The 288,358-nt window shown below is 47.2% G+C and overlaps 1 protein-coding gene and 1 long non-coding RNA gene across 2 annotated transcripts; one reads left to right on the top strand and one right to left on the bottom strand.

Annotated features, from left to right (window-relative positions):
• Positions 1 to 62,087: 62,087 nt before the first annotated feature.
• On the bottom strand, positions 62,088 to 196,957 carry LOC137525895 (uncharacterized). The gene is made up of 2 exons (XR_011023048.1): positions 196,494 to 196,957; positions 62,088 to 62,584 (listed from the first exon to the last, which is right to left on the bottom strand). It is a non-coding gene; the product is annotated as an uncharacterized lncRNA (long non-coding RNA).
• Positions 196,958 to 248,895: 51,938 nt separating this feature from the next.
• Positions 248,896 to 253,758, top strand: LOC137525894 (uncharacterized). Its single transcript, XM_068247114.1, has 2 exons — positions 248,896 to 249,727; positions 252,326 to 253,758. The coding sequence occupies exons 1-2, from the start codon at positions 249,013 to 249,015 to the stop codon at positions 253,291 to 253,293; spliced, it is 1,683 nt and encodes a 560-aa protein (XP_068103215.1). The 5' UTR covers positions 248,896 to 249,012; the 3' UTR covers positions 253,294 to 253,758.
• The last annotated feature ends 34,600 nt before the right edge of the window (positions 253,759 to 288,358 follow it).

The raw sequence follows: 288,358 nt of genomic DNA, 5'->3' as shown, positions 1-288,358 counted from the left end.
AAACCTAAGACCCCCCTGGTGGTGCCTAAACCTAAGACCCCCCTGGTGGTGCCTAAACCTAAGACCCCCCTGGTGGTGCCTAAACCTAAGACCCCCCTGGTGGTGCCTAAACCTAACCACCCCCCTGGTGGTGCCTAAACCTAAGACCCCCCTGGTGGTGCCTAAACCTAAGACCCCCCTGGTGGTGCCTAAACCTAAGACCCCCCTGGTGGTGCCTAAACCTAAGACCCCCCTGTTGGTGCCTAAACCTAAGACCCCCCTGGTGGTGCCTAAACCTAAGACCCCCCTGGTGGTGCCTAAACCTAACCACCCCCCTGGTGGTGCCTAAACCTAAGACCCCCCTGGTGGTGCCTAAACCTAAGACCCCCCTGTTGGTGCCTAAACCTAAGACCCCCCTGGTGGTGCCTAAACCTAAGACCCCCCTGGTGGTGCCTAAACCTAACCACCCCCCTGGTGGTGCCTAAACCTAAGACCCCCCTGTGATAAGCATTAATAACGCGTGAAAAAATATTGTGCTGTTTTTCGTTTAAAAATAATGTTTTAAAAAATTATAAATCATAAAATAATGTGTAATCATGAGAAGCAGTTATAAAACAGTAAAAGTCTCCGGGCGCCGCTTATTAAACGTTATTTTTCTCCAGCGCCCTTTTTCCTGTCGGGCGCCCATTAAACGATATTTATTATGGGAGTGAATGGCGGCGCCCGATTTGTCCACTTGCCTCAGGCGCCCGAATTTACTGTTACCTCCTGGGACCTCCATGACACTTTGTGGCGCTAATGCTGGTAGTCCCTCCCCCCTCCCCACACACACACAGGAAATTAGTGACAGCAGGTAAAACTTGTCAAGTTGATTTGTTTCGTGTGACATTGACATCATTTAACGAAAATGTGTTAAACGATGTTTAAAGACTGCCAACTAACCGTGATGATTTTGTACAGCATGAGGAAGTGGCAGCACTTTCAGACAGAGGCTGTACCCGAATTAGCTATTTACAAAGATGTGCAGAGCTGCACAATATGGACAATATTACACAACATGCATTCAAAACAGGTACAGCAAAGGAGGGTGCTAGCCGTGATGATTGTTTGTTTTCGCTTGCTATTTGTTGCCCTATTTTGTACCGCAGACTGCCCCCGACTCCTGGAAATTTACCCTTTTGCATTTTGTATCTGTGTGTTTGTGTGGCTAGTCGTTCGAAGGGGGGTTAAGATTAATCTCCCTAGGGTGGGTTAAGGATAGGCGTCGTAATGAGAAGGTTCAGTGTGAAAATAAGGTTAGGTATAACTGTAGTAAAATATTGGTATTTATTACCGATATTTTACTATTGTTTTTTCCACTTTAACAGTAGAATATCGGTTAAATCACTGATATTTTACTATCTGCTTTTCTGGGTGCCCAAATGTCCGAGTGCCCTTTTTTGATGTGCATCCTCCTATTTCCTGTGCAGCCTCCGCTTCTCAATTTCAAGCAGTTCAACATCCTGCCTGCTGCCCACAAGCGCCATTCAGGTGCAATTTAGATGCAGTGTTTGTAACACGACCTGTGCCAGCGCTCGACACGCAACAGCGTTACCCAGTGGCAGAAAAAACATCCACAACTACACTCAGATATGACTCCATGAACGCCTGACGGTAAATCCCCAGTACCAGGTGCTAACAACTTGCAGGACCGGATTTTTGGAAAAGCAATAAAGGCCCAGGCCTTGGGTGGTAGCTGGTTGAGTGGTGGCTGGACATGGAAGAGGGATTGCTGCAAAGGGGATGCAGAGGTTGCAAATAACAAGCAAAATATAGAAATAGGGAGCTGCAGCCCTAGGGTTTTGTGTATAATGAAAGGCGGCTGCTGTACATGGATGTTACCCATGGAAAAGGGGTCTGCACAGGGAATATGCAGGGGGTGCTGCACCTGGAAGTGGAGCTGCAAAAATGTTAGCCTAGGCTAGGGCAAAAAAAAAGTATAAATTTGGCCTTCCTAACAAGCACTTGGCTGGTTTATGAGAGCAGTTGCCCGTCAGAAAGAGGTATAACATCTGTTAACAGCAGCCCCCCTCTATGTGCAGCTCTCTCTTGTAACATCCATGGGCAGCAGCCCCTAAGTGCCAGGCAGGGCCGGGCCGAGGCAGAGGCTGGAGAGGCTTCAGCCTCAGGGCGCAGTGTAGGAGGGGCGCACAATTCATTCAGTTGTCATTCCCAATTGTGTTTGAAGCAGAAAGAAATGTGAAAAGGGGATACATGGCAGTGACTGCAAGTCAGATAACTAGAGATTAAGGTATTGGGGTGGTTGGGGGCCCTGGAGCGCCTCTTAGTCTAGTAGCAATCAGTGTGTGACGGCTGGGGCGGAGGGATGGAGGGGCGCACTTTGGTGTCTCAGCCTTGGGTGCTGAAGGACCTTGTCCCAGCTCTGGTGCCATGCCCATGAGGATCCAGAAATCTGGTTCTGCTTTTGGTATCATTATCCTTTCAAAGTTCTTGTTGCAAAGCACCTCCCACTCACAGGCGGAAACAGGAAAAAAAACGGCGCCGGCAGCTAGTGGACAAATCGGGCGCCGCCATTCACTCCCATAAAAAATATCGTTTAATGTGCACCGAACAGGAAAAAAGGGCGCCGGAGAGTAATAACGTTTTACAAGCAGAGCCCGAAGATATTTAATGTTTTATAACGGCTTGCGATTATTTACGTTTAGAAAAAGCACCCGTGACGAATAACGTTTATAAAAGTACTAAACATATTTATTCTATTTAAATAAAACCTTATTTAAAATTGTATCCCTTACTGCTTGTAAAACATTATTATTCACAAAATAAAACAATCACTACGTAATGTAATTTGTAATATATTTTATCCCTTACTGTTTGTACAACATTATTCTACACATAATAAAGCGATCACTAAGGGGAGTAGTTAGGGTTAGGCACCACCAGGGGGGTCTTAGGTTTAGGCACCACCAGGGGGGTGGTTAGGGTTAGGCACCACCAGGGGGGTCTTAGGTTTAGGCACCACCAGGGGGGTGGTTAGGGTTAGGCACCAACAGGGGGGTCTTAGGTTTAGGCACCACCAGGGGGGTCTTAGGTTTAGGCACCACCAGGGGGGTCTTAGGTTTAGGCACCACCATGGGGTCTTAGGTTTAGGCACCACCAGGGGGGTCTTAGGTTTAGGCACCACCAGGGGGGGTCTTAGGTTTAGGCACCACCAGGGGGGTCTTAGGTTTAGGCACCACTACGAGGGTCTTAGGTTTAGGCACCACCAGGAGGGTCTAGGGGTAGGTACAGGGAGGGTTCTGTGTGAGAGTAGGGTTAGGTATAGTTTTAGTAAAATTTTAGTAATACTTACTAATTTTATTATACGTTAATAACGTTATTATACGTTTAACTTTTGAAACAGGGAAGATTAACGTTTTCACAATTGCCGATTTCATACACATTATTTAATGATTTAAAACTTTATAAACCATTATTTTATAACGAAATATAGCACAATATTTTTTTAAACGTTATTCATGCTTATCGTTTAAACCCAGCGCCCTTTTTTGACGTACGCCTCACAGGCTGCTTAGCAGATAGCAGAGCACCCTGTCTATACAGCAATCTTTCCTAAACTGAATAATTACTTTACTTTTTTTTCCCTGTGGGCAACAGCTATTGAGGATCTGTAGGTAACTGTACTGTATAGCCTATTAGCAAATATTGTACCAAGGCCAGTGCAATCTTTTATACATGTCTTTCACTAAGGATAGGAAGCTCAGACCTGAACAACTCAGACTTTGGGGTTGATTCACTATAACAAATAGCATGTCTTAACAGAGTTAACATGCCTTATTATTATTATTATTTAGTATTTATATAGTGCCGACATATTACGCAGCGCTGTACAGTATATATATATATATATATATATATATATATATATATATATATATATATCGTCACTAACTGTCCCTCAAAGGAGCTCACAATCTAATCCCTACCATTGCCATATGTCTATATTATGTAGTGTAAGTACTGTAGTCTAGGGCCATTTTTTTTAGGGGGAGCCAATTAACTTATCCGTATGTTTTTGGAATGTGGGAGGAAACCGGAGTGCCCGGAGGAAACCCACACAGACACGGAGAGAACATACAAACTCTTTGCAGATAGTGCCCTGGCTGGGATTCGAACCAGGGACCCAGCGCTGCAAGGCGAGAGAGCTAACCACTACGCCACCGTGCTGCCCAACCACTACGCCACCGTGCTGCCCACGCCTTATCAGAGTTAGCGCACCTTATCAGAGTAGTATAGCGAGCACTACAAACTTATGTCTGCTAATTGGCAATGACGAGAGATCCACTCATCCTGCCCTGAGCCCCTGCGGGTCCGATCACTTTAAAGGACATTATCCCTGCACTATGATTGGCCCAATAGGCTGCTTGTCAAGTTTCCTATCAAGTGACAGGCTGCCTATTGGGCCAATTAAAGTGCAGGGATAAGGTCCTTTATAGTGATTGGACCCGCAGGGGCTCAGGGCAGGACGAGTGAAGCTCTCGTCATTGTCAATTACCATGCATAAGTTCGTAGCGCTCGCTATGCTACTCTGATAAGGCACGCTAACTCTGATAAGATGTGTTAACTCTGATAAGGCATGCTATTTGTTATAGTGAATCAACCCCTTAATGTGCAGCCTGGGTGTACTGATTGATGGGGAATTAAGCTTTAGAAATCAAATCTCCAGCAGATCTTCCAACCCTAGTTCATGCCTTCATCACATCACGGCTGGACTACTGCAATGCCCTCTATGCAGGCCTTCCAAACAAAGACCTGCACAACCTGCAATTAGATTGCCCCAAGAGAAAACTGCAGGGACGATTGGCTTATTGACATTCAAATCCTTACAAAACCTGGCCCTGGATACCTGAAGGACTTGTTGCAACTGCATCCCCCCCCTCCCCACACCCCCCCCACACACACACAAACACAATCTTAGATCAAAAGGATCTAATAACTTGTTCATGCCCACAGCCCAGCTTAAAACCTTTCGAGACAGAACCTTCTGTCATGCTGCCCCTACACTTTGGAACTCCCTGCCACACCCAATCAGGACATCTCCATCCCTGGAAACAAGTCCAAACCAAAAAGCCACCTGTTTAGCCTGACATTCATGAACATCTGACTATTTGCTTTGTAACCCAGTCCAGCCTGCAGTCCTGTATTGATCTGAGAGATGCGCTTTGAGTCCTATGGGAGAAAAGCGCTTTCCAAATCTAATTGTATTTGTATATAGTTGGATTATATTGTATCATCATTTGTTTTGGAGAAACTGTTATGGGATAAGCATAGCTCCGGTGAATGGTTTGCGGCAGAGTGTGGCCAGGTTTGTGAGCTCCATCTGGTTGTGGAGTACTTGCTATCTATAGATGAAGGCCTCAGGCCTATCCGCTACAAGATACGCCTGCAGGAGCGCTCACAGCTGCAGATACACTGCGGACTGGTATAATGTCAATTTCCACAGTGCCAGCGTCCCCTTACAGCAAATCTCCAGTCCCAGCCATGTAAGCTGAGCAGTAATACACGTCAAGGCGGATCAGGTTAACAGTATAATTATTGCACTGTTTTTATTTTCAGATGCTGCATTGGTAGTAGGGGGGAAAGTAGGGGGGTGGGGGGTTCTGTGCCAACAGAAGGCCTTTCATTCCATGTGACCTGCCTGAAAATGCCGGTTTATGCCAGAGCCAGGTGGAAGCGGTCGTGATAAAATCTGCTGTAGCAATGGCCAGACAGGCTCTTAACCCCTCTGCTGCTTCCCCCCCCCCCCCCCCCCCATCCCTCAAGGAGATGCCAGAGAATTAGAGCCATTGTGTTTGTGAACGGGGGCATTTTATGGGAGTTGGAGGGGGATCTGTCCCATATCACCAACACCAGCTGGGGAGAAGATGACGTTACTGGAAGACTAGGACGGTTACGTTACAAGGAAGAAGAGCCTTGCGGTGAAGAGCAAACAGGCCAGACAGGTTCTGTACAGAGCAGGTGAACACAACGCTGAGGGTCTTCGCCTGAGAATATAGGGAATAGCTTGTTTTCTTTTTTTTCTTGGCTGCTCTCCAAGGTAGATATTATCGAAGAACTTCGAAGTTAAATTTTTGTCATCCATCACAACCATTCATGGTGGTTTGGGGTAACAGTTGGGCCTGGGGCCCACTAGAGCATTTTCAGCGGCAATTTGTGCTTTCTAGGAATCGCCGGCGATTCCAAACGTGATTCGCCTACGTAGCTCTCTGGCCGCGATTCCACAGGAGTGATTGCGATTGCCGAAAATGCTAATCCAGTGCCTGCAGCATTTAAGGTCAACCTGAAGCGAATTTGAAATGAAAAAAAGAGATAATTACCTAAGTAGGGGGAAGGCTCTGAGTCTTATAGAGCCTTCCCTCTCCTGGTCTCCTTGTTCCAGCACTGTCACCACCCTTAGTACATGCAAACATGCGTGTTGCACGTGCAAAGTTTTAGCGATAAGTCCGCTTTGCACGTGAAAACTAAGGTGCTTTGCGTGCTAACCTATTAGAGTGTCTGCTTAGCACGCCTTCCATGCGATGTAATGCGCGCAAAACTTTACACGCCAAACTATTGACTTCACGCAAAGTCGTTAGCTTGCGCGCATAAAACTTTACGCGCATGATATCACGTGCAAAAACAGCTTTGCACAGCGTGCTAAGTGCTAGCACTCTTTTGTGAATCAAACCCTATGTGAGGTCTTTTTAATTGAGGGAAATTGAGAGAACAATGACTGAATACAAGAAACAAGAACAGCCAGAGGATGAGGGACGGCCTGGGAACGGTCCCAACGCTGCTTCTGACCCGCCAGTGGGTCTTCCAAGTTCCAACGCGGTGAGTTTACTCACGGGGGTGTGGTGGAGGTTATCATTTGTATGAAGAGGAACACTGGCGTAACAGTAGGGCCTGCAGCCCCTGCAGAGGGGGGCGCTCGGGGCCGTTTTGGGGGGCTGGAGGGGTCGCAGCATGATACATACCTTCCGTGCGCTCCAGCATGGACGTTTCACCCTCTAGTGTCTGACGCAACTTCCTGTATAAACAGGAAGTTGTGTCAGAAACTAGAGAGAGAGGAACATCCATGCTGGAGTGCACGGAAGGTATGTATCTGCCGCTGCTCGCCGCCTGTATACACAAACTATTCAACGCTGGAGGGGAGCACAGAGGGGAGAGCCCGAGGTGAGGGGGGGGACCAACCCCTTCCCCGCCGAAGTGCAGCATGGCTTTCCCCTCATGCTGCGACCCCTCCAGACCCCCAGAAACGGCCCCAAGAGGGGCCCGGGGGGGGGGCACTCAGTATTTCTGTAGGGGGGCCCGGTGGGACATTGTTACGCCCCTGAAGAGGAATCTGAAATTACAATTTGTAGGAAGAGGAATTACAACTGGGATTATCCTTCAAAGTGTCTATACTATGATGAATCGCATGTTGTTTCACTAATCTGCAGGGGTGAGTGGTTGAATATATATATGAACTTTACATAGGCATTGTGTTTAATCAGCTGCCAAGACTCACTTTATTGTTCAGTTTTCCTGTATGTTATGCTGCTATAGAATGCAATCTGCCTTGATTGGTGCACTCTGACAGAGTTGTGAATTGCTGCTCATTTATGTATGCAGTGTTGTGCATTTACACACACGATATGCTGTGGGCGCTATCCTCTCACTTTTTGCTATCAGCTTAAGGTGTCCAAACATTTCTCAATTTTCCTGTTAAACCGACCTCTTAATTCGATCATGTTATCGGATCGGGAAAGAATCAATTGTGTTCCATTCCATTCTGCTCGATCAATGGAAATTGGCAGTTGGCCGATATCTGGTCAAATAGACCAATTTACTTGATGGGGAAGGATAAAACATATCGATCGATCGCAAAGGAATCATCTGCTGTTCACATGATTTCGATTGACGCAGAATAGATTTTTGGTTTCAGAGCATGGAGGCACAACATTATTCAGCCCAGTTACTGAAGGAGAATTGCATAGGATCTCACTTGAAATGTGTAGGCCACTAGCCAATTGACTTTTGATCTACCACAAGCTGTTGTTGCCTAATAAAGTCAGTCGCTTAATCGCTCAGGGCAATATTGATTGATATACGGGCACCTTTAGTGTTCAAAGAGCTGGATCAATGCATCTCATTTATCTAAAAAAAATGTCAGACATGATTACATTGCCAGACACAGCTGAGCTGATGGAGATAGTAGAAGACTCTGTGGATGGGGGCGCTGCAACTATCAGGATTGCATCATCATGCTTTTCAGACTGCAAAAAAGGCAGGGCACAGACTGAAATCATTGTAGCCTACAGCACTGCCAGTCTGTGACACAGGAAGTGGTCTTTGTCCTGCGCCCAGCCCCAGACCTCCCTTCTAAAAAGTAATTTGACATTAGCTGAATCAAGAAGCTTCTGCAGAACATGCAAATCTCAGAAAGCATTCATTTCCGGAGTGGAGCTTTAATGATTTACCAGGAAAGAAGCTGAACATAACACAGAGAATTCTCATGTCCGGCTACGGGGAGGTCTCCAGGATTGCACTCTGCAGCGCTAACATCTGTATCCCCTACAGACCTCCAGAATTTCTGGCTGCAACCGCCATGGTTACATGTGTAATTACAAAGTCATTGACATGTACGGGAGGGATATCATTACAGCTGACTAATAACAAAAACCTATATTGGGACTGTTAAAATGTAACAGCTCACAAAGGCTTCCCTTGGGGTGATGTCATAATTGGCCAGAAAGTCTATTGTTCTAAACTATTCACGTGTCTTTTTTAAAGGTCACAGATTCCATGTGACATAATTGGATTAAAACAAACGAAATTTGTAAAACACTGAGTCCAACAATGAGGTATTCTTCTCTCTCTCTCTCTCTCTCTCTCTCTCTCTCTCTCTCTCTCTCTCTCTCTCTCTCTATTTCTTTATCACTGAGCAAGACGAGAAAAATGAGATTGTAAAAAACGGAAAAAATAAGTAGATCAAAAAGTCTTGCGTATTAAGAGATAGTTTTAATAGGCGGGAATCTGGACATTTTTTTTCAGATACGTCTACAAACAAGAAAGGCCAAAAACATTTTTGAATCCCTTTGCCGATTGCAACATTACAAAATATCAGTGAAACGTCCACTTTTCAATGTGCGCACCATTAAGTTTATTGGAAAGTTTCTATTTTTCTATTTTTTTGTGCACATTTTTTTCTTCTGGTTTGCTTTATTTGTTTTCAATGATGACACAGTTCGTTTCGTTGGCTTGCGTTGTCCATGAAGACACTGGTGACCTCATTCAATCGTGGCTAATTGGAGCCGAGATCTTTGCAAAGGGAGATAATGGCTCTTCATACTGAATGTTATCTTTGATCAGAGGACTAGAGGAGTCAGAAAAGCTTCATTTTAGGGTTTGCTTGAGGATGGGGTCTTTAGATAAAAATATACATATCTGGGGCTTCCTCCAGGCTTATTGCACCTTGCCATCCTCCCCTGCCTCCTCGTTCTTCTGCTATTGGCCCCGGGAAGTCCTCTGGTTTATGGCCAGCTTCTCATGAACGGCCCAGATGCGCATGCGCTCCTGTTGCCGGGAGCATTCTGCATCTGCGTATTTGCTCCCTATCCATGTGCAACAGCACCCCTCCCATTCCATCCATGTGCAGCTCCCTCTTCTGTGTATAACATCCATGGACAGCTGTCTCTCTCTGTCATGTCCAGCCCCATTGAGCCGCATCTCTCCTCTTCCATATGTTGCTTCCCATTTGCAGCCACCCATTTCTATTTGCAGGCTTCTCATCCCTATTCAGTAACTTCTTAAACAATAGCCGCCTAAGGCCCAGGTCTTTGTGGCCGTTCCATAAATCTGGACCTGATAACGCAAGCACATCTGTAGACATATTTTACCTACTGGCAGCCACAAATAAGCAAGTGTCCAAATTTACTTATTTTCACTTTATTATTTTTATTTTATCAAGGCAACACACATTGGGCTTGATTCACTAACCAACGCTAAGCCGGTTAGTGTGCCTTATCTGAGGTTAGTGTGCCTTATCTGAGGTTAGGGTGCCTTATCTGAGGTTAGTGTGCCTTATCTGAGGTTAGTTTGCCTTATCTGAGGTTAGTGTGCCTTATCTGAGGTTAGTGTGCCTTATCTGAGGTTAGTGTGCCTTATCTGAACTTAGTGCCCCTTAAGTAGCTTTGTGCAGACTAAAAGATGCACAAAGCTACATCGCGCACTGCACCGGGGCACTAAGTTCAGATAAGGCACACTAACCTCAGATAAGGCACACTAACCTCAGACAAGGCACACTAACTCAGATAAGGCACACTAACCTCAGATAAGGCACACTAACCTCCGATAAGGCACACTAACCTCAGATAAGGCACACTAACTCAGATAAGGCACACTAACTCAGATAAGGCACACTAACCTCAGATAAGGCACACTAACCTCAGATAAGGCACACTAACCTTAGATAAGGCGCACTAACCTCCGATAAGGCACACTAACCTCAGATAAGGCACACTAACTCAGATAAGGCACACTAACTCAGATATGGCACACTAACCTCAGATAAGGCACACTAACCTCAGTTAAGGCACAATAACCTCAGATAAGGCACACTAACCTCAGATAAGGCGCACTAACCTCAGATAAGGCACACTAACCTCAGATAAGGCACACTAACCTCAGATAAGGTATTTTGTGCCCACTAAGTGGTAAGGCACACTAACCGGCGTAGTGCCAGTTAGTGAATCAAGGCCATTGGGATCAATTAACTAACAAAAAGAGCGCAAGTAACCTCCCATTACTCGCGGTATTTAATCAGTGTGTCTTAATTGTAACGGCCTGCATGCTATGCTAGTGGCGGTGTAGCATGCGTAAATAACATCAGTCACAGGAGCGCACCGAATGCAGCAGTAGTGCAGCATAGCAAGCGCTAGTAACTTATGCCTGCTATTTGCCATTAACGGGCACTCCACTCGTCCTGCCCTGAGCCCCTTTGGGTCCAGTGACTTTAAAGGATATTATTACCGCACTTTGATTGGCCCAATATGCTGCCTGTCAAGCTGCCTGTCAAGTTCCTCTCATCCCGCCCTGAGCACCTTCGGGTCCAGTGACTTTAAAGGATGTGATTTGATTGCACTTTGATTGGCCCAATAGGATGCCTTTCAAGTGACAGGCAGCCTAATGGTCCAATTACAGTTAGTAGCGCTCGCTATGCTGCACTACCGCAGCATAGCGTGCGCTCCTGTTACTGATCTTAATTACATCAGCGAAAATACCAGGTATAGTATTTATTGTGTAAAATCTATCGGGGAATATGTTTATTTTGTGCCAACGCGTTCATCTCTGGTTTCCTTTAAGGCACGCTGATTAAATAGCGCAAGTAACAGCAGGTTACTAGCCTTGTTTTTGTTAGTGAATCCTCCTGTTTTAGGGTTCCTCCTGTTTTTGCCTCTTGTTTTCTTTTGCTTTCTGATATACAGTATTTATGTTATAAATTCTCTCTTTAAAAAAGAAAGTAAATACATAAATAATAATTGTGAACGTACAGTTACCCTGAGAGTGCAGTGATAACTCTATCGATCCTCACTTGCCTTTTCCCCTGAGGAACAAGTGGAGAAGAGTACAATGGGAGTGAAGCGCCAAACCAAATCCAAGACATGGGCCAAATCATGCCTCCAGTCTACTCCAATTCACCACCAGATGGAGGAGCGAATAAAGTTTTGCATCAAAAAATGTATTCCGAGGAACAGAGGAAAATTCCTCTCCGGTGTCCAGGCAAAAGGTCGGTGTTTATGGAAGAGTTTAGATGTGTGCTTGTTATGATTTTTTCTGCAGGCCGGGGGTGTAGAGGACAGACCAATACGAAGAGAGCTGGAGCCTCGCAAAAGTTCCTGAACAGCTTTCAAGAATACTTCCCCTCTAGGGAAAGGGGAGAGGTCTAATATGTTAACTGCACACCCATCTAATCTCCAGCAAACCCTGCGGAGAATGCCAAGGAAGGGATCCGTTACATAGGGCACGGAATGCGCGGAGTGAGTAATGGCTGGGAGAGGAGGGTGTTGAGATCCTTATCTACACCAACATCGCAGACCTACCCTAAATGGTTTCACAGCGGCCATCGGAATATGACATGAAGGAAAATTACTGAAAAAAATAGTTCATACTACTTTTTTTTTTTCACTTTTTCCTTTCACATGTAACAACTGTTTCAAGAAATATTATAGTTCAGTCAAAGTCATCCAGAAAACTCACAAATGCATGTACGTTGATAGATCCTCTGCAGAACGAAGGCCTCGGTGATGGAATAGTGAATTTTTGGACCGATTGGTGTGGCAGTTTGAACTGAGGTCTAAGAGGACTATTGGGACGAACCAATGAGATCACTTTACCGACATTGCCCATAGCAACCAAAGAGTTTATTTCAATATGTTTTGTAAGTTCTGTAATGTGAAAGGAAAGCCCTGGATGATAACTCATGGAAAATATCTACATTTTTGCATTTCTTTTGCATTTCTTCTGGTACAGTATATGAGACTCATCTATGACAGTGTTAAAGGGACTCTGTAACAAAAATGTCATTGTGTTTTCTACCATCCTACAGGTTCCTAAACCTATTATAATGTGCTCTGGCTTACTGCAGCACTTTATACTATCACCATCTCTGTAATAAATCAGCTTATCTTTCCCCTGTCGGACTTGTCGTCCTGTGTCTGGAAGGCTGCCAACTCTTCAGTGTGATCTGCTATGCATGCCCCCTCTATGCACACTCCCCTGTGTGTGTGTGTTATTTACATTAGCCAGCTTTTCTCTGCTCTCTTATCTTTTACAAGCTGGATAAATCCTCTGTTCACATACTGATGAGTCACATACTGCAGAATTACAGACAACGGGGCAGAGCTGTCTGCAAGAAGAAACAAACAATCAGCTTGTAACTCTTCAGTGAGCTGCAGGGGGGAAGAAACACACAAATGATCTCTTGAGATTCAAAAGGAAGGCTGTATACAGCCTGATTGTGTATGGATGTATTTTCTATGTGTGGACATACTGTACATCAACCTACTTCCTGTTTTGGTGGCCATTTTGTTTGTTTACAAACAAACTTTTAAAAACTGTTTTTGACTACTTTTAATGCGGCGGGGAGTGGCGAAATTGTGACAGAGGGGAATAGGAGATGTCCCCTAACACAGGGGTCCCCAACCTTTTTAAGCCTGGGGCCCACTATCCCAACCAAACTTTTCTCTGGGGCCCCCCCGGAGGGGTGGGGCGTGTTTAGTGGCGGTGGCAGCCCCCCTCGTTTCCCTGATTTTGAATGTATTATATAGGTAAGTAGGTAACTAGGTATAGTTGCCCCCAGTATAGGTAGCTAACACAGTTGCCCCTGTATAAGGACTATAGTTGCCTCAGTATAGTTAGGTAGTATAGTTACCCCAATATAGTTAGTACAGTTACCCCAGTATAGCTAGTACAGTTACCACAGTATAGCAAGTACAGTTAGCCCAGTGTAGCAAGTACAGTTAGCCCAGTGTAGCAAGTACAGTTATCCCAGTGTAGCAAGTACACTTAGCCCAGTGTAGCAAGTACACTTAGCCCAGTGTAGCAAGTACACTTAGCCCAATGTAGCAAGTACACTTAGCCCAGTGTAGCAAGTACACTTAGCCCAATGTAGCAAGTACACTTAGCCCAGTGTAGCAAGTACAGTTAGCCCAGTGTAGCAAGTACAGTTAGCCCAGTGTAGCAAGTACAGTTAGCCCAGTGTAGCAAGTACAGTTAGCCCAGTGTAGCAAGTACAGTGTGCCCAGTGTAGCAAGTACAGTTACCAGTGTAGCAAGTACAGTTTGCCCAGTGTAGCAAGTACAGTTACCAGTGTAGCAAGTACAGTTACCAGTGTAGCAAGTACAGTTTGCCCAGTGTAGCAAGTACAGTTTGCCCAGTGTAGCAAGTACAGTTTGCCCAGTGTAGCCAGTACAGTTTGCCCAGTGTAGCCAGTACAGTTTGCCCAGTGTAGCCAGTACAGTTTGCCCAGTGTAGCCAGTACAGTTTGCCCACTGTAGCCAGTACAGTCTGCCCAGTGTAGCCAGTACAGTTTGCCCAGTGTAGCCAGTACAGTTTGCCCAGTGTAGCCAGTACAGTTGGCCCAGTGTAGCCAGTACAGTTTGCCCACTGTAGCCAGTACAGTCTGCCCAGTGTAGCCAGTACAGTTTGCCCAGTGTAGCCAGTACAGTTTGCCCAGTGTAGCCAGTACAGTTGGCCCAGTGTAGCCAGTACAGTTTGCCCAGTGTAGCCAGTACAGTTTGCCCAGTGTAGCCAGTACAGTTAGCCCAGTGTAGCCAGTACAGTTTGCCCAGTGTAGCCAGTAGTTACCCCAGTATAGCTGCCCCAGTATAGCTAGCAGAGGTGCCCTCTCCACCCCGTGGCCGCCGCTCCTGTTACCTTATGAGCGGGCAGCCGCTTCCTTCCTTATATTCTGCCAGCCGCGGCTCTCCTCTTCACAGCATGACGTATTACAGCAGCGCTTCCTGCGTGGCTGCTCTAAGGAGGTAAGGAGGCGGAGCAGCAGCTTCCTGTAGCGGCGATACGCATCACCGCTACCATGGGAACCGCTGTCCCGGCTCCCTTTGCTCCTTACAGCAGCCGCACAGGAAGCGCTGCTGTAATACGACATGCTGTGAAGAGGAGAGCCGCGGCTGGAGGAATATGGCTGGAGGAATATAAGGAAGGAAGCGGCCGCCCGCTCATAAGGTAACAGGAGCGGCGGCCGCGGGGGGAGAGGGAGAAGCCACGGCCCCCCAGAAATCTGCCCAAGGACCCCCAGGGGCCGCGGCCCCCAGGTTGGGGACCCATGCCCTAACACACTGGTATGTTTACTTTTGTGTGATTTTAACAATACAGATTCTCTTTAAGTCACGTACCTGGCTGTATTTCATAAATCTCTAAACTTCTTAAAGCGGATCCGAGATGAAAATCTAACTATAACAAGTAACTTGTCTATATATCTTATCTAAAGCAAATCTAGCTGCAAACAGCTTCAATGGTTTATGATTATATATCCCTGTGATACAATGAGAGCAGCCATGTTCTGTTTGTCACATTACACACAGGCAAGCTGATCCGCATCTCCATCCCTCAGCCTGTGAAAACTTCACTCCCCTCTCCTCCTCCCCTCTGCCTCTGAAATCTCTGGCTAGTAACCTCCTCCTCCTGGCCAGACTTAGCTCCCATAAGCCCTTGCTGCTAAGGCTGAGAGTGCCAAGGCTCTCTGGAGAATCTGTGGGTGAGGCTTGTTTAGCTTATAGGGAATTAGAGTATTAAAACAAAAAAAAAAGTATTTGGCTTGAGGAATGCCCTATAAACTATATGAAAGGAACACAATTATGCAATGAGTAAAAGTTTATCTCGGATCCACTTTAAAGGGATACTGTAGGGGGGTCGGGGGAAAATGAGCTGAACTTACCCGGGGCTTCTAATGGTCCCCCGCAGACATCCTGTGTTGGCGCAGCCACTCACCGATGCTCCGGCCCCGCCTCCGGTTCACTTCTGGAATTTCTGACTTTAAAGTCAGAAAACCACTGCACCTGCACACCCGTGTCCTCGCTCCCGCTGATGTCACCAGGAGTGTACTGCGCAGACACAGACCATACTGGGCCTGCGCTGTGCGCTCTTGATGACATCAGCGGGATCGAGGACAAGGCAACGCAGGCGCAGTGGTTTTCAGACTTTAAAGTCTGAAATTCCAGAAGTGAAACGGAGGCGGGGCCGGAGCATCGGTGAGTGGCTGCGCCAACACAGGATGTCTGCGGGGGACCGTTAGAAGCCCCGGGTAAGTTCAACTCATTTTCCCCTGACCCCCCCTACAGTATCCCTTTAAAGTTAATGTGAAGTGGTGCAAAAAAGTTCGATGCCCACCTATGGAGAGTAAAGGCTCTGGACCCCATTCAGCCTTCCATGGCCTTGTTCCGCCACTGTGTCCCGGTCCTTGTCACGTGACTCCTCTGCAATTTTCGGAAGAAGTCACATTTCTGAGTACTTCAGAAGATGGACATATCTGTACTGCGCACACACGAGCCAGGACTTGCGCTTGCACAGTATGGATTCGCTAGCCGGAGACACAAGTACTGCCAAAGGTTACCCGAGGAGGGCTGAAGACATAATTCAACCAAGCTGGTTGAACAACGTCACCAGAGCACTGCGCTGGAACTATGGGACGGAAAGAGAACTGTAGAGGCTCTCTGGGATCTAGAGTCTTCCTTCTTCTTAGGTAAGGTAAGGTTTTTTTTTTTTTTGCGCCACTTCACTTTTACTTTAAAGAGAAACCGTAACCAAGAATTGAACTTCATCCCAATCAGTAGCTGATACCCCCTTTTCCACGAGAAATCTATTCCTTATCACAAACTGATCATCAGGGGGCTCTGTATGGCTGATATTGTGGTGAAACCCCTCCCACAGGAAACTGTGAGGACCATGGTCCTGCCAGTTTCCTGTCTGTGAACCTGTGTGCATTGTGGGAAATAACTGTTTATAGATGTTTCCAACTGCCAAAAAAGCAAGCAACAGCTACTTCCAGTGACATCACCTGCCAGCAGTAAAAATGTCACCATGTGATAAATGTCAGAATGTAAATCAGGGAGAGGAAAGATTTTACAATGGGCAAACACTGACTAAATCATTTATACATAATTATTGTAAAAATTAAGCACTATTTTTATTACATTATTTTCACTGGAGTTCCTCTTTAAGGAATCTGCCGATTTAACATGGATTTTCACAAAAACTACAAGGTCTTTCTGAAATATATTTTTTTCCTCTTGTTTCCACTTTTCTGCTTAACATACCCTGAAAATTTGGTGTCTGTAGAACCTAGCGGTTGCTATTAACCGCCAAAGTTGCCCACCGTACTGTAAAATGCAGAAAATTTGCATTACCGATATGCGGTATTATGCCGACTTTAGAGGTTAACAGCAAAGCCCCCATACAAGCTAGAAACACCAAATTTTTAGAGACTGTTAAGCCAACAAATGGAAACAAGAAGAAAAAAAACATTTCAAAAAGACCTTGTAGTTTTTGAGAAAATCGATGTTAAATTCTGCAGAAATTACCACAAAAATCCGCATTGGAACCGCTATGCGGTTTGACACCAACTTTAGAGGTTAATCGCAAAGCCCCCGTAGGTGCTGGAAAAAATCTTTCAAAAAGATCTTGTAGTTTTTGAGAAAATCAACGTTAAAGTCGGCGGAAATTATCGCAAAAATTTGCATCGGAATGCGGAAAGCGTTAGCGGAAAGCGGAAATGGTAGCGGTAATTGGCAATGGCGGAATGCGGATTTTCAGCAGAAACGGAAATTGGTATTTCCGATCACCCCTCGTGAGCATATTTTCGGAAATTTGCACTAACAATAAGTATGGATAGAATGCAATATATATAGGATACAATATGACGAGATTTCGCAATGCAAACTTGGAATCCGCAAATTTCTAAATTTGGAGTTGGAAATGGGTTATTTCGACCATGCCTATTGGTTGGTCAGGTTTGATGATTGTCACTTTCATGCATAATGGCCACTTTCCACAGAGTCACTAGTTACTGAAGACTTTAGTACTCCGAGATGGATGAAGATGTAAAGGGGCCCTAGGCAAGGTAGTAGATTTGGGCCCCCTTGTGATCTTTTTGGTATGCCAAAAGAGAGAGGTCAAAGAAGGAGGCTGGTGGACCCCTCGACACCCACTAGGCCCCAGTCACCTGCCTAGGTTGCCTGGTGGATGATCCTGGTCTGTTTGTACCCCTAACCAAACCAATTTATAATGCAGTGAACGGCCTGATTGAGTGGCCAACTAGATCGCTCAAACACCCCATTTGCCTTTTTGCCGCAGAATACTACTTTAAGTGGTGTTGGTAAATGTTGCATCCATTTTCCAGCTGCATGACATTAGCATCAACTTAGAATTGTTGGCATCGCATTGATCCTCTCTAAGTAAAATACAGAAATAAGGGCAGCTATACTCATCCTACTGGGACTTTAACAAGAGTAAACAAAAAACTGATGCTGGTCAGGGAGTAATGTGGTTGGTTGATGTGCAAACCATTATTAAAGGGACACTACCAATACCTACGTGTTCTAAAATGACAATGTACAATAATGTACGTAGCAGTGTAAACATTTTCCTACTTTTGATGTTAAATATCAGAGGCAAAAGCTTTAATTCATTGTGTGTAGATTTTAGCTCTATTGGAACAAATCATTTGCAAAAGGAGTGTCTGCTACAATGCACAGCCAGTGTTTTTTTTGCATATCAGACTACAGAGTATGAAAAGCTGTGGTGTCAGGTTTCACAGACAATTATCAATGTTTATAACAAGTTACATTTCCTCTGCTCTCTGCAGACAGCTCAATCAGAGACATGCAGCTGCCAATGAGAGATTTCTCACACACAGGGTTAACAGATGCACTGTGAGGGAATTCCCCCTCCCCTCATGGTTTACTCTGCAGTCATATTTGAGTGGACTTGCCATCATTTAAGAGTGAAAGGAATTTGATACAGTAAACAAAAGAGATAAGCAAGTGAAATGCATGTATCATTATTTACCAGCACATCAGGAATAGGGATGGTCGGAAATGCCAATTTCCGATTCCACGGTAAATCCACATTCCGCCATTGCCAAATACCGATTCCGCTTTCCGCTACCAATTTCCGCATTCCAATGCGGAATTTCCGCCGGAAATCGCGGAAATTCCGCCCGACTTTAACATCGATTTTCTCAAAAACTATAAGGTCTTTTTGAAAACTCTTTTTTGTATCTTGTTCAGGAGATTCTGTTTAATAAACCCTGAAAATTTGGTGTTGCTAGGACTTACGGGGGCTTTGCTATTAACCGCTAAAGTCGGCGGATTTTTACTGTAATGTAAATGCGGAAAATAGGCAGATGCAGATTTTCTGCATTTTACATTACAGTAAAAATCCGCCGACTTTAGCGGTTATTAGCAAAGCCCCCGTAAGTCCTAGAAACACCATATTTTCAGGGTTTATTATACAGAATGTCCTGAACAAGATGCAAAAAAAAGTTTTCAAAAAGACCTTATAGTTTTTGAGAAAATCGATGTTAAAGTCGGGCGGAATTTCCGCGATTTCCGGCGGAAATTTTCGCGATTTCCGGCGGAAATCCGCCTAACACACTTGCATTACCGATTTCCGCATTCCGATGCGGAAATGCAATTTCCGATCGGAATTTTGGAAATTGCATTTCCGCGGAATCCGAATGAGCATCCCTAATCAGGAACTCTCTCAATCCCAGGTAAAAAAAACATGTTAAATGATAATGTTCCTTTAAAGAGAACCAGAGATGAAGCACCCTCTTGTATTTCACCTTATAAATCAGTGGGAACATGACAGTAAACACCTAATCTGCTCTTTCTTTCATTGTTCTCTGTTTAATCTGACTGTTATCACCTCTGATAAGAATCCCAGACTGAGCACTCAGTCTAGCTTTGCTACGGAAAGATTATAGCTGAGTCTCTTCTCTGGTGTCTTTTCAAGCCCAAGCCTGCCCCCTTGTGGCTCTGCTATAATGACTCAGCTATAATTATTCCCTGCAAAGCCAGACTGAATGCTAAGTCCGGGATTCTTATCACAGCTGATAACAGACACTTTTAGCAGTGAGGATGAAACAGAGAGCAGGGTAGGTGTTTTCTCTAATGTTCTTACTGATATATATGGTAAAATATACAAGGGTGCTTCGTCTCTGGTTCACTTTAACCCTCAGCACTCAGTGAAAAAAATAACAACAAGTTGGAATGCTTACAGCAATTAAAGCAATGTGGATTTGTCAAAATGGAGGATCTTAGTTTCTGAAAAAGACTGCAGTATCCTTTGTGCTCAGCCAGTTCACCCCTTCACAGTTCCTTCCTTAGAACACTCTATTTATGTCAGTCAGCCCAGCCGCAAGTGGGCACTTCCTGCTCTGGGACCAGAATATCAAGCTAAAGGCAAGTCTGATTCTTCAAGGATTGAAATAGGGGTGTGATAAAGGTCTGGTAGTTAAAAGACTCCTATTATAAGTTAATGGCCTCAATTCACTAAGCAGTTTAGACTAGTCTACTGATGTTTTTTAGTTTACTGATGGTTTGGTGTAAATCATTTGCATCAAGAGGGAATCCTCTATAGTAAAACCCCTATGTCCCTGCATGTGCCTCCTGTCTCGGTGTAGCGTTGTCCATGCTTTTTGCTACTGCGCATATGCGCAGCACGGACCCAGCCTCACAGAGACAGAATGGGACGGGGACAGGGCCAGGGAGCCGAGCGGGTGGCGTGTGAGCGGGCGGCAGGGTGTGCGGCCATTGAGCGGCGGCCGGGTGTATGGCGGTCTACTATTTCACTAATAATTACCAAATGTTTTAGACCTGTTTTTAGACCAGGTCTAAAATATTTGGTAATTAGGTGGGTAAAGCAGGGGAAATGATCAAAAGATGCAATTCACAAACGAGTAGCTATGACTGACATCCTTCTTCTCTGACGAGCTCTCCTCGGGATACAATTAAACTCCTGCATAGTTAATTCAAAAGGTTCCATCCTCACGTCTAAAATACCTCACAGAATTACTTTACCTACATAAATCAGCTGGTCTAATCTATGTCAGAAAAAGGGGGCGTGGTTACGCCTTGTTTGCCTTTGTGAATTGCATCTTTTGATCCTTTCCCCTGCTTTACCGACCTAATTACCGCATATTTTAGACCAGGTCTAAAAAAGGTCTAAAACATTACACCAAACCATCAGTAGACTATAAACCATCAGTAGACTAGTCTAAACTGCTTAGTGAATTGAGGCCAACATTGCAAAAATAATTCATTGATCAGGAGTGAGGTGCCTTTATTTTTTAATGATATGCAATCTTGCGCTAATTGTACCCATTGATGGTAGATGTTCACCAACACACTACTGAAGCAACCCCTCTCTACCCTAGATGAAGGGTATTAGCTTTACTGGAGAAAGACAAAAAAACAAAAAGTGTATTACCGTTTCAATGTCAAAAAACACACCTACTAGATCGTCGTTATGATTGGCTATTCGAGGGTGAGAACCCAAATCAGCATCCTCAGGTGGCAACCTGTTCCTTCTTTGTGGGCAGCAGCAGCAATGGTGGCCCCAGGTGACAAATGTACTGCAGGTGCCTCCCTCGGGTAACCGTGCGGCAGTGACATCACAAGGCGTTTTGGCGTATCCACACCTTTGTCAGGTGACACACCTGACGAAGGCATGGATACGCTGAAACGCCAGTGACTTGCAGTTAGTGGTGCTCAAATACCCCTTTTTAAAATTCGAGTTTGGTCGAATTCGAATAGTAAATTATTCGAGATCAGTCGAATATTCGAGTCGAATAATTTTTACTATTCGATTCGACCTCGGACTTCGAGCTCACTATTCGAGTCGGTATTCGAGCTCATTATTCGAGCTGACTATTCGAATTGGCCTTAAATAGCTTCCAACACTTGTTTTGAGGGTGAATGATGCAAGAAACATCTTTTTTTCCAAGTAACAACAGCAAGTGATTATGTGGGGATGTTCCTTTAAAAAAAAAAGGTGAAAAGAGAAGTTGTGTCCAGAATTTTGTTCAGTACTGTATATACTTCTTCTTCTTCTTCTTCTTCTTTATCTTCTATCTTCTTCTTCTTCTATATCTTCTTCTTCTATATCTTCTTCTATATCTTCTTCTTCTTCTATATTGTCTTCTTCTTCTTCTTCTTCATCTTCTTCTTCTTCATCTTCTTCATCTTCTTCATCATCATCTTCTTCATCTTCTTCATCATCATCTTCTTCTTCTTCATCTTCTTCTTCTGCATCTTCTTCTTCATCTTCTTCTTCATCTTCTTCATCTTCTTCATCTTCTTCTTCATCTTCTTCTTCTTCTTCTTCTTCTTCTTCTTCTTCTTCTTCTTCTTCTTCTTCTTCTTCTTCTTCTTCTTCTTCTTCTTCTTCTTCTTCTTCTTCTTCATCTTCTTCTTCTTCATCTTCTTCATCTTCTTCTTCATCTTCTTCTTCTTCTTCTTCTTCTTCTTCTTCTTCTTCTTCTTCTTCTTCTTCTTCTTCTTCTTCTTCTTCTTCTTCTTCTTCTTCTTCTTCATCTTCTTCTTCTTCATCTTCATCTTCTTCATCTTCTTCTATATCGTCTTCTTCTTCACTTATTTCTCTTTTCAAATTTTTTTTTTACAGAAATGCAGCTATTTTTGAGCGTAACAAATAGCTGGTGGCGCACGCATGTTGGAAGCGCCATTGTATGTGCTCCCTGGCAGTGGAAACACACAGACAGCAGGAGGTAAATTCAGCAGCAGGAGGAGGAGGATGAGTGTGTGGCAGCAGGCAGTCAATGAGGCAGGCAGCGTGACATAATAGCCCTGGTACCTAGCGGTGATACCAGGGCTGTAAATAAACACAACAGGAGGTCCCAGACAGCGGTCGTGCAGCCCACATCGTGTCCAATACACAACTGGGACAACACAGTTTTCAACCCGGGCACCTCAGAAAAATTAAACCTTTTTTTTTTTTTTTTTTTTATGGTTTTTTGGTTTTGTTTGTACAACCAATTACACAGATATATAGCTATTGTTTGACGTAATAGCTGGTGGCAGAGTGGCAGCAGAATGTAATTCTGTGTACCCTGGCAGTGGGAAACACAGACCGACAGCAGCAGCAGCAGGAGGAATGGAGGAGTAATGTGAGCAGCTATTGTTTGACGTAATAGCTGGTGGCAGAGTGGCAGCAGAAGGTAATTCTGTGTACCCTGGCAGTGGGAAACACAGACAGACAGCAGCAGCAGGAGGAATGGAGGAGTAGTGTGAGTGTGGCAGCAGGCAGGCAGCGTGACATAATAGCCCTGGTACCTAGCGGTGATACCAGGGCTGTAAATAAACACAACAGGAGGTCTCAGACAGCGGTCGTGCAGCCCACATCGTGTCCAATACACAACTGGGACAACACAGTTTTCAACCCGGGCACCTCAGAAAAATTAAACCTTTTTTTTTTTTAATGGTTTTTTGGTTTTGTTTGTACAACCAATTACACAGATATATAGCTATTGTTTGACATAATAGCTGGTGGCAGAGTGGCAGCAGAATGTAATTCTGTGTACCCTGGCAGTGGGAAACACAGACCGACAGCAGCAGCAGCAGGAGGAATGGAGGAGTAATGTGAGCAGCTATTGTTTGACGTAATAGCTGGTGGCAGAGTGGCAGCAGAAGGTAATTCTGTGTACCCTGGCAGTGGGAAACACAGACAGACAGCAGCAGCAGGAGGAATGGAGGAGTAGTGTGAGTGTGGCAGCAGGCAGGCAGCGTGACATAATAGCCCTGGTACCTAGCGGTGATACCAGGGCTGTAAATAAACACAACAGGAGGTCCCAGACAGCGGTCGTGCAGCCCACATCGTGTCCAATACACAACTGGGACAACACAGTTTTCAACCCGGGCACCTCAGAAAAATTAAACCTTTTTTTTTTTTTTTTTTTATGGTTTTTTGGTTTTGTTTGTACAACCAATTACACAGATATATAGCTATTGTTTGACGTAATAGCTGGTGGCAGAGTGGCAGCAGAATGTAATTCTGTGTACCCTGGCAGTGGGAAACACAGACAGACAGCAGAAGGGCAGTACACAGCAGCCCACTGTAGGTGTAAAATGTGTGGCTGCAGGCGACGTAATAGTCAAACTGAACCAGGCTGGCTTAGTGAGCAGGAGCCAGGAGGTGGTAAAGGGTGGTAAGGCACATTAACGATGGTTCTTAGCCAGTTCATGTCCCCCTCTCGCCGACAACAGGGGCCAGGAACTCGCCTTCCACCCACGCCTGGTTCATCTTGAGAAACGTCAGTCTGTCCACAGACTTGTGAGACAGACGTGAGCGTTTCTCGGTGACCACGCCACCAGCTGCACTGAAGCAGCGCTCGGACAGCACGCTGGAAGGGGGGCAGGACAGCACTTCCAGGGCGTACTGCGCCAGCTCGCTCCAGATCTCCAGGCGCTTGACCCAATACTCCATGGAATCAACAGGGGCATCGCTGTCAAGCCCGCTGTAGGACCCCATGTAGTCAGCCACCATGCGGGTCAGGCGCTGGCTGTGACCGGAGGAGGATGCTGCTGCATCATGCACCTCCTCTCTAGTCACTGCTGCCAGAGCCTCTACAGTCCTGTAGAGCTCGTGGCTGAGAGACAGCAGGTCTGTGGGGCGCTTGCTGCTGGATGCAGGCACCTGCTGCTGCCTCTGTGCTGGCTGCTGGACAGTGGGGGTGGAAGGCTTGGGGAAGGCTTCCTCCAAGCGCTCAACAAGGGCCTGCTGCAAGCTCCTTATTTGTTGCGCTGGGTCTCCTCCTGCAGGCGGCAGGAACTGGCTCAACTTCCCCTTGAGGCGTGGGTCCAACATCATGCTGATCCAGATGTCCTCCCTCTGCTTCATCTGGATCACCCTGGGGTCCTTGCGCAGGCACGCCAGCATGTGCGCTGCCATTGGGAAGAGGCGGGCCACGTGTGCTGGCACATCGACAGCAGTGCTGACCTCCTCATCCTCCTCCTCTGCTGCCTCATCCTCTCTCCACCCCCGCACCAACTCAGCTGCGCTGTGCTGATCCCCCTCATCAGCAGCAAGGTCAGGGACCTCCACCAAGTCCTCCTCCTCCTCCCCCTCAGAGGTGGACTGTGCAGCTGCTTGCCGCTCCTGCTGGTCCAAGGCTGCCGCTCCCTGTTCCAGCAAAGCATCGAGGGCCCTGTTCAGCAGACAAACCAGGGGCACCCACTCGCAGACCATAGCATGGTCCCTGCTCACCATGTTAGTGGCCTGCAGAAAGGGAGCCAGCACTAAGCACACCTGCTGCATGTGCCTCCAGTCATCATCGGGGACGATGGACGGGATGTTGCTGGTCTTGTCCCTTCTCCGAGCGGCGGAAACAGTGGCCAGGGCAAGGTACTGGTTGACAGCGTGCTTCTGTTCAACCAGACGCTCCAACATGGCCAGGGTGGAGTTCCAGCGAGTCGGAACGTCAAGGATCAGCCGATGGCGTGGCAGCTCCAGCTCCTTTTGCACGTCTTCTAGGCTCGCACAGGCTGCAGCCGAGCGCCGGAAGTGACGCACAACGTTCCTTGCCGTTTCCAGCAGTTCGCCCATCCTCTGGTAGGTGTGCAAGAACTTTTGCACCACCAGGTTCAGCACGTGGGCAAGACAGGGGATGTGGGTCAGGTTTCCCCTGTCTATTGCGGCAACCAGATTGGCCCCATTGTCGGCCACCACCTCTCCGACTCTGAGGCCTCTGGGGGTCAGCCAAATCCTCTCCTGCTCCTGGAGTTTGGCCAACACATGGGTTGCCGTCAGCTTGGTCTTCCCAAGGCTGACCAAGTGCAGCAGCGCTTGGCAGTGGCGGGCCTTCACGCTGCTGCTGAGGCGGGGGGTTTGGCCAGGTGTGCCGGAGGATGGCAGAGGATCGGAGGAACCTGCTGCAGTTCCCCTGACCCTGCGGGGGGGCACCACCCACTGTGTTGCTGCTGCTGTGCCCGCTGCTGCTCTCCCATCCTCACCCCCTTCCACCAAGCTGACCCAGTGGACAGTGAAGGACAGGTAGCGGCCTGTCCCGAAGCGGCTGCTCCAGGAGTCCATGGTGACGTGGACCCTTTCACCAACCGCGTGCTCCAGCCCTCGCTCCACATTGGCCATCACAAAGCGGTGCAGTGCAGGAATGGCCTTGCGGGCGAAGAAGTGTCTGCTGGGGAGCTGCCAGTCTGGGGCTGCGCAAGCAAGCAGCGCACGCATGTCGCTCCCCTCCTGCACAAGCGTGTACGGCAGGAGTTGGGAGCACATGGCCCGTGCCAGCAAGCCGTTCAGCTGCCGCACGCGACGGCTGCTGGGAGGCAGAGCCCTAACCACCCCCTGGAAGGACTCGCTCAAAAGGCTCTGGCGTGGCCTTTTGCTGGCACGGGAATCAGCAGACACAGCAGAGGAGGCCACTGAGGACTGGCTGCCAGAACAGGCCTCAGTGTCGGCGGCAGGAGTTGCAGAGGGGGGAGGAGCAGTGTGTTTCCGCACTCCTGCTGGTGCTGCTGGAGGAGCAGGAGGGCGGGTGGCTGCTGTTGCTGCTGCTGCTGCTGCTGAAGGCTGTGCAGTGATGGGTGTGGTGCCACTGCCAGCACCAGATGCCTTCAGCCTCTGGAACTCCTCATGCTGGTGGAAATGTTTCGCAGCAAGGTGGTTGATGAGCGAGCTGGTGCTGAACTTTAAAGAGGAGCTGTTAGGTATAAGGTCTCAGAGAAAATAAACACATATATCAGTAGCTAAAGATTGGCTGTACTTACATTACATATGCATTTCACTGTCCACGTTTGGATTTCACAGAATTTGTATATAGTATATGCAGAGATAGATGCTACTGACAGCTCATGGCAGGCTCCATGTTTTTCTGTCAAATGTGTCGTCATGTCCTGCCTGCTTCCTGATCACAGATAAGCTCGTACTTGAACAACACAGTGTACAGTGAATATTAATGAGCCATGTGGCTAGGAACAATAGCTGACTCCTGCAGTGTACTCTGCCCGAGATTTATCAGTGCTACGTGATTACAAGCTGCTGTAACGTCTCATTAGCAGCCGAGGGGAGAGCCCCAGAATGCTTTGCAGTATGGTATGCGGCTTGAGTCTTCTTAAGAATAACAGACTTGCTGATAAGCACACATCAAAGGTAACTGAGATTTTTATCTTCACTAATTGCTTTTGGGCTTCCTTCTAAACTGTTTAACACAGGAGAATAGAGGTTTAAATTAGCTTCTGCAGCCTGACAGTTACTCTTTAAGGGGTCTGCACCTCTGCTCAACTTCCGCTGACAGTGGTTGCAAGTGGCGTACTTGCTGTACACTGTGGGCATGGTGAAAAAACGCCAGATTGGTGACAAAAACGACCTACTACGGCATGGAACCGCTGCTGCCTGTCTCCCTGTGGTGGTTGGGGGGGGGAAGGGGGGGGCTTGGGTGCGGCTGGTGGTGGTACTGGCAGATGCTGCTGCTGCTGCTGAGCCTGAGACACCAGCAGGCTGTGGGACCTGCCTACTGCTGCCAATGCTTGCAATGATGCGCCTCCTTGCAAGGCCCACAAGCGCATCCTCCTCCTCCTCCTCAGAGCTGCTGAGGACGACATCCCCTGGAGGTGGTGGCACCCAGTCTCTGTCTGTCACCGTGTCATCATCATCCTCCCCCTCCTGAAACATGTCCTGCTGGGATGATGACCCCCCAAACTCCTCTCCTGATGCATGGATGGGCTGCTTGACTGTCGCCACAGTCTTGCTGTCCAATCCCTCATCCCCCAAAATGCCCATCAGCATCTCCTCCTCAAGATCGCCAACAACAGCAGACAATTTACTCATGATGCCTGGGGTCAAAAGACTGCTGAATGACAGGTCGGCGAGTGACGGTGAACTGGCCTCCTCCCCAGGCCCTGCTGGGCGGCTGCTGCGAACAGGGGTGGTGGTGGTGGTGGTGGTGAGGGTGGAGGCCTCGGATGCAGAGCTGATGGCGGGCTGCTCATCCTCCGTCATCAGTTGCACCACAGTGTCTGCATCCTTTTCCTCAATGGGACGTTTCCGACCCGGCTGGAGGAAAATCGGAGCAGGTGCTACACGCTGCTGCTGCTGCTGTGTCTCTGCAGCGTGAGTTGCAGATGCTCCTGCTGGGCGGCGCCCAAGGCGTCCACGGCCAGTGGCTATGGGAGGAATGTTAGCCACTGACGCTGCTGCTGCTGCTGCTGCGGAACTGTGCATGGTGGCGCGCCCACGGCTTGCCACAATGCTGCTCCCTCTCCTCCTGATTCCCTTGCTGCCCTTCCCCTTGCCCAAACCGCGCTGGCTGCCACTTCCAGACATCTTCGATGTTTTGGGCGTAAACACAAAAGTTTTTGAAAAGGGCGGGTGAAAAGTGGGGTACTTTAATGAAGTGGGTTGGTGGGTGAGGTGACTGAGTGAGTGTCCCGACTCCCTAGTACAGTAAGTAAGTAGTAACAGTCAGGAAGTACAACTAGCAGTTACAATAATCAGTAGTAATCACAAGGAAATAGAGTGTGTGTACACTACAGACAGTGAGTGCACGCACGCGCAAACACGCGCAGGAGCTGGCCTATGAACAGAGAGTGAGTGAGTGTCCCTAGTACAGTAAGTAAGTAGTAACAGTCAGGAAGTACAACTAGAAGTTACAATAATCAGTAGTAATCACAAGGAAATAGAGTGTGTGTACACTACAGACAGTGAGTGCACGCACGCGCACACACGTGCAGGAGCTAGCCTATGAACAGTGACTGAGTGAGTGTCCCTACTACAGTAAGTAAGTAGTAACTGTCAGGAAGTAGAATTTACAATAATCAATCAGTAATCAGAAGGAAATAGAGTGTGTGTACTACACAGACAGTGAGTGCAAGCACACGCAGGAGCTAGCCTATGAACAGTGACAGTCAGTGAGTGTCCTAGTACAGTTACAGTATATAACTATTCAGAAGGAAATAGAGTGTGTGTACTACACAGACAGTGAGTGCAAGCACACGCAGGAGCTAGCCTATGAACAGTGACAGTCAGTGAGTGTCCTAGTACAGTTACAGTATATAACTATTCAGAAGGAAATAGAGTGTGTGTACACAGACAGTGAGTGCAAGCACACGCAGGAGCTAGCCTATGAACAGTGACAGTCAGTGAGTGTCCTAGTACAGTTACAGTATATAACTATTCAGAAGGAAATAGAGTGTGTGTACACAGACAGTGAGTGCAAGCACACGCAGGAGCTAGCCTATGAACAGTGACAGTCAGTGAGTGTCCTAGTACAGTTACAGTATATAACTATTCAGAAGGAAATAGAGTGTGTGTACACAGACAGTGAGTGCAAGCACACGCAGGAGCTAGCCTATGAACAGTGACAGTCAGTGAGTGTCCTAGTACAGTTACAGTATATAACTACAATACAAAATACAATCACTAAGTAGTAGAGGACAGCAGAAATACTGTCTAATACTATCTAATACTGTCTAAATACTAATGAGAAATAAACTAACAGAGGACAGGAGGACAGCTGCCCACACAGGCAGGCCCTGAGGCCTAAAGCTGTAAGCCTGCAGCAGCTGTCTGAGTCTCTCTCTATGTAACACAAAAGCTACTAACTAAAATACAATGTCTATCTAACTAACAACAATATAGGTGTGTATAGGAGGTGTATGTGAGCAAAAACGCTAGGTAAATGACCACAATAGAGCTCTTGCTAAGCCAAAGCACAAAGGAGCAACTCTCTCTCTATGCAAGTCTCAGGCAAGGACGGAGAAACGGAACATGGCGGCCGCTATTTATAGGGTAGGGGCTGGCCAGGGTCCCCCTCTGTGATTGGCTGCCGTCAGAGGGCCTGGGAGCCCTCTGATTGGCTCTAAGGACATCAATCTGGGCTATGACGCTATTCGAGCTCGGTATTCGAGCTCGAATAGCGCCGTTTGCTCGAATAGCTCGAATAGTGAATGGGCTATTCGCGTTTACTCGAATAGCCCATTCGAATAGCTGCAGCTATTCGGAGCTCGAATACCGAGCTCGAATAGCTGAAAAAGAGCTCGAATATTCGAGCTACTCGAATATTCGAGCTCTGCTGAGCACCACTGCTTGCAGTATTAGAGGCAGAACAAAGTCAGGCAACTGGCACTGTTAGAGAATGAAGAGAACAGCCTTCGTATGCCTCTCAATATACGTTCGCTTGAAAGGCAAAATATTATGGAAGGATTTGAATTCTGATGGGAACTGGAAGCCAGTGTAGGGACTTTGGAGCACAAGATTAGAAGTGGTGGTAAGGATAGATGGGTCCATCCGCAGTATTCATTGGGGATTGTAAAGGTTAGAGTCTTGTTAGTGAAATACCAGATAGGAAGACTTTGCTGTTGAAGTGTAAACATTATGTTAGTGTTAATTTGTTGGACTCTTCAGATAGAAAGGGCTGCATTTTGGGGATGCCCATTGATGGAAAAATCAACCCTTCTCCAATGCATGACTTCTCAAGAGCTGCCCTCACCCTATGGAACTCCCTTCCACCTCCCTTCAGACTTGTCCCTTCCTTCAACAAGCCCTCCAAACAAACCTATTTAAAATGGCCTACCACCATCTACCATGGCCTACTACCATGGCCTACCACCATCGACCACACTTTAACTCTCTAAGCCTTAACTCTCTTTAGCTCTCTAAGCCCTTTTCAGCAGCCCTACCTTATGTGTCCCTCCCCCTCTCTTTTAGATTGTAAGCATTTGGCAGGGACTACCACCTTAAGTGTTTCCTTCTTAATAAGGCAACCCCACCAATGACACCCTTCTTATGGACTAACTCGGACTTGAGTTGTGGGGTCTCGCATTGAAATTTGCAATTACGCATCATAATCGTAATGTGAAATTTCAGTGAAAATCGTAATTCATTATGTATGTAATAGTAGTATTTTAAAATTTTGCGTAATTTTTCGTGCAATTTTCACGAAATTTTGCATAATTTTGTGCAGACTTTAGAGGTTAATAGCAAAGCCCCCATCAGAGGCGGCCTTTGGAGGTGGCAAGTGGGGAGATCGCCCCAGGCCCCGCACATGAAGAGGGCCCCGCATGTCATGTCCGCCATACCATGCTCATTTTGGTGGTGGTGAAGGAAAGGTCTACAGAAGTCTAGCTTTTTGTGTTCTGAGCAGTGTGTCATTTACAAATACTCAGATTTTCCTATTTTGTTTTACACACCTTATATTTTACACCCCCCCCCCCTCCTTTTAATTCCTTGGGTTTTCGTCTTCAGCATGCTTTACTGTACTATGACATTTGCATTTTTGTAATGAATTTCTGCACTGACATGAAGCTTGCCAAATGTCAGATTATGGTAACGTGCAAGAGCCTCAGGCTGAGGGCCCCAGGGGCATTTAGGTGAGTCAAGCATGGACTGGAGCTAGAGGGGGCTCAGGCTGGAGCTTCCAGACTGACTGGGAATTGGTGCTAGGTTTCATGGGGAGCTAGGGATAGGTAGAGGCTGGCTGGGGAGCTAGGGATAGGTAGAGGCTGTCTGGGGAGCTAGGGACAGGCACAGTTTGATTACATTACATATTGTAATTGTTCCTGTATTGGTTAGCTTAGGGGCCTTTAACAAGTTTTTAAACAATAATAAGGCGTACTGCTTTAGAGGTGGACAAGCCTGTGACTGTGGTAGTACAGTACATGGCCTTCACTTATGCCTCTAGGCCCCGCATATGACACTCGCCCCAGGCCCCGCGTACTCTAAGGCCAGCTCTGCCCCCATACATGCTATTGCTACATATGTTAAGCAGAATAATGGGTATAAGTCACAAATAGAATTTTTCAAAAAGACCTTGCCGTTTTTGAGAAACTCGATTTTACAAATGCAAAGAAAAAGGGTTTTTAAACTGTAATTTTTCTAAGTTTAAAAACCAATCTTTACTTGAATTTTTGAAATTGAGCTTCTCAAATCTATGAGGTCTTTTTGCAAAATTCTTACTTTTTTACTTGTACCCACTATACCCCTTAACATATGTAGCAATTGTGGTGTCAACAGCTTGTATGGGGACTTTGTTATTCACTGCTAAAATCGGCAAGAAATTACGCAAACTTTCGCGAAATGTTATGTGAAATTATGAATGACTACACAAAATCAATTGAATTTGCAAATCGTAATTACGTATAAGCGTAATGGCGAAAATGTGTGCGTAATTTAGCTAAATCGTAATTTGTTGATTACGACCATCACTGGTTAAATCGCATGATCATGTGTCTTATACCCTGTTTGCATGTATAACCTTGTGCTATATTATATAACCGAGTGCTACCTCTGTGTCTGTCACCCCATGTTTACATTATTTGTATCCCTACTTATTTACCAGCGTTATGTAATATGTTGGCCCTTATGTTAGTTTACAAATCCTTTGCTAGGGAAAAAGAAAAACAAATTACCTATAGATATCCGTGTGAGTGACAGTTTGACAGGTAGTGACCATTAATCACCGCTGTTTGGCTGGAGGGGTCTTTTAACGGCCTGTCCTATCTATTTTGCCTAAACCTTTCTCTTTTCTCCCTTCTGCATCACAAGAACTTTTCTTTTAGTTTTTAGCAGGAAAAATAGAGAGAACCAGCCAATGCATACTCCCTGTGTGGATTGAATTCTTGATCCTCGCGCTGGGTCTGACACAGAGAGTGATGATTCACCGGTGATATTGGGCCAAAAATGACTTCTAGATGTCATTCCTAATCACTCAATTCTGTTTTCAAGAGCCGGAAAAGACTTATGTGTATTCAAGTACAGATGGCGTGTTAGAAGCTTAAACTTCTGATGCGTTCTCCAGAAGAGGACTAGGAACAAGGCCGTGTTGATGGGCCAAGTCTGTCCAGTGTGAAGTCAGCTTCTCTTTTTGCCGATAACTTATTTAACAGAATGGGGAAATGGCTTCGCCCCTTACCATGACTTTAGCCTCCTTGCTCAAAACACATTTGAAAACTTTTTTATTAGCTCAGAACTTTCTCTCGGCGAAGAGAGCCTTCAGAAATAGGTCTCCGGTCAGAAGCTGCCATGATCCAAGCTTGAACCTCTGAAAACGTCCAAGCCATGACTCTGCCCACCCCATTGCCCTCGTCTACTCGTGTAACAAGTCAAGGGCATTAAAACTCAGTCTGCACCATCCCAGCTGGTCCGAGAGCCGGACGGACAATCCATTGCTTCAATCCTCGTCTTAATAGCCTTGGATTAGGAGATGATCTACGCTAATGGACCTCACATACCTTCATACTGTCAGGAAACAGGACACGTTACATAATTAATGGAAATGTTACTGAGATATATTGATGCATTTCTCACTATCAAGTATCCGGGAACAGGTGGCAAAATAAAGCCTCAGCCAGTCAAACCTTATAAAAAGCTAAAAAACAAAATATATTTTATAAGCAAAGAAACAAAGCTGATTGTATTTGATGCAGCTGCATTCATTTATTTCAAATGATGTCTTTACCAGGACCAGACTAAAATAAAGTGGAAGCCATGAGATGTAAATGTATCGTAAAAGCAGGGCTGTTTTTAGGGGCAGGCGAGGCAGGTGTCCATTAGTGGTGCAGATCAGGAGGGGGCGCAGCGGGCACTCACAGCGGCAGAGAGGAGGGCCCGACTACCCTCCGCCGGTATTTACTGTAGCCAGCGTCGCTCACTACCTAATTGGTGGAAGAAGAGTGAGTGACGTTGGAGACAGAGAAGACCAGTGGTGACATTAAGCTGTATCACATAGAACCCGGGAGATGTGAGTCCGCGTTTCCTGCCTGTGCCTGCTGTGCTAATTTCTGGAGGGGGAGCACTGAATGGAGGGCCGAGGTAAGGGAGGGGGCAGTCGAGCTGTGTGTGCCCACTGCTTCCCCTTCCTGCGCTATAATCTTGGGGGGGGCAAATAAATCTCGCTACTTGTACTATTGGCACCTATACTGGCTACTTATACTAAGGGCACCTATACTGGGGACAACTGTACTGGAGGGCTATATCTGGCTACCTAATACATATCTGGCTAACCAATGCCGCATTGCAAATAGTGCATTTGAGCCTACAGGGGGGGGGGGGCTGGGAGCAATATAGTATAGAAACCGGCTTTACATAACTATAAGAAAATCATACACGTCAGGTCTACCCCTTTTTGGGTACAGATCTGAATACACAATGGCCTCAATTCACTACGTTTTCTTTATCGTTTAATAATTTACCTTATAAGTAAAATCTAATTTTGAATTTACTAAGGTGTTATAGATTTATTGAACATTTTATCGATAAAACATTTGATAAATATAAAACATTTGATAAATATATAACACCTTAGTGAATTCAAAATTAGATTTTACTCATGAGGCAAATTATCAAACATTTGATAAAGTGTTTAATAAAGCTTAGTGAATTGAGACCAATATAATGGTTGCTTAGGTGGAGTGTCTGCTGCTTATGTCTTTGTGTGTTAACCTTCTTGGTGGTATGGATGAGCTCAGCTCGTCCATGACCGCCGCTGTGCACCGCTCCGGCCCTACTGGGCCGATTTGCACAATTTTTTCTATAAAACACGCAGCTAGCACTGCGTGTTGTACGCGATCGCCGCCGCTCACCGCCGATCCGCCGCTACCCGACGCGTAACAGGGCCCCCCCCGGGACCCCTGAGCAGCCTGGCCAATCAGTGCCAGGCAGCGCCGAGGGGTGGATCGGGACTCTCTGTGACGTCATGACGTCGATGACGTCATCGCGATCCTCGCCATGGCGACGGGGGGAAGCCCTAAAGGAAATCCCGTTCAGAACGGGATTTCCTGGTGGGTTTGATCGCCGGCGCCGATCGGAAGAGTGGGAGGGATGCAACAGGGAGGGAGGAATCATGTAGGCTAGCTACATGATTTAAAAAAAAAATTATTAAAAAAAATACTGCTGCGCAGCCACCCTGGTGATCTTAATAGAACGCCAGGGTGAGACCTCTGCAGCTAAATAGTCTGGTGCTTAAAATTTACTTACGTGACGTGAAGTTAACAGCTTGGTTGCTTGGTAAATAAGGATGATTAAGGAGATGTTAATAATTAAGAATTAATGCAGATGTCATGATGATTTTAAGGAGCTTTGGAATTGACCAAATGCCTCATAGCCCAGATGGAACATATAGAGAAGGGTGTGAAGTTATTGCTAGGCACACCCAGAAAGTGGTTATTCCTGGATGGAGAGAAGGTTGGCGTTAGGCATCTGTAGTTCAAGGATACAGGTTTGTGTTACGTACAGAGAGAGGGGTGAAGTAAAGGGTTGGAAACAGTTGGGTGAAGGAGTTGGGCTTAGGCACAGCCTGGAGAAGAGTATTTTTCTTTGAAAAAGCAGTTGGTTATAGTTAGGCATGGTCCTAGAGAGTAAGTCAAGTTATTTATGAGATGGACAGTATGATTGAGTTCGGAACAGTCCAGGAGAGAAAGAGGGTCGTTCATAGGAAGGGGAGGAGGTTAGAGTTTGATAAAGAGGAGGAGGTTAGTTGTAGGAACAAATAACAATACAATACAATCGGATGAACACAAATGGTTGTCAGAACTAGTTGAGCAGGTGGTGAGGATTAGAGTTGGGCCGAACGGTCGCATCAAAAAACAAAATTTTTACCCTCCATTTCACTGTCAGCAGCCATGTTATGGTCAAACACACTGCTTGAGCACCCTCCCTCCCTCCAAGCTAGGTCCTTTATATCATTTGACTCAGTTGTCTGCCTACACTAATTATGGGACAGCTGGTACACACTCTGCTAGAGAGTTTTAATTCCTCCCTCCTCCCACCTCCCTCCTCCCACCTCCCACCTCCCTCCTCCCACCTCCCTCCTCCCTCCTCCCACCTCCCTCCTCCCACCTCCCACCTCCCTCCTCCCACCTCCCACCTCCCTCCTCCCACCTCCCACCTCCCTCCTCCCACCTCCCACCTCCCTCCTCCCTCCTCCCACCTCCCACCTCCCTCCTCCCTCCTCCCACCTCCCACCTCCCTCCTCCCTCCTCCCACCTCCCACCTCCCTCCTCCCTCCTCCCACCTCCCTCCTCCCTCCTCCCACCTCCCTCCTCCCACCTCCCACCTCCCTCCTCCCACCTCCCACCTCCCTCCTCCCACCTCCCACCTCCCTCCTCCCTCCTCCCACCTCCCACCTCCCACCTCCCTCCTCCCACCTCCCTCCAACCTATTCCCTCCTACCTCCTACCGGAGGGAGGAGGGTCTCTTCTGGCAGGGAATTATACTACTTTAAAAGCCAGTATACATCATACCATAGCTGGGAATCGAACCCAGATCTCACTGTGTAGTGGACACGTCACCCTAAGCACTGTACCACTACAGTAGTAAGTGAAGCTAGCCGAAAATGTACCATTAATGCTCAATGCAATAGAACCATTAGGTTGCTTAAAGGAGAACTGTAGTGAGAGGTATATGGAGGCTGCCATATTGATTTCCTTTTAAGCTATACCAGTTGCCTGGCAGCCCTGCTGATCTATTTGGCTGCAGTAATAATAATACTAATAATCCAAACATTTGTATAGCACTTTTCTCCTGTCAGACTCAAAGCGCTCAAGAGCTGCAGCCACAGGGACACGCTCAAGAGGCCACCCTGCAGTGTTAGGGAGTCTTGCCTTGAACTCCTTACTGAATAGGTACTTGACCTAGCCAGGATTCGAACCCTGGTCTCCCATGTCAAAGGCAGAGGCCTTAACCAGTACACTATCCAGCCACTGTAGTGTGAATCCCACCAGAAACAAGCATGCAGCTAATCTTGTCAGATCTTACAAAAATGTCAAACTGTTGTTTGTTCAGGGTCTAGGGCTAAAAGTATTGGAGGCAGAGGATCTGCAGGATAGCCAGGTAACTGGTATTGCTTAAAAGGAAATCAATATGGTAGCCTCCATATACCTTTCACTACAGTTCTCCTTTAAAGGGAACCTTAACTGAGAGTGATATGGCTGTTTCCTGTAAACAATACCAGTTGCCTGGCAGTCCAGCTGATCTTTGTGACTGCAATAGTGGCTGAATCACACCCTGAAACAAGCATGCAGCTAATCCAGTCTGACTTCAGTCAGAGCACCTGATCTGCATGCTTGTTCAGGGGCTGTGGCTAAAAGTATTAGAGACACAGGATCAGCAGGCGATTCAGGCAACTGGTATTATTTTAAAAGGAAAAATCCATATCCTTCTCCGTTTAGGTTCCCTTTAAGGATTTGTAGCATAAAAGCCAACTCACATTGGCTGGGATTTGAACCTGGGTCACAATGTATGGTGGACAAGCACACTATCCACTATACCAACTGAAGCTGGCCTGAAATTGCTGGCCTGAAATTGCTGGCCTGAAATTGCTGGCCTGAAATTGCTGGCCTGAAATTGCTGGCCTGAAATTGCTGGGAGAAGGATGAAAGGCCTCGGTGACCATCTGACAAAGGGACTAGAAAAAAGAGTGAGCGCCCCTTTCTATAGGGCAAGGTAGTGGTATCACTTTAAAAGTTGTAAAGCCGCAAAGACACACCTGGCTTAAGTCAGCTCAGGTGGCCGATAAGACCGCCTCAGCCGACAATCAGGCGTGTGTACGGCACCCGATGATCCCCTACGCCCAACCCGTGAGCAATTTGCCGGATGTACCAAACCCCTGTGATGCTGATTCCCCTGCCAATCCTATTGTTTGCGGTGCTCCCCTGCCCCATCTTGTGACACCACGCATGCGTTGCTCATTGTCCCTCTGTGGCCCCTCCTTCCCCACCACAAAGCAACACAGGCCCTAAGAAGGATCATACTACGACTCTGCTTGTGTGGAGGTTATGGAGTTCACCGATCTCAATTGTTATGATAATTAAACTTATGCACTACAGTCTGAGAAAACCTACCTAGTTTTATGAATAGTCCAGGACAGAAAGTTAGGGTTATTCAATAGGAAGGGAGTTAGAGTTATGCATATGTAGTCCAAGGACACAGGCTTGACTAATTTATGAAGAGAGAGGTGAAGTTAGGGTTGCACACAGAGAGGTTAAGAAGTTAGGAATAGACACAGCTCAGGGAGAAAATAAGAGAAATATATGGGATGGGGAGGAAGGGTACAGTTAGGCACAACCTGGGAATAAACTTAGGGTTGTTAGTTCGAAGGGGTTCGAGTTAGGCACAGTCCAGAAGAGAGGTTATGGTTATGTACATAGTAGGGGGGAGGGGTTAGGGTTGGACTCAGGTGGGGTGGAAGGTTAGAGCACAGCCTGCGGAAAACATTAGGGTTGTTTATAAGAGAGTTGGCTAGAGTTAGGCACCTTCTATGGAAGACATTTAGCATTAGGAGAGGATGCAGAGCTTTTGCTGGAACCCTAATGCTTGAGTCCAGCAGCACTTCACACTGCCAGTAGCTGGCACCCAATAAGTCAGATATCGTGTGCCTAAGGCCTACGTGTACTTTAATGGTTCCACACGATGAAGAATAAAGTATTTTTGCTGACTATCTCTTCTTACTTTCTGGATTTAAAATCAAAAAGAAAAAAATCCACTTTCATGTCTTGCCCATGAAATGTCCCTGGATTGCAAACTCTTGGACATCTGCACTCTGTCCTATAAAGCCAAGATGTGAATGGCAGGACCTCAGCATACACAGTGCTGTCAAACATTATGGTTTAATTCACTTTGCACATTTCCCTAGAAAGCTTGTGTCGGCCGCCCAGTTGTCAGAGAGAGATGATGAGATGTTTTAGAGAGATCTGTACAAAGTCCATGAAATCACTGCAGCTTCTGAAGACTCTTATTCTTCTGTCCAGTATTTATTCCTAGTGAGGCAACAGAGTGTGGGGTTAGCTAACAAGTGAGCAGGCATGGTCGGAAGAGCCAATTTCCGATTCCGCGGTAATTCCGCATACCGCCATAACAAAATTCCGCTTCCGCTACATTCCGGTGGAATTCCGCTACATTCCGCTACATTCCGCGGTATTCCGCCACGTGCACTTTCCGTATTTTTAAACGGATTTCCGTAAATTTAGGAGGAATTACTCAATCGCTCATTTGAAATATCGTTTTTGTATCTGAAATTTAAGATGATCATCAATACTGTTGATAACAGTCTATTGTTAATAAAGTTGATTTGTATTTTGTAAATTTGGATAAAAAAAATGTTGAAACCGTTATTTTAGCGCGGTAACTTTCCGCTGATTATGATTGGTCAACTCATTCCGCATCTCCTGATTGGTCAATTCATTCCGATTCCGATTTTGCCGGAATTCCGAATTCCGGATTGCAATTATCGAATTCCGCGGAACCATGCGGAAACCCCAATTCCGGCGGAATTTCTGAATTTTAGCTTCCGCGGAATTCGGAAGCCCATGCCTGCAAGTGAGTTGCAGGACCTGAATGTTGTCCACCAGTAACTGGTAATAGGTCACTTGCATACATATAGCAAAAATATAACAAAGTAGCTCAAAATTGCTCAAAATTGCTCCCTGAACAATAATGCAGTTACGTAAAAATGTATAACTGTTTTCACCCTCTTAAAGGAGTATGAAGATCTCCTTGCTTCCTTTTCCATATCAGCACTTACGCATTAAAGTGAATGGGAACCGCTTAAAAAAATGAAGCAGATACTTACCTAAGGAGAGGGAAGGCTCTGGGTCCTATGAGCCTTCAAGCTCCACTCACAGATCCCTCATTCCAGCATTGGCTCTCCCGGTAGCAGTATTCAACCAAATTGGTCAAATACTGCTTTCTGCTGCCGAAGAAGGCTTCGGAAGTCTTCGGGAGCACTCAGGCGCGCACATGCAGGCACAGTACAGAGCTGCCATCTTTGGGAGCACTCGGCTCCCAGACTTCCGAAGCCTCCTCCCTCCGGCGGGGGATTCAAACGGGGGAGCCAGCACTGGAACCAGGGCAACGTGACAGGAGCAGGAAGGCTTTAGAGGACCCAGAGCCTTCTCTCTCCTTAGGTAAGTATCTGGTTCCTTTTTTTTTTTGAATTCAAAGAAAGGCAAGTGGTTGGCACTACAGCGATATGCATGCATGCATCAGCTACGGAAACAAGCGGTTTGCACAGGAGGACTACACATACTCCTCTTCTTCTGAACCTCTTCAGCGTGCTCAAGCAACAACACCAAATGGCAAGCAAGCAAAGAAGGCAGGAAAGCTGGCACTGCTGCAAGTGTTCAATTTATTGTAGCAAAGATAAAGTGCAAACGTGCAACAACTTGCAAAAAATTATGGCATGAGGAAACACATACCCTGGTGAGAAGAGGCGTGGATGACGGTGGGTGCTGGGCACAGGATGCCTGATGGCCGTTTCGCGCTAAACAGCGCTTCTACGGAGGCTGTTTAGCGCGAAACGGCCATCAGGCATCCTGTGCCCAGCACCCACCGTCATCCACGCCTCTTCTCACCAGGGTATGTGTTTCCTTATGCCATATTTTTTTGCAAGTTGTTGCACGTTTGCACTTTATCTTTGCTACAATAAATTGAACACTTGCAGCAGTGCCAGCTTTCCTGCCTTCTTTGCTTGCTGTACTTTTTTTTTTTTGTTTACTCCAATTAGCTTTAAGAGCAGGCTACTTTACAAGCACACAGTGGCATAACTACAATTTATGCCCCCCCCCCAACAAAACATTGATGGAGTCCCCCCCCCCCCAAATGTTCCCTTGTCTCCTCTTGGTACCCCTTACTGTCTTGGGGCCTATCATCTCCCAAGGGTTACATCTCACAAAGTGTGCCATCGTGACTGTCACACCTATAACTAGTGTAGCCACAAAAACTTCTGATCTGGAGTATAGTCCACTGTATTGAAAGAAAGAAAAGTTAGTAGATGGGCCCACCATAGCTCTGGGCCCCCCTGGGAGGGGCTGATCCCCTTCAGGCCCGGATTTACCTCACGGGAGCCTATAGGCACAGATGTCCTGGCGCCTTAGACCTCATCCTCTATAAACCGACAAACCCTCACCAAACTGCACCGCAAATTTGCTGGCTGTCCCAGCTGCCACTTCCCCCCTACTTCCCTTGCCTGTCATAGACAGCTACAGGTGCCCCTCAGTATTAGATAGCCAGAGGTACCCTCAGTATTACGTAGCTAGAGGTGTCCCTGACTGGAAGGAGATGTCAGTGGAATGCAGCGAGCAGGGTCCGTAACCTCTCACTTACACTCTACTCAGGACTCTGCAAAGGGAAGGAGGCGCTCGAGGAGGGGAGTGAGCCTTTCCATCATCAGGCACCTGTAGGCACGTACCTACAGTGCCTTATGGTAAATCCGGCCCTGGTTGCACCCCTACAAGCACTGCACCATTATTGGACCGGTGCACCTGGAGAAAGGAGGACATTTGGAGGGCATGCAGCATGGAAGTTTGGGCACCTCTATAGGTCACCATACAAATATTGTTTATAGTTTCAAATTGTGGTGCCGGAGGCGCTTCATAAATAGTGGGTGCCGGGGCTACCCGCTATGCTAAGTGCAAATACAAATACAGAGAGCAAAATAATGAGGCGCCTCCGGGTTATTTTTTATTTTTTTTCAGTGGATTTGCTGCAGGTAAGGGGGTAAAGATTAGGTGTCAGGGAGGTGGGTTAGAGTTAGGCATCAGCAAGTGAGGTGGTTAGGGTTAGGCATTGACAGCAGGGTGGTTAGAGTTAAAGTGGATCCGAGGTGAACTTTTACTCATTGCATAATTGTGTTCCTTTCCTATTGTTTATAGGGCATTCCTCAAGCCAAATACTTTTTTGTTTTAATACTCTAATTCCCTATAAACAAAATAAACCACACCCACAGGTTTTCAGAGAGCCTTGGCAGTAGCAAGGGCTTATGGGAGCTCAGTCTGGGCAGGAGGAGGGGGAGGTGTTACTAGCCATTGATTTCAGAGGCAGAGGGGGGGGGGGGGATTAGGTTTTTTTCACAGTCTGAGTGCTGAGGGTGCAGATAAGTCTGCCTCTGTGTAATGTTTACAAACAACATGGCTGCTGTCATTGTATCACAGAAAGAAATAATCATTTTCTATTAAATCTGTTTGCAGATAGATTTGCTGTGTAAACTATCTAAACTTTAGATAAGATATATAGACAAGTTACTTGTTATAGTTAGTTTTTCATCTCGGATCCGCTTTAAGCATTGGATGGGGAAGGGTTCTGTGTGAGAGTAGGGCTAGGTTTAGCAGTAGTAGAATATCAGTTATATTTACCAACATTTTACTATCCGAATGACCACTGTAAAATATTTTATTATGGGCTACTTCTCGGTGCCCAAATTTCCTTGCGCCTTTATTTTGCGTACACGTGCCCGGGGCCCAGCAGGAATCCTGTGTGAATGCAGAAGGGATTTCTGATTGCGGCTGGGGGTAGAGCAGGTTTTGTCTTAGAAGAGCCTGCTTACCATTTTTGGGAATTAGCGTGAGGGGTTATGAAAATGTGTCAGAAATTATGGGAGGGTTAGGGATAGGAAGGAGTTTTTCAGAGGGATTAGTTACAGGTTATGACTAGTGATGACTGTAATCTGCTAATTACGATTATGAAAATTTTTTAGTGCGGTAATTTTTTGCAGTTACGACCATACATAATTACGATTTGGACATTCAATTGATTTTGCATAATCCATTAGTAATTTTGCATACATTGTGATGGTGTTTTAAAGGTAGTAGTGGGAACAAGTTAAAACAAGTGTTTTTCAAAAAGACCTTGTAGTTTTAGACATCATTATTTTGGAAATGTAAAGACAAATGGTCTTTAAAGGGAACCTGTACTGAGTAAAATTATTGAAAATAAACACATGATGTAGCTGCAAATGAATATTACATACTTGCCTCACCATCAGTTCCTCTCAGACGCTCACAATTTTCTTCTTACAGTGATCCCTTCCAGTTCTGACAACATTTTGTCAGAATTGAAATGTACCAGTTGCTGTCAGTTACAACTGAATGCACAAGTTATATATCAGCTGCTGTCAGTTACAACTGAATGCGCAAGGTAATGTCTATGTATCCCTATGGCTCAAGTGGGCGATATTACAGTTTAACAGTGTGCTGACCAGGAAGCGGTTATGGGGTAATGGCCATTTTTAAAATGAAGGACAGAGAATTCCATCGATCCCAGTGGACAAACAGAACGCAGGAGAGGAGAAAGAGATTGATAAGCAGACTACATGGGAGGCAAGTATGACCTATGCATGTTTATTTTGACTTTTTATTTTCAGTTCAGGTTCTCTTTAAACTGTCATTTTTCAGAGTTTAAAAAACATTTTTCCGTTGCACGTTTTAAATCAATTTTCTCAAAAACTACAAGGTCTTTTTGAAAAAAAATTATTTGCTTAAACATATTTTACGTTTATCACGTTTATCACGTTTACATGTGAAATGAATTACGATTTTCCCAGAAATTTTGCATGGTAATTGTGAATTACGATGTGAAATGACACTTATGCGAAATCCGCGCTCATCACTAGAAATGACAAAACCACCACCAAAACTAGTATTGTGCTGCCAAGAAATGAACCGTGGAGCGAAAATACCACATCAGGGCCAAAAATAAATTACGACAAATCTACCGAATCTAATACATACATACTGTATATATCTCTTTTATTTTCCAAGTGAGGAGAAACTTAACCAATCCTCGAAAAAAACTAAAATAAGCAATTCAACATGTATTTCATGTAAAATGTCATCTGTTATTAATTTGCCTAGTGCTTTTTATTAGCAAATGGATTTTACAAGGTAAGAGGTAAATAGTTTTTGATCTGTGGCTCTGCATAGATGTTCTATAGACCAGATAGTTTGATGGGAAACAGGAAATATTATGGGCACGAGTGGCTGCACAAGTTTGTTTGATGACTATTGCTTTTGTAAGGCAAGCTATGGCAGCTACCAGCACTGAAAGTGTAGACCTCTGTTGTAAGAGACAACAGCCATTCCAACTGGTTCCAGTGGTCAGATGCTGTCCATGGTGCTGACGAAGATACTTAGGTTCTCTAACCTTACTGAGGCCTTATGTTAGGCACCAGGAACACAGGCTATCCTCTCATTCTTACAGATCTCACAAAGCTACAGGACTTCTCACCGTTACAACTGCCCAGATGTATTATATTTAATGCTGATCCATACGCTTAAAGTCCCTACTCTCTACACTATCTTCTAAATGTATTACGAATTCTTCTAGACAAAAACACTGAATTGAGCAATACATTGTGACTTCAATCGATCTATTCCATTGGAAATACATGCACAGTAAGAGTTGTCATTGAGTCTTGAAAGCATGAAAAGGGTTAGTTTGCTTTTATCAATGGTGAGTTTCAGGTACTTGTCAAAAATCCATGACAAGATGGATACGGGCAGCATTAAATTTTTTTGGGGGGATGGAGGGAGATAAATCCTGGATGGACAGATAAAACTAGGTGTGATTTAGATACAGATCACATTGTAGACTGAAGGTGTGTATGAGAGAGAGAAGAGAAAAGGTCCGAGAACTGAGCCTTGGGGAACACTAGTAGGGAACGGTGTGTGAAATAAAGAGTTATCGTTAAAAAGAGATTTTGCTGGATAAAGAAGCAAGACAACTGTCAACCAATAGACGGCGGTCACAAATCCTGTGCAGGGTCTGTAGTATAATGCAATACTTGTGTGAAAATCATAGGAAAGATCCAAAATAAGTGGAAGAGATACCTTGCCTTGGGACTCTGCTTCATAGGAGGACATTAGTTTGTGGGTCAAAAGCCAGACTGATTTAGTGGCAAGGTACTATCAGTAGAAGCACACAGAACAGCAGAGGATGACTTGTCAATATCTTGAAAGATCTTGAAAATGGGGTAAAAAAAAGGGGGTACAATCAATAATGTAGATATATTGAATCAATATGTAATGCCCCATTTAAAACACACCTAAACTCAAAAATTAGTCATACATGGGGCTTCTTCCAAGAAGCAGGTGGTTTTGGCGCACAGCGCTGAGCGTTGAAACCAGATGCCCTATAGCAGCAATGTTAGGCGTAAGAGCAATTCGGGGCTCCGGTCATTGCTGGACCCACAAATTACACCTCCCTCCCAATTGTGACAGCTCGAAGGGGCAATAGTAATGAATGCTCCCGGGGAGTTTAATGGCAGCAGGGAGAGCTGTCATTTGGCTCTCCCGATGCCTGACTCACCAGCGGCATACTAATACGTACACAAATTTGGAAATTGCACACATAGGAGGGTTTGAGGGCAGTGCACGCAAGGCATTATATTCAATAAGCCCACACAGGTTTGGTGGAGGGGAGAGGGGGATGCCAAACTTCACTGGGGGGCTTGGCCCATTTTAGTTACGTCCCTGTGTATACTTTTACAGACACTATATAAGGTGTAACTCTAGAAAATGCATTTTTAACTCTTGAAGGCTGTCAGCTCTTTCCTACTCAGTAACAGCATACAGTGCATTATAAAGACTTGTTTCCACTTAGAGAACAGTCTGTTATGTTGCCGTGGTAAACTCCGGCTTTTTATTTTTAGAAGTTAACAATCCTTCCATCTGTCCTCTCAGTGGCTGCACAAGGAGGAAACTTTGTACTAGTTCATCTCAACAATGCCTGGCGCGGCTTCAGTGTACAGCAGCAGGAGCGGGGGTCACATCTGCTGCAAGTCTCCTGTTACTTAGATAAACTGGGTTTTTCTTCTTTTTATGAAGCAGGAGTCCTTCTGGACGTAATGAAACAATCGGATAAAATTTGCAGGTTGAGTCCATGTCATCCGAAAAACAGACGCCAGACGATGGCAACAAAAAAAGCACATACACGTGAATTCAGTCTGATCATTCGATTGTTCAGTAACGTGATGGAAAGAAAAAAGTTACAAGATTTCAATCTTCACAATTCACCGAAAATTCTGTTGGAGTAGTACAGACTAACCAGCGAGCTCATGGTGTACCAGAACTCATTGGAGTGTGTGAGGGGCTACAGTGGTCCTAAAAGCCCCCTTACTAAAATACTAAGGAAAACAAAAATTTGCTTTCTTAAAACAGAAAGAATTTGCGATAATACAGGTTAGAGTGAGCTTGAGATGTCTCCCAGTGCATCACTGCTGAATATATGCAAATTAACCATTGTTGCCCTTAGAAGCTAAGCACACCTCCAGAACCGTTGGAATGCAATGATGTGTCAGCTTGACTGTTTCAGATTGTTTGATCCTCATCAGTGCATGGCATGGATTAATTTGGCTGTTGCAGTAGGATAATGAGAAGGAGTAGGATAATGAGAAATAGAGGCAAGGATCGGCCATCTTGTTTAGTCAGCTCTTTCTGTAATCTTTAAGGTGGCCACACACCATACCATTTTTTAAATATCTGTTCAATTTAAGAATTGCAATCAATTTTTCTGACTGATTGTAACATTTCAAAAATATGACCAATGTACCACACACCTGTGTTCAATTTTTTCCCCAATTATGATAAAAATGATTGGAAACTCTGAGAAAATTGCTATGGTGTGTATATTAATAAATTGGCAATCTACCACACACCATACAATCTTTAGGAAGATTGAAGAAAAATATCTGGCATTCTGGATCAATAAAAAATCGAAGAAAACGGGAAATCCAAATGGATTTTTCAGTCGAATTAAAGAAAAGCTTTCGATTTTTTGGGGAGATCCGATCGTCATTATCGAATTGCCGTAAAATTGGATCATTTTATTGTATCGTGTGTGGCCGCCTTTACAGTGATGCACATTGGACGTTGTGGAGGGCCACATAAAATGGCAAGGAGGGCCGCATTTGGCCCACAGGCCTTGTGTTTCACGCCAGTGCTCTGCTGGATCCAAAGGCTTTCCTCTCCTTAGGTAAGCACTGTATATTCCGATGTATAAGTTGACCTCCCAACTTTTCCAGTTAAAATATAGAGTTTGGGATATACTCGCTGTATAAGACTACCCCTCTTCCAACACACACCAAATAAAAATTAAAAAAACATCATATACTGGTGCTGTGTATGAACAGATACCGGTGCTGTACTGTATGTGGTACCTAGTATATAGCAGTATACAGGTGATTGACTGGTTGGATTGGTGAATTCTCCCTCCCCCAAGTGGATTGGTCAGCTCTCCCTGCCTCCCTGTTTATAAGAGCGGTATGTAAGAATAGATTGCGCTGTGCCCATAAAACACGCCTCTTTCACCCCTCTGGCCCGCCCTTGTATCCTATTTACCTCCTTCTCCGCCTCTCAGATCTTGCACATGTGCGCCTGCGCCGCTTCACTACAGTCCTCAGCAGTGAGATCTGAGAGGCGGTAACAGGATAGGGCGTATCACCCGGCATCAGTGACATCCGGCGTATAAGATGACCCCTGACTTTTCAGAAGATTTTCAAGGATTAAAAAGTAGTCTTACACACCAGAATATACAGTATTTCCTAAGAGGGGTTCCCAAACATTTTCATACGTCTGTATATGCACATATTCAAACTTGCGATCGACCCTTGCGATACAGAGAACCGAATAATTTTTCTCAGCAAAAGTGGATACTTCTTCCAGTGCCCTCAGCAGGAAGCAGGCACCTGTAAGGCCTTCTGCAGAAGTTGGGGGGAAGCCTCGGTCTACGAGGTGAGGCTGTCGGCGTCATTGTGTGCTGCTGCCGCTGTGTACGGCCACTTAATGGCTTTTCTCTCTGCTTCACCGCTTAGAACCTGCTATTGTACTGAGAGCCGGTGAGGGTCAGGCAGTCATATTTTTTCTCCATTAGCCTTATTCCCATTACACTTCTGCTTGTATCATTACTCGCTCCCTATGCCTTTCTCTCTTCCTCCCGTTCCGCAGTTCTTTGATTGCTGGCAGATGGAGGCGGGATGGGAGTGTGCATCCAAACCAAATGTCAGGTCCCTCCGTTACTTTCTCTCTCTCTCGGCGGTTTCCACAGCAACCAGCAAGCAAAGCTGAGCTGCAATCAGCGAGGCAGGACACTGAATATTTTTGCTAAGTGCAATGACATGCTAGCCGGAGAGCGGATCACGAGAAGTGATAATCGTAATCAGCTAATCAAAATTACAAAAAATGTTGCGCCCATACGTAACGATATGCAAATTCAATTGATTGTGTAATCATTTGTAATTTTGCAGAATTTTCAAATAATTTTTGGTGTAATATCTTGCTGATTTTAGTGGTGAATAGCAAAGTCCCAATACATGCTGTTGTCGCCAAAATTGCTTCATATGTTAACCAGATGCCGTCTGCTCCACGCCAATTGGCGTGAGCAGTGCGTCAGCCTCAGGAACGCTCCACGCCAATTGGCGTGAATGGCTGTCTATGGGGCTAGCAGGAGATTGCGCGCATCTCCTGCTTGGAAGGCGGAGTCTCCCAGCGGTGATCGTAACCGCCGTCTAATTACTTTGTACAGCGCTGCGATCTGCAGCAGCGCTGTACTGGTGACAGCCGTGTGACACGGCTGTCCCCTCCAGAGTGTCTGCGGTGATCCGCTGTCATTGGCTGAATCCTATGACAGCTGATCACAATGATTGGCTAGCAGGGGGAGGGAGGGAGGGTTTAGGGAAAAAAAAAAAAACACATTTATTTAAAAATAATTAATAAAAATATTTGTGAAAAAAACAAAAACAAACATTGTGCGGGGATCAGATCCCACCAACAGGAAGCTCTGTTGGTGGGGGGAAAATGGGGGTGGAATCACTGGAGTGCTGTGTTGTGCGGCCCTGCAGCTTGGCCTTAAAGCTGCTGTGGCCATTTTAACAAAAAATGTCCTGGTCACTGGGGGGGGAGGGGGGTTCAACACTGCGATCCTCAAGTGGTTAAAGAGAAGAGTGGGTACAAGTCAAAAGCATTTTTTCAAAAAGACCATATGGTTTTTGAGAAAATCCATTTGAAAAATGCAAAGGGAAAATGGTTTTTAAACTTAGAAAAATTACAGTTTAAAAAACATTTTTCCTTAGCATTTTTAAAATTTTCTCAAAAAGTTTTTTTTTTCTTTTTACACATGTACCCACTATTCTCTATAATACATTTAATACACTATTCTTTTTAATACACTGTTTTTATTACATAGTGAATTATCTACACTCCAGTCTGGGATTCTCAGATTCTCAGCATGTTTCTCAGCAGCTCCCTCTCCCCTCAGCCTCACAAACTACATGATACAGACAAGCTGTCTGTGAGAAATAAACAAAGCACACAGAGCCTGCAGGGGGTGTGCATAACTGGTATTCATTACAACAAAGGCAGCCCATTTCTCCCTGGGTCGACAAAGCTTGACAAAGAAAAGAAGATTAGATACAGTATATTACAGAGACAGTGCAACTAGAAAAGGCTGCAGTAATCCAGACCACATTAGAACAGGTATAGGAACTTATAGGATAGAAGAAATAAGGTTGAAAATTTTGTTACAGAGTCTCTTTAAATACTGGCTAGCTCAAGTCAATTGACTAATTAAAATGGCAAAGCATTTGCATGTTGCCTTCATTTACCAGAATATGCAGGATCTAAACTATCAACTTGCTCTTCCTGCAGGAGTTGGCCCATGCAATATACATTACATCTCAACAGGGGTGTAAAAAATGTCAGGAACTTTAAGGTGTAAAAACCATGGAACGCGAACCTGTTAACCACTTCGGGACCAGCACCCTCTGCCCCCTTAAGGACCAGAGGGTGCTGGTCCAGTAAAGTGCCGCTACCCGACGAATCGCCGCCCCGACGGTTACACCGCTCTGTCCCCGCCGCAGGCTGCTCTCTCTGCCGTCGGTATGACAGCGGCGGGGACGGGCGGGGGTGCGCGGTCAATGGGATGTAGAGATTCTGTCCGGTCAGAACCGCAGCGCCCCCTGCCCCCCGTAGATTTATACTGCGGCGGTCCGCAGTAGGTTAAAGAGCATTGGCTAGAGACGCTGGCCTGCCCTGCTACGAGTGTCATATAGGTTTCTCTGCACAGCTTGATAAGTGGCCATTGATTGACAGATGATTAGCCTGTGCTGACCTGACCTTTATCAAAATGAACCAAGCCTAGATCTCAGATGCCTTCCACATAACATCCGCAGGCAAATTCCACCAATTGGATTCAGCACACTGCCAACAAGTCTCTGTGGTGGAGATATTTACAAAATTAAGTAGTCCACATTTCTCCCTCTAGATGGTGTTGCTACTGCCCTACTCAAATTTATATTACTTCTACAACATATCTGTAATAATTCTCAGTGCCAAATGACCTTCTTCTTATTCTCTAACCCTCCACCTGCCACTCTAACCCTACCCGTCTCTAACAGGCCACATTAAATATGCATACACATAAGTAAAAGCAAAGAACTAATGCTGGGAATACACACTTAGTGTTTTTCAGCAGATTTACTGGCCGATCGGTTTCCACTCGATTTTCTGATCATTTTTCCAATCGATTTGCATACACGTCTATCAGAAAATCGATCAGAAAAATAAATCAAAATCAGATCGGACCTGCTAGAAGTTATCTATCTGCCAAAAAAACCTCATCAAGAATTCTTCCTAGCATGACGTTTTGTTTTTCAGGAGATCCCAGCTAGGACACTAGCTGCAAGGAGTTTTTATGTTCTCCCTGTGTCTGTGGGGGTTTCCTTCAGGCACTCTGGTTTCCTCCCACATCTCAAAAAAATACAGATTATTTAATTGGCTTTCCCCTAAAATTGACCCTAGACTATGGTACATGCATTACACGATTAGGGATAGTCGGAAAACTCCGCAGAATTATTAATTCTGTGATTCCGGCTGGAATTAGCTAATTCCGATTCCGGTGGTCGGAACGGAATTTCTATACCTCTTAAACGGAATTCCGCGGAAATTGTATAATTCCGACGGAATTTTCCGGAATACCACCCAAAAAATCTCATGGGAGACACCTCCAAGATCCTTCTGCTTCAGCTTTGAGGCTTGTTGGTGCTGCTTCCATCCAAATGTGGTACCACGTGCTAATTAACAAGTTATGCCAACACACATTATACTCACAGCTACACAAGGGCTGAGGCGTGAGTTTTTTTGTTACCAAGACAACTGTTTGTGCTTTGTGTCACGGCAGTTAGGTGTGTCTGCTATGCAGAGCAGATGGGGTGCTGCCTGATACTTCTTACTCTCCAAACCCAGAGGGCTGAAACTCTGATTTTTGACTATTGTGAAAGATGCCTATGAATGCAATTTTTTTGCTTTCGGCTTGCTATCTTTGCCGCAGCTACTAAGAAAACAACAGACTAAAGCATAACAAATACTGTTTGCTAAAATTACAGCAGTTGAGGTCCCTAATACAAGAGAAGATTTCCTTCCCCCCTCCATCAACCCCTGCTATATCGGCAGAGCAGGATTATCCACCAGGCATCCAAGACAGGTGCCTGGGGGCTAGTGGGGTTCAAGAGGTCCACCAGCCATCTCATCTGACCTCTCTTCACTTCAGGTTACCAAAAAGACGATATGGGGGCCCCAAATCTACTACCTTGCCTAGGGCCCCTTTACATCTTAATCCATCTCTGCATATGGTGGGTGCACTGGGCATATATATAAAAACATAGCACAGCAAGAAAGTAGCGCAGGGAGAGGCTGATAATGACATCTTGCTACTAGACAAGACAAGAAAAATAACATTTATATTGTGCTTTTATGCCGGTGGACTCAAAGCGACAGAGCTGCTGCCACTAGGACAGCCTCAGTAAGGAGTAGCAGCATTAGGGAGTCTTGCCCAAGGTCTCCTACAGAATAGGTGCAGGCTTACTGAACATGAAGAGTAGAGATTTGAACTCAGATTGCCTGTGTCAGAGGCAGAGCCCTTAAAGTGGATCCGAGATAAACTTTTACTCATTGCATAATTGCGTTCCTTTTATATAGTGTATAGGGCATTCCTCAAGCCAAATACTTTTTTTGTTTTGCTTTAATACTCTAATTCCATATAAATTAAACAAGCCTCGCCCACAGCTACTTTTGTGCCTTGGCACTGTAGCAAGGGTTAATGGGACCTCAGTTTGAGGAGGAGGAGGTTACTAGCCATTGATTTCAGAGGCAGAGGGGAGGTGGGAGGAGGAGAGGGGACTGAATTTTACACACAGGCAAGCTGATAGCATCTCCAGCCCTCAGGCCTGTGACAATGTGAAAAACAAAACATGGCTTCCCTCGTATCACAAGAATAAATAATCATAAACTTTTCAAGCAGTTTGCAGCTAGATATGCTGTGTAAACTTTAGATAAGATATATAGACAAGTTACTTGTTATAGTTAGTTTTTCATCTCGGATCTGTAATCAGTACTCTATCCAGCCACTTACTAAGGCAGTTACTGTTTTAGAAATGTCCTAGAAAGTTCAATAACCTTAGTAACAAGATGTCTTTACTGTGATCTCAATACATTATCTGGTCCTGGGCGATGGCGTCACCTCTACTTCCTGGTTAGTTTGCAGGGGTCCTGCAGCCAGCCAATGGATATGCGGGGATTAAAGCCACATGGTGATTTTCTGGCTACAGGACAGTTGCATTCTAACTAGGGATTGGAAGAGATGCGATCGCCCTAGACCAGATAATGTATACCTTCACCCATGCCTACTCTAACACTGAACCTTCTCTCTACCTATACCTAACCCTAAGACCACCCAGCTGCCTAACCCTAGCCAAACCACCCTGGCTGCCTAACACTAACCACTCTAGCCCCGCTGACTAACCCTAACCACTCCAACGTGGCTGCCTAACACCAAGACTCCCCAGGTGCCTAGCCCTAACCACGCCACCTCGACTGCCTAACCATAACCACTCCATGCTGGCTGTCTAACCCTAAGACTCCCCAGTTGCCTAGCCATAACCACTCTACCTTGGCTGCAGAGAGTTCCCGACGTTCCTCTTTTGGGGGAGAAAAAGTGCATCTTATATTCATAAAATACGGTACTTACCTAAGGAGGAAGAGGCCTCTGGGTCCTTCAGAGGTTTACCACATTGTCCTCTGGGCATTCGCCACTGCCCAGGTACCTCCAGCTGATCAGGACCATGCGAGTATGGCTGTCCCCAGTACAGCGCTGCTGTAGTTCGCAGCGCTGTACAATGTAAATAGCCGGCAGTTACGTCGTCTAACAGTTTCCGAGCGGTGATCCCCGCTGGCAGACTGAAGGTGCAATACACTGCAATCTCCGCCCCCAGGACTTCACGCCAATTGGCATTACGTGGTCCCGGGGGAGCCGCTGCGTTCACACCACTTGGCTAGAGGCGGTCGTTTAGAGGTTAAAATGTAACATAGATAAGGTGAAAACAGGTGAAGAAGCTTTGTGAATCATGGCCAATAAATGTTAGGAGAGGGAGTTGTTCTCATTATAAAATATCCTTGCACGTTTTTCCTGCAGAACTCTCGTTACATAACAATTACTGCATTTAGTGTCTGCTGCGGCCCAGAGGTCTCCTTAAGGATGCTGGGAGAATTTAGCCCCGCCCCTCTGACAGGAGGCGCTGTATCTTTGGCTGCAGTTGCAACATATTGCAGCGTAATGAACATATGTTTAAATAATCCATGCTGAGCGCGATGTATGGAAAAGAGCTGCTCTCAATTATACACGCATCTGGGCAGCGTTCACATCCAGAACGATCGAGTTACGGCACCATACAGTATGTACAGTATACACGCCTGCAGATCGCTCCGTTCCAGCATCTCAGCAGCTCAACATTATGCAAACGGCAAAGAACAGGTTAATGATTTAAAGTGAAACATGCAAACAACATGTTAATGACTTAAAAGTGAAATTAAACTCAAAATCTCCCCTAGATTTTCCACGCTATTGCAACTGCTGAGAAAATAGGTCTGTTTTAAAGAGGGACTGTATTGAAAATAACATAATTAATACAATTGCTTATTTTTTTTACAATATTCATTCATATTGATCTTAAAGGACAACTGAAGAGAGAGGTATATGGAGGCTGCCATATTTATTTCTTATAAACAATACCAGTTACCTGGCAGCCCTGCTGGTCTATTTGGCTGCAGTAGTGACCAATTCACACCAGAAACAAGCATGCAGCTAATTTTGTCAGATCTGACAATAATGTCAGAAACCCCTGACCTGCTGCATGTTTGTTCAGGGGCTATGGCTAAAAGTATTAGAGAGAGAGGATCAGCAGGGCTGCCAGGCAACTGGTATTTTTTTCTAAAAGAAATAAATATGGCAGCCTCCATATACCTTTCGCTTCAGTTGTCCTTTAACCCCCTTGGCGTTATGATTCTTTCTGGATTTTAGAGTCTAAACGTTTTTTTGCACCCTTTCAGACCCTTAAACCTGGAAAAACTCATGTTGCCAGGGAGATCTGCGGCAGTTCTGCAATCACTCACCTCCCTGGCTCCAGCGCTGCAGTTATGCCTCCATTCCTCCAGGTGGCGCTGCAACTCTAAAGTGAAATTGCCAACTCTCTCTTGCTCTCAGAAGCCATTTTCTGCTAGGAAAGTGTTTTATAGTTGGAATTTCTTATCAGTGAGAGTCACACTGTAGTCACTTCCTGTCTGAGTCAGGACTGAGTCAGCCACTTACATACCCGATATTTAACTCTTCCAGGCAGAGAAAGAAAAAAAAGGAGCACAGCATAGTTATTTGTGTGCTAGGCACTGTACACACACATGCCTATCTCATCATGTCACATGTCACTACAGGTATCCTTTAACCACCCTCCCTGCCATCAATTGCCAAAAAAAACCTACGAAAAAAACAAAAAATGTTTAGGTGCTGCCATAGGCTCCCATTGTAATGTCGGCATTAAAGAGAGCCCGAGGTGAAAAAAAAATACTACCTAATCCGGGGGGCTGAGCCGAACAGGTAGCCGCCAAAATCGCCGCTCCTGAGGCCCGCACTGCCCCCTTTCACTTTTGTGACCTCTGGGTCACGATGCTGCAAGGAAAGAGATCTCTCTCTCACAGCGTGCAGGGAGGCGGGGGAGCGGCAGGGGGCGTGGCCAGGGAGAGAGAGCCCGACGGCAGCTCTAAAAAGCCTCCCAGAATGCCCCTGGTGGGGGTTTTAAACAGGGAATCCCTCTCCTCTGTTTACCCTCCGAGATAACGACAAATATTGTAGCTAATTTCGGGGGGCTATAGCGCAGTGTGGGGGGGGGGGGCAGAGATCGGTGGTGTGGGGACACAGAGACATGTCATGAGGCAGAGAACATGCCTTTGTGTCCCATCTGCGCCCCAAGGTTCTCTTTGAGGGGAAATTTGGGTGCCTGGGTGCCCAATAAGCATTGAGCGATGGAGCCTCCCGCAGTGTGGGCGGCCCTCATCGGGTGCCCAAATTTCCCCGCAATACCGGTATTATGATGGAACCAGGGCGGCGCATACATTTCTGCCGCTAGTGGGCTCCCAAATTTTCTGTCCCCACATTAATGGCTAAGGCTGCTTTCTCACCAAGACGTTGCGTTTAGGGGACGCTATAGGGCACATAAGGTGCCCCTAACGCAACGCCTGGTGGTGTTACATAGTTACATAGTTATTTTGGTTGAAAAAAGACATACGTCCATCGAGTTCAACCAGTATAAAGTACAACACCAGCCTGCTCCCTCACATATTCCTGTTGATCGAGAGGAAGGCGAAAAATGTTTACAAGGCATGGTCCAATTAGCCCCTAAAGGGAAAAATTCCTTCCCGACTCCAGATGGCAATCAGATAAAATCCCTGGATCAACATCATTAGGCATTACCTAGTAATGGATGTCTTTCAACGCAAGGAAAGCATCTAAGCCCCCTTTAAATGCAGGTATAGAGTTTGCCATAAAGACTTCCTGTGGCAATGCAGAACGCTACCAAGAGCCGCGTTACAAGCAGCTCTTGGTGCGCCTGCTCTGTCTGAGGCACTGCGGAGACCACGTGAGTGGACCTCTCCGCATCACGTAGTCCCACCAGCCAATCAGCGGCCGCTCCAAGAAGTAAACACTGAAAGTGCAGTGAATGTCAAGTAGCCATGTGCCTGGCTAGGTAGCGGCCTCTCCCCGCCTCCTCTCCGCCCCTGAAATAAAAAAACATACTGAGCATGTGCAAACAGTCTAACGCGGCTTAAGCCGTTAGTATGCACAGTATGCTGCACTTCAAACGAACGTGCAGCGTTACTGTGTAATGCAACGTGGGCACTGTGAACAGCCCATTGATTTTTCATTGCTGTGCGGTGGGGTGCGTTACAGGCTGCACTAACGTGCGTCTGTAACGTCTCACTGTGAAAGCAGCCTAAAGGTGACCACTAACAGTCCAATTTCTAGCAAAAAAAAAAAATCGTTTGAGCAATCAGATAATTTTGACTGTAAGAAAAATCTTTCACTACACCATCAATCTTTGCTTCCGATCCTATCTATCACAACCAACAAGAAAATCCAAAGTTTGGTATGATGAAAATCCAATCAGACGACTATTTTTATAATCGTTCGTAATCCATTGTGCCCATCAACTGAGATTATTTACAACCAAACCGATCAAAATTTCTGATCGCTCAAATTATTTTTCGCTAGGAATTGGACCGTTAGTAGCCACCTTAAAGAGACTCTGTAACAACAAAAACCTCCCCTGGGGGGTACTCACCTCGGGTGGGGGAAGCCTCCGGATCCTAATGAGGCTTCCCACGCCGTCCTCTGTCCCACGGGGGTCTCGCCGCAGCCCTCCGAACAGCCGGCGACTGTGCCGACTGTCAGTTCAATATTTACCTTTGCTGGCTCCAGCGGGGGCGCTGTGACGACTTTCGGCATGGAAATAGACGGAAATACCCGATCTCCGTCGGGTCCGCTCTACTGCGCAGGCGTCGGAAACTTGCGCCTGCGCAGTAGAGAGGACCCGACGGCGATCGGGTATTTCCGCCTACTTCGGCGCCGACAGCCATCAGAGCGCCTGCGCAGGAGCCAGGAAGGTAAATATTGCGTCACGGCTGTACGGAGGGCTACAGCGAGACCCCCGAGGGACGCAGGACGGCGTGGGAAGCCTCATTAGGATCCTGAGGCTTCCCCCACCCGAGGTGAGTACCCCCCAGGGGCCGTTTTGTCGTTACAGTTCCTCTTTAAGGTGTGCTCCCCATTCCTGGTGTAAAAAGTTTGTGAAGCAGATTCACTCCAGGCCATCCGTACAACAACAACCAACACAAGCAAACCCTGGTCACTAGTTGCTCTGCGCTCTGTCCACATCTGTCTCATAAAGAACAAGTTCTTGGATCCCAAATCACAGATGTAATGATAAACACACTTTGACGGATGAAAAAACTATTTCCGTCTGTTGCACATTTGCAACAATAACTGTATTTATCCAGGCCACATGCCGATATTACAGATGAGTTTAAGATTAGATTTCACGACTCCGCATATGGCCAACACACAAGTAATACGAATGATTGAGGGGAGAAGCAGCGGGTGTGCAGGGCTGGGAGAATTATCTTTATTTGTTTCATGTAATAAAAATATCTCTCAAAACTGAAAATACAACAATTCAAAGTGTACCTGAGACATTAGTAGCAAAAGAATGTATACTTACCAGGGGCTTCCTCCAGTCCATTATCTACCTCGCTATTCTTCCATTTCTCCGCTGTAAGGCCTCCTTCACATCACGACGCGCTTCTGTGCGCATTTGGAAGCGCGTATGATGTGCGACACGCAAGAATGGCAGAAGGGTGTAGACAGCCCTTCTGCCGTTCACATTGTAGGCGCTGCACAGCAGTACGCTGCGTTATGATGCGCTTGCGTACGGCTGCCTGCGTTCTGCCCACAAGCCCATCACTGACCCATTCACTGTAATGAATGGGATCAGCAGCGCAGAGAGTAGCGGCGCAGATGGCGTGCGATGGCATGTGTTGCATTCTGATCGCACGCCCATCTGCGCTTCATGATGAGAACGTACCCTAAGCCCACAGTAATGTCCGCCACTGAGCCAGTTAAAGAGAAACTCCAGCCTAAACAAACATACTGTCATTAAGTTACATTAGTTATGTTAATTAAAATAGATAGGTAATATAATCTCTTACCCACCCTGTTTTAAAAGAACAGGCAAATGTTTGATTTCATGAGGGCAGCCATCTTTTTGGTTGAAAGGAGGTGACACCCCTTGTCATGAGACACAGTTCCAACTGTCCTGTGTGCTGATCACCCCTCCCAGTTGCTAGGCAACGTGAATAACAACATAGGAAATCCCATCATGCATTGCACAGCATCAGGGAAAAAAAGCCCGGGCAGTTTTCTGTGATGGGTGGAGCTTGGCTAAAAATGCAGCTAAAAATGATGCTTTGGTAAGAAAAACAAAGTTCTGATGCTGTGAAACTGTTAAAGAAACACCAAGCCTTTTCAGTGCTGCTGAGTAGATTTTTAGTCCGGAGGTTCACTTTAACGTCTATTACGCATGCACAGTCCTGGCTGCGCACACACCTGATTGTGCACATGCACAGTCCATTAAGACAGTTAGGCCTGGGACCCACTAGCAGCGCTTTTCTAAATGCTAGAGATTTAAAAAACTATTGCTAATGCAATGCTATCGGGGATTTTTATAAAATCACATCCTTCAAGTGAGATCACACACCTAGCACTACATTAGCAAGAGCTTTTCAAAACACAAGCGCTCAGAAAAGGCTTAGAAAAGCATTGCTAGTGGGTTTCAGGCCTACTGCTGTGCTTATACAGAAGACTCCCAGCCAGAGCTGGGACAAGGTCCTCCAGCACCCAAGGCTGAGACACCAAAGTACGCCCCTCCATCCCTTCCATCCCAGCTGTCACACACTGATTGTTATCAGACTAAGAGGGCCACAGGGCCCACAACCTCCCCAACACCTTAATATCTAGTTATCTGGCTTGCAGTCACTGCTACGTATACCCTTTTCTTATTTCTTTCTGCTTCAAACACAATTAGGAATGACAGCTGAATGAATTGTGCGCCCCCTCTTACACTGCGCCCTGAGGCTGGAGCCTCTCCAGCCTATGTCTCGGCCCGGCCCTGCTCCCAGCCATGGGATCATGAGCGGCTGGGATCAGGGGCATAACTAGAAATCACTGGGCCCCCCTGGGAAACTTTGGATGCCCCCCCCACCCCCACCCCACTTTCTGCACAGGTAAACTGAAAACAACTTGAATGTGTCTTCCCCATGCAGATCAAAACAGACAGCTGTGAAGCACTGCACACATTTTCTGTATTATATTCTGTGATAATGTTTTCACACATACAGACATACAAGGGGCCTGATTCACGAAACCGTGACAACTCAAATATAACACCTTATCAAAGATATCACACCTTATCAGAGTAGCATAACGAGCGCTACGAACCTGCAGGGGCTCAGGGCAGGACGAGTGCCATTGCCAATTAGCAGGCATAAGTTTGTAGCGCTTGCTATGCTACTCTGATAAGGCATGTTAACTTTGATAAGGTGTGATATCTTTGATAAAGTGAGATATTTGTGTTATCACGGTTTAGTGAATTAAGCTAATGGTGTTCAGGAAATGCATACAGAAAACCGACAGACGAGTGTGCTACTAGCCTCAGCTTCTTATTACACTCACTCTGACCTCCTCTGATGGAGCAGAACTGCTCTGCAGCCTTCTCCAGCATCACTACAGTACACGGCACTTGGGGAGGGGTAGAGAGGTTGGGGGCAGGGCACTCTACACAATACCTTGCTGCACACTGAATAAGGACTGTCTACAAATCTTTGTCTGCAAAAATTTGATTCCTTATAAAACAATTGTGCAGAGAGCAGAAAGATTTTCTCTCTGCGCCCTTAGTTGTCAGTCTCTCAGGACAGGGAAAATAAACTTTGGTACTTTTCCATTAGCCGGGCGCATCCACTAGGTGGCGATAAAACTCCACCAGAATTACATCTTTCCCTACTATCAATGGCGGCCTGGAGAGGGTATAGTAATTAACGCCACCTAGTGCATGCGCCCGGCTAACGGAAAAGTACCTACACTTTTCCCCCAATCCCTTGTAGGGTCTATTGTTATGCCCTTGGCTGGGATCATGCATGTGCAGTTGACGGATCGTAGACTCCTCAGCAGAAGAACGGAGGAGACTGGGTGGACACTGGGGGAGCTAATGGACTACAGGGGACTGGAGGAACCCCCAGCCAGGTAAATCTAAGTCATTTTGTTACAAATGCCTGTGGCCCATATCAGTGTCATGCTGGGAGGTGGAAAAACTGAGGAAATCCACCTGCTGGCCAAGCAGCAGTAACCCTGTGTTCAGGGTCAGAGCTACCATAGGAAAAAATGGGCAATTGCCCCAGAGCCTGTAGGGGGCCCCAAGGTGTCCCTCCCCCATCTTAGCTGTTGCTCCCCAGGGACTCTGCAGAGTCTGTTAAGTTGGAAGGTGATTGGGGAGGGTCAGCAGCCAGCTCAGGGGCCCAGGAGGGAAATTTGGCTGCAACAAAGGGCCTCTAATGACGCTTTTTGGTCGGGAGTGTCTGTTGGGGGGCCCCCAGGCTAATTTTGCCCTAGGGCCCAATTGTTACTTGAACCGGCCCTGCCTGTGTTATCACTTCCAATAGAAACCTGCAGCAAGTCTTCACTGTGAGCAGCAACACCTGATTACTGCTGCTTGGCCAGCAAGTGGATTTCCTCAGCTTTTCCAGTTCCCAGTCCGACACTGGCCCATATGCAATTAACTTCTTCTCCTGAGTTCTCTCCTAGTTGATATATGCACAATATGATGTCAATAAGATTCCTTTTAAATTCTCAGCAAACAAGAAAACACGCAAAATAATTTCGATACTACTTTTTCGCCTACTTTTTGAAACTTTTGAAATTGAAAAATGCTGAAAAATTATCACTTAGGAGAAAACATAGGAGTAAAAGTCAATTGCATATTAGCCCTTGACAGGGAAATGCCCTCTAAACCACCAGCAAGCAACAAAACCCTCTGAATAATTTTGCAATCGCTTTTTCACCTACTTTGTGCTACATTTTCAATTGCAAAGTGCTGAAAAGTTACTTAAAGTGAACCTTAAGTCAAAAAAAAAAAATGACTTTTACTCACCTGGGGCTTCCAATAACCCCCTGCAGCTGTCCAGTGCCCTTGCCGTGTCCCCCGATCCTCGTGTCCCAGCCTGCAGCCATTTCCGGTTGATTCTTTGCATTCCCAGCCACAATAGCGCCCCCTATGCTGCTATATGCTTCATGCTATATGCTATAGCAGCATAGAGGGCGCAATTGTGGCTAGGAACGCGAAGAATCACTTGCGTTACCAGCCTGTCGGCTCCTGACGGCGAAACCGGAAGTGGCTGCTGGCGGGGACAGGAGGATTGGAGGGACACGGCGAGGGCACCGGACAGCTGCAGGGGCTATTGGAAGCCCCAGGTGAGTAAAAGTCATTTTTTTTTACTTAAAGGGGCACTATGGTTCGCGTGCTGGTTACCACAGCAACGGACAACAATAGGTGTCTGTCGCTGTGCCAGGGGTCCTCAGCGGGCAGCGTGAAGCTAAAGAGACGTAAAGCCGCTGCAGCCTACACACATCTCAGTAACGGTACGATCGTGCCGTTACAGTAGGATTGTTCCTCCGCTGAGCGGATGGGGGGGGGGGGGGGGGAGTATTAGGAACACATTTACAGTTACAGATGCCTCCTATATGAGGATGGATTATGCCGATTCGGCGTCAGGAAGGTAAATCTTCCGACGTGCCTCATTAGGTTTAAATGGCTGGTGCCAATGTAAAAAAAACTTTTGATCAGCGAAAATAAATGTCAATAACAACGTTTCACATACTAATACTTAGATTAAAGGCACTTAAAAGGAAGAAATTAACCATAGTGCCCCTTTAAGGATCACTTTAAAGGAAACCAGAGATCAAATTATAGCAAAAATCAATACTTACCCATAAACACGCGTGAGCTCCATGCCGTCCTCCCGCGATCAGACCCCGGTAACTTGCTCAGTGACGTCAGCCTGGGTCTACTGCGCATGCACAGTAGGTCCGCACATGTGCAGAAGTCCCAGACTGGAAACAAATGAGTAAATTACCGGGCCTGATCGCGGCTGAACGGCAGACCGCGGGAGGACAGCGTGGGACTCGCACGTGCTTATGGGGCGGGAGGAAGCCCCGGGTAAGTATCGATTTTTGTATTCCCATGATCTCTGGTACAATTTAAAGAGACTCTGAAACCTCTTTAAAAAAAACAGTTTTTAGCTCTTATTTATGTTAAGGATCTATGCCCGAATTAAAACGCCGCTATCCTGCGGCTGAACAAGGGTTTTATCACCCTCAAATACTAGGGCAAAAATCTACGACTTTCTTGATCTTGGATTTTGCTGCCCAGGGAGGCGGAGCTTACCGCTGTAGCTCTTCTTCCACTCGCGTCAATCCACCGCGGATCTCTGCCTCTCTCCCGCCCCTCTCAGTGAAAGAAGACTGAGAGGGGCGGAGAGAGGCGGGGATCAGCAGGGATTGATGCGAGGAGAGGCAGAGCTATTGCAGAAAGCTCTGCCTCCTCCAGGAAATGCTCCCCCGTTTTTTCCCCAGGGATTTGAGAGTGATAAAACCCTCATTCAGCCGTGGGATAGCGGCATTTTAGGTCAGGCATAGATCCTTAACATAAATAAGAGCTAAAACTGATTTTTAAAGAGGCTTCAGAGTCAAAAAAAGAAAACGAAAACTTATCTCCTAGGAGAAAACTCAGGAGAAAAAGTTATTTGCCATGTGTCTAAATGAATGGATGGATGGATGGACAGAGAGACAGATAAGTTAATAGATGGATTGGTAATCTAATGGACAGACTGAGATATGATGAATATATTCTGCATGTCACAAAAATAAACAAATATACAGTTTTAGTCTTTCCCAGGCTGAGATAGATGACTGGTGCTGAGTCACGGCAGGCTTTATTGCGAACGCTTTCCGTCACTGGTAGCAGTAAAAGGCCTCGGCCGCTCGGCCATAAAGCAGCGCTGGGATTGGCAGCCGCATCTTCGTTTGTTTGCTGTGTGTCGCCACTTCTCCAATTCACATGTAAATGTTTAGTGTCCATGGCGACAGTCCGCTCCGCGCACATGTGCTGCTCCCATCATGCTCGGTGACAGTAGGTGGAGAGCGGCTCTCAGCTGAGGACTCACCCAAGAGCACAACTCTCAATGCAGCTTCTGATAATGAAGAAATCCCTCCAGTACATCTCCCAGGGATGCAGATGGTACAGCTGTGTGGGACCCTGACACCTCTGGGGCACCAGTTTCATTAGAACCTGTATAAGAGAAGCACAGAGGGGTCATTTAACCATTTCAGCCCTCAGTCCACCTTATGCATCTGAGCAATTTTCACCTCCCATTCATTCGCAAATAACTTTATCACCACTTATCACAATGAATTGATCTATATCTTGTTTTTTTTCCACCACTAATTAGGCTTTCTTTAGGTGGTACATTTTGCGAAGAATAATTTTTTTTCTACTGTAAATGCATTTTAACAGGAATATTAGGAAAAAAAATAGAAAAAAATCATTATTTCTCAGTTTCCGGGCATTATAGCTTTAAAATAATACATGCTACCATAATTAAAACCCACGTATTTTATTTGCCCATTTGTCCCGGTTATTACACCATTTAAATTATGTCCCTATCACAATGTGTGACGCCAATATTTTTTTGTGAAATAAAGGTGCATATTTTCAGTTTTGCGTCCATCACTATTTACAAGCTTATAATTTAAAAAATATTAGTAATACACCCTCTTCACATGCATATAAAAAATGTTCAGACCCTTAGATAACTATTTTTTTTTTATTGTAATTTTAATTTTCATGCAAAAATGTATTTGGGTAATTTTTGGTGTGGGAGGTAAACAGTTAATTTTAAATGTAATAATATGTGTTTATTTATTCAAAAATGTATGTGGATGTAGTTTTACTATTTGGCCACAAGATGACCACAGTCAATTTTTTTTGCAGTCCTGGAAGCGAACACTCTCGCTTCCAGAAAGTATAGGTATGACGGGAAACTTTGTTTTTCTTCAGAAAGATTTCGGCTTTTCAAAGAAGCCACCTGTCTTTCTGCCGAGGACTTGCGTCCCTGTCTGCCCTCCTGTGTCCCCTTTGTGTCCTGTTTGTCCCCCTTTTTGCATTCCTGTGTCCCCTCTGTTCTGCGTATATAGTAAATAATAAAAAATAAAAATAATAAAATCATAAAATCATAATCATAAAAAATGATGATATAATGATTTGTATGTGTAGTACAGCTAAGAAATAAAACATTAGGAGCAGATACACAAATCTCATATTGTTTCCAGTACAGGAAGAGTTAAGAAACTCCAGTTGTTAACTATGCAAAAGAGCCATTGAGCTCCACAGCTTTCAAAGTTGCAGAGAGCTCTGTCTTCTGAACGTATTATCTTATGTGTCTGTCACTGTATTTTCTTTTTCTCTGCAGAGGACAGGTGAAAAGTTCAGTAGCCTGCTCTGTAAAATCATCAGAATGCTGAGTAGTGTGTAAACTGCAAATATTAGAGAATGATGCGAAGTTGTAAAAAAATCTATATAACTGAAAATAAAAATATGAGAATATTTTCTTTGCTATTAATCTTCTAGTATTTATCTGTACTACACATACAATTCATTATATCATAATTTTTTTTTATTTAGTGTCTCTTTAAGTGTAATGGCAGCGTGTCTCACCTCATCCATGATTAATTCAGTTGATTGAAGATCACTGCCGGCCACCGTCACACACGCCGCTCCCCGCCGCAGCTCTCAGCTGTACTAAGTATAGCTGAGAGTGCGTCCTATGCTCCCGCTGTCCTCCCTGCCTCCCACACCTGTCACCCTCACCCATGCTGGCACCCAGTGCACTCACCCATGCTGGCACCCAGTGCAACCATGGGTGCACTGGGTGCCAGCATGGGTGAGGGTAACAGGTGTGGGCAGGTGGGGAGGACAGCAGGAGCATAGGACGCACTCTCAGCTATACTTAGTATAGCTGAGAGCTGCGGCGGGGAGCAGCGTGTGTGGTGGCAGGCGGTGATCTTCAGTCACCTGTAACAAGAAGATCGCAAGATAGAGAATATTGGCATCGGACATTTCCGAGGATATTGGCGTGGGAAATTTTTTTTAAAGGTACAGGTAAGTATTTCTGGTTAATTAAAAATATTAAAATACTTTACTCGTGGTTGTGTTTTTATTTCATTTAACCCTTTGGAGAAATGGGTAAGGTGTACTTCGTACCCCTATACTCATTTCTCCTGGAGGAGGGCAGGCATCTGGGGTCCCCTTCTTAAAGGGGACTCCCAGATACCCCTCCCCCCAGGGAGTCGTCGCCCCCACCTCCGATGCCCCTGGAGAGAAGAGCCTCTTGTCCATGGATTGGACAGGGCTGCGGGGCGGAGGGGAAGGCTTGGCCACCCCTCCCCCCCCATACCATGGATCATGCAGGCTGGTATAGCTCAGGGTGCGAATCTGCAGTCGGCTGGGGCTCCACATTCTGGCTATCCCAGCCTGCATGGGGTACAAGGGGTTAAATATGCTTGGTAAGGGGAACCACATGTCATTTTTTTTTTTAATTTCACACTTTCTGAACATAAAAAAATTAAAAAGTTTAAAAAGTAAGAAAAGTATATTTTTCCCACTGTTTTTTTAACATATCCTGCACATTTTGTGTTTCTAACATGTAAGGGGGCTTTGCTATTAACTGCGAAATTCGGCGGGTTTTGCTTCATTAACTAACTGTTTACGCATTTAAATGTATACATTTTTCCTTTGAAATTTTTAAATCGATTTTCTCAAAAACTATAAGGTGTTTTTGAAAAAATTATTTAACGTATCTTGCAAATGTGGTGTTTCTACAATGTAATGGGGCTTTGCTATTAACCGATAAAGTCGGCAGGTTTCCAGAGGATAATCACGGATATTGTTCCTGTGAACATGGACCGAATACTTGGAATAATTCGTGATGGACTGCCGTAATCGGCTATGCCGTGATCACAGACTGTATCCGAGCAACATTACATTGCCGGCCCTTCTCCCAGTCCTCAGACACTCCCACCCCTGGCTCTATTCTGGTACATTGCCGGGGAAAAGGAAGCTTGTTATCTCCCTTCCCACATTTCTGCTCCTTGCTGATTGGCTGAGGGCAGTTCAATATGACACCAGGCTGAGAAGGGAAATACACCTCACTCCTCTGTAGAATATGCAGAAATATGTTGTGCTCACATGCATTTACAAAGCAGGCTACATATGACAGTGCAGTTTCTAGGAGAGAAAAAGAGTAAGGCGGAAATGACATTGGGATTGGCGTCACTCAGAGGCAGCAAAGATGGAAAATGCCTGGAACAGTTTTCTCTTTCTTTACAGCATACAATTATCTGTAAATCAAAATGTGGACAGTACAATGCACATGTTATGTAAGCAGAAAAATAATTTATCTACTTATATTTATGTGTTTTTTTTGTTTTTCATGGGATAGTATGGCTGTCGCTGCTGCTTTAAGTGTCATGGAGAATCAGTCTCTAATCACTGCTTGGTGTGAGTTTCCTTAAAGAGAACCCAAGGTGGGGTTCTAAGAATGATATCTGCACACAGAGGCTGGGTCTGCCTATACTGCCCAGCCTCTGTTGCTATCTCAACCCCCCCAAAGTTCCCCTTGCGCTCTGCTGGCCCCATAAATCACAGCCACGCTGCCGACACGCAGCGGACTGTGTTTACCTATGTGCGGTCACTCTTGGTGCTCCCCCCGCCTCCTGCATAGCTCCGGTCCCCGCCTGCGTCCCTTCGCTCCAATCAGTGGACAGGGAAAGGACACGGGCGGGGACCAGAGCTATGCAGGAGGCGGGGGAGCACGCAGAGTGACACTACAGCGGCTGTGATTTATGGGGCATAGCAGAGCGCAGGGGAAACTTAGGGGGGATTGAGATAGCAACAGAGACTGAGCAGTATAGGCAGACCCAGCCTCTGTGTGCGGATTTCATTCTTAGGAAGCCACCTCGGGTTCTCTTTAAAGGACAACTGCAATGAGAGGACTATGGAAGCTGCCATATTTAATTCCTTTTAAAGAATACCAGTTGCCTGGCAGCCCTGCTGATCTATTTGGCTGCAGTAGTGTCTGTATCACACCAGAAACAAGCATGCAGCTAATCTTGTCAGATCTCACAATAATGTCAGAAACACCTGATCTGCTTGTTCAGGGTCCATGGATTAAAGTACTAGAGGCAGCGAATCAGCAGGACAGCCGGGCAACTGGTATTGCTTTACAGGAAATAAGTATGGCAGCCTCCATATACCCCTCACTTCAGTTGTCCTTTAAAGGGAAGGTTCAGGGACTAGCTAAAAAAAATAAAAATCCATTTCCACTTACCTGGGGCTTCCTCCAGCCCGTGGCAGGCAGGAGGTGCCCTCGGCGCCGCTCCGCAGGCTCCCGGTGGTCTCCGGTGGCCGACCCGACCTGGCCAGGCCGGCGGCCAGGTCGGGCCTCTTCTGCGCTCCATGGTGCGTTCCACGCCGGCGCGCTGACGTCATCGGACGTCCTCCGGGTTGTACTGCGCAGGCTCAGAACTACTGAGCCTGCGCAGTACAGCCCGGAGGACGTCCGATGACGTCAGCGCGCCGGCGTGGAACGCACCATGGAGCGCAGAAGAGGCCCGACCTGGCCGCCGGCCTGGCCAGGTCGGGTCGGCCACCGGAGACCAGCGGGAGCCTGCGGAGCGGCGCCGAGGGCACCTCCTGCCTGCCACGGGCTGGAGGAAGCCCCAGGTAAGTGGAAATGGATTTTTATTTTTTTTAGCTAGTCCCTGAACCTTCCCTTTAAAATCCATCTTGACCCAACGGCTGGAGACTCCTCCCATTTTTTGTCTCCTTCTCCTTTTGCGCTGATCATTGCGCATTTACATAATTAGCATGTTAAATTCTGTTGCGAACAGAATAGCAGTTTTATGTTTTTTTTATGATAGATGCTTTAGCAGTGCTCTCAGGCCATTCATGTTTTCAATTTACATTTATAACAACACGTACCAGGGTCCTTTTATTTTTCATAGAAGGAGATGACCACAATAAACAATTCTATTCAAAGGAAACCCCAACAAAACAACCAATGTGGAAAAAATTGATATATTTTGCAGAACTTGGCATTCCTGGGCAATAAATAAAAAAAATAAAAATAAAAAGCAAAAAACCCTTCAGCTGCCATAAATATTGCAGGACATCAAAGTTACTTACTCCATTGTTTATTACTGTAAATTAAATCTGTTACAAAGTGCCCTTTATAGTGATCTTACTCTCCTCTCTTAAAGCGGGGTTGTCAGCCAAAAAATCAAATCACATTTACCCATATGTTTATTATTTAGTCTATAACCTGACCCTGCAGTGCAAGCATTCCAATATAATCATAAATGTTTCTGCTGTAATAAATCTCATCTCAGTCAGCCTTGCTCTATTTGGTACATTGCCGACAAAAAGGAGCTTGTCATCACTCCACCACCACCACCACCACATTCCTGCTCCTTACTGATTGGCTGAGGGAAGTTCAGTGAGCTGCTGAAATATGATTTATGCTGTGCTCACATGTGTTTACAAAGCTAGCTAGATAGGACAGTGCAGTTTCTAGGAGTAAAAAAAAAAGAGTGAGGCCCCATTCCCACTTACAAACCGCAAAATTCTAGCGCTTTTGCTAGCGTTTTGCTCTGGCGTTTTTTGGTGATTAACGCCATTCACACTTGAGGCTGTTTTCTTCTATAGCACTAAACTTGATCGCTGGGAAATCACCTGAAAATGGTGCAGGATACACATTTTTTGGGGGCGATTTGCGTTAATCGCCGGCGAAACGAGGCTTCCGGGAGAAGCAGTCGCTTTTTCTGCAGGGGAGAGGAATCAATCATCGGGCACCATGTCCCGATTGCTTGATTCTTGGGCTAACGATACGCTGCCGGGAGCGCACATGCATGCACGCGATCGGCCGTGGGAGCATGCGGGAGCGCACATGGCCTCCTGGACAATACAGCCGCGGCAAAAAGGCAAGGAGAAACGCACAGCAGATCTTTGCTGAGGGAAGTAACTCCGATTCTGACCCTTGCTCAAACGAATCTTAGGGATATAACGGCAGTATACCTACCAGGATCAGACAATGTGCAGGCGGACATGTTGTCGAGGGTTCACTTGTCCAACAACAAGTGGTCCTTGAATCCCAGAGTATTTCAAATGATAGTGGAGAAGTGGGGGTCTCCCGCAAATAGACCTATTTGCATCGAAGTACAACAGAAAGCTCCAGACCTTTTACTCTCGTTTTCCGACGAGGGAGGCGTTAGCAACGGATGCTTTAGTTCAGGACTGGACATTCGTCAAGGGTTATGCATTTCCCCCTATTCTGCTGATCTTCAAATTCCTTCAAAAAGTTCTGTTAACCTAAGTGGAAGTTCCAGCGGTCATTCCGGACTGGCCGAGAAGGCCATGGTACACTTTACTGAGGAGCCTGTTAATAGATCAGTCCTTCCCCCTTCCGAGCATGCCGGACCTTCTTTCCCAGAGAGGTTTTCTTCATCTCAACCTCGACAGACTAAAGCTGACGGTCTGGAAATTGAAAAACAGAGACTGTTGAGTCAAGGCTGTCCGTTAGAGGTTGTGAACACTTTGCTTACAGCAAGGAAGCCAACTACATTGGCTGTATATAACAGAACTTGGGGAAGATTTGCTGCTGTTGCGCAAGAGGTTGGCTTTGATCCACTGTCTCCGCAAGTCTGCGATATTCTGTTGTTCTTAAAGAAAGGTCTTGATCTGGGTCTTGCATACAACACCTTAAGAACGCAGTTGTCAGTGATTTCGGCAGTTTTGGGAAATCCTTGGTCCTCTAATATCCTTGTTAGACAATTTTAAGGCAGCAATGAAGATACGGCCTCCTAGAAAGCCGAGATTTCCCAAATGGGATTTGCCGTTGGTGCTAGAGTTTCTCTCAGGTCCTCCATTCATTCCATTACATCGATGCTCTCTCTATAATCTAACATTGAAAACTGTTTTCCCAATTGCGGTCACCTCTGGGAGAAGAGTGTCAGAAATACAGGCTTTAAGTTGGAAAGAGCCCTTTATTTCCTTCTTTGAGGACCGAGTTGTACTGAATCCAGTAGAATCATTTATTCCTAAGGTTGCCTCGTATTACCACTATAACCAGGAGTGGACGCTCCCTTCATTTCAAGATCCTTTAGATCCAGAAAAAGTGCATCCTTTAGATCCAGTCTCAACTATTAAAGCTTATTTAGACTCAACCAAAACTTTCAGATCAGGTGAAAGGCTCTTTGTAGTACCTATGGGGTTGAATAAAGGTAAAGATGCTACCATCAGATCAATTGCAAGATGGATCGTGACTGTAATCCAAAGAGCATATAAGGCAAAGGACTTATCTCCTCCACAAGTGGTGTCGGCCCACTCGACTCGAGGAATGTCAGCCCCTTGGGCGTCTCTAGGAAAAGTGTCTCTTGAGACTATATGCAGGGCGACCAATTGGTCGTCAAGCCATACATTTATTAGGCACTATAAGATAGAGCCGGCTACCCTTTCGACTTCTGTTTTTGGGAGAAAAGTTATCTCTCTAGCTACTGAACAGCCTCTGTAGTTTAATTTGTGTGTGATTTCTTCATTAAATTTGTGTTGATTAAGCAGACCCTCCCTATTGTTATTGTGTCTAGTTATTACCCATATGTTATGCTGCCATGGAGATGCCAGGGAATCTGGAAAATTGTATACTTACCTTTTCAGCAAGTTTCCTTTCCTGGCATTCCTCCATGGCAGCATACATTCCCACCCATTTCTAGGTGGTTCGTCCATTACTAGGAATGATGGTGCTTGGGTGTGGTTTACTTTTATAATGAGGGTGGTCCTATCTGACAGTTGGAGGCGGAGAACTACCCATATGTTATGCTGCCATGGAGGAATGCCAGGAAAGGAAAATTGCTGAAAAGGTAAGTATACAATTTTCCAGAATTTACCTCCCACCCTCCCAAAAATAGCCACGTAAAATGTTTAATCAAAAAAACATTACAATTAAAAAAAAAAGAAGAAACACGGAAATATTTACCTAAGGACCTAAACTTTTTATATATCAATGTAAAGATGAAATATTTCTATTTTTTTAATTATAAGCTTGTAAATAGTGATGGATGCAAAACGGAAAAAATGCACTTTTATTTCCAAATAAAATATTGTCGCCATACATTGTGATACAGACATTATTTTAAACGGTGTAATAACCGGGACAAATGGGCAAATACAATACATAGGTTTTAATTATGGAGGCATGTATTATTTTAAAACTATAATGGCTGAAAACTGAGAAATAATGATTTTTTTTTCAGTTTTTTTCTTATTCTTCCTGTTAAAATGCATTTACAGTAAAGTGGCTCTTAGCAAAATGTACCCCCCAAGGAAAGCCTAATCGGTGGCAGAAAAAACAAGATATAGATCAGTTTGTTGTGATAAGTGGTGATAAAGTTATAGGCTAATGAATGGGAGGTGAACATTGCTCGGATGCATAAAGTGAAAACAACTGAGGGCTGAAGTGGTTAAAAAGCATTTGTACATTTGGCTCCACCCATGGCCACACCCACATTCGGATGCGTGGTCATGCCCAATGTGTCCAGAGGGGGGCGCAAAAACTGTCTTTGTCCCCCGGTGCTGAAAAGCCTAGCTGCGCCTCTAGTTTAACTCTGTCTGTACTGGAAAACAATATGAGACTCTTTTCTTTGGCACTAATGTTCTATTTCTTAGCTGTGCTACACATACGATTGTATCATAAGTTTATGTTCGCTTCAGGTTTGACATTATCAGTGTAGAGAGGAATGACATAGAGAATAATATGCAGAATATTCGGTGTGGGTGATCTCTCACTCACACCTACCACAGCCGACACCTAACACAGCCGACACCTGACACCGCTCAACAAGAAACCGTTAACCGACCCACCCATAATTTGCAAGTCATTGCCTCCTCCGCCCAAATGATTAATGATTAACTGATGAAAACCAAAACTTTTCATTTGCAGCCTGTTGTGCCACACATGGAATATTCTCCATCTGACTCATTCAGTGAAGCCGTACTGAGCGATGGCAGTGTGCTAGAAACGACCCACGGCAGCCAAACAGACGTCAGTTTACTGCTGCCAATCAGACGTCAGTTTACTGCAGCCAATCAGAAGTCAGTTTACTGCAGCCAATCAGATGTCAGTTTATTGCAGCTTATCAGACAAAGTTAGTTTCCTGCAGCCAAATTTACATCAGTTTACTGCTGGAAATCAGATGTCAAATTACTGCAGCCAATCAGATGTTAGTTTACTGCAGCCAATAAGACATCAGTTTACTGCAGCCAATCAGAAGTCAGTTTACTGCAGCCAATCAGATGTCAGTTTATTGCAGCCAATCAGACAAAGTTAGTTTCCTGCAGCCAAATTTACATCAGTTTACTGCTGGAAATCAGATGTCAAATTACTGCAGCCAATGAGATGTTAGTTTACTGCAGCCAATAAGACATCAGTTTACTGCAGCCAATCAGACGTCAGTTTACTGCAGCTAATCAGACATCGGTTTACTGCTGACAATCAGATGTCAGTTTACTGCAGCCAACCAGATGTTAGTTTACTGCAGCCAATAAGACATCAGTTTACTGCAGCCAATCAGACGTCAGTTTACTGCAGCTAATCAGACATCAGTTTACTGCTGACAATCAGATGTCAGTTTACTGCAGCCAAATTCCAATCAGATGTTAGTTTACTGCAGCCAATAAGACATCAGTTTACTGCAGCCAATCAGACGTCAATTTACTGCAGCTAATCAGACATCAGTTTACTGCTGACAATCAGATGTCAGTTTACTGCAGCCAATCAGATGTCAATTTACTACTGCCAATGAGACAGCAAGTTATTAAAGCCAATCAGACCTCAGTTTACTGCATCAGACGACAATTTACTGCTGCCAATAAGACGGCAAGTTACTGAAGCCAATCATATCTCAGTTTACTGCAGCCAATCAGACATCAGTTTCCTGCAGCCAAATTGACATCAGTTTACTGCTGACAATCAGACGTCAATTTACTGCAGCCATACAGACTGCAGCCAATTAGATGTTAGTTTATTGCTGCCAATCAATTGTCAGTTTACTGCAGCTCATGTAGTCTGACTGACTCCTCTGTGCATTGCCTTGTTTAAGAAGTTCAAACTTGCTGCTAAATATTTACATTCTTACACTGTTAATGGCAGAGGCCTCAAACCTGATAGTCAGTCATTGGGTGACTGCGATCCAAATTCATTAAAGGGGTGGAGCCACAAACAGCCAATCAGATTTGGAGTGCTGGAGTGCAGTGGAGCACTGGGAGGGGGGAAAAAGCGCACAAAAGCGCAAAACACTTGAGTTTTTGATTTTAGGTGTGAATTAGGCCTAAAGTCTTTTACACCAAGTTATTAAAGGGGTTCTGTGGCATGTTTAAAAAAAACAACTGACACTTACATGTAGCTTTTATTAGCCCCCTGCAGCTGTCTTGCCCCATGCCGTCCTCCAACAATCCTCTGTTCCGCGCCGCCAGCGCCGGTCTAATTATTCATCTAACTAGATGAATAATGCTCGCTCCCGCTCGCGTCATCTGGAGCTTACTGCGCACGTGCAGTACGAAGTTTTCTTGTACTGCGCCTGCGCAGTAATCTCCCGATGACGCGTGTGGGAGTCAGCCTGCGCACGGCCACACTCTAGTTAGAGGAATAATTAGACCGGGAAAGGTGAGAGAGGCACCAGCCTCAGGGGCAGGGTCGGACTGGGACACCAAGGGCCCACCGAGGAAGTTTCAGCCAGGGGCCCACCCCCCTCTCCTCCTCCTCCCTCCCCCCCCCTCTCCTCCTCCTCCCTCCCCCCCCCCCCCCCATTTTGGGCTCACATACACATGTACTCTAGAAATTTTGCATGACTTTATGGTAGGGAATAGATTGTGAGCAATTCTGAGGACAGTCTCCAATAGGGATATGTCTAAATGCGAAACTAAATGGGTGTCACCATGCACTGGAACATCGGCGTGGTCATGATGAGTCATGGGCAGACTTAAAAAAAAAAAATACAAAACACAAAATAAGTAGCGGCGTTATTCACAGAGATTAGGTCCGACCAGATACATTGTATATTCAAGTAGTTACATGCCTCATGATAATTCATCAAGTAGTCAAATTGCAGCAGATACCCCCACAAAATGCAATCAGGTTGACGGCAGATACCCCCACACAATGCAATCAGGTTGGTGGCAGATACCCCCACAAAATGCAATCAGGTTGACGGCAGATACCCCCACACAATGCAATCAGGTTAACGGCAGATACCCCCACAAAATGCAATCAGGTTGATGGCAGATACCCCCACAAAATGCAATCAGTTTGGCTGCAGATACCCCCACAAAATGCAATCAGTTTGGCTGCAGATACCCCCACACAATGCAATCAGGTTGGCTGCAGATACCCCCACACAATGCAATCAGGTTGGTGGCAGAGATACCCCCACACAATGCAAGTCCCCCCCAGCTTGGAAGGGGGGGCAGAGGGCACAGATCAGCGGGGAAGCCTCCCCCCCTCCCTCACCTAGGGCCCCCCCTTCCGCGCACCCCCCTCCTCGAGAAGTGCAGCCAGCAGCGAGCGGAGTATAGCTTACCAGCTTCAGATGATGCTATCTCCGCTCCGCATGCCGCTGCTGCCCTGCTGGTCTCTGTCTCCTGTAGTGACGCTGTCCAATCACGCTCTAGCAGGAAGTACTGCGAGAACGTGATTGGACAGCGTCACACACTACAGTCAGAGACCAGCAGGGCAGCGGCATGCGGACTCGGAGCGGAGATAGCATCATCTCTGTAGCTATTCTCCGCTCGCTGCTGGCTGCACTTCTGGAGGAGGGGGGTGCGCGGAAGGGGGGGGCCCTAGGTGAGGGAGGGGGGGACGCTTCCCCCCCTCCCCGCCGCTCTGTGCCCAATTCCCCCCCTTCCAAGCTGTGCCCCCCTCCAGTGGCGTAGCTAGGGTGTTTGACACCCGGTGCGGATAATTTACCAACACCCCCCCCCCCCAAAAAAGCAAAGCGCGCAGCGACAAAAAAAATGGGTGTGGACATGACATCACATGGGTGGGGGGTAATTGTAATGTAACTGTAACAGTAAGGCAGTGGGCTAATATAGGTAGCCAGAATAGTTTCCCTCAGCATAGGTTAGATATGACAAATATGACAACATGACAAATTCAGCAATCTTGAGGCCCCCAACAAGACAAATTCAGCAATCATGAGGCCCCCAACAAGACATTCAGTAACCATGAGGCCCCCAACAAGACAAATTCAGTAACCATGAGGCCCCCAACAAGACAAATTCAGCAGTCATGAGGCACATAAATAAACAGCATTTCACATAAATAGGCAGAATGCCCACTTAATATGGTAGACACCTCTCACCTGGCTTCTGAATTCTCCTCTACTGGCTGCTGTGCCAGGCAATACTGTTTTTGGCTGGATTGGGGATGATGTGTGGGCTGAAAGGCCTGGCGGTGATGCTGTGGCCGGCCTGGCGGTGATGCTGGGCTGTACTTGGCTGGTTGAAGTAAATGTTGGCCTGACTGTTGGTGGTGATGCTGTGGCCTTTTTGACAGTGATTCTGGGCTGGTTGGCTGGTGGTGATGCTGGGCTGGCCTGGATAGTTTAGGTAGTGACAGGTGCACCCTAGTTTAGGTAGCACCAGGAGCCTCCCAGCTTAGGTAGTGACAGGACCCCCAAGTTTAGGTAGCGACAGGAGCCCCCCAGTTTAGTTAGTGACAGATACCCCCCAGTTTAGGTAGTGACAGGAGCCCCCAGTGTTTGTAGTGACAGGTGCCCCCCAGTTAAGGTAGTAACAGGTGCCCCCCAGGGTATGTAGTGACAGGAGCCCCCAGTGTTTGTAGTGACAGGTGCCCCCCAGGGTATGTAGTGACAGGTGCCCCCAGTTTAGGTAGTGACAGTGCCCCCCAGTTCAGGTAGTGACAGGTGCCCCCAGTTCAGGTATTGACAGGCGCCCCCCCAGTTCAGTTAGTGACAGGTACCCCCAGTTTAGGTATGACAGGAGCCCCCCAGTGTATGCAGTGACAGGGACCCCCCCCCAGTGTATATAGTGACAGGAGCCCCTAGTTTAGGTAGTGACAGGGCCCCCCAGTATAGATAGACAGGTCTATAGGTGTCCCCAGTTTAAATAGCCAGATCTATAGGTGTCCTCAGTGGCAGCGGAGAGAGAAGAGAAGCGGTAGGGAAGGGAGGAGGGTCTACATGAAAAGGGCGCCGGTAAAAAAGGGCGCCTGGTGGAGCCCATATATATACCAACTTCGGCTACAAAAAAGGCGCCTGGTGTAGCCCATATAAACTTCGGCTACAAAAAAAGACACTTGGTGTAGCCCATATAAAAACTTGGGCTACAAAAAAACCAAGGCGCCTGGTGTAGCCCATATAAAAACTTCGGCTACAAAAAACTCCGGGATGTGTTAATTACTATTCCCCCTCCAGGCCGCCATGGATAGTGGGGGAATGAAATAATTCGGCTTCCAGCGCTTGTAGCCCATATACAAACTTCGGCTAGAAAGAAACTCCGGGATGTGTTAATTACTATTCCCCCTCCAGGCCGCCATGGATAGTGGGGGAATGAAATAATTCGGCTTACAGTGCTTGTAGCCCATATAAAAACTTCGGCTACAAAAAAAAGTCAATAATATGGGCTACAGAGGGGCACCTTACTGTAGCCGAAAAAAATATGGGCTACAAAGGGGAGCCCGCTTGTAGCCGAAAACATTGTAGCCGAAAAAATATGGGCTACAAAGGGGAGCTCACTTGTAGCCTATATCAAAACTCGGGCGCCCTTTTCTACACCTTGTAGCCCATATTTCCAGAAATAACATTGATGTCTATGGCGGCGCCCTTTTCATACAGGCAGCTCGGGCGCCCTTTTCAACCGATCCCAGGGAGGACGTTTCCCCCTCCCCCTTCCCTCACCTTGGGGCTCCCCCTCTCTCGCTCCCCCCTTTAGAATTAAGTGATGCGGCAGGCAGCGCCGCTGTGCCTGCCGCTTCTTTTCTCTCTCCGCTGCCACCCCAGGGCGGGCGGGCCAGCCACGTCCGGGTAGCTAGGGGGGGGCAGCAGCTAGCCAGGGGAGTGTGCATGCCCCATTTTGCCCTATGTAGGGACGCCCATGGCATGGTAGGCAGATAGGTAGCCGGGTAGGCAGTTATGTAGCCGGGTGGGAGGGTAGGCAGATAGGTAGCTGGGTGGGCAGTTAGGTAGCCGGGTGGGAGGGTAGGCAGTTAGGTAGCCAGGTGGGCAGATAGGTAGCTGGGTGGGCAGTTAGGTAGCCGGGTGGGCAGTTAGGTAGCCAGGTGGGAGGGTAGGCAGATAGGTAGCTGGGTGGGTAGATAGGTAGCCGGGTGGGCAGATAGGTAGCCGGGTGGGAGGGTAGGCAGATAGGTAGCTGGGTGGGTAGATAGGTAGCCGGGTGGGTAGATAGGTAGCCGGGTGGGCAGATAGGTAGCCGGGTGGGAGGGTAGGCAGATAGGTAGCTGGGTGGGTAGATAGGTAGCCGGGTGGGCAGTTAGGTAGCCAGGTGGGAGGGTAGGCAGTTAGGTAGCCGGGTGGGCAGATAGGTAGCTGGGTGGGTAGATAGGTATCCAGGTGGGCAGATAGGTAGCCGGGTGGGCAGATAGGTAGCCGGGTGGGAGGGTAGGCAGTTAGGTAGCCGGGTGGGCAATTAGGTAGCCGGGTGGGAGGGTAGGCAGATAGGTAGCTGGGTGGGTAGATAGGTAGCCGGGTGGGAGGGTAGGCAGTTAGGTAGCCGGGTGGGAGGGTAGGCAGAAGGGTAGCCGGGTGGGAGGGTAGGCAGTTAGGTAGCCGGGTGGGCAGTTAGGTAGCCGGGTGGGAGGGTAGGCAGATAGGTAGCTGGGTGGGTAGATAGGTAGCCGGGTGGGCAGCCAGTTAGGTAGCCGGGTGGGTAGATAGGTAGCCGGGTGGGAGGGTAGGCAGTTAGGTAGCCGGGTGGGCAGTTAGGTAGCCGGGTGGGAGGGTAGGCAGATAGGTAGCTGGGTGGGTAGATAGGTAGCCGGGTGGGCAGATAGGTAGCCGGGTGGGAGGGTAGGCAGATAGGTAGCTGGGTGGGTAGATAGGTAGCCGGGTGGGTAGATAGGTAGCCGGGTGGGCAGATAGGTAGCCGGGTGGGAGGGTAGGCAGATAGGTAGCTGGGTGGGTAGATAGGTAGCCGGGTGGGCAGTTAGGTAGCCAGGTGGGAGGGTGGGCAGTTAGGTAGCCGAGTGGGTAGCCAGTGGGGGCCCCGACTCCTATGCTCCCCCTCACCTGGGTGTCCCCCCTCCTTACAAGCCGCGGGGAGGGCAGCCCGACTGTTTTTTTTTTGTTTTTTTTCCCTTAAAAAAAACTATTTTCCCCGGGGGCCCCCTCCTATCCTCCCCCTCCCTCACCTCGGACTCTCGGAGGGCCCCCTCCTGTTACGAGCGGCGCCGGCGGGTACAGCAAACTTCCGGGGAGGTAAAGCAGAAGATAGAGGTCCAGCTGCCTCCCAGTCGCTGTCTCCTCTATGCCGCTCGCACTAAACCAGGAAGCAGTGCGAGCGGCATAGAGGAGACAGCGTAGCCCGGGAGGCAGCTGGACCTCTATCTTCTGCTATACCTCGCAGGAACTTTGCTGTAACCGCCGCCGCCGCTCGTAACAGGAGGGGGGCCCTCCGAGGTGAGGGAGGGGGAGGATAGGAGGGGGCCCCCCCGGGGAAAATAGTTTTTTTTAAGGGACATAAAAAAAAACAAAAAAAACAGTCGGGCTGCCCTCCCCGGCTCTCCCATGCAGCGCACGCCTTCTAGGGGCCCCCAGGAGGAGGGGCAGTCGGGGCCCACCGATGGGACCGTCGGTGGTTCGGCGGCTCTGTCCGAGCCTGCTCAGGGGGGTCTACATGAAAAGGGCGCCGGTAAAAAAGGGCGCCTGGTGGAGCCCATATATATACCAACTTCGGCTACAAAAAAGGCGCCTGGTGTAGCCCATATAAACTTCGGCTACAAAAAAGACGCTTGGTGTAGCCCATATAAAAACTTCGGCTACAAAAAAAACAAGGCGCCTGGTGTAGCCCATATAAAAACTTCGGCTACAAAAAAACTCCGGGATGTGTTAATTACTATTCCCCCTCCAGGCCGCCATGGATAGTGGGGGAATGAAATAATTCGGCTTACAGTGCTTGTAGCCCATATAAAAACTTCGGCTACAAAAAAAAAGTCAATAATATGGGCTAAAGAGGGGCACCTTACTGTAGCCGAAAAAAATATGGGCTACGAAGGGGAGCCCGCTTGTAGCCGAAAACCTTGTAGCCGAAAAAATATGGGCTACAAAGGGGAGCCCGCTTGTAGCCTATATCAAAACTCGGGCGCCCTTTTCTACACCTTGTAGCCCATATTTCCAGAAATAACATTGATGTCTATGGCGGCGCCCTTTTCATACAGGCAGCTCGGGCGCCCTTTTCAACCGATCCCCCTCAGGGCGCAGTGTAGGAGGGCGCACAACTCATTCAGCTATCATTCCCCTATTGTGTTTGAAGCAGAGAGAAATAAGAGAAGGGCATACATGGCAGTGACTGCAAGCCAGATAACTAGAGATTAAGGTGTTGGGGGCCCTGGGGCGCCACTTAGTCTAATAGCAATCAGTGTGTGATGGCCGGGGTGGGAGGGATGGAGGGGGCACTTTGGTGTCTCAGTCTTGGGTGCTGGAGGACCTAGTCCCAGCTCTGAACTTTAGCAAAAAAATTTAAAAATCAATACACTGCAAAGTGAGAAATTAGAAGATAGATCAAGAAATTATTGATACTCGCCATATAATGTGTTACTTTTGATTGATCCTCAATCAACCTGCATGTCATCATCTTTACTACTGGCAGACATGAAAAAAAAGCACCAACCACCATTATCTATAACCACACCCCCTAACAATGCGATAGGCTAAAAGGTTGTTTTTATAGATATATCTATGTATAGAGGGAGATACCAGTCACTTGGCAGTTGGAAACAACTATTATTTCCCACAATGCAACACTGTTCACAGACAGGAAACTTTCAGCACCTTGGTCATGACATCACGCTGTGGGAGGGGTTTCACCACAATATCAGCCATAGAGAACCCCCTGATGAACTATTTGAGAAAAGGTAAAGATTTCTCATGGGAAAGGGGGTATCAGCTACTGACTGGGATGAGGTTCAATCCTTGGTTACAGTTCCTCTTGAAACTTGAAAGGGTCAACCCTGCTTGGGGAAATCAAACATTCTCGCTAAGCAGGGCTGGCATGGAAGCTTCAGTTTAGACTTGGAATTGTCCCGTCTTATTGAAATTTCACCCTGACTAGCCTCCATCTGCATTGTACTGAGTGCGCTTTTCCATAGATCAGAGATCTGCAGGGAGACACAGCTGAGATGACCTAGACCCGATGACTCAAAGAAAAGAAAACAGGTAGCTGATCCAAGGAAAAGAAACAAAAACAATGACTGGCCTGTTTGATTTGCAGAACTGGTCCTTCTCAGCGGTGGAAGCTATTCCCCTTCACCCGGCGTCCATGCATCCCCTGGCACAGAAACCGCTCGACTCAACGTAAAGGTAAGCTCTTGGCTCCGCAAACTTCCTTCTGGCCGGACATCAAGTGCCAAAAATGTGTCCAGCCCTCCAGATGTAACCCCATCCAAAAATATTAACAAAGGGTTCTGACATTGATTGTTTTGGCAGAAGGCTCCCCTCTCCAAAGTACAGCTGTGGAAATTATGTAATCTCGCTCATTTGCATATTGGTTAAGCAATTCTGGACATTGATGGATGATGTGCTAAACTGAAGTGTAAATTTTGGGGAGGACAGAGAAAAAAAAAAAAAAAACACACACACAGGAAGGGAATTGAAATTATTCTATAAAAAAAAGAAAAAAAGAAAAAAGAAAAGACATTAAAATAACGACTTGACATTTTACTTAAATTTATGTCAGAGTTACGTTTGATCAAAGTGATGAATTTAGTATGGCGGTTCAACGTGCCAAGACATGTTTTTTTTTTTTTTTTGACGGTAGAATATACAGTTTAGGTTAAAATCCAACCCAGGCAGGGTTTTTCGAGCCGATAAATAATATTGACTCAAAAGGATGATGAGTGCATATCGTAATCTGGAGGTGATCATTATTTTCTGGACTCATATAACACATGTGACCTTTTCTAAATGTCAGCCTTAAAGATTACCTGAAGTGACAGTTGACTTGTTAAAGGGGAACTAAAGAGAGAGGTATATGGAGGGTGTCATGTTTATTTCCTTTTAAGCAATACCAGTTGCCTGGCAGCCCTGCTGATCCTCTGCCTCTAATACTATTAGCCATAGCCCCTGAACAAGCATGCAGCAGATCAGGTGTTTCAGTGGTTCCGACTTTAAAGTCAGATCTGACAAGACTAGCTGCATGCTTGTTTCTGGTGTTATTTAGATACTACTGCAGAGAAATAGACCAGCAGGGCTGCCAGGCAACTGGTATTGATTAAAAGGAAATAAATATGGCAGCCTCTGTATACCTCTTACTTCAGTTCCCCTTTAACTTTTATTTGGATACTTTTTATTGCAAGGGTTAAAAAAAAGTTGGTTTGTCTCTGAAGTCTGGGAAGTCTATCCTTAACCCTCTGGGGTCCGGCTGCCAAATCCCCCTTAATGACCAGCCCATTTTATATGCGTGGGGGGGGGGTTTGGGGGGGTCAGGCAGACGGATCCCCAGTATAGATTGCTAGGCATGGTGTTCCCAGCAGCTTTTACTCACCTCCCAGGCTCCAGCGATGAGCAGCTCTAACCCTCTCCGCTCTGGCCGGCATCCCCACTCGCACCGCCGCTAAGTTCCGGGGCCGCGGCTTGATGACATCACCAAGCCGGGACCCGACACTCAAGGCAGAGCAGAGGGGAGCGACAATCGCCGGGGGAACATCAGGAAGGTGAGTCTGCGTCCTCTTCTTCCCCACAGACTGCCACTGCCAATAGTGATCAATACGATCGGCTGGCAATCGTAGTGATCACGTGATCAGGAGCCAATCGCCATGGCTCCTGATCACTGAGGGGAGATGTCAGCTGTCATATGACAGCTTAATCTCCCCTCTCGGGTGCGCACGATCATGTCACAAGTAGAAATGACAGGTGGCGTAAATCCTACACCGCATCAGGCTTAGGCAGCCACAAGTGCGGCATAGGAATTTTTGCAATTACGGCCATATAGAATTACGATGTAAACATTCAATTGATTTTGTGTAATCCATTACTAATTTTACATAATCTTCGCGTAATTTTGTGCTGAATTTAGCTATAGTTTTTTTTAAAAATCGATTTTAAAAATGCAAAGGAAACCAGGACCACAGTGGTCAAAATTGGCCACTGCAGCTTTAAGGCCAAGCTGCAGGGCCGCACAACACAGCACACAGGTGATACCCCCCTTTTCCCCCCACCAACAAAGCTCTCTGTTGGTGGGGTCTGATCGCCCCCCCTGTGTTTATTTTTTATAAATATTTATGTTAATATTTTTGTATTTTTTTTTTACTATTTTATCATTATTATTTTTTTTTAATCCCTCCCACCCCCAGCCTATGAGAGCCGATCGCTCTCATGTGCCCCAGGGGGACAGCTGCGTCACTCGGCTGTCCCCAGTACAGCGCTGCTGCTGATCGCAGTGCTGTACATGTAAATAGACGGCGGTTTCACCATCTAACAGTTTCCCGAGCGGCAATCGCCGCTCAGAGACTGAAGGCGGGGTGGAGCTCCGCCCCCGAGCAGAAGATGCACACGTGCACCCTGTGCTTGATCTCCTGCAAACTGCTGCCCCAGGACTTTACGCCGATCGGCGTTAGGCGGTCCTGGGGCTGCCGCCACGGCCACGCCCATCGGCGTGACGCGGTTGTCAAGCAGTTAAACTCAGAAAAATTGGCTCTGTGTCCTCCGTGTCATAATTCTCTCTCACAGTAGCGCGTCTCACGGCTGCTATGTAGAGTCAGGAAGCAGGACATTGATGCGCTGCTATGAGAGAGCTTTATGACATCACATGGACGGAGGAGAGGGGGCCGGCGGTGATTAATGAAGGAAGCGGCCACCAGCTTATAAGAAAACAGGAGCAGGAGGCCGCCGGGGGGGGGGGTGGTCGAGCAGCGGTAGCAGGGGGTAGGCGGTTTGGAAATGACGCTCCAGGGCCTACGCCGCCTGACGCAATTGCGTCACTTGGCATCGAGGGCCAACCACCCCTGCTTCAATGGCCACTACAGTATTGGCCTCTACAACCATGCACATTTTGCTGTCTGCGGTAAAACACACACAATTCCAGCAAGTCTGTTCCGTACCTGAAGTGGTTAAAGGATACCCGAAGTGACATGCGAGATGATGAGATACACATGTGTATGTACAGTGCCTAGCACACAGCATAGCTAGGCTGTGTTCCTTTTTTTCTTTCTCTGCCTGAAAGAGTTAAATATCGGGTATGTATGTGGCTGACTCAGTCCTGACTCACACAGGAAGTGACTACAGTGTGACCCTCACTGATAAGAAATTCCCCTTTTTATCTCTTTCTTGCTCTCAGAAGCCATTTTCTGCTAGGAAAGTGTTTTATAATTGGAATTTCTTATCAGTGAGGGACACACTGTAGTCACATCCTGTCTGAGTCAGGACTGAGTCAGCCACTTACGTACCTGATATTTAACTCTTTCAGGCAGAGAAAGAAAAAAAGGAACACAGCATAGTTAGTTATGTGCTAGGCACTGTACATACCCATGTCTATCTCATCATGTCACATGTCACTTCGTGTATCCTTTAACCCATTCAGGTTCCGTGGTTTTCACGAGAGAAATGTTCACCTCCCATTCATTAGCCTATAACTTTATCACTACTTATCACAATGAACTGATCTATATCTTGTTTTTTCCGCCACCAATTAGGCTTTCTTTGGGGGGTACATTTTGCTAAGAGCCACTTTACTGTAAACACATTTTAACAGGAAGAATAAGAAAAATGGAAAAATTCATTATTTCTCAGTTTTCAGCCATTATAGTTTTAAAATAATACATGCCTCCATAATTAAAACTCACGTATTGTATATGCCCATATGTCCCGGTTATTACACCGTTAAAATTATGTCCCTATCACAATGTATGGCGACAATATTTTATTTGGAAATAAAGGTGCATTTTTTCCATTTTGCATCCATCACTATTAACAAGTTTAAAATAAAAAAAAATATAGAAATATTTCATCTTTACATTGATATTTAAAAAGTTTAGACCCTTAGGTAAATATTTACATTTTTTTTTTTTTATTGTAATGTTTTTTATTTATTTATAGTAAACATTTTATTTGGGTAGTTTTGGGAGGGTGGGGGGTAAACAATAGATTTATAATGTAAATGTGTGTTGATTTTAATTCATTTTTATTTTCAGGTGTAGTATTACTTTTTGGCCACAAGATGGCGGCCATGAGTTTGTTTACATGACGTCACTCTAAGCGTAACACACGCTTAGAGTGGCGCATCAGGCTGTGAATGGCCAGAAAAGGCGCAGCTTCCGAGAGAAGCTGTCGCTTTTTCAGCGGGGGAGAGGAATCAGTGATCGGACTTCATAGTCCGATACATTGATTCCCTGACTACCGAATCCGCGGCCGGGAGTGCGCGTGCACGCGCGCGATCGGCCGCGGGGGCGCGCGGTAGCGCACATGGTTTCTGGACGTAGTTTCTACGTCCAGAAACCAAAATAGGTTAAGCAGTTATCCACTTCACCCCTCAGGAAATTTTACCCTTACTGCCAAGAGCCATTTTAACCTGTCAGCGCCATCAATTTGGCCATAACTTTATCACTGCTTCTCACACCGGAACAATCTATATCTAGTTTATTTGGGGGGAGCGGGGGGTTGCCATAAGTAATTACTTTATTTTCCATGCATTGTATGGGGGGGGGGGGGGGATTAAAACATACACTATTTCTCCAAGTCCATCCCTTATGGTTTTAAAATAAATGCTACTGTAAATAAAACCCATCCATTTTATTTGCCGTCAGCCCCGGATATCACAACATTTAAATTATGTCCCTAGTACAATGTATGGTGCCAACATACTATTTGGAATTTATGGTACAAGGGTTTGTTTTTTTTGTATGCAGTCAACAATTGCAAGCCTTTATTTGCTAAAATAACAGAAATATACCCTCATGACATACTGTGCATATTAGAAAAGCAGAGTCACTTAGGCAACTATTTATGTTTTTTTTTTCCTTATGGTGGGGGGGGGGGGGGGGCTGTTGATTTCGAAGGGATTCATTTTATTAAGTTTTAAAAACAAACATTTCTGTGATTTTACATTTTTTTTCCCACTAGGCACTATCCTGGGTTTCCAGGAAGTGTTTATTAATTATTTTTTTTTACATTTTTGTTATGTAGCTTCCTGTTAGCGGCAAGGTTCAGAGAGAGAGAGAGAGAGCAGCCTGGGGACACGTGGACATGCATGGAGCCCGGAAGGTGAGTAATTCCTAACTCCCCGCCGCCACTGCTGTTGCACCTGCCTTCAATGCAGGGGGGAGCATGGAGGGTGACCAGGAGAGGAGGAAGGAGTTGGGTTCCTCTCCCTGCGGCTGAGTCCTATGTGCTGCCACTGCTCCTCCCTCCTGCTCGCTATACAACTTGTGGCAACCTATGGCAGGTTAACCTATACGGAAGGCACCTATGGATGGCTAACCTATACTGGAGGCACCTATGGCTGCCTTACCTATACTGAAGGCACCTATGGCGCCTATACTGGAGGCACCCATGGCTGGCTAACCTATATTGGAGGTTCCTATGGCTGGCTAACCTATACGAGAGGCTCCTATGGCTGGCTAACCAATACTGGGGGTACCTATGGCTGCCTAACCTATACTGAAGGCACCTATCGCTGCCTATATTGGAGGCACCTATGGCTGGCTAACCTATACTGGAGGCTCCTCTGGCTGGCTAACCTATACTGCAGGCTCCTATGGCTTTCTTACCTATACCGGAGGCGCCTATGGCTGGCTATCCTATACTGGAGGCACCTATGGCTGACTAACCTATACTGGAGGCACCTATGGCAGGCTAACCCATACTGAAGGCACCTATGGATGGCTAACCTATACTGGAGGCACCTATGGCGGGGTAAGCCATACTGGAGGCACCTATGGTTGCCTAACCTATTCTGGAGGCTCTGAGAATCCCCCGTGAGGAGTTGGACTTATTCAAAACCTGTCAGGTTTTTATTACCTGCTGTAAGTGAATGCAACGTAGGAGAAAAGTAATTTATGGAGCATTTTACTGTGGAATAAATGAACATGTTAGATGTATGTGTATAATGTATTTAAATAGCTGTTTGGTCTGGATTTGAAGTTTCATGGAGAAGTAATTAAAATATCCCCCCCATCCTCCAAAAGATAGAGAAAAAAAGAAAAACTCCCTCAAAACATCTCCACTTTTTCCTGTGGTTATGTTTTTTTTCTTCAGAAAAGGGTAAAAGCGAGCCAGTAATTTACCTCTAACAGTCATTTAAGTTAATATTGCCCAGATTACACTGCGCTAATCCTTCAGGTGCCCAGGGGGGGTTTGTAAGGAATTTCAAGGTCCGGCCAGGAAATTGAGTATCAGGAAGGAGATGTGAAGGTTTTTATTGACTGGGCGGCAGTGGCTGCTGTATCTCCTAAAACCGCAAAGTGTTCGCTCTGTGCTGGTCCAACGCTTTATGGTTCCATCGGGGACTGCGCTGCTGAGTACAGAGCGAGGGGGGCTGCGGCTTGCAGGAATGTTGCAAAATTCTTCAACATATCTACCAATTTAAAAAAAAAAAGACAACAAACACAAATACAGATAAATACAGCAAAGTCCCGGAAGTCTCAACTAACTGGCATGACTGAGGGGGAGAGCAAGGGGCAGAACTTTGGCGGTTTGCTGGGCAGAAATAACTAACCGATCCTCCCGGCGCTGTTTTCTACACATCCTGCAGCTCCTATCGGCTTTCCGTCGTTTATAGGAATACTATCAATAGTGTTCTAAAATGACAATGTACAAATAATGTCTAAGTAGCATTTTAAACATTTTCCTACTTTTCATGTTAAATATCAGAAGCAAAAGCTTTAATTTATTGAGTGCAGGATTTAGCTATATTGGGACAAATCAATTGCAGAAGGGGTGTCTGCTTCAATGCACAGCCAGCGTTGTACATCAAAAAGTATGAAAAGCTGTGGTGTTACAGACAATGACAAATGTTTATAACAAGTTACATTTCCTCTGCCCTCTTCAGCCACTTCAGTCAGAGACACAGGACACAGCAGCTGCAGCTGTTGAGAGCTTTCTCTCACACACACACAGGGTTAACAGATAAAGTGTGAGGGCAATTCCCCCTCCCTTCATACCTCTGCCGTCAGTTTTGGCATCAGTTTAGTGTGAAAGTATTTTGATAACAGTAAAGAAAGAGCTTGTCAGTGAAATGTATACACCAGTACTTAGCAGGACCTCCAAAACAATTACTATCTCAATTGAAAAAAACATAAGATCGATAGTCTTTCCTTTAAGCACGGCTCCCAAACCAGAGGACCCTGGACAGCTGCTGGGAACTGCAGGATGCGCCGAAGATGGTACCTGGAGGATTGGTGAAGTCGACCTAAACTCCTGCAAGGGACAGAAGGAAAACAGAGAGAAATGCAGTCTGTCTAATCCCAATGCTCTGTGACTAATCACAAATGTAATTTGATCTCTCAGTGGTGTCAGCTGACTGCTATGGCAGAGAACTAATTGTTAAACACAGGATGCTAACAATATGTCTGCCTCCATGAAAGCAGGAAGTAGACACGCTGCCGATTTGTTGCAGAATTTGTATCAGCTGTAACAAAGATGTTTTTCTTTAAAGGTTCAAGCAATCGGCAAGCACATGTGGCATCAGGCAATCTGGTCTGTGCAGGATACCAAGTGCTTTGCTGTAGATAAGTAGACAGACAGACAAAAGCTGAATTCTACCTAATTACTTACAACTCAAACATTCCCCTCTCCGCTGGCAGTTTAACCACACCATTATAACCATTAAAGAGAAACTCCGACCAAGAATTGAACTTCCTCCCAATCAGTAGCTGATACCCGCTTTTACATGAGAAATCTATTCCTTTTCACAAACAGACCATCAGGGGGCGCTGTATGACTGATATTGTGGTGAAACCCCTCCCACAGTGTGATGTCAAGACCATAGTCCTGACAGTTTCCTGTCTGTGAAACTCATTGCATTGTGGGAAATAACAGCTGTTTACAGCTGGGTCCAACTGCCAAAAAGCAAGCAGCATCTCCTTCCACTGTGATAAATGTCACCATGTGATAAATGTCAGAATGTAAATCAGGGAGAGGAAAGCTTTTACAATGGGAAAAGACTGACTAAATCATTTATACATAATTATTGTAAAAATGAAGCACTTTTTTTATTACATTATTTTCACTGGAGTTCCTCTTTAAGTCCTTCTTTTTTCCTTAAAGAGAGCCCAAAGTGGGCTCATATAATTAAAAAAAAAACCTAGGCTACCTGATTCGGGCTGAGCGGATCAGGTACCCACAATCCCCGCCACTCTCTGCCACTCCTGAGGCCTGCTAGGGCCCCTCTCAGTGAAGGAAGAGTGAGAGGGTGGGGAAAGGTGGCGATCCGCGGCGATTGACATCAGTAGAAGCAGAGCTGCAGCTGAAAGCTCTGCCTCTTTCAGGAAGCGCCGGCCAGATTGCCCCCCGGGGATTTAGGGGGTCTAAAGCCCTCGTTTTGCTGCAGGGATGTGGCGGTTTACATCTAATGAGAGTACTGAAGCGAACCAGAAGGTAAATATAGCAATTTTTGTTCGCTTCAGTCTCTCTTTAAAGAAATCCTGTAACTAATACAGGCTTTCTCAACCAGGGATCCCTGGAACCCCAGGGTTCCTTGAGGACTCTGCAGGGGTTCCTTGGCATTTTACCCCATCGTGGGGGAAGTATAATAGAGCACCCTATAATAGGTGGTACTGTAACAAGAAGCACTAAATTGGGGGGTCAGGAGACAGTCTAATGAGTGGCAGTGTAATAGGAGGTAGTGAAATTAACAGCCTAACCTACTTTTAAAGACCACGCCTTCTGCAAAATAAATGCAGGGGTTCCTCGAGACCAAAAAAATTGTTTGCAGGGGTTCCTTGAGATCCAAAAAGTTATTTACAGGGTTCCTCCAAGGTAAAAAGGTCGAGAAAGGCTAAACTAATACAAGGTCCTCTGGGGGGGTACTCACCTCGGGTGGGCGAAGCCTCCGGATCCTATGGAGGCTTCCCCCTGTCCTCCTGTGTCCCACGGCGGTCTCGCTGTGCCCCTCCGAACAGCGGGGATGTAAATATTTACCTTCCTGGCTCCAGCGCAGGCGCAGTATAAGCTTGGAGATAGGCGGTTATAGTCTCCTGCGCCTGCGTAGTAGAGCGGACCCGATGGAGAGCCAGGGAAGGTAAATAAATCAGTGCTTATCAGCCCTTGTCAGACTTGTCGAGGGAGGATTCCGGGACACTTCGGGGGAGCCAGCGCTGGACTGCCTGCAGCTACAGGGGAGGGGGAAGCCTCATTGGGACCCTGAGGCTTCCCCCTCCCGAGGTGAGTACCCCCCAGGGGAACTTTTTTTTTGTTACAGAGTCTCTTTAAAGTGAAACTGAAGCAAAAAAAATCCCTTATGATATAATGAATTGTATGTGTAGTATGGAAAATCAATAGCACATAAGTAGCAAAGTAAAGACTCCCATATTTTTTTTTCCAGTTATATAGCTTAGGTTTTTTTTGTTTGTTTGGTTTTTTTGCATCACTCTGTCATATTTGCAGTTTACAAACTACACACTGTATTTTAAACTACAAAATAGAGCAGAGCTACAGACCTTTTGAACTCTACTGCAGTATAACCTTATCTGAGGTTGTCTTTCACTGCTTCTTTGATGTAGAAGTGCTTCAGAAAATAGCACGGCTCTCTGGCTAAATTAGTCAGAGAGCTCAGAGAGGCTCTTTTGCACAGATAGCTAATTAAAGGGGAACTGAAGTAAGAGGTATACGGAGGCTGACATATTTATTTCCTTTTAATCACTACCAGTTGCCTGGCAGCCCTGCTGGTCTATTTCTCTGCAGTAGTATCTGAATAACACCAGAAACAAGCATGCAGCTAGTCTTGTCAGATCTGACTTTAAAGTCTGAAACACCTGATCTGCTGCATGCTTGTTCAGGGGCTATGGCTAATAGTATTAGAGGCAGAGGATCAGCAGGGCTGCCAGGCAACTGGTATTGCTTAAAAGGAAATAAACATGACAGCCTCCGTATACCTCTCTCTTCAGTTCCCCTTTAAGTTTCTTAACTCCTCCTGTACTGAAAAACAATATGAGACTCTTTTGTTCTTTGCCATTAATGTTCTATTTCTTAGCTGTGCTACACATACAGTTCATTATCTCATAAGTTTATTGTCACTTCAGATTCCCTTTATGACTCTTGAGGCACTCGTGCTCCACTAAGCATTTTCCTAAGAATCCCAGCTTCATCTGTCGTTTCTTCTCTAATGGTGGACGGCGCAGATCACTGGCAGAGTGACTCAGAGCCTACTTGGCCAGGGCTCTGGAAAACTGCATAACTTAGTTTGCTCAGCTAGAATGTTCGGGACTCGCTCCAGGCTGGACCGTTAAGCAGCTCTGCAAAGTGAGAAGATGGAGGAGAGAGTCCAAAGCCTGGGATTCTCCACCCCGTTCACTCTGACCTCCATCAGAGATGGGCCCTTCACCTCTCTGCCAGGTCCCCCCGGACTTGGCTTCTGAGCAGCATGGAAGGATTCCATCTTCCCAAGGCCCAGCGTTTCATCTGCCTCTCTTAGGCCCTGGCTGGAAAAACATGGAGGCTTAAGACTGCTTCCCAACTCCCGATACATTTCTGGAGAGACTCCCAGAAATTCAGGACTTGGCGGATAATGAAAATGAAACACATGGCACACTAGCTCTGGTGCTGTCATTAGGGAAGGAGATTGGTGCAGCGTCGCACCACTCCTGTACGACAATCAAACATCTAGCCGGTGGTCGATAGTCCACAATCTATGTGAGCCACCTCACCAATGGCAGCACTCCCAAACTTGTCAGGGTAATAAGACTTTATACTGTATATATCGGCCACAGTTTACAGATGAAAACACAAATGTTAACTTAAAGAGAATCTGTACTGTCTGATTTGTACAATAAAAAACATACCAATCGAGTCACTGTGATCTCCTGGATCCCTCTTTGCCGTTTCCACTGCTCCCTGACGCAATCCTGGCCTTTAATCGCCAGTTTTAGGCAGAGTTTACAAACAAAAGGCCGCTAATCAGGAAGTTATATTTGTATATATATATATATATATATATATATATATATATATATATATACATATATATACAGTGGCTTGCAAAAGTATTTGGCCCCCTTGAAGTTTTCCACATTTTGTCATATTACTGCCACAAACATGCATCAATTCTAATGGAATTCCACGTGATAGACCAATACAAAGTGGTGTACACGTGAGAAGTGGAACGAAAATCATACATGATTCCAAACATTTTTTACAAATCAATAACTGCAAAGAGGGGCGTGCGTAATTATTCAGCCCACTTTGGTCTGAGTGCAGTCAGTTGCCCATAGACATTGCCTGATGAGTGCTAATGACTAAATAGATTGCACCTGCGTGTAATCTAATGTCAGTACAAATACAGCTGCTCTGTGACGGCCTCAGAGGTTGTCTACGAGAATATTAGGAGCAACAACACCCAGAGGCGTAGCTAGGGTTTTCAGCGCCCGGGGACAGAGATAGTTTTTGCGCCCTCCTTTCCCCCCTTCCCCTTGGACAAAATGGGTGAAACCACACATCAGAATGTGGTCATAGTCATTGGTGGAGTCAAATGTTATTAAAATAGCCATTTGTGCCTCCTTACCCTTTCAGGTGTGCCCCTCTGTTACCCCGTTTAGATAGCCAGATGTGACCCCCTTTAAATAACCTTTTTCTACTGCTAACGCTCCTGCGCTCCTCTGCAGAGAGAGGGAGAGAAGCAGAGGCACTTTGGGCAGCCAGCGAGCAATGTTTCATAAATGAAGAGATGCAACGGCCGTGCTGAGCGCTCTCACAGTGCTGCGCCCGTAGACATATGTCCCCCCTTGCCCACCAATAGCTACCCCTCTGACAACACCATGAAGTCCAAAGAACACACCAGACAGGTCAAGGACAAAGTTATTGATAAATTTAAAGCAGGCTTAGGCTACAAAAAGATTTCCAAAGCCTTGAACATCCCACGGAGCACTGTTCAAGCGATCATTCGGAAATGGAAGGAGTATGGCACAACTGTAAACCTACCAAGACAAGGCCATCCACCTAAACTCACAGGCCGAACAAGGAGAGCGCTGATCAGAAATGCAGTCAAGAGGCCCATGGTGACTCTGGACGAGCTGCAGAGATCTACAGTTCAGGTGGGAGACTCTGTCCATAGGACAACTATTAGTCGTGCACTGTACAAAGTTGGCCTTTATGGAAGAGTGGCAAGAAGAAAGGCATTGTTAACAGAAAGCATAAGAAGTCCCGTTTGCATTTTGCCACAAGCCATGTGGGGGACACAGCAACCATGTGGAAGAAGGTGCTCTGGTCAGATGAGACCAAAATGGATCCTTTTGGCCAAAATGCAAAGCGCTATGTGTGGCGGAAAACTAACACTGCACATCACTCTGAACAAACCATCACAACTGTCAAATATGGTGGTGGCAGCTAGTGATGCTCGGATACCCCTTTTTATAATTCGAGTTTTGTCGAATTCGAATAGTAAATTATTCGAATTCGGTCGAATATTCGAGTCGAATATTTTTTACTATTCGATTCGACCTCGGACTTCGAGTCGGTATTCGAGCTCATTATTCGAGCTGACTATTCGAATTGGCCTTAAATAGCTTCCAACACTTGTTTTGAGGGTGAATGATGCAAGAAACATCTTTTTTTCCAAGTAACAACAGCAAGTGATTATGTGGGGATGTTCCTTTAAAAAAAAAAAAGGTGGAAAGAGAAGTTGTGTCCAAAATGTTGTTCAGTACTGTATATACTTCTTCTTCTTCTTTATCTTCTATATCTTCTTCTTCTTCTATATCTTCTTCTTCTATATCTTCTTCTATATCTTCTTCTTCTTCTTCTATATCGTCTTCTTCTTCTTCTTCTTCTTCATCTTCTTCTTCATCTTCTTCTTCTTCTTCTTCATCTTCTTCTTCATCTTCTTCTTCTTCATCATCTTCTTCATCTTCTTCTTCTTCATCTTCTTCATCTTCTTCTTCTTCATCTTCTTCTTCTTCATCATCATCTTCTTCTTCATCATCTTCTTCTTCTTCATCTTCATCATCTTCTTCTTCTTCATCTTCTTCATCTTCATCTTCTTCATCTTCTTCTTCTTCATCTTCTTCATCTTCTTCATCTTCTTCATCATCTTCTTCTTCTTCATCTTCTTCTTCTTCATCTTCTTCATCTTCTTCTTCTTCTTCATCTTCTTTTTCATCTTCTTCATCTTCTTCATCTTCTTCATCTTCTTCTTCTTCTTCTCCTTCTTCTTCTTCTTCTTCTTCTTCTTCTTCTTCTTCTTCTTCTTCTTCTTCTTCTTCTTCTTCTTCTTCTTCTTCTTCTTCTTCTTCTTCTTCTTCTTCTTCTTCTTCTTTTTCTATATCGTCTTCTTCTTCTTCACTTATTTCTCTTTTATATTTTTTTTAAAGAAATGCAGCTATTTTTGAGCGTAATAAATAGCTGGTTGCGCACGCATGTTGGAAGCGCCATTGTATGTGCTCCCTGGCAGTGGAAACACACAGACAGCAGGAGGTAAATTCAGCAGCAGGAGGAGGAGGATGAGTGTGTGGCAGCAGGCAGTCAATGAGGCAGGCAGCGTGACATAATAGCCCTGGTACCTAGCGGTGATACCAGGGCTGTAAATAAACACAGCAGGAGGTCCCAGACAGCGGTCGTGCAGCCCACATCGTGTCCAATACACAACTGGGACAACACCGTTTTCAACCCGGGCACCTCAGAAAAATTAAACCTTTTTTTTTTTTTTAATGGTTTATTTGTTTTGTTTTTACAACAAATTACACAGACAGATATAGCTATTGTTTGACGTAATAGCTGGTGGCAGAGTGGCAGCAGAAGGTAATTCTGTGTACCCTGGCAGTGGGAAACACAGACCGACAGCAGCAGCAGCAGGAGGAATGGAGGAGTAATGTGAGCAACTATTGTTTGACGTAATAGCTGGTGGCAGAGTGGCAGCAGAAGGAAATTCTGTGTACCCTGGCAGTGGGAAACACAGACAGACAGCAGCAGCAGCAGGAGGAATGGAGGAGTAGTGTGAGTGTGGCAGCAGGTAGGTAGGCAGCGTGACATAATAGCCCTGGTACCTAGCGGTGATACCAGGGCTGTAAATAAACACAGCAGGAGGTCCCAGACAGCGGTCGTGCAGCCCACATCGTGTCCAATACATAACTGGGACAACACAGTTTTCAACCCGGGCACCTCAGAAAAATTAAACCTTTTTTTTTTTTTTAATGGTTTATTTGTTTTGTTTTTACAACAAATTACACAGACAGATATAGCTATTGTTTGACGTAATAGCTGGTGGCAGAGTAGCAGCAGAAGGTAATTCTGTGTACCCTGGCAGTGGGAAACACAGACAGACAGCAGAAGGGCAGTAGACAGCAGCCCACTGTAGGTGTAAAATGTGTGGCTGCAGGCGACGTAATAGTCAAAGTGAACCAGGCTGGCTTAGTGAGCAGGAGCCAGGAGGTGGTAAAGGGTGGTAAGGCACATTAACGATGGTTCTTCAGTTCATGTCCCCCTCTCGCCGACAACAGGGGCCAGGAACTCGCCTTCCACCCACGCCTGGTTCATCTTGAGAAACGTCAGTCTGTCCACAGACTTGTGAGACAGACGTGAGCGTTTCTCGGTGACCACACCACCAGCTGCACTGAAGCAGCGCTCGGACAGCACGCTGGAAGGGGGACAGGACAGCACTTCCAGGGCGTACTGCGCCAGCTCGCTCCAGATCTCCGGGCGCTTGACCCAATACTCCATGGGATCAACAGGGGCATCGCTGTCAAGCCCGCTGTAGGACCCCATGTAGTCAGCCACCATTCGGGTCAGGCGCTGGCTGTGACCGGAGGAGGATGCTACTGCATGCACCTCCTCTCTAGTCACTGCTGCCGGAGCCTCTACAGTCCTGTAGAGCTCGTTGCTGAGAGACAGCAGGTCTGTGGGGCGCTTGCTGCTGGATGCAGGCACCTGCTGCTGCCTCTGTGCTGGCTGGACAGTGGGGGTGGAAGGCTGGGGGAAGGCTTCCTCCAAGCGCTCAACAAGGGCCTGCTGCAAGCTCCTTATTTGTTGCGCTGGGTCTCCTCCTGCAGGCGGCAGGAACTGGCTCAACTTCCCCTTGAGGCGTGGGTCCAACATCATGCTGATCCAGATGTCCTCCCTCTGCTTCATCTGGATCACCCTGGGGTCCTTGCGCAGGCACGTCAGCATGTGCGCTGCCATTGGGAAGAAGCGGGCCACGTGTGCTGGCACATCGACGGCAGTGCTGTCCTCATCCTCCTCCTCTGCCGCCTCATCCTCTCTCCACCCCCGCACCAACTCAGCTGCGCTGTGCTGATCCCCCTCATCAGCAGCAAGGTCAGAGACCTCCACCAAGTCCTCCTCCTCCTCCCTCTCAGAGGTGGACTGTGCAGCTGCATGACGCTCCTGCTGGTCCAAGGCTGCCGCTCCCTGTTCCAGCAAAGCATCGAGGGCCCTGTTCAGCAGACAAACCAGGGGCACCCACTCGCAGACCATAGCATGGTCCCTGCTCACCATGTTAGTGGCCTGCAGAAAGGGAGCCAGCACTAAGCACACCTGCTGCATGTGCCTCCAGTCATCATCGGGGACGATGGACGGGATGTTGCTGGTCTTGTCCCTTCTCTGAGCGGCGGAAACAGTGGCCTGGGCAAGGTACTGGTTGACAGCGTGCTTCTGTTCAACCAGACGCTCCAACATCGCCAGGGTGGAGTTCCAGCGAGTCGGAACGTCAAGGATCAGCCGATGGCGTGGCAGCTCCAGCTCCTTTTGCACGTCTTCCAGGCTCGCACAGGCTGCAGCCGAGCGCCGGAAGTGACGCACAACGTTCCTTGCCGTTTCCAGCAGTTCGCCCATCCCCTGGTAGGTGCGCAAGAACTTCTGCACCACCAGGTTCAGCACGTGGGCAAGACAGGGGATGTGGGTCAGGTTTCCCCTGTCAATTGCGGCAACCAGATTGGCCCCATTGTCGGCCACCACCTCTCCGACTCTGAGGCCTCTAGGGGTCAGCCAAATCCTCTCCTGCTCCTGGAGTTTGGCCAACACATGGGTTGCCGTCAGTTTGGTCTTCCCAAGGCTGACCAAGTGCAGCAGCGCTTGGCAGTGGCGGGCCTTCACGCTGCTGCTGAGGCAGGGGGTTTGGCCAGGTGTGCCGGAGGATGGCAGAGGATCGGAGGAACCTGCTGCAGTTCCCCTGACCCTGCGGGGTGGCACCACCCACTGTGTTGCTGCTGCTGCTGCGCCCGCTGCTGCTCTCCCATCCTCACCCCCTTTCACCAAGCTGACCCAGTGGACAGTGAAGGACAGGTAGCGGCCTGTCCCGAAGCGGCTGCTCCAGGAGTCCATGGTGACGTGGACCCTTTCACCAACCGCGTGCTCCAGCCCTCGCTCCACATTGGCCATCACAAAGCGGTGCAGTGCAGCAATGGCCTTGCGGGCAAAGTAGTGTCTGCTGGGGAGCTGCCAGTCTGGGGCTGCACAAGCAAGCAGCGCACGCATGTCGCTCCCCTCCTGCACGAGCGTGTACGGCAGGAGTTGGGAGCACATGGCCTGTGCCAGCAAGCCGTTCAGCTGCCGCACGCGACGGCTGCTGGGAGGCAGAGCCCTAACCACCCCCTGGAAGGACTCGCTCAAAAGGCTCTGGCGTGGCCTTTTGCTGGCACGGGAATCAGCGGACACAGCAAAGGAGGCCACTGAGGACTGGCTGCCAGAACAGGCCTCAGTGTCGGCGGCAGGAGTTGCAGAGGGGGGAGGAGCAGTGCGTTTCCGCACTCCTGCTGGTGCTGCTGGAGGAGCAGAAGGGCGGGTGGCTGCTGTTGCTGCTGCTGCTGCTGAAGGCTGTGCAGTGATGGGTGTGGTGCCACTGCCGGCACCAGATGCCTTCAGCCTCTGGAACTCCTCATGCTGGTGGAAATGTTTCGCAGCAAGGTGGTTGATGAGAGAGCTGGTGCTGAGCTTTAAGGGGTCTGCACCTCTGCTCAACTTCCGCTGACAGTGGTTGCAAGTGGCGTACTTGCTGTACACTGTGGGCATGGTGAAAAATCGCCAGATTGGTGACAAAAACAACCCCCTACGGCCTGGAGCCGCTGCTGCCTGTCTCCCTGTGGTGGTTGGGGCGGGGGCTTGGGTGCAGCTGGTGGTGGTACTGGCAGATGCTGCTGCTGAGCCTGAGACACCAGCAGGCAGTGGTGCTCAGCAGAGCTCGAATATTCGAGTAGCTCGAATATTCGAGCTCTTTTTTAGCTATTCGAGCTCGGTATTCGAGCTCCGAATAGCTGGAGCTATTCGAATGGGCTATCCGAGTACACTCGAATAGCCCATTCACTATTCGAGCTATTCGAGCAACCCGGCGCTATTCGAGCTCGGTACCGAGCTCGAATAGCATCATAGCCCAGATTGATGTCCTTAGAGCCAATCAGAGGGCTCCCAGGCCCTCTGACGGCAGCCAATCACAGAGGGTGACCCTGGCCAGCCCCTACCCTATAAATAGCGGCCGCCATGTTACGTTTCTCCGTGCTTGCCTGAGACTTGTACAGAGAGAGAGTTGCTCCTTTGTGCTTTGGCTTAGCAAGAGCTCTATTGTGGTCATTTACCTAGCGTTTTTGCTCACATACACCTCCTATACACACCTATATTGTTGTTAGTTATTTAGACATTGTATTTTAGTTAGTAGCTTGTGTGTTACATTAGAGACAGGCAGCTGCTGCAAGCTTACAGGTTTAGGCCTCAGGGGGGCCTTGCCTCTGTGGGCAGCTGTCCTCTGTTTATTTCTCTCATCTATACCAGTATTTCTGCTGTCCTTTACTAATAGTATTGTAGTTATACTGTACTAGGAGTAGGACACTCACTGACTGTCACTGTTTATAGGCTACTAGCTAGCTCCTGCGTGTGTGCACTCACTCACTGTCTGTGTGTACACACACTCTATTTCCTTCTGATTACTGATAGATTATTGTTAGTTAGTTGTACTTACTTACTACTTACTCTTACTGTACCCGTAGGGACACTCACTGTCACTGTTCATATAGGCTACTAGCTCCTGCGTGTGCGCACTGCACTCACTGTCTGAGTGTACACACACAACACACACTCTATTTCCTTCTGATCGCTGATTGATTATCGTAATTAGTTAGTTGTACTTACTGTTACTACTTACTCTTACTGTACTAGGAGTCTAGGACACTCAGTCACTGTCCATAGGCTACTAGCTCCTGCGTGCGTGCACTCACTGTCTGAGTGTACACACACAACACACACTCTATTTCCTTCTGATCGCTGATTGATTATCGTAATTAGTTAGTTCTACTTACTTACTGTTACTACTTACTCTTACTGTACTAGGAGTCTAGGACACTCAGTCACTGTTCATAGGCTACTAGCTCCTGCGTGCGTGTACTCACTGTCTGAGTGTACACACACCCACACTCCATTTCCTTCTGATCGCTGATTGATTATTGTAATTAGTTAGTTCTACTTAGTGTTACTACTTACTCTTACTGTACTAGGAGTCTAGGACACTCAGTCACTGTCCATAGGCTACTAGCTCCTGCGTGCGTGCACTCACTGTCTGAGTGTACACACACCACCCACACTCTATTTCCTTCTGATCGCTGATTGATTATTGTAATTAGTTAGTTCTACTTACTGTTACTACTTACTCTTACTGTACTAGGAGTCTAGGACACTCAGTCACTGTGTTCATAGGCTACTAGCTCCTGCGTGCGTGCACTCACTGTCTGAGTGTACACACACCCACACTCCATTTCCTTCTGATCGCTGATTGATTATTGTAATTAGTTAGTTCTACTTACTGTTACTACTTACTCTTACTGTACTAGGAGTCTAGGACACTCAGTCACTGTGTTCATAGGCTACTAGCTCCTGCGTGCGTGCACTCACTGTCTGAGTGTACACACACCCACACTCCATTTCCTTCTGATCGCTGATTGATTATTGTAATTAGTTAGTTCTACTTAGTGTTACTACTTACTCTTACTGTACTAGGAGTCTAGGACACTCAGTCACTGTGTTCATAGGCTACTAGCTCCTGCGTGCGTGCACTCACTGTCTGAGTGTACACACACCCACACTCCATTTCCTTCTGATCGCTGATTGATTATCGTAATTAGTTAGTTGTACTTACTGTTACTACTTACTCTTACTGTACTAGGAGTCTAGGACACTCAGTCACTGTCCATAGGCTACTAGCTCCTGCGTGCGTGCACTCACTGTCTGAGTGTACACACACCACCCACACTCTATTTCCTTCTGATCGCTGATTGATTATCGTAATTAGTTAGTTGTACTTACTGTTACTACTTACTCTTACTGTACTAGGAGTCTAGGACACTCAGTCACTGTGTTCATAGGCTACTAGCTCCTGCGTGCGTGCACTCACTGTCTGAGTGTACACACACCCACACTCCATTTCCTTCTGATCGCTGATTGATTATTGTAATTAGTTAGTTCTACTTACTGTTACTACTTACTCTTACTGTACTAGGAGTCTAGGACACTCAGTCACTGTGTTCATAGGCTACTAGCTCCTGCGTGCGTGCACTCACTGTCTGAGTGTACACACACCCACACTCCATTTCCTTCTGATCGCTGATTGATTATTGTAATTAGTTAGTTCTACTTACTGTTACTACTTACTCTTACTGTACTAGGAGTCTAGGACACTCAGTCACTGTGTTCATAGGCTACTAGCTCCTGCGTGCGTGCACTCACTGTCTGAGTGTACACACACTAAATTTACTTGTGATTACTACTGATTATTGTAACTGCTAGTTGTACTTCCTGACTGTTACTACTTACTTACTGTACTAGGGCAGTGTTTCTCAACATTTTATTGGTATGTACCCCTTTTAAAACCCTGAATTCACCAAGTACCCCCTAGCATAGTAAACATTATCACAAGTACCCCTTGACAAATATATATTCAATTATAGTACATGATAATTGGTACCAAACAATTTCCAGGCCTTAACTATTGCTTTTAATTAGCTAAAATACTATTTTGGTGTTGTTTATATAAGATTTATCATTTTTTGAAACTCAAAATTTGTTATTCTTGGTTAAGTATATCAAACCCGAGTACCCCCTGGAACCATCAGAAGTACCCCCTGGGGTACGCGTACCGCATGTTGAGAAACTAGGTACTAGGGGACACTCACTCAGTCACCTCACCAACCAACCAACTCACCTCATTAAAGTACCCCACTTTTCACCCGCCCTTTTAAAAAACTTTTGTCTATACGCCCAAAACATTGAAGATGTCTGGAAGTGGCAGCCAGCGCGGTTTGGGCAAGGGCAAGGGCAGCAAGGGAATCAGGAGGAGAGGGAGCAGCATTGTGGCAAGCCGCGGCCGCGGGCGCGCCACCATGCACAGTTCCGCAGCAGCAGCAGCGTCAGTGGCTAACATTCCTCCCATAGCCACTGGCCGTGGACGCCTTGGGCGCCGCCCAGCAGGAGCATCTGCAACTCACGCTGCAGAGACACAGCAGCAGCAGCGTGTAGCACCTGCTCCCATTTTCCTCCAGCCGGGTCGGAAACGTCCCATTGAGGAAAAGGATGCAGACACTGTGGTGCAACTCATGATGGAGGATGAGCAGCCCGCCATCAGCTCTGCATCCGAGGCCTCCACCCTCACCACCACCACCACCACCACCACCACCCCTGTTCGCAGCAGCCGCCCAGCAGGGCCTGGGGAGGAGGCCAGTTCACCGTCAGTTGGCGACCTGTCATTCAGCAGTCTTTTGACCCCAGGCATCATGAGTCAATTGTCTGCTGTTGTTGGCGATTTTGAGGAGGAGATGCTGATGGGCACTTTGGGGGATGAGGGATTGGACAGCAAGACTGTGGCGACAGTCAAGCAGCCCATCCATGCATCAGGAGAGGAGTTTGGGGGGTCCTCATCCCAGCAGGACATGTTTCAGGAGGGGGAGGATGATGATGACCCGGTGACAGACAGAGACTGGGTGCCACCACCTCCAGGGGATGTCGTCCTCAGCAGCTCTGAGGAGGAGGAGGAGGATGCTCTTGTGGGCCTTGCAAGGAGGCGCATCATTGCAAGCATTGGCAGCAGCAGTAGGCAGGTCCCACAGCCTGCTGGTGTCTCAGGCTCAGCAGCAGCAGCAGCAGCAGCATCTGCCAGTACCACCACCAGCCGCACCCAAGCCCCCCAAGCCCCCCCCCCAACCACCACAGGGAGACAGGCAGCAGCGCTTCCATGCCGTAGGGGGATGTTTAAGTCACCAATCTGGCGATATTTCACCATGCCCACTGTGTACAGCAAGTACGCCACTTGCAACCACTGTCAGCGGAAGTTGAGCAGAGGTGCAGACCCCTTAAAGTTCTGCACCAGCTCGCTCATCAACCACCTTGCGGCTAAACATTTCCACCAGCATGAGGAGTTCCAGAGGCTGAAGGCATCTGGTGCTGGCAGTGGCACCACACCCATCACTGCACAGCCTTCAGCAGCAGCAGCAGCAACAGCAGCCACCCGCCCTCCTGCTCCTCCAGCAGCACCAGCAGGAGTGCGGAAACGCACTGCTCCTCCCCCCTCTGCAACTCCTGCCGCCGACACTGAGGCCTGTTCTGGCAGCCAGTCCTCAGTGGCCTCCTCTGCTGTGTCTGCTGATTCCCGTGTCAGCAAAAGGCCACGCCAGAGCCTTTTGAGCGAGTCCTTCCAGGGGGTGGTTAGGGCTCTGCCTCCCAGCAGCCGTCGCGTGCGGCAGCTGAACGGCTTGCTGGCACGGGCCATGTGCTCCCAACTCCTGCCGTACACGCTCGTGCAGGAGGGGAGCGACATTCGTGCGCTGCTTGCTTGCGCAGCCCCAGACTGGCAGCTCCCCAGCAGACACTTCTTTGCCCGCAAGGCCATTCCTGCACTGCACCGCTTTGTGATGGCCAATGTGGAGCGAGGGCTGGAGCACGCGGTTGGTGAAAGGGTCCACGTCACCATGGACTCCTGGAGCAGCCGCTTCGGGACAGGCCGCTACCTGTCCTTCACTGTCCACTGGGTCAGCTTGGTGGAAGGGGGTGAGGATGGGAGAGCAGCAGCGGGCACAGCAGCAGCAGCAACACAGTGGGTGGTGCCACCCCGCAGGGTCAGGGGAACTGCAGCAGGTTCCTCCGATCCTCTGCCATCCTCCGGCACACCTGGCCAAACCCCCCGCCTCAGCAGCAGCGTGAAGGCCCGCCACTGCCAAGCGCTGCTGCACTTGGTCAGCCTTGGGAAGACCAAGCTGACGGCAACCCATGTGTTGGCCAAACTCCAGGAGCAGGAGAGGATTTGGCTGACCCCCAGAGGCCTCAGAGTCGGAGAGGTGGTGGCCGACAATGGGGCCAATCTGGTTGCCGCAATAGACAGGGGAAACCTGACCCACATCCCCTGTCTTGCCCACGTGCTGAACCTGGTGGTGCAGAAGTTCCTGCGCACCTACCAGGGGATGGGCGAACTGCTGGAAACGGCAAGGAATGTTGTGCGTCACTTCCGGCGCTCGGCTGCAGCCTGTGCGAGCCTGGAAGACGTGCAAAAGGAGCTGGATCTGCCACGCCATCGGCTGATCCTTGACGTTCCGACTCGCTGGAACTCCACCCTGGCGATGTTGGAGCGTCTGGTTGAACAGAAGCACGCTGTCAACCAGTACCTTGCCCTGGCCACTGTTTCCGCCGCTCAGAGAAGGGACAAGACCAGCAACATCCCGTCCATCGTCCCCGATGATGACTGGAGGCACATGCAGCAGGTGTGCTTTGTGCTGGCTCCCTTCCTGCAGGCCACAAACATGGTGAACAGGGACCATGCTATGGTCTGCGAGTGGGTGCCCCTGGTTTCTCTGCTGAACAGGGCCCTCGATGCTTTGCTGGAACAGGGAGCGGCAGCCTTGGACCAGCAGGAGCGGCAACCAGCTGCGCAGTCCACCTCTGAGGGGGAGGAGGAGGAGGACTTGGTGGAGGTCCCTGACCTGGCTGCTGATGAGGGGGATCAGCACAGCGCAGCTGAGTTGGTGCGGGGGTGGAGAGAGGATGAGGCGGCAGAGGAGGAGGATGAGGACAGCACTGACGTCGATGTGCCAGCAGACGTGGCCCGCCTCTTCCCAATGGCAGCGCACATGCTGACGTGCCTGCGCAGGGACCCCAGGGTGATCCAGATGAAGCAGAGGGAGGACATCTGGATCAGCATGATGTTGGACCCACGCCTCAAGGGGAAGTTGAGCCAGTTCCTGCCGCCTGCAGGAGGAGACCCAGCGCAACAAATAAGGAGCTTGCAGCAGGCCCTTGTTGAGCGCTTGGAGGAAGCCTTCCCCCAGCCTTCCACCCCCACTGTCCAGCAGCCAGCACAGAGGCAGCAGCAGGTGCCTGCATCCAGCAGCAGCAAGCGCCCCACAGACCTGCTGTCTCTCAGCCACGAGCTCTACAGGACTGTAGAGGCTCCGGCAGCAGTGACTAGAGAGGAGATGCATGCAGCAGCATCCTCCTCCGGTCACAGCCAGCGCCTGACCCGCATGGTGGCTGACTACATAGGGTCGTACAGCGGGCTTGACAGCGATGCCCCTGTTGATCCCATGGAGTATTGGGTCAAGCGCATGGAGATCTGGAGCGAGCTGGCGCAGTACGCCCTGGAAGTGCTGTCCTGCCCCCCTTCCAGCGTGCTGTCCGAGCGTTGCTTCAGTGCAGCTGGGGGCGTGGTCACCGAGAAACGCTCACGTCTGTCTCACAAGTCTGTGGACAGACTGACGTTTCTCAAGATGAACCAGGCGTGGGTGGAAGGCGAGTTCCTGGCCCCTGTTGTCGGCGAGAGGGGGACATGAACTGGCTGCCGGAACCATTGTTAATGTGCCTTACCACCCTTTACCACCTCCTGGCTCCTGCTCACTAAGCCAGCCTGGTTCACTTTGACTATTACGTCGCCTGCAGCCACACATTTTACACCTACAGTGGGCTGCTGTCTACTGCCCTTCTGCTGTCTGTCTGTGTTTCCCACTACCAGGGTACACAGAATTACCTTCTTCTGCTGCCACTCTGCCACCAGCTATTACGTCAAACAATAGCTATATTGGTTGTAAAACCAAAAACCAAAAAACCATAAAAAAAAAAAAAGGTTTAATTTTTCTGAGGTGCCCGGGTTGAAAACTGTGTTGTCCCAGTTGTGTATTGGACACAATGTGGGCTGCACGACCGCTGTCTGGGACCTCCTGTTGTGTTTATTTACAGCCCTGGTATCACCGCTAGGTACCAGGGCTATTATGTCACGCTGCCTACCTGCTGCCACACTCACACTGCTCCTCCATACCTCCTCCTGCTGCTGCTGCTGCTGTCTGTCTGTGTTTCCCACTGCCAGGGTACACAGAATTACCTTCTTCTGCTGCCACTCTGCCACCAGCTATTACGTCAAACAATAGCTATATTGGTTGCAAAACCAAAACCAAACAAGCCATTAAAAAAAAAAAAAGGTTTAATTTTTCTGAGGTGCCCGGGTTGAAAACTGTGTTGTCCCAGTTGTGTATTGGACACAATGTGGGCTGCACGACCGCTGTCTGGGACCTCCTGTTGTGTTTATTTACAGCCCTGGTATCACCGCTAGGTACCAGGGCTATTATGTCACGCTGCCTACCTGCTGCCACACTCACACTGCTCCTCCATACCTCCTCCTGCTGCTGCTGCTGCTGTCTGTCTGTGTTTCCCACTGCCAGGGTACACAGAATTACCTTCTTCTGCTGCCACTCTGCCACCAGCTATTACGTCAAACAATAGCTATATTGGTTGCAAAACCAAAACCAAACAAACCATTAAAAAAAAAAAAGGTTTAATTTTTCTGAGGTGCCCGGGTTGAAAACTGTGTTGTCCCAGTTGTGTATTGGACACAATGTGGGCTGCACGACCGCTGTCTGGGACCTCCTGTTGTGTTTATTTACAGCCCTGGTATCACCGCTAGGTACCAGGGCTATTATGTCACGCTGCCTACCTGCTGCCACACTCACACTGCTCCTCCATACCTCCTCCTGCTGCTGCTGCTGCTGCTGTCTGTCTGTGTTTCCCACTGCCAGGGTACACAGATGATTTACCTTCTGCTGCCACTCTGCCACCAGCTATTACGTCAAACAATAGCTGCTCGCCTACTCCTCCATTCCTCCTCCTGCTGCTGCTGTCTGTCTGTGTTTCCCACTGCCAGGGTACACAGAATTACCTTCTTCTGCTGCCACTCTGCCACCAGCTATTACGTCAAACAATAGCTATATTGGTTGCAAAACCAAAACCAAACAAACCATTAAAAAAAAAAAAAAGGTTTAATTTTTCTGAGGTGCCCGGGTTGAAAACTGTGTTGTCCCAGTTGTGTATTGGACACAATGTGGGCTGCACGACCGCTGTCTGGGACCTCCTGTTGTGTTTATTTACAGCCCTGGTATCACCGCTAGGTACCAGGGCTATTATGTCACGCTGCCTACCTGCTGCCACACTCACACTACTCCTCCATACCTCCTCCTGCTGCTGCTGCTGCTGTCTGTCTGTGTTTCCCACTGCCAGGGTACACTACACAGATGATTTACCTTCTGCTGCCACTCTGCCACCAGCTATTACGTCAAACAATAGCTGCTCACATTACTCCTCCATTCCTCCTGCTGCTGTTGCTGTCTGTCTGTGTTTCCCACTGCCAGGGTACACAGAATTACCTTCTGCTGCCACTCTGCCACCAGCTATTACGTCAAACAATAGCTATATTGGTTGCAAAACCAAAACCAAACAAACCATTAAAAAAAAAAAAAAGGTTTAATTTTTCTGAGGTGCCCGGGTTGAAAACTGTGTTGTCCCAGTTGTGTATTGGACACAATGTGGGCTGCACGACCGCTGTCTGGGACCTCCTGTTGTGTTTATTTACAGCCCTGGTATCACCGCTAGGTACCAGGGCTATTATGTCACGCTGCCTACCTGCTGCCACACTCACACTACTCCTCCATACCTCCTCCTGCTGCTGCTGCTGCTGTCTGTCTGTGTTTCCCACTGCCAGGGTACACTATACAGATGATTTACCTTCTGCTGCCACTCTGCCACCAGCTATTACGTCAAACAATAGCTGCTCACATTACTCCTCCATTCCTCCTGCTGCTGTTGCTGTCTGTCTGTGTTTCCCACTGCCAGGGTACACAGAATTACCTTCTGCTGCCACTCTGCCACCAGCTATTACGTCAAACAATAGCTATATTGGTTGCAAAACCAAAACCAAACAAACCATTAAAAAAAAAAAAAAGGTTTAATTTTTCTGAGGTGCCCGGGTTGAAAACTGTGTTGTCCCAGTTGTGTATTGGACACAATGTGGGCTGCACGACCGCTGTCTGGGACCTCCTGTTGTGTTTATTTACAGCCCTGGTATCACCGCTAGGTACCAGGGCTATTATGTCACGCTGCCTACCTGCTGCCACACTCACACTACTCCTCCATACCTCCTCCTGCTGCTGCTGCTGCTGTCTGTCTGTGTTTCCCACTGCCAGGGTACACTATACAGATGATTTACCTTCTGCTGCCACTCTGCCACCAGCTATTACGTCAAACAATAGCTGCTCACATTACTCCTCCATTCCTCCTGCTGCTGTTGCTGTCTGTCTGTGTTTCCCACTGCCAGGGTACACAGAATTACCTTCTGCTGCCACTCTGCCACCAGCTATTACGTCAAACAATAGCTATATTGGTTGCAAAACCAAAACCAAACAAACCATTAAAAAAAAAAAAAAGGTTTAATTTTTCTGAGGTGCCCGGGTTGAAAACTGTGTTGTCCCAGTTGTGTATTGGACACAATGTGGGCTGCACGACCGCTGTCTGGGACCTCCTGTTGTGTTTATTTACAGCCCTGGTATCACCGCTAGGTACCAGGGCTATTATATCACGCTGCCTACCTGCTGCCACACTCACACTACTCCTCCATACCTCCTCCTGCTGCTGCTGCTGCTGTCTGTCTGTGTTTCCCACTGCCAGGGTACACTACACAGATGATTTACCTTCTGCTGCCACTCTGCCACCAGCTATTACGTCAAACAATAGCTGCTCACATTACTCCTCCATTCCTCCTGCTGCTGTTGCTGTCTGTCTGTGTTTCCCACTGCCAGGGTACACAGAATTACCTTCTGCTGCCACTCTGCCACCAGCTATTACGTCAAACAATAGCTATATTGGTTGCAAAACCAAAACCAAACAAACCATTAAAAAAAAAAAAAAGGTTTAATTTTTCTGAGGTGCCCGGGTTGAAAACTGTGTTGTCCCAGTTGTGTATTGGACACAATGTGGGCTGCACGACCGCTGTCTGGGACCTCCTGTTGTGTTTATTTACAGCCCTGGTATCACCGCTAGGTACCAGGGCTATTATGTCACGCTGCTTACCTGCTGCCACACTCACACTACTCCTCCATACCTCCTCCTGCTGCTGCTGCTGCTGTCTGTCTGTGTTTCCCACTGCCAGGGTACACTACACAGATGATTTACCTTCTGCTGCCACTCTGCCACCAGCTATTACGTCAAACAATAGCTGCTCACATTACTCCTCCATTCCTCCTGCTGCTGTTGCTGTCTGTCTGTGTTTCCCACTGCCAGGGTACACAGAATTACCTTCTGCTGCCACTCTGCCACCAGCTATTACGTCAAACAATAGCTATATTGGTTGCAAAACCAAAACCAAACAAACCATTAAAAAAAAAAAAAAGGTTTAATTTTTCTGAGGTGCCCGGGTTGAAAACTGTGTTGTCCCAGTTGTGTATTGGACACAATGTGGGCTGCACGACCGCTGTCTGGGACCTCCTGTTGTGTTTATTTACAGCCCTGGTAGCACCGCTAGGTACCAGGGCTATTATGTCACACTGCCTACCTGCTGCCACACTCACACTACTCCTCCATACCTCCTCCTGCTGCTGCTGCTGCTGTCTGTCTGTGTTTCCCACTGCCAGGGTACACTACACAGATGATTTACCTTCTGCTGCCACTCTGCCACCAGCTATTACGTCAAACAATAGCTGCTCACATTACTCCTCCATTCCTCCTGCTGCTGTTGCTGTCTGTCTGTGTTTCCCACTGCCAGGGACCGGGTACACAGAATTACCTTCTGCTGCCACTCTGCCACCAGCTATTACGTCAAACAATAGCTATATTGGTTGCAAAACCAAAACCAAACAAACCATTAAAAAAAAAAAAAAGGTTTAATTTTTCTGAGGTGCCCGGGTTGAAAACTGTGTTGTCCCAGTTGTGTATTGGACACAATGTGGGCTGCACGACCGCTGTCTGGGACCTCCTGTTGTGTTTATTTACAGCCCTGGTATCACCGCTAGGTACCAGGGCTATTATGTCACGGCGAGCTGCCTGCCTCATTGACTGCCTGCTGCCACACACTCATCCTCCTCCTCCTGCTGCTGAATTTACCTCCTGCTGTCTTTGTGTTTCCACTGCCAGGGAGCACATACAATGGCGCTTCCAACATGCGTGCGCCCACCAGCTATTTGTTACGCTCAAAAATAGCTGCATTTCTTTAAAAAAAAAATTGAAAAGAGAAATACGTGAAGAAGAAGAAGACGATATTGAAAAAGAAGGAGAAGATGAAGATGAAGAAGAAGATGATGAAGAAAAAGATGAAAAAGAAGAAGAAGATGAAGAAGATGAAGAAGAAGAAGATGAAGAAGAAGAAGATGAAGAAGAAGAAGAAGAAGATGAAGAAGATGATGAAGAAGATGAAGAAGAAGAAGAAGAAGAAGAAGAAGATGAAGAAGAAGAAGAAGAAGATGAAGAAGAAGAAGAAGAAGATGAAGAAGAAGAAGAAGATGAAGAAGAAGAAGATGAAGAAGATGAAGATGAAGAAGAAGAAGAAGATGAAGAAGATGAAGATGAAGAAGAAGATGATGAAGAAGAAGAAGAAGATGATGAAGAAGAAGAAGATGATGAAGAAGAAGAAGAAGATGATGAAGAAGAAGAAGAAGAAGAAGAAGACAATATAGAAGAAGAAGAAGAAGATATAGAAGAAGAAGATCTAGAAGAAGAAGAAGAAAGATAAAGAAGAAGAAGAACAAGTATATACAGTAACACTACTGAACAAAATTAAGGACACAACTTCTCTTTCCACATTTTTTTTTAAAGGAACATCCCCACATAATCACTTGCTGTTGTTACTTGGAAAAAAAGATGTTTCTTGCATCATTCACCCTCAAAACAAGTGTTGGAAGCTATTTAAGGCCAATTCGAATAGTCAGCTCGAATAGTGAGCTCGAATACCGACTCGAATAGTGAGCTCGAAGTCCGAGGTCGAATCGAATAGTAAAAATTATTCGACTCGAATATTCGACTGACCTCGAATAATTTACTATTCGAATTCGACCTAACTCGAATTTTGAAAAGGGGTATTTGAGCATCACTACCAGCAGGCTGTGGGACCTGCCTACTGCTGCCAATGCTTGCAATGATGCGCCTCCTTGCAAGGCCCACAAGCGCATCCTCCTCCTCCTCAGAGCTGCTGATGACGACATCCCTGGAGCTGGTGGCACCCAGTCTTTGTCTGTCACCGTGTCATCATCATCCTCCCCCTCCTGAAACATGTCCTGCTGGGATGATGACCCCCAAACTCCTCTCCTGATGCATGGATGGGCTGCTTGACTGTCGCCACAGTCTTGCTGTCCAATCCCTCCTCCCCCAAAGTGCCCATCAGCATCTCCTCCTCAAGATCGCCAACAACAGCAGACAATTTACTCATGATGCCTGGGGTCAAAAGACTGCTGAATGACAGGTCGGCGAGTGACGGTGAACTGGCCTCCTCCCCAGGCCCTGCTGGGCGGCTGCTGCGAACAGGGGTGGTGGTGGTGGTGAGGGTGGAGGCCTCGGATGCAGAGCTGATGGCGGGCTGCTCATCCTCCGTCATCAGTTGCACCACAGTGTCTGCATCCAGTGGCGGCTCCAGCTTCAGATTTTTGGGGGGGCTCAAAGGGGGCACGAGGGCTGGCAGGCCGGGCTTGGGGGGGGGAATTTGCCGCGGTGAAAATTTGGGCGTGGTCATGATGTCATGTGGGCGGGGCTAACTTTAATGTAGTTGTACCAGCTAACGTAGTTACATGAAAAAAAAAATGAAGTAAACGCACATAATGACAGGTACCTTTCACCAGTAAATGCACATAAGAATCAGCTTTTCAGCAGTTAATGCACGTAATGACAGACTGCGTTTCTGCAGTAAATGCACATAAAGGGACAGCTTTTCACCAGTTAATGCACGTAATGACAGACTGCGTTTCCGCAGTAAATGCACATAAGAGCCTGCTTTTCACCAGTTAATGCACGTAATGACAGACAGTTTCCCCATTAAATGCACATAAGAGCCTGCTTTTCACCAGTTAATGCATGTAATGACAGACAGTTTCCCCATTAAATGCACATAAGAGCCTGCTTTTCACCAGTTAATGCATGTAATGACAGACAGTTTCCCCATTAAATGCACATAAGAGCCTGCTTTTCACCAGTTAATGCATGTAATGACAGACAGTTTCCCCATTAAATGCACATAAGAGCCTGCTTTTCACCAGTTAATGCATGTAATGACAGACAGTTTCCCCATTAAATGCACATAAGAGACAGCTTTTCACCAGTTAATTCACATAATGACAGACTGCGTTTCCGCAGTAAATGCACATAAGGGACAACTTTTCACCAGTTCATGCACATAATGACAGACAGCATTTCCCCAGTAAATGCACATAAGAGACAACTTTTCACCAGTTAATTCACATAATGACAGACTGCGTTTCCGCAGTAAATGCACATAAGGGACAGCTTTTCACCAGTTAATGCACATAATGACAGACTGCGTTTCCGCAGTAAATGCACATAAGGGACAGCTTTTCACCAGTTAATGCACATAATGACAGACAGCATTTCCCCAGTAAATGCACATAAGAGACAACTTTTCACCAGTAAATGCACATAATGACAGACAGACAGTGTCCCCAGCATAGGTAGCCAGGTGTATAGATGTCCCCAGTATATGTAGCCAGGCATATAGCTGTCCCCAGTATATGTAGTCAGGCTGGTGGTGGTGGGCTGGGGGCCCCAGGGCACCTCAAGCCTGACTGGTGGTGGGCTGGAGGCCTCATGCCTGCGTGGCTGGTGGGCTGGGGTCCTAGGGAAGCTCAGGCCTGGCTAGTGGTGGTGGGCTGGGGGCCCCAGGGCAGCTCAGGCCTGGCTGGTGGTGGTGGGCTGGGGGCCCCAGGGCAGCTCAGGCAAGGCTGGTGGTGGTGGGCTGGGGTCCCAGGGCAGCTCAGTGGGTAGGAGGAGGGTGCCAGTGGGTGGGGAGGAGGGTGCCAGTGGGTGGGGAGGAGGGTACCTGTGGGTGGAAAGGAGGGTGCCACTGGGTGGGGAGGAGGGTGCCAGTGGGCAGGAGGAGGGTGTCAGTGGGTAGGAGGAGGGTGCCAGTGGGTGGGGAGGAGGGTACCTGTGGGTGGAAAGGAGGGTGACACTGGGTGGGGGAGAAAGGTGCCAGTGGGTAGGAGGATAGTCTCAGTGGGTAGGAGGAGGGTGCCAGTGGGTGGGGAAGAGGGTGCCAGTGGGTAGGGGGGTCGTCAGTGGAGGGGGGAGAATGCCCGTGGGTGGGGAGGAAGGCGCCCCTGTGTGTGAGGAGATTGCCCTGGGGAGAGAAGACAGGAAGAAAATGATCGAGGCGCCAGCCACGCTAATAAGGGATGCGGGAGCCTGCTTTATTCCTCCCTCCCTCCTCCCTTCCTCTGAATGCCCCCACCTGCTGTGAATATCCCCTCCGTAGGCAGTGTGTGCGGAGCAGAGCGGAGCGGTAGGTCCTCTTACCGCAATCCATGCTCACCGGCAACTAGTCTCCTGCTTCCTGTGACGTCATGGTAAACAGGAAGCAAGAGACTAGTTGCCGGTGAGCATGGATTGTGGTAAGAGGACCTACCGCTCCGCTCTGCTCCGCACACACTGCCTACGGGAGGGACAGTCATTCACAGCAGGTGGGGGCGCATTCATAGGAAGGGAGGAGGGAGGGAGGAATAAAGCAGGCTCCCGCATCCCTTATTAGCGCGGCTGGCGCCTCGATCATTTTTTGTCATCTGACAGCCAGCAGGCCAGCCCCTCTCCAATCCTCCTTCTCTTCTGAAAATACGTAAGTACAGACTTGCGGTGGCCACGGCCAGCGGGGGGCTTTAAGAGGGGCTAACAAGTTGCCAGCTGGGGCTGAAGACTGGGCAAGCCCCAGTGTAGCGCCGCCACTGTCTGCATCCTTTTCCTCAATGGGACGTTTCCGACCCGGCTGGAGGAAAATCGGAGCAGGTGCTACACGCTGCTGCTGCTGTGTCTCTGCAGCGTGAGTTGCAGATGCTCCTGCTGGGTGGCGCCCAAGGCGTCCACGGCCAGTGGCTATAGGAGGAATGTTAGCCACTGACGCTGCTGCTGCGGAACTGTGCATGGTGGCGCGGCCGCAGCTTGCCACAATGCTGCTCCCTCTCCTCTTGATTCCCTTGCTGCCCTTCCCCTTGCCCAAACCGCGCTGGCTGCCACTTCCAGACATCTTAGATGTTTTGGGCGTAAACACAAAAGTTTTTTAAAAGGGCGGGTGAAAAGTGGGGTACTTTAATGGAGTGGGTTGGTGGGTGAGGTGACACTAATCACTAAGTGATTAGATCGCTAACTGATTAGTACAGTACAAATACAAAATACAATAATCGGTAATCAGTAAGTGTGAACAGTGAACAGTGAGTGTGTCCCCTAGTACACTAAGTAGAAATTACAATAATCAGTAGTAATCACAAGGAAATAGAGTGTGTGTACACTACAGACAGTGAGTGCACGCACGCGCACACACGCGCAGGAGCTAGCCTATGAACAGTGACTGAGTGAGTGTCCCTAGTACAGTAAGTAAGTAGTAACAGTCAGGAAGTACAACTAGAAATTACAATAATCAGTAGTAATCACAAGGAAATAGAGTGTGTGTACACTACAGACAGTGAGTGCACGCACGCGCACACACGCGCAGGAGCTAGCCTATGAACAGTGACTGAGTAAGTGTCCCTAGTACAGTAAGTAAGTAGTAACAGTCAGGAAGTACAACTAGAAATTACAATAATCAGTAGTAATCACAAGGAAATAGAGTGTGTGTACAGTACAGACAGTGAGTGCACGCACGCGCACACACGCGCAGGAGCTAGCCTATGAACAGTGACTGAGTGAGTGTCCCTACCCTAGTACAGTAAGTAAGTAGTAACAGTCAGGAAGTACAACTAGTAGAAATTACAATAATCAGATTCAGTAGTAATCACAAGGAAATAGAGTGTGTGTACACGACTACAGACAGTGCACGCGCACACACACGCAGGAGCTAGCCTATGAACAGTGACTGAGTGTCCCTCCCTAGTACAGTAAGTAGTAACAGTAAGTACAACTAGAAATTACAATAATTAATCAGTAATCAGAAGGAAATAGAGTGTGTGTACACTACAGTGCACGCACACACACACGGTCACACGCAGGAGCTATGAACAAACAGTGACAGTGAGTGTCCTAGTACAGTTATATAACTACAATACAAAATACAATCACTCAGTAGCTAGTAAAGGACAGCAGAAATACTGGTATAGATGAGAGATAAACTAACAGAGGACAGGAGAGAACAGCTGAGCTGCCCACACAGGCAGGCCCTGAGGCCTAAAGTTGTATAAGCTTGCCTGCAGCAGCTGGCTCTCTAGTAACACACAAGCTACTAACTAAAATACAATGTCTATCTAACTAACAACAATATAGGTGTATATAGGAGGTGTATGTGAGCAAAAACGCTAGGTGAATGACCACAATAAAGCTCTTGCTAAGCCAAAGCACAAAGGAGCAGATCTCTCTCTGTACAAAGTCAGGCAAGGACGGAAAAACCGAACATGGCGGCCGCTATTTATAGGGTAGGGGCTGGCCAGGGTCCCCCTCAGTGATTGGCTGCCGTCAGAGGGCCTGGGAGCCCTCTGATTGGCTCTGAGGACATCAATCTGGGCTATGACGCTATTCGAGCTCGGTATTCGAGCTCGAATAGCGCTGTTAGCTCGAATAGCGCGAATAGTGAATGTGCTATTCGAGTTCACTCGAATAGCCCATTCGAATATCTCCAGCTATTCGGAGCTCGAATACCGAGCTCGAATAGCTGAAAAAGAGCTTGAATATTCGAGCTACTCGAATATTCGAGCTCTGTTGAGCACCACTGGTGGCAGCATCATGCTCGGGGGGTGCATCTCTTCAGCAGGGACAGGGAAGCTGGTCAGAGTTGATGGGAAGATGGATGGAGCCAAATACAGGGCAATCTTGGAAGAAAACCTCTTGAAGTCTGCAAAAGACTTGAGACTGGGGCGGAGGTTCACCTTCCAGCAGGACAACGACCCTAAACATAAAGTCAAGGCAACAATGGAATGGTTTAAAACAAAACATATCCATGTGCCATCGCCCGGGAGCTATATTTTGCGGCAGGAGGGGGCGCCGGGGCCGGGGGAACGGACATAATAGTTACAACTCACCTTCTCCAGCCGTTCCCCCGCAGCTTCAATCTCTTTCCTCTCCTGGCGTCCGTCGCCTGGTAACAGCGCCCCCTGTGATGACATATCGCGTGTCATCACAGGGATCGCTGTTACTGAGACAGATGCCGGGAAAGGAAGGACATTGAAGCAGCGCGGGTTCAGCGGAAGCAGGTGAGTTGTAACTATTATGTCTGCTCCCCCAGCCTGCCACACAACTGCGGGCACCTACCTAGCTGACCTAAACTGCGGGCACCTACCTAACTAACCTAAACTGCGGGCACCTACCTAACTGACCTAAACTGCAGGCACCTACTTAACTGACCTAAACTGCTGGAACCTACCTAACTGACCCAAACTGCGGGAACTTACCTAACTGACCTAAACTGCGGGCACCTACCTAACTGACCTAAACTGTGGGCACCTACCTATCTGACCTAAACTGCTGGAATCTACCTAACTGACCTAAACTGCGGGAACCTACCTAACTGACCTAAACTGCAGGAACCTACCTAACTAACTTAAACTGCGGGAACCTACCTAACTAACCTAAACTGCGGGAACCTACCTAACTGACCTAAACTGCAGGAACCTACCTAACTAACCTAAACTGCGGACACCTACCTAACTAACCTATACTGCAGGAACCTACCTAACTAACCTATACTGCGGGAACCTACCTATCTAACCTATACTGCAGAAAACCTACCTAACTAACCTATACTGCGGGAACCTACCTATCTAACCTAAACTGCAGGAACCTACCTATCTAACCCATACTGGGGAAACCTACCCATCTAACCCATACTGGGGGAACCTACCCATCTAACCTATACTGCGGGAACCTACCTATCTAACCTATACTGCGGGCACCTACCTATCTTACCCATACTGGGGGCAACTATATGGGCTACCCTATACTGCAGGCACCTACGTAGCTAACCTATACTGCGGGCACCTATGCCTGGCTTCATGGGGGGGGGGGGGGGGATTTTTACACCCTCGCCCTGGGTGAAATTTAGCCTAGAAACTGCCCTGCCAATTATATATATCAGTCACTTCAACCAAGTGGTTCTTTGACATCAGTGTATCTGGAAGCTTCTGCACTGACAGAAAATGAGCTTGGCCAATAATTGCTGGCACACGTGTTACCCCCTTTAGCATCCTAGTTTATACGATCATCTGGCCCCTGCTTGGCCCAATCTACCTTATCCAGCTGGTGGTCAGAGATCAACGCCAAAGTCGCACCCATCAAGTAACAGAATGGGAAATGCAGAGGAACTGGCTTCAATTAGATAATGCCGAAAATGTGTTCCTTCTCTTCGGCGTTTTTACTTGCTTTCAAAAACGAGAAAAAAAAATATAGCTTAAAAAAAGAAATTACAGCTCGGACTTCAAATGGAAAATCTTGTGCACGAACAACGCCAACATCCAAGTCACTGGCTTTTGTTTGCAAAATAGAAGTTTTACGTTTCAAAGTGGAGATTACATTTTTTTTCCATGCTTGAAAGAGGATGGTAAACCAGTTTGATCTTGGTTTTTGGTGACTTAAAGAGTGACCCCACCTTGATGACGAATCTGATATTCTGAGGCTGGGCGGCAGAATGAACTTGGCCAGAAGGATTTATGGCCTGGTTCATCACGTTATGCCTGTGTGACCTTTTAAAACAGAGGAACAATCTCTAAAATTAGTTTCACATCTGTTACGGCCCTACTCGTCCCTCTGGCCAGGTAAATAGGCCAAATTGAATAAATAGTAATCATATTATATTTACCACACAGCAGTGGTGCCGTAACCCGTGCCACGCAAATGTTAGCACTCCAGAGGGTGTTCCCTTCCCCTCTGCACAGGGATTTGGAAGAGCAAGTTTGTGCTGCAGCTCCAGTTGAGCATCAGGAAACTACCGTAATTGTTTTGTCTTTCCAACGTTCAGAGGCATAACTAGAAATCACTGTGCCACCCTGCAAAACTTTGGATCGGCTCATTTTCCTCTCACCCATCCTCAAAACGCAAATTGTAAAGGCAGGCCAGACAGGATATTAAAAAAAAATACTTCCAGTATAGGTAGCCGAGTATAGTTGTCCCCAGCAAAAGTTTGCGAACATGCGAACTGCGTGAACCGCAATACACTTCAATGGGCAGGCAAACTTTCACAACTACAAACACTAATTCTGGCCACACAAGTAGAGATGAGCGTAATGGAGTAATTACGATTTCGCGAAATTTCGCGTAATTAGTGTAATTACGTTTATGGCCGTAAGTACATAATCGTAATGAAGAAGGATTTGCGAAATTTCGCGTAAGCGTAATTTTCGCATTGCAACGGCTATTACGAAATTAATGCGTATGGTCATGCTCCCGAAGCGGAAAAGTTGACGCATGTATCAATGTTAGGTAGCCGCCGACTTTAAGGGTTAATAGCAAAGCCCCCTTAAATGCTAAGAGCCTCAAATTTGGAGAATATATTAAGGAGATCAGGAGGAATAAGAGGAAAAAATTTTTTTTTTTTAAAAAGACCTTATAGTTTTTGAGAAAATCGATGTTAAAGTTTCAAAGGAAAAATGTAAACATTTAAAAACCCGCCGATTTTAACGGTTAATAGCAAAGCCTGCTTAAAGTTTAGGAACACCAAATTCCCAGGGTATATTAAGGGGAACAGTGGGAATAAGAGGAAAATTTTTTTTTTCAAAAAGACCTTATAGTTTTTGAGAAAATCGATTTTTAAGTTTCAAGGGCGAAAATGTCTTTTAAATGCAGAAAATGTCAGGTTTTTTTGCACAGGTAACAATAGTGTATTATTTTTATAGATTCCCCCAAGTGGGAAGAGTTTTACTTACTTCGTTCTGAGTGTGGGAAATATAAAAATAAAACGATGTGGGGTCCCCCCTCCCAGACCTCTTTAACCCCTTGTCCCCCATGCAGGCTGGGATAGCCAGAATGCGGAGCACCGGCCGCCTCTCCCACATGTCACCCACATGTCACTCACATGTGGGTGACATGTGGGTGACAGATGTGGGCGGGGTGGACAGCGGGAGCTGCGGGGACTTAGCGTCCTGCACGGACCCGACAGAGCTCTGAGCTATATAGCTCAGAGCTCTGAGAAGCATCTTTGTATTTGGGCTCCAAGGAGCCCCATTGGTCCTTAGCAGACCAATGGGGTTCCTTTTGATTTGAAGGAACCCCATTGGTCTGCTAAGGACCAATGGGGCTCCTTGGAGCCAAAATACAAAGATGCTTCTCAGAGCTCTGTCGGGAATGTGTGCAGCGCAGACGTGTATGCGGCGGGGGCGAGTGACGTCAGGTGCGGCGTAGTTACAATGTAACAAAGTTGTTACATTGTAATAACTTTGTTACATTGTAACTGATAGAACATTTCCGAGGCTATTTCGAGGGATCATTTATTTAAAGGGACAGGTAAGTATTAATGGTTAATTAAGAATATTAAAGGACTTTTTTCGTGGTTATGTTTTTTGTTCAATTAAAATACTTTTTCTAAGTGTTTGTGTGTTTATTTACTTTTAACTCTTAAAGGAAATGGGTAAGGGGTACAAGTACCTCTATACTCATTTCTCCTGGGAGGGGGGGTGGGCATCTGGGGGACCCCTTTTTAAAGGGGACTCCCAGATTCCACCATGAACCTCCCCCCCAGGAAATCGCGGCCTCCACCTCCACCGCCCATCGAAGGTGGAGAAGAGCCCCTTGTCCTTGGATTGGACAAGGGCTCGGAGGGGGAGGGGAAAGCTTGGCTGCCCCTCCCCTTCTGAGACCCCCCAATCCATGGACCATGCGGGCTGGTATAGTCAGGGTGCGGAGCCCCACGCGGCCGGTGCTCCGCATTCTGGCTATCCCAGCCTGCATGGGGGACAAGGGGTTAAAGAGGTCTGGGAGGGGGGACCCCACGTCGTTTTTTTTTAATATTTCCCACACTCAGAACGAAGTAAGTAAAACTCTTCCCACTTGGGGGAATCTATGAAAATAATACACTATTGTTACCTGTGCAAAAAAAAACTGACATTTTCTGCATTTAAAAGACATTTTCGCCCTTGAAACTTAAAAATCGATTTTCTCAAAAACTATAAGGTCTTTTTGAAAAAAAAATTTTTCCTCTTATTCCCACTGTTCCCCTTAATATACCCTGGGAATTTGGTGTTCCTAAACTTTAAGCAGGCTTTGCTATTAACCGTTAAAATCGGCGGGTTTTTAAATGTTTACATTTTTCCTTTGAAACTTTAACATCGATTTTCTCAAAAACTATAAGGTCTTTTTGAAAAAAAATTTTTTCCTCTTATTCCTCCTGATCTCCTTAATATATTCTCCAAATTTGAGGCTCTTAGCATTTAAGGGGGCTTTGCTATTAACCCTTAAAGTCGGTGGCTTTTTTATATTATACGGAGCGTTACGGTTTAACGCGAAATTACGGTAGCGTTTAATGCGAAATTACGGCATGAACGAAACGCGAAATTACGCGTTGAAAATTACGCTTACGGTATTTTCAATTACGATTTTAAAGGCAATTACGCTACTGTAATTTGCATCGTAATCGCAAATTTCGCATGCGTAATTTTAGTAATGCGAAATTACGAAAATTTCAGCTCAACTCTACACACAAGTGATGGAAAAGATGTTTTAAGGGGTCTAACACCTGGAAGGGGGCATGGCAGAGTGGGATACATGCCAAAAGTCCCGGGGAAAATTACGGACAGCAGGGTTTTAAGGGCAGAAGTCACATTGCATTGCTAAATGCTAGGCATAAAGTGCTTTAAAACATCTTGCATGTGTATAAATCAATCAGGTAGTGTAATTAGTGTACTGCTTCATACTGACACACCAAACTCACTGTGAAACGCACTGCAAACAACTGTTTGTGTAGTGATGACCATGCTGGACTGGTGCGTACCATGGCGAGAGTGCAGGCGATGGCGGTTTTCAAGCCCATATGGTCACCGGGCTGTGGTAGCTCAATGATAGAACAACAGTGACTGAACGTCCAGCTGATCGAATTTGGTCTGTCCACAATGAAGCAACAACCTTATTATCTTGGGTTTGCCCCCCCCCCCCCCCCCCGACACACTCATATAGGTCTGGTCATTGCTTCATTGTGATACGCAAGTCCCTTCACCGCGGCAAGGTAACGATCATGAATTGGCACATGTACATGCATTTTGTTTTGTTGTTGCAGCCACAGTGCAGCCAGAAAAATTAGGCAGGCATGTACACACACCAGAAAAATTATGATATCCACCTGGAGTCCTGGACCCTGTTGGTGGTGGTGGAAAAGGCAGTCAAGCGGCCTGCAGGCAGAGATGCTGTGTGGGGACCGACTTCGTCTTTGGGCAGGCCTGACCGTGCTTTGCAGACCAGGCATCCGTGGTCAGATGGACCCTTGACCCAATGCTGTGTGCCAGAGATGACACCACTTGCCTTTCAATATCACAATACAGTTTGGGTATTGCCTTTTTTGAGAAATAATTGCGGCCTGGTATCTTCCACTGCGGTGTGTGGCTTTGCTTTTGTGTGCTGCTTATCTTCAGGTGGTCATCCCATTTCAGTTTGTGCTTTTTCCTCATGTGCCTTTGTAAGACAGTTGTCCCTACGCGGGTCTTGGTCTTTCCAATTTTTGGTGGCAGAGAGTACAAATGGCATTGCCCATTTCCACACCGCTCAGCCATGAAATGATGCCACTTTGGTGATGGCTGCCGACTGAGTGTTAAGTGGGGTGCCAGATTCAGAGCAGGAGTAGGAAGATATGACACACTTCCATGCGGAAAGCTGAGGAAGATGAGGTGTTCTGTGTTAAATAGTCAACTACGTCCTGACAATATTGGGGGTTGATGGCACGTGCCTTCTGAACACTGTACTTTGGTCGAGGGCCGCACAAAATCATGACAGCACGACCTCGTATAGACCTGCCAGGTTTCCTGCCTCTGGCTCTGCCTCTACCTGTTGTTTTGTCCATATTGGGGGGGGGGGGGGGTGAAGTGAAAGGTATGCACTGACTTGATTAATACAATATGCAGTCACACAGATGCAGTAAAAAGTATACACTGACTGCTGGTATAATACAATGCACAGTCACACAGGTGCAGTGAAAGGTATACACTGACTGCTGGTATAATACAATGTGCAGACACAGATACAGTGGAAGGTATGCACTGACTGGTATATAAAACAGTATGCAGTCACACAGATGCAGTGAAAGGTATGCAGTGACTGCTGGTATAACAATGTGCAGTCACACAGGTGCAGTGAAAGGTATTCAGTGCCACTGACTGCTGGTATAACAATGTGCAGTCACACAGGTACAGTGAAAAGGTTGCAGTGAAGGCTGGTATAACAATGTGCAGTCACACAGGTGCAGTGAAAAGGTTGCAGTGACTGGCTGCTGGTATAACAATGTGCAGTCACACAGGTGCAGTGAAAATGGATGTACTGACTGCTGGTATATAAAACAGCATGCGGTCACACTGATGCAGTGAAAGGTATGCAGTGACTGCTGGTAAAACAATGTGCAGTCACACAGGTGCAGTGAAAAGTTTGCAGTGACTGCTGGTATAACAATGTGCAGTCACACAGGTGCAGTGAACATGAATGTACTGACTGCTGGTATATAAAACAGCATGCGGTCACACAGATGCAGTGATAGGTATGCAGTGACTGGTATATAAAACAGCGTGCGGTCACACAGATGCAGTGAAAGGTATGCAGTGACTGGTATATAAAACAGCATGCGGTCACACAGGTGCAGTGAAAAGTATGCACGGACTGGTATATAAAACAGCATGCGGTCACACAGACGCAGTGAAAGGTATGCAGTGACTGGTATTATACTACAATCTGCAACAGTCACACTAGGCACTGAATGTGCTGGGCCTAGCACAGTACAGCAATTAGCAAGGGCCAGCTATGACAGACAGGTCTGTATATGCAGTGTCAGTGGGCCACAAAAAAAAAAAAAAAACATCACAAGAACATTAGCTCTCAAAAGAGCTGTTTTTGGGTGCTTTTCATTAACAAATCTCAGCAAGGAGCAAGCTAACAGACCTAACTATCGCTTTCCCTATCTCTCCAATGTCTCTCCCTTCTCTCACTAATACAGCAGCACACAGATTGAGAAAATGGCCGACGCTGCTGCCTTATATGGGGGGGGGGGGGGGGGGGGCTCCAGGAGTGAGCGTAGCCTGATTGGCTGCCATGTGTCTGCTGACTGTGATGTAGAGGGTCAAAGTTTAGCCCAATGATGTAGTATAGGGAGCGGGTCAAACTCGCATAAAGTTCACGTTTGGACGCGAACCTGCGTTGTTTGCGCGAACAAGTTCGCGTGCGAACCGTTCGGGCCATCTCTATTGCTTTATAAATAAAAGATAATAGTAATAATAATGAACGTTTTTCAGGGTAGAAGAGTCTAGTGCACCCTGTAACATTATGCCAATTTTGCACGGACCCCAAGTATAATTTCTCCGAAGATTAACTCCCTGTGAGGAACATACATGTGAGTGCTCTGGACACGTATTGTGAAGAGGTCGCCCAGCTGTTGCTGTAACGGGAGAGTGAGAAAATCTCATGGATAAGAAAAGAAGCCTTTATTTTACACCTGCTTACACACACATTAGCCCCTGAATATGTAAGCATCGCGTTACACAGAGATAACACCGGACAAACTCCCCGACCCGCGCCGCGGCCAATCCCGAGTGTGACAGTCAGGTGACCCGCTTGTCTGCCGGCTTCTAGGGAAAAAAAAAGATGGAAAAAATCGGAGTGTTAATCTTGTGCATATTAAAAATTTATTGCTTGGTGGGGTCATTCACTAAATACGGCAGAAGGATATCTGTATCCAGTCACGTTACATTAGGTGCAGCCTGCATTTTGTCAGGATAAGTCATTAACGTTAGATGAATACAAACAATGCATTTCGTGCGTCTAAGCCCGCTTCCTCAGGTTAAAGCCAATGTCAACTGGAATTTAGAAAACAAACAGATACTTGCACACGGAGGGGGAAGGCTCTAGGTCCTAAAAAGTCTTCCCATGTCTCTCACGGTCCCTGCGTTCTAGTGCTGTCACCTCATTCCAATCTGCTGCCACGGGAGGCTTCAGAAGTCTTCCCGAGCACCAGTGCTCCCGAAGACAGACGGGTCCGTACCACACATGCAGGGGCGTAACTAGAAACCCACGCCCCCCCCCCCCCCTGCGGCCCGCTCAGGGCAGTTTTGGAGGACAAGAGGGGTGGCAGCATGAGTGGAAAGCTGGCCACACATCGGCAGGGAGGGGGGAAGGTCCCCACCCCCTCAACTCAGGCTCTCCCCTCTGAGCTCCCCTCCTGCATCAATAATCAGTGGCTGGCAGCGGCAGACACATACCTCCATCCAAGTGCCTCATGCTACTTCCTGTTTATATAGGAAGTAGTGTCAGAGACTTAGACATCGGTACCTCCAGCGCGTGGATGGAGGTATGTGTCTGCCGCTGCCAGCCACTGATTATTGACGCAGGAGGGGAACGCAGAGGGGAGAGCTTAAAGTGAGGTGGTGGGGACCGCCCCCCCTCCCTGCCGATGTGTGACCAGCTTTCCCCTCATGCTGCGAACTCCGTTCCCCCAAAACGGCCCTGAGCAGGCTCTAGAGGTGCCCCAGGCCCTCCCCGCGGGTGCATGGGTTGATTTCCCCTATTGTTACGCGGCACCTCTGCGCACATGCGTGAGCACGAGAGAGAGCATGCTCCCGCATACACAGTACAGAGGCGCTCCTTCTTCGAAAACAATTTTGTTTTTTCTGCATTTTAATTGAAAAAAACCTTATTTCTCAGTTTTACCTATTCCAGTTTAAAAATAAAGCGTGCTACTGTAGATAAAAATACAAATTTTCCAATGTTTATCACAAAACTTAGAGTATGTTCCTGTCACAATTTATGGTGAGGATATTTGATTCTAAAATAATGCTACAGTGTGTATTTTTCACTATGAACTGAGAGAATAAAAGCATTTTTAATGGTAAAAATCAATCTTATTCTCCCAGGGAACATATGTTCCCTTTCGCCAATAAGTGCTGCAGCAGATGGTGTCAGATGTGTGCTCAGGAGCACGACCAATTGTACACAGCACTGCTTCAGTGACGAGACGTATATCTACGTCCCCGTAGCTTAGATGAAGTCACAGACGGCATAGATATACTGTAGTGGTAGATAAGGTGGTTAAGGACAAGAGCAGTTTTTAGTTTTGAAGTGTTCCCACTATAGATAGCCATGCAGAAGTATGCTCAGTATTGATAGCCAGGCATGGGTGTCCCCAGTATAGAAAGGTGTCCCCTAGTATAGGTAGCAGCCATTACTCACCCCCCCCCCCCCAGGTCCAGTGAGGAGCAGCTCTCCCCACCTACTCTCTCCCTGGCACCCACTCCCGCTAAGTTCCGGGTCCCGGCTTGATGACATCATCAAGCCGGGACCCGACACTAGAGACAGTGTGAGTCTGGATGCTGGGAAAATAGGGGGAATGTCGATCACCGGAGGAACATCAGGAGAGGTGAGTGGGTCCTCTTCTTCCCCTGCTGCTGCTTCAGTGCTCACTACGATCGGCGGCGATCATAGTGATCAGAAGCCAATCGCCATGGCTCCTGATCAGTGAGGGGAGATGTCAGCTGTCACATGACACTGAATCTGCCATTCACATGTGATTGTGTCGAGACTTCAAGGATGTTACAGTTACGTCCCGTCAGCAGTATACAGCCACACAGAGGATGTAAGGCCCCGTTTACACTTAATCAGTTGGTATGCGTTAGTGTGCATTAGTATGCGTTAGTCCACGTTGGTACGCGTTTTTTCCATAGCAGTGCATTGGGAAGAATATTTCTGTTAAAATGCTTTAAGTGTGAAAGGTGCCATAGGAAAACATGGGCATTACTTTGAAAATCAGCTTTCTTTCCGTTTTAACTGAGAGCAACTGATTACTTGTAAAAGGGCCCTAACTAACATCCTCGGTCCCAAGGTGGTTAATAAACAGGCCCAGAAGTAAAACTGTGATTTGTGATTACGCTGTCACATGCATGGTTGTACACGCAAAGTTTTTTTGTTTGTTGTTATTTGTAAACTGACAATCGCCAATTTCAGGGAAATGTAGTTCATTGCCATAAATCCAGGTTTTAGTAAATGAGGTCCTAGACATTCAAAGAGTTTCAACAAACTTTCAATTAACATTCTTACTTCACTCCTAGACTCGAGCTTTAATAGTGGAATTTTAATTTCAAGGCTAAAAAAAGATTTTTTTTTTAAGAATAGCGAATGTCATTCTCACATCATGTCACTTTAAAAAAAGAAGAATGAATGTATGGGAGCAATTTAGTGAGACTAACAAGCTCCTCTGCCGAGCTTTTAATCATGGTAACATTGGGTAACTAGTCTGCCTGGGTTCTGAAGTGTTTCCATTCTCCGGGTTATTATGCTGTTTCTAATTCACCTTGTTGAGCATTGCATTGGAACGAGACATTGTTTCTCGAAACGGTTGTAATGGAAAGTTCCCTTGGGTTCCAAAAATAGCACGAACGCAAGAGAGAGGAAGTGGGCGGCAGGAAGTTGTCCGTACATCCTGGTTGGCAGAGATCTCCGGTGACTTTCATCCCGCAGGTCAAATCCGCTCCCACTCCAGGTAAGCGCCATCCCGACCTTTAAAGTGAACCTTCTGGATAAAAATATAAACGTGACAGTTGTTTGGGGCGTTTGTTTTCTTTTTCTTGTTGGTTTGTTTTGTATTATGAATACTTGTGTTGCTGTATGGCTTATATTTTGTTTTATTATGTTTTTGGTTTTTTTGTAAGCTATTTTACTCCAAAAAAATAAATAAAGTTAAATCTTCTGCTTTCTGCAAAAAAAACAACAAAAACAGACAGCAAATTAATTTAAAAAAATGTATACTGTGTGGAGGGATGTGGAGGCTGCCATATTGATTTCCTTTTATACCAGTTGCCTGGCTTTCCTGCTGATCTTTCATGCATCAGAAGTGTCTGAATCACACACCTGAAACATGCATGGGGCAAACATAGTCAACCTTAAAGGAGCACTATGGCGAAAAATTGTAAAATGTAAAATATGTGCAAACTTAGACAAATAAGAAGTGAGTTTTTTCCAGAGTAAAATGAGCCATACATGACTTTTCTCCTATGTTGCTGGCACTTACTGTAGGTAGTAGGAATCTGACAGAAGTGACAGGTTTTGGCCTAGCCCATCTCTTCATAGGGGATTCTCAGCAAGGCTTTTATTATTTTTAAAGATATTCCCTAAAAAGGTTTTTAACAATGATGCTGGCCAGCTTCCCTGCTCCCTACACAGTATTTTGGCAGTTGGACAGAGCAACTGCCATTCACTAAGTGCTTTTGAAAATAAATAAATCCCTGAGAATCCCCTATGAAGAGATGGACTAGTACAAAACCTGTCGCATCTGTCAGATTTCTACTACGTACTGTAAGTGACGGCAACATAGGAGAAAAGTAATTTATGGCTCATTTTACTTTGGAAAAAACTTACTTCTTATTTGTCTGTTTGCACATATTTTAAATTTTAAAGTTTTTCGCCATAGTGCCCCTTTAAGGGCCAATTCACACTGGGGAGCTTTTCAGACGATTTCAGCAGCGCTTCAAATAGCTTTGAAAAGCGCTAGTGTAATTTATAGTATTTTGGCAGGGATCTCACTGCAGGAATCACCAGCAATTTGCGGTTTACAGCTATAAGAAATGTGGTACATACATCGATTTTCCACAATTTTGGAGCTATCGCGGTTCAAATGTTAAAAAAAATGGGGAACTGCGATCACTAAAAAAATCACGTTTGTGTTCAATGAAAAACGGAAAAAATCCGCAGTGCGAACGGCGCCTAAGTCAAACTTCATATTTGGGTCTATGGCTAAAAGTATCAAAAAGCTTTTACACTTGTGTGGTGTGGTGATCCCACGGCAGGGGAGTCTGCCACGGGATTACCCCACGGCATGAATCCTCTTCACATGACCCTGCAGAAGAGTGGTCCAACAGGATCATTTGCATAGACCCACCCCCACTCAGTGATGTACAGCTTGCTGGACAGGAAGTATGTCACTGGGATTCCTGTTGGTCCATGTATACGCGCCACACCACGCTCCATCATTTACACATGAAAGGGTCGCCATAGACTTGCATTACTATATAATGTGTGTGGCACGCCTGTGTGACATAAATGCTAGAGTCAAGATACTAGCAGGGCCGGCGCTACCATTAAGGCAAAGGAGGCAGCTGCCCCAGGGCCCCAGAGCTTGTAGGGGCTCCCAGTGGCTACAAGAGGAAAAAATCTTTTTGCAAATCGGCCTTATAGTTTTTGAGAAAAACTATTTTAAAGTTTTAAAGGGAAAAAAAAAACACATTTAAAAACCTGCCGACTTTAATGGTTAATAGGAAATCCACCTTAAATGCTAGAAATCCTAAATTTGCAGGATATGTTAAGGAGATCATTAGGAATAAGAGGAAAAAACAATTTTTCAAAAAGACCTTATAGTTTTTGAGAAAAACTATTTTAAAATTTAGAAGGAAAAAAGTATAGTTTTAAATGCAGTAAATGTCACTTTTAGTAGCAAACCTAACGGTAGTGTAATTTTACATGCATCAAACGAAAGCGCAATAAATTTCCTGATGGGGTTTCCAGGGGGTCTATATGCAGCCGCAGTGCTTTGGCCAGGGATCGCTATACAGCCGCCATATGGCTGTATGAAGATCCCTGGCACTTTTTTCCTATTTTCCCAATTTTTTTTTATGTTTAGAGTGTGGGATTTTTTTTTATTTTAAATTATGTGGGGTCCCCCCTCCTGAAACTTTGTAACCCCTTGTACCCCATGCAGGCTGGGATAGCCAGAATGTGGAGCTCTGACCGATTGGGATTTCACACCCTGACTATACCAGCTGCAAAAAAGGTCCCCTAATGCTGATTTTTGTTCCGGGGTATATGTTGGGGGGGCCCCCCAGGTTTATTTTGCCCTGGGGCCCCATTGTTGCATATACCGGCCCTGGATACTAGAAGTCTCTAGTGCAGGGGTAGGGAACCTATGTCTAGAGATGTCGCAAACCCGCGTTTTTGCCTTGCAAAAAAGTTCGCAAACCAGCAAATCATGCGAACCGTAATAGACTTCAATGGGCAGGCAAACTTTCAAAACTACAAACACTAATTCTGGCCACAAAAGATGGAAAAGATGTTTCAAGGGGTCTAACACCTGGAGGGGGGCATGGCGGAGTGGGATACATGCCAACAGTCCCAGGGAAAATTACGGATTTGACGCAAAGCAGGGTTATAATCCCTAAAGGGCAGAAATCACATTGCATTCATAAATTGGAGGCCTAAAGTGCTTTAAAACATCTTGCATGTGTATACATGGATCAGGTTGTGTAATTAGTGTACTTCTTCATACTGAAAGACCAAACTCACCGTGTAACGCACCGCAAACAGCTGTTTGTGTAGTGATGGCTGTGCTGGACTGGTGCGCACCATGGCGAGAGTGCAGGCGATGGCAGTTTTCAACCCCATATGGTCGGGCTGAGGTAGCTCAATGACAGAACAACAGTGACTGTCCAGCTGATCGAATTAGATCTGTCCGCAATGAAGCAACGGCCTTATTATCTTGGGTGTGCCTCCCAACACACTCATATAGGTCTGGTCATTGCTTCATTGTGATACGCAAGCCCCTTCACCGTGGCAAGGTAACAATTATGAAGGGGAATTGACACATGTACATGCCTTTTGTTTTGTTGTTGCAACCTCAGTGCATCCAGAAAAATAAGGCAGGCATGTACAGGCACCAGAAAAATTATTATTCTTTTTGTTCAGGAATCCACCTGGAGCCCTGGACCCTGTTCGTGGTGGCGGAAAAGACAGTCAAGTGGCCTGCAGGCAGAGATGCTCTGTGGGGAGTCAGGACTGACTTAGTCTTGGGGCAGGCAGCAGCGGTCGGCAGGCAGAGATGCTGTGTGGGGACTGACTTAGTCTTCAGGCAGGCAGTAGCCCTCCGGGATCCATTCCTCATTCATTTTAATAAAGGTGAGGTACTGAACACTTTTTTGACCTAGGCGATTTTTCTTCTCACTGACAATGCCTCCAGCTGTGCTGAAGGTCCTTTCTGACAGGACACTTGAGGCAGGGCAAGAGAGAAGTTGTATGGCAAATTGTGACAGCTCTGGCCACAGGTCAAGCCTGCGCACCCAGTAGTTCATCGCTGCTCAGACTGTCGATGGTTCTTTCTCTACCATTGTTAAAGAATGGGTACGGCCGGGGAATCAGGATTCGATTCCAGTCTGGAGTGGGAGCCTGAGAAACGGCTACCACCACACATCCAAGGAAGGCAGCAGGCATGGCATGCAAGTCCCGACTCGGGGAGGTAGTGATGAAAAATAACAACACAGGACTCTTTCGAGGCCTTGTATAATGATGAGTACACTTGAAATCCTTTAACGGGAATCTGTTATGGAGGGCAAGTCTGTCATTCATTCAACTGTAGATCCCAGCGAAGCAGGCACCACCTTCAGTAATTTAGTAGCTCTTTATTGAAAAAGTCATAAAAAATGACAAGTCATCGATAAAAAATGGTTGTAGCGGCTGACAGACCGCTGTTTCATGCTCAGTAGCTCTTTTTCAAAGCCAGAAGCCATATACACAAACAGAGGAACAACTCCTTCTTAAATATGAACTATACAAGTAATTAACCAATCAGTTTAACATCTTGCTGGCCAATGGGAGCGCTCAGAAGGGCCGTGGACCTGATGGGGAACTGAAAACAGGGACATCACCAATAATACACCTCTCAGCCTCCCATTCATTCAACTGGGTGATTAACTCTCTTTGGTACTTTCTGCACAATGGTAACCACGGGTTGCGGCTGAAGAATCAGAGTTCGATTCCGGTCCGGAGTGGGAGCCTGAGAAATGGCTACCACCACACATCCAAGGAAGGACTTAATGTGCTGTATAAGTAATATACCTGACCGAGCTTTGCAGACCCGACATCTGTGGTCAGATGGACCCTTGACCCAACGCTGTGTGCCAGAGATGACACCACTTGCCTTTCAACATCACGGTACAGTTTGGGTATCGCCTTTTTAGAAAAATAATTGCGGCCTCGTATCAATGTGCAGGCACAGATGCAATGAAAGGTATGCACTGACTGGTATATAAAACAGTTTGCAGTCACACAGATGCAGTGAAAGGTATACAGTGACTGGTATAATACAATGTGCAGTCACACAGGTGCAGTAAAAGGCATGCGGTGACTGCTGGTATAACAATGTGCAGTCACACAGGTGCAGTGAAAGGTATGCAGTGACTGGTATGCCTCTCTCAGCCAAAAACGTTCCTGACCCCTGCTCTAGTGGTAGTATAAGGTATGCGCCGTGGTGCCACTAGTCTTTGGCCTCTACAGCATTTGTTATGTCACACATGCGCCCCAGCACTCTGCAGTGAAGACGCAGGAATCAGGCCACAGAAAGGTGGGAAGGGGGGGTGCCTCGTGGTCTGGGAGACCTGACATCAGGCCACAGATAGGTGGGAAGGGGGGGTTTCGTGGTCTGGGAGACCTGACAGTCAGTGCACACAGAGATTTAATAGCTTTCATGCTGGAAATCTGAGTGTAGTCTGTGGAGAGATTTGATTGGATAGTTTCTTCTCTAAACAGATAATGATCTGGGAGGGATTTATCAGGTGGCCACATTGACCAGTGTATGGTCACCTTGAATTAACAAAGTTGGCCAAAAGTTTAAGATTGGCTCTGGGTTGAAGAAGTGTGAGATCTCCTTATGACAACTATGCCATGGTATATATTTTCAATATATTTATATGTATGCCTGAGGGACTGGTTTAGTCATTATTCACTGGAGAAAAGCTTACCCTGTGTGCTGCTTCTGCATGTCAATAAAGATGATCTATATCTGAGATTCCAGCTCAGAAGAGAGGCACTGAGTCCCAGGAGCTCAGAGATTTCGATAAGGCATCTGTTATGTGTTTGAAAAGTCAAGAAAGGAAAACAAGGGCTGTAACTGTTCCCAGCCTAGGTGGATCCACTCTCCCAGGCCTGGACCTTCCTCTATCACTTCCTCCAAGAGGACATAGATAGTTTATCTGCAAAATTTCCCAGAGTTAACCTGCTGCTCAGGCAGAGCCTTCTATCCAAAGAGGACCCGTCATTTCAAAACACACAACAAAGATCTGGATGGTTTAGCATTGAGCAAAGGTGCCGTTTTTCACAAAGTCTAAAAGTGCCCATCAATGATACAACCCTTATTGTACAATCTTACCACGTCTATGAGGGACTATCTAATAAATTCATTCAAAGCATATTCAGTGAGCACACCCTTTCACTACATAATATCGGATTTACTTGCCAAATGGGCAAGTTCAGTGGAAATTTTTACAATTTTGTTTCCTTAAATAGCCTTAGCCTTAACCCCCCCCCCCCCCCCTCAAAAAAAAAAGAAAAAGCATTCAACTTGGTAGCATTACTTCCCAAAAAGTCACAAAACGTGGCAGCATTTCTTCCCCAAAAGTAACACAATTTGGCAGTGTTTCCCCTGAAAATACACATAACTTAGCAGCGTCTCTCCCCAAAAACACCCATCATTTGGCGGTGTATTTCCAGAAAATACACATAATTTGTCTGCTACATGTACAAGTAGTATAAAAATATGGCATGTATGGTTTAACAAGTCAAAGAATAATTGTTGAGGTATTTTATAACTGTGGCACTTGCCGTGAAAAATAGGACGGGTGAAAAATATTTTTTTTTCTGCATTTATGCATTTATGCCTATTTTGTAATATATATATATATATATATATATATATATATATATATATATATATATATATATAGCCCCCACGTTGTGGTACGCTGCACCGGAAGTGCCCTATCTACATCCGCAGTAGCCGCGCAGTAACGTAGGTATGTCCGCTGGCTCCTGTGGTGATGTGTGGCGATCTGCATCGGACCAGAAGTCATGTAAGTCTAGGGGTTTCCAAAATGTTGGCGTTATGACGTGCTACGTACATGCGCGAAAGCGTATTTTTTAAATACGCTTCTACGCACTTCCGTATTTCCCAAACAGGAAGTGACCCCAAACGAGTATCACTCCCTGTTTAGATTTTGGCATAAAGGGGATTACTGCATACTGATGCTGTAATCCCCGAAGGCCTGTTTTTGGCAGTGCGGTGTGGCCACCGATACTCAGTCCCAGAGGTAAAACCCTCTGTAACCTGAAGTGGTCAAGGAGGTTAGTATTTTTCAATTAGTTAGGCTCCCCCCCTCCCAAAAAACAAACAAACAAAAATACACATTATATGACAGTAGCCTTCCTCCCAAAATAAGGGTATAAGAGGCGCCCTGGTGTAATAAAAGCATCTAAAAACAGTTTAAAAACAGGAAATAAATTTGAGGTAGCTTACCTCAGTGACGAAAAAATCTTTGTATTTTACAAAGGTTTTTATTAGTAGCACAGGCAACGCGTCTCGCGGGTCAGAGCCCGCTTCCTCAGGCCAATAACAGTGCCAAACTAAATGACAGATTCAGCAAAGGGAGCCTCTACAATACAAAGATTTTTTCATCACTGAGGTAAGCTACCTCAAATTTGTTTCCCATTTTTAAACTGTTTTTAGATGCTTTTATTACACCAGGGCGCCTCTTATACCCTTATTGTGCAATCATACCCCCTTACCTCACCCGTCTGAGGGGTGGGTACAGACCACACGTGGCTTCGACCACGGCGTATATCTGTCCCCTTTCTTTTACCAAGGAGAGCGACCGCATCCAGGTCCCTAGGGACCACCCCGAGTGGAGTCGGGTTTGTTGTCTCCACCTGCTTCCTGTGGTCGGTTGCCCCTCTGCAACCCACCTTTGTGAGTAGTGTCTTACTTTTATTACGTTCCATTGTTTTTGACATACTACACCATTGGGCTCCCACTTTTGTCTCCTGTATCTTTTCACTAGAGGGTGTTTTTGACACCCACATCCCACTACTCCTCCCTAAATATACATAATTTACCAGCTCGCCCAAACCCTCCCCCCCCCCCCCAAAAAAAAAAAAAACAACATAATTTGACAGCACTTCCCCTACATAACACATACTTTAGCAGCTTTTCCTCCAAAATACACATACACTAATTTGGGTTAGCCTGAGGCTTCCCTCTACTGAGCTACAGCAAGTATATATTATATATTTATATATATATACATATATATATATATATATATATATATATATATATATATATATCAAAATAATTATTATTTTTTTATTTTATTATTATTATTATTATAATTTTTTAAGGGGTTTACTTTATGGAGGTGAGTTTTTCTGTGATCTTCTCCTACCAACATTTGAAATAACATTTGTCTCCAAAATCTTTACCCAGAATTCCCTGTTTCTGGGCTGGCTATTAGTCTTACTCCATTTTTCCCCAGAATCCCGTGTTTCTGCCCAGTCTTCCTCCATATTTTCCCATACTACCATGTGTTTTGGCCAAATTTTAAAGGACACCCGAGGTGAAAATACACTAATGAAATAAACAATAGTATCTATTTTCCTTCTCCTAAAAATGACTTTTTAAGATATTCCACAGTTTTATTTTATTTTTAAATCTACTTTTTAAGTTTTTACTGTTTTAATGCTTTTGCTCAATGACACATTCATTGAAGTATGGCATGCCAGAGCTACAATCTATGAACTATTGAACCTTTTTATCTCTTTCCTGCTCTCAGAAGCCATTTTCTGCTAGGAAAGTTTTTTATAGTTGTAAGGGTCACACTGTGGTCACTTCCAGTATGAGTCAGCCACTTACATACCTGATGTTTAACTCTTTCATGCAGAGGAAGAAAAAAGGAACATAGCCTAGTTAGTTGTGTGCTAGGCACTGTAGATCCACGTCTATCTCATCATGTCCCATGTCACCTCGGGTATCCTCAAGGCCTCTTTCACAGTGTGACTTTAAAGTCGCACATTAGAAAATGTTTTAACGTGGACTAACGCACAGCAATATTAAGTCTGTGCAACATTCACAGTGCACACGTTGCGTTGTGTGTAACTTGTAGCAATATTTAGAAAGCGCTGCATGCTGTGCGTTTAGCAATAAATCTGCTGCGTTGTGTGTTGCACATGCTCAGTAATTTATTTATTTTTTTAAATGTAACACATGCTCCATTTTCGTTTCATCACTGTGTGACGAAAACGGCGCACCAAACGCAGGACTAAAGAATGTACTATAATGTCCAAGTAATAGTCTTTCAATGCGTTGCATTAGGGGCACGTTATGCGACCTTAACGTCGCATCAAATGCAACGTCCCACTGTGAAAGAGGCCTTAAGGTTAATTCCCAGCACTTTTTTTTTTATTTAAAGGGATACTGTAGGGGGGTCGGGGGAAAATGAGTTGAACTTACCCAGGGCTTCTACTGGCCCCCCGCAGACCCACGCAGCCACTCACCGATGCTCCGGCCCCGCCTCCGGTTCACTTCTGGAATTTCAGACTTTAAAGTCTGAAAACCACTGCGCCTGCGCAGCTGCATCCTCGCTCCCGCTGATGTCACCAGGAGTGTATTGCACAAGTCCAGTATGGTCTTTGGTCTGCGCAGTACGCTCCTGGTGCCATCAGCGGGAGCGAGGACACGGCAATGCAGGCGCAGTGGTTTTCTGGCTTTAAAGTCAGACATTCCAGAAGTGAACTGGAGGCGGGGCCGGAGCATCGGTGAGTGGCTGCGCGGGCACAGGATGTCTGTGGGGGGGGCATTAGAAGCCTCGGGTAACTTCAACTCATTTTCCCCCGACCCCCCTACAGTATCCCTTTAACCTGCTGGGCGGTCTGGACGAGCTCAGCTCGTCCAGTACCGCCGGAGCCTGCCGCTCAGGCCCTGCTGGGCCGATTTGGCTCAAATAAAGTGCAGCACACGCAGCCGGCACTTTGCCAGCCGCGTGTGCTGCCTGATCACCGCCGCTCTGCGGCGATCCGCCGCGAGCAGCGGCGAAAGAGGGTCCCCCCAGCCGCCTGAGCCCAGCGTAGCCGGAACAAAAAGTTCCGGCCAGCGCTAAGGGCTGGATCGGAGGCGGCTGACGTCAGGACGTCGGCTGACGTCGATGACGTCACTCCGCTCGTCGCTATGGCGACGATATAAGCAAAACAAGGAAGGCCGCTCATTGCGGCCTTCCTTGTTTATTCTGGGCACCGGAGGCGATCGGAAGAACGCCTCTGGAGCGCCCTCTAGTGGGCTTTCATGCAGCCAACTTTCAGTTGGCTGCATGAAATAGTTTTTTTTTTATTCAAAAAAAACCCTCCCGCAGCCTGCCTGGCGATCTTAATAGAACGCCAGGCAGGTTAAGTAATTTTCAGCGCTTTGCTGATCACTAGCAATCTAATAGAGTTTTTCTCGCTGCAGCAATTCAATTTTCCCCAAAGCGTGAGCATAGTGCATGTAGCATTTTGTTTGGTTGATTACGTCAAAAGTATAGCAACACAAAATCGCTGTAAAATCGCTTGCAGGAAAAAAATGCTTAAAAAATATTGCAATAACTGACATTTTGCATTTGGGTTTGCATTTTGCAGTATGGACAATTTTTCCCAGAATCCCTTGCTTTTCTGTTCAGTCTTGCACCATATTTTCCCACAATCCCCAATGTTTCTGCTCAGCCTTACTCTGTACCTCTGGTTCCTGTTGGTACTCTTTATTAACAAAGTAGGAGAAATATGGGTGGGGGCAGCTATTCTTTGAAGTGAAGAGAAAATGAAAAAGAAATGATTTGATGCAGCATCATTATCTTCCGTGGTGATTTATGTTTCATATGGGCAGTATTTAATGTAAAGAAAATGTCTTTGTCCTCCTGCAGCTGTGGTAAGCTGCGTCATGGATACAAAACGATTGAAGAGGCGCCAAAAATAGATAAAATAAACAAAGAGTGCAAAAACCCAAAGGAAGGTAATTTACCTTCCCAAAGAAAACACGCCTAAGAATGTGTAGGCGGTTCAGTAGGCGTTATTACGTGATAAAATAATGTATTTTATGGGGGCTTCTCGTCCCTTCAGGTTAAAACTTGCTTACGGATATTGGAAATATAACTAGCTCAGTATTAAGATCTCACGTCACGCCCCCACAATCATCATTTGCATTCCTCGCCCACCCGTCTATCGAACAATCCCCATTGTCTGGAAAGTGCTGCACCCAGCGGGCACATATTTGCTGGTCATATCATTTCTACAGCTCTTATTATGCCACTCTATATAGAAACATATGGATGTGCTAATACAAAAGACATGTACACCAATTTTATAATAATATATTCTAATTAACCCTCTGGGCGATACAATTATATCGCCCAAGAGGTGGCGCAGCACTATTTTTTAATTTTTTTTATTTTTTAAATCATGTAGCGAGCCCAGCCCAGCGAGCTACATGATAGCCGCAGCGCAGCGGTATCCCCCCACCCACTCCGATCGCCTTCGGCGATCAGAGTAAGCAGGAAATCCCGTTCAGAACGGGATTTCCTGCTGGGCTTCCCTGGTCGCCATGGCGACGGGGCGGGATGACGTCACCGACGTCATGGACGTCGTGACGTCATAGGGAGTTCCGATCCACCCCTCAGCGCTGCCTGGCACTGATTGGCCAGGCTGCGCAAGGGGTTGGGGAGGGGGGGGAGCTGCGCGGAACGGCGGGTAGCGGCGGAACGGCGGCGAGCGGCGGCGATCGGAAGTTACACGCAGCTAGCAAAGTGCTAGCTGCGTGTAACAAAAAAAAAATTATGCAAATCGGCCCAGCGGGGCCTGAGAAATCCTCCTGCGCGACATACCCCGAGCTCAGCTCGGGATTATCGCTCAGGAGGTTAAAAGAGACATAAAAAGTGTGTTACACAATTTACTGTATATAAAAATACGTATTATCAATAGGGATGGCCAGGGCCGGATTTGTACTCTTTACCGCCCTAGGCAACTTTCACCAGCCACCCCCCTTCAGTATAGGTAACGAGATGACCCAGTGGCGTAGCTAAGGAGCTGTGGGCCCCGATGCAAGTTTTACAATGGGGCCCCCCCAAGCACTCTATACGTAACAATTAATACGGCGCACCAAAACCTGCTAATGGCAACTACAGTGTCAGAGGTTCAAGAAAAGGATGGGAAACAGTTTGTTAAGGATTACCACTATTCAAAGTATCTATAGAAGTGATTATTATGAGCACAGGACCAATAGAGAGCTAATACTGTAGTTCAGGGGGGGGCCCTTTCGGGGCCCCTCTGGCCCAAGGGCCCCGATGCGGTTGCTACCTCTGCAACCCCTATTGCTACGCCCCTGAGATGACCCCTCCCTCCTTCGATCTAGTATAGTTAGTCTGATGACCCCCCTCCCAGTATAGGTAGCCAGATGACCCCTCCCCCTTCCCCTCCCAGTATAGGTAGCCAGATGACTCCTTAATCCCTCCTTTTCCCACCCCCCACCTTTCAGTGTAGGTAGCCAGCTCACCTTCACACCGTGACCGCAGCAGCCATCTGTGTCGCTCATTTCTCCACTCATCTGCAGTGCAGAAGCTTCCTATTCCTTTCCGTCTCCAATGCTGCCCAAGCCCATAGCCGCCGGCCACAATGCAAACGTGCACAGAGAGCAAGGTGGCTGCTGCACAGGCGGCTAGCAGCAGAGTACCGTGGTCATGCGCTCGCCTGATCTCCCTGCACTGCAGCATTTTCAAGCTTGCAAATGCTGCACCTGTTTAGCCTGCTGCTTTGATGCCCTTGCTTCTGTAGTGCCCTATCAGGCCTTGGCCTAAATCCAGCCCTGGAGATGGTCAGTAATGTCCATGTATGATTCTGCAAAAAAATTTCATTTCTGCCAATGTCAATTTTCATTTTTTTCTATTTCAGATTTTTCGAATTTCCATTTTTTCCATTTTTTTGTTTTTCGAGGAGTATTTTATTAGTCTTTTTTTTTTGCGTCAGAGAATGCAAGTGTCAGGCCTGTAGGAATAGAGGTCAAAAACGTATCCGAGGTTAAACCAGGCAGCAAACAGTCATAACGATAGTCCAGGCAAGTGGTCGGTTCAGGCGGCAAGCAAAGAAGGTCCAATAACAAGCAGAGGTCAAAATCCAGGTAATCCAATACAACAAGACAGCACAGTACAGAGCACCCAGTGAACCAGAGCTATCACAGGCAAGATGCAAGTGTCACCGCAAGGTTAAATACTGACAGCATCCAATCAGTGGCCGGCCACATGCACACAACAGCCAATTACACGCAGGGATTAATCAGCTGACAGTGAGATCAGCTGACATAGGTGGCAATACATGCCAACTGACCGAAGCAGTACTGACCAGCAAAACCTCCTAACTGTCTCTCAACTATAGCATAGTGGTTAAGAGCATTGCCTGTGACGTGAGAGACCAGGGTTCAATCAGAATTCCGATTTCCATTTTCCAGAAATTGCCGATTTCTGATTGGAAATGCGGAAAATTTTAATTCCGCAGAATCCGAATGAGCATCCCTAATTATCAATACACGGAATCAATTGTTATTATCATCAGCATTATTTTTTATTTATATAGTGCCAACATCTTCCGTAGCACTGCACAGAGTATGTAACAAACAGTGGTGAGTAGTGAGGGTCATAATGGCCAATTACGACTTCGCATCGCTACATCGTAATTGGCGGGATTACCATTAATATCGTAATTGTAATTTAGAATAGAAATTCAAATTAAATTCGATCATGAGTCGTAATAATGGCTACAATTGATGTGCATGTATACATACATACATACATATTTAAAGAGACTCTGTAACAAGAAAAACCCTCTGGGAGATACCTACCTCAGGAGGGGGAAGCCTCAGGGTCCCAATGAGGCTTCCCCGTCTTCTGTACAGGGCCGGCGCTACCATTAAGGCAAAGGACCACTGGCGAACTCAGGGGGCTGTTCCGGGTGTCTGGAACCTCCCCCCTGCACTGAGCTGTGTATTCAGCCAGGGAAGCCCGCATAATATAAACAGCCTCATTCTCCCTCCCTTCTTACTTCTGGTGCTTCCCTCCAGCTAATAGAATGAGAGAGGCAGCCGAGCTTCCCTCACAACCCTCACAAGAAGATGCAGCCTACAGTGAGAGAATGTTGATTATGGAGTCCTGGACTCTCCACAGCACAGAAGTGTCAGACATGATGAAATTAGAGTGCAGGCAAGCTGGTAAATATGCACAGCATGATGCAGAGCTTGCCTGGACTCAGGGTCTGTGGGCAAACATCTGTCTGGTCTCTCCCCATTGTTATAATGACTGCATGTGTGGATAAGGTGTGGAACTGTGGATAACAAGCTGAAAAGTTTTTGACAGTCCCTAGACTCCAGGAGGGCTTCTTTCTGACTTGTGTGAGAGACTGACAGGGACAGGAGTCCGATTACAGGCAAGTAGCCTGTGTGATGTGGGACTTCAATACAGATAAGTTCTCTGCTCCATCTCCGGGGCTATTCTCAATTTCTCCACTCCTCTCTCTGGGCTAGTGCACGCCAAAATGACAATAGCAATCGCTAGCAATTTGTGAGTGTGATTTTGTGAAGTGATTTTCAGAGCGATTTTTGAATGAATTGCTCAAAAACATGCTACATGCAGTATACCTGCGATTTTGAAAAAATCACAACGCTGCTGTGGGAACACCCACATAGGGTAACATTAGCCAAGCGCTTTTCAAATCACTGTTGATTTGAAAAACGCTCAGAAGCACTCTTGGTGTGCACCAGCCCTCCCTCATTCACCTTTGTTTCCCTCTTCCCCTAGAGCTGACTGTGTGTTCTTGTCTTACAGGAAAGCTAAATAAAAGTGCAATCCTGGTGAGGCAAAATATTATTATTTAGTATTTATGTAGCGCCGACATCTTCCGCAGATGCATATATCCCTGCATCATATGGGTATCGCTTGCGCTATGTGACACTATGTAGCATATTCCACTGAATTGTCCAAACTAAGTCTATCTCCTGTTCCTCTCTTGGGGAGTTGTTCCAGCGCTGTCCCCCGTTCACATTTGCTGCTACCAGAAGCCCTCAGAAACACTCGTGTCCTTGAGTACTTCCAAAGATAGGCAGCTCCGTAATACGCCAGCGCACTTTTGTGCATGGGCAGTATGGAGCCACCTGTATTCGGAAGCACTCGGGACATACGTGCTTCTGGACCTTTCAGGAACCCCCCCCTTAAAAATCCTGCGTTTGCCCCTGAAGGAGGCAGCTGCCCCAGGGCCCCAGAGCTTGTAGGGGCCCCCAGTGGCTACAAGAGAAAAAAAAATTCAAATCGGCCTTATAGTTTTTGAGAAAATCGATTTTAAAGTTTCAAAGGAAAAAAAAATACACATTTAAAAACCTGCCGACTTTAATGGTTAATAGCAAATCCACCTTAAATGCTAGAAACCCTAAATTTGCAGGATATGTTAAGGAGATCATTAGGAATAAGAGGAAAAAACAATTTTTCAAAAAGACCTTATAGTTTTTGAGAAAATTAATTTTAAAGTTTAGAAGGAAAAAAGTATAGTTTTAAATGCGGTAAATGTCACTTTTAGTAGCAAACCTAACGGTAGTGTAATTTTACATGCATCAAAAGAAAGAGCAATAAATTTCCTGACGGGGTTTCTAGGGAGTCCATACGCAGCCGCAGCACTTTGGCCAGGGATCGCTATACAGCCGCAATATGGCTGTATGAAGATCCCTGGCATTTTTTCCTATTTTCTCAATTTTTTTTATGTTTAGAGTGTGGGAATTTAAAAAACAAAAAAAATTATGTGGGGTCCCCCCTCCTGAAACTTTTTAACCCCTTGTCCCCCATGCAGGCTGGGATAGCCAGAATGTGGAGCTCCGACCGATTGGGGCTTCGAACCCTGACTATACCAGCTGCAAAAAAGGTCCCTTAATGCTGATTTTTGTTCCGGGGTATATGTTGGGGGGGCCCCCCAGGTTTATTTTGCCCTGGGGCCCCATTGTTGCTTAAACCGGCCCTGCGTTCTGTAGCTTGGGGGAATCTAGCGCTGGCTCCCCCAAGTCCTCCTCGAGAAAGCATTACAGATTTTCGTTAATGACTTTGGTTGTATGTTTGGGGTTGTTGTCCTGCTGCAGAATACATTTTGGGCCAATCATGCACCTCTTTGATGGTATTGCATGATGGATAAGGATCTGCCTGTATTTCTCAGCATCGAGAACACCATTAATCCGGACCAAAATCTCCAACTCCATTGGCAGAAATGCAGCCTCAAACGTTCAATGAACCTCCACCATGCTTCACTGTTGCCTGCAGACAGTCATTATTGTATCGCTCTCCAGCCCTTCGACGCACAAACTGCCTTTTGCTTCAGCCAAATATTTGTATATATAAATATAATTATTTTTTTTTTTTAAACAATTTTTATTGAGAGTTAACATCCACAGTCAAGAAGTCCCCATGAAGGGGGTTTCTGCAGTACAGTATTAGCATAATGCATAGGATATACAGGGCAAAACTTAGTTAACAGTTACACAGCAGCGCCTAAAGCATGGCCGGATTTCTGGCAAGGCCACATAGGCCATGGCCTAGGGCACCATGAAAGCAAGGGGCGGGCTGTGGGCAGCAGGGTGGCATTAGCAGTTAGCGTGCCGAACATTTGTCCTGCAACACAGAGTTTAAACATGGCAGTGGGCGTCTACCGACAGCCGGATCTGGCACTCAGGGGATGAAGGGGCAGCAAACAGGCATTAGTGTTCTCTGAGCCACCTGTCACTCACGAAATGTGCCGCTGGCCGAGGAGTTTACAATCTAATCCCTTCCATCATGTCACTAACTGTCCTCAGAGGACCCTACAATCTAATCTCTGCCGTGTGTGTGTGTGTGGGGGGGGTTAGGATGCTGTTGGTCCGGGGGCAGCTGATCATAGTGGGCCTTGGGCGGCAAAAAATTCAAATCCGGCCCTGGCCTAAAGACATATATATTCCAATCAAGGAGAGACATAATGTGGTTCAGGAATCATTTGCAGAAAGATACATTAATATAGAGTAAAATAAAATGGGTTACATGGGTGTCATCATTAATTTTTGTTCATTTATTTAGTGTGTCTAAACAGATAATATGAGGTTTATTGCTTAGAGTAGCGTTAGAGTATTGTTTTGTTTTATGACCTTATGAGTGTTGGAAGACCTATTTCTTAGCTGTAGTGAGCCCGATTGATGGACACCTTTAATCAGTATTAGTAGAAAGCAGAGGGGTAAAATGCAGGCTAATCGTTTAGCAAAAGATAAGCTCCACCAGCTATCAACTAGAAGATAGGGATGAGGCTTAGTGTCTGTTTATAAACCTCACTATTCATAAAGTCAATCCATAATGCCCAGATGTTGTAAAACTTGTCCCCCTTGTGAGCTTTCAGAGCTATCAGTTCCTCTATCTCATATATGTGGTTAATTTTTTCAAACCAGATTTTAAGTGAAGGAGGGTTGGGTGATTTCCATAGTAGTGGGATGCATGCCTTAGCAGCATTAATCATGTGACAGGGTAAGGAGGACCTATATCGATGTGGTTCATCTTGGCTCATGTGTAGTAGGTATTGGTCTGGGGATAATTACAGATCTATCATAGTGATCCTCTTAATATAGGTTTGTACATTTTCCCAGAACCCCCTGATCCTGTCACAGGACCACCAAATGTGAAGCAGATCACCTACTGCTGAGTTGCATCTCCGACAAGTGTTAGGTATAGAGTTAATCATGTTGTGTAAAATTTCTGGGGTTCTGTACCAACCGGAAAGCAGCTTAAAGGGACTCCGAGCAGTGCAGAAACTATGGAAAGATGCATATCATTTTAAAGCTCTCTTTCTCCTCTTTCCAATGATATATAAACCGCCACCCTACGTCTTTTAGTTTTCGCTATTTTCGCGATTGAAATTGCCGCGGCCGCGATTTCGATCGCGAAAATAGAGAAAACTAAAAGGCGTAGGGTAACGATTTAGGTGTCGTCAGAAAGAGGAGAAAGAGAGCTTTAAAATGATATCCATCAAGCCATAGTTATATTGTATTACACAGGACGACACTTTCCCCAGTGTCAGCAGCTCCATTCTGCTGAATGCAGCTGCTGACTTTGACAAAAAGTCGCCCTGTGTAATACAATATAACTATGGAAAGATGGATATCATTTTAAAGCTCTCTTTCTCCTCTTTCTGACGACACCTAAATCGTTGCCCTACGCCTTTTAGTTTTCTCTATTTTCGCGATCGAATTCGCGGCCGCGGCAATTTCAATCGCGAAAATAGCAAAAACTAAAAGGCGTAGGGTGGCGGTTTATATATCATTGGAAAGAGGAGAAAGAGAGCTTTAAAATGATATGCATCTTTCCATAGTTTCTGCACTGCTCGGAGTCCCTTTAAAGTTACATTCTTGCGTTAGAGTATTCAAAGAAGGTTAGAGTGCAAATTCTGGACCAGTCCTCATCCGAATATTGTTTGTTTAATTATCTTTCCCAGTTTTCTTTGAATAGAAATTTAGGGTTCTGAGTATTAATATTTGAAATTTTGACTGATCAGTCCAGAGGCGTACAGTCAAAAATGGCGTGGGGAAAAAATGGCGCAGTGATAAATCTTTTAAAACGGTATTTATAGTTTTAAGGATATGCAGTAACTTTATTTAAAACGCTATTTATCGTTGGTCTGACCCCCGCCCCTCATGTCCTGCGGTGTCCCCCGGTTCCTGTCTGCCTCCCCCGCCCCCCCTCGCACGTCCAATTTTGTCTCCCATTGATTTCATCTCTGCCCCGGACTGGAGTGTAATGCTACAACAGTCCTACCTAAGCAGATCTTACGTACAGCTGGTGGATGTATCTGCTCGCTGCCGCTGATGACTTTCTGATGCACCAATCACGCTGGGGGCGCTGCTCCAGAATTGCCAATCACCGCTGCTCATGTCTCTGCTCCGTCTGCTAATTGGACGCGATGGTCTCGGAGGCGGGAGCATTGGGTCCAATTAGCAGACGGAGCAGAGAAATGAGCAGCGGTGATTGGCAGTTCTGGAGCAGCGCCCCCAGCGTGATTGGTGCATCAGAAAGTCTTCAGCGGCAGCGAGCAGATACATCCACCAGCTGTACGTAAGATCTGCTTAGGTAGGACTGTTGTAGCATTACACTCCAGTCCGGGGCAGAGATGAAATCACTGGGAGACAAAATTGGACGTGCGAGGGGGGGCGGGGGAGGCAGAAGACAGGAACCGGGGGACACCGCAGGACATGAGGGGCGGGGGTCAGACCAACGATAAATAGCGTTTTAAATAAAGTTACTGCATATCCTTAAAACTATAAATACCGTTTTAAAAGATTTATCACTGTGCGCCATTTTTTCCCCACGCCATATTTTCCTGACCCGGTCCAGAGCACCTGCTGCCATTTTTCTGCACCCCGGTTCCTATGTTTTCGTGCATACTTGAGTCACTTGGCCTTGTTACCATGTCAGAGGTACGGCTTTTTGGTTGCAACTCTTCCATGAAGACCAGTTCTGGCCAGGCTTCTCCAGACAGTAGATGGGTGTACCTAGGTCCCACTGGTTTTTGACATTTCAGGGCTGATGGCACTGCTGGACATCTTCCGATTTTGAAGGGTTATATGCTTGATGCGTCTTTCATCTGCTGCACAAACTTGGTTACTTATTTCATTTTTTTATCGCAGTTTATTTAATTTTTGGCTATGTTTTGTTTTAGTTGTTTGTATTTGCTTTGTTTTTTAACATGTTTCTATAATTTTTGAATGTGCTATATTTACTTTCTTAAATAAATAATGTACAATAAAAACCCCAAAAACATTTAAAGGCTAATTATCCTTCTCTGGATATACTCAAATTAAACCTGGCTCTGAACGTTACTGTACAGATATTTGCCCCTTATTTAATTCACTTTTCCTCCTAAGTTTTCTCCTGGGAGATCATTTTTCATCTTCTGTTTCAAAATAACTCCTCAGCATTCTGCATTTGGAAGAGTACCCAAAATAGCGTTTTCTTGCTTGCTGTTGACTGAAAAGGCATTTTGGAGTAACTATATCACCTAGGAGAAAACTCAGGAGAAAAATATGCATTTGGGATATTGGATAGCATCCGTATGTAAAATGTACTAGCCAGTGATGAGCAAAACTGCCAATATTGTTTTCACATTCATTTTCACAAAAATAATGTTAAATTCGATATGCAAGTGAAAATGTCACTGAAAATAAAATTTGTCATGCTTTTCGCAGTAAAATATCGATTGTTCGCATTTTATGTTGTAAAAAATATTGATTTTCCAAATTTTGGGGGAAATCTCGAATACGTGACAATACGGGTTATTTTTTTTAAAAAATTCCCAAATTTGAAAATAGCATTTCCGATGCAAAAATGACTTTTTTTGCGAAAATTCGCCAGCAACACTGGTACTGACGACACCATGAAGGTAGAAGTATTATTTTTTTGTGCCATTCGCCCAGCCGTTTCGATTTCTGTCAATAGCTTGTCCAAGTCCGCTATGGCAACTAGCAACATATTAAACATGAGAACCACTAGATAAAAAACCAACAAAGTGAAAAGTCCTCGAAGGGCGAATGAAAAGCCATGAAGTGTCACGGGAAAGAATGTATCGCGACCGCCAGCCTGGTATCAGCAATGCCCTGAATGTTCCTGTTTGTGGTTGTTTGGGAAAATCACACGCAAGGGAGAATTCGCCGCGGGGAAGATGTCACGGGGACGTGATAAAGTGGCACTTGTGAATAAACAAAAACATTTTAAACCTCCTGAAGTCTGTGCAGTCAGCAGCGACCTGGCGACAGGTCCACAAAGGGCTTAATTGGCGAGATGTCTTGAATTTTTGGGAAGCGTTCCATTGGCAGCCAGTCTCCCATTAATTACAAATAAAAAGGACTTTGCCTGAATTAAAAAGAAGCTGGAAAAGACTCTCACGAGTTCTCTAAGTGCGCTCAAGCCTCTCGGCCTGTGCCTAGAATCTGCAGCTTTGGCCACAGATAGAACTAATAACTGCAGGACTGCTACAGAAAACTGGTCCTCTCTGACTTAAAGGGACACTTAAGTCAAACAAAAAAATTGAGTTTTACTCACCTGGGGCTTCCAATAGCCCCCTGCAGCTGTCCGGTGCCCTCGCCGTCTCCCTCCGATCCTCCTGGCCCCGCCGGCAGCCACTTCCTGTTTCGGTGACAGGAGTTGACAGGCTGGGGACGCGAGTGATTCTTCGCATTCCCAGACACATTACCACCCTCTACGCTGCTATATGGTATATGATATATGCTATAGCAGCATAGATGGCGCTATTGTGGCCAGGAACGCGAAGAATCACTCGCATCCCCAGCCTGTCAGCTCCTGTCACCGAAACAGGAAGTGGCTGCCGGCGGGGCCAGGAGGATCGGAGGGAGACGGCGAGGGCAACGGACAGCTGCAGGGGGCTATTGGAAGCCCCAGGTGAGTTAAACTCATTTTTTTTTTTACTTAAGTGTCCCTTTAAGGCTCATACACACATCAGACCATAGTCTTTGGAAAATGAAAAATCACAGACCAATTTTACCCCCTTCCATGTAGTATGAGAGCCATACCTACACAGTCTATTCTATGGAGCTAAACTCCCCATCAGACAGAAATCTTTGCAAGATGCTGCACACACAGATGCTGTACAGACACAAAAGATCAGTATCTGCAAAATATCTGTTCCTGCAAAAGATCTGTTCCTGCAAATTGCATTCATAGTCTATGATATCTGCAGATCTTCATACACACCTTGTTTAACTGACATTCATCTGCAGATCTGAAAATCCATCCTGGTGGATCTGATCTGCAGATGAATGTCAGTTAAATCATGTGTGTATGATGATCTGCAGATCTCATAGACTATCATTGCAATTTGCAGGAATGGATTTTTGGCAGGAACAGATCTTTTGCAGGAACAGATCTTTTGCAGATACTGATCTGTTGCATGTATACAGCATCTTTGTGTGCAGCATCTTGCAAAGATTTCTGTCTGATGGGGAGTTCAGCTACATAGAATAGACTGTGTAGAGTATGGCTCTCATACTACATGAAGGGTGGTAAGATTGGTCTGTGATCTTTCATTTTCCAAAGACTATAGTCTGATGTGTGTATGCACCTTTAGGCTGGATATTACACTAATCCATCTCCTGCTAATTTATGATAAAACAACATTTACCAAGACCGTATATATTAACCACTTAATGACAAGCAGGCATATTAAAAGGTCCTGCTAAAGCAGGGGTCCCCAAACTCTTTTGGTCAAGGACCGAGGTCAACATACTTCAGACTGCTGGGGGGGCCGCCCGGCACATGCATAAAATTATGTTGAAAAACATTGCATTGAATACATTGAATCTAGGTATTGATTCCCCCAATCATTATTATTATTATTATTTAGTATTTATATAGCGCCAACATATTACGCAGCGCTGTACAGTGTATATATATATCTTGTCACTAACTGTCCCTCAAAGGAACTCACAATCTAATCCCTACCATTGCCATATGTCTATATTATGTAGTGTAAGTACTGTAGTCTAGGGCCAATTTTAGAGGGAGCCAATTAACTTATCTGTATGTTTTTGGAATCATGCCCAGAGAAGACCTCCCAGCAGCAGACATCCCGTCATGCGGCGCCCAAAGAACATCTTTGTGCACCAGACAGTTAAGCATACCCAGGTGACAAACTGCCCTCCAGTTGGATAACAGTGTCACCTGATGAACCTGACTGGAAGCCAGTGAATAACTGCTGGCTTCTACAGTATGTGGATGGGTGATGCCAGCACTGCTATTCTATATGCAGGCCACCGATATTTAAAGGTGCAGTGGGGCACATCTATAAGTTATACATTAGGTGTTTGGGGGGCCGGTGGAAAAGCCTCAGCGGGCCACATTCGGCCCACGGGTCTTAGTTTGAGGACCACTGGGCTAGAGCCTCTTAACAGCTCCAGGACATTTTTATAAGTCAAACCGCGCTGCTGCCACTGTGTGCATACGCGTGAGAACAGTGGAAAAAAATACACCTTTATTTTCAAATACTATATTGTCACCATACTTTGTACTAGGGGCATCATTATTAAAATCTTGTGACACCCAGAACAAATAGGCAAATAAAATGTGTGGGATTTATGCACAGTAGCAGTGTTTATATTAAAACTATAGGGGATGAAATTGGAGAAATAGGGCTTGATTCACTAACCGGCGCTAAGTATTAGCGCCGGACTGAAAAGCCACTTAGTGCCCGAAATGTAGCTTTATGCACCTGCCTAATTTTGTTTAAACAATTATTGCACACTTTCTGTAGATTCTTCTCAAATATCACTGTGTGTGTCTTCTATATGATATATTGAACTGACATTTTTTATCGTAACAACCAACGATTTATACAGGAAATCATGACAATTAACAAGGTTGCCTAAACTTTTGCATCGCACTGTATCTATGCAAAAGAACTTCTCTGAGCTCTTCCACACAACTTTGGTCGAAGACGGTCCAGTTTTCTGGAGCACTTAAACAGCCAAGAAACAGCGAGAGACAGCTTGAGTTAAAGAGACTCTGTAACAAAAATTTCAGCCTTATTTCTTCTATCCAATAAATTCCTATACCTATTCTAATGTGGTCTGGATTACTGCAGCCTTTTCTAGTTGCACTGTCTCTGTAATACAGTATATCTAATCTTTTCTCTGTCAAGCTTTGTTGACCTAGGGAGGAATGAGCTGCCTCTGTTGTAATGAATACAAGTTATGCACGCCCCCTGCAGGCTCTGTGTGCCTAATTTACTCCTCACTTTTTGCTGTCAGTTTGTGAGGCTGAGGGGGGAGGGAGCTGCCTGTCACGTGCTGTGAAACTGTGAAATCCCAGACTGGAGTGCAGATACAGCAATTCACTATGTAATAAGATGTAATAAAAACGTATTGCATACTGTGTGTATATATATATATATATATTAGGGATGGGACGAATCCACAATTTCTTCGAATCCGAATCCGGATCCGAATCTAAAAAGGTTCTCGAATATCTCGAACCTTTCGAATCCCGAATCTAACGAATCCTGCACATAAGAATTGTGCGATCCATGGAATAGTTGCCCGCACTATAGATAGCTAGGTAAAGGTGTCTTATATATAGTATAGCTAGCAAGGTATAGGGGCCTTCACTATAGGTTGCAAGGTATAGTGGCCTTCAGTATAGGCAGCCGGGTATAGTGGCCTTCAGTATAGGCAGCAGGGTATAGGGGCCTTCACTATAGGTTGCAAGGTATAGTGGCCTTCAGTATAGGCAGCAGGGTATAGTGGCCTTCATTATAGGCAGCCGGGTATAGTGGCCTTCAGTATAGGCAGCAGGGTATAGGGGCCTTCACTATAGGTTGCAAGGTATAGTGGCCTTCAGTATAGGTAGCAGAGTATAGTGGCCTTCAGTATAGGCAGCAGGGTATAGGGGTCTTCAGTATAGGCAGCAGGGTATAGGGGCCTTCAGTATAGGTAGCAGAGTATAGGGGGCTTCAGTATAGGCAGCAGGGTATAGGGGCCTTCAGTATAGGCAGCAGGGTATAGGGGCCTTCAGTATAGGTAGCAGAGTATAGGGGGCTTCAGTATAGGCAGCAGGGTATAGGGGCCTTCAGTATAGGCAGCAGGGTATAGGGGCCTTCAGTATAGGTAGCAGAGTATAGGGGCCTTCAGTATAGGTAGCAGAGTATAGGGGCCTTCAGTATAGGCAGCAGGGTATAGGGGCCTTCAGTATAGGTAGCAGAGTATAGGGGCCTTCAGTATAGGTAGCAGGGTATAGGGGCCTTCAGTATAGGTAGCAGGGTATAGGGGCCTTCAGTATAGGTAGCAGGCTATGGGGGTGCTTCAGTATAGGTAGCAGGCTATGGGGGGCTTCAGTATAGGTAGCAGGCTATGGGGGGCTTCAGTATAGGTAGCAGGCTATGGGGGGCTTCAGTATAGGTAGCAGGCTATGGGGGGGCTTCAGTATAGGTAGCAGGCTATGGGGGGGCTTCAGTATAGGTAGCAGGCTATGGGGGGCTTCAGTATAGGTAGCAGGCTATGGGGGGCTTCAGTATAGGTAGCAGGCTATGGGGGGCTTTAGTATAGGTAGCAGGCTATGGGAGGCTTCAGTATGGGGGGCTTCAGCATAGGTAGCAGGCTATGGGGGGCTTTAGTATAGGTAGCAGGCTATGGGGGGCTTCAGTATGGGGGGCTTCAGTATAGTTAGCAGGCTATGGGGGCTTTAGTATAGGTAACAGGCTATGGGGGCTTCAGTATAGGTAGCAGGCTATGGGGGGCTTCAGTATAGGTAGCAGGCTATGGGGGGCTTCAGTATGGGGGGCTTCAGCATAGTTAGCAGGCTATGGGGGGGGGGGCTTTAGTATAGGTAGCAGGCTATGGGGGCTTTAGTATAGGTAGCAGGCTATGGGGGGGCTTTAGTATAGGTAGCAGGCTATGGGGGGCTTTAGTATAGATAGCAGGCTATGGGGGGCTTCAGTATAGATAGCAGGCTATGGGGGGCTTCGTATGGGGGCTTCAGTATATATAGCAGGCTATGGGGGGCTTCGTATGGGGGCTTCAGTATATATAGCAGGCTATGGGGGCTTCTTATGGGTGGCAGTGGCACATATCCTCCTCCCTCCCCCGCAGCCTCCTCCGCTCGTCCCCCTGCATACATAAGGAGAAGCAGCCTCTCACCTCCAGCATCAGCGTGGAGCCCGGAGCGGCAGACTTCTCCCTTCACTTCCTAGTTCCCCCTAGTGGCCACCTGACCGGCTCTTACTAATGACGCGTAGTAAGAGCCGGTCACTAGGGGGAATAAGGAAGTGTGCAGGAGGTCTGCCGCTCCGGGCTCCACGCTGGAGGTGAGAGGCTGCTGCTTCTTATTTATGCGGCGGGCGAGCGGAGGCGGCTGCGGGGAGTGGGAGGAGGACAATTGCGAGCGGGGGACGCGGCGGATGCGCGGCGATGCAGCGTCGGGATTCGGCGGATTCGGCGAACAGAAAATGGCGTCGGGATTCGAGTCCACGAATCTCGAATATTTCCTAATATTCGAGGGATTCGTGGATTCGCCGGATTCGTCGTCCCACCCCTAATATATATATATATACAGGATCTTCTCAAAAAATTAGCATATTGTGATAAAGTTCATTATTTTCTGTAATGTACTGATAAACATTAGACTTTCATATATTTTAGATTCAAATACACACAACTGAAGTAGTTCAAGCCTTTTATTGTTTTAATATTGATAATTTTGGCATACAGCTCATGAAAACCCAAATTTCCTATCTCAAAAAATTAGCATATTTCATCCGACCAATAAAAGAAAAGTGTTTTTAAAACAAAAAAAGTCAACCTTCAAATAATTATGTTCAGTTATGCACTCAGTACTTGGTCGGGAATCCTTTTGCAGAAATGACTGCTTCAATGCGGCGTGGCATGGAGGCAATCAGCCTGTGGCACTGCTCAGGTGTTATGGAGGTCCAGGATGCTTCGATAGCAGCCTTAAGCTCATCCAGAGTGTTGGGTCTTGCGTCTCTCTCAACTTCCTCTTCACAATATCCCCCATATTCTCTATGGGGTTCATGTCAGGAGAGTTGGCAGGCCAATTGAGCACAGTAATACCATGGTCAGTAAACCATTTACCAGTGGTTTTGGCACTGTGAGCAGGTGCCAGGTCGTGCTGAAAAATGAAATCTTCATCTCCATAAAGCTTCGGTTTGTGCTGCTCATCCCTTGGCTTATATATATATATATATATATATATATATATATATATATATATATATATATATACTATTGCTGTGTGTTAGTCTGCGTTGAAACATTTTCTAACGTGTGACTTTAATGTCGCACTGTGAAAGAGGCCTCAGTCATACTTTTTTTTTTGCTTCAAGTTTGCTTTAAAGGGACACTTAAGTCAAACAAAAAAAAAGTGATTCTTCGCGTTCCCAGACACATTAGCACCCTCTATGCTGCTATATGGTATATGATATATGCTATAGCAGTATAGATGGCGCTATTGTGGCCAGGAACGCAAAGAATCACTCGCGTCCCCAGCCTGTCAGCTCCTGTCACCGAAACAGGAAGGGGCTGCCGGCGGGGCCAGGAGGATCGGAGGGAGACGGCGAGGGTACCGGACAGCTGCAGGGGGCTATTGGAAGCCCCAGGTGAGTAAAACTCATTTTTTTTGTTTGACTTAAGTGTCCCTTTAAGCCAATAGCATTCCTGTACAGATCACAGTCCTGTTCATCCTCCATGTTTTCCAGCAGCGTTATGTCGATTTGGACATCTGGGAATTCAAGAATGATTCACTGAAATGCTGGTAGCCGGGCTAATCCCTGGTAATTATGTCTGTAGCAATTTAACAAAAGCAGCTGGGATGTGAGCAGCGCACAGGGGCGTCCACGGCTGTAGTCAGCCCCACTAGGAGGTCCCCCGACTAGGTGGACATTGAGCTGGAAGTGGCTCTCTTTGTCTCCTGTACAGTAAAAGTTACACAAAGCCAATACTGTTTTCCTGGCCCGGCAAGGCTGCACGTCCACTTGCAAAATTTATGATTTAATTAATTCTGGAGGAGTCTTGGAGCACTTCTCAAGGCCAAGACAGGTGAAATATGATACAGACACTTCGAGTGGAGAACAGCTGTGCTCTGTAACTAAAGAGTCGGGTAAATTCGAGGGATTCTGGAAGCCAATGGGAAAGAGAGTCTTCCTGCTAATGCAGAAGGCAGAGCAATATGATGCAAATCTTGCGAAGCAAAGAAAGAAGTGAGAAGAGAGATTTAATTCATCCAAGGACTCACACGAAATAAAGATCCTTGCCAGCAAAGAGGACCTGTTTTAGACCTCTAGAGAAGCCCAGTTGCTTGCAGGGCCTGTTCTCGTTACGGAAGCAGGAAATTTGGTCACCTCATAGGCGCTAATGCAAATATCGGCTATTAGGCACCCAAACCAGAAATTTGGGCGCACCATAATTATTGTTTTGAAAATAACGTTATTTTTTACGTTTTTTTAATCATTTAGAAAATTAGAACATTATAGTTTTTGACATTTGTAATGTTTTGTATTTACTAATCATCCATTTTTTGAAAATTAGGAAGGGGGGGTTTTCGGGTTAGGAGTCAGGAAGAGAGGATTTAGGCCCCGTTCACACTTGCGGTTTTGTAAAAACCGGAACGGATGTCCGGACCGCACCGGATCCGGACCGGACCTAATCCGTACGGTTCCTATCCGGATCAGGTCCGGATCCGGTCCGTTTGCATCCGTTTTCCATGCGGTATGAACACGGTTGCGGTCCGGATCCAGTTTCTTAAAGAGATAACAACCTGTAAATACCTGGGGTCTGGGAGGTCAGCAGAAGCTCTGGGGTCATTGTTGGAGACAGGTGGATGTGTGGAGACCATCCGTGGATACAGAGACTGCAGTTGGGACCATGGATCCAGTCATTTTTTACTCGTACCTGGGAATTCTCTCCTTCCTGTTGTTCACCTACTACTATGTGGGGAGAAGGCCTCACCTCCTCGTTATCAGACATGTCATCAGACATGTTGCTGCCTAATAAAGCTCCAGCATGAAATCCCTGCTGCTCCACTCTGTGAACGCTGGGCCCATGTGGTCCCCATCCAAAATGGCCACTAGAAAAAGCATAGGAAGAGGGGTAGAACGTCCGGTTTTTATAGCCAGTGTGTTGTGCGCTCTCCGGTTCTCATTGGTTTGTGTTGGCCGGATGCAACAGTCCGGCTCCGCTCCGGATACGTCTGCCGGAGGAGCCGGACCAAAAAATAGCGCATGTTGGATCTTATGCCGGAGTCCGGTCCGGACGAAACAGACGCATGTGAACGGACGCATAGACTTTCATTGCTATGCCGTGCGTCCGTTCCGCATGCGGTCCGGCACGGCGATTTTCGGACAGCGACCGCTAATGTGAACCGGGCCTTAGGGTTATAAGCATCAGGAAGGGGTGTTTTAGGGTTAAGCCGTGCCTAACAAAAAATGTTTTTGATAATTACCACAGTAGGGGTTCCCTAATCCTCCAAGACCACCCCACCATCAGCAGGGCATCTTCATGGCCGCGCTCCCCTCTGTGTACAAGCATAAATGCAGAGTGCAGGTGCCAGTAGGGATTGTGCCTGTAGCATGGAGCACCAGCCTAGTATAGGTAGCCAGCCAGATGTGCCCCCAGTATTAGGGGGGTTGCCCCCAGTAAAGGTAGCCAGATGTGCCTCCATTATTAGGGGGGTTGCCCCCAGTAAAGGTAGCCAGGTGAGCCTCCAGTATTAGGGGGGTTGCCCCCCAATAGAGGTAGCCAGCTGTGTCCCCAGTATTAGGGGGGGTTGCCCCCAGTATAGGTAGCCAGATGTGCCCACAGTATTAGTAGGGATGCTCGCTGGATTCCGCGGAATTGTTAATTCCGTGATTCCGGCCAGAATTAGGTCAATTCCGATTCTGGTAGTCGGAACGGAATTGCTAAACCTCCCAAACGGAATTCCGCGGAAATTTTATTATTTCCAGAAAACCACAAAAATCTCTCTCTCTCTCTCTCTCTCTCCCTCTCCCCCTCTCTCCCGCTTTTACGGGGTTCAAATCCCGGCCAAGGTATGTAAGCTGGCTTTTAAAAAAGTACAAATCCTTAATCATGCTACTTTGCTACTGAGCAGAGCCAGGAGAGGGCAGGCTTGGGCTTGAAAAGACACCAGTGAAGACAGACTCAGCTATAATGATTCCTGAGCAAATCCAGACTGAATGTTCAGTTGGGGATTTTATCAGGGCTGCTAACAAGCAGGCTGAGCAGAGAAGGATGAAACAGAGAGCAGGGTAGGTGTTTTCTCTAATGTTCCCACTGATATATATGGTAAAATACATGAGGGTGCTTCATCTCTGGTTCACTTTAAGCTACCGTACTTTTTCCCCGGAGTCCCATTGGAGCTTAAATTGGCCCTGGCTAGATGCACTTATTACAGCACCTTATTATCATTGTTATCATAATTAATTGACTAGTTGATGAGACTACTGTTAATCGTTTTCTGTTAATTACGATTACATGAAATTTCACATAAAACTTTGCAATTTTGGCTATGCATGATTATGATTTAGAAATGTAATTGATTTTGTGTAAACCATCTGTAATTATTCGTCATTAGGGGTATTTTCGTATAATGTCATCAATTACATTAAAGACAATGCCACCGACTTTAGCGGGTAATAGCAAAATCCCCATTTATGCTACTAACACCAAAATTGGCAGGGAAAAGTGGGAACAAAGGATATATGTATATATATATAGTATATATAAACTAAAAAAAAAAAAGACTTTACCTCCCCTCTGTTCTAGACGTTACCCCCCCCCCCCATATCCTGGACCATGTGGTCCTGGTTCCCAATTCTGGCCTGCATAGGAGACAAGGGTTTATAGAGGCTTGGGATGGCGATAGGGTTGCCAGGTCGGCTGATGGAGAAAACCGGACAGGGGGTGGAGTTAGGGGCGGAGTCAAAAGCGCACTTTTATGTAGAGTGGGGCTAAGCAATGGGCTTTTTAAAAAATGTTTTTTACAGTATTTATATCGCACTGACATCTTCTGCAGCACATTACAGAGTACATAGCCATGTCACTAACTGTCCTCACCAATACATGCACATAAGAGACCACTTTTCACCAGTAAATGCACATAATAAGAGACCGCTTTTCACCAGTAAATGCACATAATAAGAGACAGAGCAGAAAACTATTACAAAACTGGAAAACTATGCAAATAATGCAATGCATTTATGGCGTTTTTGCACAGTGAAGTGGTCGATTTCTTGCGGGAAGTTTTAAAATTTATTTTTTTTTTCCCACCAAATTTTTTTATTGAGAACAATAAAGTGGACATACATAGGCATAAAGTTAAAATATAAATCTGCGCATACATGTATGTACACATTTTGAGCAAATATAACAAATATAACAGTATAACAGTATAAATTGCGTTGTACAATAGTATGAATTCAAGTGTAAAGTATAGTAAGCAGCGGGCTCAGGCGAGATTGAATGAGATTGAAAGTCACGCCTGGACTATACGGAGGGGAGATAGAGCGGAGCCAATGCACACAAAGAGCGGAAATACAACCAGAGAATTATGGGTCACTCACTCACCATATCTCCAGACTCCTGACCTTACCTTGCTTCCTTCGCAGATGCAGAATCGCATTGCAAATGACGTGAGTGACGCACGTCATGCGTGCGTTGGCAACGCAGCGTTGGCGTTGCCGTAGCAACGTCGGGAAGCGCGGGCTCGGGGGCGGTACTTAAGCTGGCGTAACTTACGCCGCGTAAGCTGGCTGGCTGTGCCTTTGACTGACAGCCAGGCAGCGAATCAGCGGTCGCGCAGCGCTGGCGGACGGGTGGCGGCAAGTGGCAAAAGGCATAAAACCGGACATCTTAATTGTCCAGTTTAACATGCCTTTTTGGACAGGACACAGCGGCCAAAAACCGGACTGTCCGGTCTAAAACCGGACACCTGGCAACCCTAGATGGCGACCCCAAACTGTCCATTTTTTCAAATGTATATGAATATACAGAAGTTGGAGCTAGCATATATAAAAGTGTACCACAGAAAAATAGCATTTTAGCGAGTTTAAAAAACATTTTTCTTTTGAATTTTTAAAATCTCAAAAACTGCAAGGTCTTTTTTGAATTTTTGTTTTCACTTGTTCCCACTATTCCCCTTAACTTACCTACCAATTTTGGTGAGAATGACATGTATGGGAGTGTTGCTATTAACCACTAACGTCGGTGGCAGTGACTTTAATGCAAAACACGAAACCATGCATAATTACATGTTAATGCAAAATTACAATTACATGTGAAATTAATTACAAGTTTGCTGAAACTTACGAATTACCATTTTGCATGATAATTGCAAATTACAATGCAAAATTATGCTTAGGCAAAATTTCGGCTCAACTCTAGATGAGACCACAAAGCGTTGATTGCTGCCTGCTACTCTTAGAGTACTGTAAGGGCAAAAAAAAAAGTTTAACTGGAGCTTCTGATGGCGCCCACAAACAGGACGTGCCCACGCTGGCACAAAACTATCCTCTGGTCCCCCACCGCGGCTCACTTGAGCGGGAGCGAGAATGCACATGGCCAGGGCTACGCATCCAGTGCCTCGCAACATTAAAGTCACAAAAACCGGAAGTGAGCAACGGCAGGGGACCAGAGGATCGTTTTGTCCCAGCGTGGCCACAGAACATCTGCAGGGGGCCGTTAGAAGCCCTATGTAAGTTAAACTCTTCTTTTTCCCCCCTCCCAGTACTCCTTTAACCTTTTGGGGACCGCTGATAGTAAATCCTACGCCGCACTTGTGGCTGCCTGAGCCTGATGCAGCGTAGGATTTACGCCACCTGCCATTTCCGCTCCCGAAGCGATCGTGCGCACCCGAGAGAGTCATATGACAGCTAACATCTCCCTTCAGTGATCAGGAGCTTTTGCGATTGGCTCTTGATCACGTGATCACTACAATCGCCGGTGGATCGTATTGATCACTGTAACAGCAGCAGTGCTCTGAGGGAGAGAAGAGGATCCACTCGCCTTCCTGACGTTCCCCCTGCGATTGTCGCTCTCCTCCGCTCTGGCCGGCATCCTCGCTCACTCTGACGTAAGTGTCGGGTGACGGCTTGATGACGTCATCAAGCCGGGACCCGGAACTTAACGGCAGTGTGAGCGAGGATGCCGGAAAGAGCAGAGGGGACTACTGCGGCTCATCACTGGAGCCTGGGAGGGGAGTAAAGGCTGCAGGCAAAACGGGGGACACATTGCTGGGGACACCATGCCCAGCTAGCCATTTTAGGGATCCGGCTTTCTGACCCCCCCAAATGCCCCCCCCCCCCTACAGCTAAAATTGCCTGGTCCTTAAGGCGGGGTTGGGCAGCAGCCGTTCCCCAAAGGGTTAAAGAGGAACTGTGGTGAAAATAACATAAGGAATAAAATTGCTTATTTTGTACAATATTAATTTATAGATTATTTAGTCAGTGTTTGCCCAATGTAAACTCTTTCCTCACCCTGATTAACATGTCTAACATTGGTCACTGGTGGTGACATCTTTAGTCTTGCCAGGTGATCAATGTGGAATGTTACTTAGAGTCCCATGCACAGCAAATTGACTGTCAGCATCACGGTCATGACATCACACTGTGGGAGGGGTTTCACTACAATATCAGCCACACAGACCCCCTTATGATCGATGTGAGAAAAGGTAAAGATTTCTTGAGGGAAAGGAAGTTCAATCCTTGGTTGAAGTTCCTCTTTAAAGTTGCAGGGGTGGCAAACAGCTGGCTTCTTTCCATGCAGAGGCTGCAAGGCCTGCAGGGAAGCAAATGGTATTCGAACTGATAGGGTGGTGTCGTTCAGCAATGGCAAAAACTTCAAAATTAAGGAGTTCATTACCTGCAATGACAGGTTTGTGGTGTACCTTGCCTGGTGCAAATGTGGATGGCAATATATTGGCAGAACAACGCGTACCCTGAAGGAGAGGATGGGGGAGCATGTACGAAACATCACCAAGGGGTATCCTAACCATGGAGTGTCAGCACATTTTGGGAGTCATCATAACTGTGAGCCCAAGGAGCTGTCCTTCTGTGGCTTGCAAAAGATCATTCCAAACTGGAGGGGGTGTAACAAAATCAAAAAGGTTTCACAGGAGGAGACCAAGTGGATCCAGCGTATGGGTACACTGAGACCTGATGGTCTAAATATAGATATTGACCTAGTCTGTTTTTTGGGGGATTAGGAGTGTGATGTGTGCGCATGCACTCCATAACCTGAATGGTGGGCAGGAGATATTGAGTTCATATTTATCTACCTTGGGTGGGTGGGAGGAGATCACAAATTTGCCCTGTCAGGGTACATATAAGGGTTGGGTAGTATACAAAGGTTGACATTCAGAGGATTTAATGGGGTCTTGATAATTGGGAATAGGCAGATGGAATTAGCATAAGGTAATTTAATGTGTTTTGTTTTGGGATGAGAGTTTTGTGAATATCTACACCCTATGTAAATGTGGAGCATGCAGCCCCGCGCTAGGCACAGTAGTGAGAGGAGGGGGGGAGGGGTATAAGAAGGGTGGAGAGGATGTGGTTAAATATGAATTGGAATTGATAGTGTATTTGTGAGGGTGCGATGAGCGGGACTGCATGGCACACATGATAGGGACTAATGTGATAGTGTGGGTTTTCTAGTGTATGGTGGGGATTCGATTATATGTTAATGCCTCAATTATGTAGTTTTTTACTATCATCTAGCGATCATAATGTAAGTTTTAGGATGTAGAAGCAATGAGAGAAATCTAATGTGATGGAAGATGTAATCATGTAACTGTGCCCTAGATGGCGGCAGACTTGCAGGCTGTGGAGAGGGGCAGTGATCATGCGCGGAGGGCGCGCCAGGCATAAAAATGTCCGCCATACGCGTCAGACTCCATGCCCCTGATGAGTCACTGTGTGACGAAATCGATAGGGCGGAGTCTGACGTGAAGGCGGAAGTGCAAGCGTGTGGGTGAGCGGCGGCGAGGAGGACACGTGTGGCGTTCCTGATCTCCGTACGCGCGGCGGAAGACGGGGGAATACGTTCAGACGAGCCTGCCAGCCTGGCCACCTATGCGGGGGAGAGCCCGCTTGAACAACACTCTATGCGCTGTTTTAAGAGGATACATGTGAGAGCAATTGCTTGTTTTAAATAAATTAATTTTAGCAGTATTACACTATATGGAGTTTTTTTCATGAGGATGAATATGAAGGCTGGGTCCTTTGAAGAAGTGGTCTGGTGCTAACAGTGGAACTTTCTTGCTGGAGAGGTGGGGGACGACCCGGTAACGGTCCCAAGGCGCATATAGACCATTTGTTGGTCTAGGATAGCGGTGAGTGGACTACAAAGGGTGTTGGTGGAGGTCTGCTATTGTAATATCAGCCAGGAGTACAGTATTTGTGACATCTGGAAGAGGGATAACTCCAGCAGCAACGTGTGGAAAGTTTAGGGCCATAGTACTTGGACATTTTAACTTTTACATTGATACATGGACTACAGAGGAATGTTTTATCCTAATTGTTGCTTTCACTGTGTACTGAGTTTTTAACCTCTGAGAGGGTATGAGTATCCTGAGCGCCAACCTCTTTATATAACAATTATTGCTTAAGAGGAGGCGAACGGGATAGATGCTAAAGCCTTGACAAAATCTATATGTTGAAGGGTGGTGCCTAAAATTAGCTGTGAGCGCTTACCTCTTGTGGATATATTTAAAGTTTATGCTGCAAGAAGTGGCTGCTGCAGGGCCTCCTGACCAGGTAACTTATCAAAGTGATGTATTTGACACCAGCCATGGGCGGCGCCAGGGGGTGCTTTGGGGTGCTGAAGCACCCCCCAAAAAAGTCAAAGTACCCCTGAGCACCCGCAGCGGCAGCCGCTCCCCACCCCGCGCTCTCTCGCTGCTCCTGTAGTGCTACAAGAAAATGGCCGCCAATGTCTACAAATGTGGACATCGGCGGCCATTTTCTTGTAGCTATCTAAGTACAGAGGGAGAGAAGGTGGGGAGAAGCAGGAGAATGACGCAGGAGAGCATGCGGTGGCGGGAATGGGCATAGAGATAGCGGCCTCCAGCTCAGGATACACGAGCGGTGGCTGTGGGAACGAAGGGGGGAGCAGGCTGGGGCAGCTCTACTACCTACACTGGGGCAGCTCTACTTACTACCTACACTGAGGCAGCTACATTACCTACACTGGGGCAGCTATATTACCTACACTGGGACAGCTATACTACCTATGCTGGGGCAGCTATACTAACCATACTGAGGCATCTATACTACCCATACTGGGCCAGCTACACTACCTATACTGGGGCAGCTATACTACTCATACTGGAGCGGCTGTACTACTCAGACTGGCGCAGCTATACTACTCATACTGGGGCATATATAATACCCATACTGGAGTATCTATACTACCCATACCGGGGCAGCCATACTACCTACACTGGAGCATCTACTGGGCCAGCTACACTACCTATACTGGGGCAGCTATACTACCCATACTGGGGCATTTATACTACTCATACTGGGGCAGCTATACTACATATGCTGGGGCAGATATACTACCCATACTGGGGCAACTATACTACCTATGCTGGGGCAGATATACTACCCATACTGGGGCAACTATACTACCTATACTGGGGCAGCTACACTACCTATACTGGGGCAGCTAACTGGGGCAACTATACTACCTATATTGGGGCAACTATACTACTTATACTGGGGCAGCTATACTACCTATACTGGGGCAATGTTATTACCTATACACGCCCACTTTCCAGTGCATAGACACGTCCCTTGTTGGCCACGCCCCTGTTTTTTTTCGGCAGCGCAAGTTCACAGCTACCCCTAGAAAATATCCAGCACCTGCATACATTCCCTAAAAAAATTTCCTGGACCTGCCCCTGACATCAGCCAATGGAGGACATTATACACCAATAAGCACAATCTATGGACAGGAAATTGGCAGCAATTGCGCATCCGTCGCATAAAGCGCCTGATAGGATAACAATACATTTCTGCTGCACAGTTGGTGATCCCGGAATAAAAGGGCACATTTGTTGCTTACTTCTGGTGCATTGTTGCGAGCCCTGAGCTGTGACTTTGTGTCCCGGGGATGTGCACTGTAAGCTGGTACAGTAACTGCCTTTGTTGGGATGTGTTTGAAGAATGCAGACTATAATTACACTCAGACATCATTAATATCTGGTGGAGCGAGAGGCTTGAGGAAGACTGTCTGCTGAGGTGTGTCTGAATCGTCCTCATAAGCAGCTCATTGTCAAAGCGCCCCTCTGACATCCTGATGGAGGAGGAGGAATTAAGAAGATGTACAATTCTATCTTCCAGCGTATATTATTGTCAAAGCCGAATTTCAGGAATATTTGTCCTTACATAAAACTTTAAGGCTTTGTTCACATCTAAAATCGAAATCGCTGATGGCCGCGTTTTGCAATTTAGAGAGTGTTTTTTTCCCCCTCCCGGCGTTTACTTGCATGCTACAATTTTTTGCAAAGCGCTTTTCAAAGCGCTTTTGCAGAGCAATTTCTTTTTTCACTTCCTGACTCAAGTCAAGAAGTGAACTCTGATCCGGAAAAGAATCGATGCAATGTATTTATTCTTAAAAGCGCAAACGCAGTCGCCGCAAAAACGATTTTTTTAGCATTTTTGCGTTTTTCCTATACCTTTCATTGTAGCAAAATCGCTTAGTGTGGCAGAGCAAGTAACATTTTCAAAGTAGGCTACTGCTGTAGCATGCACTGCTAACTTACTCGCACTACCCCAAAAGGAACAACAGCTGCTCCAATTGTCCCACTCTGGACCCTGTCAGGTCCAGTGACTTTGTCGGATGAGATCCCTGCACTTTGATTGGGCTGAAGTGCGGATATCTCGTCCTACAAAGTGAATCAACCCCCAATCAGCTAGCTAATTGTACAAGCTGTTAGTTGGTATGTCTCCTCTCTGGCTCTCAGGGAAATTGCTGATGTTGCTGAAACCCAAGAGAAGCTGAAGACGTGTCTGACACTGCCGCTGCCTGCCAGATTAACTGTATACACATAACCATGGCAACAGGGTCGTGAGCCCTACTGTCCCAGTTAAAACATTGTATGGCTCTCTGTGGCGTTTATGGCTCTCTCAGCCAAAAAGGTTCCTGACCCCTGCCCTAAAAGAATGAAAAAGTGAGATGCATACCTCGGTAGAGTAAAGTCACTCCATCTGGAAGCAGGAGATTTGGGCACCTGCGGCTAATGGACGATTTGGGCGCAGCCATTGAAGTTAATGCAAATATTGGCTATTTGGCGCTGAAAGCAGAAACCTGGGTATCTGTTAAATATCGTTTTGAAAATTAGAACCTTCTAGTTTTTGACATTTTTATCGTTTTGAAAATAAGAAAGTTCTAGTGTTCAAAATATTTTTCATTTTTGAAAATGATCATTTTGAAATGTATTGTTTTGAAAATTATAAGGTTAAGAGGTTAGGGTGGGGGAGAGGGGGGGGGGGGGGGGGTTGGAGTTAATAGACAGGAAGGGGGGTTTTAGGGTTAGGCGCCAAGAAGGGGGTTTTAAGGTACAGCGTCAGGAAGGGAGGTTTTAGGGTTAAAGTGTAACTGTCGGGCATAAAATCAATTCTTTATTTGTATCTGGTAAACAATTAATAAGGATGCTAATCAGGCAATCCAAAAGCTAAAATCACTATTACTTTACTTGTTGAGAAATGATCATTCCCCAGTTTACCTGACTCTTATTTGGTACACACAAAATTTGGTACACAAAAAGGAAGTTGCAGGGCATGCTGGGTTGTCCTTTTTTTGCTTCTCTACTTCCCCTCAGACTTAGCTAATGCAGCCTGATTGGCTGAAGCCTATTTCCCTCCTGTTTTCCCCTCCCACACCTCTGTTCCTCTCTGATTGGACAATATTTCTCATGCTGAGGCAATGCACTTTCTATAGTGAAGGGCGGGCTATGCATACAAAATCAGGCAGAGGAGAGTAAGGGAGGAAATGACATCAGGGTTGGCTTCAAAATAGCCACAGTTAATATGGGAAATGCTAAGAAGGATTTTTTTTTACTGCAGATAAATCTCTAAAATCAAAATGTGGACAGTGCAATACATATGTTATGTAAGTAGAGCAAGTATTTATCTACTTATATATATGTTTTTGGTTTTTTTCCTGAGATAGTATGGCTGACAGCTCCTCTTTAAAGAGAACCCGGGGTGGCATATTATAATGCTAAAAGGACCCAGAGGCATGTCGTGTGCACAATGACATGCCTCTGGGTCATTGTACCACCGCTGCTAGCCCCCCTGCGCCGCGCTGCACCCCCTTAAAAGATCACCAGCCGAGCGACAACCTGCTTATCGCTAGCTGGCTTTATTTATGTGAGGCTGTCAGTCAGCCTCTTAGCATCGCCCCCTCAATAACGCACTCCAATCCCCCCTCGCTCCCCGCCTCTGTTTGCTACCTCCAATAGGAAGCTAAGCTGCGTCCCAGGAGTAAATAAAGCCAGCTAGCGACAAGCAGATTGTCGCTAGGCAAGGGGTGCACCATGGCGGTACAGTGACCCAGAGGCATGTCATTGTGCACACAACAAGCCTCTGGGTTATAATACGCCACCTCTGGTTCTCTTTAAGGTTAGGTGTTGGAGGGGGGAGCTTTCTGTGTGAGAGTAGAGTTAGGTTTAGTTGTAGTAAAATATCGCTAACATTTACTAATGTTTTTTTACTATCGTTATAACCACTTACATTTTTTTTCCATTTTGCGCCCAATTCACAACGGTATTTATTGTTTAGACTTCTCCCGGCTTCATCAGAAGCCTGTTTTTCCTTGCTCCTCTTTTGCATGTACTCCTGGATCCTGCTTCCTGCAATGTCCTTCTCCAGACCACCGCTGCACATAGAGACCCTCTTAGAGTTTGCAGCCGCGCTCCCATCTGTGAACGAGCACCCGCATGGTAACTAATCATGCTCGGCGGGAAAAGTCAATCCTGAGAAGCTTTGTTCTTCTGCACTCCTATACATTCACAAAACAAAAGTCAGGGGCGTAACTAGACTTAATAGGTTCCCCCTGCAAAAATCATAGCATGGGGCCTCCTTGGTCCGCAAACCCCATGCGGGTCACGTGATCGCAAGATGGTGAATGGCAGCAGAGAGTGTTCTGCTATGAAACACAGTTTTTGTGAGCGAATGGGGAGGTTTTTTTGCTAATTGGCAGAACTTGCGGTTAGGGAGAGGGAATACTGAAGCCTCTGGGCCCCCCTGCAATGGCAGGGGTCGCAGGGGTGATTATTACGCCCATGCTGTGGATCCAGAAATAGGTTCTAATAAGAGCAGCCAAGTAAACAAAAATTAGCCTTTTTTGGGGGGGGGATATCCAGAGACTTACCCCATCCCCCTCCTTCTCGTCATTCCTGTGCTGGGACCTCCCAGACCTCCCTAATAAAGTCTTGTGGAAGGAGTGCCCACACTGCGCAAACACCAACACTGTGCATGCGCCCACACTGGGCAGGCGCATGTGGATACCCTCAGCTTTACATCAGCCTAGTCCGACACTGGCTGTGCAGGCCTCTCCCCTGACAACTCTTTATCAAGAAGTAGGAACGGTAGCCTGTGTGACAGGATGAGACCAGGATCCAAATGGGGCAGTATCGTTTAACCATTTAAAGAGAAACTCCAACCTAGAATTGAACTTTATCCCAATCAGTAGCTGATACCCCCTTTTACATGAGAAATATAATGCTTTTCACAAACAGACCATCAGGGGGCGCTGTATGACTGATTTTGTGCTGAAACCCCTCCCACAAGAAGCTCTGAGGACCGCGGTACTCTGAGCAAACTGCCACAATGTAACAAGGCTCACAGACAGGAATTAGCTGTTTACAGCTGTCTCTAACAGCCAAAACAGCTAGGAGCAGCTACATAACCTGCCCACAGTAATAATGTCACCATGTAATAAATGTCAGAATGTAAATCGGGGAGAGGAAAGATTTTACAATGAGCAAACACTGACTAAATCATTTATACATAATTATGGTAAAAAATGAAGCACTTTTTTTACTACATTATTTTCACTGGAGTTCCTCTTTAAAGGCCACAGTGTTAAACCCCCCTGAGTGACCAGGACAATTTTTACTACATGGGCCACTGCAGCTTTAAGGCCTTGCTGCAGGGCCACACAACTCAGCACACAAGTGACCCCCCGTTCTCCCCACCAACAGAGCTCTCTGTTGGTGGCGTCTGATCACTCCCCCAGTGTTTTATTTTTTTTTGTGTAAATATTTATATTCTTTTTTTTTTTTTTATAAATTTCAGTATTTTTTTATTATTATTTTTCCCTCCCTCCCCCAGTCAGCCTATCTCAGCGGATTGCTTCTGTGTCCCGTGTACAGCACTGCCTTAGAACGCAGCGCTGTACTTAGTTATTAGACTGCGGTTTCGTCACTGGGAGACTGAAGGCGGATCCGTCATCAGAGCAGCGTGCGCTCTCCTGCAAGCCCCATAGGAAGCCATTTATGCCAATAGGCATGCAGTCGCCTTGGGGCTGCTGCCGTGTTCACGCCAATTGGCATGGAGCGGTCGGCAAGAGGTTAATAAGGAAATATCCCAAGTAGAGAAAGAGTAGTTATACTTACCAAGGTAGGTTGCAGAACCTGCAACCCTATTATTATTATTATTATTATTATTTATTGTATTTATAAAGCGCCAACATATTACGCGGAAAACACCCGCTCTGTATCTCAAATCCGTCCAAAACTGGGTGGTCCTTCTCCTAGGATCCATACAGGCTGTGGATACCACCACACCAGTGGGAAGGACACCTCCGAAGGAATTGCAATCGACAATGATGAGAGGTGGAGATGCCACACACACAAGAGTTTTACTAAAAGCTATTTCTGGATCCATAGTGCGCTTTTGTTTTGTGAATGTATACGGGCTTTGCTATTAAAGAGAACCCGAGGTGGGTTTGAAGAATATTATCTGCATACAGAGGCTGGATCTGCCTATACAGCCCAGCCTCTGTTGCTATCCCAAACCCCCCTAAGATCCCCCTGCACTCTGCAATCCCTCATAAATCACAGCCGCGCTGCTGACAAACAGCTTGTCAGAGCTGGCTGTGTTTATCTCTATAGTGTCAGTCTGCTGCTCTCCCCGCCTCCTGCAGAACTCCAGTCCCCGCCTGCATCCCTTCCCTCCCTGCTGATTGGAGGGAAGGGACGGGGGCAGGGAACGGAGCTATGCAGGAGGCGGGGGAGCAGCTGAGACTGACACTACAGATGTAAACACAGCCTCACAGCATGGCTGTGATTTATGAGGGATTGCAGAGTGCAGGGGGACCTTAGTGGGGTTTGGGATAGCAACAGAGGCTGGGCTGTATAGGCAGATCTAGCCTCTGTATGCAGATAACATTCTTTAAACACACCTCGGGTTCTCTTTAACCTTTAAAGTCAGCCAATTGACATTAATTTAATTAGAAAATTAGCTTTGACAAAATTCGCGGAACCACACGAAGTTCGAGGAAACTTTTGCGAGACTGCCAGAGGCATTCTCGCTCAACCCCACCTATTAGTACGCTAACACGTTAAATCTCTCTTTAATTCTTACAGAAACTCTACATTACCCTGCAGGTAGATTTCCAGTAAACGCCACTATTCGCATGGAGAATGGCATCTCTCCAGGCCAGTCAACAAATGTTCAGGTGTGAATATGCACAGAGCCAGCATGTTTCACAATAAAGACCTTTTACCATTGTTCACAGCTCCCGGTATTGCTGCCAATTTCTGCATTACATGGAATAGGCGGCCAATCCATCACCTTGTACATGCTAACTAAGGAGGCAGGAGGTCCGATGACCACAGGCTTAATGGGATGTCAAGAACGGCGACCCACCGGCATCCATTAATCAAGGCCTGCAAGAGTTGTTGTTCAAGATAAATGAACAGGTAAACTCCACTTATGTTGAGGAAAACAATCTTTCCCAGGTCTTCTGTATAGCCATCATGGATTTTAGCTGAAGTTATTGCGGATTCAAATGAATATGTTTAGTAAACATGCAAGGGAGTTTGGCACAAGCTGATCCAGATGGTAATTATGTTGGTAGGAGGCGGGCATTATTTGTTTATTTATTTAATGTATTTATAAAGTGTCAACATATTACGCAGTGCACTGCTGGACATTAGTTTAGGTTACAAACAAAATTTAGGGATGACATACAGCAATATGACAATACAGGAATACATGCAAACCAGATCACGCAGCACAGTATGAGTTCAAGGTAATGCTTAGTCAGTCACTGGATGAGAGCATGGAGATTAGGCAAATCCAGTTCACTCAAAAGTTCACTTAGATCCATAGGATGGGTGTACGGTAATGGAGGTGTGTAAACAGGTAGAAGACACAAAGAGGAGGACCCTGCTGAAGGCTTACAATCTAGAGGGAGAGGTAGGGACACCAAAGGTAGGGGACCAGAGTTCAGCTACGGGTTTAGAACACTAGTGTGTGTGTGTGTGTGTGTGTGTGTGTGTGTGTGAGGGGGGGAGGGGGGTAGGCCAGAGTGAAAAGGTGAGTTTTGAGGGCCTTCTTAAAGATGTCGAAAAAGGGGAAGCCCCTAATGGGGGGAGATAGGCAGTTCCATAGTGTTGGAGCAACTCTTGAGAAGTCCTGGAGGCGTTCATGGGATTGGGTGATGCGGGGGTCAGTCAGGCGAAATTCATTGGAGGAGCGGAGTGAGTGGCTAGGAGTGTACCTCTGGGTAAGATTGGAAATGTTGGTTGGGCAGGTTTTGTTGACAGATTTGTGGGCCAGTCAAAGTATCGGGAATCTGATTCTGGCCTGGATAGGAAGCCATTGGAGGGATTCACAGAGGGGAGTCGCTGTGGTGGAGCGATGGGAGGAGTGGATAATTCTGGCTGCTGCATTTATGACCAACTGCAGCTGGGCAATTCGGGTCATAGGGAGACCAGACAGAAGGGAATTGCAGTAGTCAAGGCGGGAAATTATGTGGGCATGGATGAGGAGTTTGGTGGTGACAGAGGTCGGGAAAGGGCAGATCTTGCAGATGTTATGGAGGTGGAAGTTGCAGGACTTTGTCCGGTTTTGGTCGTGGGGGGTGAAGGAGTGTGCGGAGTCCAGCTTCCCCCCAGCACAACTCTGATAGGGCCCATAAAAGTTCACACCCTTTCCCTTGCCCACCCCTGGCGGCCCTCACAGCCTGATGGCCCATCTTGCAGGGGTTGTAAAACAAGTGTGGGCATCATAATCCTCACACCCATAACAAGCGTAGCCCCAAAAATACCTGATCTAAAGGATGGACTCCTTTACTGAAGGGAGTAACGTAGGATTTGGGACTCCCTCACAGTTCCGGGCCCACCTACGGTCGCAGGAGCTGCTCCCCTGTAGTTATGCCCTTGTATATCTATCTATTCTATATATATAACAGAGTAAGTACCTCAACCTTCAAGCAAGAAGAAGAAGTAGCGCCCTGCCCCCAGGGCTGGTCCAAGCAAGAAGAAGGGGCTGGTCCAAGCAAGAAGAAGAAGTAGTGTCATATCAAACCAAGGCCAAAGAGGGATAATTTGCATATTCAGTAGCAGTGCATTGTGCGTAACCACAAATGTTCACTTATAACTGAATTATTGCAGATTTGCTTCTGTTTTAAGAAGGAAAATTACACCAAGCTTTGCTTTTTTTAGTAGGAGGTCTTTTTGGTCCCTTTTATCCCCCTATACATTCCCAGTGGTTTGGGTCACCCTGAGCTGCTTGGTTACTCTGTTGTACTGGTCCAAGCCCTATCTCATACAGCTGTGTCAATCCCTGCCATGTACTGATGAGGACCAAAAGTCTGAAACAGGCTGTCTACATGTGGGTTTGATATGACTGTGTAAAATTTAAAGCTATATGCTTGCTATACACCAGCAGCTCTGGATGCTTGCTTGGCTTACCAAGGGGGAAAAGGGGTAATTTGCATATTTAGTAACAGTGCATTGTGGGTAACCACAAATGTTCACTTATAGCTGAATTATTGCAGATGTCCTTCTGTTTTAAAAAGGCAAATTACACCAATACAGTGTGCGGCATTGCAGAACGTGACGACAGTGGAACGCACGATGGAACACGGAAGAGGTGAGTCATCCCCGCCTGCTGCCTCTTACTAATAGTGGCGGCTGCTACTGTGCTTAAGCAGGAGGGGGAGCGCACATGGGGGACCCAGGTGAGGGGGGGGGGGGTCCTGCTGAGCTTAAGCTGGAGGTAGAGCAGCTAGTTGGTAATATTGTAATTTTATACTATCTAGCGCCTATAGCTTGCACCAAACTGAAGTTCCCACCTCACCTATTCTCTCATACTACCCCTCCTATTCTCAATGCATAACGCTAACCCTCCTACCATTACCCTCAACCAGGGGCAAACCCAAGATTTTCAAGGGGGGGGGGGGATTCCTGAAAGGTCTATTTCGGGAAGCCACACACTACTGTGCATGGGCTGGCACAGCATTTGCCCACAAAATACACATGATGAGCAGCATTTGCCCACAAAATAAAGATAATTCCCCACTTTATTTTTGGTAGCCTTGTGCTGTTTTCCCCTCCTGCTCCCCCTTTAGTATATGCCATGTGTGCCCCATTCCCCCACCCCTCTAGTATAGATAGCAATGTGTACCCCATTCCCCCCACCCACTCTCTTTAGTATAGGTAGCCTTGTGTTCCCCATTCACCCACCCCTCCCCCTTTAGCTCAGGTTCCCCCGTAGCAGCATTTGACCAATTCGGTCTAATGTTGCTGTCTCCGCCGCTGACGGGAGGCTTCAGGAAGTCTTCAGGAGTCGAGTGCCCCCGAAGATGGGTCGCTCCATACTGCGCACGCGCGAGCGCCCTCTATCGCCTAATCACATGTGCGCAGTATGGAGCCAACTGTCTTCGGGAGGACTCGGCTCCCGAAGACTTCCGAAGTCCCCCACGGTGGGGGTTCAAAAGGCAAAGGAAGCGCAGCATGGAGGGCGCTGGGAGTGGAGAGGGAAGTCTCATTAGAACCCAGAGCCTTCTCTCTCCTTAGGTAAGTTTCTGGCTTTTCTTTTTAGCATTTGGTTCACATTTGCTATAAAGAGGAACTTTAACCCAGAATCAAACTTCATCCCAACCAGCAGCCGATACCTTCTATCCTTTTTTTACCTTTTTCGCCACAATGTATGGCTTACGTTGTGGTGAAACCACTCCCAAAGTGTGATGTCAGGGCTGTAGCCATGCAGGTCTCCTGCCTGTGAACCTTGTTGCATTGTGGGAAATAACGTCTGTTTCCAACTACCAAGAAAAAACATTTTCTCCTTTAAAAATATATATACAGTATATATATATACTGTAGGTGTGTGTGTGTGTATATGAATAACCTTTTAGCCTTCCATCACATTGTTAGTGGGTGTGTTTATAGATAATCCCAGTTGGTGCTGATTTTTTCCTTGTCTGCCAGCAGTAAAGCTGATGACCTGCAGGCTCGGGTTGTAGTACACAACATGAACGAAATATACGGCAAATATCAATTATTTCTTGATCTATCTTCTATTTTTTTATTTATTTTTTCTATTTTTTAATACGTTCATTTACTTTTCTCCCCCTACTACCATCTTTTAGTTAAGTTAAACTTTAAAGGATACCCGAAGTGACATGTGACATGATGAGATAGACATGGGTATGTACAGTGCCAAGCACACAAATAACTATGCTGTGTTCCTTTTTTTCTTTCTCTGCCTGAAAGAGTTAAATATCAGGTATGTAAATGACTGACTCAGTCCTGACTCAGACAGGAAGTGACTACAGTGTGACCCTCACTGATAAGAAATTACCCTTCTTATCTCTTTCTTGCTCTCAGAAGCCATTTTCTGCTAGGATAGTGTTGGAATTTCTTATCAGTGAGGGTCACACTGTAGTCACTTCCTGTCTGAGTCAGCCACAGACCTGATATTTAACTCTTTCAGACAGAGAAAGAAATCAAGAGTTTAGCCTGTCTAATCCCTCCTCATCTGTGACTAATCACAAATTGTAATTTGATCTCTCAGCTGTGTCAGCTCAGGAATCTCGTCAGCCTCGGCAGAACAGCTACTTTGTAAATGTAGGATGTTAACCTTATGGGCTTGATTCACAAAACGGTGCTAACTGTTTGCACTCTGGAAAAAGTGCTTTGCGCGAATTTTCACGTGATAGCGGTTATCGCGCGCAAAAATTCACATTTGCGAGATAACCGTTTTTGTGCTAAATCTGTTTTTCCGCACGAATACACGCTAAAAGCCGTGCTAAAAGCCGTGCTAACAGTTATCACCGTTTTGTGAATCAAGTCCTATGTCTGCTTCCGTGAAAGCAGATTTATTGCAGGATTTGTATCAGCTGTAATAAATTAATGTTTTTTTAAAGGTTATTATGCTGTTGCTTATCTTTTAGAGCAGAGAGAATGTTTTGAGTTCAGGTCCGCTTTAACAAATAGACTTGAGATCATACCGTGGACCTGAATGGCTGGAGCTGTTATGACGCATCAGACACAGAAATAAGATTTTGAAGAGTGCAAAGAGAGAGGGCAGAGAGAAGGCTGTAAGATGGAAGGGTTGGGAGGGGTGATGAGGGGGGGGGCGGTGTTACAGGACAGGTTGTACAGTACGTTCTAAGACTGGACAGCAATCTGATATCAAACCTGAGACGGCAGCTACAGATCATCTTCACTTCTAACGGCAAACAGAATATATTCCCAGGAGAGGCAGAGATATTTTCACTCCTGGAGGAAGTAACCTGCTCCAAAAATACATTGATCCCTCACTTGTCTGCTCTTGTGGACTGCAATCACGGTGGCAACCATCACCAGAAGGACTGAGAAAAGTTTAGTAAACAAAAATACAGCCATAATAATATTAGAGTTTTAACAAGTCACCTTAAAACTGCAGTTAGTAAAACAACCACAAGATGTCACTGTGTGTAATACCTGATGGTAAACTGAATGTCATTTCCTGTATTTATTCTGTATTCTCTCTCTGTTCTAAGAAAGCTGCACTTCCTGATGGAGGTGCATCATATATGTTTGCATGATTTCCTTCAGTAAAGAGTTCTTATCTGTTGTATTGGGTGTCGGTCTGAGTGTAAAAGAACACTAAGCTCCAATAAATAATTATTCTGAAAAGCACATTGGGCTTTCTAACTGGAAAGTCCGTCAATCCCTGCAGGTCTAAAGACACCCTGTCTAAAGGCCTTGCATCCAATAAATATATTTTTTATACATTTGAGGATCAATTAAAAAAAAGTGGAATCAAACAAAAATACATAAAAAAGTTGGAGCTCAGTTGAATGATTTTGATCGAACTGCCATATTATCTGAAAGTTGATTGAGAAGGACAATCCTTTTTATTGGTCCTGTTTGAGGAGGAATCATTGGGGACTGGTGGCCCCATGGCTGTGTACTGCCTTGCACAATGCAAAGATAATGGTGGCAGCAGTTTGATTGACTCAGATAGATTCCTGCTCAAAGAGGAACTCCAGTGTAAATAACTTAATGAACAAAAGTGCTTCATTTTTACAATAATTATGCATACATGATTTAGTCAGTGTTTGCCTATTGTAAAATCTTTCCTCTCCCTGACTTACATTCTGACATTTATCGCAGGGTGACATTTGTACTGCTGGCAGGTTATGTCACTGGAAAGAGATGCTGCTTGCTTTTTTTGGCAGTTGGAAACAGCTGTTATTTCCCACAATGCAATGAGGTTCACAGACAGGAAACTGTTAGGACCTAGGTCCTGACATCACACTGTGGGAGGGGTTTCTCCACAATATCAGCCATACAGAGCCTCCTGATGATCTGTTTGTGAAAAGGACGAGATTTCTCATGGGAAAGGGGGTATCAGCTACTGACTGGGATGAAGTTCAATTCTTGGTTATTGTAACGATCGGTGAAGCACAGAGAGGTCTGATTACCGGTGATCTGCAGTATCACGGGAAATACAGACGTATACCAGATTATTTGTGATCTGCAGTATCACCGATAATCCAATATACTAGCTAACCTCTGTTCACCTGAGTAGAGTGTAGTGATTGGTGTAACAGTAGCAGAGGACAAGCCTCAGTGCAGCAAGGAGTGTTGCACAAATACCTTCCGCAGATCTGAGCTCTCCAAGACGGGAGGAGTCAGACTGACAATGGGAAGGAAAGTCCAAGAGTGACACTCAGGAAGAAGTGTCACTAACAGGACAGGGAACCGCCTCCAATCGTGAGGTCGGTTCTCGAGGTCGGACAAGCCAGGTCGTAACACACGGACAGATAAGGTACAGGTACAGCAGGCAAAGGCGGAGTCAAGGTACAGGCAGGGTTCGGCAACTGGGTATCAGATATAATCGGGGTACAGAATCAGGAGGCAGAAAACAGAGTCTAGGTATGAGCCGGGGTTCGGCAAGAGAGAATCAGAAATATCGAGGTACAAGATCAGGGTTCAGGAGAATGGTCGAAACAGGCAATAGGTCATAACATATAATCACAATCAAACTAGTACTTTAGCTATCAAATATCTAGCTAAGTGTAGGATTACAGCTCCAGCTGGTCCCGGCACACTTCAGGATCTAACTACGGATCTGGGTGCTCCCACGTGTGTGATCGCAACGCCAGACGCCAGAGAAGTGACCAGCCGGCAGTATATATACTCAAGTATTCCCCCAGCACCTCCCTCAGTGATGGGCCAATGAGGTGCAGAGTCCGGGTCAGCTGACCAGCCTGGTCAGCTGACTCCCCTCAGAGTGTCATAAGTTTCCCTTGAGTGCGTGCGTGCGCGTCACTCTGAACTCTGGGGGACTACGAGTCCCAGCCCCGCTCTGCGGAGTCTCCGCAGCGGGGAAGTGTGCACCAGCCGCCGCGTCTAACGCGGCGGCTTCTCCGCGTTCCGCCTGCCTCTCCACGGGGACAGCCGCCTCACGCTGGGAGGAGGCGGCTGCCCCCCCGTGTGTGCGGCCACTGTATGCGGGAAGAGCCGCCGACCGCTGGCTCATGGCGGCGGCTCTTCCACGCTTCCTTACAGTACCCCCCCCCCCCCCCCCCCCCGAGGAGTGGACTCCGGACAACTCCTTCCAGGCTTTTCTGGATGTACAGTATGAAATTCCCTCACTAACTCATCCGCATGCATGCGGTTCCCAGGTACCCATTGCCTCTCCTCAATGCCGTACCCCTTCCAATGTACGAGATACTGCACCGAGTTCTGTACAGTACGTGAATCAATGATTTTTTCCACCTCATACTCGGGTTGCGCATTGACTAAGACAGGAGGAGGAGGAGTGGGACCCAGCTGGACTGCGGGTTTGAGAAGTGATACGTGGAAAGACCTCACTCCCCGCATGCTGGTAGGAAGATCAACGGTATATGTGACATCGTTGATCTTCCTAGTCACAGGGAATGGGCCCACGAACCTGGGACCAAGTTTGTCCGAAGGTTGTTTCAGAGCCAAATGACGTGTAGACACCCAAACCAAGTCTCCAGGTTGGAAGCTCCACTCTACTGAACGTCTCTTATCAGCTTGACCCTTTTGATTGACAAAAGCTTTTCGTAAATTATCTCTCACCGTGCGCCAAATATCTTTAAAAGATCTCTGCCAGGCTTCCAAAGCTGGAAACGGAGAGGAGGCCACTGGCAATGGTGAGAACTTGGGCAATCTTCCAGACACCACCTCAAACGGAGAGAATCCGGTGGAGGAGCTTTTTAAATTGTTTTGTGCGAACTCCGCGAAAGGCAGAAATTTGACCCAGTCGTTCTGTGCCTCCGCAACATAGCACCTCAAGAATTGCTCCAAAGACTGGTTGATTCTCTCCGTTTGCCCATTGGTCTGTGGGTGGTAGCCCGATGAAAATGACAACTTCATGCCCATTTGTTGGCAGAATGCCCTCCAGAATTTAGAAATGAACTGGACTCCCCGATCCGACACTATGTTTTCCGGAATGCCGTGCAGCCGGAACACATGTGTGATAAACAGGTCAGCCAATTCCTGGGCCGAGGGGAGTCCTTTCAAGGGCACGAAATGGGCCATTTTACTGAAGCGGTCGACTACCACCCAAATGACCGACATGCCTTCTGATTTGGGAAGTTCACCTACAAAATCCATGGACAAATGGGTCCATGGCTCACTCGGGGTGGGTAAAGGCTGCAAGGTACCCACAGGTGCCAGCCGGGAGGGTTTACTCTTGGCACAAACTGCACATTCCCTCACGAATTCCTTGCAATCAGCTGCCAAGGAAGGCCACCAAGCACATCTAGCTACCAGATCCAGTGTTCTAGGTGCTCCAGGATGCCCAGCATTTTTATGCGTATGGAACATCTCTAGAACCTGGAGACGGAACGGTAGCGGAATGAACAGCACCCCTGCGGGTTTTCCTTCCGGGATGTCTTGTTGGAAGGGAATTAAAGTCCCCTTCCAATCCTCCCAAGTCTCTGTTGCGGCCAGTACCAACCTCTGGGGAATAATAGTCTCCGGAATGGAGGGCTGTGCCGTCTCTGACTCAAAGCACCTGGACAAGGCATCCGCCTTAGTGTTCTTGCTACCCGGTGTATACATAATAATGAAAGAAAATCGAGAAAAAAATAATGACCAACGAGCCTGGCAAGGGCTCAACCTCTTAGCTCCCTCGATGTATTCTAGATTTTTATGGTCAGTGTAAACCGTGACCGTATGCTCCGCTCCCTTTAACCAGTGTCGCCATTCCTCGAAGGCTAACTTAATGGCTAAGAGCTCTCTGTTGCCAATATCGTAGTTCCTTTCCGCAGGGGAGAATCTACGGGAGAAGTAGGCACACGGGTGCAATCTACCCTGCAAGCCAGATCGCTGAGACAGCACAGCCCCCACCCCGACCTCCGAGGCATCCACCTCAACAATAAAAGGAAAAGACGTATCCACGTGTCTGAGGATGGGTGCAGAACAAAATAAGCCCTTCAGGGTGGCAAAAGCCTGTAACGCCTCGGGAGACCAGTGAGTGGTATCTGCACCCTTCTTGGTGAGACTGGTAAGTGGAGAAATCACCGTAGAGTACCCCTTTATGAACCTCCTATAATAGTTGGCGAAGCCAAGAAACCGCTGAAGCGATTTCAAGCCTACCGGCTGAGGCCATTCTAACACAGCGGAGACCTTGGCCGGATCCATGGACAGGCCTGTAGTAGAGATTATGTACCCCAGGAAAGCGACAGATGTTACCTCGAAGATACATTTTTCTAATTTTGCAAACAATAGATTCTGCCTTAGTCTGTTCAAAACGAACCTCACATGGGTTCTATGTTCAGAGAGACTGTTGGAGAAGATAAGAATATCGTCTAGATAAACTAGAACAAATCTTCCCAACACCTCTCTGAAGACCTCGTTGATGAGTTCCTGGAAGACGGCCGGGGCATTACATAACCCGAAGGGCATTACCAGGTACTCATAATGCCCGTCTGGAGTATTAAAGGCCGTCTTCCATTCATCGCCCTTTCTTATGCGTACCAGGTTGTACGCACCCCGCAAGTCCAGCTTAGAAAAGACCTGGGCGCCGGTGATTTGTGTAAAAAGATCGTCTATCAAGGGTAGCGGATAGCGATTTTTTACCGTTATCTTGTTGAGACCGCGGTAGTCAATGCAAGGCCGCAGACCTCCGTCTTTCTTTTTTACAAAGAAGAAGCCCGCCCCAGCAGGCGAGCGGGACGGCCGAATAAAGCCTTTGGCCAGATTCTCCCTAATATACTCCTGCATCGCCAATTTCTCGGGCCCCGATAAATTGTACAAACGACCCCGGGGGGGTACACAGCCAGAACGGAGATCAATGGGACAGTCAAAAGGACGATGTGGAGGCAATTTATCGGCAGCTTTAGGGCAGAAAACATCAGAATATTCAGCATACTGGTCTGGTACCCCTTCCACCTGAATTCTGGTTTGCCCCAATGTTAGCTTCCCCAAACACTGATGAAAACAATGGGGAGACCAGGAGGTTAACTGACCCGTGGCCCAGTCGATGTGCGGTGAATGGACTTGCAACCACGGCATGCCTAAGATGATAGTGGAGGTTGACATGTGCAGCACAAAAAATTGTAATTCTTCCCCATGCAGAACCCCTATGGTAAGTCTCACCATCGGAGTCTGTGACAGGGCACGATCCCGTTGCAGGGGGGAATCGTCCACTGCCGTAACCTGAATGCGGGGTCTCACAGGAGTGAGTGGGAGGCCCAACTCCTGCGCAAATTCGAAGTTCATAAAATTAGCCGCTGAGCCAGAATCAATAAAGGCTTCAGTGGATACAGATTTATCCTCCCATGTAACCGTACAAGGGAGAAGTAATTTCCTCTCTTTAAGGGGTGTAATTTGCGTGCCCAGGGTGTCACCCCCCACCACTCCTAGGCAAACTCGTTTCCCGACTTGTTAGGGCAGTTTCGCACTCTATGCCCTGCTGCGGCACAATACAGGCACAGTTGTTCTGTCATTCTCCGCCTTCGTTCCACCTGAGTCAGCCTTGACCGACCAATCTGCATTGGTTCGGGCGGCGGCAAGGCCGGGGAGGGTGAGACAGGCGGAGAAGGTGTCACTAGGGGTGTAGCGGATGGTGCCGCGTACGATGTCCCCCTGACACGGTGACTGCCCCTAACCTGCTTCTGGTGGCGCAACCTGCGATCCACTCGAATGGCCGATGATATGGCCTCATCAACCGTCTTGGGCTCAGGCACGGTTAACATTAAGTCGGAGACCTCCTCCGACAACCCAGACAAAAAGTAATCCATTAAGGCAAAGTTGTCAAATCTAGTAGTGACTGACCACCTACGGAATTCTGCCGCATAATCCTCAACCGAACCTCTGCCTTGCCGCAAAAGTTTGAGCTTCCGCTCAGAGGATGCAGCAAGGTCAGGGTCGTCGTAAATTACGGCCATAGCCTTAAAGAATTCCTCTACCGAGGTTAGAGCAGCGTCGGTAGAAGGCAGGTTATATGCCCAGGACTGGGAGTCGCCAGTCAGCAGGGTTTTAATGAAGATGACCCGTTGGGCCTCAGTCCCCGAGGATCGGGGTCTCAACTCGAAATATGACAACACTCTACTCCTGAAATTCCGGAAGTCAGACTTGTGGCCGGAAAACTTATCAGGTACAGGCATTCGTATGTCATCGCTAGAAGGGGATCGCACTGAATCAACTGAGGTCTGGAGGGTTCTCACAGAGCCTGACAAGGCATCAATTAAGGCTTTGTGCTGACCTAGTGCTTGATGAATGCTATCCACCGAAGTGGCAAGCACAGTCAGAGGATCAGCGCGTTCCATGAGTTTTTTGGTCTGGCGTTCTGTAACGATCGGTGAAGCACAGAGAGGTCTGATTACCGGTGATCTGCAGTATCACAGGAAATACAGACGTATACCAGATTATTTGTGATCTGCAGTATCACCGATAATCCAATATACTAGCTAACCTCTGTTCACCTGAGTAGAGTGTAGTGATTGGTGTAACAGTAACAGAGGACAAGCCTCAGTGCAGCAAGGAGTGTTGCACAAATACCTTCCGCAGATCTGAGCTCTTCAAGACGGGAGGAGTCAGACTGACAATGGGAAGGAAAGTCCAAGAGTGACACTCAGGAAGAAGTGTCACTAACAGGACAGGGAACCGCCTCCAATCGTGAGGTCGGTTCTCGAGGTCGGACAAGCCAGGTCGTAACACACGGACAGATAAGGTACAGGTACAGCAGGCAAAGGCGGAGTCAAGGTACAGGCAGGGTTCGGCAACTGGGTATCAGATATAATCGGGGTACAGAATCAGGAGGCAGAAAACAGAGTCTAGGTATGAGCCGGGGTTCGGCAAGAGAGAATCAGAAATATCGAGGTACAAGATCAGGGTTCAGGAGAATAGTCGAAACAGGCAATAGGTCATAACATATAATCACAATCAAACTAGTACTTTAGCTATCAAATATCTAGCTAAGTGTAGGATTACAGCTCCAGCTGGTCCCGGCACACTTCAGGATCTAACTACGGATCTGGGTGCTCCCACGTGTGTGATCGCAACGCCAGACGCCAGAGAAGTGACCAGCCGGCAGTATATATACTCAAGTATTCCCCCAGCACCTCCCTCAGTGATGGGCCAATGAGGTGCAGAGTCCGGGTCAGCTGACCAGCCTGGTCAGCTGACTCCCCTCAGAGTGTCATAAGTTTCCCTTGAGTGCGCGCGCGCGCGTCACTCTGAACTCTGGGGGACTACGAGTCCCAGCCCCGCTCTGCGGAGTCTCCGCAGCGGGGAAGTGTGCACCAGCCGCCGCGTCTAACGCGGCGGCTTCTCCGCGTTCCGCCTGCCTCTCCACGGGGACAGCCGCCTCACGCTGGGAGGAGGCGGCTGCCTCCCCGTGTGTGCGGCCACTGTATGCGGGAAGAGCCGCCGACCGCTGGCTCATGGCGGCGGCTCTTCCACGCTTACTTACAGTTATGGTCTCTGTTTAAGTTTATGTGAATTATCTTCTGAATTCACCCCATGTCATTTATCCATCTGTTTATTTACTATATATGCCTGCCACCAGTCCCGACTTTTGGCACCGGATTCTCAACAATGCCTTTCTGCTGCCGGTCCAGACTGAACAGAACCCAACTACAGTTATGTATTGTCTTCACTCTCAAATTTCTCTACTGAAGCTTTTTATTATGCACCAAAAGAGGGTCAACTTCCCACTAGGACTAGCTGTCCATCAACCCTTGTAGGACACTCTGGTGAAGACCAGTAACTACCTAGTTGTGTGAGGGACAATTGCTATTATCAGTATAGCAAACATCCACAATATTATGCCGTAGAGACTTCACCTGATCCCAGGAACCCGACATACCAGGACACTACCAAGACAAAAAGAGATCCTAAGGTCTGGTCACTTCTCTTGCACACCTCTGAGATGGTGAGAGCTTACAGATAAAAATACCAGTGTGGAAAAGGCTCTTCTACGTCTTCTCTGTACACACTCTTGGTACAGTACATTCCATTTGAACCTGACAGACGGAAGCATTTACTAGAAAGCGTCACCATAAATGAAGATTTGTAATGCTATCTGTACACAAGGAGGCCGTGTTCCTCTGCTGACTGGCCAGTCACTATAAATCAAGGGAGAGAACCCGACTGTGATAGGGAAGAACCTGTCTTCTCTGACGAATGAAGAACATGTGGAGAGCCGAGCTTGTATGACTGTAAATCACAGAGGTCTTCAAGGAACATAACTGATAAATATTATTACCATACCATTATGGATGTACAGTTCAGGTTGGGCAGAGAGGATGGGTAGGGAAGACAGGCACTGGGGATTGTAATGTAGGTAGGTGGGCAAAGAATGTGGGTGATGTTTGAGGCCATACTACAATAATAAGACAGCTATGTGCCCCCAAATACCAGGATTAAACAACTGGGTGCCCCAAGCTACCATAATTAAGTAGCTGTACCATAATCAAGCTGTAATTGGCTCTGGATGCCAGCATTAGATAGCACGTGCCTCCACATATCAGACTAAGGTAGCCCCCAGATCTCAGACTTGAGCTTCTTTGTGCCCCCAGATACAAGAGTTACATAACCATGTTCTTCCAGATGCCAGAAATAAGCTGTTGGTGCCCCAGATGTGCCAACCATATACCATATATAAGCAGCCATGTGCCTCCAGATACTATAGTTAGGTAACCATGTGACACCCTTCCTCTCAAAACAATAAAATAAGTAGCTAGGTGTACCTCTAGATGCCAGACTTAGACTGCCATGTGTTACCCAAATTCAAATATTAAACTGGGATTGTCAGCCACAAAATCAAATTCCATTCACCCACTGCACTGTGTTTATTATGCCTCCAGGAATCTCACCCTGCATTGCAAACACTCCAATCTATTCAGAAATGTTTGTGTAGTAATAAATCTTATTTTAGTCAGCCAGGTTCTATTTTCTCGCCATCGCCGAGGAGAAAGCTTTTCATCTCCCCCCCTCATCTTCCTGCTCCTCACTGATTTGATGAGAGCAGTTCAGTGTGACAGGCTAAGGTTGAAACCTGATGCTGTGCTGCAGATTGGAGGAGAAAAGAAAAAAAAATAAGGGAGGAAATTACATCAGGATTTGGCTTCAGTCAGAGGGAATAAAAAATGGAATCTGCCAGGAACATAATTCTCTTCATTTACTATATATTTTCTGAAATGACAACGTGGACAGTACAATACATCTGTTATGTAAGTAGATCAAGTATTTATTTATTTATATATGTGTTTTTTTCCCCCCTGGCATAGTATGGCTGATCCTACTGCTTTAACCTCCTGGGGGATACAATTATATCGCCCAGGAGGTGGCGCAGCACTATTTTTTTAAATTTTTTATTTTTTAAATCATGTAGCGAGCCCAGGGCTCGCTACATGATAGCCGCTGTGCAACGGCATCCCCCACCCCCTCCGATCGCCTCCGGCAATCAAAGCAAACAGGAAATCCCGTTCAGAACGGGATTTCCTGTTTGGCTTCCCCGTCGCCATGGCGACGATCGGGATGACGTCATCGACGTCAACGACGTCGTGACGTCAGAGGGAGTCCCGGTCCACCCCTCAGCGCTGCCTGGCACTGATTGGCCAGGCTGCGCACGGGGTCTTGGGGGGGGGGCGCGGCACGGCGGGTAGCGGCGAATCAGCGCGGAGCGGAGGCGATCGGTATATACGCGCAGCTAGCAAAGTGCTAGCTGCGTGCAACAACAAAAAAAATTATGCAAATCGGCCCACCAGGGCCTGAGAAATCCTCTGTGGCGGCTTACCCCGAGCTCAGCTCGGGATTATCCCCCAGAGGGTTAAGTAGTCTTGTTTGCCCCCAAAGTATTAAGTAGCCCTGCACTCCCCAGATATTTATGATTAAGTAGCCATGTGGCCTTAGATTAAAGATTTGGGGGTTGAATCACTATAACAAATAGCGAGCGTTACCTGCTGTAACGCCAGCTTTCTCCTTTTGCTCCCTTTACTGTATGCTTAGCGTGCCTTATCAGAGTTAGCTTGCTTTATCAGAGTTAGCGTGCCTTATCAGAGTAGCATAGTGAGCGCTACAAACTTATGCCTGCTAACTGGCAATGACGAGAGCTCCACTTGTCCTGCCCTGAGTCCCTGCGGGTCCGATCAGTTTAAAGGACATTATCCCTGCACTATGATTGGCCCAATAGGCTGCCTGTCAAGTTTCCTGTCAATTGACAGGCAGCCTATTGAGCCAATCAAAGGGCGGGGGTAATGTCCTTTAAAGTGATTGGATCTGCAGGGGCTCAGGGCAGGATGGGTGGAGCTCTCATCATTGCCAATTAGCAGGCATAAGTTTGTAGCGCTTGCTATGCTACTCTGGCACGTTAAGTCATATTGACTCTAAGGCACGTTAACTCTGATAAGGCATGTTAAGTGTGCAGTAAGGGGAGCAAAAGGAGATAGCAAGCGTTACAGGAGGTAACGCTCGCTGTTTGTTATAGTGAATCAACCCCTTAAACTGCTATATACCCCCAGATACAAGACATAGGTAGCCATGTGACTCCCAGATATCAAAAATATGTAGTCATGTGCCTCCACAACAATTTTTTTTAATCTACGTGCCCTAGATAATGTACCCCTTAGGGAGGGGGGCCCAGATCTGCAACTTTACTTAGGGCCCCATTTGGCCTTAATCCATCTCCGTAGAGTAGGCAGCATGAGGACCATCGTTTAGTTGTCCACTCCCCTCCCTTTGTTCCCATTTTGTTGCCACGCGCCCTCCTCCAGTCTGGTGCCCATGCTTCCTCGTTACTTATCCCTTTAACCACTTTTTTCACTGCTACACAATATCTACGTCATCTGTGGCACCCTCCAAGCCACCATGACGTAGATATACTGATTCAGCTTGCAGCCCTGCTGTGCACGATCGGGTGCGCTTCAGAGCTCACCTCCCGGCACTGTCAGCTGCATTACTAATTAGCGAATGGGACCCGAGCCTCCATTCCCCGCTCTGCATTCAGCCGCGTAATGCCGGTTACCCGGGTCCTGGCTTGATGACGTCATCAAGCCGGGACCCGGGTAACCGGCAATACGCGGCTGACTGCAGAATAGGGATCAGAAGCTCGGGCTTCAGGATAGTCGCAGGAACGAGGTAAGGTGAGTGAGGCTGCTTGCTGGAGGATTTTTTTAAAATGATTAGTGCAAGGAGGGGGCTGCCTAATGGGGGGGGGGGGGACATCTGGCTATCGATTCTTGAGGGGGGGGGGGAGAGGATATATAAAGGGGATGTTAAAGTGACTGGGGGACATCTGGGTAACCAAGGGGAGGGGGGGCTTTAATAATATGGCATATCTGAGCACCTGGGGTGCCATAACTTAATACTGGCAGCACATTTGGCTATAATGGGGGGGCAGCGCTAATCCTGGGGGTACATCTGGCTATAATGGGGTAATGCTGATCCCAGGGACACATCTGGCTATAAAGAGGGGCACTATTCCTGGGGGTGCATCTGTCAATCTATTCTGGGGGTGGCAAACCCAGGGGACACATCTGGCTATACTGGGGGGGGGGGGGAGATGCTGGGGACACATCTGGATATCTATACTGGGGGGACATAAACTGGTGGCACAGTTTTAATGTCAGTAGCATTTTTTTTATTTTTAAACAGAAATTGGTCAAAATTGAGAAATAATGCATTTTTTAAATTTGTTCCACTTTTTCCCATTGAAATACATATAGAAGAATATTTTACTTGGTACCAAATACTCCCCAATGAAAGCTTAGTTTGTCTTGAAAAAAACTATATAAGGATCATTTATGTGGCACGAGTACAGATGAAGTTATTGCTGATTAAAAAGGGACACAGCTAAAGCGTCAAAACTGCTCTGGTCCATTTGGGGAAAACAAGGTCTGGATGTGAAGTGCTTAAAGCATTTTTGAAAATGATGTCACATGTCGAAGAGTTCTGAGTGCATTGACACGACTTTGCAAAGACATGAAGTTCAAGTACACTGATTAGAAAGGAGGTCGCTGAAATTGATTGACCATCAGGACATCTAAGTTTCTAAATCCTCTTGAATTTCTAGTCTATCTGCATAAATAAGACGTAAAGCATGATCAGTTTTGAAAGGGATCTAAAAAAAGCTTCAAAACAAAATTAGTAACAAGATAGTTGAAAAACAAGTATGTTGCCTAATGCTGAGGCCTGGCAAGACTTGACTTGGTATTCTGATGCTTGGCACTGCTTTCTGCCCACCTTTGCATGGCACACTGGTACTGAAGGCTTTTTACTTCTCTGTGGGATCTGAAGGGTCATTAAATCATCCCATTCTACTGACTTTCTGTTTTCTTGGGTACCAGAAGTCCCAGCATGACTGCCAAACTCTCGCTGAACGTCCATGGTGAGGCGTCTAGGTCACCCTCACCTGGTGGCCTCTTCTGGGATCCACACTCTGTCCTTTGTTGGGTAATATAAATATCTGCTATTTCTCGCTCTTCCTGAAATGTTGTAAAAATAAAATATCGGCTCTTCCCTTCCAGGTGGATGTCCGGTATCTGTTTCACATGGGAAGCAGAACATGGAACAGAGTGTATTCCAATACCTGGTACGGACAAAAATAAATACTGCACTAAATCACTATTTCCTGATAGATGTGTTACCACTGAATTGGGGGCCTCACAAAGTTCCTTTATTTTCTAGGAATGTTCAAACGTAGTAGCTTAACTTCAGCAAAACATGTTTTCACAAAGACAACGAAAGAGAAAAAATATCAAACTTAAAATCAATGCCCCCATTCACTAAAAAAAACATAGAACAACTCTCCACAACCTAGGTCTGCACAAAAATGCTACGCATATATTGGTGTTTTGGGTCTGCCAGGAGAAAAGCGTATTATACATTTTGGACAAAAGTAATACCGAGAGCCCAATATAGTGTAGTATGCAAAACAAGGGGTTGGAAATGAAAAGTATATAATGTATATACTCACAAACGTGGGTTACCTCCTAGGTAACCACTGTATAGGCAGGTGAGGAGATTAGACCTGTCCTCATTCAGGATTAAAAGTCGCTCTCTGTAGATAAGGAAATAAGGGGCAACACCCCTCCACCAGGGGTGGATATTGATAATGTAAGAGTAAACAGAGATGCCAGCAGGATAAAACAGGCGCTATTCGTGACCTTGAGACTACAGTGTACTCCTATCTGTTTAATGCCTGAGGAAGCGGGAACATACCCGTGAAACGCGTTGCACTGTTTGTTTTGGAGTATATTAATAAACCTGTTGTAATAAAACTGACGGTATCTTGTCTGCTTCGGGGAGGCGAGTCCACCACCACCTCCTGAGGGATTTTGTCTTGTCTTTTCATACAATAGGAGGTACTTATATTGGGTTCAGGGGCGGATCTAGAAATCAAGGGACTTCAAAGCAAAGTTATGATTGGGGCCCTCCAAAAATTGTATTAAGTACCTTTATGCCACCCCCTAGTATAGGTAGCTAGAGATACCCCCAGTGTTAGGTAGCCCCCCAACCAGTACATGTATCCAGAGTATAATGGGGAAACAAGCAAGGGATACCGCTCTACTGTACCGTGGCAGACAGTGCAGGAACACAGGCAGCCAGGCCCAGGTAGTCAAGAGGTAAAGGAAGGAAGGTCCGCACCAATGTCTCCAAAATCGTTATATCGGTATATTTATTGAGGACGTATCCAGACATACAGAAAACACTTGACTAACATGTTTCGGACGCCAAGTCCTTAATCATGGTCCTTATCCAGAGTATAAGTAGCTAGTCATACTTCCAGAATAGGAAGCCAGATGTGACTCCAGTGTAGGAACTTTACACTTCAGGTGGCCCACCACAAGTCCCACAGTGAACCCCTTATTGCCTGCTGAGACTATGCAGGCCCCCCATGGCTATGGGCCCCATAGCAGCAGCTATGGCTTCTATGGTGATCCTTACACCACTGGTTGGGTGCAAGTAATTGGGGCTTTTGCAAGCAGTATAAATTGAGAGCCTGTATTTGAGTATTTTATATAACAGGCGGAACAATAGCCCCCTCAAACGCTGCGATTGTGGGTAGCAGTGGCAAAGCTATGGGTGGGCAAGGTGGAACATATGTCCCTGGGTGCAGCACTGTGAGGGTGCTCAGCACAGCTGCTGCAGCCCCACACTCGTGAAAGGCAGCTTGCTGGCTGCCCGAAATGCCCCTGCTTCTCTCCCACCCTCTGCAGAGGAGTGCAGAAGCGTTACAGCAGCAGAAAAAGCGGGCATATCTGTCTATATAAACGGAAGCAAATCTGGCTATATAGACAGGAGGAAGGGGGGCGCATTTGGCTATCTAAAGGGGGGCACATGTGGCTATTTAAATGGGGAAGGGGGCACATGTGGCTATCTAAACAGCATTTGTCCATCTGTCTCCACCCATGACCACGCCCACATTCTGATGCATGTCCACGCCCATTTAGTCCAGGTGGGTGGGCAGAAAAATTGTCTTTGTCGCCGGTCGCTGAAAAACCATAGCTACGCCTCTGGTGGGTAGGGGGACCAGAGCTGCTTTGGGCACCCGCTCCTCCTCCTTCTCCCAACCCACATGCAGAGTAGCACAGGGAGCGGTGTAATATTTTCCCGCTCCAGCGATGCGGGCCTCTTCCATGCTTCACAGCCACGTACTCTCTGCTGCCAATCGCCAACTCACAATCACATGACCGATGTGAGTCATGTGATCATGAGCCAGAGGAAACTCCCAGGAAGCTGATCTAAAGCAGTTTTGCATAATAAATAATAGAGACCCAGAACAATAATAGTAAATGCAAAACCACTGATAAATTATAACCTGTGTTGGGAGTAGAAGGGATTTAGGATTTGGAGGTGGGACCAGAGGAACCACTAGTGATGATAGTAATTAGCAAAATTACGATTTTGCAAAATTTCGCGTCAATTTTCTCAATTACACCTATATCTAATTACCATTTGCAAACTAAATTGATTTCGTAGTCATTCGTAATTTCGCAAAAAAATTTCACGTAATTTTGTTCCGACTTTGGAGGTTAATAGGAAAGCCCCCATGCATGCTACTGACACCAAAATTGCTACCTATGTTAAAGGGAATAGTGGATACAAGGGGAAAAAATAATTTTCCAAAAAGACCATATAGTTTTTGAAAAAATCAATTTCAAAAAATGCAAAGAAAAGTGCGGCTGCGCAGTTCTAGCGCCAACCCCTCCGATCCACGCTACAGTGCGTGGTTCAGAGGGTTGACCCTAGAGCTGCGCAGCCGCACTCGCGGCAATGTTGACTGCGCAGCCGCGGCCAGCTCCGGCGGCCATACTATGAGTAGCATGAGAGCCCGACCCAGCCTGTGGGGTCGCGGTCGGCACGGGGGGCACTTTCAGGAAGGGGACCCAGCGGAACTGCACGGAGGGCGCGGATGGCGTCCTCCGTGCATTTAAACATCTTGCAGGTACTTGACTTTTTTTAACGATGTTGGCCTCGTAAGTCCTTTAATACCGAGGGTACCAACAGCTACTTAATATTGAGGGTACCTCTGGCTACCTAATGCTAAGGGGCACCGGTAGCTACCTAAGACAGGCAAGAGGAGTAAGTGAGAAGTGACAGCTGGGTCACCTAGCACGCATGTGGTGCAATTTGTTGGGGTTTGCATGTCTAGGGAGCCAGGACATCTTTGCCTATCGGCTTCTGCAATGTAAATCCGGGCCTGATGACAACGCGCCTGGTGGACTGCAGTCCGCCTTCCCAGACCAAACAACAAAAGTGTCTCAATGCTATCTATTTGCAAGCAGGGAGCACCTCTATCCCTGCTTGCAAATTGCTAGTATTGAGACACTTTTGTTGTTTTGTCTGGGGAGGCAGACTGTACTCCACGAGGCGCGTTGTCATTCAAATGTCTGGTTTCTATGAAAGATTTTATTACTTTATTTGGGTCACCCCTTTCTTTTAGAGGTAAGCCTATTTATAGATATTTTATCCAGCTGACATTATCCCTTCCACACATCACATCGTGGGGTGCCTCCTCCCTCCCAGTAATATCCCACACCAACCCTCTCAGCTAGGGGAGTTGGCTGTTGGCCGTGTATGTTGGTTCCTTGGAACCCTTACACCTCTTTATATTTTCCTGGAGAGCGACCTACATTGACGAAGACTAAAGAACCCGAGTGAGGACGGGCTTTCCTCTCCAGCCGTTGCACATACTGTTGTTGAGTGTCTTATACCCCCGACGTGCTACACTATCAGGGGCTCCTGGTGTCCCTTTATCGTTTTTTGTCTCCTTTGGAAGGTCCTCAGACTCCATTGGTACCACACCCTCTACACTAACATTGTACCTAACAAAAGCCTAAAGCAAGCTAAGCAATGACTGAATATGTTTTAACAGCATTTAGGAGATGTTTTCTGCCCGTAAGATGCCAACCCTTTTCTCTCCCTCTCTTATTAAAGACAGGTGAGGTATTTGATTCCCATGTGGTGGGCATGGGGGTTCTTCTTTCAGGGTAAAACCAAACTTCCTGTACAGCAGTCGGGTTGGGTGAGGATTTTTACCATGGGCTCTAGGCAAAACAGTAACACCATAGCTCCCAACTGTCCCTTTTTCGGAGGGACAGTCCCTTTTTGGGAGCCCTGTCCCTCTGTCCCTCTTTCACCCTCATTTGTCCCTCTTTCAGGACTTTGTCCCCCTTTCTATATAAATATATATATTTCTATACTAAAAATGTGTTTGATTGACTCTAAACTTTATTCCCATCCTTTAAATTGATATATTACTAATTTTAAAATGTTACTATGAAGGAAAATTAACCAGGATAGAAAGGACCAGTGTGGTTTGAATTATAAAACAACATATTTTTCTTATGAATTTTTTATGGTATGCGTGACTAGAGGCGTGGTGGGGGTGTGGCTAGGGGTGTGGCATGGGCGTGGCTTAAGTGTCCCTTTTCCTCATCTCAAAAAGTTGGGAGGTATGGTAACACTTATGGTGTTAAACTAAGGTTGTTTAAGACACTGAAAAAGTCCTCCATGGCATTTTTAGGAAGTTATGACCGTAGATGTAAATATTTTAGTTCCTGGTTGCAGTATCATCTAACCGCTGACAGGTGTCACTATTGCTACAGCCACTTCCTCCTCCAAGTTAAATTCTCCTCAAGGTACAACTTTTATTTCCTTCCTTCTTGCAATAGTTAAGAAAAAAACTCATAGTAAGAAGAAGCCAATGTAGAGATTAGTGAAACCTGTGGCAGCCAGTCAGATTTTAGGCTATTCAGTCATGTGATTGAAATAAATTTGTAGATGAATGTTCAGCAGAATGTTTCACATTGATTCTGGCCAAAAAAAAGACAAATCATCATGAATAAGCAATGACTGACTGTTTATTGAACTGCTACAGGGGTCTTTTAGACCTCTATAGCCGTTCAAACCACCTCCTCCTTACATGGTACAGGAGGCTGAAAATCACCAGGAATTACTAACTTCTGAACACTTTGCTTTTAAAAACCTGTGTTGCCATAATCCTCAGAAATCCACATGTGGTTGCTTTAGTGATCTCGCAAGCAGGCATGGGCTTTCGAGTATTCAACTACTCGAATTTGAAATTAAAATGGGGCTTGATTGTGTCAGGTGTGACCACGGGAGACAGGGGGGTCACTTACCCAGAAGTCCATCTGCTTTTATGGGCCTCACTGCACTCACATGCGACCTATGGGATGCATTCTATAACTCACTATCACATTTCCTCCTTCAAGCCGGAAGGTGGAAGTGCTGTGGTGAGTCATGCAACACATCCAATATGTTACATGCGAGTGGAGTGAGCCGCATATAAGAAGACAGACTTCAGGGTAAGTAACCCGTCTCCCGTGGTCAAACCTGAGGCAGTCAAGCCTTATTTTAATTTCGAATTTGAGTAGTTGAATACTCGAAAGCCCATGCCTGCTCGCGAGTGTTGATGGGAAATGAATATAGTCAAGAACCATGGGAACAGTGAAACAGAAGTGAGGGAATGCATACCATGGTAAGAGGTAACTATAACCCACTCTTACAATGCTTCCCCAATATTCTCTGCATGGGTGGGGGAGTAATAGGAAGAGAGAGGTACTGAGGGTAACATGACAATACAAGCAGAAACATGAGAATACAAGGAGGAACATGGAAATGCTTTGCGAACCTGGAAATACTGGTGGGAGATTTGGTAAATACGGCAGAACTTGGCAGATATGGCAGCATTTTGGGCTAATGGCAGCACTTGTGTGGTAAAGTAGAATTTGGAAAACATGTCAGTACAAGTTGGAGGATATGACATCTGTTGGGGGCATGGGAACACTTGATGGACAGGACAATACTGTGGGAAGACACTACTCTTGTTAGACCTGACAGTACTTGGGTACATGGTAGAGTTTGGAGAGACATTGAGGAACATGGCTGTATTTGTGTGGGTGGAGATAAAGTAAGATTTTGGAAACATTGACAGTACAAGTTGGCTGCTAGGGATTACTTGGTGGGCTTGGCAGTGCTGATGGAAAAACAAGGCAATTCATGGTAGACATGACCATACTTGGTGTTACGGCAACACTTGGGGGACAAAGCTCTACTGCATGAGGGAAGGAGCAGGTAGTTAAGGCAAGGCTTGGGACTCAGGAGGCATGGAAGTAAGTTGGGAGATTTGACAATATTTGGAGAAATGAGAACACTTGGTTAACGTGGCAGTATTGGTGGTGGAACAAGGAAATACTTGGTAGACATTACTGTACTTGGGGCCATGGCATATCTTGGGGAACATGGCAATACTGGTGCTGAGGAGATGGGCATAATAATACAAGTCTTGGAGAACACGTGGAAGGGTGGGGTGCCAGGACACCCAATTGGATAAAAGACACAAAACCAATGGGAGCCCAAATAGCATAATATGTTTTTAGCTAGAACAGAGAAGATGTAAATGACAGGATGACTACTCACAAAAGTGCGTTGCAAAGGGGCAACCACCCACTGGATGCAGGTGGAGACAATGTACTAGACTCCACTTAGGGTTTCCAGGTGGAACTGGATGAGGTCACTCTCTTTAGTAAAAAAAGGACTGTCTCTAACACTGGTGTCAACTAAGTGAGGCCAGAGAGGTCCCCTCCAACCTCAGTGGGAAATAGGGATGTATACAGCACAAAAGGTTAAAGAGGCATCCAGGTATAGATAAAATAGGTTAAAAAACACTAAAAACGTAAAGGATGAGGTGGGTTACCTTAATAACGACAGTCTCAAGAGACAAAAGGTTTATTTAGCACAGGCAACGTGTTTCGTGGGTCCAAGCCCAATTCATCAGGCCAAAACAAGTGCCTAAAAAAGGCATCAATACAAATGGCTCAATGCTTAGGTTCAAGTTGGATGCTTTGGAAATAGTTGGAGGCATGTGAACACTTGGGGACATGGCAGTACTTTCTGGTGGACATGGCAGTAGGTTATGGAGAGGCAGAACCAGGATAAACTTGTTAGGTCAACATATACTTCAAGAAGGGTATGTCAGATCTTATTGTATTTTCTATGGAATGGACTTGGATATAGATGCATGAAGATTGAGCTGACAAAATAAAAAACCTTTGAGCAGTGCAGGATTTTTTTCTCTTTTTTACAACATATACTTTAGTCTATGCCTTTTCTAACTTTAAAAAAAGGTCACAGGTTAAACAGTCAATTTATACTCAAGGTTGACTTTATTTTGGGTATTCACGGTACTTCTCAAAACTGAACACCGAAAGTTGGATCAGCAAAAATCCAAATATTTCACTTCATGAGAAGGCTAGCATATAAAACAGGCCAGCTGTGTCCACTGAGTCAGTTGCAGTTCAAATACTTCATATCTGACAGCATAAGAGAATAAAATACAATCTAGAAACGGTATCTCATTCAAAGAGGGACGTTTTGCCTTCTGTAATGATTTATTTAAACACATGGATGAATTTAAGCGACTATTTCCCTGTTCCTGAAGCCTTGCCAAAGGTCACCGAACCAAAGCCTCTCGTCTCACCCTTATCTGGTGCAACTTGTTGCTTCTTCTTCTGGCAATCGGTATTTCAGACCAGAGTCAAAGACCTTCCTCCAACTTTAAATCCCGGCAATAAAATATTAATAGCCTGTCATTTCAGATCATAAAAAAGCAGAGCTGAAGCAAGGCCAACCATAGCCAGTAAGAATTCTGTATTTATATATGGTCCGAGATAAGAAAGTTGTGTTAGCGGTGCAATAAATATCTTGAGTGATAAAATAAGCATTAACTGATACTGATCGGAATGAATCCATCATAGTCGTGGAGGCAATGGGAGTGGTGGATTGCAAGAGATGTAACAGAAGATAAGGAGGCGTTGTCGGCCCACGTGCGTCCTGCAGCATTTTACTTTGCTGTAGGATGTTTCAACCTCCGAGACCAACGCTCTGCAGAAGTTGTATCATTGATACCTAACTCAGAGACTTACTTTCTGCCCTCGACAGACAGAAATCTCCAAATCTCAGTAAAATAATACTGAGTAACCACACAGTGTTGTGTCACCAGTGACAAGCATAAACTATCCATGGCAGGCAAATAATTGAGAACACACACACTTTTCCAAGTAGTAAGATATAGATAATCCCTCCCACTGCAGAGATATGCTGCAATTGGCCATGAAGTGGTCAAACAGTATGTGATCTACATACTTCGCATTAATTTAGGCCAGCCACCTATCCACAGATTCCACAGCCGGACCACACCCACCACCCTATGGTTGGCCTGACTCTGCTGGGATGCTGATTGTGACTGGTTGGGGAGGGGAGCAGCTGTGTCTCGGAAAGGGGGGGGGGATTCTCCATGACAACTGGCCACATGTGCCTATCAATAAGGAAAAATGGCCTTTTACTGCCAAATGCCACTTTCTCACCTCTGCCCAGAGATGCCACCTCAATTCATGTCTAAATTGGGATCTTGGCAGCTTCTCCATTCCCCCATCGTCTCTACTATGCAATCACCATGGAGTAGGTGGGGGAGTAGAGAAGATATGAGGACAGCAACATGGGCCAAGACGCAGAGATTTGTGGGAACATAAGAGTGTGATAACGGCAGACCCTGTTGGCAGCCACAGACAAGTCCTTCCTGCCAGATTTCATGCAGATACCCATTAACCCCAACCTTCATTTAAAAAAACAAAACAAAAAACTTCATTAATCAAGTCACTTACAATGAGTAATGGTGTTTTATGGATTTGATGGTGAATGCTAGCTGGAAAGTCCCCAGCTCAAAGTTCAGTGATCAGACAATGGTGCTGTCGATGGAGTGCACCAATTAATTAACACGGAACGCTGTGACATTTATAAATGTCAGTTTATGTTCGGCCGCACCGCCCGGAGACGTCAGTAACAAAGCAGGGTGTGATCAGTTCACACAGATTTTATGATGAATGTTCGGAAAATAAAGGCCCTTTTTGGATTCAGAAGAGGAAGTTCTGAGACGTCACAAAGTCAAATAATGATTCTTAGTCTCTTTTTCTTTACCTGCTTTTTCCTTTATGAAGAAATTGCAGGTTGTCCCGCCTTGTTGTTAACTGTATAGTGAGTTCAGCTGTTATTGATTTATTACCACGAAGCTTTATGATTTACTATCTTCTACACAATGATTAAATCTCATTAAATGAATTAAATGATTGGATTATACAGAGAATCAAACATTATTATTTTCCTTCTCTTCTGTTGAGCCCCCCTTCCCCCCCAGGACACAGCCAGCCTATACTGTACTGGCGGCCAGAAATCAAACAATCAAGCCATGACTGGGGGACAGGAGTGCAGCTAAGGTTTTGGTGGCCACAAGCAGGCCATAACTTGAGGCCCCAATCCATGAATACCACAAAACAAGATATGAGCTTGGACAAAACATGATGTGGGAGGAGCCAAATACTAGCAGTTTCTAGTCTAAATTGCACCCAGGACGAGGGCATAAAATGTGCCCCCCTACGTGGAGACAGCTATAGGTGCCCCCAGAATAGGTAGCCCATATAGTTTCCCCAGTATAGGTTAGATAGGTAACTGCCCCCAGTATAGATTAGATAGGTAGATGCCCCCAGTATAGCTTAGATAGGTAGGTGCATGCAGTATAAGTTATATAGGTAGATGCCCCCAGTATAGGTTAGATAGGTTGATGCCCCCAGTATAGGTTAGATAGGTAGGTGCACGCAGTATAGGTTAGATAGGTTGATGCCCCCAGTATAGGCTAGATAGGCAGGTGCCCGCAATATAGGCTATATAGGAAAGTGCCCACATTATAGATTAGATAGGTAGGTGCCCGCAGTGTAGGCTAGATAGGTAAGTGCCCACAGCATAGGTTAGATAGGTAGATGCCCCCAGTATAGGTTAGATAGGTAGGTGCATGCAGTATAGGTTATATAGGTAGGTACCCCTCAGTATAGGTTAGATAGGTAGGTGCCCCCAGTATAGGTTAGATAGGTAGGTGCACGCAGTATAGGTTAGATAGGTTGATGCCCCCAGTATAGGTTAGATAGGTAGGTACCCCTAGTATAGGTTAGATAGGTAGATGCCCCAAGTATAGGTTAGATAGGTAGGTGGACACATTATAGGTTAGATAGATAGGTACCTCTCAGTATAGGTTAGATAGGTAGGTGCCGGCAGTATAGGCTAGATAGGTAGGTGCCCCCAGTATAGATTAGATAGGTAGATGCCCCCAGTATAGATTAGATAGGTAGGTGCATGCAGTATAGGTTACATAGGTAGGTGCACACAGTATAGGTTAAATAGGTAGGTACCCCTCAGTATAGGTTAGTTAGGTATATGCCCCCAGTATAGGTTAGAAAGGTAGGTGCACGCAGTATAGGTTAGATAGATAGGTACCCCTCAGTATAGGTTAGATAGGTAGGTGCCCCTCAGTATAGGTTTGATAGGTAGGTGCCCCCAGTATAGGTTAGATAGATAGGTACCCCTCAGTATAGGTTAGATAGGTAGGTGCCCCTCAGTATAGGTTAGATAGGTAGATGCCCCCAGTATAGGTTAGATAGGTAGGTGCATGCAGCATAGGCAGGGCCGGATTTGTTCTTTTTACCGCCCAAGGCCAATTATACCATCTGAATGGTTGTTATCTCTGTGTGCCCCAATGAGAATTTGCCTTACTTTCCATCATTGGGGTCACAGACAATAGCTATTTTAGTAATACGTGTATAGATTAGAAGTTATATTTTGAAATTTTATGTTATGCTTGCCATCTCATTAATGATGGACCCATTGCGTCACCATGAGAGTTAGACTGATGTATACCTGCAGGATAGAGCTAACAGGTCTTGCAGGGACGGCACAAGTACAGGTCAGAGTTCAAAGGTTAAAGCTGTTCTTGTAGATAGGGATGACTGCATAAAACAGCTTTCCTGCCCCTCACTGAGCCGCCCCTAAACTTCTGGTGCCCTAGGCCATGGCCTATGTGGCCTTGCCAGAAATCCGGCCCTGAGCATAGGTTAGATAGGTAGGTACCTCTCAGTATAGGTTATGTAGGTAGATGCCCCCAGTATAGATTAGATAGGTAGGTGCATGCAGTATAGGTTAGATAGGTAGGTACCTCTCAGTATAGGTTATGTAGGTAGATGCCCCCAGTATAGATTAGATAGGTAGGTGCTTGCAGTACAGGTTAGATAGGTAGGTATTATAGATGGAGGAATCATGGTGGCCACACTGGTTATAGATGGACGGAGTCATGGAGGCCACACTTATCATGACTGGATAGGGCCACATTTTTATGGGTGGGTGGAGTCATGTTGGCCACACTTATTATGGATGAAATCAGGGTGGCTTCACTTATTATCAGTGGGTGGAGTCACAGTGACCTCATTTATTATGAGTGGAAGGAAATATGGTGGCCATACATATTATGGGTAGGTGGAGTCGTGACTTCACTTATTATGAGTTGATGGACACATGGCGGCCATACTTATTATGGATGAATGGATTCATGGTGGCTACATTTATTATGAGCGGATGGAGTCATGGTGGTCACACTTATTGTAGGTATATGGAGTCATGGTGGCCCCCAGTAGATAGTCCTATAGGCTATGGATATCACCAAAGTGGTGGGAGAAACGGGCCCATCAGCAGACAGAGCTGTTTTCCATGAGGTCTGGAATCCAATAATTGATTATCATTTGAAATTGTTTTCATTACATTCTGAGATTTTCTACGTAAATGTCCTCTCTCTTCTTTCCTGACACAATTTACTCCTTTTGAAATACAGGGTTAGAGGGATGCACTGCTAGCTTTGCCTCTAGACGAGATCTTTAGCCGTGTCACATGGAAATCTAGCTAGTTGTATCTAGGTGAATGTGTGATAACAGTATCTGCTTCACTAACAAAACAGCCCAACATTGTCTCTGATGTTTCTGGTGGCTATAGTATACTGGTTAAGGGCACTGCTTCTGACACATTTGACCAGGGTTTGAATCTTGACTCTTCCTGTTCAGTAAGCCAGCAGCACCTGTTCAAGAAGGAGAACTTGGACAAGACTCCCAACACTGCTACTTCCTACTGAGCGTGCCCTAGTGGCTGCTGCTCTAGCGCTTTGAGTCTACCAGGAGAAAAGTGTGATATAAATGTTCTGTGTCTTGCTGTCTCTTCTACACAACTTACTTTAATAAATCCGCTTATTAGTATACATCAATCATTGTCATTTTTGTGGTGAAGAGCCTATTTGCCCATTTCTGAAACTTTCAAATATACCACACTAATAATAACAATAGACTTTGCAGCCCTCTGACAGCCATAGTTACGGACTGTGCAGGCCTTCATAGTTAGTTTCTCCTTGTGCACAGCACACCCTCCGTCCATTACCTCAGTGCTGTCTGTTTTCTGCTTGACATGATCCTATTATTTTAGCTGTTTTTGTTTAAATTGCTGTGTTATTGTACCGTTGGGCAGCTCCCAGGTTTAACCTGACTTCTATGGGGTCCAGAATAACGTCAGAGGCAGATACGGAGCCTGGATACTGATGAGGAACATGGAAGGCAGTCCACCATATGTCAGGGATCATTCTTTTATCTTCTCTGGCGATGGAGATGTGGCTCGGCATTACCGCAGCATCTTCAGAAGTGTAAACACGCAGATCACATGCAGATGCTTCTGACGCCAGGAGACGCTGATTTGCTCTCGTTTTAAGGGAACACCCGGAAGAAATTACAGGTCTGCTTTGTTTGGAGGTATTTAGATTACGATGAGTTTATACTCTTATGTCAAAAGACACCGCCAGTTTGAGTTGGGTGTGGGCTGGGTATCATGAACTATTGAAAAGCCGTATGTATACATATCCTGGCACCTGGTGACCTACGGTTAGAAAAACCCATTAAAATTGTGCCTTTTCCCGACCTGTCCTGACTACCTTCCCCAATCTACTTTAGTGATGATTCTCTTCCCTATCCCTAAGCAATAAGGCCAGGTTTGAACATATTACTCCTCTGGCCAATTTTATGGTACTGTAACGATTGGTGTCAGCAAGCACCGCTATTCTGATTATTGGTGATCTGCAGTATCACCAATAATACAGATGCTATACCTGATTATATGGTGATCTGCAGAATCACCAATAATGCAAGTATAGCGTGACACGTTACAATCGTATGCAAAAGGGTGCTTGGTACAATAGAGTATCTCTATAGGCAGGGGCGGACTGGCCCGGGAGGACGGGGGGCGGATTCCCCCCGGGCCGCCGCCTCCTCAGGCATCCAGGGCTGGCTGCGCAGCACTATGTATTTGTGCCGTCATAAATAACTTTTGCAGTGCTGTGGCCGCTCGATCTAAAGCCCCGCCCCCAGCAGTAGCTCTTCACTCATATCGGGCTGCAGACTGCAGTCCAGGGCATTGGGTGAGAGAACTCCTGCTCCTCCCCGAGCCTGCCCCGAGATTGGTCATTGGCTGGCTGCACTGGCTTCCAAACTCCACCCCCAGCCCGAAGATGCACTGTGCTGAGGGAATTGCAGGGACCCAAGGAGGAACCACCGCCAAAATCACGGCAAAGCTCCGCCCCCAAATTGCCGCGAAGCTCCGCCCCCAAACTGGAGCAATTCTTTCCTGCAAATGCAGAACTCTGGAATGGTGAGTGAGATTTATCACCCTCCTCTCCCCTACAAACTGCATTGGGGGTGTCCCTGTCTCCTGTCTCCTTCTCTATCACTAAAACTGTCAGGAGGCTCCCTGGCTTACTGTGGGTGGGGGGCTCTTTGGTACTTATGCTCTAGGATTTCCCTGTCTTCCTATATCTGGTTCTATGGCTGCCTATACTGGGGGAGGGCTAACTTCACTGCCACCACACCTAAAGCTAACCTCACCGCCATCGCACCTAGCGCTAACCTCACCACCGCACCTAGCGCTAACCTCACCGCCGCACCTAGCGCTAACCTCACCGCCGCACCTAGCACTAACCTCACCGCCGCACCTAGCGCTAACCTCACCGCCGCACCTAGCGCTAACCTCACCGCCGCAACTAGCGCTAACCTCACCACCGCACCTAACGCTAACCTCACCGCCGCACCTAGCGCTAACCTCACCGCCGCACCTAGCGCTAACCTCACCGCCGCACCTAGCGCTAACCTCACCGCCGCACCTAGCGCTAACCTCACCGCCGCACCTAGCGCTAACCTCACCGCCGCACCTAGCGCTAACCTCACCGCCGCACCTAACGCTAACCTCACCGCCGCACCTAGCGCTAACCTCACCGCCGCACCTAGCGCTAACCTCACCGCCGCACCTAACGCTAACCTCACCGCCGCACCTAGCGCTAACCTCACCGCCGCACCTAACGCTAACCTCACCGCCGCACCTAGCGCTAACCTCACCGCCGCACCTAGCGCTAACCTCACCGCCGCACCTAGCGCTAACCTCACCGCCGCACCTAACCTCATTGCTGCAGCACCTAACACTAAGGGCCCGTTCACACCTGAGCGGGAATCGCACGATTCCCGCTCACGGACCGCTACACATTGTAGCGAGTGGCAGTGTTCTCACTGCCGCAGTTGCGGTTAGCGATAACCGCAACCGCGCTGCATGCAGCGGTTTGCCGGCAACGAGCATTACGCGATTTGCGATTGTGATTAGCGTGCACAGCACGCTAATCGCGATCGCTCCAAAACCGCCGCAGTGTCCAGTGATTTTTCCGCGCTAATCGCGGGAAAATCACTCCCGCAAAACATTCTGCGATTTTAAGTGTGAACGGGCCCTAACCTCACTGCGGCCGCACCCAGCACTTCTATCACTGCCACCTCACATAGCGCTAACCTCACCATCGACACACGTAGCACTAACCTCACGGCCACCTCACCTAGCACTAACCTCATGGCCACCTCACCTAGCACTGACCTCACGGCCACCTCACCTAGCACTAACCTCACTGCCACTGCACCCAATGCTAACCTCACTGCCAAAACACCTCGCTGGTGCAGCACCTAACAAAAACCTCACTGCCGCCGCACATAACTCTAACTTCACTGCCACCTCACTGCTGCCTCACCTAGCACTAACCTCTGTCACTAAAACTCACCACTGCCACACTTAACACCAACCTTACCGCCGCTAAACCTACCACTAACCTCTCAGCTGCTACACCTAATACCAGCCTCACTGACGCTGCACCTAGTCTCACTGCTACTACACCTAGCAGTAATCCTCCTACTACCACTACTCGCTGCCATTCTTTCTTGTTTTAGATGATCTGAGCTTTGTGACATGGTGCACTATCCTGCTGGTAGCCTTCAGAAGCCACCAGGTACACTTTGGTCATGAAGGGATGGGCATGGTCAGCAACAACATTCAGGTAGGCTGTGGTATTTAAACATTGGCCAGGTGGTACTAAGGAGCCTAGAGTGTGGTAAGAATATATCCACCACACCATCACACCACTACCAGCAGCAAGGATGAATCCATACTTCCTGAGCCACTCATTGGCAGCTACCACCCCCCCCCCCCCCCCCTTGCCACAGCACCCACAGGTGTTTTGTATTCCCATCCTTCCTCCTTCAGAATAGTTTTCAAACATCCTTTTTGCAGGAACTAGTTAATGTAGTTAATGTAACAATAAAATGTACACTACATACATTTGCACACAAAATTGATATGTATTTGGACTGGGGTATGCATTTGGGCTGGGGATAGCATAAAAGGGCCTCTAGGTTGTGTTTTCCCCCCAGGCCAAAAGGTCCCAGTCCTCCCCTGTCTATAGGGCACAGAGATACAACCTCCAGCAAGCTGGAACAGCAGACAACAATAATAATATACAGCGTAAATTCAAGTCTGTGGAAATATCCACCACACCGTAATTCCTCAGAGGTGTGGTTACCTCTGAATGGGAACCCTGTGTGTGAGATCCTCCAAAGGACGGAGTGGAGGAATCTCGGCCTCTAGCAGCAAGGGTTTGCTAGTTGCGGTCGTCTCAAAGAGGCAAGCCTCTGATAGAACCCTACAGTGGGAGACGTTCCACTGAAGGGAGAAAGGTCAGACAAAATGAAGTTCGGCAATAGATCAGGCGGCAGCAGTACAGAAACGTGAGACAAGAGAATAGTCGGAAACCAAGCCAATAGTCGATAACGGTACAGGCTGGCGAAGTACAAAATCAGGAAGCAGAGGAGTAGTCAAGACAGGCACAGAATCATACACGATAAATCAAACAGTAATAATATGTGTATATATTGGCGATAAACCAATATATAACACAATATCAGAGACAAGGCTGACTAGGTCTGAGTGCTGACACAGGGTATCGCAAACACAGATGAAGTGAGACTGAAAAGCACTTCCTTATATACTGCCTGGGAGAGAAGTCTCCACCAGAGGCAGCAACCAATCAGAGCAGGCTAAAATGTCAGCTGATCTCCAGGTCAGCTGACACGCTTCCTAAGAGTATAAAGGCGTGTCTGTTGGGCGCGCCCACCCCCTAGAGGCAAGATGGCAGAGTCCTGGTGAGCAGCATGCTGGTGAGTTTGGAGCAGAGTGCTCGGACGGGTTTGCGCAGCGGATGCGGACGAATTTCCGCATCCCGCGTTGGAAAGTCCGCTTGCCGGATTGGATGCGACCATATTTCCGCAATCCATCGGGCGTTGCGGATTTTTCGTTACAAGTACACTCACATCTGAATGTAGCTGCCACCCCTTCCATGTGCAGCAGCCCCGAAATTCCATGGCCCATTGCTATTTCCATGTGGTACATTCATGTACAGTTCCCCTCGTGCACATGCTGCTCTCTAATTACAGCCTCCCTGCTACATATGCAGCAATACACTTTTATGTCCAACGAACAACTTGACCACCAACTGCCCTAGGTCATGGCCTTTGTGGCCTCTGCATAAATCCAGTCCTGTTATTCACAGCCTTTCTCTACACTCTGCCTAACATTGATATTTTAGTTATAGCTACACTGCTCATAATAACCCTCAACTTGACCTTAAAGGGAAGGTTCAGGGAGGGGATTAAAAAAATAAAAATAAATTTCCACTTACCTGGGGCTTCCTCCAGCCCGTGGCAGGCAGGAGGTGCCCTCGCCGCCGCTCCGCAGGCTCCCGGTGGTCTCCGGTGCCCGACCCGACCTGGCCAGGCCGGCTGCCAGGTCGGGCTCTTCTGCGCTCCATTTCCTGGCACTTCTGCGTCCCACGCCGGCGCGCTGACGTCATCGGACGTCCGCCGGGCTGTACTGCGCAGGCGCAGTAGTTCTGCGCATGCGCAGTACAGCCCGGCAGACGTCCGATGACGTCAGCGCGCCGGCGTGGGACGCAAAAGTGCCAGGAAATGGAGCGCAGAAGAGCCCGACCTGGCAGCCGGCCTGGCCAGGTCGGGTCTGGCACCGGAGACCACCGGGAGCCTGCGAAGCGGCGGCGAGGGCACCTCCTGCCTGCCACGGGCTGGAGGAAGCCCCAGGTAAGTGGAAATTTATTTTTATTTTTTTAATCCCCTCCCTGAATCTTCCCTTTAAGCCTAACCATAACCATCTTCCTATCAAATGGTCTAACACTAATAATGACCTTTCACCTTATCCTAAATTTCTAATCCTAACCTTTACTTTTTAAGCAATTCCAAATACTAACATATCTCCTGAACTATCATTGACTCTAAATTAACATGATAGTTTCAGCAAACCCTAGCCAGTAACCATAGCCTAACACTAACCTTCATCCTAACTATTATACCTATTGCTTCACCTGGGATCTCGTACCATACTATGGCCCAGCCCCTCCGGTGTCCTCACTAGTACTACACTACTAACCGGGCATCTTACAGGACGTCACAGCAACACTGCTCCAGCTACTCTGTCAGTGTCTTCCGTGGGTACACATTTGGGACTAGAGTGGGGCCGAACCTCCGATTTTCGGTTCGCGAACCGGGTTCGCGAACCTTCGCGGGAAGTTCGGTTCGCCGAAAAGTTTGCGAACCGCAATAGACTTCAATGGGGATGCGAACTTTGGAAGAAAAAAAAATTATGCTGGCCACAAAAGTGATGGAAAAGATGTTTCAAGGGGTCTAACACCTGGACCCCCAGGTGGAGGAGTAGGATACATGCCAAAAGTCCCCGGGAAAAATCTGGATTTGACGCAAAGCAGCGTTTTAAGGGCAGAAATCACATTGAATGCTAAATGACAGGCCTAAAGTGCTTTAAAACATCTTGCATGTGTATACATCAATCAGGTAGTGTAATTAAGGTACTGCTTCACACTGACACACCAAACTCACCGTGTAACGCACCGCAAACAGCTGTTTGTGTAGTGACGGCCGTGCTGGACTGGTGCGCACCATGGCGAGAGTGCAGGTTTTGGTGGCTTTACAGCCCATATGGTCGCCTGGCTGATGTAGCTGAATGACATAACAGGTATACAGTGGCGGGTTCACTGAACAGGAATACAGTGGCGGGTTCACTGAACAGAACAGGTATGCAGTGGCGGGTTCACTGAACACAACAGGTATGCAGTGGTGGGTTCACAGAACAGGTATGCAGTGGCGGGTTCACTGAACAGAACAGGTATACAGTGGCGGGTTCACTGAACAGAACAGGTATGCAGTGGTGGGTTCACTGAACAGTACAGGTATGCAGTGGTGGGTTCACTGAACAGGAATACAGTGGCGGGTTCACTGAACAGAACAGGTATGCAGCGGTGGGTTCACAGAACAGGTATGCAGTGGCAGGTTCACTGAACAGGTATACAGTGGCGGGTTCACTGAACAGAACAGGTATACAGTGGTGGGTTCACAGAACAGGTATGCAGTGGCAGGTTCACTGAACAGGTATACAGTGGTGGGTTCACAGAACAGGTATGCAGTGGTGGGTTCACTGAACAGGTATGCAGTGGTGGGTTCACTGAACAGGTATGCAGTGGTGGGTTCACAGTACAGGTATGCAGTGGTGGGTTCACAGTAGAGGTATGCAGTGGTGGGTTCACAGTACAGGTATGCAGTGGTGGTTTCACAGAGCAGGTATGCAGTGGCAGGTTCACTGAACAGGTATGCAGTGGTGGGTTCACAGAACAGGTATGCAGTGGTGGGTTCACAGAACAGGTATGCAGTGGTGGGTTCACTGAACAGGTATGCAGTGGTGGGTTCACTGAACAGGTATGCAGTGGTGGGTTCACAGTACAGGTATGCAGTGGTGGGTTCACAGAACAGGTATGCAGCCAGGAACAAGCTAAGCCTAACTAATCTTTCCCTATGAGAGACAGTCTGCAGCAGCTCGCCCTACTCTCACTAATGCAGGCACACGAGTGAGCGTAATGGCCGCCGCTGCCTGCCTTTTATTAGGGGGGGGGAGTGGCTCCAGGGGCTAGTGTAGCCTAATTGGCTACACTGGGCCTGCTGACTGTGATGTAGAGGGTCAAAGTTGACCCTCATGGTGCATTATGGGGCGAACCGAACTTCCGCAAAAGTTCGCCTGCGGGACGCGAACGCGAACCACTGAAGTTCGCATGGAACCGTTCGCAGGCGAACCGCTCGGCCCAACTCTATTTGGGACTTACTAGCAGCCAGGCCTAACTTGCTCCAATTGCCTAGTCATGTCAGTTGTCAGTCACAACCTCAGCTTTCTTCAACCTAGTTTTGTCAGCTGTCAGTCATGATCTCAGCCTGTCAACCTTGACCCTGTCCTGTCAACTGTCAGTCATGACCTCAGCCTGCCAGCCTTGACCCTTTCCTGTCAACTGTCAGTCATGACCTCAGCCTGCCAGCCTTGACTCTGTCCCGTCAACTGTCAGCCCCAGCCATTGCCTATTACCTGAACCCTGCCAGATGTCAGCCCTAAGTTCAGCCTGCATCCGAATCCTGACACTACACCATTAACTAGCCTTCAGTCAGATTTTGACCTTGCTCCCTTCACACTGCAGGGTTCACCATCCTATTCTTATTGCCAGTAGGGCAAACTTAGGAGTCACAATGACTTGGTACAATATGGGGGCTTTGCTATTAACATCTAAAGTCGGCACGAAATTACACAAAAATTACACTAAATTACGGATGGGTTATACAAAATCCGTTGAATATCCCAATCGTATTTACGTATAGCCGTAATTGAGAAAATATAAGTGAAAATTAGTGAAATCGGAATGTGCAGAATACCATCATCACTATTCATGACTGCATGGACCTTTGTCGCTAAAACGTTCAGTACTAGGGATGCTCATTCCGATTCCGCGGAACGGAAATTTCCGCATTTCCAATCGGAAATCACATTTCTCCATCGGAATGTGGAAATTAGTGCGCCGAATGCAGAATTCGTCGGAAATTGTGGAAATTTCCGCTGTATCAATAATCGGTAATTTTTAGCCAATCAGAAAACTCGGGATGAATCAGCCAATCAGAGGATGGCTGTTAAAAAGGCTTGGGGAGGTGCCCAGAGTCTCTACTAATGGGTCTGAGTATAATTACTGTATTGTATTATAGAAAGAGGTGTCTTGCCTCCAAAGAAGACTCACTCAAATATAACGTAAGGAGTCTCAGCCCGCTTCCTTAGATCTAAAAGGCGCTCTTGCCCCACACGACTTCTATTCAGGGTTATTTGTTTGTACTGACCTGAGGAAGCGGGCTGAGACCCGTGAAACGCGTTGTCTACAATTAACCACTTGATAATAAAGACTCCTTACGTTATATTCAAGTGAGTCTTTGGAGGTAAGACACCTCTTTCTATAATACCGTACAGTAATTATACTCAGACCCATTAGTAAAGAATCTGGACGCCTCCCTAAACCTTTTCAACAGTTGTTACCCACACCCCCAAAAGGGGTGCTAGCACTTCCCACTTGTATATCCATCATATCATATCAGTGGAAAAGTCGACAGGAGGAGAGCGACCACCCTGTTCCAGAAGGTTCCGGGATACCGAGCGGGAACGTTTTTTCTTCCGCATGCCTATATGGTGGTTGCAGGACTGCAACCCATCCTTGTGAGTATAAATTACCCACAATTCCCCACCGTTTAAGACCAGACGTTACTACACTATTGGGCTCCTGGTCTCTCCCTCTTTCTACAGCTTGAAGGATCTCCACTCCCATTGTGAAGGGACCTCCAGAGACCTGCACCAATCCTATAATCAGAGGATCAGGATTTGTTTTGCGGTAAGCGGCATGGGAAATTTCTGCGTAAATCCGCTGTACCAATAGTCAGTAATTTTAAGCCAATCAGAAGACTCAATATGAATCAGCCAATCAGAGAATGAGGATGTGTAGTGCGGTAAGCGGTAGCGAAAATTTCCGCAAAAATCCACCATACTAATATTCAGTAATTTTGAAGCCAATCAGAAGACTCGGAATGAATAAGCCAATCAAAGAATGAGGATTTGTAGTGCTGTAAGCAGTAGGTGGAATTTTCAGTGGAAAACGGAAATCCGCGGAAATCAGAATACCGTTGGAATACTGCTAAATAATGTCGGAATAGAGCTGTAGCGGAAATCTGGATTGGCGGAATGCGGAATTTCCGCAGAATCGGAAATTGGCAATTCCGACCATCCCTATTCAGTACGTGAGAAAGGCCGGATTCGCTGTGCGATCGAACTTTGTATTCTTGCACATTTATCCCCACAATGCACTATGCGCTCCTGGGATGTCGGTAGTCGGTTATCAGGAGTGGAGTCACAGCTGACACCTGACGTCGCCAGATGTGTACCGAAGACGTTGGGTCTCTTTGCAATTTCACAGTTCAGGTCTGCTATAATCCCCCTCCAGTTGTATCTCTCTTTATATGCCTATACATTGGGGATGCTCTTTTTCTGTGCTAATGAGGAGCAGCTGTAGATCTGGTGCTTCCAGCGAGTCCGTCCACTTGCCGTTCCTTAATGAAGTCAGCTGTGTCCAAGGCACTTACCCATCTGCACCTGCAGTCATTTCCTGTGCGTACCCACCCATAGCAAGACACAAAACACTTCCAGGAGTGCGTGATTGTACAGAAGGACTCAGGCACGAGCATTGTGTGCTGTATAAACATAACATACAAGATGCATGCATATCATACACAGAACACGTACATTCCCAGGCAACCTCTTGTTGCTTTTATACCAGTTTATGGTTGTGCTGCAGCAATCTTCCACAGGTCTGAACAAAAATGACAAGTGTCTACCGGTTGGAAATGAACTGGAAAACTTGCACATATCAGTTGCTGTAAATGGCACAAAGCCGCTAGGGGCTGGCTCACTTTCCGGCACGACTTCATGGACATAGCAAACAGGGGCATAAATAGAGTGGAGCAGGACCCGCGATTGCATGGGGGCACAGAGCTGTGGGGACTCCACCTATCAACCTTCCTTTCCTCTGATACAGGGCATCATACTTCAGATCTTGTGAGTTATGCATAGTCCCCAACAGTCCCGATTTGATCGGGACTGTACCGATTTGGGGGGCCCCTCCCGCCATCCCGCGCTGCCCCCCTTCTGTCCCGGCCGCTGGGCAGAGAGAAGGAAAAAAATTGATCGAGGCACCAGCCCCGGGGATCTGCATGCGGGATAGATTGCCGCCGCTATTTATTTCTCCCTCCCTCCCTCCTAATATGTCCCCCAGTGTCCCCGGCTTCCCCCCGCACAGTAATATGGGCAGCGGAGCGGGCAGTGAGTCTTACCACTGCCTCTTCGCTGCGTACCGGGATCTCCTCTGATCTTCTCGCTTCCTGTGACGTCACAGGAAGTGAGAAGATCAGAGGAGATCCCGGTACGCAGCGGAGAGGCAGTGGTAAGACTCACTGCCCGCTCCGCTGCCCATATTACTGTGCGGGGGGGAAGGGGACACTGGGGGACACATTAGGAGGGAGGGAGAAGGATAATGATGGCGGCGGCGGCCATACATGCCGCATACCGGGCGGGCTGGTGCCTCGATCGGCTTTTTTTCCCCCCTCTCTCTGCCTGGCCACCCCCCTCCTCCTCCTCACCACCACCACCCCGGCACCCTCCCATTTGGGAGTAATTTAATAACAAAATTATTTTAAAAAAAACAAAACTTTTTTTTCCCCTGGGGTGGGCGTGACTAGGGGGTTGGGGGCGTGGCCAGGGGTGTGGCCTAATTGTCCCGTTTTGGGACATTGAAATGTTGGGAGGTATGAGTTATGCCCCCTTTGTACCTCATACACACTTGTACCTCTTGTGTCTCCCTGTGTCCTCCTCTGTCCTCCTGTGTCCCCATGTGTCCTCCTCTGTCCTCCTTGTGTCCTCCTCTATGCCCCTTTGTGTCCCCCTGTGTCCTCTGTTTGTCCCCCTGTGTCCTCCTCTGCATGGGCACAGTACAGGGAGTCCCCTACATTGCGGGCGGGTTTGAGGTTCGTAATGGCAGGCATTCACAAGTCAGGTACTCCCTGCATTTGAACTATAAGATGCAGTGACTTTTTTCCCTACTCTTGGGGGAGAAAATGTGAGTCTTATAGTGCAAAAAATACAGTAATATCCACGTCACGTGACACGTAACGTCGCGATGCGTCGCACATACCCGCCAGCAAGAAGATGGATTGGGGAGGGCTTGTCGCAGTGGCATAGGGATCACCATAGCAGTCATAGTGGCTGCTATGGTGTCCATAACCAAGGGGCGCCCAGTGGCAATGGCCGGCAGTAATAATGGGGTCCTTTTAGTAAGCCCCCTGAGGTGCAGAGTAATGCAAGCAGAACAAAGGAGAGAAGTTATCTATACTGGGAACTACCTAATACCGGGGGCCCCTCTGCTACCTGTACTGGAAGATTATTACTGGAAGACCCTCTGACTACCCATCCTGTGGGGCTAACTAATATTGGGGGGCCCTCTGTCTACCTATACTGCAAGCTATTTACTACTAGAGGTCCTTCCGACTACCATACTAGGGAGCTGCTAAATACTGGGGTACCTTTGGCTACCTTTAGTGGGGAGCACTTCTGGCTACCTATACTGGGGGCCTACCTAATACTGGGAGGTACCTTTGGCTACCAATACTGGGGGATTGTCGTAAAACTTGCATGTGTGGGAGGGCACAAAAGAGCCTTGGGAGGCCCCCAACCAAAATTTTGCTATGTGGCCCCCTGGTTTCTACCTACGCCCCTGGCTCGTCGTCAAGGGACGTCACTGGATCCATCTTCCTGCTTCGCTACAGTGAGTATTCAACTTTAGAACTATAGCATGCTGTCTCTGATTTCTTATCGTGATATCGCTTTACTCTTCCTCTGCTCTGCTTCTCACTTCTTTCCCAAGTGCTTTACCAAAACAAGCCTGGTTCTTATAATGTAATCAGTCCAACCCATAATCTGTACAGAGCATGTGCAGGATTTCACAGACATATCTGCATGGAGGGAAGGGCACAAAGCGGGGTGGGAGGACACAATGCTGAGAATGTACTTGCAAGGCATCAGCATGAGGAGAAAGATGGAGGTGCTACTACAGATATAAATGTATGTCTGTTCTCGACACTACGATGTACCAGATGTAAACTTTGTACATTCATCTAACTGGACACAGTGCAGAGACCTACATATATGTATTGCAATTCAACTTTTTTTTTTTCAACAGAGGTAGAATTTACCCATGCTTTGTTATACTTCCACATTCCTCTGTGATTTGTTGGCCATTCCTTATCCCTATTACTTATTTCTCAGCAAAAATGCGGAGATTCCTCTTAAATTTTACCATGAATGCAAAAGAGGGTGTCAGCTGGGGTGAGGCAGCATTGTCCTGCGCTGTGCCGGGGTGAGGCAGCCTTGTCCCGCGCTGTGCCGGGGTGAGGCAGCCTTGTCCCGAGCTGTGCCGGGGTGAGGCAGCATTGTCCTGCGCTGTTCCGGGGTGAGTCAGCATTGTCTTGCAATGTGCCGGGGGGAGGCAGCACTGTACTGCATGCCGGGATGAGGCAGCCTTGTCCCGCGCTGTGCCGGGGTGAGGCAGCATTGTCCTGCGCTGTGTCGGGGTGAGGCAGCATTGTCCTGTGCTGTGCCGGGGTGAGGCAGCACTGTACTGCGCTGTGCCGGGGTGAGGCAGCATTGTCCTGCGCTGTGCCGGGGTTAGGCAGCACTGTACTGCGCGGTGCCGGGGTGAGGCAGCATTGTCCTGCGCTGTGCTGGGGTGAGGCTGCATTGTCTTGCAATGTGCCGGGGTGAGGCAGCACTGTACTTCGCTGTGCCGGGGTGAGGCAGCATTGTCCTGCGCTGTGCTGGGGTGAGGCAGCATTGTCCTGCGCTGTGCCGGAGTGAGGCAGCATTGTCCTGCGCTGTGCCGGGGTGAGGCAGCATTGTCCTGCGCTGTGCCGGGGTGAGGCAGCACTGTCCTGTGCTGTGCCGGGGTGAGGCAGCACTGTACTGCGCTGTGCTGGGGTGAGGCAGCATTGTCCTGCGCTGTGCCGGGGTGAGGCAGCATTGTCCTGCGCTGTGCCGGGGTGAGGCAGCATTGTCCTGCGCTGTGCCGGGGTGAGGCAGCCTTGTCCCGCGCTGCGCCGGGGTGAGGCAGCATTGTCCCGCGGTGTGCCGGGGTGAGACAGCACTGTCCTGCGCTGTGCCGGGGTGAGGCAGCATTGTCCCGCGCTGTGCCGGGGTGAAGCAGCACTGTACTGCGCTGTGCTGGGGTGAGGCAGCATTGTCCTGCGCTGTGCCGGGGTTAGGCAGCACTGTACTGCGCTGTGCCGGGGTGAGGCAGCATTGTCCCGCGGTGTGCCACGATGAGGCAGCATTGTCCTGCGCTGTGCCGGGGTGAGGCAGCCTTGTCCCGCGCTGTGCCGGGGTGAAGCAGCACTGTACTGCGCTGTGCTGGGGTGAGGCAGCATTGTCCTGCGCTGTGCCGGGGTTAGGCAGCACTGTACTGCGCTGTGCCGGGGTGAGGCAGCACTGTACTGCGCTGTGCCGGGGTGAGGCAGCATTGTCCTGCACTGTGCTGGGGTGAGGCAGCACTGTACTGCGCTGTGCCGGGGTGAGGCAGCATTGTACTGCGCTGTGCCGGGGTGAGGCAGCATTGTCCTGCGCTGTGCTGGGGTTAGGCAGCACTGTACTGCGCTGTGCCGGGGTGAGGCAGCCCTGTCCCGCGCTGTGCCGTAAGGAGCTGAACTTCAATAGAGATATACTGACTTGCCAGTCTCCTTTAGCGATGTTACATGGTGTGACTGTTGCATCATGGGAGCCCGTAAACCACGCTCGTTCCGCCTGCCTCTAATGAATCGCCGGGGGAAACTCATGCTGATGCTGAGGGAAACGAAAGAAAGATGCCTCCTCATTCGCACTTATAAAAAGTCTTTCTGTTATTTTAATAAGGCGATCGTGCGTGCCTCTGCGTGGCTGTTCAATTTCAGCCTATGGCTCCCAAACGTAGCGCTTGATGAGAACACGTTGTCAGCCAGGATTATAAAGGTTTTACAGACATACTCATCTTCCCACAGACACGGATTATCCAATAAAACTCAACAGTCAGCTGGCTCATCGCTCCCAGCACAGCGGACGGCATCCCATTAGGATCGGTTTACATAAATTGAAGTGTGCTGAGAAAAGCTCGGGATGTGCAGTGGAAAATCTTACAGGGCAAATTAACTGAAACCTCCAGGCCTAAAGGCTTCTATCTCCTATTATCTTCTTTTTTTCTTATTCTTTCTTTTTCATTGTCCTTGACTTGAAGTGAACCTAACAGGAGACTCTGACTACTCTAGCTGTGAGTAGTATTATGCACGTGCACAGGGCCTGATTTAGGCCTAGGCCGCCTAGGCCATGGCTTAGGGCACCACAGGAAGAAGGGCACCAAAGCAGCAGGCTAAACTGGTGCAGCATTTGCATGCTTTCAAATGCTGCAATGCAGGGAGATCAGATGAGCGCCTGACTGCGGTACTCTTCTGCCAGCCGCCTGTGCAGCAGCCATCTTGCTCTCTGTGCACATTAGCATTGTGGCCGGTGGCTATGGACTTGGACAGCATTGGAGACGGAAAGGAAGAGGAAGCTTCTGCACTGGAGAGAAATGAGTGACACAGATGGCTGCTGTGGTGTGAAGGTGAGCTGGCTACCTATACTGAAAGGTGGGGGGTGGGAAAAGGAGGGATTAAGGGAGTCATCTGGCTACCTGTACTGGAAGGGGGGAGGAGTCATCTGGCTACCTATACTGGAGGGGTCATCAAGCTACCTATACTAGAGGGAAGGGGGAGGGGTCATCTCACTACCTACTGAAGGGGGGTGGCTGGTGACAGTGGCTTAGGGCGCTAAAGAGTACAAATTCGGCGCTGCACGTGCATGAAATGGAGGCCCGAGGAAAAATGGGCGTGGGGTAAAGCCGATATAAGTGTAAATGAGGCGGAGCCTTTACCTCAGAAAAAAAGATGGCACTTGGCTAGTCATTTTCAAAAATGTCACAATGGAGAGGGATTTATTCAAGGGCGTAACAAAAAAATGTCAACATTTTAATTAGAGACCACCTACCGTCACCAACCCATGTTGACACTCATGGCGAAAGTGCACATCTGGCAGAGGCGTGGCCACTATAGAACCCTCCTCCACCTTAAGATTGTAAAAAAAAATTATCCCTATAACTAATGATAAATTGAAGTTATGAAGTTTCTGGGACAACTTATACTGTATGTGCAGAGCGAACAAAATCATCCACCATGCAACCTAGGCAGGTGCCTGGGGCCCGCTGGGTGTCAAGGGGTCACCTTCTCTGGCCTCTCTTCATTTCAGAATACCAAAAGGACCACAAGAGTCACTAAATTAATTACCTTGCCCTAGGGCCCCATTATATCTTAATCCATCTCTGCCTTTCGAGAAATGAATTGGTATTCAGTGTTGGTGCTCAAATGTGGAAGATTGAATTTGGAAACCTGGTTTCTCCTGCAAGCCTCAGTTCAGCCCCCGAAGCAGTAGATAGGTTCACGGATATGTGGCTTCATGCTGCACTTGGTGTGACTCCAATGCGTCCTCCTTCCAAGCCGAAAGGAGAAGGCATCAGTCACAGGAATCACGGTGTGAACGCCACATGACCCTGTCCACTGCTGCAGGTGCTGAAGTGTGGTGTGTGGGAGAATTTGGGTTCCAAATTCAATCTTCTGATTCTGAACACCAACACTATTGGCAGCATTGCCATAGCTGGATTTGAGACAAGGCCACAAAGGCCATGGCCTAGGTTGCTAGGAAGCAAGGGGCAGGCAGCAGGCTGGCATACTAAGGCAGTTGAAATGCCAAACGTAAACCACTGCAGTCACAAACCCAGTCTGTAACAGCCCTGCTTCCAAAGGGGTGATCAGTGGAGCACTGGTCCTGTGCCCCCCCCCCCCCAAGCACAGCACAGAATGGGGGCAGCACAGAACCAAGTAAGGAGACAGGATCGGGGGGCACTAGACGGGGAGCACATGATGGAGTGGTTGGGGGGGGGGCGGGGTTGGTGACAGTGGGCTTTGGGTGGTAAAATGTCCAAATCCATCCCTGAGCACTGCCCTCCTCCCCCCTCACTGCCAAACATAAAAAGTCTGGTTACCATAGCAACCTTCCTTTACCTGTCATCAATAACTATGTCTTCCAATCAAACCATGGTGTGATATAGCCATATCCTTGCTATGTAAAGCCATGTTCCAATTTAGACATGCCCCCCCCCCCCCTCCACTCCCCACTTTGCCATGTGGAGGGGTACAGAGATGTACACCTATCAGCTTTGCTCTTCTGGGACCTCCCTTCCCCCGAGTCTTCATCTCACACAGTCAAAGTTCATGAGAGGAGAAGAGTTGCCCGAGTCAGAATTGAAGATTAACAGCAGACACTCTGAGAAGGGGTGATGATGCTGTTGTTTTGTGACCCAGCAATACCATTCTAATCAGACTGCATAGAGGTGGATTGCAGACAGGGGCGTAACAACAGACCCTGCAAGGGATGCAGCCGCAGGGGGGCCCAGTCCAGAGAGACTGACAACAAAGGGCAAGAAGAGATAAAACTTTCTGCTCTCTACACAGTTGTGAAATGACTACATCTGCTCAGCCACTAATGATGATAATGAATCATACAAAGTTTTGCAGACAAAGATTTGTAGACAGTTCCTATTCAGTGGGGGCCCCATCCAAAGTTTCACAGGAGGGCCCAGTGATTTCTAGTTACGGCCCTGATTGCAGACAACACTTTTGGAGAAGGTCATAGCCTGCAGTTTTAAAGAGGAACTCCAGTGAAAATATTGTAATAAAAAAAGTGCTTCATTTTTACAATAATTATGTATAAATGATTTAGTCAGTGTTTGCCCATTGTGAAATCTTTTAAATCCCTGATTTACATTCTGACATTTATTACATGGTGACATTTTTACTGCTGGCAATTGATGTAGCTGCTGCATGATTTTTGGCAGTTGGAAACAGCTGTAAACAGCTATTTCCCACAATGCAACAGGGTTCACAGACAGGAAACTGCCAAGAGTACGTACTTTTCTTGTTTCTTGTGGGAGGGGTTTCACCACAATATTAGCCATACAGCGCCCCCTGATGGTCTGTTTGTGAAAAGGAATCGATTTCTCATGTAAAAGGGAGTATCAGCTACTGATTGGGATAAAGTTCAATTCTTGGTCGGAGTTTCTCTTTAAATGTCTGTTGCCACCACCTTGTAACCATGTACTGTGTGCCTGGCCTTCTAAAAGTATCTAGTCTTGGTTCCTTCCCCCTTACTCCATCCTTTTCATCCCACTCATGGGAACCTCCCTTCTGGAAGGGAGGAAAGAGGAGGGGCATGGCCATTACAGCTGAGGACATCCTACCTAATAATAGGCAAGTGTCCCTGTGTCCGTCCGTGTGTCAGTGCTTTTTAGCACTGCGCATGTGCAGGGACAAGACACAGAGACACTGCCGAGAGCCGGAGGAGGACGTCGTGTGAGGTGGTCGTGTGTTCTCGCAGCGGGCGCACGCACGGCGGATTACTGACAGACCTAGCCCGTTTTTAAATGGGCTAAGGTCACTAGTATATATATAAAATAGTGAGGTAGTGGACGCGTGGTATAGGAGGGACCATGTCTGGAGCTTCTGGTTTGCAGCAGTGGGATTTGGTGAGAGGACACAGCCAGGCTGCCATTGAAACACTATCCCATGGGTGTGGCTTGACTCAATCATAACACTTTGGCTGACAGAAAAAATATTGTCACTGGAGGATGGGATCACATGACCCCAATGTTAAGGACCTCCAGAGGTGTGTATGGGTGGAAGTTGAACAGGGCTTTAACCAGTTCCCTTATGAAATCCTTATACTGCCCTCCTGAGTTTAATCCTACCTTTTACTATTGAAAGCAAACTTGTGGAGGTTTATTAATAATAACACTTCCACATACCCTTGACGTGCCTCTCCCGTGCCAGCCATTCCCCTTCCTAGCATCTAGGTGACATCATCACTACTTGACCTCTGCACAAATACTGAGGCCAGATAATGATCACATAGAAGGAAGAAGTTAGTAGTTAAACCCAGTGGTATATCTTTAGAGCTTGGTATCCAGTGCTGCTGTGAATTAATGATAGTAAAACTCTTTACTACACAGCTTTACTAACAGATAGGGGAGCAGTCAAACAGTTGACAATAACCCTGTTGGAATAAGTACATGCAACAACTTGTATGCTTAGACTGTGTGCATGCTAAATGGCCACAAGATGGAGCTGTGCTCAGTGTTAAGTGCTGTTGTGCCACTATACTCTGTTGTAGTTCCTGGGTACTTGATTAGTTTAGTTTATGTGATCCAGGGATGCTCGGATGTGCCTCATCCACGAATTCGGCAATCCGCGTGGTTGCAAAAAAAAATTCGGATGCGGATTTTCTGCCATGAATGGCGTAATCACGCGTGGATTCCCGCCCGGAGGAGGATTTTCTTTTAATGTTAATAACAAAGCCCCCATACATGCTACAATCCCCCAAATTGCATGGATTATCGAGGTGATAAGGGGCAACATAACTTCAACTTTTTTTTTTTTTAATGGCTTTTAAAGACAAATCACCACTGTAAATGGGGCTATTAATTGGTAATACGTGGTTTTAAAAAGGGATATACGCGTTAAGCAATCAAAGAGGTGAAGGCGAGTTCCAATGGCACTTGGCGGCGAAGGTACCGCTGGAGGAGGATGAGTGGCTGACGCCAAAAAGGCCCCAGAGAGGTTTTTGTAATTTTTTTTTTTTTTTTTTTTTTTTTTTTGCAGCAATTAGCAATGACATCGCAGCAGAGTTGTCAGTGGACACGGGCAGTGTGAACGCAGAGTGCAGTGGTGGTAGCGACTGAGTTAGGAGGAGGACAATGCGGGCGGTCAGTTCAGCAGCACACAAGGACCACGGCAACATACTGGTAGTAGTAGTAGCAGCACAGCGTCATAGTGCTGGCCAAAAAATTAAATGCACCCGGTGACCCGGGCAGTGTGAACGCAGACAGAGTACATTGGTGGAAGCGAGTGAGTCAGGAGGAGGAGGACAATGCGGGCGGTCAGTTCAGCAGCACAGAACAGAAGGACCATGGCAACATACTGGTGGTAGTAGTAGTAGCACAGCGTCATAGTGCTGGCCAAAAAATTAAATGCACCCAGTGACCCGGGCAGTGTGAACGCAGAGTGCAGCAGCGGGAAGCGACTGAGTCAGGAGGAGGAGGACAATGCGGGCGGTCAGTTCAGCAGCAGCAGCACAGAAGGACCATGCCAACATACTGGTGGTAGTAGTAGAAGCACAGTGTCATAGTGCTGGCCAAAAAATTAAATGCACCCGGTGACCCGGGCAGTGATAACGCAGACAGAGTGCATTGGTGGTACCGTGGTAGCGACTGAGTCAGGAGGAGGAGGAGGACAAAGCGGGCGTTCAGTTCAGCAGCAGCAGCACAGAAGGACCATGGCAACATACTGGTGGTAGTAGTAGCAGCAAAGCGTCATAGTGCTGGCCAAAAAATCAAATGCACCCAGTGACCCGGGCAGTGTGAACGCAGAGTGCAGCAGCGGAAAGCAACTGAGTCAGGAGGAGGAGGACAATGCGGGCGGTCAGTTCAGCAGCAGCAGCAGCACAGAAGGACCATGCCAACATACTGGTGGTAGTGGTAGTAGCACAGCGTCATAGTGCTGGCCAAAAAATTAAATGCACCCGGTGACCCGGGCAGTGTGAACGCAGACAGAGTACATTGGTGGAAGCGACTGAGTCAGGAGGAGGAGGACAATGCGGGGGTCAGTTCAGCAGCACAGAAGGACCATGGCAACATACTGGTGGTAGTAGTAGTAGCACAGCGTCATAGTGCTGGCCAAAAAATTAAATGCACCCGGTGACCCGGGCAGTGATAACGCAGAGTGCATTGGTGGTACCGTGGTAGCGACTGATTCAGGAGGAGGAGGAGGACAAAGCGGGCGTTCAGTTCAGCAGCAGCAGCACAGAAGGACCATGGCAACATACTGGTGGTAGTAGTAGCAGCACAGCGTCATAGTGTGGGCCAACAAATTAAATGCACCCGGTGACCCGGGCAGTGTGAACGCAGACAGAGTACATTGGTGGAAGCGACTGAGTCAGGAGGAGGAGGACAATGCGGGCGGTCAGTTCAGCAGCACAGAAGGACCATGGCAACATACTGGTGGTAGTAGTAGTAGCACAGCGTCATAGTGCTGGCCAAAAAATTAAATGCACTCAGTGACCCGGGCAGTGTGAACGCAGACAGAGTACATTGGTGGAAGCGACTGAGTCAGGAGGAGGCGGACAATGCGGGCGGTCAGTTCAGCAGCACAGAAGGACCATGGCAACATACTGGTGGTAGTAGTAGTAGCACAGCGTCATAGTGCTGGCCAAAAAATTAAATGCACCCAGTGACCCGGGCAGTGATAACGCAGACAGAGTGCATTGGTGGTACCGTGGTAGCGACTGAGTCAGGAGGAGGAGGAGGACAAAGCGGGCGTTCAGTTCAGCAGCAGCAGCAGCACAGAAGGACCATGGCAACATACTGGTGGTAGTAGTAGCAGCACAGCGTCATAGTGCTGGCCAAAAAATTAAATGCACCCAGTGACCCGGGCAGTGTGAACGCAGAGTGCAGCAGCGGGAAGCGACTGAGTCAGGAGGAGGAGGACAATGCGGGCGGTCAGTTCAGCAGCAGCAGCACAGAAGGACCATGCCAACATACTGGTGGTAGTAGTAGTAGCACAGCGTCATAGTGCTGGCCAAAAAATTAAATGCACTCAGTGACCCGGGCAGTGTGAACGCAGACAGAGTACATTGGTGGAAGCGACTGAGTCAGGAGGAGGAGGACAATGCGGGCGGTCAGTTCAGCAGCACAGAAGGACCATGGCAACATACTGGTGGTAGTAGTAGTAGCACAGCGTCATAGTGCTGGCCAAAAAATTAAATGCACCCAGTGACCCGGGCAGTGTGAACGCAGAGTGCAGTAGCGGGAAGCGACTGAGTCAGGAGGAGGAGGACAATGCGGGCGGTCAGTTCAGCAGCAGCAGCACAGAAGGACCATGCCAACATACTGGTGGTAGTAGTAGCAGCACAGCGTCATAGTGCTGGCCAAAAAATTAAATGCACCCAGTGACCCGGGCAGTGTGAACGCAGAGTGCAGCAGCGGGAAGCGACTGAGTCAGGAGTAGGAGGACAATGCGGGCGGTCAGTTCAGCAGCAGCAGCACAGAAGGACCATGCCAACATACTGGTGGTAGTAGTAGTAGCACAGCGTCATAGTGCTGGCCAAAAAATTAAATGCACCCGGTGACCCGGGCAGAGTGAACGCAGACAGTACAGTGGGCACAGCAGTGGGCACTGGATATACAACTAGGTCACTGAAGGATGCAGTGGGCACAGTACAAGGTCACTGAAGGATGCAGTGGGCACACAAGGATGTCACACTGTGTAATGAGATGCTTATATGCCAGCGAGCAGTGGGCACTGGGCACGGCACAAGGTCACTGACAGAATGAATGAACAGCGCTGGCAGAGAGTGGCGGTGCCGGCGGTGTGACTGGCTGCCTGCAAATAGTACAAGTGTATAACTGTCACTGGAATATACAAGTGAACACTGCAGCTGCACTAACCTGCCTGCCTGCACTACACACAGATAATCCCCACTCCCACTACACTGACTACACTGCAGCACTGAACCTGCCTGCACTACACACAGTTAAATAATCACTAGACTCCCACACTCCCACTACACTACACTGACTACAACTAACTACAGCAATCACTCACTGACTAGCTAACTGTGTACAGTATAAGAGCAGTGTTAGAAAAAAAAACGCTTTGTTTTTAACACAATAAATGCACTTGCTCAAACAACAATGGCCTGGAGATAATCCTCTCAGCACCACAGTCTAGCAAGGACTGAGCTTTTCCATCATGGCCGCCGCTTTATATTCAGGAGGGGAGGGCATAGCTCCCCTCCTGTGATTGGTTGCTAGGGCCTGGCTGGGGCCCTCTGATTGGCCTGCAATGTGTCACTTCCGCATAGTTTTACGCATTTCCGCTAACCACGACTTCAGCGCCGGGTTTCACGAGCGTGAATGCGGATTTATGTCCGCATTCACGCGAAGCCGAAGCAGATTTTCGTGGTTGAAAATCTATTCACGGCTTAGCGTGTCCGAGGCGGAATGCGTCAAAATGGTCGTGAATCCACGCGTAAGCGTGATCACGACCTGGCGGTGAGCACCACTGATGTGATCTTCACAAAGACCTAATCTGCCTACAAACCCAGTACCCAGGCTATTATTTAATCTCAGTATACAAATTATTTTCTGCCTAGGCTAGGCTAAGCAATTATATTAATACAAACCTGGCACTAACTCTAAACTAGCACTAAGCTTCCATAAGCCTGTCCTGCCCTTTTTGATCCTTAAAGAGACTCTGTAACAACATTTTCAGCATTATTTATTTTATCCTGTAAGTTCCTATACCTGTTCTAATGTGGTCTGTCTTACTGCAGACTTTCCTAGTTGCACAGTGGCTGTAATATCTCTGTTATATAATCTAATCTTCTTTCCTTTTTTAGCTTTGTCGGCTCAGGTAGGAATGTGCTGCTCTACTGTGATAGGTAGAAGTTATACACAGCCTCCCCACGCCCCCTCCAGGCTCTGTATGAGTCACAGACTGAGCTTCTCTCAGCCTATCACATGCCGGTTAGCAGCCATGTTTTTTGTTTGTAAACACTGCCTAAAACTGGCAATTACAAGCCAGGATTGCAGCAGGGAGTGGCAGAAACAGCACAGAGGGGCCCAGGAGAACATAATGAATAGAATGGTATGCTTTTTATTGTAAGAATTTTAGAGTACAAATTCTCTTTAAAGTACACCTGAAGCAAAAATAAACTAATGAGATAATTAATTGTATGTGTAGTACAGCTAAGAAATAGAACATTAGTAGCAAAGAAAAAAGTATCCTGTTTTTCAGTACAAAAGGAGTTAAAAAAAAACTTTTGTTATCTATGCAAAAGAGCTTGTCAAATGCAGTCCTGTTTTCTGAAGCACTTAAAGTGAACTTAAGACCAGAAGCATCCCTCGCCCTCTCCCTGGGTGACTCCTGTGACGCGCAATTGTCCTCAAAAACCTGGCTGAGTCGAACTCTGTCGCACATACATGGCCCCGGCCAGGCGCGCTTCCATCCCTGGGAGGGATCGGCGCCTGCGCAGTACTTTTACAACACTATGAAACTCTCTCTCTCCCCCATTAGGGTTTCCCCCTCCTTTAACATCTTCAAGAAGGCCCTCAAAACTCACCTTTTTACTCTGGCCTTGTGCTCTAAACCCACAGCTGAACTCTGGTCCCCTACCATTCGTGTCCCCACCGCTCCCTCTAGATTGTAAGCCTTTAGCAGGGTCCTCGCTCCTCCTTGTGTCTCTTACCTGTTCACGCACCTCCATTACCGTACACTCATCCTATGGATCTGAGTGAACTCGACTTGCCTAATCTCCATACTCCCATCCAGTGAGTTACTAAGCATTACCTTGTACTCATACTGTGCTACGTGATCTGGTTTTTCCTGTATTGTCTTATTGCTGTATGTAACTACTAAATATTGTCTGTAACCTAAACTAATGTCCAGTGCTGCGTAATATGTTGGCACTTTATTAATACAATAAATAAATAATTCATCCATTGTTACCATGTTGATGGTTCTGAGTCAATTCCATAAGTGTCCTTACCATACCTATGTGGTGTATCACTGCCCCATACTGCCTCAAAAACAAAAAACTTGATAAAATATTACAAAGTTGAATGAAAATGCTCCTTAAAGCGGATCTGAGATGAAAAACTAACTATAACAAGTAACTTGTCTATATATCTTATCTAAAGTTTACATAATTTACACAGCAAATCTAGCTGCAAACAGCTTTAATAGAAAATGATTATTTCTTCCTGTGATAAAATGACAGCAGCCATGTTGTTTGTAAACATTACACAGAGGCAGGCTTATCTGTATCTTGAGCACTCACCTTGTGAAAAAAACCTAATCCCCCCTCCTCCCCTCTTCCTCTGAAATCAATGGCTAGTAATACCCCCCTCCTCCTGCCCAGACTGAGCTCCCATGAGCCCTTGCTACTGCCAAGGCTCTCTGAAAACCTGTGGGCGTGGTTTATTTAGTTTATAGGGAATTAGAGTATTAAAACAAAAACAAAAAAGTATTTGGCTTGAGGAATGCCCTATGAACAATAGGAAAGGAACACAATTATGCAATTAGTAAAAGTTCACCTCAGATCCACTTTAAATGAACAATAGAGAGCTCTAAACGTGTCTTATTTTTGTTTTATATGAAAGGAGCCTTTGAACATTGCAGACTGCAATGATATGCGGTAGACTCCAAATGTTGGTTTCCGTACGTATAAAACCTTAATAATCCGAGTCGCTTGCCCAGATAGAATAACAATTTATCCTCTTATTAAGCTTCCAGTTCAAATACCTCCGTAAAATAATACCGTGATATTTTGCTAATGATGTCCTTCTTCGTTCAGCTCAAAACTATGTTTACATTTTGGCAACATATGGAACCTAAACGGCGAGAGGTTCAAACTGCAGATGGTGTTGCTGATTCTGCAAAAACTGATCCCGTATCGCCCCTTGCTCCTTACCGCTAAATTCCCTCTGTTGGACGCAAAGTCAAGTCGGAACTGTACCAACTCCCTCAAAATGTTGAAACTGTATACAATACTTCCCTCCTGGCTCTATCGAGTGGCCTGTGGTCAGGGGCTGTAACTGTGGCCTCCTGAAATAAGTACAACAGACAGAAGACCGTGTGTGAGGTTGAAGATAAATTGAATTGATGTTGGAGAAAAAACTATGGAACTGACCTCATCTCTGGCCTGGCGTGAAGTGGTGGACTGGGACTTCCAAGTCTCCCTTGCGTCGAATAGAGAGAATTCTACAAAATCTTGACCTCGGCTACTGAAGAAAACAAAAATATCGGTGCGGTAATAGACTCAGATTAGGACACGGTGTTCTTAAGCCATACCACAAAAAGCCGCATTTGAATTCACAAATGAAACAAAATGAGCTATTATGAAATATCGTTTTTACTGTTCCTAGTAAGGTCAGTCGAAACAATGGAAAAAAAACTTCACAGCCATATCTGGTTGGGTCAAGCATTGCTTTTGGAACCTTTCAAGCGATTTATCATCATGGTTAGCTGATCGGGTTACACAAAAATATGCTCATGTGGCTTGGCCACCATACTACTTCAAGGGAAAAGGTCTGCTGATTCATATAAGCATGTAACACACAAAAAGGAGAGTCCAGGATGGGTTTATTGTTTGTGAGGTCCTCCATAAGCATTTACAACTGGATCCATGTTCTATATCTATAGCAACTCATTGTGGTTACAAATATCCTTAGAAGAGTTAAATGCAAATCGTAGCAGAGCCAGAAGGTCCCGAGTTGTAAGCAGTCAGAGACAATTAGAGATATAAACAATCTGGAGAATAGTAGTAAACCCTGACCAATTCACATGTCATTTGTAGTGAGGCAGCATATCATGGCTTGGTGTATTTTTGAAGATACCAAGATCTTGATGGCAAAACTGCCTAAATGGGGTGGGACAGAGAAGGGAATATGTGGGCAGCGATATGCTGATGTACTGCCCTCCCCGGGAATCACTAAGCACCTTTCTGACAACACGCTGGAAGGCGGGCAGGACTTCCAGGGCGTACTGCGCCAGCTCGCTCGAGATATCCAGGTGATTGTTGACCCAGTAATCCAAGGGGTCCACAGGGGAGTCGGTGTCAAGCCCGCTGTAGGACCCCATGTAGTCGGCCACCATCTAGGTCAGGTGCTGGTTCTGGCTTTGATAGCCGGATGCTGCTGCAGGCACCTCCTCTGTAGGCAGCGGTACTGGCGTGGCATAAAGCGCCTTTGTCAGAGACAGCAGGTTTGTTGGGTGCCTGCTGCTGGATGCAGGCACCTGCAGCTGTGCTGGCTGGACTGTGACAGCAGGGGTGGCGGGGGGGGGGGGGGGGGGTGGAGTCTGGGGGAAGGCTTCCTCCATGCGCCAAACCAGAATCTGCTGCAAGTCCCTCATTCGGCGCACAGGGTCTCCTCCTACAGGCAGGAACTGATGCAGCTTCCCCTTCAGCCGTGTGTCTAGCATCAGGGTGATCCAGATGTCCTCCCGAGCACGCATCTGCTTCACCCTTGGGTCTTTGCGCAGACACTGCAGCATGTGCACTGCCATGGGGAAGAAGGCTGCCATCTCTGCTGACACATCATCTTCTGCCCCGCTGACAGTGCTGTCCTCCTTTTCTGATTCCTGATCCTCCTCCTGCTCTCTCCACCCCTGCACCACTGCAGCTGCACTCCGCTGTGCCCCCTCCTTTTCAAGGTCAGGGACCTCCAACTCCTCCAAGTCCTCAACCTCCTCCTCCTGACACACAGAGGTGGACTGTGCAGGTGGCTGCTGCTCCTGCTGGATCAATGCTGCCTCTCCCACTTCCAGCAGAGAATCGAGTGCCTTGTCTAGCATGCACACCATGGTCACCCACTCAAACAGTGACGCATGGTCCAGGCTAACCATGTTGGTGACCTCCAGGAAGGGTGCCAGCACCAAGCACACCAGCTGCATTTTTCCTCACCCAGCAGGACGGATGATGTCCGGGAGGTGGGTGGTGCCGGTCCCGGACAAGTTAGCCTCCAAGGTGGCTTTGGCCAGGTAGAGGTTGTTCAACCAGACGTTCCAACGTTGCCAGGGTGGAATTCCAGCGTGTTGGAACGTCTATGATGAGCCGGTGCCGTGGGAGGTTCAGCTCCAGGGACGCTGTGGCACCACCCGAGCGGCGAAAATGACCCAGGGTTTTCCGTGCCGCTCTCAAAAAAGTGTCCATCCCCTGGTAGGTGCGCAGGAATTTCTGCACCACCAGGTTCAGGACGTGGGCCAGACAGGGGATGTGGTTGAGGTTTCCCCAATGGATGGCGGCAACCAGGTTGGCCCCACTGTCAGACACCACCTCTCCGATTTTCAGGCCTCTGGGGGTCAGCCAACTCCTCTCCTGCTCTCGGAGTTTGGCCAGGACGTGGTCATGCGGTAAGTTTGTTCTTCCCCAGGGTGACCATCTGCAGCAGCGCTTGGCAGTGGCGGGCCTTCACGCTGCTGCTGAGGCGGGGGTGTTTGGCGGCGGGTTTGCCGGAGGATGGAACCGGTTCAGAGCTGGAACCTGCTGCACTTCCCCTGACCCTGCTGCGGGGTGGCACCACCCACTGGGGTGATGATGCTGCTGTTCCCTCCTCACCCCCTTCCACCAAACTGACCCAGTGCGCGGTGAAAGAGAGGTACCGGCGTGGCCCAAACCGGCTTAACCATGAATCTATGAGTCCATGATCACATGGACGCACGCACCCACCGCATGATCCAGCCCACGTTCCACGTTGGCCTTCACAAACCGGTGCAGTGCTGGGATGGCCGTCCGTGCGAAGTAGTGCCGGCTGGGGATTGGCCAATCCGGCACTGCGCACTGCAGGAGCGCACGCATCTGGCTCCCCTCCTGCACAAACGTGTACGAGAGGGCGGTGTACCTTGCCGAAATGGCGGTGAGTGAAACCATTTAAAACCAGATGATACTTGGGTCAGGTTGTTCTTTATTTGCCTCTGAAGAAGCTTTCTTAGCGAAACAGCAGTCAGGCATCCCCTCACCCCCACTGTGTACCCCGCTGTCTGTTTCACCGTGGATTAAAGGTACCATATTTTTGCTACTACAGTGCCTCCATTCTCTTCTTCCTACTATGCCAATGTATGCCTCTGAGAGCACGTTATAGCACATGGTACAGGATCCGGTGCATTCACTGCCTCTGCGCCATCTGGTGCCAGTCTTTGCCTCTCCACATTGTGTACGAGAGGAGCTGGGAGGACATGGCCAGTGTAAGCAAGCCGTTCAGCTGGCATATGCGATGGCTGCCGGGAGGCTGAGCCCTGACCACGAAGGACTCGCTCAGCAGGGTCTGGTGGCATTTTTGGCTTGCCGAGGAGGGAGCAGAGGAGACCACTGAGGAGGACTGGCTGCCTGAACAGGCCTCAGTGTCGGCAAGAGTGGCAAAGAGGGTTATGGTGCTCTGACCACTGCAAGGGCCAGCGACAGCTTCCTTCAGCCTCTTGAATTCCTCATGCTCAGGTTTGTGCTTATTGGCCAGATGATTTATGAAGCTGGAGGTGCCATAGTTGGAGGGTTTAGACCCTCAGCTCATCTTCACATGGCACACATTACAACTCACAAACTTGCTTTCAAGTGAGGGCAGATGAAAAAACTGCCATATTGGGGATTGCAATTTGCTGCTGCTTCTTTTCTCCCAGTGGTGGTTTGGGCCTGGGGTTGAGTGGTGCGGCTGGTGGTAGTAGTGGCAGATGAAGCAGCAGGCTGTGGGTTACGCATTCCATGCCCGCTGCTGCTCCTGCCAATCCCTGCAATGCTGATCCTCCGTGCCAGACCCACTGAATCATCCTCCTCCTCAGAGTCAGAGCTGACATGATCCCCCTCCTGTAGATGGTAGTCCTGGTCCTTCATCTCGTCATCATCAACATCAAACTCCCCCTCCTCGAACAACTGCTGGGATGATGAGCCCGCCCCAAACTCCTCTTCTGCTGACACATCATGGACGACGGACCCCCCCCCCCCCCCCAACAATTACTGTCACCATCTCAGACTGTTCCACAAAGCCCATTGCATCCAGAATGTGTTTTGTAGGGCTGGTGGTGGCCTTCTCGTCATCCACCATCAGCTGTATCACAGGCGCAGCGTCTTTCTCCTCCAATTTGCGCCGCTGACCCTGTTTGAAAATGGCAGCTACACGCTGCTGTGTCTCTGTATCGTGACTCCCCCTACAGCTGGATGGCCAGTGGGTAGCGGCGGAATGGAGACTGATGCGGCAGAACTGCTGACAGAGGCCGCAGTGTTGCTCCCTCTCCTCTTGGCCTTGCTGACCCTCCCCCGGTTGCCAGTGCCAGACATAGTACAAGTTATATGTGATGTCACAGATGATGTGGGGTACTTGTACTTTATTAATATAGCAGGCTTGGACTGTTAATCAGCACGTAGTGACAGACAGCAGAGTAGAACAAGACGCACTGACACTGCCGGATATCCAGAATCCTGATGAGCAGCACTGATACAGTTAACTGTTTCCAGCCTCAAACAGCATACAGACAACAGGACAGGGTCTGTAAATAACTCTCTATGTCAGCCTGAGTCTATGTAGGTGTTAAATAAACCAAGGGTCTTATCTATTTGCCATAAATACCTCGCAATCCTTGCAAGATCCCTTGTAATTAATGTATCTGGTTGACACATATTTGCAAAAAAATCTACTTACCTTGTTCTGATTGCAACCACCCTGGCGTTCTATTTATTGCGTCAGGGTGGCGGCACAGCAGTTTTTTTTATATATATATTTTTTTAAAACATGTAGCTAGCCTAGCACTAGCTACATGATCCCATCGTCCCTGCGGCGTCCTCACATACCGTCCGATCGCCGCCGGCGCGTACCAACGTAAGGAAATCACGTTCTGAAATCACGTTCTTACCCCGTCGCCAAGACGACAATTGCAGAGTCCCGATCCACCCCTCATCGCGGCCTGCCACTGATTGGGATCGGGGGGGGGGGGGGGGGGGCGGCAGTTACGCGGCGGGTAGCGGCGCTTCGGTGGCGAGCGGCGGCAATCGTCCATAACACACAGCAAGCAAAGTGCTTGCTGCATGTTTTTTTAAAAAAATTATGAAAATCGGCCCAGCGGGGCCTGAGCGGCGCCTTTCGGCGGTTATGGACGAGCTGAGCTCATCCATACCGCCAAGGAGGTTAACATTGTCAGCCATCAGGAATAGAGTCTGAAGAAGGCTTACTTGCTGAAAGCTTACTGTTTTTCTTTTGAATTAGCCAATAAGCTAGAGGTTGTATTTTACGACAGGGAGTTTTGAATCTAAAGCTTGTCATACAAACATTGATTTTGATCACCCAAATGGGCCCTACCAGCCAGCCATTGTGCCCCCTTTCTTCCCTCCCAAAAAATTTGAAGCTGTAGCCCACCACTGAGGGAATAAGACGGTGGCGGGAGCGTACATCGCTGCAAGCCTGCTTTGTCTGAAAATTAGATTTTAGGTGAAAGTAACAATTTTCAAAGAGTGATCATGGAGACCGGGAAAAATGCGGAGAGGAACTGTAAAAGTTATGTGGATCCAGCATGAAGATACCTCTGTGCAGGGCCGGGCCGAGGCATAGGCTGGAGAGGCTCCAGCCTCAGGGCGCAGTGAAGGAGGGGGCGCAGAATTCATTCAGCTGTCATTCCTAATTGTGTGTGAAGCAGAAAGAAATAAGAAAAGGGGATACATAGCAGTGACTGCAAGCCAGATAACTAGATATTAAGGTGTTGGGGGGTTGGGGGCCCTGTGGCACTCTTAGTCTAATAGCAATCAGTGTGTTACAGCTGGGGTGGGAGGGATGGAGGGGCGCACTTTGGTGTCTCAGCCTTGGGTGCTGGAGGACCTTGTCCCTGCTCTGGTTCTGTGCTTACCTTAGTTAGCTTTGCCTCGGGTCCAGTATACTTTAATGAAATTCTGGCAATCTCCACTCAACTTCATGAAAATTATTTTATCTCACAACAGGGGCATTGATAGGATGCTAAAGCCTCATCTACATGGTACAATTTTCCGTCAGATCAGATCAGATCTATTAGACGGCTCTATTAAATAATTTCCAACTGGTCCAATCAGATTGCTTTAGATTCTGCAATAGATTTTGGGTACTTATCAAATCAAAATCTATTGCAAAAGTTGATCTAAAACAATTTGGACATCTACACACGATGCAATTTCTCATTAGATCTATCTAATAGATCCGTCTATCTGATGGAAAATTGTACTGTGTAGATGAGGCTTAAGAGATCTGGGGCACTCTGCATTATACACACACAAAAAAAAATGCAGCATATCACATAAATAGGCAGTGTCGCTGGCTTCTGTGCTGGCTGGTCTGGCTTTCTGCTGGGTGGGCTGGCCTGTTACCAGGTTATCAGGCAGTCCCCCATAGCATTGCCTGACCTTCTAGTGGACACCCCTCCCCCGTTGTGTAGAGATGGGCCGAACGGTTCGCCGGCTAACGGTTCCACGCGAACTTCGGTGGTTCGCGTTCGCGTCCCGCTGGCGAACCTTCGGTGGTTCGGTTCGCCCCATAATGCACCTTGAGGGTCAACTTTGACCCTCTACATCACAGTCAGCAGGCCCAGTGTAGCCAATTAGGCTACACTAGCCCCTGGAGCCCCACCCCCCCTTATATAAGGGAGGCAGCGGCGGCCATTACGGTCACTCGTGTGCTGCCTGCGTTAGTGAGAGTAGAGCTGCTGCAGACTGTCTCTCAGGGAAAGATTAGTTAGGCTTAACTTGTTCCTGGCTGGCTGCATACCTGTTCTGTGAACCCACCACTGCATACCTGTACTGTGAACCCACCACTGCATACCTGTTCAGTGAACCTGCCACTGCATACCTGTTCTGTGAACCCATCACTGCATACCTGTGCTGTGAACCCAGCACTGCATACCTGTTCTGTGAACCCACCACTGCATACCTGTGCTGTGAACCCATCACTGCATACCTGTTCAGTGAACCTGCCACTGCATACCTGTGCTGTGAACCCATCACTGCATACCTGTTCTGTGAACCCATCACTGCATACCTGTTCTGTGAACCCACCACTGCAGCCCATAAGGGCTGTAAAGCCACCAAAACCTGCACTCTCGCCATGGTGCGCACCAGTCCAGCACGGCCATCACTACACAAACAGCTGTTTGCGGTGCGTTACACAGTGAGTTTGGTGTGTCAGTGTGAAGCAGTACCTTAATTACACTACCTGATTGATGTATACACATGCAAGATGTTTGAAAGCACTTTAGGCCTGTCATTTAGCATTCAATGTGATTTCTGCCCTTAAAACGCTGCTTTGCGTCAAATCCAGATTTTTCCCCGGGACTTTTGGCATGTATCCCACTCCGCCATGCCCCCCTCCAGGTGTTAGACCCCTTGAAACATCTTTTCCATCAGTTTTGTGGCCAGCATAATTATTTTTTTTTTCAAAGTTCGCATCCCCATTGAAGTCTATTGCGGTTCGCGAACTTTAACGCGAACCGAACGTTACGCAAAAGTTCGCGAACCTAAAATTGGAGGTTCGGCCCATCTCAAGGGCCTTGTGTCCACAGGCCTCCCTCCCATTGAGGCACCACAACTCCCAGCATGCCCCCATAGAAGAACTACAGCTCCCTGCATGCCCCCATAAAGGCATCACAGCATGTAGCATGGCATCACAGCACCCTATTTGCCCACATAGAGGCACCATAGCCTCCATGGGGTACGCTGGGTGCTGTAATGCTATGCTGGGTGCTGTGGTGCCATGCTGGGTGCTGTGTAGTGCCATGTAGGGTGCTTTGGTGCCTTTGTGGGGCATGCTGGGTACTGTGTGGTGCCCTGCTGGGTACTGTGGTACTTTATCTTTGCCTGGGGGACATCCAGGGCACTCCAGATCAGATCCGGAGCACGGGCCACTGATCTTTGGGGCTAGCAACACCCCTATCTCACAATTAAGGGCAGTCCTGAAAAGAGGCCAGGACATAAAGTTTAGGCTCTGAATGGTCATCGTGTTTCCTCACTAATAACTGGAGAAATGCCTCAATTTCCACATAGGGGAACAACACACTTTCCAACAAAGACGCACGCTGAAACCTCCATTCATTCCACGTGGTTTTGTCAGATAACTGCTCAGACACAACCTGCTGGTTTTTCCTAACTTACAATCCACAGACAAGTAACACACTCCTTGCTTCCATTTGTCATGATTCTGACATCTGGGAGCTTGCAATGTAAATGAGAGCAGGCTCGTACTGACCCCCCGAACTACCGAGGAAAAATTTGGTGGGCCCCCTTTAACAGCTGTGTTGTCACAGTCACATGACCAGAGAGGGCCCCCCTCTCTCCTATCAGGGCGGCCGGGCCAGGCTGAAACTTCCTTGGTGGGCCCTTAGTGTCCCAGTCCAACCCTGATTGAGAGGCATACAAAAACAAGATCTACTGTTGAATCCACGGGATACCAGCCTACGGTGTATTTGTGTCTTTAAGCCGAGAATAATACACTACTCCTGAAGAGTCAGACCAATTGAAGTAGGGAAATGGTGCACAGGGTCAGCTGCAGCAGCCTTATGGAGTGCTCAAATCCCAGTAAAAAACTATTCCTGAAGAAGTGAATTATACAACTGTCTTATTCACGAAACGCACTGAGACATATATATCTTGACCATTGTCTATCTATTGTTATTTGAGTATATACGTGTGAAGAAGCGCGGAAGAGCCGCCGCCATGAGTCAGCGGCAGGCGGCTCTTTCCGCGCATAGTGTGCCTGGACACGGAAAGGCAGCCGCCTCCTCTCAGTGTGAGGCGGCTGTCTCCGTGCAGGGCAGAACGGAGCGCGGAGAAACCGCCGCGTCGGACGCGGCGGTTAGCGCGCATGTCCCCGCTGCGGAGACACCGCAGAGCGGGGCTGCTGTGGCTGGGACTCGTAGTCCATTTAGATTTAGAAGGACGCGCGTGCGCGCGGAAAGGCAGGACCTATATGGCAGCCAGAATCAGGTCAGCTGACCAGGCTGGTCAGCTGACATCTCTGCCTCCTCTCATTGGTCCAGCACTTAGGGAGGTGCTGGAGAGATCCCCGTGTATATATACTGCTAGTTGGTCAATTCTCTGGTGTCTGGCATTGCGAACACATACGTGGGAGCACTCAGACCTGTAGTCAGATCCTTAAGTGTGCCGGGACCAGCTGGAGCTGTAATCCTACACTTAGCTAGATTCTGTTGATAGCTAAAGTACTAGTTTGATTGTGATTATCTGTTATGACTTTTTGCCTGCCTGACTATCCTCCTGAACTCTGATCTTGTACCTCGATATTTCTGATACTCTGTTGCCGAACCCCGGCTCGTCCTTAGACTCTGTTTCTGCCTCCTGATCTTGTACCTCGATATTTCTGATACCCTGTTGCCGAACCCTGCCTGTACCTTAGACTCCGCCTCTGCCTACTGTATCTGTACCTTATCTGTCCGTGTGTTTACAACCTGGCTAGTCCGACCTCGAGAACCGACCTTACTGTTGGAGGCGGTTCCCCGTCCTGTTAGTGACACTTCCTCCAGAGTGTCACTTTCAGACTAACCTTCCTACTCTTTCAGCCTGACTCCTCCCGCCTTGGAGAGTTCAGGTCTTCGGAAGGAATCTGTGTAGTACTCCCTACTACACTGAGGCCTAGTCCTCTAAGTGTTACTGTTACACCAAACACTACACTCTACTCAGGTGAACAGAGGTTAGCTAGTATATCGGATTATCGGTGATACTGCAGATCACTTATAATCTGGTATATATCTGTATTCCCAGTGATACTGCAGATCACCGGTAATCAGATCCTCTCTGTGTTTCACCGATCGTTACAATACGGACTCTGATCCCAGTGTGACCCCACTTTAATTTATATAGTGGGGGTCACTACTTGGGAACGAATTCCATTCAAAAGCCCCCCATACAGGGCAGCAATCAAAAAATTGTATGAGGAATTATTGTTATTGTATGTAATACTTATTGCTGTGATGGCGATATCAGCTTGTGCCTGTTCTAGCTACATGCAAATTTTCTCAAATATGTTTTATGTGTTTATAAGAAAATATATGTTTTAATTATTAGATGATCCGACTCAAAACTCGTCTCTATATCTCTGAATACATTGTGGAGCTGGTTGTCCCCCAAAGCCCTATTTGCCCATATCAAGATTAGCATTTTATGAGGGATAAAGGGACAAACCTATATGTAAATTTATTGTATAATATTATTTACCAGGACCTATTTGAATCTATGGGCTGCAGGAAAAAACACATATGCTTTTTCTATGCGTGCATTTTCAAAAACGCTGGTGTTGTTGAATAATATGCAAAAACCACCAAAAACGCACATAATGAAAGTCAATGGAAACGCAATGGTATGCATTTTCCATGCATTTTCCTTGCGCTTTTCTATGCGTTTTTGTAATAATAAAAAAAAAAGTTTTGTACTGTATTTGTGATGTATTTCCATAAAATGCAATTGTAAAATGCGTTTTACAATTGCGTTTATACTCAGATGCGTTTTGCACATGCGAACTGCAAGCGCATTAAAATGCATGCAAAAACGCTAGGAAAACGTCTGCGGGAAAAAAAATGCTAACGCAAACACACCAAAAACGCAGCAAAAACGCACAAAAAAAATGCTAAACAAAAAAATATGCACATGACATAAAACGCAGCCTTTCATGTTATTTTATGTGTGTGCACCTACCCAGAGGGCTTTAAAATTAGCTATGCACTAATTGTGAGGCCTCATGTATTGTCTTAACACTGTACATAAAACATGAAAAAGGGCATGAAAAGTGTGACTGAAAGATTTGGTTCAAAATAGAGCCATTTTTCCAAAACAGAGACATGTGGGGCTTGATTCACTAACCGGCGCTAAGCCGGTTAGTGTGCCTTATCACTTAGTAGGCACAAACTACAGCGCTAACCTTATCTGAGGTTAGTGTGCCTTATCTGAGGTTAGTGTGCCTTATCTGAGGTTAGTGTGCCTTATCTGAGTTAGTGTGCCTTATCTGAGGTTAGTGTGCCTTATCTGAGGTTAGTGTGCCTTATCTGAGTTAGTGTGCCTTATCTGAGGTAAGTGTGCCTTATCTGAATTAGTGTGACTTATCTGAGTTAGTGTGCCTTATCTGAGTTAGTGTGGCTTATCTGAGGTTAGTGTGCCTTATCTGAGGTTAGTGTGCCTTATCTGAGGTCAGTGTGCCTTATCTGTGGTTAGTGTGGCTTATCTGAGGTTAGTGTGCCTTATCTGAGGTTAGTGTGCCTTATCTGAGTTAGTGTGCCTTATCTGAGGTTAGTGTGGCTTATCTGAGGTTAGTGTGGCTTATCTGAGGTTAGTGCCCCTGAAGTAGCTTTGTGCACACTAAAAGATGCACAAAGCTACATCGCGCACTGCACGATAACATCGCACCCGCTATACTGCACATGATGCCACCTTAAGGTCGCATAGGATGCGACCTAAACGGTGCATCAGTGCACCGTTATCATCGCATCCTATGCGACCTCATGGTCGCATCATATACAGTATAGCGGGTGCGATGTTATCGTTGCATCGAGCGCAAAGATCGGCGCATTATGCTGTGCGCGCTGTGCAGTGCGCAATGTAGCTTTGTGCATCTTTTAAGGTGGCCATACACTGGTCGATTTGCCATCAGATTCGACCAACAGACAGATCCCTATCTGATCGAATCTGATCAGAGAGGGATCGTATGGCTACCTTTACTGCAAACAGATTGTGAACCGATTTCAGCCTGAAACCGTTCACAATCTGTTGTGGTGGTGGTGGTGCTGCCGCCGCTCCCCCCGCCCGCATACATTACCTGCTCCGCCGGCGCGACTCCCGGGTCTCTCTCCGCTCTTCTCCGTCTCCACTCTGGTCTCCGGCTCCAGCATGCTTCACTTCTTCCTGCCCGGCAGGAAGTTTAAACAGTAGAGCGCCCTCTACGGTTTAAACTTCCTGCCGGGCAGGAATAACTGAAGGCATGCCGGAGACCAGAGCGGAGAAGAGCGGAGACGAGCGGGGGCAGTCGCGCCGGCGGAGCAGGTAATGTATGCGGGCTCTATTGCGTCGGTCGTCGGGCACTTGAACGCCGCTAGCGATGCGCTCTTCACCCGCGGGCGATCGACGGTAATTTTCCGCACGGCGCGATCGACGGGATCGGACGAAATGAATCGAAATTCGGCATGTAACGCGAACGATTGGCAGCAGATTCTATCCCAGTGATTGAATCTGCTGTCGAAACGGCGGTAAATCGGGCCAGTGTATGGCCAGCTTTAGTGTGCACAAAGCTAATTAAGGGGCACTAAGTTCAGATAAGGCACACTAACCTCAGATAAGGCACATCAACCTCAGATAAGGCACACTAGCCTCAGATAAGGCACACTAACTCAGATAAAGCACACTAACCTCAGATAAGGTACACTAACCTCAGATAAGGGACACTAACTCAGATAAGGCACACTAACCTCAGATAAGTCACACTAACCTCAGATAAGGCACACTAACTCAGATAAGGCACACTAACCCCAGATAAGCACACTAACCGGCTTAGCGCCGGAAAACTCTTTTTTACTCCGGCGCTAACACTTAGCGCCGGTTGGTGAATCAAGCCTGTGGTGTGTTTGGAGGCAGCACTGCCATCAGCATCCATATAAATGTTGTGGGCCCCATGCAAGGTACACTTTAGGGGTCTCGACCCTCTTGAACCCCTCTTCAAAGGGAAATTGTCAGCCATAAAAATCAAATTCCATTTACCCACTGCTCTGTGTTTATTATGTAGTCTACATGCAGTCTGCATTGAAAGCATTCCAATATAATTATAAATGTGGCTGCTGTAATGAATCTTATCTCAGTCAGCCTGGCTCTATTCTGGTACATTGCTGAGGAGAGGGACGCTTGTTATCTCCACTCTCCCAGTCCTGCTCCTCACTGAATGGCCGAGGGCAGTTCAGTGTGAGAGGAGACTTAGAAATTATACACCTCACCCCTCTGCAGAAGCTGCTGAAATACGATCTATGCTGTGCTCATGTGTTTAGCAAAGTGGTTGTGGAGCACTCCTCAGTTTCCAGAGCGGATGTGCCACGGTATGGCCAGCTGCACCCCGGTCAATCAGATGTGTGATACAAGAGAACCGGCACCATCCATTGTATATAGCTCTTTTATTCGCTTGTCAAAAGCATAACAGCAATCAATGCGACGTTTCAGGGCAGCCGCCCCTTTATCAAGCTATGCTGTGCAGAAAAACAGTCTACAAATGCGTTACAACAAACATATATACCCCAGCAGCATCCCAAAGCAACCAATCACATACTCCCACATCTATCTAGCCAATCATAGGGTCTCACTGTATGCGGACCTGATGGGAGACCTGTGCTCCGGTTATGCAATTGGGGGATTCAAACGGAGCTCTAAACCTCCCCTCCTACCTCTCCAACGGATGCCTACGTTCCGGCGTACCCCTTGCGCTGAAGCCACTCCCACCAGGCCGCCGCTCCGGCGGACCTGATGGGAAACTGGACAAACGTGACGCGCAGTGCGGAGAAAACTCCGCCCATCTCGTCACCCAGCGACGACAGACGCAGGCGGCGTTGCTAACGCCGCTCAGCGCTGTTGATGTAACTAAGGGGGGCGTCGGCCAAGGCAGCCAATGGGAGGAAATCACCACGTTCCTTAACTCTCTGTGCGCCTGACATTATATAATTTATATATACTACATAGCCACACATAATCAAAACTCACTACGGGGGGCGGCCAGAGGTTGAGTGACAGACAGTCTAACCCATATCATAAATGTAGTAGACATAGGAAATAGCGAACGATCCGAAATAACAGATCCAGCAATATCACCATTGAAGGCTGGTACCGCCAACATAAATCATGTAGGCAGCAGCAGCCCTCACTCAACTCAGACCAGCTCAGATACACATAAGTCTTATTGATAGATTAGGCAGGACAAAGTGTAACAAAACAAAAACAAACAAAAGCATATCTCATATGCAGGAACCAAAAATCAGAAGCTGGTCACGATGGAACACGAGACCCATTTACTAAAAATAATATTAAATAAATGGCAATAAATCAAATTCTCTATTTAGGCCCCTTGGTTCCATCGTGTCCAGCTTCTTAATCCAATACGCCTCTCTATACAACAGCCTTTTTACTCTGTCCCCTCCTCTCCTTATGGGGCCAACCTGTTCAATGATCATATACCTCAGTTGACTTACATGATGTTTGGCCTGATGGAAATGATAGGCCACTGCCTGATCAATTAAAGATTCCCTAATCGCATGTTTATGCGATGATAATCGTTTTTTTATTTTTGTGTGGTCTGTCCTACATATAACAGGCCGCATGGACATTTCAGTGCATAGACTACGAAACTAGAATCACATGAAAAACAACCATTAACTTTAAATTTAGTACCCCTGTGGGGGTGTACTATATGATCACCCCTAATCACGGAGTTGCAATGGACGCAGTTCATGCACGGAAATGTCCCTCTGCGAGTGGATCTAATACGATCCGTAGAACTAGTGTCTGCATGAACTAAGCGATCACGCAGATTGGGGGCCCTCTTATAGGAGATAAGTGGAGGATTTTTGAAAAATCGTATGTCAGGGAAGCTGTCCGAGAGCAAATACCAGTGTCTTTTAATTATTTTTGCTATATTATCACTTTGAGTATTATATCTAGTGACAAAAGGTATTCGCTCTCGGACATCCCCCCTCTGTCTCCTGTCTGTCAGACTACCATCTACTACCTTGGATCTGGCTGTCTGTATTACATCCCCTGGATAACCTCTGCTAATAAACTTCCGCTGCATCTGGTCCATCCTCTGAGTTCTGACCTCATCATCTCCAACTATTCTGTATATTCTTTGAAATTGTCCAATCGGGACGGATCTCCTGGTTGCCCACGGATGGAAACTCCCCTCTGGCCGCCCCCCGTAGTGAGTTTTGATTATGTGTGGCTATGTAGTATATATAAATTATATAATGTCAGGCGCACAGAGAGTTAAGGAACGTGGTGATTTCCTCCCATTGGCTGCCTTGGCCGACGCCCCCCTTAGTTACATCAACAGCGCTGAGCGGCGTTAGCAACGCCGCCTGCGTCTGTCGTCGCTGGGTGACGAGATGGGCGGAGTTTTCTCCACACTGCGCGTCACGTTTGTCCAGTTTCCCATCAGGTCCGCCGGAGCGGCGGCCTGGTGGGAGTGGCTTCAGCGCAAGGGGTACGCCGGAACGTAGGCATCCGTTGGAGAGGTAGGAGGGGAGGTTTAGAGCTCCGTTTGAATCCCCCAATTGCATAACCGGAGCACAGGTCTCCCATCAGGTCCGCATACAGTGAGACCCTATGATTGGCTAGATAGATGTGGGAGTATGTGATTGGTTGCTTTGGGATGCTGCTGGGGTATATATGTTTGTTGTAACGCATTTGTAGACTGTTTTTCTGCACAGCATAGCTTGATAAAGGGGCGGCTGCCCTGAAACGTCGCATTGATTGCTGTTATGCTTTTGACAAGCGAATAAAAGAGCTATATACAATGGATGGTGCCGGTTCTCTTGTATCACACATCTGATTGACCGGGGTGCAGCTGGCCATACCGTGGCACATCCGCTCTGGAAACTGAGGAGTGCTCCACAACCACTTTGCAAAATATCTGTTGCCTGCACAGTGTGTGAGCACCCTTAACGACTACCAGTATGGAGGAGACTGACGTGGACTCACCCACCTTTACCTATACTCCTGAGGAGACATCCAGGATTATGGCACAGGTGTCTACCCATGTGTCTTTTTTGAATGCAGCCAATGACAAGAATATACGTAAACAGATCATCAAAGTAGCCAAGATGTATACAACTCTGGAACTACATGCCATGACATTGGCGGAATATCACAGAGTCAAAAGAATACCTCGGGGTATGCGCTCTAATGTCGCACCTATTATGTTCCCGACAGATAAGACATTTTGCCATCGTTGGAGCCTCATATGGAATAAGGCGTCTTTTGACGCGATGACACTTACGATTGAAAAAATACAGGAAGAGCTTCCGAGGCTCACTACACAATGTATTGCTTTGAAGGACAAACTTAAAGCATTGGTGTCCAATGATGAATATGAGCAGTTCTCATCGGAACTGATGACAATAATTGAAACACATCAAAAACAAATAGAAGGCATCAAACGAGATAAGTTCCAACGTGATGAGCATGATTATAGCCTGGGCTTTGTGTATTCCTGGCAGAGACCTATAGGTAGGCCGAGACCTATCCGCAGACCGAGACCTGGCCCAGATGGCAAAAGACCGGAAGGTGGTTTGCAGCCAGACTCATCAGAGGTATATAGCAGCTCCTCACAAGAGGGTTTTTCCGACCCATCAAACAATCAGGAAGGACGCGGCGGGGCGGCCGAAAGAGGAGGAGGGGGTGGCGGCATGAGAGACCGTTTACGGTCACGACAACCGAGACAATCGAAGAAACAATCGTAGTCAACATATCATCTGTAGAACTGTCCTCATCCCAGCAGTCAGCTCTCAACTATGGCCTCTCCTTTTCACCTACTAATTTCCCAGATCCACTTGAAGTGGACATTGAACTACAACGCTTCTTTCGGTCCATTAAGTTGAAGTATTTTTTCTCTACTCCTAGAATGGATGATAATAGGACCACTTCATCTACACAATCTGAATGTCTCAGTTTACGTGATACCACTTTGCGCATCAAGAGCAAATTTCAGCCGACTTCATGTCAAATGATAGATATTTATATCAAAAAAGTGCAAGAAGAAGTGGACTCTTTGATCAGACAGACTGATTATGGAGGCATTCGTATACGACCAAACATCAACAGAATGGAAAGATTGGCAATTAAGGAGTTGATCAATGACCCCAATATTACAATCAAACCCGCCGACAAAGGCGGGGCCATAGTGGTCATGGATACCAAGGGCTACCGTAGAGAGGTCCTAAGACAGCTGGCGGATGATACAACTTATCGACTGATCTCATATGACCCTACGAGAGAAATACAGGGGAAAATACTGGATATTGTGACTTCCGCTAAAGTTCACAATATCATTGATGAAAAATTAGCTGATTTTTTGATCCAGTCTCATCCTGTTGTCCCTGTTATATACATCTGTCCGAAAATTCACAAAAGATTGGACAATCCTCCCGGTCGACCAATAGTCGCCGGGATAGATTCTGTTCTGGCCCCTATCTCCAAATATCTAGATCAGGTTCTCCGACCATATGTAGTCTCCCTCAAATCTTATCTTAAGGATACGCAAATGTTTTTGAACATTTTAAAAAATATGCCCCCCATTGAGGAAGGGTGGCTTTTAGTCACAATGGACGTTGAGAGCCTATATATTGCCATACCGCATGAAAATGGACTGGAGGCTGTCAATTATATGTTGGAGACTGCATCAGATTATTCCAAGGAGCAAATACAATTTTTGTTAGTTTTGCTGGAGATAGTACTCAAGTCTAACTATTTCAGATATGAGGAACAGTTCTATATGCAGGTTAGGGGCACAGCTATGGGGTCGAATGTGGCCCCGTCCTACGCTAATATTTATATGGGAGTCTATGAGGAGATGTTTGTTTATTTGAGTGAGTTTTTTCAGAAATATGCGGTACAATGGTTTCGATACATAGACGATATTTTTTGCGTGTGGGCGGGGCCACATTCGACCCTTTTAGAATTTGTTGATCAATTGATGATCAAATGTCCAGATATTAGACTTACTATACATAGCTCCAGGGAACAGATCAGCTTTTTGGATACAATGGTTATGTGTAAGGATCAGAGATTGGTTACGGATCTCTATGTAAAGCCCACGGATGTGAACTCCCTACTGCATTTCGGGAGTTTCCATCCGTGGGCAACCAGGAGATCCGTCCCGATTGGACAATTTCAAAGAATATACAGAATAGTTGGAGATGATGAGGTCAGAACTCAGAGGATGGACCAGATGCAGCGGAAGTTTATTAGCAGAGGTTATCCAGGGGATGTAATACAGACAGCCAGATCCAAGGTAGTAGATGGTAGTCTGACAGACAGGAGACAGAGGGGGGATGTCCGAGAGCGAATACCTTTTGTCACTAGATATAATACTCAAAGTGATAGTATAGCAAAAATAATTAAAAGACACTGGTATTTGCTCTCGGACAGCTTCCCTGACATACGATTTTTCAAAAATCCTCCACTTATCTCCTATAAGAGGGCCCCCAATCTGCGTGATCGCTTAGTTCATGCAGACACTAGTTCTACGGATCGTATTAGATCCACTCGCAGAGGGACATTTCCGTGCATGAACTGCGTCCATTGCAACTCCGTGATTAGGGGTGATCATATAGTACACCCCCACAGGGGTACTAAATTTAAAGTTAATGGTTGTTTTTCATGTGATTCTAGTTTCGTAGTCTATGCACTGAAATGTCCATGCGGCCTGTTATATGTAGGACAGACCACACAAAAATAAAAAAACGATTATCATCGCATAAACATGCGATTAGGGAATCTTTAATTGATCAGGCAGTGGCCTATCATTTCCATCAGGCCAAACATCATGTAAGTCAACTGAGGTATATGATCATTGAACAGGTTGGCCCCATAAGGAGAGGAGGGGACAGAGTAAAAAGGCTGTTGTATAGAGAGGCGTATTGGATTAAGAAGCTGGACACGATGGAACCAAGGGGCCTAAATAGAGAATTTGATTTATTGCCATTTATTTAATATTATTTTTAGTAAATGGGTCTCGTGTTCCATCGTGACCAGCTTCTGATTTTTGGTTCCTGCATATGAGATATGCTTTTGTTTGTTTTTGTTTTGTTACACTTTGTCCTGCCTAATCTATCAATAAGACTTATGTGTATCTGAGCTGGTCTGAGTTGAGTGAGGGCTGCTGCTGCCTACATGATTTATGTTGGCGGTACCAGCCTTCAATGGTGATATTGCTGGATCTGTTATTTTGGATCGTTCGCTATTTCCTATGTCTACTACATTTATGATATGGGTTAGACTGTCTGTCACTCAACCTCTGGCCGCCCCCCGTAGTGAGTTTTGATTATGTGTGGCTATGTAGTATATATAAATTATATAATGTCAGGCGCACAGAGAGTTAAGGAACGTGGTGATTTCCTCCCATTGGCTGCCTTGGCCGACGCCCCCCTTAGTTACATCAACAGCGCTGAGCGGCGTTAGCAACGCCGCCTGCGTCTGTCGTCGCTGGGTGACGAGATGGGCGGAGTTTTCTCCGCACTGCGCGTCACGTTTGTCCAGTTTCCCATCAGGTCCGCCGGAGCGGCGGCCTGGTGGGAGTGGCTTCAGCGCAAGGGGTACGCCGGAACGTAGGCATCCGTTGGAGAGGTAGGAGGGGAGGTTTAGAGCTCCGTTTGAATCCCCCAATTGCATAACCGGAGCACAGGTCTCCCATCAGGTCCGCATACAGTGAGACCCTATGATTGGCTAGATAGATGTGGGAGTATGTGATTGGTTGCTTTGGGATGCTGCTGGGGTATATATGTTTGTTGTAACGCATTTGTAGACTGTTTTTCTGCACAGCATAGCTTGATAAAGGGGCGGCTGCCCTGAAACGTCGCATTGATTGCTGTTATGCTTTTGACAAGCGAATAAAAGAGCTATATACAATGGATGGTGCCGGTTCTCTTGTATCACAGTGCTCATGTGTTTACAAAGCAAGCTAGATTTGACAGTGCAGTTTCTAGGGGGGAAAAAAGAGTAAGGGAGGAAATTACATCAGGAATGGCTTCAGTCAGAGGTAGTAAAGATGGAAAATGCTTGGAACAGGTTTCTCTTTATTTACTTAAAGTGGAACTGAAGTTAATTTTAAAACAAACAGTTTCACTTACCTGGGGCCTTGTGTAAGCCCCCAGCAGCCGTTCCTGTCCCGCGCTGGTCCTCCACGATCCGCTGTTCTCCCGCCGCCACTCCGTTTAGTTCCTCGACTTGTAAGTCGAGGCCTGCGCAGCCTTGCCAAGCGTATCCTTTCTACACGTTCCCGTTTGCAATAGCGCTATTGCAGACTGGAAGGCAAAGAAAGATACGCATGGCCAGAGCCGCGCAGGGGCGTGTGGGAGGTAATGAGTTAATTTTTTGTGTAAAAGTCATTTATTTGTATGTGAAAAATGTGTAGGGTGTAGTTTACTATTTGGCCACAAGATGGCCACAGTAACTTTTTGTTTTAATGCGACCTCCAAGCGTCCTTCCGGAAGCTTGGAGGAAGTATAAGGAGGCTGGACACGTGAATTTTTTCTCACAATGATCGCGCTGCCCATAGAGCAGCGGATCATTGTGGGGCTTAGATCAACGAACGGGAATGGATTTTCCCGTTCATTGATCTCCGGGCGAGCGGGCGGCGGCGTGTTTACTAGCGGCGGGCGGCGTGTTTACAAGCGGGAGCGCGGACAGCGTCGGGATCGCGGAAAGTACGGATTTCTCCGTCCCTGGGGGTTAAAGGATGGAAAAAGGGACGGAGAAATCCGTACGGGCGGGGGTAAAGTGGTTAAAGTGTGCCTGAGATGAACTAAGCCCTATTGAGGCCTCTCGGTTCCTCGCTGTCTCCCCGGGCTGCTCCTGCCCCCAGTGGACGGCCTGGTACTCTGGCTCCGCATGCGTGGCCATGTCGCATGCGCCCCAGTTCAGTTGTGTTCCCACAGGCAGGAGCATTCTGTGCATCCATAGTAGCTACTGTGCAGGCGCAGAACGCTCCCGGCTATGGGGGCGCGACGGAGGAGCATGCGTGGCCAGGCCCGGGAGGGACCAAGTAGCCTCAAGGGGGCTGAAGGAAGCCCCAGGTAGGTATAAAACCTGAGAATAAGTTTGACTTAGGTTCCCTTTAAGTTTTTGATTAACTGAACTGGGCAGCTGCTCCACTTTTGCTCCACTTGTCTTTGCTCTTCACGCCACTTCTGTTATCGCAGTGTCCCTTGATAACCGGCCCCTATCATCTCCATTGTACAGTACAGCTTCAAGGAGTCAGGAGGATTCCACTGATAAAACGTTCTACGATTCATTGTATTACAGTGTAACTTTTGTCCTCTCTGTGATGTCATAAAGATAGTGAAGCGTCTTTCATTTCTTATGGAAAAGCCTGGCACAAGGCTTCGGTTATCGGGCTTAGGGATGCCTCTGCATACACACAGAGCTGTGCAGATAAGACAAGGACTGGCGAAGCCATAAAATCTGAGACTGATTACACAAGAAGGTGTTTTGGAATTTATCACCATGACAATGAGAATATCAGACACAGATGCTACCTCTATTAGCCTTGTTCTCTAACAATGGATGAACTCCGGAATGGAAACCTCGGGAGCTGGCTTTGCCAGAGAGTTTATTTTCTTTATGCTGTCCGTACAACAAACATTACAAACATTAAAGTGTAACTGTCAGGCATAAAATCAAAAATCAATTATTTATTTTTAACTGGTAAACAAGTAATAAGGATGCTAACCAGGCAATCCAAAAGTTAAAATCACTATTACTTTTCTTGTTGATAAATGATCATTCCCCAGTTTACCTGACTCTTATTTGGTACATTGCCGCACAAAGGAAGTTGCAGGGCATGCTGGGTTGTCCTTATTTGCTTCTCTACTTCCCCCTCAGACTTAACTAATGCATCCTGATTGGCTGAAGCCTCTTTCCCTCCTGTTTTCCCCTCCCACATCTCTGTTCCTCACTGATTGGCCAATATTTCTCATGCTGAGACAATGCACTTTCTATAGTAAATGGCGGGCAATGCATACACAATCAGGCAGAGAAGAGTAAGGGGGGAAATGACAACAGGATTAGCTTCAAAATAGCCACAGTTAAAATGGGAAATACTAAGAAGGATTTTCTCTTTTTTTTACTGTAGAAAAAACACTAAAATCAAAACGTGGACAGTGCAATACATATGATATGTAAATAGAGCAAGTATTTGTTTATTTATATGTGGTGTTTTTTTCTGAGATGGTATGGCTGACAGCTCCTCTTTAAAGAGAATCTGTATTGTTAAAATCGCACAAAAGAAAACATACCAGTGCGTTAGGGGACATCTCCTATTACCCTCTGTCACAATTTCGCCGCTCCTCGCCACATTAAAAGTGGTTAAAAACAGTTTTAAAAAGTTTGTTTATAAACAAACAAAATGGCCACCAAAACAGGAAGTAGGTTGATGTACAGTATGTCCACACATAGAAAATACATCCATACACAAGCAGGCTGTATACAGCCTTCCTTTTGAATCTCAAGAGATCATTTGTGTGTTTCTTTCCCCCTGTTCTCATGCACTGAAGTTTCAGGCTGCTTGTTTCTTCCTGCAAACAGCTTTGCCCTTGTCTGTAATTCTTCAGTATGTGAAAGCCAAGCCAGCTCAGAGGACGATTTATCCAGCTTGTAAAAGATGAGAGAGAAGAGAGAAGCTGCTCTAATCCTAAATAACACACAGGAAGTGTGCATAGAGAGGCCTGGAAGGGGGAGTTCATAGCAGAACCACAACACTAAAGAACTTGGCAGCCTTCCAGACACAGGCTGACAAGTCTGACAGGGGAAAGATACATTGATGTATTACAGTGACAGTGATAGTATAAAGTGCTGCAGTAAGCCAGAACACATTAGAATAGCTTTTTGAACTTGTAGGATGATAAAAAACAGGATGCAATTTTTGTTACGGAGTCTCTTTAAAGATACTCAGTAAATTAAATGCTTACTTTTAGATTAGGGTTGTGGCACAGGCAATAAGGCTAATTCCATGGAGGGTTGTGGATGGTGTGGAGGAGTAAACGAGAATGCTATGCTATGATCTTGAAAAACAAAGCAGATCGAGAGCCCCAATAGTGCAATATGTCAAACCAATTGCTCAAAAGAGTTACAAAGGAATGGGATACCTCTAGTAACCACTCAGTAGGCAGGTGGGGAGATTACACCCGACCCCACTCGGGTTAAAAATGTCGCTCTCTGTAGATTTAGAAGAAAAGGGGGTAACACCCCTCCACCAAGGGTGGACACTCAGAATAAACAATTGTTCAAAAAGAAGGCACCAGATAAGAATAAAATAGTTAAAAAATGTTTTAAAGGGGGGGGGGGGAGTGGTGGACTTACCTCCCACAAGGTAAGTCACGGGTTACATTCTGCTTCATCAGGCAGTATATGGAGCTTGTAAAGACGGAGGCGCTCATACCTGGTCTGGATCTTTACAAACTCCACATACTGCCTGATGAAGCGGGATGTAACCTGTGAAACGCGTTGCTATCACTCTGGAGTCTATTTGAATAAAGATATTTTTCAGTGAATAACTGATTGTGTGTCTACTTGTGGGAGGTAAGTCCACCACTACCCCCCTCCCCAAATGTTTTTTAACTATTATATCCTTATCTGGCGCCTACATTTTGAACAATTATTTATGATTTGATCTTATTTTACCTATTACTGCTCTTACTCCTATAAATGAATAGAAGTTCATGGCTGATTTGGTGGTGCTGGATTCCTCAAGAAAGAAGGATTACCAGCTCCCCACAAAGCTTTCAGGACTGCTGAAAAACGGAGGCATTATTTGATAAAGGGAGGCTGAGGGACTGAGGCTGAGAGACACTTTGGTGAAGTATGGGAAACTGAGACACACGTTTACAGACCCTGTGAAGCTGAGGCAAACTTTGGTGGAGCAATGAAAGCTAGGACACATTCTGAGGGACTGCAGTGCATTTTGATGGACAGAGAAGCTAAGACAGACTTTGGTGAACCATTAGAAGTTGGGACTAGAGATGGCCCAAACCTCCGATTTTAGGTTCGCGAACTTGCGAACTTTCGCGAACCACAATAGACTTTAATGGGGAGGCGAACTTTGAAAACTAGAAACATTTATGCTGGCCACAAAAGTGATGGAAAAGATGTTTCAAGGTGTCTAACATCTGAGTTTTTGCATGGATGAGTGGGATACGCGCCAAAAGTCCCGGGGAAAAATCTGGATTTGACGCAAAGCAGCGTTTTAAGGGCAGAAATCACATTGCATGCTAAATTGGAGGCCTAAAGTGCTTTAAAACATCTTGCATGTGTATACATCAATCAGGGAGTGTAATTAGAGTACTGCTTCACACTGGCAGACCAAACTCACTGTGTAACACACCGCAAACAGCTGTTTGTGTAGTGACGGCCATGCTGGACTGGTGCGCACCATGGCCAGAGTGCAAGCCATGGCGGTTTTCAAGCCCATATGGTCGTTGGGCTGAGGTAGCTCAATGACAGAACAGTTACTGTCCAGCTGATCGTATTTGAATGAAGCAACGACCTTATTATCTTGGATGTACATGCCTTTTGTTTTGTTGTTGCAGCTGCAGTGCAGCCAGAAAAATGAAGCAGGCATGTACACGCACCAGAAAAATTATTATAGCGGCCGCTGCTAGCAACGGGCTTAAAAATTCAGGAATCCACCTGGACCCTGTTGGTGGTGGCGGAGAAGGCGGTCAAGCGGCCTGCAGGCAGAGATGCTGTGTGGGGACCTATTTAATCTTGGGGCAGGCAGTCACACGGCATGCAGGCAGAGATGCTGTGTGTGGGGACTTACTTAGTCTTCGGGCAGGCCTGATTGTGCTTTGCAGACCAGGCATTCGTGGTCAGATGGACCCTTGACCCAACGCTGTGTGCCAGAGATGTTACCACTTGTCTTTCAACATCACGGTACAGTTTAGGTATCGCCTTTTTTGAGAAAAAATTGTGGCCTGGTATCTTCCACTGTGGTGTGTGGCTTTGCTTTTGTGTGCTGCTTTTCCTCAGGTGGTCATACCACTGCAGTTTGTGCTTTGTAATCATGTGCCTTCGTAAGGTAGTTGTCCCTACGCGGGTCTTGGTCTTTCCACGGCTCAATTTGCCGTGGCAGAGAGTACAGATGGCATTGCTCTCATCTGAGGCAGACACACAAAAAAAAATGTCCACACCGCTGAGCCATGGGGTGATGGCACTTTGGTGGTGGCGGCCGACTGAGTGTTAAGTTCAGTGCCAGAATCAGAGCAGAAGCTGAGAAAGATGAGGTGTTCTGTGTTAAATAGTCAACTACGTCCTGACAATATTGGGGGTTGATGGCACCTGCCTTCTTCTGAACACTGTACTTTGGTCGAGGGCCACACAAAATCACGACAGAACGACCTCGAACAGACCTGCCAGGAGGCCTATGGTCGTTGGGCTGAGGTAGCTCAATGACAGAACAGTTACTGTCCAGCTGATCGTATTTGAATGAAGCAACGACCTTATTATCTTGAATGTACATGCCTTTTGTTTTGTTGTTGCAGCTGCAGTGCAGCCAGAAAAATTAGGCAGGCATGTAAACGCACCAGAAAAATTATTATAGCGGCCGCTGCTAGCAACGGGCTTAAAAATTCAGGAATCCACCTGGACCCTGTTGGTGGTGGCGGAGAAGGCGGTCAAGCAGCCTGCAGGCAGATATGCTGTGTGGGGGGACTGACTTAGTCTTGGGGCAGGCAGTCACACGGCATGCAGGCAGAGATGCTGTGTGTGGGGACTTACTTAGTCTTCGGGCAGGCCTGATCGTGCTTTGCAGACCAGGCATTCGTGGTCAGATGGACCCTTGACCCAACGCTGTGTGCCAGAGATGTCACCACTTGTCTTTCAACATCACGGTACAGTTTAGGTATCGCCTTTTTTGAGAAAAAATTGTGGCCTGGTATCTTCCACTGTGGTGTGTGGCTTTGCTTTTGTGTGCTGCTTTTCCTCAGGTGGTCATTTCACTGCAGTTTGTGCTTTGCAATCATGTGCCTTCGTAAGGTAGTTGTCCCTACGCGGGTCTTGGTCTTTCCACGGCTCAATTTGCCGTGGCAGGGAGTACAGATGGCATTGCTCTCATCTGAGGCAGACACACAAGAAAATGTCCACACTGCTGAGCCATGGGGTGATGGCACTTTGGTGGTGGCGGCCGACTGAGTGTTAAGTGGGGTGCCAGAATCAGGGCAGAAGCTGAGAAAGATGAGGTGTTCTGTGTTAAATAGTCAACTACGTCCTGACAATATTGGGGGTTGATGGCACGTGCCTTCTTCTGAACACTGTACTTTGGTCGAGGGCCGCACAAAATCATGACAGAACGACCTCGAACAGACCTGCCAGGAGGCCTGCCTCTGGCTCTGCCTTTTATTTTGTCCATATGGGGGGGATGAAGTGAAAGTTATGCACTGAATTGACTAATACAATGTACGGTTACACAGGTGCAGTGAACGGGTATGCAGTGACTGCTGGTACAACAATGTGCGGTTACACAGCTGCATTGAACAGGTTGCAGTGACTGGTATTACAAATGTGCAGCTGCTGTCACACACACACACACAGGTACCCTGAACAGGTGCAATGACTGGTGGTATTAGCAATGCCTGCGCTCACGTAGGTATATGTAGGTAGGTGCACTAAACAGTGAACAGGTGCAGTGATTGGGATTACAAATGTGCAGCTGCCTGTCACACACACACATGGACTGCAATGACAGGTGCAATGACTGGTGGTATTAACAATGCCTGTGCTCACGTAGGTATAGGTAGGAAGGTACACTGAACAGTGAACAGATGCAGTGAATGGGATTTCAAATGTGCCGCTGCCTGTCACACACACAGGTAGTCACTGAATGTGCTGGGCCTGGCAGTGGCACAGTAGGAATTAAGGTGCCAAAGACCAGCTGCGACTGACTGACAGGGCTGTATATAATGCAAGTGGGCCACACACACAAAAAAAAATAGATCACAAGAACAACAATAGCTCTCCAAAGAGCTGTTGTGGGGTGCTTTTTTTTAGCAATACCAACCAGCAAGGAGCAAGCTAACAAGCCTACAAGAGCCTAACTAAGCTTTCCCTAATGTCTCTGCAGCAACCTCTCCCTTCTCTAATTACTGCAGGCACACGAGTGAGTCCAATGCCTGAGGCTGCCTGCCTTTTATAAGGGGGGTGGGGCTCCAGGAGGGAGTGTAGCCTGATTGGCTACAATGTGCCTGCTGACTGTGATGTAGAGGGTCAAAGTTGACCCTAATGATGCACTATGGGGGCGAATCGAACTTCCGCAAAAGTCCGTGGTTCTCCGCGATCACGAACCACTGATGTTCGCCGGGAACCGTTCGCCGGCGAACAGTTCGGGCCATCTCTAGTTGGGACATGCATGAGAGGACTCACTTTGATGAACACTTGAAAGCAAGGACACAGTCTGGAGAAGACTTCAAAGCTAGGACACACTTTGATGGACACTGGAAAAGACTGTAGTGGGCTCTGGAATAATGGAAGGTCTCTGACAAGTGTCAAAAAAATGCATAACTTTCCTTACACCCACTCTTTTGCCTGATGTTTTTGAATTCCATACTTCAAATTAAAGTTCAGCATTTTTTATTGGGCTACTGTAATTCTCCTCTTTTTCATTCAGTGTTTCCGTACATCTATATTTCTTCTCTTGGCCTCCAGAGGATGTTGTTGAGATTGATAACTCACGACAGATCATTCATTAATAACCGTGTGCTCCACACGGACATGTGTTGCAGCGCATCATGTAAACACGTCAGGCCACGTGCAAATCCTAGGAACATATGAGCAATATGATGGATTGCGCACAGGAGAGAGGTTGGATTTAGTAGCATGGGAGGGGTTAAAGTTCATCCAGAAGAAAGAATGGGGCCGGGAACTGTAGTGCAGCGGAGTGTGCAGGGCCCCCACATGATAGGGTAGCTTTACTGGTGGGAAAGGGTTAAGTTTTGGGTGGGGAGGAGCAGGGGTTCCCGGGCTTTGGAGCTGTCAAGGGGGGTGGAGAAAAGTTAATAAAAGAAAGGGGCGGAGTCTGGCCCTCTCAGCGTGCGTAGGAGAGAAGCTGAGAGAAGCTGTGTGCTGTCTGCTGTCTGCCCGCTGCCTACCTCGCTGTTTCCCTGCCAAGATGGAAGGATTGGAGGACTTGCTGGCTCGAGTCAGGGAGGAGGCGACGACCAGGGGTCCGACCTGGGTCCAGGTACAGCTGGCAGCCATGGCCCCCAGCACATCCAGTCAGCCTGCGGGGGCGAAGAGGAAGTCCAGGCCGCCCGAGCGGCTTAGCCCAGACCCCCACGCCAGACAGAGACGCAACGGGAGCCCCCACGGGGACCCTCCAGCCCCCCCCGCTAAGCGGGCATCCGCATCAGCTAGCGGGGCAGCTGGGAGGAATCCGCATGCAGGACGGGGCTCTTCCGGCGGTGCGACATCCGCAACCGAGGCCTCCGCACCGCCGGCGACATCTTCCGGATCCAACACGGCCCTTGGTACCCGCTCTGCTCAGCGGGCCAAGCAGGCCCAGCGCACGAACACTGCCACGACGGGCGCCGCCTCTGCCCAGGACACGGCGGCGGCCCAGGCTCCAAGTAAGGGGGGCAAGAGTTCCGCCAAGCAAAAGAAGAAGGGGGGGTCAGCCGGGCCCTCCAGAAAACAGAGCCAAAGGGGAGCTTCCGGGAGCAACAGCAGATCTGGGCAGCAAGAGGACACCCGCAGCACCGCACACCCCATCCCCAGCCTGGAACCGGGATCGGCATCAGAGGTTGAATCGCTGGCCGGGGAGGAGATACCAGAGGCGACAGGATCAGGACTGACGGCTGTACAGGACGCCGGTCCGGCGCAGCCAGGTGAGGCCAATCCCCTTATCACAATTGCCAATTGGTTGTTGGGGGCGGTTGGGGGGTTACAGGGTGCAGGGGGAGGTGGGCATTTGGGAGCCTTGCCGCTGGCAGGGCGCCCGCGTCAGGCACACTCAGAGGTAGAACCAGGCTTTGAGGGAACCAGGGGGGACTCTGCACCTAGTGTATCGTCCCCTCCAGCTGGGGTATGGTCCCCACTTCCTCAGTCGGCTCCACAGGTCGTTGCGACCCTCAGCCCCCCTGCCCTCACGATTGCAACCCCAGGTCTTGCGCTGGCGTCCCCCCCACCTGGGCAGCAATACGCTGGGGTGGTTAACACATTGGGGGGGGTGCCCCCGGGACAGGACGGATTGCAGGTTCCAGCGGTTATGCCTGTAGGTGGGTCAGCTGTATCGGGGGACACCGGGATGGTGCGCTTGGCAGATGCTGCGCACGCTGAGATGTATGTGTGCTTTATTGGGCGGCTAGGGTCGCATTTAAAACTGGAGGTGAAAGAGCGCATATGGAGGGGTGAGTATGTGGAGATTTTCTCACTCCTGCCACTAGAAAAGTTTAACTTAGACAAGGGAAAGCCAGACGAGAAAAAGAGGGAGGAGGAACGGCGCTATCGCTTGATACCGCGCACTTTCCAAAACTGGTTCCAAGCGTTCTCAATTTTGGCAAGTGTCATCGGGGAGAGACAGCCGGAACATTGCTCGGCATTGTTCGGGTATATGGATTCGATCGGTGAGGCACAACGGTCGTACGGCGGCAATGCATGGTTGCGGTACGACGAGCTCTTCCGGCAAAGTAAGGCAGTTAGACCCGCAGTGCGTTGGGATCACCAGGACATTCACTCATGGATGCGCTTGATGATCCCGACAAGGGGACCACAGTCCTTTCTCGGTCAGACCGGAGGCGCAACAACAGCCGGACAGCGGACCGAGAAAGGAAAAGGTGTCTGTTGGCAGTTCAACGAAGGATCCTGCCGTTTTGGACACTCGTGCCGATTCAAGCATGAGTGTTCCGGCTGCGGGGGGTCACATGCTGCGACAAGATGCTTTAAAAAGAAGGGAAAGTCCTTCGACTTTACTTCAAAGAGGGACGACGCCAGTGAAGCTGCACGAGATGGAGCCGTTCCTAAATAGATATCCGAGGCCAGAGGTGGCAGAATTTTTGCGTAAGGGTTTTAGCGTTGGTTTTGTTATTCCGAGTTGTTGTCAGTTGCCAGCCCGCGGGCCAGTTAGGAACTTAAAATCTGCTAACGAGCTCCCAGAGGTAGTTACCTGCAAGATAGAAAAGGAGATAGCGGCGGGTCGCCTTGCGGGCCCTTTCTCTAACTGTCCTTTGGAGAATTTGGTAGTATCCCCATTGGGGGTGGTACCAAAGAAGGAGCCAGGGGCCTTTCGGATGATACACCACTTGTCATTCCCGCGGGGTTTTTCGGTGAATGATGGGATCGCGGACGCAGAGGTGTCCGTGGTATACACATCGTTCGACGTGGCCTTGGGGTGGGTTAGACGCTTGGGTATTGGTTCCTTGTTAGCCAAAACGGACATCGAAGCAGCTTTTAGATTGCTACCTGTCCACCCGGAAAGTTTCCGCTTGCTCGGTTGCGTCTGGAAGGGTGAGTATTTTGTGGACAAATGCCTCCCTATGGGTTGCTCCATCTCATGCGCGTACTTCGAGAAATTTGCTGGTTTCCTGGAGTGGGTGGTGAGAGACATGTCAGATGTACAGTCGATCATCCATTACCTTGATGACTTCCTCTTTATGGGACCGGCGGGTTCCCCTGATTGCGCGTATGCGCTGGCCACTATGCGACACGCATGCGGGCGATTCGGGATCCCTCTCGCGGAAGAAAAAACGGAGGGCCCGACGACATCCCTGAAATTCTTGGGTATCACCATTGACACCCTAAGGATGGAATGTCGTTTGCCAGATGACAAGGTGACTGATTTGAAGGACACGATTGCGTCGGTAATCCTGGCCAAGAAACTCACATTGAGAGAAATGCAATCCTTGTTAGGTAAATTGAATTTCGCCTGCAGAATTATGCCCATGGGGCGGATATTCTGCAGGCGCTTGTCCTTGGCAACAGCAGGAAAAACCGCGCCGCACCATCGCATTCGTCTGAATGCGGAGTTGCGAGCAGACCTGCGAGTGTGGTCTGTTTTTCTGAGCGACTTCAACGGGAGATCTCTTTGGTTACAGGAGGTGGTGAGCAACTTTGATTTGGAACTCTTCACTGACGCTTCTGGAGCACACGGTTTCGGTGCATTCCTGGCGGGTAAGTGGTGCGCTGCCCATTGGGATGAATCGTGGGTGGAGGCGGGGTTTACATCTAATCTGGTCCTGCTAGAATTGTTCCCTATCGTGGTAGCGGTGCGTTTGTGGGGGCGTCAACTGTCCAACAGGCGCATCAGGATTAACTGCGATAATATGGGAGTAGTGGAAGCGATTAACCACTTCTCTGCGTCGTCCCCCCCTGTTATATGTTTGATGCGGCAGTTGGTGTTGGAGTGCTTGCGTTTGAACATATATGTTTTTGCTGTGCACATTCCTGGGGTTGAGAATGTCATCGCTGACGCGTTGTCTCGATTCCAGTGGGACAGGTTCCGGGCGGCGGCCCCAATGGCGGAGGAGTGTGGGGTGCCCTGTCCAGTGTCGATGTGGGGAGTTCCATTCGGGCGGTCTCCCAGTTGATCAGCAGATCCCTTTCGGAATCATCATGGGCGGCGTACACGGCTGTATGGAACACGTGGGACGCCTTGATGACCCAGGTGGGAGGCTGTCATTCTGACGATGACAGGCTTGGTTTATTATTGTATTTTGTGGGAAACAGTTACTCGGAAGGTGTGTCAGTGTCGGCCATGAATAAAAAGGTTGCAGCGCTGGCTTTCTGGTTTAAGTTACGAGGGTTTCAGGATGTAACGAAAGATTTCAGGGTCAGGCAGGCATTGAAGGGTTACAGAGCGGGTGGGGTGCAACGAGATTCCAGGCGCCCGGTAACATTTGAACTGTTGGGTAAACTGGTGGGAGCCCTCAGCTGCCTCTGCGCATCGGAATACGAGGCTAGTTTATTTAAGACTGCATTCACCCTGTCCTTTTTCGGAGCATTTAGAGTAGGCGAGCTGGTTAGCCCAAATAAGCACAGAGTGGGAGGCATCCTGGCCCCGGACGTCGCGGTACAGGAGGATTCGGTTAGCATATTGCTTAGGCGTTCAAAAACGGACCAGGCAAGCAAGGGACGTTCGGTCTCCCTGTTCCGCATAGGTGGCCCTCTCTGCCCGCGGGCTGCGGTTGAGTCGTTTATGGCAATTAGACCCCCAGGAGCTACAGCCTTCTTAGCGCATGCGGATGGTATCCCTCTGACCAGATTTCAATTCACGGCCATATTTCGAAAGTGTTTGGCGTTTATCGGTTTCCCCCCGGCCGAGTTTGCCTCCCACTCTTTTAGAATCGGGGCAGCTACTGAAGCATCGCGATGGGGGTTGAGTGAAGAGGTGATTAAAAAAATTGGGAGATGGGAGTCTGTCAGGTTTAGGTCCTATATCCGCCCACATTTAGTTTAGGTTAGGGCCGGGGTTTTTTGTGGATTAGCATTCTGTAGTTTGTTTTGTTCATTTCAGGTGCGCAGACCCTGGTCTGGATACTTGGACATTCTTATGTTGCATGGGGAGCCAAACGGGCCGACATGAGACCGGAAGGTCGGCAGCTTGGCTTTCCGCGAGACCAGGTTTGTATCAGGTGGCTAGGTTTCCCGGGGATGGTCTGGTCAAGGGTCCTACCCGAGTTACACAGGTTTGCTAGGCTCGACAGAGCCCCTGATATATTGGTCCTGCACGTGGGGGGCAATGATCTGGCTTCCAGATCCACCAGGGTCATTTGTAAAGATATTAAATTCGACTTTTTAAGGATCAGGTCGTTTTTTCCCAGCACGATTGTAGTATGGTCGGACGTGGTGGCTCGCACCACGTGGAGATTGGCCCGGTCGGTTCAAAAAATCAACAAGGCCAGGGTAAAACTCAACAAGGAGGTGTCCAAGTACGTGATTAGGAATGGGGGCCCGGCCATCAGACATAGGGAATTAGAGGAGGACATTCTCCTATTTTTGAGGAGGGACGGAGTGCACTTAAATGCAATTGGGACGGATCTTTGGGCCCTAGGAATTGAAGAAGGGATTGAGAGAGCCTTGAGGTTGGGGGCCTCGCAGGCATAAGGAGTCATGCCAGCTTGTGGTGGAGGGGTAGGGGGCTCCGGAGGTGGGATCTATTTGTCGGGGGATTTGCCGCAGGGCAAATTCCGGAGGGTTACGGATCGTCGGTGATTACCAACCAGGTGGGCATGCAGCTGTCCCCGAACCGGCGAACGCGGTGGGGGCCGGTCACAAGGCTGCATGCCAGGTTCAAGCTTTTGTTTTTAGAGGTACCTCCGGACCCCTTACCTCAGCTCTCTTGGAAACGTTAATTTAAGATGTTTTCTATGTTTTTGTTTACTTTGGTGGTGTTAAATAAATGGGCTGCTTTGGCCTTAATTTATCCAAATGCCGAGGTAGTCCGTGTGTTTTTTGTAGTGTTAAGAGGGCAGGGTGGGGGGTAATTGGGGGTTCAAGGTTTTAAGGGTATAAGCTATACCTCTATCAAGAATGGGGCCGGGAACTGTAGTGCAGCGGAGTGTGCAGGGCCCCCACATGATAGGGTAGCTTTACTGGTGGGAAAGGGTTAAGTTTTGGGTGGGGAGGAGCAGGGGTTCCCGGGCTTTGGAGCTGTCAAGGGGGGTGGAGAAAAGTTAATAAAAGAAAGGGGCGGAGTCTGGCCCTCTCAGCGTGCGTAGGAGAGAAGCTCCCTCCCTCCCTCCCTGTCATGTTACTGTGTTCTTTTCTTTAGGTGGAGTTTTCTGTCATTGCAGCCGGAGGGGTAGGGGGCTCCGGAGGTGGGATCTATTTGTCGGGGGATTTGCCGCAGGGCAAATTCCGGAGGGTTACGGATCGTCGGTGATTACCAACCAGGTGGGCATGCAGCTGTCCCCGAACCGGCGAACGCGGTGGGGGCCGGTCACAAGGCTGCATGCCAGGTTCAAGCTTTTGTTTTTAGAGGTACCTCCGGACCCCTTACCTCAGCTCTCTTGGAAACGTTAATTTAAGATGTTTTCTATGTTTTTGTTTACTTTGGTGGTGTTAAATAAATGGGCTGCTTTGGCCTTAATTTATCCAAATGCCGAGGTAGTCCGTGTGTTTTTTGTAGTGTTAAGAGGGCAGGGTGGGGGGTAATTGGGGGTTCAAGGTTTTAAGGGTATAAGCTATACCTCTATCATGGATAAAATGTAGAATGTTTAACAGATGCCGGTATCCTTCCCGTCCCAACCTTCAGACTCATTACCAGCAGAGCCTAATTACCGACTCACCAAATTCCGCATTAATACAGCCTCCAGGCCATCCAACCTTCTGCACTTCCGAGTTATATATTGAGCATACAAAAAAAAAATTGGAGCTGCCTTCCTGGTAATTTATCTTTTCATGATCCTCTTCGTTGGCAAATTACCACGACAGGTGCCGCACATAAATCTAAGCCGGGTATTATTCTATCATGTATATTGTCATCATCTCTGGAGATGGGGCGTGGATGCCAGTACACCAGGGAGACCGGTAAATAAACAGCTGAACCGCAGTTAATATCCTTTCTCCGTAAAGGAAATGTATGAGCACATCGACCATGAGACAGATCTCGCTCTGATCTGATCGAATTTATTCAGAGAGAGGTCTGCTGCCCGCCTATACACTTCATACCGATTCTCAATAGATTGGGGTGCTCATTTGGAATTTCCGATCGTAAATCGGCATTTCTGATCAGAAAACGGAAATCGGATTTCTGCGGGAATACCACATTACCGCAAATCAGTAATTTTAGCCCATTCAAACAACTTGAAAGCATTGGACCGATTAGCCTCCCAAAAACACTGTTTTTACTTTACAGTCCTTTTTAGCATTAATTCCCTACCTGAAACGCTGCATTCCCGCAGCTGAACTCTCAATTAATCCCCCCGAAATCCCCAGGGGAAGATTTGGGGCTCCTTCCGGGTAGAGGCAGAGCTTTGGGCAGTAGCTCTGCCTCTACTTGCGTCAATCCCCGCTGATCTCCGCCCCTCCTCGCCCCTCTCAGTCATTGAAAAATGACGCACTGACAAACACTGATTGATTGGACTGCCCAAACTGCAGATTGATTGATTGGAAAGCCCAAAGCTCTGCCTCCCCCGGGCAGCAAAATCCAGGACTTGGAAAGTTGTGGATTTTTGCCCCAGGATTAGGGGGGTTTTAACTGAGGGTTCGGCCGTGGGGATGCGGCGTTTCAGCTAGGGCATTCATTCTAAAAAGGGCTGTGAAGTAAAACAGGGTTTTTGGGAGGCTTCAGAGCCTTAACAAGCATGCAGATGGGATGCTTCTGACAAAAATCTGTCAAGATTAACAACATGCTTGTGTGTGATTCAGACGCGACTGATGCCAGAATTATCAGAAGGACTGCCAGGCAACCGGTATTGTTTAAAATGGACCTGAACTCTTGCACAGGACAGAAGAAAAACAGAGAAATGCACCCTGTATGTATTTAGAGAGTTTAGCCTGTCTTATCCCCCCTCATCTGTGACTAAGCAAAAGTTGTAATTTGATCTCTTAGCCGCGTCAGCTGGCTGCCTCGTCAGAGCAGCTAATTTGTAAACACAGGGGGCTTGATTCACAAAGCGGTGCTAACTTTTTAGCACGGGTGTGCTAAACAGTTAGCACGTGAAGTGCCGATCGTGGACTTTGCCGCAATTCGCACCGCTTTGTGCATCAAGCCCAGGATGTGAACCCTATTTCTGCTTCCATGAAAGAGGGAAGTAGACACACTGCAGATTTATTGCAGGATTTGTATCAGCTGTAAAAAGGTTATTATGCTGTTGCTTATCTTTTAGAGCAGCGAGGAAGTTCTGAGTTTAGGTCCGCTTTAACAGGAAAGGAATCTGGCAGCCCCCATATATCTCTCACTTCGGTTCCCTTTAGAGTGAGCGGAGTGTTGCTTTAGCATAGGTGCAGTTGTTTCCTGCATGGATTTTATTACTGGAGCCGCATCTTTGGAAATTCCTGTTTATCAGAATATCAGCGGCTCTTACTATCCGCCGGCTCTCTCCGTATTCCGCTCGCAGGTGATTTCCATTTAGGATGTTACATATGTGCAATAAAACCGCCTCTGGCAGCATTTCCATCGCAGTAAGGTTTTACAACGCTAGACTTTAATAATTCCGATGCCGCCGTTTGCTGCGGAGTGGGGAAGGCGATTCGCAGATGGGGTGTTGTGTTTGGCGACCAGGTTTAGAAACAGCTCCTGCCTGATGGAAAAATGGGGCTTTTGTGTTAAAACAAGAAGCTACTAAATACGTTCTGTTAACTCTTTCACCTCCTAGGGCTGGTGCTCACCAGAAGAGTGGTTCTAAACATTTTTTTAAATGCTTGCGGGAGGGGGAGGGGCGCTTATGAATGTGAATGGGATGATGCACACCAGAGCGATGCGTATTTTTCCCCAAACGCAAACTCGGGTCCTGCAGCATTTTTTGCGGGTTTCTGAGGAGTTTCTGCCTCAATGTTAAGTATACGAAAGTGGAAAACCGCTAGGCAAGTTTACAAAATCTCTCTAAACATGCCTAGGGCTCGATTCACTAACTGGTGATAACCTAGTTAGCACGCCTAAAGGGTTTGGGCATGCTAACTAGGGTGCTATGCAGTTAGCACGCCCAGAGATTGTGCGCTGTGCGCCGAAAATGTCACGCGGTGCGACGTCCACGTCGCACCCTTCGCGCACTAATTCGCCTTCGCGTGAAACGTGGCCCCCAGTGCCCTGGAAATGTTGCATCCTATGCCCCTAAAAAGTCGCATGCTATTGAACTTTGCATGCGATGCAATGTTTTCGGCGCGCAATGCGACTACACGCGAAAAATGGGTTTTTCACAGCCGTGCTAACAGAGTTAGCCCTGGTTAGTGAATCAAGCCCCTAGAATCGTTTTGAAAAACCGCTTCAAAAACCGCTAGTTTTTGCGGACACGCTAGAGGTTTTTGGTGTGCACTGGCCCTACGTCTTCTTAAAGGGGACCTGAACTCAGAACTTCCTCTCTAAAATATAAGCAACAGCATAATAACATTAAAAGAAAAATAACAAGGGAGGAGATTGGGGGAGGCTGCTGATTCGGGGGGCCTGGGCGGGAGGGTGCTGAGTTTGCTGAGGGGATCCCCCAGGTTTCCCCCGGGGCCTCATTGGACCTTGAATCGGCGCTTTCAACATCGTTAGATGTATGGGCACCTTAAAGTGAATCCGAACTCAGAACTTCCTCTCTGCTCTAAAAGATAAGCAACAGCATAATAACATTTACAGAAAAACATTTCTTTGTTACAGCTGATCCAAATTACTTTAGGTTTCGTTATCCCTGGGGTCACGACAGTGGCAGGGGGAGTGGCCAGGGAGAGTTAGAGCTGCCCAATGGCAGCTGCGGAAGCTTTCCAGAAGCTTTACGTTTAGCAGGGAGAACTTTTCCACCCCTACCCCTTCAAGACGTCGACATGCTGCAAGTCGGCAATTTCAGGGGTTATAGGGCGGTGCTGGGGGGGGGGGGGGGGGCAAAGAGCGGAACAGGGACACACAGAGGCATGTCCTGCAGCAGGGAACATGCCTCTTTGTATTATCAGCTCCTCCTGCCTCCTGTGCCGCCTCCGGTACCTGAACCGAGTAAAATGATTTAAGATAAACACATGATATAGCTGCAAATGCATCACACACTGATTGCTGTTAGACTAAGAGGCACCCCAACATCTTAATCTCTAGTTATCTGGCTTGCAGTCTCTGCCAAGTATCCCCTTTTCTTATTTCTCTCGACTTCAAACACAATAGGGGAATTATACTGTGTATACTCAAGTATAAGTCTAGAAATTTAGGTCTGAGTATAGGGACCGACTTATACACGGGTCGCGGGACACACTGAGCACACTGAGTAGTGTGTATACTAATAGTGACATTCCCATTTGAAGCTATTTACCTTGCGGTGATAGTTTGTGAAAGAAATGCTAAGAAAACACAGGTCTAAATATCATTGCTGAAACAATTAACAAGGGAAGGGTTGGGGGGGGGGGGGGGGGGGATAATGGGCTGCATAAAAGGGATAGAATAATTGCAGCACTTGGGGGCCTGGAGGAGGTATTGGCTGCACTTAAGGGACATGAGGAGTTAATGGCTGCAATACTGCATGCAGTGCCGTCATTAACCCCTGCTGAGCCCCAAGCGCAGCCATTAACTTTGCTAGGTAGACTTATACTTGAGGCAATAAAAAATTCCAGCTTAAGAGGGTTGGATATTGGAGTCGACTTAAACACGAGGTCAACCTGTATTCGATTATGTGCGGTAGCTGAGTGAGTTGTGCGCCCCCTCTTGCACTGCGCTCTGAGGCTGGTGGAGCCTCTTTCACCTCTACCTCGGTCCAGCCCTGAAAAAACCTATACAAGCTCAGAGCTGTGGAGTATTGCGGGGAAAGTTCTACCAGTTGACTCATATAAGCGTAAAGCCCCCAGCAATCACTGGTCAAAAGTATAAAAAAAAAAAACCTTACAAATGTTATTAAAACAACCTTTAAAAAGTACAAACAAATATCTCATTAAGAACACATCATCCTGACATTTGTATAAACTGTTATCATAAATGACAGGGCCCGCCTGTAACTAATAAACAGAGCGGGGGCTGTTTGTAGCGACTACACGAAGGCACAAGATTTTAGCTTTATAGAGAGTAGGCTGGGCTCACAGTGGTGAACTGCATAAGGGCCCGTTCACACTAAAGGGAAAACACTGCGTTTAACGCAACGCAGTTAAAAACAAAAATGGATGGTAAATACATCCTTTGCAGTGGCATACCTACCGTAGGGCTGCAGGTGCTCACAGCATCGGGTGTAGCCATGGCTAGGGGTGCTGCTGTGGTGCTCAGCCACTGTGTTCTTCCACCTGGGACCTTTTCTCATAGCTTGGGCAACATTCTGGAAAATTACAGCAGGCGGTGCAGGGGACTGTAGTACTTCCAGCACTAGATGTAGCACCCCTACCCCTGCCTGTCCCATGGGCAATGTGTCTCCTCGCTCACTACATACAGCCTGCATTGAGTGAATGTGCAGAGCAGCAGGGTGAGTAGAGAGAATGATTTCTGTGCTGCAGCTGGGACATTAGCAGGGAGAGGTGGCAGAATGTGTTTAGTGCGTCAGACGTTGCCTGTCATTAGTAGCCATGTGCAATGGCTGCTGTAATACCAGAGTGCACTACACTATTGAATACTTATCCTGATTAGAGTAATAAATCAATAATTCAGGGCAGTCTGCTGTTGCATATGCCAGTGATACCGATGCTGACAGTCGACTTCTGTAGTGAGCAGAGAAGCAAGTTCCAGGCAATTTAGATTAGCTTGAATGCAGGTAATCTTCTCTTTTCCCAGCTCCCCCTCCCACCCTGTTGTCTTCCCCATGACCCTTTCCTCTTTTCAGATTTCAATGGCTTCTTTTAACAGCATAAGGGCTGGTTCACATGGACGTCTGCCCGGCTTTCAGCGGCATTGCGTTCAGCAGTGTCTCATTGGTGTTGCATTCGGGCTTTCAGCAACTTTCTGGGGCTTTCAGTTGCAGTTGCCGTTTTTCGGTAGGGATGGTCGGAAATGCCAATTTCCGATTCCACGGTAAATCCGCATTCCGCCATTGCCAAATACCGATTCCGCTTTCCACTACCAATTTCCGCATTCCAATCCGGAATTTCCGCCGGAAATCGCGGAAATTCTGCCCGACTTTAACATCGATTTTCTCAAAAACTATAAGGTCTTTTTGAAAACTCTTTTTTGTATCTTGTTCAGGAGATTCTGTTCAATAAACCCTGAAAATTTGGTGTTGCTAGGACTTACCGGGGCTTTGCTATTAACCGCTAAAGTCGGCGGATTTTTACTGTAATGTAAATGCGGAAAATAGGCAGATGCAGATTTTCTGCATTTTACATTACAGTAAAAATCCGCCGACTTTAGCGGTTAATAGCAAAGCCTCCGTAAGTCCTAGAAACACCATATTTTCAGGGTTTATTAAACAGAATGTCCTGAACAAGATGCAAAAAAAAGTTTTCAAAAAGACCTTATAGTTTTTGAGAAAATCGATGTTAAAGTCGGGCGGAATTTCCGTGATTTCCGGCGGAAATTTCCGCGATTTCCGGCGGAGATCCGCCTAACACACTTGCATTACCGATTTCCGCATTCCGATGCAGAAATGCAATTTCCGATCGGAATTTTGGAAATTGCATTTCCGCGGAATCCGAATGAGCATCCCTATTTTTCGGGCCCACAGGGAGACATTAGCCGCGGTGGTTAACCGTCCCAGGACGCTACATGTAGCGTCCAGGGTTGCTTCAAACGCCAGGAAAAATCGGAATGCCGCGTTCGCGCAAACGACGGTAAAAGCCCAGTACAAACGCTCCCAATCACTTGATCAGTTAGCTCCAACCACATCCTGATAACTCCTTTTTCCCCCAAATCCCCCAAAATTTGCAGCGACACACTCAGCACCCTAACCCATAAACCCTACCAGCAAAAACATTGGCTGTTTTTTGGCTGTTGTTGTTTTTTTTTTGGGGGGGGGGGGGGGGGGGAGGTTGTCTGTAAATTATCAGCACCGGGCGTCAAATTTCCTAGGTACGCCAATGATCCTTTGATTTCAAAAGGATGCACTTACACTGTCAGACAGGATGCAAATGCACAACTGCTGACCTGCTGCATTTTTAAGCGATGCAAACCGCCAAACGCAATTAGGAATTAGATGCAATGCAAACCTATGGGAAGAATGGGTACTGTCTGTTCCCACTAGGCTTACCGCCGCATGAAAAAGGCTACCTGTCCCATAGACATTTGGCGCTGCCATCCTGGCTTGTCCCATTCATGTTTGTCCCGCTGATCAGGAAGTATAGGGTTTCTTGTTGCTTTGCTAAAGAATCAATGGAAATCCTCCTGCAACAGAAAAAATTTAATTTGTTCATTTGGACCAATGAGAATCCTCTCTGTTAGTAAGTAGGATTCACATGGGGTTTTTGTTCTGTTTTGTTTCTGCAAACCAACAGGAAGCTTCATGCTTCCTGTTCTCTGGGATGGCGAGAAAAACTGCGGAAGTACCGGCAGATGGGTGGGGCCACAAACACAGCACTCAGTGTAAACGGCACCAATGCATCCGCTCACACCCTGAGCAGGAGGCGGAGCTATTCATATTACCCTGTTAGCATGTTCTGCCGCAGGATAATGTGTATGGCGGAGTAGTGTGCTGCAATAGTCTTGGCCCCGGGCTCTTCTGCCACAGGACAATCGCACTGCACAAATGTGAAACCTAAATGTTAGCCACAGGGCTGTTTTTTGGGCAGTGTGGGCAGGGCGACCACCCTGGGCGCAGACCGGCAAGTAGAAGAAGGGGGCGCCGGCAGAAGGACATAACCGCTAGGGAGCAGGTGACGCGTAGTGCAGCCAAATGGAAGAAGAAAGAAGAACACCAACGCGATCACCTTCCTTGACTCCTCCTGGGCTGCCTGCGTCAGACTTCAAGATATCATCACGTCACCACCGCGTGATGACACCTGATGTCCTGTAGCGGTACTGCAGGCTGTCAGTGTGTCGGCTTCCCTGCTACCTCCTGGATGAGCGGCTGGTCACTAGTAAGTAGGCAGATCTACTTGTGACCTGAGGCTGTTTGACTGTCCCTAAAGATTTAGGGTTCGCGAGTCCACAAGGGTGGGGGGAAGGGCGCACAATTTTTACACCCTCGCCCTGTGTGCAATTTAGACTAGAAACTGCCCTGGTTAGCCAGTAAAAGCAGGCCTGGATTTACCTCACAGGAGCCTATAGGCATAGATGTCCTGACACCCAAGACTCTGCCCTCCATGACCCTACAAACGCCTACCGAAATACATTGCAAGTTTGCTGGTTGTCCCAGATGTCACTTCCTACTTAGTTCCCTTACACGGCAACAGATGTCCCTTAGCATTAGGAAGCCATAGGTACCCTCAGTATTAGAGGTGCCCCTGACCGAAGGGAATATCTTGTCATGGGAATTCAGAGAGCCGGGAGAGTAACGTCTCCTTAAAGTGGACCTCCAGACTAAAAATCTACTCAGCAGAACTGAAAAGGCTTGTTGTTTCTTTAAAGAGACTCTGAAGCGAGAATAAATCTCGCTTCAGAGCTCCGTGTTAGCAGGGGCATGTGTGCCCCTGCTAAAACGCCGCTATCCCGCGGCTTAACGGGGGTCCCTTCACCCCCAAACCCACCCCCGCAAAAGTTGGTTGCAAACTTGGTCGTAAAATTCTCTTCCTGGAGGCAGGGCTAGCGGCTGCAGTCCTGCCTCTCAGCGCCGTCTATCAGACGCGCATCGCCACCTCTCCCCCGCCCCTTTCAGTGAAGAAGGGCTGACAGACCCGCGTGGGGCAGGGCTGCGGCGGTTAGCCCTGCCCCAATGCGGAAGCGCTCCCCCGCTGTACGGAGGGGATTTGGGGGGGGTAAGGGACCCCCGTTAAGCCGCGGGATAGCGGCATTTTAGCAGGGGCACACATGCCCCTGCTATCTATGAGGTCTGAAGCGAGATTTATTCTTGCTTCAGACTCTCTTTAACAGTTTCACAGCATCAAAACTTTGTTTTTCTTATAGAAGTCTCATTTTTAGCTGCATTTTTAGCTAAGCTCCGCCCCATCAAAGAAAACTGCCCGGGCTTTTTTTGCCCTGATGCTGTGCAAAGCATGATGGTATTTCCTATGTTGTTATCCACGTTGCCTAGCAACTGGGAGGGGTGATCAGGACACAGGACAGTTGTGTCTCATGCTCCCTGTCACCTTCTTTCAACCAAAAAGATGGCTGCCCTCATGAAATCACAAACCTTTGCCTGTTCTTTCAAAACAAGGTGGGTAAGAGATTATATTACCTATTTTAATTAACATAACTAATGTAACTTAATGACAGTATGTTTGTTTAGGCTGAAGTTCCTCTTTAACGCTGTGCTCGGGACTCTGCATAGGGAAGGAGGGAGGGAGGCGCTCGGGGAGCGGAGTGAGCCAGCTCTCCATCATCAGGCGCCTGTAGGCTCGTGCCTACACTGCCTTATGGTAAATCCTGATTTCTGAGTAAAAGGAATAATTCTTTTTCAGATCTAATGCCTAAGTACTGTAACTGAGAGAGCTGAAACGTTACGGTAGCCATACACCTCTCTATCTGCCACCAGATCGACCATCAGATACATTGAGGGCTCGTTTCCACCATAGCGAATCCGCATGCGGCGCCGACATGCGGATTCGCTTGGTACATTGAAGTGGCCGGGGCTGTTTCCATATGTGCGGCGTGCGGGAGCGATTTGGCGGCGGGCCAAATCTGCACGACGGGACCCACAGAATTTGCCTGCGTCGGGAATCCATGCGAATCGCTGCTAATGTATTTAATAGGAAAAACGCATGCGTTTTTTACATGCGTTTTTACCCGCGATTCACGTGCGATTTCGCACCTTTTGCAATGTTATTTTGCCCTGGCAGAGTCATGGTTAATTTCGCATGGCACCCTGCCATGCGAAATCGCACGCGAAATCGCGGGTAAAAACGCGTGCGAAAACGCATCCGCATGCGTTTTTACAAGCGTGGGGATGCCGGCGAAATGGCGTCGCAACAGTGGAAACGGGCCCTGAATCTGATCAGAGGGGGATCTATTGACAGCCCGCCCACACACTGCTCACAGACCTGAATCTAACCAATCCATGGCTTTCTGGACAAGTAACACAACTCCCTTCAAAAAACAGCAAGAGACATCTTCAGCCGATTTCACAAACGCAAATTCCTCCATTACTTTCAAAGGAATGCCTGGACGGCTATATTTGGTGTTCCATAAATTTTCCTGCCACCTCCATTGGAAGAATGCCATAAATTATCCAGGCTTTGGCTCCGCTGTGTTTTAGGAAATATCCTACGAAAGGCAGAGCAGCGCTGATAGATTGTTGGTAAATGACAGCTTCTCCCTCGCATGTGAATCCGATGAATGTTCTCTCTTTGCTCAGCTTCTGAAGCAGACCTGAACTCAGAACTTCCTGTGTGCTCTAAAAGATAAGCACCAGCATAATAACCTTTAAAGAAAAACATGTATTTGTTACAGCTGACATAAATCCTGCAATAAATCTGCAGTGTGTCTACTTCCTGCTTTCATGGAAGCAAACATAGGGTTAACATCCTGTTTAAAAACTGGCTGCTTTGCCAAAGCAGCCAGCTGACACAGCTGAGAGATCAAATTACAGTTGTGATTAGTCACCAGTGAGGGTGAATTAGACAGGCTAAACACTCTAAATACATACAGGGTGGATTTGTCTGCAAAACTTTGTATGACTCCTTATCAGTGGCTGAGCAGATGTAGTCATTAGAACAATTGTGCAAAGAGCAGAAAGTTTTTTCTCTGTGCCCTTAGTTGTCTGTCTCTCAGGACAGCCCCCCCCCCCCCCCCCCCCGTGGCTTCTAGGCTCCCCTGCGGCTGCATCCCTTGCAGGGTCTATTGTTATGCCCCTGATGTCATAAATCTACTCTCTAGGGTCCGGTGCACACCAAAAACCTCTAGCAGATCCGCAAAACGCTAGAGGTTTTTGAAGCAGATTTTCAGAGCGATTCTAGGCATGTTTAAAGACAGAGCTGGGACAAGGTCCTTCAGCACCCAAGGCTGAGACAGCAAAGTGCGCCCCCATTCCTCCCACCCCAGCCGTCACACACTGATTGCTATTAGACTAAGAGGTGCCCCGGGGCCCCAAACCTCCCCAGCACCTTAATCTCTAGTATCTGGGTTGCAGTCACTGTCACGTATCCCCTTTTCTTATTTATTTCTGCTTCAAACACTATTGGGAATGATAGCTGAATGAATTGTGCACCCCCTCCTACATTGCGCCCTGAGGCTGGAGCCTCTCCAGCCTCTGCCTCGGCCCGGCCCTGTTTAGAGAGGTTTTCTAAACATGCCTAGTGTTTTTTGGAGCATTTTGTGTAGCAGATTTTATATTTTGTTACAGTAACGCTGTTACTGAACAGCTTCTGTAACAAAAATGCCTGGAAAACCGTTCTGCTCTAGCGCTTTTCAGAGCGGCTTTCCACTTTCCTATACTTTACATTGAGGCAGAAACGCCTCAGAAATCTGAAAAATGCTGCAGGACCCGAGCTTGTGTTTGGGACTAAAACGAGCCTCTCTGGTGTGCACAATCCTATTGAAATACATTAGCCAAGCAGTTTTCCACCAGCAACACTCAGAACCTTGGTGTCCAGAGCCGGGCCAAGGTCCTCCAGCACCCAAGGCTGAGACACCAAAGTGCGCCCTTCCATCCCTGCCACCCCAGCCGTCACACACTGATTGCTATTAGACTAAGAGGCGCCACAGGGCCCACAACCTCCCCAACACCTTAATATCTAGTTATCTGGCTTGCAGTCACTGCTATGTATCCCCTTTTCTTATTTCTTTCTGCTTCATACACAATTAAGAATGCCAGCTGAATGAATTGTGCGCCCCCTCCTACACTGCGCCCTGAGGCTGGAGCCTCTCCAGCCTATGCCTCGGCCCGGCCCTATGTGCACCAGCCCTAGCAGCATAGTGGCTCATGTCATGTTCCTAGAGTCTCATGAGCAATCTAGTCTGATGGCTATTGGGCCGCATATTAGACTACAGAGCTGAATGAGTGGGAAGGGAGTTTTAAACACAGGGCCGCCCATTTCCCACATAAGGCTTGGGTAAGGATGGCAACAGAACCGTTTTATATATAACTTTTATACGTAATCTATATATATAAAACCTAACTTTTGCCAAATGTGCAGGTATAGCTCTGTGGTTGCACACATACATTGTTGTTGCATAAAAACTAACTGTCCTGTCAGGGAGGAACCTGCTCTGAGCAGGGCCAGATTTATACTCTTTACCGCCCAAGGCCACTGTCACCAGCCCCCCTTCAGTATAGGTAGCGAAATGACCCCTCCCCCTTCCCTCCAGTATAGGTAGCCAAATTACCCCTCCCCCCTTCCCTCTAGCATAGGTAGCCTGATGACCCCCCAGTATAGGTAGCCAGATGACTCCTCCCCCTTCCCTCCAGTATAGGTAGCCTGATGACCCCCCCAGTATAGGTAGCCAGATGACTCCTCCCCCGTTTCCTTCCAATATAGGTAGCCTGATGACTTTCCCCCCCCCCCCAGTATAGGTAGCCAGATGACACCTCCCCCTTTCCCTCCAGTATAGGTAGCCAGATGACTCCCTTAATCCCTCCTTTTCCCACCCCTCTTCAGTATGGGTGGCCAGCTTGGCTCCACACTGCAGCAGCCATCAGCACATCTCCAGTGTAGAAGCTTCCTCTTTCTTTCCGTCTCCATTACTGCCCAAGTCCATAGCCACTGGACACAATGCAAACTAGCGGCTAGCAGCAGAGTACCGCGGTCAGGTGCTCACCTGATCTCCCTGCATTGCACCATTTGCAAGCTTGCAAATGCTGCACCAGTTTAGCCTGCTGCTTTGGTGCCCTTGCTCCTGTGGTGCCCTAGGCCATGGCCTGGGTGGCCTTGGCCTAAATCCGGCCCTGGCTCTGAGGCCGGTTTCACACTGCAAACTGGTGGTGCGGCAGCCTCGCCACATCACCAAAAACATGCCCATCTGGCATTGGGCCAAACAGTAAGCGATGCGCGCTTGGGGTCACTTCCTGTTTCGGGGTATGTGGATGTACACGGAAGCGTAAACTTTAAAGGACAACTGAAGCGAGAAGGACATGGAGGCTGCCATTTGTATTTCCTTTTAACCACTTTATCCACCCCTACAGTATATCTACGTCCTCTGTGACTTCATCTAAGCCACATCTAGCAGAAGCAGTGCTGTGCAGGACTGGGCATGCTCCGGTGCACATTTCTGGCACTAGCTGATGCAGCACTAATTGGTGAATGGGAATATATGTTCCCTGAGCTAATGAGATTGATTTTTACTATTAAAAATGCTTTAATTTTCTAAGTTCATAGTGAAATATACACTCTGCAGCATTATTTCAGAATCAAATCTCTTCACCATAAATTGTGACAGGAATATAATCTAAGTTTTGTGATAAATTGTAGAAATAGCCAATTGAAATGTGTGTTTCTTATCGACAGTAGCACTTTTTATTTTTAAACTGGAATCGGTAAAACTGAGAATGTGTATATTCTATTTTTTTCCTCGTATTCCCCATCAAAATGCATAGAGAACAAAAGTGTTTGAGGAAAAAAATGTCATACAATGAAAGCCTAGTTTGTCTTGAAAATATATATATATTTCATTTAGGTGTCATAAGTAGGGATAAAGTTATTGCTGATTTATTTGGGACATAGCTAAAGTGTAAAAACTGCTCTGGTCCATAAGGGGGGAAACAAGGACTGGATGCCAAGTGGTTAAAGTGAACCAGAGATGAAGAAAACTGCCGTTTTTTACTTACCCGGGGCTTCCTCCAGCCCCATAAGCCTGGATGTGTCCCTCGCCGTCCTGCTGTCTCCCGTTCAGCCACGGTGAGCCCCAGTAATGGGCTCAGTGACGTCAGCGGTGGACCTTCTGCGCATGCACAGACCTTCTGCGCAAGCGCAGAAGTGGCTGCTGTCACTTACTCAGACTGAGTCCGACTGAGCCGCTTGCCGGTGGTTGAATGCGGCTGAACGGAGTATTTCAGGAGAACTGCGGAAGGACTGCGGAAGGACGGCGGCGCTGAGGAGGACTGCAAGGGACTCATCCATACTTATGGGGCTGGAGGAATCCCCAGGTAAGTAAAAAACAGCAGTTTTCTTCATCTACGGGTCACTTTAAGCAATACCAGATGTCTTGCCCTGAACAAGCATGCAGCAGATCAAGTGCTTCTGACATTATTGTCAGATCTGACAAGATTAGCCCCATGCTTGTTTCTGGTGTGATTCAGACACTACTGCAGCCAAATAGATCTACAGGACTGCCAGACAACTGGTTTTATATAAAACAGCAAAAATATGTCAGCCTCCATATTCTTGTCACGTCAGCGGTCCTTTCAATCCACTGCATAGTTCCATTTGCATCGTACACGCTTCAAATTTACACTCAATTTCGGCACTTCATCACCCAGCACGGACATGAGAAGCGCAGCCAATCACCTACGAAGTTCAGTGAAAATAAATGCTAATATTTTTTGAATCTTTGTAGACAGAAGCCTCAATACACAACGTACCTCCGTCCCTCGCTGAGTATTTCTTTTAGCCTTTTTTTTTATTTCTCTAGGTGAACAGAACTCCTTTTGTGGCCTTTGTAACCTCGTCTACCACCGGCCTGTGAAAGAATACTGTGTTTCTGAAGCCTGCTCTATAGATCCCCTGATTGATAATGATTGGAGTTGTAGAAAAGGGGGCACACATAGCTTTCCATGAATCGCCCCTCACACACACACACACACTGAGCCTCTTGTGCTGGTCACCTGACTGCGGCGGCCAGCGCGAAGCAAAATGGCATTAATTGTTACATGTATCTGTTAAACTCGCTGTTCACGCAGCCACTATAAAAGTCTTTCTGTATTTTTTCTTCTCTCTTCGACATTGGAGGTAAACAAAGACCTGTCAGTTTGTGGAAAGCGAGGCCTTTTTCCTCGGACCCTCCTGGCCAGCCATTCATGCCACTCATCCATTATTTCCACCTCATAAAGGAGGGGGGGGGGGGTGGTGGTAGTGGAAAGCTTTCCAGAATAAGAAAAGTTTAGGCTGCAGCAAAATAGGACGGGATTACAGTGAAGTGAGCGAAGAGGGAGAGATTATTGTTATTTAGTATTTTAGTAGCGCCGGCATCTTCCGCAGCGCTGTACAGAGTCACTGACTGTCCCTCAGAGGAGCTCACAATCTCATTCCTACCATAGTTATAAGTCAATGGATGTATCATAGTCTAGGGACAATATTAGGGGGAAGCCAGTTAACTTATCTGTATGTTTTAGGAATGTGGGGGGAAACTGGAGTGCCCGGAGGAAACCCACGCAGACACAAGGAGAACATACAAACAGAGGCGTATCTGGGTAATACGGAGCCTATGGCAAAGACTGAAATTGCGCCCCCCCCCCCCCCCCCCCCAATCCCTGTTCAAGTTGGAAGGGGTCAGTCCAACAAGAAATGGAAGACTACAATTCAGAACTACCAGATAGGCAGTTTAGCTTTTATCTGCAACCTGCACTACTGTGATAGGACAAATGTGTCCCTAGATACTAGAATTAAGCAACTGGGTTACCCAAATACCAGTTTAAAATGCCCCCCAGATACATACCCCTATATACTTAAATACAAGACGACCTCGTGTGTAAGTCAACTCCAATATTCAACACTCTTAAGCTGGTATTTTTTATTGACTCAAGTATAAGTCTACCCAGCAAAGTTAATGGCTGCACTTGGGGACCAGGAGGGGTTAATGACTGAACTGCATACAGTATTGCAGCCATTAACCCCTCCTGTGCCCTAAGTGCAGCAATTATTCAACCCCCCCCCCCATTTCCTGCAGCCCAGTATCCCCCGCCCCTTTCCTTGTTAATTGTTGTGGCCAGGACTTTCACACCTGTGATTTCTTGACATTTCCTTTCCTCAAAGTATCACGTACCACTGGGGAAATTGCTGCAAATGGGAATGTCACTATTAGTACACACAATACTCAGCATGTGCAGTGTTGCCAGTGACTCGTGTATAAATCAACCCCTATACTTTTATAAAGTGAATCAGACCTAAATTTCTAGACTTATACTCGAGTATATTATGGCTCTGTACATATTAACAAGCTGACACATCATTGCATTCCAGCGGTTCTGGAGGTGTGTTTAGCTTCTAAGGGTACAATGGTTAATTTGCATATATTCAGCAGTGGTGCCTGGGAGACATCTCGAGCTCACTCCAACCTGAATTATCGCAAATTCTTTCTGTTTTAGGAAAGCAAACTTTTGTTTTTCTTAACATCTTAGTAAGGGGGCTTTTAGGACCATTGTAGTCCCTTACACACTCCAATGAGTTCTGGGTCACCATGAGCTCGCTGGTTAGTCTGTACCTCTCGGTTTACAAGCCCTACTCCATAGAGCCAAATTAATCCATGCCATGCACTGATGAGGATCAAACAATCCGAAACAGTCTGTATGCATGCAGAGCCGGGACAAGGTCCTCCAGCACCCAAGGCTGAGACACCAAAATGCGCCCCTCCATTCCTGCCACCCCAGCCATCACACATTAATTGCTATTATACTAAGAGGCGCCACAGGGCCCACAACCTCCCCAACACCTTAATATCTAGTTATCTGGCTTTCAGTCACTGCTACGTATCCCCTTTTCTTATTTCTTTCTGTTTCAAACACAATTAGGAATGACAGCTGAATGAATTCTGCACCCCCTCCTACACTGCGCCCTGAGGCTGGAGCCTCTCCAGCCTATGCCTCGGCCCGGCCCTGTATGCATGTTGGATTATTATGGCTCTGTACATATTAACAAGCTGACACATCATTGCATTCCAGCGGTTCTGGAGGTGTGTTTAGCTTCTAAGGGTAGAATGGTTAATTTGCATATATTCAGCAGTGATGCTCTGGGAGACATCTCGAGCTCACTCTAACCTGAATTATCGCAAATTCTTTCTGTTTTAGGAAAGCAAACTTTTGTTATACTCGAGTATATACATACATACAGGAGCCATGGTCCCCTATATGTTAGAATGAACTAGCCATGTGCCTCAAAATTAGATAGTTGCAGGCTTCCAGATAAAGTAATAAAGTAGTCATATGCCTCCAGGTAAAAGAATGAAGTAGTCACATGCCATCAGATAATTCAGCAAATAGTCATGTCCCGCCCAATAAAAATAAAGTTGTCACAATATTCCAGACAAAATAAATAAATAGTCACACACCTCCAGATAAAAGAATTAAGTAACCAGGTGCCTCACATTAAGCAAATTAAATAGGCAGGTGCATCAAGATGAACAGATTAAAGTGAACCTCGGACTAAAAATCGACTCAGCAGCACTGAAAAGGCTTGGTGTTTCTTTAACAGTTTCACAGCATCAGAACTTTGTTTCTCTTATCCAAGCCTCATTTTTAGCTGCACAGAAGAAAACTGCCCAGGCTTTTTTCCCCTGATGTTGTGCAAAGCATGATGGGATTTCTGATTTTGTTGTTCTCGTTCTGCTGTTTTGGTGCAATTTTTTTTTTTTACATTTTGAATTTGACATTTGAAGCCTAGCGCAAGCAGTTGGGAGGAGTTATCAGGACACAGGACAGTTGGAACTGTGTCTCCTGCTCCTTGTCACCTCCTTTCAACCAAAAAGATGGCTGCCCCCATGACAAAGATGGCAGCCCCCATGAATCACAAACATTTGCCTGTTCTTTTAAAACAGGGTGGGTAAGAGATTATATTACCTATCTATTCTAATTAACATAACTAATATAACTTGACAGTATGTTTGTTTAGGCTGAAGTTCTCCTTTAAGTAGCCAAGACGTCCTGCATACATAAATTAAGTAGCCATGTTTCTCAGATAAAAGAATTAAGTAGCCATGTACACATGATGTGTTCCTATATATTAGGCAGCCATAGCTGTCCCCCAATTGCTGGTTGGGTACAGGGTGCTTGCTGGGGGCTGTGTGCAGGAAGGTGGCTGGGGCAGGGTGCTGGCTGGTGCATGATGTAGGCTGGCCAGGGTGCTGGCTGGCTTGGGAAGGGTGCTGGTGTTCTGAGGCAGGGTGATGGCTTGCACAGGCAGGGTGCTGGTGTTCTGGGGCAGGGTGCTGGCTTGCAGGGGCAGGGTGCTTGCTGGGTGCCATACCAGTCCTTAGATCAGTGTGCTGCCGCTAATTGGGCACCCTCACCAGTATGTCGCCCCCACTGCCGCTGCCTGGGCATCCTCTTCCTTGTAGTACCAGACCTCCGATCAGCACGACAGCAGAGACAGAGAAGTGCGCACATGCTGCTCTCACCCGGTGTACTACGAATGCGGAAGTGATGTCATCGCTCACTTCTGCATTCGTAGTAAACCGGGCGCAAGCAGCATGTGCGCCCTTCTCTGTCTCTGCTGTCGCACTGATCTGAGGTCTGGTACTACAAGGAAGAGGATGCCCAGGCAGCGGCGGTGGGGGCGACATACTGGTGAGGATGCCCAAGTAGTGGCGGTGGGGGCGGCACACTGCTCTGAGGACTGCTTAAGGAGCAGTGGCAAGGGCAGCAACGGAGTACGATGTGTACATCACTCAGGTGGGCAGTGCAGGATCTACCCAAAAGTCCTTTGTGATCTACCGGTAGATCGCAATCTGCAACGGGCATCCCTGCTTCACAGTAATAAATATTGTGGACAGATCAAGAATAATGATTAAAAAAAAATGTGGACTCTGGATTTAGCTATAAGGAAATTATTAGCACTTTGGTGCGGGCTGTTTTGGTGGAATGGTAGAATGGGGCAAAAGCAAAACTGATACTAATCAAACAAGGAGTTAGCAGAGAAGTAGAGTAGATATTTAATTCCAGTGATTTCATAGAGAAAGGGAGAAGTGAAACGGGGTGCTGGATCACAAGGGCTGGGGTATCTAAAGAAGGTCTTTTTTCTGAACATTGGTCTACTAATTGCTTTTGCAAAGGAGGGATGGAAAAAATCCAGTAGATTGGGATGTGTTAAAAAGAGATATTTGTGCAAGAATAAAGGTTGAGGAGAGCTTGGGAATGAGATGGGAAGGAATAGAATCAAACACCAACGTCCGCAACTTCCAGCTGGAACTACAGATCTCAGTATGCCCTTGTAGGTGTCCTGTGGGACGCGTAGTTCCTTAGAGATGCTAGCAGGATGCTCCCGGAGGATTAGGCCGGTCCTGCATATTGGTAAAGCGTAGCTCAGTCTCTGCATACCACACAGAAGCCACCTTCTCGCGTTACTCTGTCGTGTATTATCTACTCTCTGGATGAAATCTCATTTTAATTGGTGCAGCCAGATCATGCGGCATTAAGTTCGGCCACTTTAGGGAACAACAAGCTCTCAGGTGTTGATGGAGAGGCTGTTGCTGACATGTTATGGATTTATAGAGAGCGCACAATGAGGCTATTTACAGCGGAACAGTAGCTAAAACAAGTGTCACATATCACCTAATGCACATTAGAAAAGTCACATTTATCACCCTCGGCGCAGGCTGGAGAGAGGGGGGACAATACGCCCACTGTTGTGGAATAAATGGACATTGCTGTTCAGCTGCCATAGTTCGTCTCTCTCTGTAGACTTCTTGTGGAGCCTGAGTACGGACTTTGCATGAACTCCGGAGATACGGTGGCCTGTTTGTAGAGGGGATGATTAGGCGATTTGATGAATGTCACCATTTTTCTTGTTGCATTTATGAAAGTGATGATAATGTGCAAACATCAACTTTTCTGTAGGGCGTACGTGAATTTCGGGTGCCATGGAAAATTGGGAAATTCGGTAGCGTATCGGTAAGTATCGGTAAATTTACATATTATTTACCGTTAGTAAAATATCGGTAATTGTAACCAATATTTTACAATAGCTAAAATTAACCCTACTCTTACACAGAACCTCTACTGATGGCCAGGGCCGGCCTTTGACCTGAGCGACCGGAGCGATCGCTCAGGGCGCCGGCTTCCAGGGGGCGCTCCTGCCACCTGGCTGCATGTGGCTGCTGCGGCCCCGTCTGGGTCCGTCTCGCTCCGCCCCCTGGTGCCGCTGCTGGGGAGCAAACATGCGGCCGCCGTGATGGAGGGGGGAGCCGCGGGGAGGGCAGCCCGACCTCTCCCTCCCTTCCTCTCCGGGCCGCCCTCCGTGCTCCCCCCTCCGATGCAGACTCGGCAAGTTATGCACAGAGAACTCACCTCCCTGGTTCCGATCGCCGGCGCCTCTCACTTCCCGCTGTTCTCTGTGCATAACTTGCCGAGTCTGCATCGGAGGGGGGAGCACGGAGGGCGGCCCGGAGAGGAAGGGAGGGAGAGGTCGGGCTGCCCTCCCCGCGGCTCCACCTCCAGTATGAGGGGGGGGGGCACCTACCTACCTACCTACTCTAATCTATACTGGGGGCAGCTAACTATCTAACCTATACTGGGGGGCAGCTAACTATCTAACCTATACTGGGGGGCAGCTACCTATCTAATCTATACTGGGGGCAGCTACCTATCTAACCTATACTTGGGGGGCAACTACCTATCTAACCTATACTGGGGGGGCAGCTACCTATCTATACTGGGGGGCAGCTACCTATCTAATCTATACTGGGGGGCAGCTACCTATCTAACCTATACTGGAGGTCAGCTACCTATCTAACCTATACTGGGGGGCAGCTACCTATCTAATCTATACTGGGGGGCAGCTACCTATCTAACCTATACTGGGGGGCAGCTACCTATCTAATCTATACTGGGGGGCAGCTACCTATCTAATCTATACTGGGGGCAGCTACCTATCTAATCTATACTGGGGGCAGCTACCTATCTAACCTATACTGGGGGCAGCTACCTATCTAATCTATACTGGGGAGCAGCTACCTATCTAATCTATACTGGGGGGGGGGGGCAGCTACCTATCTAACCTATACTGGGGGCAGCTACCTATCTAACCTATACTGGGGGCAGCTACCTATCTAACCTATACTGGGGGGCAGCTACCTATCTAACCTATACTGGGGGCAGCTACCTATCTAACCTATACTGGGGGCAGCTACCTATCTAATCTATACTGGGGGCAGCTACTTATCTAATCTATACTGGGGGCAGCTACCTATCTAATCTATACTGGGGGCAGCTACCTATCTAACCTATACTGGGGGCAGATACCTATCTAACCTATACTGGGGGGCAGATACCTATCTAACCTATACTGGGGGGCAGCTACCTATCGAATCTTTACTGGAGGGCAGCTACCTATCTAGCCAATACTGGGGGCACCTACCTATCTAATCTATACTGGGGGCAGCTACCTATCTAATCTATACTGGGGGCACCTATCTATCTAACCTATACTGGGGGCAGCTACCTATCTAATCTATACTGGGGGCACCTACCTATCTAATCTATACTGGGGGCACCTACCTATCTAACCTATACTGGGGGCAGCTACCTATCTAACCTATACTGGGGGGCAGCTACCTATCTAACCTATATTGTGGGTACCTACCTATCTAACCTATACTGGGGGCAGCTACCTATCTAATCTATACTGGGGGCAGCTACCTATCTAGCCAATACTGGGGGCACCTACCTATCTAATCTATACTGGGGCAGCTACCTATCTAATCTATACTGGGGGCAGCTACCTATCTAACCTATATTGCGGGTACCTACCTATCTAACCTATACTGGGGCAGTTACCTATCTAACCTATATTGCAGGTACCTACCTATCTAACCTATACACTGGGGGCACCTACCTATCTTACCTGTACTAGGGGCACCTACCTATCTAACCTATAGCTGGGACAAATGCCTACCTAACCTATACTGGGGCAAGTATACTGGCTACCTATACTGTGGGCACCTACCTGGCTAACCTACTGTATACTGGGGGGATCTATAGCTGGCTACCTTTACTGGGTAACCTATGCCTGGCTACCTATACTGGGGGGACTTATAGCTATATGTCAGAATCAGGATGGACGGAGGCGCGCTGAGCCTCAGGCTGCTGCAGAGACGAGTCCTCTCCTGCTCCCAGGATCCTGTCACCTACACTGACACTAAGTCTGCAGACTGCTCTGCAGACAGTAAGAAGAGAAGACTGACCAGCAAGAAGTAAGGCTCCCCAACCTCCCTACGCTAAAGGGGGGAATATGCTTATGCTGCTAGAGTAGATACACTAATGGGGGGGGGGGGGTCGGGGAGGATCTGCTGCCTAAATACACTAAAAGGGATCTGCGACTGCAAGACTAGTAGCCTAAGCCTATATACACTAAAGGAGGGATCTGCCCCCCCTCCCCCCATTATGTGTGTGTGTGTGCTCACACGCGAAGAGGATAAATGTGGGGGGGGGGGGGGGGGCACCAAAATCTGGTTACGCTCAGGGCGCTGTGAAACCTAAGGCCGGCCCTGCTGATGGCTAACTCTAACCCCCCCCCCCGGTGGTGCCTAACTCTAAGACCCCCACCCCGGTTGTGCCTAACCCTAAGACCCTCCCTAGTGGTGCCTAACCCTAAGATTCCCCCTGCAAAAAACCCTATCCTGATGCCTAACCCTAACTTTCTCCCCGCAGCAAAAACAATAATTACCGTGGGTGTCGTGTGGCACTCGAATTTCCCTTTTGCCGCGGACTTGCCGATATTTTCAATTGAAGTCTATGGCAGCGCCCGATTTGTCCAGAAGCTGCATGCACCTGATTTGCCCGATACCTTCTGTAGGTGTACCCAGTTACTGGTATCTATTATTAGTATTGTGCATACTGTCTGCCACATTTATTAAAAATGCACCTTTAAACCAATACAGTGTGAACCGTATCTTATTATACTCTTAGCGCTCCTAGGCCAAGTTTGTTGGGGATCCCATTCCTTATTCCATGTGTGACATCCATGTATGTACGAGTATCGACTTCCCTTTTTGCATGTGTTGCTCCTCATGGCAGCTTTTTACCTCCAAGCAAACAAAGGGGCCCTACGTGGCTCCAAAACGTTGGCCCTATGCTTTTACATGGAACCAAAAAAGATTTACTTTGGATGTGCCAGCTCTTTCTGCTATTTATTAGGAGACCTGACCAGACCATTTTGACATCGGTGTCCCCCTATATAATCCAGTATTTGCAGTTCCCTCTTGTACTTACCTGTTCTTTTGGAAACAGTCCAACGTGGTTTTGAGTGATCCTTTATACGAAAGGGATTCCTGCATGTGTTGTACTTGTACTGTATCCCTCTGATGAAGTTATTTATCATGGTCGTGAAACGTGCGTCTGGCTGTGCTTGATGACACTACCATGATGTGTTGAATTTTATATATTTGTCCCTGAGATTTATATGACGTATTGAAAGTAGTGAAGATCGTAATCTGCTAATCCCTGTTTTTGCAATTACGACCGTACGTAATTACAATTTGGACATTCAACTGATTTCAACAGATTTTTGTGATCATTTCATGATCCCATACATGCTGTTGTAACCAACATTTTCCAGAAAGACCATGACGTTTTTGATCGATTTTAAAAAAATGCAAAAAAAAATGTTTTTTAATCTCAGAAAAATGACAGTTTAACCACTAGCCGCCTCAGCGGCAATATATCTACAACCTGCGGTTGCTCACTAGTCGCTCCAGGGGCGTAGATATTCATTTCTATGGGAGGCGGGCACGAATGCGTGCGCTCGCGCCCCCCCCCCCCCCCCCCCCCTCCGTTGCAGTGTATTAGTACACCAATCAGTGAATAGGAACATAGTTCCCGTTCAATGGTCAAAGTGCCGGTATCAATGATCAGAGGCATCTATGAGATGCCTGCGGTCATTGTAATTACGGAAGTAACACATCCACGCATTAGTGTGATGATTTGCTCAGCTGCCTGTGCAGGCAGGCAGCCTTTTGACCATTGTGTAGGTTTGCATGCTGCAGGACTCTGGAAAGAAGAGCTTCTGTCAGTTTTGCAGCTTGTGCTTGCCGAGGAATTTGCATACGTTGTCATGCAAATTGCCTGGCCACATTCATTGGAGGCGTGTATTATAAGCAGGGCCGGCCCTAGACTTTTTGCTGCCTGAGGCAAAAAAAAAATTACCCGGTGGGGGGGGGGGGGGGGGGGGGGCGCGCTCTGGGGGGCTGCCGAGCTGGAAGGGTAGCTGGCAGGACGGGGGTATTGGGTATTGGGTCGTACCCCCCCTCCCTCGCCTGGGTCCCCCGAACTGCGCTCCCTTCCAGCCTTACATAAAAGAAGCAGCCGCTATTTGTAAGACGCACGGGCGGGGAGGACTCACCTCTTCCCAGCGTGCGCTCCACTGACATCACTTCCTGCAGCGTTGCAGGAAGTGACGTCAGTGGAGCGCACGCTGGATCGAGGAAGAGGTGAGTCCTCCCCGCCCGTGCCTCTTACAAATAGCGGCTGCTTCTATGTAAGGCTGGAGGGGAGCGGAGGACGGGGGACCCAGGCGAGGGAGGGGGGGTCCGACCCCCCCTCCCTGCCGCTAGGCCCAATACCCCCGTCCTGCCAGCTACCCCTCCAGCTCGGCGGCCGGCTCCCCGCACGGACGGGCGGATGCCGCCCCTGGAAATTTGCCGCCTGAGGCAAAAGTTTCACCCCGCCTCATGAGCGGGCCGGCCCTGACTATAAGTACTATGTGTGTCCCACAATGCTTGGCTGTTCATAAGGATTTTATCATGTGTAACACTCCTGCCGGGAGTGTCAGCCATGCTCTTTGTTTGAAGATCAGCTTAGAGTAATTCCTGAATCTGCGCTAGGCAGGTTTTCCCTAGTGCAGTTAGGATTGTTTATCTGTTTGTTTGTTCTGTTGCCATTGTCCTGTCCCAACGGTGGTCGACAGGAAATGGTTCTGATCTCTGTTCTTGGAGTATAGCTGGTGCAGCGGTTGCTACCAGCTATCTCTTCTGTTCTGTCTCCTGGGATCGCGCTAGCCACTTTTCGCTAGCGCTTGGGATCCTTCTGTTCTGTCTCCTGGGATCGCGCTAGCCACTTTTCGCTAGCGCTGGGGATCCTTCTGTTCTGTCTCCTGGGATCGCGCTAGCCACTTTTCGCTAGAGCTGGGGATCCTTCTGTTCTGTCTCCTGGGATCGCGCTAGCCACTTTTCACTAGTGCTGTGAATCCTTCTGTTCTGCTACTCTGCACCTGGATCGCGCTAGCCACTTTTCGCTAGTGCTGTGGATCCTATCTCTCGCTTGTCCCTGTTTTCGTGTGTCTGTCTTGTCTGCTACGACCGCTTGCTGGAGGCTCGGCGAGGTAACCGTTAAGCAAGCGTTCGCGTCCTCTGTTTCACGTTTGTCTGTCAATGGCTAGTTAGGCGTGCTTGTCTGTATTGTGCTTATCACGTGGAGACTGCGCATAACCGCGTGCACTGTTGCGAATGAGTGCGGTGTTCGCGGTTAGCTAGCGTTTGTTATTTTCCGCATCTTCTCATTGTATTATTTGCTGTGCCTTTGCTACCCTCGTATTCTATTCTGATCTGCCTTGTGTCACGTCTGGCGATCGCACCTCTCGCGATCGCGTTCCTGTTTCATATCTGCTGTTGTGTGTGCACTGTCACGGGGTGGTGACTAGGTTGGCGCACACACATACAACCTGTCCCTTTGCTCATTCTCATTCGCAATCGCCTCTCTTGCGATTGCATTCTGCGCTTCGTACAAATTCCTGTCTGGCATTTGTGGAGGTACAGAGGATTGGTTCCTCTTCACTCCCCAGCGCCATCTGCCGACAGGAATTTTCCCTCCACGGGTGCGTAGCACCTTTTGCTGGGTGCCTGCAAATATACGCTTGTGGAGGATTTCCGCCGTATCAGCGCACGCGTTGTGCGCTGATCACGGAGAAAGTTCCACAATCATTACAGTATGACCAGCCAAACCCAAAACCCCAGTGTAGACGGAATTTCCGATTTGTACGATTTTGTCGAGTTGGGGTCCTGTGTCTTTAAGAGCTTTAAAAGGCTTAATTCAGAGACCAAGGCGGAATTTCTTTCTGAATGTGTGAGGTTTTGCCTGAATCCCACCTTTCAGATTTCTGATCCGTCCACGTCGGCTCTTCTGTTTGCCTATGTGCTCTTAAAAGACGATTTGTTCACCTGGACGTATGATCTGTTAAAAATCAATTCTTGGAATGGTAATCTGTATCAGTTGCTTGCAGTGATATTCTCTCACTGGTTTAAACTGCCTGGCTTACCACCTGCTCTGATTGAGTGTGTAGCTGCTGATAAGTCAGCTGATCTTTCCCTTCCATGCAAAACCTTTCAGTATGACAATCAGTTCAATGTGTGTGTTGCCACTTCAGGTTTTAAACAGCAGACATGCAAAGTGGCTAAAAAGAGAAAAACTAAAAAACGCAAGCATCGGAATAAAACACTCCCTATTGATGTTTGTAATGATGTTGTTCCGTCTCCGGCTTTTTTGCCCCAATCCAAAGCTCATGTGGATCCTGCTATAGGTAGGATCGCACACTATATTAAAGCAGTTCAAAAATCTGTTCTTGTTCCTGAACTCCACCCCTATGGAGATTATTTGGATACTGGCCTGTTTGAACCCCCATTTGCTTCCTGGGATATTGGGGCCTTGCTGGAAGAATTTGATTTTGATTGGAAAGCCTTTTGCGATTTTTACATCGCAAAAAGCGAAGATGTCTTGAATGATTGTCTCGATTCTATGTACCTTTTGATTGATTCCGATGAATGTGACGAGGGTGATGTGGATCTGGTGATTTATGTGTGGCAGACGATTTTGGATAACTTGCACACACACCAACCAATTGATTCCAATAAAGAGACATCGTTGTCGGATGATTGTTCCTGCCTTTCTGGGGTAAAGCATGAGAGTCTTGACTTTGTGCAATCTGAAATGAATGAGTGTGCCGCTGTGGTTGATTCCTGTGCGATTCCTGAAGGATTCTCTCCTGACAGTGTGCAGTTTGAATCTGTGCGATCTGATGCCTGTTTCTCAGATGTTCCTGCAGATTGTGATCGGCATGAGTCTGCCGGTTTCCTCAAGGATGTGTGGGATCCTTTGTCATTTAGAAACAGATCTTTGAGATCTTCCGTCTGTGACCCTGCTATGGGGAAAATTTCTCGACTATGCAGCGTCAAAAGTAAAATTGTTATGCCTAATAAAGTTTATCCTGTTGATGTCGCCATTTCTTCTGCAAATGAGTCTCTGTCTCACCCTGTTCTCACCTGTGAGGGCCCGTTGCCTGGGGACAGTTGCTCCAGCGTTTCGGTCCTGGATGCCTTGCAGTCTGCTCCGCAGATCGCGGAGGTTTGCGCTATGGAAGCGTCAGTTTCACAACCTAAAGTGATTTTTGATTCGCAAGTTTTGTGTCCTGGCTCCTCGGATTTGACATTGTTAGCCGAATCTAAGAGTGAGACAGCGCTTCGGTTTTGCGAATCTGATACTGAACCTTCTTTGCCTTATTCAGAGACGCTTTCTCTGAACCTGCCCTGTACCATGAATAACAATATGATGTCCAATCACACTGACATTTGTGAGTCCCTTTCTTGCTCTGAGGGAAGTGCTGATTCTGCATCCTGTACTCTGGATGAGTCAATGTGGCCTTCCTTAGAATCCCATGCAGTGTCCCTAGAGGCTCGTCTAGGTATTGCCACTATACTCACCTGTTTTTCTGCAGTTTTGGAGTTGCAAGCTAGTTTGACTGCTACGCAGAATTCTGGATGCAGCGAGATTAAAGTTAGGGAGTCAGTGTGTGTTCCAGTAAATATACCTGTACATTCCCCTCATGATGATGAGATCCAGTCTCAGGTTATGGTGGAACCATTCCTGGGACATCTGCCCTGTCCACAAAATAAAGTTCCAGTTTTGCCCTGTAACATGGATAGTACAGAATCCTTCTTAGAAAACTTGAATAATGATGTTTCTGAGGTCTTGTTTGATGTTCTGGAGGTCTCCGAGTTCCTCCCAAAGGGTGCAGAACTTGTAGGAGATGTCACCTGCCCCCCAAGTCCTTCTGAGGTGTTGCCCTCTTCCGTAGGCATTGCTGCCTTGCTGGCTACCTTTTCAGCTCTGGTGGAGCTTCAGTCATGTGTAGTCAATGATGATATTGCAGTCACAGAAATTTCCGAATTTGAATCCGAGTCTTCTTTTGAAAGTCCAGTGCTTGAGACCATTGCTCGTGATGATTCTCTGCCCGATCCTGGTTTTGGTTTCCTCATGTCGGACTCTGAGGTTGGCAGTTCCCCAACATGTCCTGAGGTTTCTCCTGTGCTGGTGTACCCCAATGTGCTCTGTGACCCAGAAAGCCCAAGTGTGCCTCGGTTACCAGCATACTCAGATGCTTCCTCGGTGGAGACATGTTCTGATTTAGCCTGCCTGCTTGCATGGCCAGAAGTGGTCCCTGAAAGTCTTGATCTTGATGGGTGTCCTCGTAATTCTGAATCCGGAATTGTCATTGGTTCCATGGGGGTTCTTGGTAATTCTCCATGTGAGCCTGGTGATTGTTCTGCCCTCTTGGGATCTCTGTGGAGCTTCAAAAGGTTCTGGGAGATTCCGGGAGAAATTTTGCTTGGTCCCCTGGATAAGATCAACGGTGGCTTTTGTGTTGTAAGGGACACTTCGAACAGGTATTGTGGTAGGTTTGGTATTTTCGGACGCTCCTTGGAAGGTGGTGGGTATTGTCTGGAGGGTGTCGATGGCTTTTTCTCTGGTATCCACAGTCCTGATGGGTGTTACGCTGAGACTTGTAGTGCTGATGGACATGTTTCGGTGGCTTCTGTTTCCGATGAGGTTGGTTTCGGGTGGACTGACTCTGGAATTGGACCTTGTCGGGCTGTCCTGACCTTCATGAGTCTTCAGTTTGAGTCTGTTGCTAATAGCAGTTTTGAGGGTCGTCTGGAATTCGACCCTGGAGGGGGGGGGGGGGTACTGTGATGATTTGCTCAGCTGCCTGTGCAGGCAGGCAGCCTTTTGACCATCGTGTAGGTTTGCATGCTGCAGGACTCTGGAAAGAAGAGCTTCTGTCAGTTTTGCAGCTTGTGCTTGCTGAGGAATTTGCATACGTTGTCATGCAAATTGCCTGGCCACATTCATTGGAGGCGTGTACTATAAGTACTATGTGTGTCCCACAATGCTTGGCTGTTCATAAGGATTTTGTCCTGTGTAACACTCCTGCCGGGAGTGTCAACCATGCTCTTTGTTTGAAGATCAGCTTAGAGTAATTCCTGAATCTGCGCTAGGCAGGTTTTCCCTAGTGCAGTTAGGATTGTTTATCTGTTTGTTTGTTCTGTTGCCATTGTCCTGTCCCAACGGTGGTCGACAGGAAATGGTTCTGATCTCTGTTCTTGGAGTATAGCTGGTGCAGCGGTTGCTACCAGCTATCTCTTCTGTTCTGTCTCCTGGGATCGCGCTAGCCACTTTTCGCTAGTGCTGGGGATCCTTCTGTTCTGTCTCCTGGGATCGCGCTAGCCACTTTTCGCTAGCGCTGGGGATCCTTCTGTTCTGCTACTCTGTACCTGGATCGTGCTAGCCACTTTTCACTAGTGCTGTGGATCCTATCTCTCGCTTGTCCCTGTTTTGGTGTGTCTGTCTTGTCTGCTACGACCGCTTGCTGGAGGCTCGGCGAGGTAACCGTTAAGCAAGCGTTCGCATACTCTGTTTCATTTTAGTCTGTCGATGGTTAGTTAGGCGTGCTTGTCTGTATTGTGCTTATCACGTGGAGACCGCGCATAACCGCGTGCACTGTTGCGAATGAGTGCGGTGTTCGCGGTTAGCTAGCGTTTGTTATTTTCCGCATCTTCTCATTGTATTATTTGCTGTGCCTTTGCTACCCTCGTATTCTATTCTGATCTGCCTGTGTCACGTCTGGCGATCGCACCTCTCGCGATCGCGTTCCTGTTTCATATCTGCTGTTGTGTGTGCACTGTCACGGGGTGGTGACTAGGTTGGCGCACACACATACAACCTGTCCCTTTGCTCGTTCTCATTCACAATCGCCTCTCTTGCGATTGCGTTCTTCGCTTCGTACAAATTCCTGTCTGGCATTTGTGGAGGTACAGAGGATTGGTTCCTCTGCACTCCCCAGCGCCATCTGCCGACAGGAATTTTCCCTCTACGGGTGCGTAGCACCTTTTGCTGGGTGCCTGCAAATATACGCTTGTGGAGGATTTCCGCCGTATCAGCGCACGCGTTGTGCGCTGATCACGGAGAAAGTTCCACAATCGTTACAATTAGTTCCTGTTAGCGTACTCTTAGTACGCTAACATGAAATAATGCGCAACGACATCTTGTGGCCAAAGAGTAAAATTAAACATAAATACATTTTTTTTTTTAAATTAAAAGACCGACACATGCAATTAAAATTAACCGCTTACCTCCCACACTCTCCCATAGTTACCCAAATAAAACTTTTGCATTCAAAAAATGACGATTGAAAAAAAATACATAAATAGTTACCTTAGGAACTGAACTTTTTTAATATGTATGTCAAGAGGGTATATAACTGTTTTTGAAAATATGAGCTTGTAAATGGTGATGGATGCAAAAGTGAAAAAAACACCTTTATTGCAAAAGAAAATATTGGCGCCATACATTGTACTAGGGAAATATTTTAAACATTGCAATAACCCGGACAAATGGGCAAATAAAATAGGTGGGTTTTAATTATGGTAGCATGTGTTCTTTTAAAACTATAATGGCTGAAAACTGAGCAATAATGACTTTTTCCCATTTTTTTCTTATTATTCCTGTTAAAACGCATTTAGCATAAAATAATTCTTAGCAACATGTACCACCCAAAGAAAGCCTAATTGGTAGTGAAAAAAACAAGAAATAGATCATGTTGTTGTGATTAGTAGTGATCAAGTTATTGACGAATGAAAGGGAGGAGCGCTGAAAGGTGAAAAATTGCTCTAGCTCATAAGGGGAAAAACTTCTTAGGTTTGAAGTGGTTAAAACCATTTTTCCTTTGCAGTTTTAAAATCAATTTTCTCAAAAACTACAAGGTCTTTTTGAAAAATTACTTTTTTGCCTTGGTTCCACCCTTGTCCTTAACATATGCAATTGTGGTAATGATAGCATGTGCAGTATGTAGGCTTTTCCGTTAAGCGCTAAAGTCGGCATAAAATTATGCAGAAATTACATGAAACTGAAAAACTTTGGTTCCGGATTACGTTTTCAAACAAAATTCATTACGATTTTACCCGAAATTGTGCATTACATTACAATTTTGCATCGTATTAGCAAATTACAGTGCATAATTACGATTATACTCAATTTTTGCTCATCACTGAGTAAAAGTTCGGCATTATATTTGAAATGATTATATGCAACTGAAACCCTCTTTTTTTCCCTATTTATGCTCTATGTAATTGTTTGCTGAAATTCCAATTACTGGGGGTCAGCATCCATGCTGAACACACCAAAGCTAAGCAAACCCCTCCCCCAACATCACCACCACCACCCCTAAGTGTTGTAGACCCCTAGGCCATGGCCACTCTGGCCTTTACAGAAATCAGGAGGAGCACCTGGAAGCCCAGCTAGCAAATGAAAGCCATTAGTTGCGATTTCATTAGCACGCAGCCAATTAATGACACAGCTCCTGACTAATTGAATAGTTGGGAGATGTATACATTCGCCCCCCACGGGTCATGAAGAGCAGTTTTGGAAGCTGCACAGCCTCAGGTGAAGGTATGTTGGCTCTCTCCTCCAGATCTCTCTGATTATTTTGACAGGAGCCGGTTCATACTGCAGCCCTTTATGGGCGCGATGCGTTCCGGGAGAATGTTTGACAACATTCCTCTGCAGAATGAATGCCTGAAGTGGAACGAGTGGAAAGTTGGCTGCGAGTCTTAAGGACAAAGAATTGGACCAGAGAAAATAGTCGAGTCAGCAAAGTGAAGGGGGGAGGGGGGGAGGTATCCTCTGCACCATCTCAGCTTTCAGGCTGAACTAAATCCTGCAGGTTCTTTTTTCTTGTTGGAGGAATGATCTCTTTCAACCTGAGCCTGTACATTTCAGATACGGCTGGCAAATGCTACTCTAACATCATGGACATTTTAATAAAGGAGGCCAGGCAAGTGTTAAAAAAAACCTAAATTAATTATGATGAAGTCAAGAATAGTATTTTCACAACATATTGACAGTTTCCAAAGTTATCTTCACAGATGTACAGCTTAAAGTGAACCAGAGACGAAGCACCCTCATGTATTTTACCATATAGATCAGTGGGAACATTAGAGAAAACACCTACCCTGCTTTCTGTTTCATTCTGCACTGCACAGCTTGCTTCTAATCAACCCTGATAAAATCCCCGACTGAGCATTCAGTCTGGCTTTGCTCAGGAATCTTTATAGCTGAGTCTGTGTTTTTTGGTGTCTTTTCAAGCCCAAGCCTGCCCCCTTCTGGCTCTGCTCAGGAATCATTATAGCTGAGTCATTATAGCAAATGCAGACTGAATGCTCAGTTGGGGATTTTATCAGGGCTGATAAGAAACAAGCTGTGCAGTGCAGAATGAAACAGAGAGCAGGGTAGGTGTTTTCTCTAATGTTCCCACTGATATACATGGTAAAATACATGAGGGTACTTCGTCTCTGGTTCTATTTAAGCCCCATTCATGCTGCTTTGGTCAAAAGGGGAACAGTGGGAACAAGTATAAACAAAACAAAAAAAATGAAAAAGATCTTGTAGATTTTGAGAATTAGATTTTAAAAGTTCAAAGGAAAAATTAAGTTTTTCTTTGAATTTTTTTAAATGATGACGATGGCATATATGGGCTCTTTTATAGTAACCGCTTGAGTTTGCACAAAATTTAACATAATTTACTGTGCCTTCCCGATTGCCCCCTCCTTGCCATATGTAGATTATGCAAACAGACTCGGAGGGTGCCGGGATCTTCCCCAAGCCGCAAAGTTCAGCGTCTCTTCTCTATGATGCCCTGTGTGACATGGTGAAGATCCCGACAGTGCCGACAGGTAAGTGCCACACTCCGAGTCTGTTAGCATACTCTGCATAGGGGAGGGATACATCGGGCTGTCTCACCTAGGCAGGGGCGTTTTTAGGCATAGGCAATCCAGTCCATTGCCTAGAGTGCCATTGGCCCTGGGGGACGCCATGCCCCTGGATTAAGCCCTGTCCCTGGAACAAAGCCCCACCCAGGGCCGGTTTAAGCAACAATGGGGCCCCAGGGCAAAATAAACCTGGGGGCCCCCCCAACATATACCCTGGAACAAAAATCGGCATTAGGGGACCTTTTTTGCAGCTGGTATAGTCAGGGTGTGAAGCCCCAATCGGTCGGAGCTCCAAATTCTGGCTATCCCAGCCGGCATGGGGGACAAGGGGTTCAAAATTTTCTGGAGGGGGGACCCCACATAATTTTTTTTTTTTTAAATTCCCACACTCTAAACATAAAAAAATATTGTGAAAATAGGAAAAAATGAAAGGGATCTTCATACAGCCATATTGCGGCTGTATAGCGATCCCTGGCCAAAGCGCTGCGGCTGCGTATGGACCTCCTGGAAACCCCGTCAGGAAATTTATTGCGCTTTCGTTTGATGCATGTAAAATTACACTACCGTTAGGTTTGCTACTAAAAGTGACATTTACCGCATTTAAAAGTATACTTTTTTCCTTCGAAACTTTAAAATCGATTTTCTCAAAAACTATAAGGTCTTTTTGAAAACCAAAATTAGCTTACCTGGTAATGCTGTTTTTAATAACCCTCCAGGACAGGTGCTACATATGAGATTTAGGCCCGCCCCCAACAGGAAACACAAAGATCTAGCTCTCTATAAGTTCCACCTCTAATCTCTACCTGCCAGTCTGTTCCAATTAACTGTTCCGATAGAATACTTTAACTCCACATATTAATAACACTCTAACCATTTACTCCTTATTGGTCATGTTTACAACATATAGATAGTTATACCTTCATAAATTTAGGGTGGGTCACCTGTCCTGGAGGGTTATTAAAAACAGCATTACCAGGTAAGCTAATTTTGGTTTTTTCAAATA

The sequence above is a fragment of the Hyperolius riggenbachi genome, chromosome 7, assembly GCF_040937935.1.
Source record: "Hyperolius riggenbachi isolate aHypRig1 chromosome 7, aHypRig1.pri, whole genome shotgun sequence".
Classification (NCBI taxonomy): Eukaryota; Metazoa; Chordata; class Amphibia; order Anura; family Hyperoliidae; genus Hyperolius; species Hyperolius riggenbachi.
The sequence above is the reverse complement of the archived record's forward strand: the minus strand, read 5'-3'. Positions and strand labels throughout refer to the sequence as shown.

Coding starts and splice junctions, on each gene's coding strand:
- LOC137525894 (XM_068247114.1), top strand. CDS start 249,013: ATGGAAGGATTGGAGGACTTGCTGGCTCGAGTCAGGGAGGAGGCGACG. Junction 249,728..252,325: donor CGCCGGTCCGGCGCAGCCAG/GTGAGGCCAATC, acceptor TCTCGATTCCAG/TGGGACAGGTTCCGGGCGGC.